The sequence below is a fragment of the Lutra lutra genome, chromosome 11, assembly GCF_902655055.1.
Source record: "Lutra lutra chromosome 11, mLutLut1.2, whole genome shotgun sequence".
Classification (NCBI taxonomy): domain Eukaryota; kingdom Metazoa; phylum Chordata; class Mammalia; order Carnivora; family Mustelidae; genus Lutra; species Lutra lutra.
In genome coordinates this window covers 57306003-57563534 of record NC_062288.1, presented here as the reverse complement: position 1 = coordinate 57563534, position 257532 = coordinate 57306003, and the positions used below count along the sequence as shown (strand labels likewise).

At 42.7% G+C, this 257532-nt stretch overlaps 1 protein-coding gene across 7 annotated transcripts; it reads left to right on the top strand.

Moving 5' to 3' along the window:
- Nucleotides 1-72838: 72838 nt before the first annotated feature.
- On the top strand, nt 72839-251183 carry OSBPL3 (oxysterol binding protein like 3). Of its 7 annotated transcripts, none has more exons than XM_047694797.1 (23): nt 72839-73171; nt 163196-163435; nt 184668-184784; nt 184945-184998; nt 185970-186083; nt 189131-189298; nt 189859-189982; nt 191927-192030; nt 192240-192332; nt 193364-193520; nt 204400-204530; nt 207446-207553; nt 214145-214279; nt 215202-215295; nt 219691-219941; nt 223124-223261; nt 232895-232958; nt 236741-236819; nt 237990-238134; nt 241014-241158; nt 244474-244600; nt 245827-245949; nt 249600-251183. In XM_047694797.1, the coding sequence occupies exons 2-23, from the start codon at nt 163340-163342 to the stop codon at nt 249694-249696; spliced, it is 2664 nt and encodes an 887-aa protein (XP_047550753.1). In that variant the 5' UTR covers nt 72839-73171; nt 163196-163339; the 3' UTR covers nt 249697-251183. The 7 variants fall into 7 exon arrangements, with proteins under 7 accessions (XP_047550753.1, XP_047550752.1, XP_047550756.1 ...); XM_047694796.1 differs by lacking the exon at nt 72839-73171 and adding an exon at nt 74385-74728; XM_047694798.1 differs by lacking the exon at nt 72839-73171 and adding an exon at nt 74883-74981.
- Nucleotides 251184-257532: the final 6349 nt, after the last annotated feature.

Below are 257532 nucleotides of genomic sequence, written 5' to 3'. Positions count from 1 at the left end.
GGAGCAGAGGGTCTGTGTTCTATTTATCTTTGTATCCCTAGCACTTAACGTTCCATGAATTAATATGTACAGTCTCCCCAACCATAATTAAGTTTAATGATGGCAGAGACTGTCTCCTTTAATTTCAATCCCCAGACTGTTGTTAATTACTCTCTGATTGCATGAACCAGAGATCTCACACTATCTCACGTAGTGGGGGTTTACTGGAAAAAACTCATTGCAAGGATGGAGGCCGTTATTCATTCAGGCTTCGAAGAATAGCACCATTCACAGTCTAAGCTAGCTCTAGGGGCCAGATTAACATGTTTGCTCCTCCAGCAGGAATTGTTGGATCTAAGGATGTTAACCTAACATGCCGCCATTAATATGACTCCTGTCTTATATTGGTTCTCTTTTATGTCTTGTCTACACCCGTTACCAATTAGCTGACTCTTTCTCATTCAACCACCTGAGGGAGAAAGTCCAATTACCTTATTAATTATTCCTGTTAAGTAGAACTGTTTTAAACCAAGCCACTTCATAGGTTTCCAGATGCCCACTTCTGTCCTAATTGGTGGTCTTCTTTAACACAGAAACAATCTAGCAAGAGCCTACTTCAGTTAGCTTGGGACTCTCAAGGAGGAAATAACTGTGGGCATGGCAGTCCCTGGGACTGGCATGTCCATTAAAGGCCTTACACGAAGTTCAAAATTAATGTTTATTTAAGTTTTCTGAAGGGAGAGCCAGAAGAATTTCATGACTGTGTATAATTTAATCCTGTTTAGTATATCCTGGATATTTGGTGGGGTCTTAACATTGAGCTAGGGTACAAATGTCCTTTTCTTTGATTTGTAGCTGTCATTGCCATTTTGAGATTCTGGAAGAGTTTGTGAACCTGTCCCTTTCTTTACAGTTAATTCCATGCTTTTGGCTAAAAAGCCAGCTCGTTCTGAGGTTAAATGTTTTTCCCTTTGGATCCTAGAGCTATGACACTTTATTTTTAAATAACCATTTACCAGAGCAATATGTCCTTTTCTCTCTCTGAATCATTCAGTACAAAAATAAGCAATTTCACATTGTCCTGAATTGGCCTTTGAGTGTTATGTTTGCCTCATGTCTGTTTTTTAAAATTCAACCTTAATTTTTGTATATATTTCGTATACTATTAACATGCAACATACATTATTTGATGTAGTCCTCCTAATACCCCTGTGAAGTAGATATTATTACTATTTTAAAGATTAGGAAATTAGAGTTCAGGAAGATTAAATAATTCGTCTCAGTTTATACATCTGGTGAGTATGGTGATAGAGGTTTAAAGCCCATAGCTGTCAGTCAAGTCATTTCCCCCACCTGTGTTTAGTCATTTTCCAGACTCTTTCAGAACACTGGACATTATCTGGAAGTCACAGAGAAGTAGAACTGCCTCCCAGCTCCCCTCTTCCTCACGCCCTCCTCTCTCCCCTCCGTGCTCTTCATCATCTGATGCAGCCAACTGAGTTCTCTTTGGTTCTCACTAGACAACAGGGTTTGGTGCCCAATATATGAACACATTTCTTGGAAGCATAAACAAATATGTAAATTTAGATGACTTAATAAGTCACAGGATCAGATATAATCTGGGAGCTCTGGAGGGAATAAAATGGGGGAAAAGAAATTGTTGGGAGAGAGACTAGGATGAAAGAGAAAATAAAGGAGCTAAATAACTTTACATCCTCAGTTTTTCCTAGAGCTGGCTCTGTGTACATGATTCTCAGAGTGAAGGGTCCTTTTAAGAGCCGATAGCCAAATTCAGACACTCTATAAAATAAGAGATACCGGGCACCTAGGTGGCTCAGTGGGTTGAGCCGCTGCCTTCAGCTCGGGTCGTGATCTCAGGGTCCTGGAATCGAGTCCCGCATCGGGCTCTCTGCTCAGTAGGGAGCCTGCTTCCCTCTCTCCCTCTCCGCCTGCCTCTTTGTCTACTTGTGATCTCTCTCTGTCAAATAAATAAATAAAATCTTAAAAAAAAAAAATAAGAGATACCGTTCAAAATATGATGGGCAAATCCTGGGGAGCCGCCGTGCTTGACTTTGTAGTGAACACAAGAGGGCGCTAAGCTCCACAATGATCCACAGGGCACTAAGGCCTGCATCTAGCATCGTGGCATACATACAAATAGCCCCTTTCAAGTGATATTTCTCTCTCTCTCTTTTTAAGATTTATTTGTTTATTTGAGAGAGAGAAAGAGAGATAGCAGGGGCTGGGGCAGAAGGAGAGGGAGAATCCTTGAGCAGTGGGGAGACTGAGGCAGCGTTTGATGCCAGGACCTGAGATCATGACCTGAGCCGAAGTCAAGACTCTGCCGCTTAACCAACTGCCCCTCAAGTGTTATTTCTTAAAAGTTATATCAAGTGTTAAACAGGAACTTATATCTACCCCTAATTTAGTAGATGCCAGTCTCAGTTAATTTGTGATTTTTTTTAATGCCTGAATGACACTAATATTTCTAAGGAAATCAAAAAAGGTTTGGTTAGGCAGAGGTGCATAGAAAGGTTGCAGAAGCGTTGGTAGGAATCACCTAAGCTTTCTCAGGGAAGAGGGAGGCTTAGCAAAGACTTCAAATGTTGCCGTCCCGTGAGAAGACCCAAATACTCACATCATCCTCGCTGAACACCATTAACTCTTCCAACCATCGAACCCCCATGCTCTAGGTCCCTGCTCACAAAGCAACCTCTGGAGATTATTTGGCTTCTCATGGGAGGTCAGCGTCCATAAACGGATGCTCAAGGGCAAAACAAACTTTAAAAATTCTTATTTCTTATGACGAAATGAAAGTGAAAATATTATAACTATTTGGTGGCAATTATATTTCTTGTTTTAGGAGGGTCTCAGGACAAGGAAGATTTTAAAATAGAACCCAAGTTTGAGGGTCAAAGAGAACCATCAGCAGAAATTAAAAAAAAGAGATGAGGGACTATAGCAGTTAAGGTTTTGCCATGAATTTGAGGTACAGGCCTTTTGTATAGGTGACAACTACCAATGACAAGCAGTTGGAGACGAGGTCCTTTATGGTACGAGGAGAGATGAGGGAGAGAAATACAGGTTAAGGAACCACTGGTATGGGGGGAATATTGCATGCATAGGATTAGTAAGGACCCGTGTGGAGAAAGAAAAAATGAGGCCTGAGGACAGCCTTAGGAGGTTTGGAAGCAAGACCCAGAAAAGGCAATGCACCAAGATCCTGTGGCCCTATCATAGGGGAGGAGAGATGTCTTTTGGAAAGGAAAGGAGTAGTGTCAAGCGCTACAGAGAAGACACAAACTGTAAGGACTGGATTTTCCTGTTTAAGATTACTGGTTACAGTCATGAGAACAAGATAAATTTAGGTAGAAGTCAAACTCAAAGAGTTTACCAGTAGGTGAGCCAGAAACATCTTGTCATACCAGAAAGCAAGAAAACTCAAGGATCTGGAAGCCAGTTTGAAAAGGATAGTAACTGGCCAAGACAAATCAATATGAACATCAGTAAGGATAGTAACTGTACTAGTCCTCTGTTGTTGCTATAACAAATTACCACACTTTAGTTGTTTGAAACAACACAAAGTTGCCGTTCTATAGGTTAGAAGCCCAACACAGGTCTCATTGAGCTAAAATCAAGCAGTCAGCAGGACTGCATTCCTTTCTAGAAGACTTAGGGGGAAAATCTGTTTCCTTGCCTTTTCCAGCTTGTCTTTACCAGCATGACTTTCCAAGAAATGCAAGGGGACTGCCTGCAGTCCTTGACTCATGACCACCTTCCTCCATCTTTTCTGAAGATGCAAATGCTGGGTCCTCAGATCCCGTCACTCTTGACCTCCTCTTTCTTCCTCCCTCTTCCATGTTTAAGGACCCTTGTGAGTACATTGGGCCCACTCAAGTAATCCAGGATATCTCCCTATTTTAAGGTCAACTGGTTAGCAACCTTGATTCCATTTGTTGCTTTAATTTCTCCTTGCCATATAATGGAACATATTCACAGGTTCCTGGGGTCAGGACATGGGACATGGTCTACCACAGTAACTACAATAGATTGAAACACATCAAATATGTTTAAACGCTTAAGTTCAAAATGATACTAAGACAAACAGAGCTCACTGCCAGGAAACTGGCACAGTATTTTGAAGACAGATAAATAAAGGGAAATGATGAAGTATTCTGACCTTCTTGTACAAACTTTACCTTGGTAACCAAGAAGTTGATAAAGGAAAATTTTTCTTTATAAAAGTATTCCAGCTATTACATTAAGGGAGAACTCCATCGTTCCCCAATCCTCCGTGAATTAATGGATCTGGACAATAATTATCAATGACAGCTAACATCACAAAAACACAACAGACATCTGGATACTCCGTGCCTACTGACAAGAATACAGAGCACCACCTATGACTTCTTCCCAAAGCAGCAGATCCTAAAACTGGTGAAGCCTCCACATCTAACCACCCATTTATGGAAAAAACAGAGGACAAAGGAACACATTCAACATCTCCAAAAGATGCAGTAAACAAAATCCGAACTGTGGGAAACTCCACAGAACAAATGAACACAACATAAAACAAAACAACAGAATAAAACCAACCAACCAACCACCACCCACAACAAAACCTTATAAGAACAACAACGAAAGATGGAGGGAAACTTATTGTTAGAAGACTTAGAAACCTCAACCAATTGTGATGTGTGGGTCTTATTTGAGTCCTAATTTATAAGCAATAGGAGAAATGCGAACAATAATAGCATAATCAATATTAAACAATTGTTACTTTTTTTAAGTGCTACAGTACTGGTTTTTTAAAAAATTATTCTTTTAGAGGTATACATTTGCAGATTAAATGATGTGATGTCTGGATTTGCATCAAAATAGCCTAGAGGTGTGGCAGAGCATTTGACTGCAAAATAGCCTAGGGGTAGGGCAAGGGTAGGTAGGGCAACAGAGGAAACAAGTTTAGCCATAAGCAGGTAACTGTTGAAGCCCAGTGTTGTGTACATGGAGTTTTTCTTTACACCATCCTCTCTCTTTTTAAAACTATGGGCAAAGAACCCAGACTCCATAATCAGATGGCCTGGGCCAAATCCATCTATTGTGTAACTCATAGGATTATAAGGAGATTTGAGTGAGAATATGTTTTTGTGGTAAAATATGCATAACATAAAATTTACCCTTTAACCATTTTTAAGTGTACAATTGAGTGGCATTTAAGTACCTTCACAATAGTGTGCAGCCATCACCACTGTCTCCAAAACTTTTTTTAGCATTCCAAACAGAACCTCTACTCATTAAACAAAACTTGCCCATTCCCCTTCCCCCAGCCCCTAGCAACCTCTCTTCTACTTTCTCTCTCTAGGAATTTGCCTATTCCAGGCGCCTCGTGTAAGTGGAATCTTTCCAAGTTTGTCCTTTTGTGTCTGCTTATTCCACTTAGCCTGATGTTTTCAGGGCCCATCCATGTTATAGCATGTGTCAGAATTTCTTTCCTTTTTTAAGGCTGAATGATATTCCTGTGTGTGTGTGTGTGTGTGTATCACATTTTATTTATTCATTTGTCTGTTGAGAGAATATTTTATTTTTTTAAAGATTTTTATTTTTTTAGAGAGAGAACAGGGGGAGATGGGGCAGAGGGAGATGGCGTATCTCAAGAAGACTCCCTGCTGGACACAGAGCCCTACAAGAGGCTCGATCCCACAACCCTGAGATCATGACCTGAGCCGAAACCAAGAGTCAGACACTTAACCAAAGAGAATATTGTGAAAGCATTTTAAAAAGCATGTGGCCTGGGGCACCTGGGTGGCTCAGCCAGTTAAGTATATGCCTTTGCCTCAGGTAATGATCTCAGGGAGCTGGGATGGAGCCTCATGTCAGGCTCCTTGTTCAGTGTGGAGTCTGATCCTTTCTCTCCCCGGTCATGCTGTCTGTCTGTCTGTCTGTCTCTCTCTCAAATGAAATAAAATCTTAAAAAAAAAAAAAAGTATTTGGCATATAAATGAGCATGCTGAATGCCCCAGTAATTATTTTTAAGGATTTTTTTTTTTTTTTTAAAGTAATCTCCACATCCAACGTGGAGCTTGAACTTACAACCCCAGGTCAAGAGTTGCATGCTCCACTGACTGGGCCGGCCAGATGCCCCTACCTAGTAATTAATATTGTTACAGGAAAAATGCTAGAAGAAACACACCAAACTTTTAACCATAATTGTAAAAGAGCAGAGGAATTCTGTTTTCTTTTCTTTGTTTTTTCTATGTGCTTTGCATTTCTTGGTAATGTGGTTTGATCGGTGAAGATTATTGTAAATACACATACACCCATTTTAGCAAGTCTTCATTCTTTCTACCAAACTATTTTAAAAAGGAGGTAGACATGTTGCCTCATCCATTTTTTAAATGGTCTTTTTTGAAAGTATAGACTATAGTCCATTTTGCTCTGAGAAAGTGCTGCATTGCACTCTGTGCCCAGTGGGTGGCAATATCCACATTTGAATCTGTCTGCCACTTAACTCGGTCATAACCAGAGCCCCTATTAACAAGCATTCTGGTGTGTTACCGTCCTAGAAATGAAGGCCAGTAGCTATCTACTTTTCACATACTGTCTTCTATACTGCCAACGTCAAGGACACCGGCTCCAGATTACATCTGTGCCTGTGAAGTCCCACCTTCCCTGATTCTAATCAGCTGCCTCCATGGCCCCCAACCGTGCCAGTCATGGAGTTGTCAGAGTCATGTTGGTGACTGGGAAAGAGGGGAGCAGAAGGTAAGCAAGGAAAGAAAGAAGCTGATTTTCCCTTTCTTCAGTTGGAGAAGAGGAAAGACTTTAATATGAAATGGAGTTTAGCATTTTGCCTCATATAAGACATAAAGTTGTTTTTTTTTTAAAGATTTTATTTATTTATTTATTTGACAGAGAGATCACAAGCAGGCAGAGAGGCAGGCAGAGAGAGAGGAGGAAGCAGGCTCCCTGATGAGCAAAGAGCCCGACGCGGGGCTCGATCCTAGGACTCCGAGATCATGACCTGAGCCAAAGGCAGTGGCTTAACCCACTGAGCCACCCAGGCGCCCCAAGACATAAAGTTTTAATCAGCGGCTTGGCACTAGACATGACCAGTTGATTTTTTATTACTTAAGAATAAGGCTGATCCTGAGCTCGTCTACATCAAAAGGGCTGAACCCATCATCAAAATACATCAGTACTCCTGTACCAGATGGTAAACTTTCCAGCCTGAGCTCCCTCATGTACCTGCTACACTGTTACTTATAAACTTAAGCAAATCAACAAACACAACTACAAAATGAAGGAAATGAAAAATTAGTGAGAGTCACAGACTATAAGAGAAATCCACACAAATCAACTGCCTTGCTCTGCCAAGTTAAAATTTATAACCTTTATAAAAATTCCATTCATAATAGTGAAAAAAATGTTAATAACTAAAGACAGGAGATTTTGTCAAGGAAGTAATTTAAAAACTCTGGTAGTCATAAAAAGAGTAAAAGCAAGACACATCAGTATGAATGGGGAGGTTTATGTCCTATTTAAGAAAACAACATTCAGTAAGATATTAGTTACCAGGTTTCTGGTTCTCAAAGTCTGCTCCTGAGGCCACCTACTCTACTAAGAACTCAAATGTGGTTATCACTTGCACTCCTCATAGCTGGGTAGCATCACCCATATTTACTAATGAGGAACAGAGGTTAGAGGGGTAAAGCGTTCAGCTCCTGAGGTTCTACAGTTGCTGAGTAGAAGCACCAGAATTAAAACATAGGCCTGCTTTACTCCAAAGCCTATCTTCTCCACCAAACAAGGCTGCCTGCCAAATAACAGGATGCTGGTAAAAAGAATTTAATATATGTACTGCGGAAGCAGGCACCAAAAAATAATGTAAACAGTACAGAGCTATAGCAGAAAAACCTGATTATTTAGTCTGGCCTGACTTAATCCTCTGCTTCTGAATGCCAGGAAGCTCCAGAGACTGACATGCTCTATTAGCACAACCTTAAATCACAGTTGTGTGTTTTTTTAAAGTAGGCTTTAAGCCCAGCATGGAGTCCACTATGGACTCAAACTCATGACCCTGAGATCAGGACCTGAGCCCAAATCAAGAGCTGGATGCTGAACTGACTGCACCACGCAGGCGCCTTTTCACTCACAGTATTTTTAGAGCAGGTAAATGGGCGGATTTGCCAGGCATTTGAGCAGTAAGTGCAGTCCACACCGCGTGGCCCCTTGGATGGATCTCATCGCAGAAAGGGAGAAGACCAGACCGAGGCACTGGAGGTGCTGGCGCTGAAAAGGAACACGTCTAATAAAGAATTCAGAGGAAGCTTCCATGTGAGTTCACCTGCTGGCTCCACTCCAGCCCCTACGTGTAGCGCTCCTGCCATGGCTCCTGTAACGCAGGGATCTCCAGCTGTGCGGCAGTGCCCAGCACACCACTGTGAGGAAGAAGCTCCCTAAGCACAGGTTTTCGGTAACTGAACGTAATCTGGAGAGCATTTTTGCTTTTAGGGAAAAAGGCAAAAAGTGAAAATAGCATTTGGCATTTGTTTTGCAGTGAGGCTTGTATCCTTCCCTGGGAGGTACGTCTGTGCAAGCGGCCTGGCTTTGACCGTGTCTGTGAGCATCTCTGCTTTATCTTGATTTGTTTTTTGCATCTGTTAGCAAGATGTGTCCTCAGGCATCAGAAAAGCCTAAGAGAGGTTATGTTTTTGGTCTAGGAATGCTCAGTAAATTTACCATATAAATTAATGGTAATAGTTTCTTCAATTTATGCCATTCCTGCTTTCTGAAGGTTTCATATAAACACTCTAGTTCCAGGGGTGCACTGGGTGGTTCAGTCATTAAGCACCTGCCTTTGGCTCAGGTCATGATCCCAAGCTCCTGGGATCAAGCCCCACATCGGGCTCCCTGCTCAGCAGGAAGCCTGCTTCTCTCTCCCACTACCCCTGCTCTCACTCTCTCTCTTTCTCTTAAATAAATAAAAAAATTTTTTTAAAGAAAGAGAAAAAAAAAAAAAAAAGAACACTCTAGTTTCAGATAGCTAAGGAAACCTGTACTCTGACTGAGTCCCCTCTGCCCCTGGTGAAGAAGTACAGAGATACTCTAAGCTTTTCTTTGGTGGCTACATTAGGTGACCATAAGAACTGCGCTGGGGAAAATCCTCCAGCCCAATTGGTCAGTTCACTGACAACACCGAATCCCTCACCCTTGATTTTCTGCCATTGAGCGGGCATTAATCAGCATTATGTAGACCAGTAACATGTTGTGGTTCTGCCAGTGTCCCAAATAAAAGTAACTCCTACAACAACAACAACAACAACAACAAATATACATATATATTATATATAAAGGTAAGTATGTATGATATATATATTCTTTTTAAATCTAAAGGGAATTTTCCCTTATAACATTATAACATTTAATTTTTTTATTAAAGATTTTTATTTATTTATTTGACAGACAGAGATCACAAGTAGGCAGAGAGGCAGGCAGAGAGAGAGGAAAGGAAACAGACTCCCCGCGGAGCAGAGAGCCCAATGCGGGGCTTGATCCCAGAACTCTGGGATCATGATCTGAGCGGAAGGCAGAAGCTTTAACCCACTGAGCCACCAAGGTGCCCCTAACATTTAATATTTTATAGTTTAATGTATTTTAAAAGCAAACTTACAGGAACAGCACAGAAGACAGACAACATTAAAAACATACTCGCATGTAGGACAACTCAGAAAAGTATAGCAAATGGGGGCGCCTGGGTGGCTCAATGGGTTGAGCCTCTGCCTTCAGCTCAGGTCATGATCTCAGGGTCCTGGGGTCAAGTCCCGCATCCGGCTCTTTGCTAGGCAGGGAGCCTGCTTCCTTCTCTCTCTCTCTTTCTGCCTGCCTCTCTGCCTACTTGTGATCTCTCTCTGTCAAATAAATAAAATCTTTTAAAGAAAAAAAAAAGTATAGCAAATGAATAGATCTGCTGTATGATAAAAATGCTACAAACACCATTTAGTTGCTGTCAGTAAGAAATTGAGTCGTTTTTAAAAAAAAATCCAAATGTTGGCATTGTCCAGAAAAATTTAACAAATTTATAATTGTTATAAAGACGAACTGCTGAAACGTGCTCACTGGAACATTTTTGTTTGCATTAATGCTTTATGTCCCCTCAGCCATATTAAAGATTCACACACAAATGAAAATGGAAAAACTGCCAATACCTGATTTCTGTCCCTTATTTTCCACTTGCAATCATATACTTAGGTACCTTTTGACCCTGTGGGAAAAAATATCTGACGTTCAGAACTACCAATAACAGGGAGATTTTTTTTTTAAAGAATTAAATGTTTTCCACTATAGTGGATTTTGTTTTCCACTATAGTGGATTCTTAAGCACATTCTCCACCTAGGCGGCATGCTAGCTGGACGTCTTCTGGCATAACTGTTACATGCTTGGCATGGATAGCACACAGGTTGGTGTCTTCAAAGAGGCCCACCAGAGAGGCCTCGCTTGCCTCCTGCCAAGCGCCTATAGCTGCCCTCTGGAAGCGCAGATCTGTTCTGAAGTCCTGAGCGACTTCTCGCACCCAGACGCTGGTGTCTGCGGATCAGAAGTTCAGGGGACTTCTGCTAACGTCTCCTTTCGGCGGAGCGCCACAGTACCGAGCCTGTAACGGCGAGGTTTCTTCATCTCTCCAGTAGAGGGCGCACTCTTGCAGGTGGCTTTTGTAGCCAGTTGCTTCCTGGGTGCTTAATTTGCCGGCAGTCTGTGCCTTGTAGGAGCGATGGTAGGGAGACCTCCTTACTTACCCCACTTCTTCGGCTGGAGCTCGGTGAGCTAGAGGAGGCTTGGCGGCCGCTGCGAACACAACTGAAAGCATAACGTTTACTTTTAAAAATTACCCTAAGTAAAGCCGTATGAGTTTAGCAACAAAAATTTCCACTTTTTAAAATCCTGTGTTTTTTGCAAAATTGATCAAGATTTGCTACTCTTGCCTTTGCTCAGGACTGATGTCCCCCAAAGCTCCTGGCTTCACTACCACAAATTATAAATGGGTCGTGGATGATTCTGCTTTTCCCCATTGGCATGAAGACAGGAAGGACTCCGGGCGAGAAAGCACATCTCAGATTTTTTATCCTTTTGTCCTTTGCTTTCTCTCATAAGTGTTTTTGCCTGTCATCCCAAGAGTTAGAAACTCTGGGGCACCTAAGCGGCTCAGTCGGTTAAGTGCCTGCCTTCTACTCAGGTCATGATCCCAGGGTCCTGGGATCCAGCCGCACACCGGGCTTCAGGGATCCTGCTTCTCCCTCTCCCACTCTCCCTGCTAGTGTTCCCTCTCTTGCTCTAGTGGTAGAAAAAGTAACACCCACCTCCAGATTAACAATTAATTCAAAGCCACCCACTGAGTGAATCATGGGATTTCTAGCACTTTCACTCAATGGGGCTCCACCTCTGGTTTGAGCTATTAGCTGGAAGGGAGTCCAGGAAGAGAATGAAGAAAACAAGTTTCCCTTGCTTGCTTATAGGGTCAATGCATCCTTAAATTGCACATTTAAAATAATTAGTTTTCGAAGAGAAAAATGTCTGATTCTTCCTCTTTTTTACCATTCTGAAATTTTTAGTCTGTGCTCTCGATTCCTCTCCTTTTAGGTCCATGAAAGAGCACACATTTATCCAGAGGAGGCTGGGGCCCGGGTCAGAGGCTGACCACCTGCGCCTGGGATCTTAGCGACCCACTTGAGGTCAGATGCACCATCAGCAGGAGCAGCTTCGGCTGAAGTGAGAGGGGCATCTTCTGAATGAGAAACCAAGGTAAGATAGTCCATTTTTCAGGGCCTCTTTCTGAACGTATCCGAAATGTATGAAACAGGGATAGGCTCTGATGTTGTTAGGTTTAAAGCCCAGGTGCCATCTCTGGTCTCAAGGAGATTCTTAAAAACAGGCCATTAGCGGTGAGTGCTTGCAAGGCTCTGGAGGGAAAGGCACTCCAAGTAAAAAGGATTATGCTACTTAACAGGCACATTTTGCACATTCCAAGAGGCTGGGGGTGAGGAGGGAGCATTGCTGAGTGCATTGGTTGCGTATATTATGGCATAGAAATGTCACTATAGTCAGGTTACAGCCGCCAAAGCCTGAATTAGACCTGCATGCATTAGCCATTGGAATTGTTGGAGTCTCTTAGAAAATAAAGCGTTCCCTGGGTGTATGGATGTCGGAAAGAGTGATGCAAGAAATCCATCCAAGGCTCAGAGTTGATGGGTGGAAAGGGTTCCTAACCTGTGGCAGATATAGTTAGGCTGCAGGTGGCACACTTTGGAGAGGGTGTTGCCCCATCCCACGACAGGGAGGGCCGACTAGTGTATTTATAGCACTCAGCCACGTCAGGATCTCTTCTCTCCCTATTGTAGCAATTTTCTGTAGATGGTCTCCAGGGCTAGACTGCCTGTGTTTGAATTAAGGTTTCATTATTACAGCTTTTCTATCTCGGATAATGGAACAATCTAGCTGCTTCATGTTGGTTTTGATAATGTTACTTGAACTTGCTATGGCCTGGTTCAGCAAATGAAGCTTGCTTGCTGTCCTCTAGAAACACACTGAAATGCAACACTCACCTTAACAGCTTTGCCAAAGATTTGATCAAAAAGATGCAATGCTCTGTGACCTTGGTGAGTCTTTGAGCCTGTCTTGTTATAAGAATCATATTAATAATACTACAGTTGTCATGATAATATAACAGGACTATATATTTTTTTAAAGATTTTATTTATTTATTTGACAGAGAGATACAGAGAGAGAGGGAACACAAACAGAAGGAGTGGGAGAGGGTGAAGCAGGCTTCCCGCTGAGCAAGGAGCCGGATGTGGGGCTCGATCCCAGGAGCTTGGGATCATCTGACCCGAAGGCAGATGCTTAACAACTGAGCCACCCAGGCACCCCAGGACTATATTTTTTAAGCTAGGAAAAAAAAAATTGTCCTCTGGAAGTTCCTGGAAGTCTACTGTCTCTGGAAGTAGAGGAGTCATCAGTACACCTTCAGAGATTTCCTTTGTTTTGAGAAAAATACCAGAATGGACAAATTTAGTAATGAAAGGCAAATATCCAGTACAAATACATATAAACATTGCATGTACCAAAGCGCTTAATCTTCCTAACACTGGGAATATAAGTTCTAGTTAACAAATATTTATATAGGACTTACTATGTACCAGGTATTGATCTAAGTGCTTTGCAAATAGTAACCCATTCAATCTTCGTAACAACTCACATGACAAGTGTGAACTAAAATTACTTGCTCAAAGTCACATGGCTAGTAGAGAGCAGAGCCAGGATCCATACTCAGGTAGTCTAGCATCAGAGTCTATGCACTTAACCACTGTGCCAGGCCCCCGACTCTGAGTGTGGTGTCTGCACCATAGCCTCGAGTCTAGGAAAGTGTCTGGGCCACAGGTGATCAAATTTACTGAAAGGATGAATATGAGCCTGACTGCCTGCACCATTCGAAAATACTATGCACAATGACAAATTCAATCCTCTCAACAACCCTATAATATATAGGTGCTATTATTAGAGTGAGCATATAATTTATCACCAAAATCAGGACACTGTTACTAATTATAGCCAAATAACAAACATAAGCTAGAACTGTCCCAGATAAACCAGGACATACGATGACCTGAATAATAATAATAATAATAATAATTACTATTATTATATAATTACTATTATTATTATTACTATTATTACACCAGTGATGAAACTGAAGCATGGGGAAATCAATTAAATTGTCCAAGATTGGGTGAGCCTGGTGATGGGTATTGTGGAGGGCACATATTGCATGGAGCACTGGGTGTGGTGCATAAACCATGAATCTTGGAACACTGAAAAAAAAATTAAATTAAATTAAAAAAAAATTGTCCAAGATCACACATGGGTAAGTGATGGTGTCAGCCCTGGAAGCCCAATATTCAGATTCTAGAGTCTTCAGTAGTGACTCTGTCCCAGGGAAGTGAGACAGAGGTGGAGTGTTTTCCGTAATGTCACACAGACAGTTAGTCCCAGACCCCATGCTATTTTTATTCATATACTTCCTCTTCTAAGATATTTGTACCAGAGATCATTCTTGAGTCTCGTTTGTCCTCCAAGCCACCTTTGAAGGAAGAAGTTCTCTCCAGGAAACAAGCATTCTCCTACATGGGGATCTGCTTTGCTAAAACTTTGGGAAAACACTCAGGTGATATTTATTAAATTTTCATTTATAGATTTTTGGATTTCCAGCCATCTTTCTGTTACCGATTTCTAGTTGAAGTCCATTATGGTCCCAGAGCATACTTGGTATGATTTCAAGTCTTTCAAATGTGTTTTGTTTTCTGGCCCAGAACATGGTTTATCTTGGTGAATGTTTCTTGTGCCCTCAAGTGTGTATTCTGTTAGGGTTGAGGGAGAGTTTTCTCTCTCCCGGTAATTCCATCAACCTTTGCTTTTTGCGGTTTGAAGCCAGGTAATTAGGTACATACACAGTTATCATTGTTATGTTGTCTTGGTAAATTATTCTTTTATTATTATATAATATCACTCCTGCCCTTGGTAGTATCCCTTGTTCTGAAATTTACTTTTTCTGATATCGGTCTAAGTTCCCAAGCTTTCTTTTGATTAGTGTTTGCATGGTATATCTTTAACCGTCCTTTACTTTTAACCTAGGTATGTGTCATATCTAAAAAGGGTTTCTCATAAATAGCATATAGTTGGGTCTTATTGTTTACTCAATCTGACAATATCTTTTAATTAGTATGTCCAGGCCTTCCCCATTTATGTAATTATTGACATTATTGGATTTAAGTCTGCCCTTATATTATTTTGTTATCTGTTTCTTCCTTTTGTTTTTTCATTTCTGTTTTCCTCTTTTCTGCCTTCTTTTGGATTATTAGAAACATTTTTTTGTATTCCATTTTAACTTATCTATTGGCTTTTTATACTATATCTGTTCATACTTTCCCCTTTAATAATTACTCTAGAATTATGTATACATTTTTAAACTTACACAATTTAGAGTTAATATTTAGCAGTCTAAGTAAAATATAGAAGCCTTGCAACTATATATCTTTTATATATATATATATATATATATACTTCCTTTAACTCCCCTCTCACTGAACTTTGCTATAGTTGTCATTTACAACACATGTATAAATACTGAATACCCCACTAGATAATGTTATAATTTTTGCTTTCAAAAGTCATACATATTCTAAAGTACTCAAGAAAAAAAAATAACCTTTTATGTTTATATACAACATATTTCATATTTATATGAACAGATAGTTACCATTTCTGTTGCTTTTTTCATTCCGGCAGATACAGATTTCCTTCTGGGATTCCTTCTCTTCAGCCCGAAGGACTTCTTTTCACATTTCTTTTGGAATAAGCGTGCTGGAAACAAATTCCATTAGTTTTCCTTCTTCTAGAATGTCTTTTATGTCACCTGAATTGTGGAAGGTAATTTTTTCAGGCTATAAAATTCTGGTTGACAATTCTTTTATCACTTTAAATATGTTCCTCCACTGTCTGTGGCTTCTTTTTTTTTTTTTTTTTTTTTTAAAGATTTTATTTATTTATTTGACAGAGAGAAATCACAAGCAGGCAGAGAGGCAGGCAGAGAGAGAGGAGGAAGCAGGCTCCCTGCCGAGCAGAGAGCCCGATGCGGGGCTCGAACCCAGGACCTGGGTTCATGACCTGAGCCGAAGGCAGCGGCTTAACCCACTAAGCCACCCAGGCGCCCCTGTCTGTGGCTTCTGATGGGAAAAACTTCATGGTTTTCTGATGAGAATCCCATAGCAATCCCCCCTGTATGTAATGTATCCTTTTTCTCTACCTGCCTTTAAGATTTTTTTTTTTTCTTTTTTATACCAATTTGACTGAGGAGTGTCTAGGAATGGTTGTATGTTAATTTATCCTGTTTGGGGATGGCTGAGCTTGTGGTCTCTCTAAATGTATATTTCACCAATTCTGATAAATTTTCAGTTATCTTTTACCTTCAAAATTTTTGTCTATGTCACATTTTTCACCTCTTTTTCTGGGACTTCAAGGAAACTTGCGTCCAACCTTTTGGCAGGTTTCTGAATCTAATTTTTTTTTTTTTTCAGTCTTTTCCCCTGCTCTTTAGAGTAGATAATTTCTATTAATGGACTTTCAAGTTCACTGGTTCTTCTCTCCATCCTAACATGAAGCATATCCAGTGAAGTTTTAATTTCTGACACGTATTTTTTAGTTCTGAGGTTTACATGGCTTCTTTCTCTCTGCTGAGGACTTTTACCTTTCCATACATGTCAAGTTTGTTTCCATATATGTCAAGTATTTGAAGAGAAAGAGAGAGAGAGTGCACAAGCAGGGGGAGCTGAAGAGAGAGAAGCAGGCTCTCCACTGAGCAGAGAGCCCAACTCAGGGACTCAATCCAGGAACCTTGTAATCATGACAGAGCTGAAGGCAAACACTTATCCCACTCAGCCACCCAGGAGCTCCTCACAGGCATTTAAAAACATTATTTATGGGGCGCCTGGGTGGCTTGGTGGGTTAAAGCCTCTGCCTTCAGCTCAGGTCATGATCCCAGGGTTCTGGGATCAAGTCCCACATTGGGCTCTCTGCTCAGCGGGGAGCCTGCTTCTTCCTCTCTCTCTCTCTCTCTCTGCCTGCCTCTTTGCCTACTTGTGATCTCTGTCTGTCAAATAAATAAATAAAATCTTTTAAAAAAATTATTTACTTTTCACACATCCCTTATGCAGACTCTTGGACAAATGTAATGTTGGAAAAATCATTGAGCCTCAATTTCTCCTTCTGTAAATTGGGACTAATACTTTCTGCCCTACTTATCTCATAGGATCACTGCATTTCTAAGTATGATGTACAGTTTATGAAAGGCATTTGTAACATGAAACTGCTAAACAAAGATAAGATCTTAGTTTTTAGGGATGCCTGGGTGGCTTAGTCAGTTAAGTGTCTGCCTTCAACTCATGTCATGATCCCACGCTCCTGGGATCAAGCCCCACATCTGGCTCCCTGATCAGCAGGGATTTTCTTCTCCCTTTACTTCTGCCCCTCACCCCAGCTTGTCCTCTCTCTCCCACCCACTCTCTCAAGTAAATAAATAGAATCTTAAAAAAAAAAACGTTAGTTTTTAATTTTTTTTTTAAGTTTTCTTTTTATTTAAGTAATCTCTATATCCAACATGGGGCTCAAAGTCACGACCCACATATCAAGAGTCACTTGCTCTTCCAACTGAGCCAGGCAGGCACCCTGAGACGTTAGTTTCAAAAGCAGTATTTCATTTTTATCAGGAAAATAAAAGTAAAAGAAAGAAAAAAAAATCACTTAAATTTCTAATACACACAACTCCCGTTAATATTTAATTGAATTCCCTTATGTTATTTTTTGATACATAGTGTTCTTAAAATAATTTTAATCATATTCCATTTATAATTCTATATCCTTTTCACTTGTTTTATAATAAGCACTTTCTATGACATTATATATAACTGTAAAAATTTTTATTTTTTTAATATTTTATTTATTTGTTTGACAGAGGGAGAGAGGACAAGCAGGTGAGCAGCAGGCAGAGGGAGAAGCAGACTCCTCGCTGAGCAGGGAGCCCAACATGGTGCTCAATCCCGGGAACCCAGGATCATGACCAGAGCTGAAGTCAGCCACCAACCGACTGAACCAGCCAGGTGCCCCTAAATGTAAAAATTTCTAATAACCCTTTAGTATTTTCTTGAATAAGCAAATGCCCTTTTTCACTTAATCTATGTTAATTTTTCTTTCGTTAATATGGATGATGATGCATAGAACATCTTAGTGCATAAACGTACCCATCTTTAAAATGACTTCTTTGGGACAGAATTTTTTTTTTTTTTAAGATTTTATTTATTTGTTTGACAGAGAAAGCCCAAGTAGGCAGAATGGCAGGCAGAAGGAGAGGGAGAAGGAGAAGCAGGCTCCCCGCTGAGCAGGAGCATTGAGAGCGCAATGTGGGGCTCCATCCCAGGACTCTGGGATCATGACCTGATTGGAAGGCAGACATCTAACCAACTGTTACCTATTTTTCTCAAGGGAAGTATTGTCAGCATCTGTGTGTACCTTTCCAGAACACAGACTATGAGTTTGTTCCTCAGAAGGGAATTTGGAATGTTTGCAATTTGCCTATGAAGAATGTCTCTATTAAAACACTGTACTGGTTGTTTACAAAAATTATTTCTGTTAAGGAAAAAAAAATCTCACCCGTCGTTGTCTCTGAGAGTTAGGACTGAGTGCTTCTAGTTCATATTTTCTCTCCCAAAGAAAGCACTGAAAGTCTTCAGAACACCTTCCCTTTTTGGAACAGTCACATGCTCCCTTTGGCAGATTCGGTGGCCTGGAGTGGGGACAGCTCCATCCCTGCCTGACCTGCCCCACATGCCCAGGGTTCTGGTGCTCTGGACTATCTGGATAATTAAGACATACTCCTTCAGGCAGAAGTGCAGGACAGTACAGATGACCTCAGGGTTATGTTCAGTCTTGTATTTTATCAACAGAAAAAAGGGAGAGTAGCTTCCTTTGTCCATCCATTGTCTCAGTGTCATCACACTTCAGTTTCTTTTTTTTTTTCCTTAAGATTTTATTTATTTGAGAGAGAGTGAAAGCAAAAGAGAGAGAGAGAGAGAGAAAGTGCACAAATAGGGGAGGGAAGGTCAGAGGGAGAAGCAGGCTTCCTGCTAAGCAGGGATCCCGAGGTGGAACTCAACGCAGAACTCAATCCCAGGACCCTGAAATCTTGACTTGAGCCGAAGGCAGAGGCCTACCCACTGAGTCACCCAGGTGCCCCTGACACTTAACTTTCTTCATAAATAATGAAATGGTGATGACAACGAGGAAGGGTCTGTCCCAGACAATCCAAAACACCCTCAGTTTTGACAGATCATGAAACAGTCTTTTCTAGGGGCGCCTGGGTGGCTCAGTGAGTTAAAGCCTCTGCCTTTGGCTTGGGTCATGATTCCAGGCTCCTGGGATCATCGGGCTCTCTGCTCAGTGGGGAGCCTGCTTCCCCTTCTCTCTCTGCCTGCCTCTCTGCCTACTTGTGATCTCTCTCTCTGTCAAATAAATAAATAAAATCTTTTTTTTTTAAAGAATTTTTTTTTAAAGATTTTATTTATTCATTTGACAGAGAGAGATCACAAGTAGGCAGAGAGGCAAGCAGAGAGAGAGGAAGAGGCAGGCAGAGAGAGAGGAAGAAGCAGGCTTCTGAGCAGAGAGCCCGATGCGGGGCTCGATCCCAGGACCCTGAGATCATGACCTGAGCCGAAGGCAACGGCTTAACCCGCTGAGCCACCCAGGCACCCCTAAATAAATAAAATCTTAAAGAAAAAACAAACAGTCTTTTCTAAAACCACTAAGGGTTTTTTTCTGCCTTGAGTTATACAGATGATTACAACACTTGCCAGTGGCAAGCTAGTCCCTCCCTCATTTTTTCCCAGCTTCCTTGAGCAAAACCAACAGTCAGCATATATCACAAGTTTACTGCATGAAGTTGATTACTCTGATTGGTTTCCCTCACTAACTGTTGTCACAGGAAGCATGGTTATCACAGGAAATTTCATAGCTGAAGTCTGTCTTCAAAAATTTATTTAAATCAAGAATTTGTGGTTTCCAGCACAAGTGGGGTAATCCAGGGTCTCCCCACCCAACCACATCATGGTTTTAATGCCTTTTGTTCCAAATCGTGAAATCGGGCTGGTGGAGCATCCCAATGGCAAATTGGGGAATCAAATTCTGAACTTGGGGCTTGGCTAAGACATCACTGTCCCCTGGATCAACTGTATTTTATCAAGGAACTATCATACCCTCTTTTTTAAAAAAGCATATACCTTAAAAGATGATTAAAATGGCAAATTGTATATTACAGATATATTTTTACCATAATAAAAAAAGTCATATCAGACAAAAAGCTTTACCCTGAACTTCCTGTTCCCAGATAAATAGAATATCAAAGAAAGAACTCTAGAGATCCCCCTAAACATTTTGCTTGTTAAAAAAAACAAGCAAACAGGGGCATCTGGGTGGCTCAGTTTGTTCAGCATCTGTCTTCAGTTCAGGTTATGATCTCAGGGTCCTGGGATTAAGCCCCATATCGAGCTCTCCGCTCAGCAGTGAGTCTGCTTCTCCTTCTCCCTCTGTGATCTCTCTCCTCTCTCAAATAAATAAATAAAATCTTCAAAAAAAAAGTAAGCCAACAAAAATTTTGGTTGTTAAGCACTTAATCTTTATTCATTTATGCCCTAACTTATTTTAGAAAGAGTTTGAGGCAACTTAAAAACTACATAAAATATAGTAAGGCAATATAAAACAGAAGTAACATAAGAACTTTTAGAAAAAAAGAAACGATGATAATTTTCAAAATTATTTGATAACTTCAAAAATGATGTTTTCAGTGGCGCCTGGGTGGCTTGGTGGGTTAAAGCCTCTGCCTTCGGCTCAGGTCGTGATCCCAGGGTCCTGGGATAGAGTCCTGCATTGGGCTCTCTGCTCAGCAGGGAACCTGCTTCCCCCTCTTTCTCTGCCTGCCTCTCTGCCTACTTGTCATCTCTGTCTGTCAAATAAATAAATAAAATCTTTAAAAAAAAACGATGTTTTCAAAATAAGGTAGAATCATGACATAAATACAGATATAACGTGAAAATATATTATTTTACTCATGAAATTGGGTCACAACCAGTTTAAAAGAGAAGTTGAAAAAATGAGATATTTAAAGAGCAGGAATATTGAAATGAATGTACAACTAAAGGTAAAACTGACCCCTTTCACTGTAGGAGAAGAAAGCCAACTGAGCCTCTTCTAGATGGGATGGAATTTGCATGTCTATACACAGGAATTAAGTCTGCATTGCTCTCAGTGAACTACAATTTACAAAGTTACAAAATGGCTTCCAGGTCACTGGAATCACAGAACATTCAGAGGGGCGTCCTATAGAGTATAAACAATGTATAATTTCCAGCCCAACACACATTTTTTTGTTACACATTCAAAGCGTCAAGAACAAAGGTACTGAAAACACATACCAGGCTGGACTAGGATGGCAAGAAATCTGATTTCACGAAGTACTTGAAAACCAAATGACTGCAAATCTACAGTTACCGGCACTTTGCCTCATGGTGTGTGTGTGTGTGTGTGTGTGTGTGTGTGTGTGTGTGTGTTTTGCCTGAGAATTAAATGAGTTGATTTGCAAACCCAACCAATGAATCATATTTCTCTCCTAATCCCTGTAATATTCCCATACATGTCACGATCTTTTATGATATTACTATGGTAAATACTTCAGGGTAAAAACATTTTTTCAGCTGTGTGAGTTTCTCCCTTTGTCATTTTGGATGTTTTCATCTATTTGCACAGTTTATTCTTTTCATTATTTAAAATGAAGACTGAGAATGTGATGTGCCCATGACACTAATGAACTTGCATGAGCTCTCACATCTGGAGAACTATAGATTCTTGGGACATTTGGCAGCATTAAGCTATGGGCAAAAAAAGATGAAATTTAAAGCTGCCTTTAAAATTGACCATTGGCAGGGCGCCTGAGTGGTTCAGTCAGTTAAGTGACCGACTCTTGATTTCGGCTCAGGTCATGATCTCAGGATCCTGGGATTGAGCCCCTAATGGAGCTCTCCCCTGAACATGGAGCCTGCTTAAGATTCTCTCTCTCCCCTTGCTCTCCCTGCCCTGCTCCTGGCATGCGTGTTCTCTCAAATACATAAATCTTTAAAAAAAATAATAATAATAAAATTGACTGTAGCCCTCCTTTAGGGGTCTTGGGAGAAGTTATAAATTAAGTCAACCAAAATTCATGGGACGTGAACACTATAGTTCACAGGCGACTGCCCTTACACCATAGTTCAAAGTCATAAGGTGAGACCTTCTATTGGCCAGAATCTACTCCAACTCTCCCTTCAGTTTATTTAGCAAAAGAATTGTATGTAACAGTCCAAACCACTCATCAAAAAATTCAGATCAAGGGAGAACCCAACCCTCCAAATTACTCAGAGCATTTAAGCTGAGAAGATGAATAGTTTGTCCTTGTTATTCAAATTGTATTATGACTCTAGACCCCCACCCTATCCACCAGGCAAGTAGATTTTTCCTTTTTCTGGAGACTTCTCTCCTTGGATCACTTCAAGAAACTTTAGAGATGTTTATTTAATACAAAGGATCAGTCTCAGTTACTACTACCCTTAGGTAGGAAAAAAGGAAAAACCGATGGTCAGAAATTCAATTCTTTTCAGCTAGTGCTATTTACTGCCACTAGGTGTCGCTAATGAAACCTGAGTTATTCACCCCACAATGGTCCCGTTCACTTGATATTTAAAAAAAAAAATAGATTGAAGAATATAAATACAAATGTAAAATCCCATTGTTAAATGGCAAGATATAATGAGGTAATAATTTACAAGAGAAATTTAAACAACCAAGTGCATGTATTACCTACTGTTGTCATCTATCTTCTTTAGATCTGGGACCCTTACCAATTTACACTCCAGGTATTAGTGGAGCAGATGAGGAAGGAAGGGTGCATACCTCCTGGAATCCAAAAGCTTTCGAGTAACTGGGTTATTTGTTTTGGGATTCATCTGGACTCTTGCATTATCACTTTTTTTTCTGTCCTACTGAATCATTCCTATCAGCAAACAAACATACTACAATATCTCCCACTTTTAAAAAAAAAGTCTACCTTTGGCCCCAGATCACCTCCAGTTTGTCTGATTTCTCTGCTTCTGTTCAGAGGAAAATTCAAGAGTTGATTATCCTTACTGTCTTTACTTTCTCTCCTCCCATTTGCTTTCCCATCAGGTTTTATTCCCACTCTGTACCCTGAAAAACTCTTTTCCCTCATGTTGCCAAATCCAGTGTTCCATTGACTCACAGCCCTCATCGATCTCGATCTCTTGATTGTAATTGCCAGGGTTGGTCAGGCTCTACTTCCTACTGAAACCCTCTTGCTTCTGAATTACCCTCTCCTGACTTGGCTCTGACCTCTCTGGCCTCTTAATCTTAGCTGAATCCTCCTCACCTTCATGATCCCTCAGTGGGGAGTGCTGGGCCATGGACATCTCCAGCCAAGCCCACTCCCTACATGCATCCCAGTGGCTTGGGATACCATCTGTACAGTAGGATTCCCAAATTAATATCTCATTACTGACCTCTCCTTCAGCCCCAGCCTCCATATTTAGCTGCCCGTTTAACATCTCCAGTGTCATCTAACAGTTGTCTCAAGCTTAGCCTATCAATAACTAACTTGTATCTTTCCCTTCAAAACCTGCTCCTCCTCAAGTCTTACCCATTTCTATAAAAAGCATCTGTATTTACCCAGTTGCACAGGCCAAACACTGTAGAGTCATTCTACACTCTTTTCTCCCAGATTCCATCACCAACCCAACAGCAACTCCTATTGGCTTCAGCTGCAAAACAGGTAATTTCTCATCATCTCTGATGTGGTTTTTTTGGAGTAGTGTTGGGGTCCAGAGCCAACAGCCAAGAAAGAATTCTTGAAATATCTGTGATGCAAAAAGGTGGTTTTATTTAAGCTTGGAGACAGGACCTGTGGGCAGAAAGAGTGACTGTCCAGGACTGTGAGGAGCAACTGATTATATCCTTTGGTGTTGGGGGAGTTAAAGATAAGGGAAATTGCAAAAGGATTTTCATATGCTAAAGAAGACTCACAGGATACTGGAGGCCTGGCTATTGTCAAATTATTGTCTTTTCCTTTAGCAAGACATTAACATTAAGGTAGTTGGGAGTCTCCAGGAGAAACATTATATTCTGCCTACCTTAAGTATTTGTCAATGGGGGGCAGGTTATAAGGAAAGTTAATTTTATCCACATTTTCTTCTGTGTTTTGTTTCCTTCTTCTTTCTTTGTTTCCTAAACCATTTCCACTCTCATACCTCCACAAGATGTGTCTCCACTATCTTACCCTGGTACCAGTCGCTCCTCCCTGACCTTACCCACGACATGCGAGCCACTCTTTGTAGGCCAAACAGATGGAACTGTTTCCAGAGAGCTGATACAACAAAGTAAATCACATCAGGTTGCTCTCCCCTCTTCAAAATATTCTAATGGCTTCCATTTCACAGAAGATAACATCCAAATGTCTTACCATGAGACATTACCTAGGTCTTACTTGACCTTATTCTGGTTATCTTGTCCCCTATAGCTCCCAGGTATCTTTCCACCGCTCATCTCACTCCAGTCCCAGTGGTCCTAACAGCTCCAGGAGCCACTATGGGGCCTTTCACTGGCCACTCCAGCTCAGAATCCTTTTCCTCCTTTAGGGACTCCTCTCAGGGGGCCTCTTGAAGGATGCCTCCCCTGGTCATATTATCTAAGATGACATGCCCCTCCCCCACTGACCTGTTCTATTTCTCTTCTTAGGCCCCAACACCTTCTGACCTTTTGTTATATGTCAACCTATTTGTTTATTATTTGCTTTGTTCTGCTACAAATAGAGGTTACATTGAGGTCAGTGATGTAGGAAAGATGTTAGGTTTCAAAGCCAGAGACCAAGAAAGAATTCTTGAGACATCTTTGGTACAAAAAGATGGTTTTATTAAAGCACAGGGACAGGACCTGTGGGCAGAAAGAGCTGCCCTGGGTCATGAGAAGTGGCCCACTGTATACTTTCAAGTTGAGAGGGGGTTAGGGACAGAACAAACTTCCAAGGTATTTTGGAAACAAGGTTCCAAGGACCCCGAGGAGTGTAGCTATTGCTAGAAAAGGTCATTTATTACTGTTTAGTAAACAAGTGGTCCTGAGACCCTACAGATGTCTATCATGCTTGGAGGAGGACAGAGGAGGACGATTCCTAACATGTCTCTTGAGGGTGCGGGAGATAAAGAAAAAGGGAGCTTCCAAAGGAATTTCTTTTTTTTTTTTTTTTTAAGATTTTATTTATTTATTTGACAGAGATCGCAAGTAGGCAGAGAGGCAGGCAGAGAGAGAGGAGGAAGCAGGCTCCCTGCTGAGCAGAGAACCCGATTCGGGGCTCGATCCAAGGACCCTGGGATCATGACCTGAGCCGAAGGCAGAGGCTTTAACCCACTGAGCCACCCAGGCGCCCCCCAAAGGAATTTCTATGTGTTAAAGTAGATTTACAGGATCCTGGAGGGTCGGGCTAAGATTACCTTTGCCCTCAGCAAAGTCGAGGCATCTCTGAGTCCCTAGAGGAAGGTCACTCTGCCTATTTCAAGGACTTAGCACTGGGCTATAAGTAGTAAGGAAATTTAATAATTTTTCCTCTGCCTTTGTTTCCCATATCAGGACTTTGCTGAGGGCTTTATTTCCAGACCAAGAGCTGAGACAGATACTTACCACAGCAATGAATGGAAGTGCAGCTGGCTCTAAATGGGGACAGACTGTTGGAATTGAAATTTAAGGCTCCGTCAGGATACACTGATCTGGGCTGTTAACCAGAACATTACCCGGTGGTGAACTATATTGTGCCTGGGCCTCTGAAGCCAGTCATCCTATGTACTCCCCAGGTACTCCCTTAACACCGCTCACAAACGTTTCCAATATATATATTAATATATATATATATATATATATATATTTATTTATTTATTTATAAAGATTTTATTTATTTATTTATTTGACAGAAATCACAAGTAGGCAGAGAGGCAGGCAGAGAGAGAGAGAGAGGAGGAAGCAGGTTCCCCGCCAAGCAGAGAGCCCGATGCGGGACACAATCCCAGGACCCTGAGATCATGACCTGAGCCAAAGGCAGAGGCTTAACCCACTGAGCCATCCAGGTGCCCTACTTATTTTTAACATTCTATTTTTAAGTAATCTCTATACCCAACATGAGGCTTGAATTTATAACCCCGAGGTCAAGAGTGTCATGCTCTACTGACTGAGCCAGCCAGGTGCCCCAAATGCTTCCAACATTTATTTATTTATTTTTAAAGATTTATGTGTTTATTTATTTGAGAGAGAGCAGGCATAAAGATGATCAGGACAGGAGCAAAGGGAGAGAGACAAGAAGATTCCAAGGTGAGTCGGATGCAGGGCTTGACCGGACAACTTGAAATCATGACCTGAGCTGAAACCAAGAATCGGAATCCCAACCGACTGAACCAGCCAGGCACCCCAAATATTTCCAAATATTTCCAATATTTAAGTCCTCTCACACAGACTGACACTTCCAACAGCCAACCCGCATCTATGATTATGACAGCATCTTACAAAACATCCTTAGAAAATCAATGAAATTTTTTGTGTTTAAATATTTAGTTATTAATGGTCAATTGAAAACCATTTTAATTGGTTTTCTTATAAATACACAATTGTTTTTGGTACAATTTACAAACCCACTGATTAAAAAAACAAACAAACACTGATACTATCCCTTAAACTATCACCCCAAATATTTTCGAAGCTTCCTGTCTGAGGTAAAAATGATCCCTACAAATGGGCCAGTCATCTGCTATCCTTTTTCCATCCACTATCAGATCATCTGTGGTGACGAGGCTGATTTCGCCATGGATAGCATTGACCCCAACGTCTGATACCATCTCTGGCCATCCAAGTAAAAGGTTTTGATGAGCTAACCATTGATGAGCTCATAATTGCTGGTCTACCATCATGCGTCTGGGTCCTGGGTAACTCAGAAAAAGAAGTATCTGTCCCTGGGCTCACTCTGGGTGCTCCAGGCCAGCATGTCCTTTAATGACATAGTTCTTCAGGTGTAAATACACACATTTTCCCCAGAGACATCGCATCACAGCCAGGGTAGTTGGGCCCACAAGGTTACTAATCGCAGCCTCAGAATGTCCTACGGAGTCTTCTCTACCCTGACCTCTGCATCTTGGAGTTCACAGCTGGGGGAACCCTTTCTCTCTTCTCATCCTCAAGCCTCAGTCTGTTTTGTATCTATGGATGTGACCTTCCTTGGGGTAAGGGAACTTGCCCATTATTACATAACCATCAGTGGTTTTTAGGCAATATCAAATAAGCCAAAAAAACAAACATGACAAAAAGTACAAACTGCTTTTACTTGTTTGAAGAGAGGGAGTCACCATTAACTGCAAATGTGTAACTTTGAAGTAAGGGAGTAGGACCTCACAGCCAGAAGACGAGCAACAAAAATTAACTATTGTACCTGGCTTGTTCTGGAAAACAAGTAGATAAAAATATAGGTGGTTCTTAATCTTTTAGATTATGTGCTAATTACAGAGTTGTTAAAAGGGTAAGAGGAAAAAAAAAAAATCTCCTGGGCAGTGAGTTTCCTGCCTGAGGTTCAGCTGGCATGAGGTGAGGTGGGTGGGAGAAGCAGGACTCTGTATATTGGCTAAAAGGTCAGGAAAAAGACCACTGTCATAAAATGACTCTGTGAAGGAGCTGGTGCAATTAAATGTCAATCTCGTGCTCTCTATTCTGTTTCGTGCTCTTCTGTTCCTGCCTAGGGAGCCTGTAGAAGCCCTTTCTATCCGCTTGCTTTGAAACCTTTGCTCTGCTCCTTTCAGTTTTGCGCTGCAACATTTTTTAAAGACAGAAGGACAATTTAAAGGGAAGACTGATACCATGATGTATGGTGGCTTATGGTGGCTTATTTATGGTGAAAGCTCTCACAATTGCCTAAGGCTACTTTCCCTCACAGTGCTACCGGGATGAACGCATATATGGTAATTGTGATTCTATCCTGATAACTGTTATAACTTTGATATTACAGTTTCAAATCACGTCTGAGTTCTTCAACTTTCTTTTTTTTTTTTTTCCAAAGTCATTCTCATTATTCTAGATCCTGTGTAGTTCCATATTACTTTTGGAATCAGTTTGTAGATTTTTGATTGGGATTCTGTTGAAACTCTCGATAACTTGTTGAGAAATGATATGTCAACATTAATGAGTGTTCTACTGCATGAATATGGCATCTTCATTTATTTCATTTTGATCACTTTATCTTAACAATATTGTAATTTTCAGAGTATAACTCTTACACATATTTTGTTTAATTTAACCCTAAGTATTTCATGGTTTTTTTTTTAATGCAAAAGGATTGTTTTTGGTGTGTTTTTTTTTTTTTTTAAGGGTACTAGTGGGATGAATGACTGGTATTTAATTATTTATAAAGTACTGTGCCAAAACTTTTATTTGTTTTTCTCCACAGCACCCTAATACTGACAAATGGGATAATGTATAGAAAAGATTTTAAGGCATAGATGTTAGTCAAATGACATTATTATATCATTTTACCATTATTCTTCTTTATGTCACTGTTATAGCCGCTAATCTTTTCAGAAAGCAGTTGCTGGAAAGCGATGGAATAGCTGAGATTTATCAGAGAAAAAGCTAGGAGAGCACACAGGCATCTCCCTAAAACTGCTTCCTAACGACAATATATAAATTGTAAGATGACTGAGGAATCTCTTAAAACCCGGCTTTAGTGAGCATCAGCACGCATGCGTGCTATGTGCAGGGACTCCATCCGCTCCTAGTTTTGAGAAGGAGGAGGAAGAGGATCTGGAACGTTTTTCCATTGTAGGAATCTCTTTGTTGATGTCTGCTGAGTTGCCACTCATGGCCGGTTCATCACTAAATTCACCATTAACTTCATCATTAATGTCTTTATCAGTCAGGAACCAACTCATTCCCCACACAGACTAGGTCCTTCGCAGAAATCATCTTCATCTGGTGTCACCTGTTCTAACGACCCACACAACCACTAATTGACCTAATTGGTGACTGACAACTTGTTATCTCTCTGGTGACATTTTCCTTTGCTTGGGTCACCCAAGCCTCAGTGTCTGCGACTTCCTGCCCCCCTCCCCCACACCCCCGCAGCGCTGCTTCTTGGGGCAGTGACTGGCATTTAAACTATCAGACTGCTTTGGGCTGAACTGTTTAATATTTCACACCCTCTGCTCTGTGTGACTCATTCTATCCAAATAGGCAGCCTGAGCTTTCTCGTGCCTCTGGTTTCACTCTGAGCACACTCGAGGCCATCTGAGGGACCCTTGAATGTCATTCTCTAAGGCCCACACAGACCCCCCCCCCCTTTGGTTGCAATGCCTTAGGGAGTCACGGAGCAGAAAAGGAGAAACTTCTGCTACCTTGGGCACAGGAAACCAATCCCTGACCCCCATACATCCGAGAGGTAGCACCTCCAGCTGCTGAGGGCAGGGCAGAAAGCCACAGTGCTAAGTCATCCTCCCGCCTGCATTCCAGCCAGAGGCCCTCTTCTGCAGGGACAGAGAGGGGTTGGGGGCACTTGGGGGCGGCACAGCAGGGGCACTTCTCTCCTTTAGCCTGGGTGGAAGTACTTGCTGGGCACCTTCATGCTTTTTGACCCTAGCACTTGCTCTCTGGATCCTTTGGGCTGATATCAGGACTTGAAAGCACAGGAGCCGCAGGGCTGCATCTGTCTCACATGTTTCTAGAGTGAACACTAACTACGGCTGTGAAGATCCTTCCCTGGCCGGGAGATGGCCAGGTACTTTTTGTGAATTAGAAAAGGCAACCCTAGTCAGTGATATTGTAATAGCATCGTATGGGGACAGATTAGCATAGGAAATAAGCATAGGAAAGTATATAAAGAAGTTGAGTCACTATGTTGCACACCTGAAACTAATTAATGTGTCAAAGAGACAAAAAACAAAAACAAAAACAAAAAACTTTCCCCAAGGCTCTAGACTGCCATCTATTGGAAGGTTGTTGTGATAGACATGCCCACGTACAGCCATGGCAAGGAAGACTGGCGCTCTGGAGACCTGTGCCCTGTGGTCAGAGGGATGGACGCGGGGATAGCAGGTGAGGTACGGCTTCCGTGACTTCAGTGGCCTGGGTGAGCCCCACAATCCTGCAGAACTGGCATGTGGGCGACAGCAGTGACAGAGCAAACCCCATCCTGGGGAGGCCCCCGCAGATAACAGACATGGAGACCTCCAGAAGGTTAGGCGAGCGTGGGTCTGACCGAGGCGCGGCTCAGGGCTTGGCCCTAGTGTCACAGGCTTCACGGAGGCCGCCCGCACGTAAGCAGAGGAAGAAGGGAGGTGCCGGATGTGGGGGAGCGCAGGCGGGGTCCTCTGCTGGGGAGCCACAGTTAGAAATGTGCTCTGCAGCAGAGATGGCGTGTGAGTAGCCCCAGGTCTCCACTGGAACCGAAAGGCTCCTGTGGGGATGGGGGTGAGGTCTGGAGGCCCTGTAATTCCACAGGCTGGGTGGGGCTCACGCCAGAGAAATGCTATTTAGTTGCTATTATTGTGGCCAGTTGTGTTCCCAGGACCCCGACCTGAGAAAACACTTGTTAAGCCGTGAATGAAAATGAAAGGGGCCACCTGCCAAGGAACGCAGGCAGCCTCCAGAAGCCGGAATGCAGCCCTGAGGCCATCTTGATTTTAACTCAGGGAGACCCATTTTGGACTTCGGACCTCCAGAAATGTAAATTCGCTTTAAGCCACCACAGTTGTTGATTTCTTAGGGCAGCCATAAAAAACGATTACAGTAGGTATACTTGTCTTCATTTTAAGGTGAGAAAACTGAAACTTGAGCCAGGATCAAAATCTAATTCTCTATTGCTTCGACGGCCACACTTTCCCTATACTCCACTGATGCCCTCTTAAATTTTTATAGCTAATGTCCTTACTGAAATCATCATCAAATATTTAACTGCCGGGACAACTACTTTAGAAAGAATAGCTAATGGCATACTTCTGAATATATCTGCTTGCTACAAATAATTTGTTGACAGAAGAGAAATCATCAGCTGAATCTTCTGTGGAGAGTTCATGAAAAGAAAACCAGAATGTCCAAATTTTCCCTTGGAAGCTCTCAATTCTAAGGAAACTTAAAAAAAAAAATCATTCTTTAGCTTACTTATTTATTCACTTGGTTGAATTTATAAATTATTCTATGTACACATGATAGTATATTGGTCATAATAAGATGGATGACATCATTGATTATTAGGGAAATATAAATTAAAACTGTAATGAGATAGCTCTATTTATCCCTAGGATGGTTAAAATTTAAAAGATTGAGCATACAGGTGTTGGTGAGGTTGTGGAGAAACGGGAACTCTCATAGTATTATATATCTACCCTATTACCCACCAATTCAACTCCTAGAAATGTCTCTTAAGATGTATATATTTGTCAAAATTCATAAGATCATTTGCTTAAAACCTTTATGTAATTTATATCTCAAGATTTGAGAAATGGGGGTGGATGGGTGGCTCAGTCAGTTAAAGCATCGCACTCTTGGTTTTGACTCAGGTCCTGATCTCATGGGTTGCACGAACTGCCCCACTTTGGGCTCCTTGTTCAGCTCAGAGTCTACTTGGATATTCTCTCCCCCTGCCCCTTCCCATGCTCAGATGCAAAGTGTGCTCTCTCTCTCTCAAATAAATAAATCTTAAAAAAAAAAAAAAAAAAGATTTAAAAAAAGAACCGGGAATTGAAACAAGAACCTCCCCTCCCCCACACCCCCACACCCCCACACCCCCACACCGGGATTCTTCAAATGATCAGTGTGAATAGAATTAAGAGTTTTAAAATGGAGACAAGTGAAGTGGTGGAAAGAGCACCAGGCAAGAACCAGAAGCTTCCTTGTGGTCTCAGTCCCTTCCCTGCCTTAACTAGATACATAAGCTTGTGGGATTCATTTTGTCTCTATGGGTCTCAGGGTCCTTATCTGTAAAATAAATGAACTGCTTTAGATGACCTCACAGTTCCTTCTAGCTCTAAAATCCTATTATTTATCATTTTAAGTGATGAATCAGATTGCTTTAGAAGTTTCTACTTGATAGAACACTGCTTTTCCACCAAACTCTGATTCTAATCGGTGATTCAGTTGATACCAGGTCATTGGCAACATAACTCTCAGAGATTACATTTTTCTATGGGAAACTTGAATCCTCTTTATCAGATAGTTTCCAGGAATATATCTTTGAGAAAGAAAGCATGGGCAACATACATTCAGATTATGGACATTTTCCATATTTAGATATAGCTCATATGTATATATTAATAGAGATATGGGCTTTACTAAAGAACATGCTCTTTTTAAAGCTTTGAGTGAAAGGGTAATGTGACCACAGTAAAAATAACACCAGACTGAAAGGCCTGTGGCTTCAGACAAGCCATTCACATGTTCAACGGACACATGGATAGCTGCGCCATCTGCTTGCCCGCAGTTGTTTAAGGATGACTCGAGGTCTCACCAGATAGGTAAAGCATGTTTTAACTTGCAAAATGTTATACAAATATAAAGTGAGTTGTTCTTACTGAGAATAAGAAGCAGGCAGAAACAAGTGTCTAGGAGGGGGCCATTCTACAAATGAGCTGAGGTCTGGTCAGTACCGATCACTGCTCTGAGGAGATAATGAGAGAGACGGGCTTTTTAAGACACAGAGGTCAAGGTATTTTAGGATTCCCTTGGTTTCTGGGACTCATAGTGATTTCAGATGCTTCCTGCAGTCCCTCAGCTCATCTCCTAGATTGTGTTGGAAGAAGACCCAGCCTCACGCCATGTGCACGATGATCAGCCTTTGGTTTGCCAGGTTAGATGGGGAAGACTCACGAGAGCTGACTGTCAATGGCTGGAGGTAGGGGAAGAGCCACAGACGGTTCTTGGGGGAGCTGACTGCGTAAGGCTGCTGAGACTCTAACCAGTGTGGAGAGAGGATGGAGGTGGAAGGGTTGGAAGGGAGGGTGGATTGGTGGAGGGATGACCCGAAGAAAGCTTTATAGAAGATTTACAGAAGGGGGAGGTTGTCAGGAAGGGGAAGGAGAGGGAGGGATGGCAAATGGCTCTCTTCCACAGAGCACAAACTCTCCCGATACACTCTTGATATCCGACGGTATTATTTCTCTGCTGCTTTAGTTCCAAGACCTGTAACGGTGTTAGCCGTACAGGAATGCTTAGTAAGGACTGGCTGAATGAATTGAATGGATCCACAGCAAACAAGGATCAAAAGGCAGCGCTGACAGCTGCTATTTGTCCCCACTGTGTCCGGAGAAGGACAGTCTTTGATGCATCTCTCTGGTCCCGAGGCAGGAATAAAGAAGGATTCTGCAGGCTAACACAGCCAGGTATCTCCCCTATTCAAATCATGCATCATTAATTCCCCTTTCCTGACTATCCAAACCTAAGAGGCATACTTGATTCTTTCCTTTCCTCTACATCTAGTAGCCCCATCAGCAGCACCCCCAAAATGTTTTTTTTTTTTTTTAATCTTTTCTGTCTTTGCTGTGGCTCTTTCCCCAAACCCCATCATCTCCCATTGGGACCACTGGTTTGGTCTCCTAACAGGTCTCCCCGTGTCCTCTCTGCCCTCCCATCTGTTGTCTACCCAGCTGCCATATGGTTGTTTATAAAGTCACTCCTCTGCCTGAAATCATCCAGTTGCTTTGAACTGCACGTAGAACAGTACCCTAATTCCTAATCACAGCCCTCGAAGCCCTGTGAGAACTGACCTCCGCTTTCCTTCTCTGCTGTGTCACCCACCCTGCCTCACTCACTTTCCGATAGCCATGCTGGGCTTCCCTCTGTCCCACAAACTTGCCCACTCTGTCTGTGTCAGGACCTTTGCACCTGCTAATTCCCCAGCCCCAGCTTATGTGGCTGGCTTTTTCTTGTCATACTTTCCCAAATAACATGCCTTCCCTTTGTCACCCACTATACTCTATCTCCTCAAAAATTGTTTTATTTTCTTTATAGGACTAATCTCTATCTGGAGATAAGATTAACTGTTGTTTACTTGTCTCTCGGCTCATCTTCCTTAGGAATGTGCCCCCTCCTTGAGGAGGGAATTGTAAGTGTTGTTGACAGCTGCAACCTCTGTTCCCAAAGGTTTCTGGTACCCCTAGTAGGCACTAAGTAAATTTTTTGGAATGAATGCCTACTCACCAAGTGACCTTCTGACTCTAGGTTTCCAAATAGACTGCTTATAGAGAATGTGCCAGCCGGAGGACAAGGATGTCCCCTGTTCCCTTTATTTTTCATATAAATAAATACATGCAGGCTTGCATTTGTATACTTTAGCTTCTGTGAGATTAGTTAATGTGAGTCTGTCCCTAATAGATGGTTTCTTTCTTGAGGCACTAACAAATCGGTGCCTGAGCTTGCAGACCTGAAAGTTGTGCTCCACACTGAGAAGCATTAAATGAGGAAAGGCACCCTGCTTGAGTGAGCACTGACCTTCCACACATGACCTTTACAGCCTTACCATGAGTGTGCCCTGGGCTTCTTTTTGGGACTTCTCAAGGAACAAGCAGAGAAGATCTCCTTATGGAGAAAAGTCTCCAAAAGGGAAAGGAAGGCTGTATAAATATTCAACAGGTCCTTCATCTTAAGCATTCGTATTTGTGAAATCTTTCAGTTCTATCCCAATGTCACTACCACATGGGACCCTCTTTTTCTCCTGTTTTCCATAGCACAACTGAGATAAGCCTACATGACTGAAGAACAAGAAGGAAGACAAACTAATAGCTACTGAGTGCTTTAGTATGTATCAGGCACAAGGGCTTTATAAATGTCTCACCTAAAGCAAGATTTTTTAAAAACTAAGGGAAATAAAGATAATACAAACTGTGTACAAGACTTGGATTTTCAAGATAACACAAAGGGTGAAGTTGTCAAATCAAACTCAGAGGAGATAGAGATCTTGCCCAGTAACAAGAGTTACGAATAATTTCAAGAATACAGGTTATTTGGGGCACCTGGGTGGCTCAGACAGTTAATCGTCTGCCTTTTGCACAGGTCATGATCTCAGGGTCCTTGGATTGAGCCCCATGTCAGGCTCCTGGATCAAAGGGGAGTTTGCTTCTCCCTTTCTCTCTGCTGCAGGGAGTTTGCTTCTTCCTTTCCCTCTGCCTCTCTCCCTGCTCATACTTTCTCTCTGTATCTCTCTGATTCAGATGAATAAATTTTTAAAAATCTTTAAAAAAACAATACAGGTAATTGTGAGGGACAGGTGAATGCTGGAGACTCTGGCCCATGAAAGTAGCTCTCTGGGTCCTTTCTTGCTACATTAGAATTTGCTCTGGTCCAGAATAACATATGAGATCTCTAAGTCATATGTGTTGTCATCACCAAAGCAAAAGAACAACTTGGGTTGTAAAACATCTCAGTTTTATACTCACATGGTTACGTAGTTTACATGTGGTTTTCCAGGGAACTATGCCCCATAAAGCCTTAGATTCCAGGTGCATTTTTCATAAGCCATCCTAGACTGACCAGGTACATCCCGCTAAAAAGCTTTTCCTAGAGAAGTGCTCTCTCATTAGTAAGTATCCATTTGTTTCCTTTCCAGGAGGCATATCATTAGTATGTTTACAAGGAGATTTGATCCAGTCAACTGACTTTATTTTCCTTCCTTTCTTCCTTTCTTTCCATATTCTCAGAGAGAAAGAGAATAGTCAGCTGCCATCCCTTTCTTTCCTCCAAAGAATAGGTTTTGGTTTTAAGAATTCCACTGAAAGCAGTGTGGCAATTATTTTCCTATGTCCTTAAAGCCTTTCACCTCAAATGAACTCTTCCCCCATCCAGGGAGAATAGCACAGGTTGATAGCTTCTCTTTAACCAGCTTCCTTCCTGTTAAGCATCTGCCTTCAGCTCAGGTCATGAGCCCAGGGTCCTGGGATGGAGCCCCCGAGTTGGAGTCCCTGCTCAGCATGGGAGCCTGCTTCTCCCTTTCCCTCTGCCCCTCCCCCTGCTCGTGCTCGCTCTCTCTCACTCTCTCCTCTCAAATTTTTTAAAAATCTTAAAAAAAAAAAAAAGAATCTGTTTTTTGAACAGCTCCCTTTTTTAAAAAAATTATTTATTTGAGAGAGAGCAAAAGCTGCATGAGTGGCAGAAGGAGAAGCAGACTCCCTGATAAGCAGGGAGCCGGACACAGGGCTCAATCCCAGGGCTCAATCCCATGACTCCAGGATCATGACCTGAGCCAAAGGCAGAGGCTTAACCAACTGCGCCACCCAGGCACCTCTGAATAGCTCTTTTTTTTTTTTTTTTTTAAAGATTTATTCATTTATCTGACGGAGAGAAGGAGAGAGATTACAAGCAGGCAGAGAGGCAGGCAGAGAGAGAGGGGGAGAAGCAGGTTCCCCGCCGAGCAGAGAGCCCGACGCGGGGCTCGATCCCAGGACCCTGAGATCATGACCTGAGCCGAAGGCAGAGGCTTAACCCACTGAGCCACCCAGGCGCCCCTGAATAGCTCTTAATAGCAATATTTTGTTCCTTTTGTTCTGCTGATAGACATCTACCACCACCAACCAGTAGGACCTGGGTGATGAAAGCAGTGTTAGCAAACTGAGTCCACGTTCTAGTCAAACGTTAACGAAGCCTTCCCTGTCTTCAGGGAACTCACAGTCCACTGGGAAATGAAAACGTGTCTAGCCCCACATCCTCCGACGTTATGAAGTTACCTTGCCTTTGATATCTAAGTCAAAATGCCTTGTGCCCTCAGAGAGGACAGAAAGATCATTCTCTCCCTGATATTCTGGAACCAATTTAAAACAATAATTTGTTCCTAATACACCAATAAATAAATAGTAGCAATGGAGAGTGTTTGGTACTGTAACAAGTGGAAGGAGGAAGTAAATAGTAAATTCTAACTGGAGATGTAAAAGAAGGCTTAAAGACTAGATGATGGTCAGATGAATGACTAGGAATTTATCAAGTGGGGGAAGGGCACCTCAAGCAGCAGGCTTAACATATACACCAGAGAGAGGTATGAAAAGACAGAGACTACCTGGTACCTCCTGATGGTTTAGTATGACTCAAGCATTCTGTAAAAGAGAAGACTGAAAGGGGGCAAGGATGGTGTCCTACACAGAAGACAGCTTACCGTCAGCATTTGCTAAACCTAAAAGCAAGTCAGGGGTACTATCCTAAACAATCTAGGAGTATCCCAGACAGGGACAGCGCTAAGGTCAGGCAGTTAAGGTATTTGTCTTGGTTACAAAATTTCAGGGGCCACCAAAGCCTCAGTCATCAAGATCACATTTTAACACAAAAGTTTAAATAAAGATAGGATCGGTGTTGAGTTTTCCTTTTACCTCAGGCTCTAATATGGCTCAGCAAGGCAGTTCTTTATCTAAAATTTTGGCATTTGTTCATAATGGATTTTTTTGCGCTGGTTTTGATTTTTTAAAAGATAGTGCATTAAAATATTATTTATCTTGATGACTGAAGGGTTTTTGCAGGGGGGATTCTCTTAAAATTTTTGCATCTGAGGTGAGTGCTTTATACTCACTTCATCCTAGTCCCAGTCCTGATTCCGGCCAAATTTTATCTGTTACCTGGATCAAAGACACCGCGTGTCACCTTGGCATAAGAACACTAATTAGAAAGGATAAAATTCACAGCACGTGGTGGCTGATGGGATATGAAAATAAAAGGAAGGGAGGAGTCAAGAATTTCATCTTGGAAAAAAATATGCTCTTGGCAAATTTATAGAATACCGGGGATGATAAACTTGAAAAGAAGAGAAATCAGGATCATATGATAAGATTTATAAAGGTAGATCAACAAAGGGCTCTGAGATATAGAGAAGCTATTGGCTTTCCCTTTGGAAAAAGAATTCAGAATCTAGCATGTTAACAGCATCTGCATAAGTATGTGTCAGGAGCATGCAGTCATCCACAATGTAATATACTGAAGCTGGCAGAGCTGTTCTTTAACAGGAACAGAAGTGTTGGATATCTGGTTCTCCTCCCTCTGTTTGAAGGACAAGAACTTCCCCAAAAGCTGTCCTTGGGGTCAGCAGTCAGGAGCAGGTGGAGGAAGTGGACAGACTTTCTTCTGCAGGGAACAGAGTGCCCCCCCTCCCCTCCAGCTCGTGCTCTGCCCATCAACTGCAACTGAAATCAATTTTCCTAAAAGGAGACTTAAGGGGTGGCCACGGGCTCAGCTAAATGAAGGGAGAAGGGAGAGGTCAATCAGATTCTCATCAAAGAGCTCAACTAATCTATCTCATATTTGAATTGCAGCCTCCCCTGAGCCTCCTTGGCAGGTACCAGCTATCATGCCAGTGTTTCATAATTGCAGGCCATTGAATAATTGGCACGGTTCACCTCTCTGGCAAGACTTTCCTGCCAATTCTGTACCCAGGAGCCTGCAAGGACCGGAGGCATCACGGGGGTTGCTGCTCTTGGTCTCCCATCTCACACCCCCCACCCCCAGACTCCCCTCACTCCTGTGTCTTCAGCCTCCTCCTCTTTTCTGGTTCCTTCCCTCCTATGGAAAACATGCTGTCTCTCTCTCCCCCACTTCCAGCCACCCATCCAAGTTGGGCTACACGCTCCTTGGACAAAAGGCAGATGGCTGGAAGCAGAAAGGAAATATTTGTTCTGCTCAGATAAATATATAAATGGCAGCAAATGAATGTATAAATAAAACAATTCTTTCCTTGACCCTTTCGCCATCTATAGCCGCTCCTCTGTCTGTCCTCGTCCCATCTCTTAGCATTTGGTGCCTCCAAGTCGTTGGGTCAAACACTGGACCCATTGTCTCTCTCCATGTTGGTGAATGATCTCCCCAAACCACTCTGTCCCAGCCTCGTCATGCTACTTTTGGTTGCAAGACTTGACATGCCTTTCTCCTCCTTGAGAACTTCATCTGTGCTGTTCTTCTACCCAGAACGTTCACCCTCTGCCTGCTGCCCATGGTGCCCACTTGCCTCCTGCTCAAGTGGGCACCATGGGCAGCAGGCAGAGGGTGAACGTTGTAGCTGGATTGTAGCTGAAATCTTAGATCCTTCAGGGAACATTTCCTGGCCCCTTAGGCTCCCCGGGCCCCCATGCCTGCCCTTCTCCTGTGCAGCACTGAACACATCTGTGTGCATTTGATCAACAGCTGGCTTCCGCTGGAGACAGCGTGTTTCATGAGGGTACACTGTGTCTGGCTTGTTCGCTGCTGCCTCCCCACCACCTAGCCCAGTGCTGGCGTGGGAAGAGATGAACAGATATGTGTTGAATATTTGTTAAAACTCATCTTACGGTTTAAAGTAGGCTAAGAGAGATGATCTTTTCTTTTTTTAATGATTTTATTTATTCATTTGAGACAGATACAGAGAGATAATGAGAGTGAGCATGAGCAGGGGGAAAGGCAGAGGGAGAAGCAGACTCTCCATTGATGTGGAACTCGATCCCAGGACCCAGAGATCATGACCTGATCGAAGGCAGACGCTTAACCATCTGAGCCACCCAGGTAGGTGCCCCTAAGAGAGGTGATCTTATGTAGGGTTTTTATTTTTTTTTTATTTTTTTTTTAAAGATTTTATTTATTTATTTGACAGAGATCACAAGTAGGTAGAGAGGCAGGCAGAGAGAGAGGAAGGGAAGCAGGCTCCCTGCTGAGCAGAGAGCCCGATGTGGGACTCGATCCCAGGACCCTGAGATCATGACCTGAGCCGAAGGAGCGGCTTAACCCACTGAGCCACCCAGGCGCCCCTATGTAGGGTTTTTTAAAAATTATTTTTGTTAACATATAATGTATTATTTGCCCCACGGGTACAGGTCTGTGAATCATCAGGCTTACACAATTCACAGCACTCACCATAGCACATGCCCTCCCCAATGTCCGTAACCCAGCCACTCTATCCCTACCCTCCACCGCCCAGCAACCCTCAGCTTGTTTCCTGAGATTAAGAGTCTCTTAAGATTTGTCTCCCTCCCAATCCCATCTTGTTTCATTTTATCCTTCCCTAGCCCCCAAAATCCCTGCCCTGCCTCTCAAACTCCTCATATTAGGGAGATCATATGACAATTGCCTTTCTCTGATTGACATTTCACTCAGCATAATACCCTCTAGTTCCATCCATATCATTGCAAATGGCAAGATTTCATTTCTTTTTATGGCTGCATAGTATTCCATTGTGAGTGTGTGTGTGTGTGTGTGTATACATACCACATCTTCTTCTTCTTCTCCTTCTTCTTCCTCTTCTTCTTCTTCTTCTTCTTCTTCTTCTTCTTCTTCTTCTTCTTCTTCTTCTTCTCCTTTTAATACCACATCTTCTTTATCCATTCATCTGTTGATGGACAACTAGGTTCTTTCCATAGTTTGGCTATTGTGGACATTGATGCTATAAATATTCGGGTGCACATGCTCCTTTGGATCCCTACATTTGTATGTTTAGGGTAAATACCCAGTAGTACGATTGTTGGATCATAGGGTAGCTCTATTTTCAATTATGTAGGGGTTTTTTTTTTTTTATTTTATTTATTTGACAGAGATCACAAGTAGGCAGAGAAGCAGGCAGAGAGAGAGGAGGAAGCAGGCTCCCCGCGGAGCAGAAAGCCCGATGCAGGGCTCGATCCCAGGACCCCAGGATCATGACTCGAGCTGAAGGCAGAGGCTTTAACCCACTGAGTCACCCAGACGCCTGCAATTATGTAGGGTTTTTAACAGAGATTCTTAATTCTGATGTGTGAACATGTCCATGGGGCATTTCTTTTCTATAATGATTGAGGAGTGCCTCTGCTAACTTAGTGGTCTGAGGCCAGACCTACCAGACATCCCTCAGTGCTCAGGACAGCTCCCTGGAGAAACATTTTGCAAAGATCTCTCTACCTGTGCAGGGGAAATGTGTGAAATATGGAGGAAGAGGAAGTGGAGGTTGAAATCAGGGTGACTCGTAGGAACACTATTGTGATCATTCCAAATCAGGAGCTGGCCAGGCAGCTGGGGAGGAAGCCTACACTAACATGGAAGGAGACAGGTTGAGAGGTAACTAAGAAATAGAAGCAGGAAACTCTATGATCAGTGACATGAGTCCCGCTTCAAGGAAAGAGAAGGGATGTAAACACGAAGGAAGGTATACAGGTATAAATGAGATGTTGGGCAAGTTACCTAACCTCTTTGTGTCTAATTTCCTCATCTGTAAAACGAAGATAAAAATAAAACATCACAGGGATGTGAAGATAGCAGGAACTGGGTTAATTCATATAAAGTGCACTGCCTGACATAGGGGAAGCACTAGGGGATTATTTGACATTGTAGCTGTAGATATATAGATAAATAGATATGTAGAAATATTAACAGATAAGTGGTGGGAAGGATAGATGAGTGGATAAATGGAAGGATGGACAGACAGGTGGATGAGTGGTTGGATGGATGGTAAAGAAACTGATAAATGAATTTTGAATGTGGAGGGTGAAGGAGAGAGTGTGATCCCTGCAGTGTTTTTCCAGAAGCAGTTTTGAGCATAGATTTGAGCCATTCTACCAACAGTCTCTCCCTTCTTCCTTTATGTGCCACGACCAGGGTACCAAGGGGGCTTTGGTTTATGGAACAGAGCCATGACAAATGACAACTGATCCCGATGGGGTCACTGGAAGCACCAGTAGGCAAGAGGCTGAATGACAGAAATGGGTCACAGATGTCCCCTGTCTTGGGCCATGTGCTACATGGAGGAGCGAAGTCGGACAGTTCTTTGCCACTTTGGCTCAGGGTGTCACAGCCTCACCATTCTCAGCTCTCTGGACATTTTGTCACTCGCCCCCTTTCTCTGTTCTGCTGTTTACAACATTCACCATTGAACAACACATCCAGGACTCCGTGTACATTACCTCAAAAGACACGGACCTGGGACTCAGAACACCTGTGCTCTAGCATGGACAATGAAGCTAGTTTCTGGTCTTGAAACTAGTCGGTCATGTCACCTCTCTAGCTTCCGTTTGGGGATATGTAAAATAAATGGAGTGCACTAGAATGTGCCTAAAGTTTCTTACAGCTCTAACACACATGCACCTGCATACGTGACCATGCATGACCAGACCCTTCTCTCATTGTCCTTGTCCCTCAAATCAACGCTCTCCTCTGTATCGTCACCATTTCCTTGGTGTGCAGTGCCCTCCTCTCCTTGTGCATCCACTAACCTCCTAGACAGGTGTCAAATGTCAGTGCTGCCTTCCTCGTGAATCATTCCTTCGCACCCTCCAGCTTAGATGCTTGCTCCTCTGTGTATCCAGCTACTGTGTAAGCACCTGAATTACAACGATATCCTCTGGGACTTGTCCACATGCCTCTCTTCCCCATAAGGTGGCATGCCTTTAATGCAGAAATTACATTTGTATCAGTCAGGGCTGGAGATCAGAGAAGAGAATCCATTCCAACCAGTTCAAGCTAGAAAGGATTTACTGTAGCTATTATATGGCTTATGGAGTCATGCGGAGGGAAAAGTAAGCTCAAGATTAGGCTTTCAGGAACACTCACAAAGCCACTCAGCAGATACAGAGCCCTTGCTACCTCTTCTGGTAACAGGAAATCTCCAGCTTCCCGACAGTACCATTTTTCTCTCTGCATCTATCTCATAGGCAAATTCTCAGAAAGAGCCCAAGAGTCTGTTAAGCCATCCCCATCCCTGTTTGGACAATGTTTCTTGTATCAGGGCCACCCCCTAAACTTCTGACCAATCTGGAGATTGATGGCACTGGAGTCGGGAGCTGAGTGTGGTCCAAAGAACTGTAGCCAAAGGAAGTTCTGTTCTTCGGACACAAACATGGTGGAAGGGTCTGCTGGGGAAGAGGGCATGGCCACTACATTCCCTCTTTCCTTTGGCTGAGAGCAATTTTCCCTCTGCCAGTAGGGTTCTCAGTGATCTGTGACAAGTCCATCACGTGGCAGGGTTATCAATTACATTTAAATCTGCTCTTACCTCTAGCAACCTTTTCAGCTTGTGTCTTATATAGAGCACCAACCGTTCTCACAAAAATAGGCCAGGGTCATAGAATCTGGGGCATCAGAAGAGGTTCAGGGGTCATAAAAATCCGGGAGTTACCAAATACTGCTTTGTAGCAGAAGGAGAAAAATCAGACATTGTATCTAGCTTTGTTTTATCTAAATGTATTCAATTTAAAGACCTGGCCTAAGATTTTCTTTGTCTTCCTATTTCTTTAGTGATAAATGGTATTTGTAGCTCATAACTTTTTTCTGTTTGGGCTTTTCTTGGCAAAATAACAATGAGGATGTCGTTGTTAATCATCCCTCTGAGTTGCTTATTGATTTTTAATCTATTCTGATCACGTCCCTAGAGGTCTATACCCCCAGCTCTGCCATGACCCCTTTGTCTGTTTCATCCTTCATTCCTGATCATGTACCAGGATATAGACTTCGGGGTCTCAAGACACTGAACACGTACCCGGATGGGTGGTAGGACTTCAAGACAGAGAGTCATACCTTCTGTGATTCTTTGTCACAGGCCCATTTCATGCCACATCACACAATTATTCTGACACTTTACTGTTCTGAATAAGGCCCAGCTCATGTGTGAGAAAGGAAGCTGTGTGTGTAGCTCGTCTTGGTGTGTTCTCTCTACTTCGGCCAAGGTTATTTCCCTCTTTCTCTTATCACTTAAAATATGCATTCCACTTGTATCTATCTGAACTCCAGCTTTCATTCTACCTGTATCTGTTACATTTCTGGGACTTCTCTTCCTCTAGTGCTTCTGATGATCTCATTTCTCTTAAATCCAAATTCACTCTTTATGATAAGGGATGGGCGTCTATGACCTCATCTATCCGTAATTTGCTTATCAAAATACATGTTATTTCACTCAAGGCTGCTCTCCTGGGCCTGTAAGCCCTCGGAGCCATTTCTTGCCCTCCCTGAGTTTTGCTCTGTGTCCCTGGGGGTGGGTGTACCCTGCAGGCTGAGCTCCTCAGACTCCTGTGTCTGCCATTTCCAGCTGGACTTGTTGGATGGGAGGTGGGAATGAGGGAAAGTGGGGAGCCTCAGGCTCTAGCATAAAGTGTCTCTCTCCTTGTTGGTCCCACCACTGTCCAACAGGTGCATCAAGGTCCCTGCTTCTATCAGGTGACCCTAGACCTTGGTACTTTCCCCTATCTCCCCTCAGCCTAGGGAGCTGGAGAGGCTTCTTGATGATGGTGCTCTGGGGCACCCCTGCCATAACCATTCAGAGAGATCTCTCTTTTCCAGGTTGGACCTCCACTGATATAAGGATAAATTCTCAGAAGCAGGGGAACCTGGGTGGCTCAGTCCATTAGGCCTCTGCCTTTGCTCAGGTCATGATCTCAGGGTCCTGGGATTGAGCCCCACGTTGGGCTCCCTGCTCAGCAGGGAGCCTGGTTCTTCCTCTGCCCCTCCCCGCTACTCCAGATTGTGCTCTCTCACTCTCTTGCTCTATTTCAAATAAATAAATAAAATCTTTCAGAAAAATTCTCAGAAGCTGAATTATGAGGTCAAAACCCAGGATTTTTAAAAGCAAAATTTAAAGACATTTCTTCCTGCTGTCTTTCTCTCCCATAAGCCCTCCCCTCTACCTGTCGACCTCCATATGCAGCCAGGCCCTTCTCCTGTCACCCCATCTCTTTACATGTCTCATTCTCTGGGCACTGGACTATCCCTCTGTTCACACGACACTTAAAAATTGATAAAAACAAAGAGGTAAGGGGGAAAACCACCACTTCCTGGTGGTAATTGATATCTATGCTTTCAGAACATGCTCAGGCAAGTGGAAAGAATAAGCAATTATCTGGATCATTCAAGCAAACATTAACTCCCCTTTATCCGGCATGAGTGAGTGCTGAAAGAGAAGGAAAATTAGAATTAATTATTAACATCTTTAAAATTGCCAGAATTAGGTAGAGAGTAAGTGAATTCACCACTTTTTTTTTTTTCTTTTTTAAAGATTTTATTTATTTATTTGACAGGGAGAGGGAGGAAATACGAGCAGGGGGAGGGGCAGAGGGCGAAGGAGAAGCAGGCTTCCCACTGAGCAGGGAGCCCGAGGTGGGCTTGATCCCAGGACCCTGAGCCACCCTGGCACCCCACCACTTCATTTTCTATGAGAGTCACGTGAGGGAATGATATCTGCTTGGCCGTTGCAACATCAGGTTTTTAATTTTGGTAGGAAGCCACCAAGGAGTGAAGTGCCCTTTGCCATTTGTGGAACTGAGCCCGTTGGTGGCTTTGACTCCGCACTGCTGGGTAAGAGGGCTTGGGCACTGCCTCCGAGGCCGTAGAGATGGGTGCTGGGAAGCTGAGCCTGCTTCTTTGTATCGCATCAGCCTCGGCTCTCAGGAGAAACGAAGCTGTCCCCAGACTTAGGGAAATGTCTGACTTCGGGTTGTAATTTAACAAATAAAAGCTATCAACTGTCTTTTTTTTTTTAAGATTTTATTTATTTATTTGAGAGAGTGGGAGAGAGAGAATGAGCATGGGAAGTGGGAGGGTCAGAGGGAGAAGCAGACTCCCTGCCGAGCAGGGAGCCCGATATGGGACTCCATCCTGGGACTCCAGGATCCTGACCTGAGCTGAAGGCAGTCGCTTAACCAACTGAGCCACCCAGGCGCCCCTATCAACTGTCTTTTATAGGATGCTGATTTATCTTCAGCTTTCTCTGGATTCGTGGCCCTTTAAAGACTCTGCTCACTTAGCAATACACCATAGTCATGAAAAATAGTTTTTACAGCAAACCATTCTTTGAATGTAAAGGTAGAGAGGCAGTTGCAGGGGCAAGAGCCCTGATCTTGGAGTCCAGAGGTCTGAGTTTGAATTCTGGCCTTGCCACTAACTAGTTGAAGAACCGAAACCCCCCATTTAATCATGGTGAGTTGCTTACCTATGAAGTGCTGTGGACGTGAATACATTAAGTTCATTAAGAGTAACATACAGGTGCAAACTAATCAATAGATGAAATAACACATGTGTTAGGGTAACAAGGTCGGAGCCACCATTGACATTGGTATATATATATGAGGGATGGGGGACAGGATCTGAAGGCCATCACCAAAGTGACTCTGTTTGATGGTGTGCTTTCACTATCAAACTATGCAAGAGCCTGGAGAGGCTTAGATGAGGGCATGGCCCATGTCGTCTGCCTCCTCCCTCATTTTCCAAGTGAGTCCCCAGCAGCTCTCCTCCCATAGGGCTGTAGGGGCGGGGCACCCTCAGCAAGCCAGAGCCTGTCTCAGGCTGACAGGTGAGCTCGGGGGCAGGGAGCATGATAAATGCGAACCACCTTATGGAACGGAGCTGGAAAATAACATTATCTCAAGAGCAAAGTAGATGTCATTTGTAATTTAACATGTGGTACTACGGGAACAAGGGCATTTTTACTGTCATTGAAGCTTTGTTTTCCCAGCCAGAAAACTAATTAGAAGAGAACAACTAGAAACAAATTTACCAGCTTGCGGTTTGGTTCTTATAAATGCCGGACTAGAGCAACCTGCCTCAGCCTCCTGCCTCCCTTCCGTCCCCTCGAATAGCCAGCAGACCTCCCCTTCCCTCCGTGACGATGAGCCAAGTGTCACAGATGTCCCTCAGACAGCAGTTTCCTCCTTAATCTAGGAGGGTTTTTCCGAGTGGTTCTAGGATTATATCATCCACTGAGACCATGAAAATAGCATGGAAGTCAAAAACAGATTGGAGTTTCATGAACTGGTTAATTAAACAAGTATTTGTTGGTTGTCTTCAGTATGTCAAGCACTCTTCTAGTCAGCGTGCTGAAAATACGCCAATGAACCAGAGTTGATTCTGGGCCTCGAGGAGCTTATAGTCTGGTGGGGGCAGATAGATACCCATGGAACATAAGTCATAATAAGACAGAAAAAGAGGTTGGAGGGTGACTATTTTAGGTGAAGTTGTTAGGGAAGGTATCTCTGAAAGACATTTGAATCGAGACTTGAGTGAGAGGAGGGAGAGGCTTATCTGTTCTGGGCAGGGGAGACAGATCCCATGAGGCAGGACACAATCATGCTGTGTTTGTGAAATGACAATGTGGAATGGCACTCTCTCCCCAGCAGAGAGTGTGAGGGGGAGAGTGCATTGGGGTCTGAACCCCACCTCCTACCAGTGAGTAGCCTTAGAACTTCTCTCAACTAATTTAATCTCTAGGAACCCTAGAGTCCTAACCAGAATTATTAGTAATTCTGGTTACAGGGACACCTGGTGGTTCAGTTGGTTGAGCATCTGCCTTTGCCTTAGGTCATGATCCTGAGTCCTGGGGTTGAGCCCCACATTGGGCTCCCTGCTCAGTAGGAAGCCTGCTTCTCCCTCTGACTGCAGCAATCCCTGTTTCTTCTCTCTCTTTCTTTCTGTCAAATAAATAAATAAAATTTTTTAAAAAGAAAGAAAGTACAGACAGGAAAGAACTAGAAGCAAGGCCTGGGAATAATAAAACACCACCACCCACAAAACCAGACTTGTACTTATCACTCACCTTGATTTCTCTCTTCATGCCAGATTTCTTCTCTCTCTCCACAGCCGGGTTTTATCTGCTCCCTCTCCACATGGACCTCCCTGAGCCCTGGAGCTTACCCACTCAGCCCAAATGCTAGCTGTCTCCCTGTCCACTCCCTGGTCCTGTTTCACCCCCGACACCAGACTCAGCTCTGCTCCAGAAACAGTCTGCTCTCTGGAAATCATGAGTGACTCAACCATGTTTAAGATTCAAGGGAAGGACGGAACTGGGAGTACCCTGTGCACTGCTGGCATGTTTTTCAAATCCCCCCATGTTCCCGGACCTTCCGGGCAGCATGCTAATCAAGGGTTCTTCTCTTTTGTCCCTACATATCATCCACTTCGCTCTGGGGTTTGCCATTCCGCACTCCAACCCACCTCCACCAGTCTTCTCCATCTCTCACCCTGTGCAAGTAGGAGCGCGAAATTTCTCCCAGCTTCCAGAGCTGACTGAAGTCTCAGCAGCACCCATCCTCCCACGGCAGTCCTCCAACAGAGATTCTCCAGACACAGGACCCGATCTCTGAGAGGGTTAATTGTCTTATGTTCCAATTCTGTCTCTGAATTGCAATTCCAAATTTCTATGAAAAAATGTCTGATCGGCCCGCCTTGGGTCATAGGCTCACAACTCTGGTCCAGTCAGCGTTGGCTGGGGAAGAAGTTCCCTTTGTGGACAGGGAATTTGACAGGACAATTCCTAGAGAACGCAGGGCTTCTTCGGAGACAGGTGAGCAGGTACACCAAATGTGTCTGTTACCTTCCTCACATGTAAATTCTCAGCTAAACAAAATAACATGTGATAGGGGGGTAGGTGCGTTCCGCCATCTCTTGCAGGCAGTCAATGTGACTTGTCTCCTCTTTTCAAGAAACAAACCAACAAACCACAAAAGATCTCTCCCTTGATTTTCCAGAATAATCTCAGCTTCAGTATGATGCCCAGTTCTAGATTGCGCATATAAATTGCTCATCTGAAAAATATTAGTCATGCTAGGTATATTCAACATGTACAAAATATATATATGTATACACACACACACACACACACACATATATACACACATATACATATATTAGGCAGAAGTATCTGGATTTTGTCCCATCTCTCATGCCTTCTGCCCTCCTACTGGGTTTATTTTGGTGTTGTCTGATAAGATTGTGCCCTTTCTCGTCTGCCCCTACTCCAAGGTTCTAAACCATATATCACGGGCACATTGTTGGGAAGAACATAGAAGCAAGGATGGCGATTGGCTTTAAAAGGGAGAAATTAAGGAGAGCCACAGGAAGAAAGGTGTTTGGCCAGATTTTTGAGAAGGGTAGGAAAGGCAGAAGGGTAGGGAAAGAGCATTTGGAGAACTGTCACCACAGGCTATGATTTGGATCAGCTTTAATGGTATTTGAGAGATGCCAGTAAGATTGGAATTACTTCTAATTACTCTTGGCTGCTGGACTCAGTATGCAACTCCCTGTTGAGACAGAGCCAGGTGGGTGCCTGGGATTTACTTGGTCTGCATATAGATAAAAGAATCCTTTTGTCCAGGAGGTTGCCATATTTGGGGGACTCATGACTTAAACGTTTAAATGAAGGTATGAAATGATTGAAACACAAAATAAGACAGTCTACCGAAATGTATGGACCTGAGTACAATCAAAGGTTTAAGCTCTATCCCAGGGAGGCAGAGGCAATCGTGAGTCACAAAATCTCCAACCAACTGCTGCTTTCTGGTCATGAAGAATATTTACAAAAATTATAGAGAGTCCTTTGACATTAAGACAAATAATCCATTCTGTACAAAAAGCAAGCTTCCTCAAGGGAGTTCCCAAATAATAATTTTGCTTTTCCACAGCGCAAGCAGGAGTCTTTGTTGATGTGGCAGGCAGCGTGAGAACACCTTCCAGATCGCTCATGCACCCTTTCACAAACCATCTTTGATGAAAAATTAAACAGAGACTAAAAGACTTCCTGCTTCATAGCTAATGAGCTATGTGAGGCAGGAACACATTCTGGAAACTTGAGTCACATTGAAATTTCGCATCTGAATTCCTTTAAAGTAAAATAAGTGCTTTCTAAAATCTTGATTATAAAAATGACGTGTACTATGGAATACTAAGTGAAAAAGTGAGAAAGAATGAGGTAGCTATGTTGACATGCAGACGTATTTATTATTTGGTGTTTTTTTTTTTTTTTTTTTTAAGAAACATGTTATAGAGCAGTGTGTTAAGGGATCATGGTGACACAGACAAACACCTAGGGAGGCCCGGCAGGTAACAGAAGTGTGAAGGGCCAGGTCCATGACAACAGATGCCAAGCTGTTTGTGTTGTAGAAAAGTACTATTTGTGTAGCTATACAACCTTTTAAATCATTGTGTGGGTCAAACCAAACACTGTAGTTGGCATATCCAGCTCCCCTAAGGCTGTTTGTAAACAATAATTTAAAAAGCTAACTCTGCTATGCATATTCCGTAGATGTGTGCACGTGTTTATAAATACAAAATAAAATACCTGGGAAGAAACATATATAAATTTTTCTTGGGGCATATCTTTGAGAAACCAAACTTGGGGAAGGGGGTTGGTGAGAGAATATGTTAAAGGAGACTTTTGATGTTTTATTTTATCGCTCTATTGTTTGACTTGTGCAATGGATATATTATGCCTTACAGAAATAAAAAGTAGGGGTGCCTGGCTGGCTCTGTTGGAAAGGTATGTGACCCTTGATCTTGGGGTCGTGAGTTTGAGCCCCACCCTGGGTATAGAGATTACTTAAATAAAGAAATATTTAAGAGCACCTGGGTGGCTTAGTCAGTTAAGTGTCCAGCTCTTGGTTTTGGCTCAGGTCATGATCTCAGGATCCTGGGATTGAGCCTTGCACCAGGCTCTGCCATCTGCGGGGAGTCTGCTTGAAGTTCTCGGTCTCTTCTCTCCCTCTGCCCCTCCCCCAGCTCTGTGTCTCTTCTCCCTCAAAAATAATAAATAAATAAAATATTAAAAAAAGAAGAGGCATTGCAAAAAAGAAATTAAAAAGTAATTCATAAGGATCATAGATATTTTGGGAAAAAATGAATAGATGTGAAAAATCACTTATTATCTCATAAAGTCATTGTCTTTGTCTGCTTGGGGCTGTCATAACAAAATATCAAAGCCTGGGGTAGCTCAAAGAGCACACATTTATTGCTCACAGTTCTAGAGGCCAGGAGCTTTCAAGATGAGGGTGTTAACATGGTCTGTTCTGGTGAGATTTCTCTTCTTGGCTTGTCCATGGCTGCTTTCTTACTGTATCCCCCCTCTTTTTTTTTTTTTTTAAGATTTCTTATTTATTTATTTGACAGAGACACAGTCAGAGAGGTAACACAAGGAGGGGGAGTGAGAGGGGGAGAAGCAGGCCTCTCACCAAGCAGGGAGCCCGATGCGGGGCTTGATCCCAGGACTCTGGGATCATGACCAGAGCCAGAGGCAGATGCCTAACAACTGAGCCACCCAGGTGCCCCATTCTTACTGTATCCTCACATGATGGAGAGAAAGAGCTCTCACACCTCTTCCTCTTCTTTAAAGGGCATTACTCGTTTTGTGAGAGCCCCACCCTCATGACCTCATCTAAACCTAAGTACTTCCCAAAGTCCCCACCTCCAAACACCATACAATGGGGATAGGGATGTGACACATGAATGTGCAGGTGTGTGGGTAGGGGGATGCAAGCAGGTGGGGAGACACAAGCGTTCAGCATACAACAATCATATTTTGGTATCATTCCTTCCAGTCTTTTCTCTTTGTTCCAAATGTATTTAAAATCGTTGGCATTGTAGTGTATAGATAGTTTTAGACATAGTTTTATATCCTGTCATAAATCTTTTTCCTTGTCAGTTTTTAGCATGGATTATCACCTTAAGATAGATTCATGTAGATGGAATTAATGGGTCAAAGAGCATAGACTTTAAAAAAATGTATGCATATTGTTAATGTGTGTTCCGGAAAGGTAGAATCAATTTACAGTTTTGCCAACAGTATATGAAAGCACTCATTTTCTGTTCCCTTGCCAACATTGAGAATTATCAATTAGAAATAATAAAGACTGCTATTTGATTGTTATTTTTAAACCTTTTACTGAAGCATAAAGATACATACAGAAAAGTGTCCGATTATCATAAGGCAAGCACACCTGAGTAATCAGCATCCACAAGAAAGAGAATGTACTCTCCATCTTCAGAATCCCCCTGATGCCCCAACTCTGTTACTACTGTCACAAGAATAACTACCATTCTGACTTCTAACGACAATAGATTAGTCCCACTTGGTTTTTCACTTTGGGGTAGGATTCTATTTTATAAACACAGTATATCACCATGTAGTTAACTATTCTGCTATTAATGAACATCTGGTACTTTCTGGTTTGGGATTAAGAACACATTCTCTACATTTCTTTTGGTGACTACATGTATGCATTTTTGAGAGACCTGTCCCTGGAAGCAGAATTCCTGGACTATATGTTCTGCTTCAGTACATACTGGCAGAGAGCAATTTCCAGGATGGTTGTGTCAATTTTGATTTCTATCAAGTGTGATTAAGAGTACTAGCTTCTTCTGATTTTGGTTAATACTTGATATTATCAGTCTTTTTTCACCTTCGCTGCTTGGCTGGGCTGTGTAATGATACATCATTGTGGCTTTAATTTGCATTTCTTGGTGATTCAGGAGGCAAAACAGCTTTTCAATGTTTAGTGATCATTTGGAGTTGTCCTCTTTTGTAAATAGTCTATTTGAGTATTTTGCCCATTTAAAAAAAAAAAAAGGATTTATTTATTTATTTATTAGAAAGAGAGAGAGCACAAGCAAAGAAGAGGGTCAGAGGGAGTGGGAGAAGCATACTCCCCACTGAGCAGGGAGCCCAATGCTGGGCTAGATACCAGGACGCTGGGATCATGACCTGAGCCAAAGGCAGATGCTTAACCCATTCAGCCACACAGGTGCCCCTTGCCCATTTTTTAATTAAGTTTTCTGTCTCATTGAATTATATAAACTATTTTTATATTCTAGATTATAATCCTTTGTCAGATTTCAAATATCTTCTACTCTTTGGGTTACCTTCTTCCTCTTTAATGGTATTTTGATAAGCAAAGGATATACACTTTTTTCTTACTAATTTGTTAAGTTAAAAAAAATTGTTTCCCCTTTCTGTGATTTGGGCAGCAGCATATATTCAGTTTTGATTTTTTTTTTATTTCCAGGATAGCTAACGTACAGTATAATATTGGTTTCGCATATACAATACAATGACTGAACAATTGTGTACATTTCCCTGTACTCATCATGACGGTGTGCTCTTAGTCCCCATCGCCAATTTCACCCATCCCCCCCAACTGCCTCCCCTCTGGAAACCATCAGTTCTCCATAGGTAAGAGTCTGTTTTTTGGTTACTCTCTTTTTTATTTTGTATTTTTTTTCTTATTTTTAATTGAAATATATTTGACATATAACATTGTGTAAATTTAAGGTATAAAATATGTTAATTGATACATATATATTGTAATATGATTGCCATTGTAGTAATAATTAGCACCTCTATCATGTCACATAATTAATTATCACTTCTTTTTAATGTTTGGAATAATTATAATCTAGGTTCAGCATATTTAATGATTATAGTATTATATTGTTGTCTGTATTCACTTTGCATTAGCAAAAGACATACATTTAATAGATTCCATTTATAGTTAATGTATGTTGTGTTCATTTAAACAAAATTTGTACAGTTGAAAGGCCTGAACATATTTTCCTCTTATTAAATTTTCAAATTTTCATCTTTTGATGCTCAGTGAGATTGAATTTTCTTCTTTTAAAAAAATTTCCTTTCGGGGGCACCTGGCTGACTCAGGGTGGAGCATGAGTCTCTTGATCTCGGGGTTGTGAGTTCAAGCCCCACTTTGGATGTGGAGATTACTTAAAAATAAAATCTTAAAAATAAATTTCCTTTGGTCTTTTGGAATTAAATTGTCAGCCCTTCTCTTTTGCTTATTTTTCTATAACTATATTACTGTTATCTTATTGATTTCTAGAAAATACTTACATATTAGAAAAAAAATGCATTTTTGATCCTAGATATTTTTCATAACTTGTTAGCCTTGTAATTATTTGTAATATATATTTTTAAAGATTTTATTTATTTATTTTACAGACAGAGATCACAAGTAGGCAAGAGGCAGGCATAGGGAGAGAGGGGGAAGCAGGCTCCCTGCTGAGCAGAGAGTTGGGCGGATGCAGGGCTGGATCCCAGGACCCTGAGATCATGACCTGAGCCGAAGGCAGAAGCTTAACCACCCAGGTGCCCCTTTGTAATAGATATGATATCATATATATATATGTGTGTGTGTGTGTGTATATATATATATATATATGTATATATGTATATGATAGGATATAGATAGATATGATATGTAATAGAAATGATAAATCATTTTTTCTTTTGTGATTATTTTCCATTTACTTTAAAACTCTATCTGTGGGGCACCTGGGTGGCTCAGTGGGTTAAAGCCTCTGCCTTCAGCTCAGGTCATGATCCCAGGGTCATGGAATCGAGCCCCGAATCGGGCTCTCTGCTCAGCAGGGAGCCTGCTTCCTCCTCTCTCTCTCTGCCTGCCTCTCTGCCTGCTTGTGATCTCTCTCTGTCAAATAAATATACAAAATCTTTAAAAAAAAAAACAACTCTATCTGTGAGGAAAAATATTTTTCCTCTAATTTTGTGGTGTTTTGTTTTTATTTTGTTTTTCTTTTACATCCAGTTCTTTGATTCATGTGGACTTATTTGGATGATATTGTGAGATGAGAATCTAAACTGCTTTATTTCCCCCAATACCTAAGTCAATTTCCCTTTTATTAATTGGATGATTCTTCTTTATCTAGTTGATTTATAAAACTTCCTTTATAATAGAGTTGGTTTATATACTTTAGTTTGCTTTTTAGCTGTCTCTTCTGATCCACTGATTTGTATGCCAGTTCTAATGCTGTGATAAAAAAATTTAAGTTTTAAAGTCTTTGAGGGCTTTTGTCAGGGGCTAGGAATGTTTTTCCATCGTTTTTCATCTTTTTCACCCATGATTTTGGCTATACTAGTTTGTTAGCTCTTCTTTATGTTTTTTTTTAAGATTTTGTTTTTATTTATTTATTTGACACACACACACACACACACACACACACACAGAGATCACAAGTAGGCAGAGCAGCAGGCAGAAGGGGAGGGAGAAGCAGGTTCCCCGCTGAACAGAAAGCCCAATGTGGGGGTGATCCCAGGACCCTGGGATCATGCCCTGAGCCAAAGGCAGACACTTAATGAACTGAGCCACCCAGGCACCCCGTTTAGTCTTCTGGACAAACTTCAGAATCTCTTTGTATTGTTTTGTTCCAAAACAGTCCTTTGAGATTCTAGATTATAATACTTTAAACCTATAGGTTAACTTGTAAAGAGCTGTTTCTTTTTCCCTTTAACATTTCATCTTCTAAATACGTAATCTGAGAAGAAGTTAATAAAATTATAAAGGGACTGGGTAAAGGACAAGGTGTAAGGAAGCCACTGGGAGAGTGCAGTACTTCAAGGCTAGAAAAGAGAGAGGGCCAGTTTCATCCTGACACATAAGGAGAAGAGAGGCAGTGTCCCTCACCCAAACTCAGATGAAGCACATCTTATTGAGGCCAACCCAACAGGGTCTGCACCTTTTGTGAAGACTTATGTCACCGTGCAGGCGAGAAGCTGGGAACACAAGCAACCCGTGCTCAGATGCCTCCTCCCTCTCACCTGCTGCATGTGCTTCCCAGCTGATGAAACCAACCTGAGTCCAGAGGGCGAGAGGGCCTGCTGATGAAGTCCAAGGGTGGGGCGCCTGGGTGGCTCAGTGGGTTAAAGCCTCTGCCTTCAGCTCAGGTCATGATCCCAGGATCCTGGGATCGAGCCCCGCATCGGGCCCTCTGCTCAGCCAGAAGCCTGCTTCCTCCTCTCTCTCTGCCTGCCTCTCTGCCTACTTGTGATCTCTGTCTAATAAATAAATAAAATCTTTAAAAAAAATAATAATAAAATAAAATGAAGTCCAAGGGTTCTGGGGCTTGGGCCTGCATCAGAATCACCTGCGGGGCTTGTTGAAAAACAAACTTTGGATTCAATAGTGGTAGGTGGGCGATGGATTTTAAGGTTCTAACATGTTCCCAAGTGTTGCTGATCCCGCTCATCAGAGGCCCACCCTGGGAGAACTGCCGATGACATCTGGCACAAAGGAAGGTGGAGGATGGTGAGGAGTGGGTCTGAAGAGGTCAACAGAATATATCAGGTACACTCTCTAGTGTCATTAGTGGATCGAATAGAATATATGTTTAAAGTGCTTGTCATGCCATCGGTGATAAGTAAATGTCCCCTTCCCTTGACTTTGAACCCACAGATGGGGTCCAGAATGCTTTTAGACTCCTCCTAGCCATTTTGGCTTCTACAACTGCCTTGTTCAGAGCTCTAAGACCTGAAACAGAGGATTCACCAGGAGTTTGACTCTGAACTTGGCCTCAGCATCTAGTTTCTACAGCTTCTTTCCAGCTCAGACCATTCCTGTGTCTGCCTCACACTTGCCCAAATTCTGACCCTGGGACGTGTTCTTCTCTGTGAGTCACTCTGATCCCAGTGTGCCAACACTCTCTCTAGTGTTGCTGAGTGATGCTGACTCTCTCTTTGGTTCTGTGAAAATTAGTGGAAGGGAACCTTGTTTACAATAAAATTGGGAAGTCAGAATGGGGAGCTCTCAGGCCCTACCACTCCTTGCCAACTACAGAACCAACAGGAAGAGACATACCTAGTAAGTCCCTAGCATGTTAGCTATTACTTTACTACCCCCAGCAGGAGGAAGAAAAATTCTCCTCCCCTGACAACAGCTGAGTCAATGAAAAACCACAATACTTCTTTTTGAGCAAACTCTACAACCAGCCTAGGGCCCAAAGCAGGGCTTGAATACAGGACCCTGAGATCAAGAATCCACCACTTTCAAGTCTCCCAGGGGCGCCAAAAGAAGCCACCATACTTTGAACTTCCAGTTTACCCCTTCTGTTTATAACCACCCTCCCAGCTTCTCCCTTTCCTCTCTAGAAGAGTGTTCCTCTCTTTTATCCTCTGAACTTGCCTATGGTTTTGCTGTTGCTGGCTTGTCCTGGATTGTGTTTGCTATTTCTGAAGAAAACCCATTTTTGTTGGTAAAATAATTGGCAGGTTTATTTTTAAGGTTAGTTCTCTAGTTTTTTGTTTTGTTTCTGTTTTTGTTTTTAAAGAATTTATGACCCAGCGATTGTGAGATTTTTGTGGGGGGAAAAGTCTGTATGGATGTCTTCTTTTTTGGCTCCAAGTGGGTAAACAAATACAATGACTTCTTTGAAGGTGTAGAAAATATTTTTGTATTTCAGTGGAAAAATCTGCATTGTCTATAGCATACCATTTCAATTTTCAGATTCTTGCCCTAGTCCTTGTGTTTGAGCTATTTTGCAACTCTTTGTAAATTGTAGGTAATTGATAGATATATAAATTCCATCCTGTCAGGTAGTGATTTTAATGGACTTTCTCCCCTGTGTAGAAAAGCTAGTTTGTATTTGCAATTATTATGTGAGATAATAAATGTTTCTCATTATGTAAACTGGGTTTTCCATCACTTGCTGCTGAAGTCCTCCTGGCAGACGTAGCCCTCTTAAATTGAGGTCAGTGAGACTTCCTGCCTATCCCACGGGGCTGTTCTTTGAAAGCACTTTGAAAGGCGTGTGATGGTTTTCTGAAGGATGATGTACGGTATGTGGGAGGTATGATGCGGAGGTCCCGAGGTGGCTGGACGCTCAAATACCCACTTTTCTGAGTCCAGAAATTAGAAAAGAAATTAGTTCATATACACTCCCTCTAGGCTTTAACATAGCTGCTGTGTTGGCTTTCGATAATAACTACAAAACCAGGTCTCACCTGTTTGCAGTAAATTGGAAAGCAGCTGTTGGAATTCAAGGGCAAATGGTCAAGTAGAAAGGCCACCATGAAAAGCACAGTAATCAATATTCAAGGTTTAATTAACTCCTACTCCATTTCATTACCAGTGTGTCATCTGTGTTTGATTATCTGCCTCTGTCCTGCAGGTGGTTGAGTTTCTAGCTCATTGTAGAACTGCATGCTGGTTTCCAGCAAGGTATCTGAGACCCCTTTGTCCTCTCTAAGGGGTACCACTTAGTTTGGGCAAGCTTTTAGCACACAAACAAGTGACTGTTTATTAAATCCCCTTTGAGGGTTGGAGTTGCTATAGAACCCTTCTTCCAGGGGCGCCTGGGTGGCTCAGTGGGTTGAAGCCTCTGCCTTCGGCTCAGGTCATGGTCTCAGGGTCCTGGGATTGAGCCCCGTGTCGGGCTCTCTGCTCAGCGGGGCGCCTGCTTCCCTCTCTCTCTCTCTGTCTGCCTCTCTGCCTACTTGTGATCTCTCTCTGCATCAAATAAATAAATTAAAAAAAAAAAAAAAAGAACCCTTCTTCCATTGCTCCCTCCCTCCAAAATAGTGGCAAGCACTTGGAAATTAGAGTCTAAATTCTTTTTTTGTTTGAGCATGTTCTGAAAATTGGGTTAGAGTTAGGCTTTATTAGCACTCGGTCTTTCATCCCTAATGTCCTCAGTCTCGGAGCAGCATCCGTCGAATGGACAGAGAGGAGGAGACACCATCACAAAAAGTTTGTTTTCTTTAGGGTTTGAAATCCTGTGATCAGAGTCATAGTTTGAGCTAGTAGGGGCTGGGCTCAGGCTAGCTAATCTTTGCTATGGTTTGGGATTTAATACTAAATCATTTTAAAAAGCCATTGCAGACTCCTCAGACCTTCTATTCCCAAGCACAAAACTAACCAACCAACATATCCATGGATGTATTGTGCTGTGTTTAAAGGTCTATTTTAAAAGGGTGAATGTGTATTCTCTAGTTCCTTCTGATGATTTTCAGATAATGTAGTACGTATGTTTGCTACTGATAAGACCTTCTCATTTCCTCTTCCTCTCCCACTGTTGTGTGTTTTAAAGCCAGTAGTGGTTCTCAACTCTGACTGCACACCAGAATCAGAAATATAATCAAAGCATAATCAGTGTAAGAATTATTAACAATGTATCTCACTTTTTTCCCATGCTGAGTCTTAAAATCCAGCGTGCATTTTATCCACAAAGCATGTCTCAGTTCAGACCAGCCACAATTTAAATGCTAATAGCTCTGTGGGTCTACTGTGACCATATGGGATAGGCCAGATCTAGAGTAGGAGAGTAAATGATTTTAAGAAAATAAAGAAGTAGGTGGGGAGTAAGAGCATTCTGAGAGTCTTGTCTTACTCTCATGATTGGGTAGGTAGTAAGATACAGATCCTGACAAAAATATCAACCAGTCACCACGAATACAAGGGATAAGTTCCAAAAGACTGGAGAGAAAAGTAGAACCGATCAAACAGAAAGCAGGAAGTGAAAAGAGAATTCAAGAAAATAAACAAGAAATCATGACTGATAGTTTTAAAAAGATCATAGTCTGGTCCAAACTTTGAAATACTGTATTATATCTTAAAAGAATAAGGTAGGCAGTCTCTGAGGGCCCCTGATGATCCCTGCCTACTAGCATTCATGTCCCTGTGTCATCCCTCGTTCCGGAGTGTGGCTAGACTTATTGATTCTCTCCTAATGAACAAAATAAGACAGAAGTGATGAGATGTCACTTCCAAGATTAGGTTATAAAAAGGATTTGGTTTCTGTCTTGGACGTAATGTCTCTCACTCTCTTAGATCACTCGCCCTGGGGAAAGCCAGCTGCCATATCCTGAGGCAACCTTGCAGGGAGGCCTGTGTAGCAAAGGACTGAGGCCTGCCAACAACCGGAGGAGTGAGGCTGGGGTTTGAGAAAGTTTTGTGATGGAGCATATTGGAGATCCCAGAGTAGCTTGAAAAGTGTAATACGGGCTATGAATTAGGGCAACTTGAAAGGTTTTCAAGAAATGGATACTATGATTGGAAATTTTTTTTTTAAAAGATTTTATTTATTTGAGAGAGAGAAAAAGCACGTGCCCAGGGGGAGTGAGAGAGAGAGAAAGAAAACCCCAAGCAGACTCCCCACTGAGTGCGCACTCCCACACAGGGCTCAGTCTCATGACCCTGAAACGATGGTGAGCCAAAATCAAGTTGGATGCTTAACTGACTGAGCCACCCAGGCTCCCCTTCCCTATTTCTGTTACTAGCTACTCTTTGCCTCCTGCAAAGTAGCCAGAATCAGAATCCCATCCTCAATATCATATGACTAACCCTAGTTTGAGAATTTCCCCATTTATTTATTTATTTATGTATTTGACAGAGACACAGCAAGAGAGGGAACACAAGCTTGGGGAGTAGGAGAGGGAGAAGCAGGCTCTACACTGAGCTTAGTGACTGAGCAACCCAGGCACCCCTCCTTTTCTTCTTCAAAGCTGTCATGGCAGGTCCACTGTGTTTGTATCACACTTTACCGGGGGCGGGGGTATGGTGGGGATGGTGGTGGTAGTAGGAGCGTGACGTCAACCTTCAGATTCAGAGAGCCCCAGTTTTTTTGTTTTTTGTTTTTTGTTTTTTTCTGATTATTTATTTATTTATTTGACATACAGAGATCACAAGTAGACAGAGAGGCAGGCGGGGGTAGGGGGCAGGGGGAAGCAGGCTCCCTGGTGAGCAGAGAGCCCAATGCAGGGCTTGATCCCAGGATCCTGGGATCATGACCTGAGCCAAAGGCAGAGGCTTAACCCACTGAGCCTCCCAGGTGCCCTGAGAGCCCCAGTTTTAAATGCTTACTTTGTCATTTCCTATCTCTGTGATTAGACAAGCCATTGTCAGGAAACTGAGTCTCAGTTTCCTCAACTGTCAAATGGGAATAACAGTACATGTCAAACACATGGGATATAATACACATGTAATAATTGACTGTTATTATTACTTACAACTGAGAATGTTATTTTCTATAAATCTGGATTCCTAAACCCAGGAAAATTGAGTTATATGTCCAGAGTTAGAGCCATATCTGCTATCCAAGTTAGAATTTTGAGGGATTCCTGGGTGGCTCAACTGTTAAGTGTCTACCTTCGGCTCAGGTCATGATCCCAGGGTCCTGGCATGGAGTCTCGCATCTGGCTCTTTGCTCAGCAGGGAGCCTGCTTCTCTCTCTGCCTCTGCTGCTCATGCTCTCTCTCTCACTCTCTCTCTCAAATAAATAAATAAAATCTTTAAATAAATTAGAATTTTGTAAGTTATGCTCACAAAATCCTTCTCAGAATAAAATAAGTGTTGCAGGTTTGAAGACAGAAAAGCAATGGAAATATATATATATATCCACCAAAGACAAAGATAGGACCTTTGGTAGTTGCATTTATGGAGCCATCATTTTCTGTCAAAGAAATCCATTTGGATAAGAAGCTCCCAGCTAAAGCACTTTAGCTATTGGTTTGGCAGCAGGAAAGGGCATGGTGTTGGAAATTTTAAACACCCTAAGATTCTGAAAAGCTAGAGTCAGGATTTTTGTTCCTGGAAAAGTGACGTTAGATTGTTTGTCTGTTTACATCCAGTAAGACTATTAGCCACTGATGGCAATGCATCATGGCCCTCTGGAGATGTTTGGGCATTCTTGGCTCCTGGCTGCAACATTTTTTTTTTTTTTGACACCTCAGCTTTATGTAAATGAACAAATTGTTGCCAATGGATGTACAGTATTCTGATCAGTTCTCAGGGAGGAAGTTATGGGATACAGCTGAAAAGTCCAGGGAGCCCTACACCCAAGCTGGCGGCTTGGAGACACCTTGATGTAAGGGATAGTGTTTGATCCTCACGAGCTATGTAACTTGACCTGGTCACCAACCTCTCTGAACGCCAGCTTCTGTATCTTGGTTTCCTGCATCTGGCCCATAGTAGGCTCTTCATAAATGTTTTAGATGTTACTACTGTGCCATAGGTTTTATTCTCCCCATTTTTCATGGAGGAGATTGAGTGAGGTTTGGAGGAGTTAAGCTCAAGGCCATGATAAAATGAGTGTTTAAACCAGGGTTTCTCAACTCAGCAGTATTGACCACATAATTTTGGAGCAGGTAATTCTCTGTTGTAGTGGCTGTCCTGTGGATTTAGGGCATTGAATAGCATTTCCAGGAGTCAATTTAAGGCTAATTGTGAAGTCAGAACATCTTGTCCTGAATTTCCCTCTCTTGCTTTTAGGCCTCTTAATCTATTAGTGTTTCCCTCTTTGACTTCTGTCCACTCCCCGCTCTGGTGCCCACTGACTTCATGGTCCTCCTTCCTCCATCAGAATCCTCCTTCTACTTTCAGATGGCTTGAAGTTGTAGCTATTAAAAGTTTGTTTGGCTGTTGTTTAGATCTGCCTTTTATTTTTTTAAGACCGAGTCCAACATTTTGAATGAAAAGACATGGGTGCCCCACTGGCGGTTCTCAACAGGGGCTGTCCATTCAGAGCACCTTGGCATATTTAGAAATGACCCCCTAGATCTACTACTGGGGACTCTGATTCAGATGGGGAGGAGGTTGGGAGTTTTAAAAGCTGCTCCATTGATCCTAACAGGCTAAGTGCAGAGAGGCTCTTCAAAGGCATCAGAGATCACAGGCTGCATTAATAGTGCATGTCAGTCAGCATCACCAGGAGAATTTTGTTGACAAACAAACAAGATTTTATCAGAATCAAGATTCATTAATCCAGTAATTCTGGAACTGGGTCCCCTGGTTCATCTTACCAAGTGATGGATCTGGTTCTGATGTCGGGAGCCACAGATCACCCGTGTTGAAACACTGGGAGGAGCTAAGTTTTTTGGAGGCATGCTGGGCACAGCCATGTGCAGAACGCAGGAGCTGGGGTAAGAGGTGATACATCTGAACCCCAATATTCTAGTCTGAGAAATGAGGATACATCGGGATGGATCTTGAAGAGTTTCCATGAGATGGAGTGAGATGAGACCCTGGTGGAAAGCTTCGGCAAGTGTTGTGGTCATTCGTATTATTTATGGATTAGAACCTCAAACAATTTTGATGATTATTCTTACTAAGTTTTGGGGTTTTTTTGTTTTGTTTTGTTTTGTTTTAGTTAAACCAAATGGTATAAGCTATTTATAGGTTGCCTTTTTGGGGACAGAGGGATCCTTCTGAAAACCAGACATAACCAAGTTGGGAGTTCCCAGAGGTGCCAGACTGTGGGCGCTGTGTGTCTGTCTGCCTCTCTTGCCAGACTGTGGGCTCCCCCCCAGTGCCTAATCCTCTTCTGGGCCTTTGCAGGGCTCTGCACACCTTTGTTGAATCAGATGACTGGTCCTCTGAGTTTGCTAGAGCTACTGTAACAAAGTACCACCAATGCAGGGGCTTCAACAACAGATATTTATTGCCTCCCAGTTCTGCAGGACAGAAGTCCGAGATCAGTTTGTCAGCAGGGCTGGTCTCTACTGAGAGCTGTGAAGGAGAATCTGCGTCAAATCTTTCTCCTAGCTTCTGGTGGTTTACTGGCAATCTCTGCCATTCCTTGGAGGCATATCACCCCAATCTCTGCCTTGATTTTCACATGGCACTCTCCCTTTGTCTGTATCCATGTTCATATTTCCCTTTTTTTGTAAGGACACTGGTCATATTGGATTAGGACTCATCATAATAGGAGTCCTATTGGATTAGGCCTCATGTTGGATTAGGACTCATAGAATCATAATGACTTCATTTGAACTCAGTAAAGGTCCTATCTCCAAATAAGGCCACAGCCTGAGGTACTGGGGGTTAGGACTTAAACACATGAATTTTCGGGGACATGCTTCAATCCAAAACAATGGTCCACTCAGTTGGGAATTGAAGACACCATGCAAAGCCAAGATACGGATTTTCCATTGCAGAGTGAAGAACATTCTATTCTTGCTACTCCCAGCCTACAGTTTGAACAACACAAACCCATCATCATACTTGGGAAAATAAATCAAACCCACTACTACTTTGATGGAAAGTCTCTGTAAGATCGCTAGTGAGCATCCTCTTCCTAAACAGGGAAACACCTTCTACATCAATTTGGCCAAAGTCCCTGCCATGACACTGTGGGATGTCCCTACATGTTTGCTGACATTATGAGGTCTTCATTTCTCTACTGTGAATATTTTTTGTGAATGTGATTCCTCCTTCTATTAGTCAAGGCAACAATGGACTTTCTTACTTGCTTATCATTAAAATAAGGGTAAGTGCTTAAAAACACATGACCACTTGGATTTATATTTCATGATGGCTAATGACACTGCTTGCAGACAAGAGGATGGGAGAAGATGGATGTGAAGATTCTATATGCCATTGAAGGGTAAGGTTCTTAAAAAAAAAAAAGATAGTAAATACACGGACTCATAATTATCTGATTTGAGCACAGCCTCACTAACCTGTCTTGGGTATTCTGTGAACAGCCCTACAAGGACTTCCATGTTAGCTCCCTCAGTCTAACAATGCATGGGCCCAGCAAAATGTTGCTTCATTTCCCTGAAAGCAGACATGTGGGTCCTGCCATGAATACACAGTCAAGACAGGAAAGAGAACCTTGGACATGCACCTGCCCAGCCCACTCTTAAGAACCAACAATACAGGTCATTATTTTAAGGAAATTTGTAGGTAGGCAAGCCAGGCTTCAAGTGTAGAGAAGATGTGCAGAAGAGCGAATGACCGCCCTCAGACTACTATCCCATGAGAGTCCTGCTCCCAAGATTGAGTGTTGCCTGGCATCTGGGCACTTAGATATAGGCAAGGTTCCCACAATTCCTTAACTGCTGAGTGGCTCACTGTGCCTGAAGTGTTTGTGCAAACAGTGCGGCTTATGGTGAACACTTGCTTGCCTTCTGGGAGTCTGGAGCTGTAGCATATGCTAGACAGAGAGTGCCTGTGGAACCACGCCCCAAGAAAAACCCCGAACACTTAGCCTCCCTAGTTAGCAGCACTTCACTGGGTTTTTGCAACACTTATAGTTGGAGAAATGAAGCCTGTCTTGTCCTTTGTGACTCTGTAGGGGATGGGTCCAGACCTCGCCCCATGCGCCTTTTCTTTCTGCTGGTTTTGTGTTGTATCCTTTTGCTGGAATAAATGATAGCCATGAGTATGACTGTGTGGCGAGTCCTGTGATCCTCCCAGTGAATCTCCCAACATGGAGGTGGTCTTGGGGGTCAGTGACAGAGAAGAGCAGCTGTTAGCTGAAAGACAAGACTCTTTAAGCCAAATGCTTGCAAAACTTGATGCTTTGGTTGGAACTTTTATATTATTTTTTTAAAGATTTTATTTATTTATTTGGCAGACAGAGATCACAAGCAGGCAGAGGCAGGCAGGGAGAGCAAGCTCCCTGATGAGCAGAGAGCCCGATGCGGGGCTTGATCCCAGGACCCTGAGATCATGACCTAAGTCGAAGGCAGAGGCTTAACCCACTGAGCCACCCAGGTGCCCCTGGAACCTTTACATTACTAAGTGACAGCACTCTAGCTGAGACAACAATAGAATATAGTTTGCTAGGGCGCCTGGGTGGCTCAGTGGGTTAAGCCGCTGCCTTCGGCTCAGGTCATGATCTCAGGGTCCTGGGATCAAGTCCCGCATCGGGTTCTCTGCTCAGCAGAGATCCTGCTTCCCTCTCTCTCTCTCTCTGCCTGCCTCTCCATCTACTTCTGATCTCTCTCTGTCAAATAAATAAATAAAATCTTTTTTTTTTTTTAAGATTTTATTTATTTATTTGTCAGAGAGAGAGAGCGAGCGAGCACAGGCAAACAGAGTGGCAGGCAGAGGCAGAGGGAGAAGCAGGCTCCCCACAGAACAAGGGGCCTGATGTGGGACTCGATCCCAGGACGCTGGGATCATGACCTGAGCTGAAGGCAGCGGCTTAACCAACTGAGCCACCCAGGCGTCCCAAAATAAATAAAATCTTAAAAAAAAAAAAAGAATATAGTTTGCTATACAAAAAATAATTTCCTGGATTATTAGGAAAAGGCAATCAAACAAACGGGAGACTCTTTTTTACCTTTTATGGAAAACAAGCCTAAGAAAACCATGAGGGAGCTGGAAGTAGAGACCAAGTGGCTGACATTAATTAGAAACCATTTTCCCCCCTCTCTTTAACCATTAATTGGCACCTAACCTCAGGTCATAATTTACTTGGAAAATTCAATTTTGTTTCGAAAACTTAGACCAAGTTTTTTTTTAATGCCGGTGGGACAGACACTGTAGAAATACAGACAAGCATTATCTGAAGCCTGAGGGCCATCCTGGACAAAACTTCAGAAGACTGTAATTTTAGACAGCCACAAAAAAGCCCTCTAAGAAAGGAAAGCAAAAATGAATAATGAACAATGCACATGCAGAAAGCTGAGGATGACTCTCCTCAGGGAATGGTTTGCTGGAGCTTTGATTTCTAATGTGTGGTTCTCAGATTCCTTTGAAGTGAGTCTTTCATCCAGCCTCAGTGTTTCAGAACTTGGAAGTCGGTGCCACACCTGGAATCTCTCCCGGCACTTTTTACCAGATGGATCATCCTCAGGGTGCTCGGGGTAGACCCAGGAGGCAAATGACCTGGGGCCAGATATGCTCCTGAGGGGTCCATGCTTCCCCCCATTTCCCTTCATCTGTGGCAGAGCCCACCTGGCACTGAACCTGGCCGCTCCAGGCATCAGCATCAAGGGACAGCTCGCGCTGTTCAGCTATGGGAAGGACAACTCCAAAAGGCTCCTGGCTTCTGTGACTTGTTTGTTTTCACTATGGAGTGGGCAGAGAGCTGACTGCAGCTGTATTAGCACGGAGGGCAGATCCAGCTGGGATAAATGGAAATGCGTTGCTGGCGGCCTTTGGTAAACACAGCATGGCCTAGGGAAGCAGGGACCAGTGGAGATAGGGAATCCATTCCTGGCCTCCAAACCGTGTACCCCTGAAATGTACATACAAGAATTTTTTTTTTTTTTTTTACATACAAGAAATTTACTCAGAAGAACAAACTGTGTATTCAAGGATTGGTTATCTAATAATCCCAACTTTCTGGAACCCAGAAAAAAAAAAAAAAAAACTTAAAAATTAAGCACAGAGGTCCCTGTACAGTCAAAAGGGATGGCACAAAGTCCATATGCTTTCCTCATTGCTTAAAGTACATTTATTCTTGTTTTACATTAAAAAAAAAATCTATCTTTAGTCTCCACTAAACCTGTTCTCAATGGACATCAAAACCTTCCTCAAGAAAATCACACTCTTTATTTTATGATTTGTTTCTCTATGTGGAGAGAGAGCGAGCAAGTGAGAGCAAACCTGAGCCGGGGGTGGGGGTGTGGGAAGGGCAGAGGGAGAAGCTGACTCCCCACTGAGCAGGAGCTCCTGACCCAAGCTGAGCTGAAGGCAGAGGCTTAACCACAGAAGTTAAACTGACTGAGCCACCCAGGAGCCCCTGGAGGCAGCATTTTTTAAATGTTGACTCTTCTTTCCCTCTCCCTTGACTTAAAAAAAAAATTGAATCATTGATTGTGGTGGGGTGTCTGGGTGACCCAGATTGAGGTGAAATTCACATAAAAAAAAAAAACCTAACCGTTTTAAGGTGAGCAATTCAGCGGCATTTAGAATACTCACAGTGTTGTGCAACTCCCATCTCTATCTACCTTCAAATCATTCCCATCAGTCCACAATCAAAGCTCATATTCACTGAGCAGCTCCTCCCCATTGTGCGCCCCCCAGCCCCTCACAACCACAGAGCCACATCCTCTGGATTTCTATGGATTGAGCTGTTCTAGACATTCCATATAAGTGGAATTTTATAATTCTTTTGGGGGCCTTTTGTAAAAGGCTCCTTTCACTTAGCATAACGTTTCATCAAGTTTCAACCACATTAGGCACATCAGTACTTCACTCTGTTTTATGCTTAAATAATATTCCATTAGATAGATATTCCCAAATTTTGTGTATCCATCAGTTGAAAGACATCTGGGTTGTTTCCACTTTTTGGCTGTTATGAATGATGCTACCAGGAACATTCATGTGTTCCCTGACTTTTATCACTCTCCACAAAGGCGATGAGAATATTATCTATTTCCCAGGACTCTTAGGCTTAAATGAGAATTAAACATTTAGAATAATACCTGGAACAGGGTCCAAGTTCAAGAAATCCTTGTTCTTCTTGTTTTCATGTTTTTTAATACATGAGAACTCAAAAAGTATCAGGAGTCAGTTTGCATCAGGGCGGATAATTTTATACACCTCAGTAATTCTTGAGGTCATCATTGTATCATGTCAATAATCACTGGAAGAAGTATGACCCTGAATCATTAGGGGAAGTTTAACAGTGAAACTATGGTCAGTATTTTCTGGGTTAGAAGGCAAGAATAATCATACCACATGGATGCATTTCCATCCAAACTTAGCATTGGGTATGGGAAATAAATATGGCCTTACAGGGACCTGCAACAGAATATCTTTTTTAAAAGTAATGAGCTATGAGTTTTCAGAGGATAAGTCAGCTAGTAAGGGTCTTTGAGGGCTATTTCTCAACTGCACGTGGGGGGAAAAGTGTAAAGGAACATGCCAGCATGTGTGAGCCCAGTAGATTTGCATGGAAGCACGAAGACCAGAATGGATACTTGCACTGGAATTGAGGTAATAGCAAGGAGCAAGGAAGATTCAGAACAAATGCCATGAGCTCCGGTGAAGCAAAGGGTGGTGATGCCATGGCAGGTGATTGGAGAGCTGGGAAGGCAGCTGCCCCAAGTGAGGGCACAAGGGACTGCTTTGACACCCAGTGTCAGGTGTGTCTTGTCACTTCTATGTTCAGACAGGTTTTCCTTATCCTTCGGAATGAAAGGAGATAACAGCAACGCTCTGGGCTGCTTTCTCCACATCTGCTTCTCATTTTTTTCTGCTGTAACAGTAGGAATGGGTTAAGATATGCTACAGTAACAATTCCAAAATCTCAGTGATCCAACCTCAAATGTTTATATTTCACTCTTCAGCTCAGTTGGGTCCGTACTCCCGCATCATTATCTTTCTCACCCCCCGGAGGCAGGCAGAGGGAGCCGTCTCTGACAGCAACAGTACTGGTGCATGTGGTAGAGAGGATATTAGCAAAACAAAGCAAAGCAAGGACTGGCTCTTAAAGCTTCTGCTGTCATTTTATTGGCCCAAGTAGGCCATATGACCAAGAACGACTTCAGTGGGTGGTGCGGATGGGGTTTTGGGTGGGAGGAAGGGGAGTATAATTCTCTCTTGGTGAAGGATAGCAGATAATGGCTAAAGGTAACACATTCTACACTATTAGCTAATTGAACTCCAGCTTTTTGTTTTGTTTCGTTTTTCTGTATGAACCTGTGGTCTCAGTCGATCATGGCTGACAGTTGGCTGGTAACTGCTTTAAGTGTGAATGTACATGTGCCCCAATTCTGGCCAATGAAACATGAAGACCACCAGGCTGGGGGACTTGTGGGAGAGGTTTCTTTACTTGCAGAATGTGACTCAAGGAAGGTATATTCTTTCCTGCCTCTGAACATGATGTTAGTAACTGCTCTATCTGCATCACATCCAGTCTGAGGAGGAAGCCCTCATTGGTGAACTTGGCAGAGAAGACAGACAGAGCCTGAGTCTATTATTGACATGCTTGAACTACTGAATGAACCAAGAGGGAAGTCACTAGGTCTGCAGAACTTCCTGTTATGTGAGATGATGCGTCTCCTTGTTTAAGTGATTTTTAATTTATTTTCTCTAACTTGAAGCCAAAGTATTCTAGCAGACAAAAAGAACATACTTTCACTTGATAAATGAATTTAGATTGTAGTTTTGGGGAAAATATGTTTATGTGTTTGTTGAATGAACAAGTGATAAAACATCTTTTGTGTGAGGAATACTGTGCTATGTGAAGCGAAGACATTCAAGAAGAATAAGAAAAAGTGTTTATAATCCAGAATGGAATATGAAATGAGCATCCAAATAAATATGGGCAAGAAATGATGGTGGTTTAGGCAACAGTGCTGTTGCTGGTGGAGACTGAAATGGGAACTTAAGGGGATTGGTGAAGGACGAGGCCTTCTGGTTTACTCCATAACTACAGAAACACATCAAAGAGGATGTAACATATGAAGCTTTTTTTTTTTGCCAACACATTTGTTGGAGCTTTGAAGGAAAAAAGGCAGGGAGGGTGCCGTGGCTTGGCTCACTCAAATTCTAACCCAACCTCCTCCTAACGTGCTTTTCTGTAGAGGCTGAAGAGCTGAAAAGCACATTTCCCAGCCCCCCTTGCGCTAGATTAGTGAACGTGATTTGGAATGTACCAATCAGATTCGTTCACGCAAGGCATGAGATGGGAAATGAGGTAACAGAGTTCGAGAAGCAGGATTCGAGGCATATGTTTTGCTGCTGTGGCTTGTGGAGGGAGGGGTGTGGTTCTGGCAGTCCTGCCAAGTCTTTCTGGTTTGACAGGTGGCCTCCTGAGGTTGGCAGGAGTGACAGAAATCTTAGCATCCCGGTTCAGCAATGGTTGCTACCTAAATGCTTCATACGTGTGGGCTGTAATTATTATACTTAATATTTACCATAAGGAATACTATAGGGTGTCTGTGTGCTATGAAGAGAGTCCCTAAAGGATAATAGAATGTTCAGCCTGACTTTTTTCTTTCTTTCTTTTTTTTTTTTTTGAAGATTTATTTGTTTACTATAGAGAGAGAGAGAGAGCACAAACAGGGGGAGCAGAAGGCAGAGGGAGAAGCAAGCTCCCTACTGAGTGAGGAGCCTGATGTGGGACTTGATCCCAGGACCCCGAGATCATGACCTGAGCTGAAGGTAGACGCTCACCTGACTGAACCACCTAGGTGTCCCTCAGCCTGACTTCCGAGGTAGTTTCGTCCCAAAGGAAGTATTGGTTCATGGTTCCTCATATAGGACATTAGTGTCCCTTCACTCCTTTTATGTTCCTTTCTTACAAATAGCCCGTACTCCCACAACATATTGTGTTAAAAGACTGGTGCTGTCGAATGCTTGAGAGAAAGCTAGACTGTTGTCATTAAAGATGAGTTGTCTTCCTCTAGAACATCCCAGAAATTTTCAACATCTGATGAATGCTAGGAGAGTGAGAATGATCTGTGACCTTTAGTTGCACTGATAGTATCTGAGTAAGGAACTGTGTCTAAACCAGGAAGCCTAACAGTGTTGCAACTCCCGCTACAAGGATAAGTTGATGGTGATAAATAAGAATTTTTGATCTGAAAAAAAAAAAAAAAGAATTTTTGATCTGAAAGTTAAAAATGTCGACAAAGACATGCAGGAAGTGACTCTTTCCAATTCCCAAAATAATTTCACCCTTCTCTAAATACATTTTTGGTACCTCTCTCAGGACATTTTTTCTTTCTTTCTTTCTTTTTTTAAAAGTTTTTTGTTTTGTTTTGTTTTTTTAAGATTTTATTTATTTGACACAGAGAGAGAAAGAGCTCATAAGCTGAGGGAGCAGCTGCTTAACTGACTGAGCCACTCAGACACTGCCAGGACATTTTCTATTTTTTAAACCTTGTATTGGAGTTATTTATATCCATTTCTGATCTGCCCAATATATGAAACTCTAAAAGCATTGAGGGCAGGGACACCCACTGATTCATCTTTGAATCTCTTAGAGTGCCTGCTAAGAATGGATTCTTTTACAAAGGAGCCTGTGAATCTATATTTAATAGAGGAATTGGTGAGTTCTTGTGCAGCCCTTAGCCATGAGGACTAATACTTCTGTGAATGAATGCTGACAAGGTATTCCTATGTGACTAAATACTTTGATTCACATTCCAGATTAAGGAGAAAGAAAAACGGGTACAGGATGGAGAAGGTTGTATCAGTGCTTCAGACAAGGGTTTCCTCCACCTCCCATTCACAGTGACAGTGGCAGAAAGAGGACACTTTAAGAAGGTAGGAGACCCACCTCTAATTACCCAGAGGCTATATGATTACAGACAAGATGCTAGAACAAACTCTCTCCTCCTCCCTCATAAGAGGGATTGATGAGGTGATGAACTGTAGTTCCTTGTCATCACATTTGTCTTGTAGTCACCATTCTAGAACAATGAAGCTCTAATTATATGATGATTTAAGATCTTTATCTTAAAGTGGCTTGAAGTTCATATAGCCCCAGCATAGTAATTCTGTATCACCTACATGTGGATACCAATCTATAAGTAAGAGCTTCCTTTAAAAAAAAAAAAAAAAAAAAAAAAGAAGGATCTTATTTATTTGACAGAGAGAGGGAAGGAGCACAAGCAGTGGGATTTGCAGGCAGAGGGAGAAGCAGGCTCCTTGCTGAGCAGGGAGCCTGATGTGGGGGTCCATTCCAGGACTCTAGGATCATGACCTGAGCTGAAGGTGGAGGCTTAACCAGCCGAGCCACCCCAGGCGTCCCCAGTAATAGCTTCCGGAAGCACTGTGTTGAGGAGGATTCTGAGGCCCTATTTGGACTCAGTAGGAAAGACAGCCTTGACTTAATAGTGATGTCTGGCATGAGGCAGGGAGGGGAGTAGCAAATAAGCCAAGCTATGTCACTGCTGATCTAATCCAATGCCTTCACTTCACAGGAAGAAAATGAGAAAACAGAATGGTGCTCTCAGAATCAGGAAGTGGTCATGATGGGAGGGACAGGAACCCAGGTAGTCTGACTTTAGAGGCCTCTGGACTTCCCCATCATGATATACTATTGCCATCAGCTTCCTTTACCATCTAAATATGTACACTTGAGAGACATCTGCTTACCAATTATGAATTTCAGAGTCTTAGAACATTCAGCCAACTCTGAAAAATTCCCACTGTGGTGGGTATGTTTCCAAAGAGAAAAAGTATTTGTTCAACAGTTCAAAGAGGGTCTTCAGAAACTCCTACTATAGAACCACTGATCTCCCCCAGAGTAGACATTCGGGTCCTTGCTTTAAAATAAAACTCTGAGGAGAAAGCTAATTTAGGACATTAATGAGATTTTTCAAGAATAATTAGCTCTGCGTGGGATTCAGCTTTAATTTTTTTTCCTCTTGTTTTTGGGAGCTGGTGAGCCTGGAAGCTTATTTAGGAGAAGAGGAAATGAAACTATGAAAAGGTACAGTACAATTCCTTTTTTCCTTGGAGGCAAGGCACAATATGAATATGAATAACTCTCACATCCCGTCAAATTAATTGCTTCAAGTACAAATAGAAAAAACAAATAGACACACTTGGTTATTTGGAAGAAATTGAAGAAAAAGCCAAGAACGGTTTGCTAGTTTCAACAATAAAATCCTATGCAAATAACTTCCGTTAGGATTAAAGGCTTGTCTCCTGCAGGAAAAAACAAAGAAACCAACCCCACAACAAACCAAACAATGCTAATGAAACAGGGTGAAGAGTGGGAGGTGGAGAGTGGAAATGAAAAAAAGAAAGAAAAAAGAGCTTGGAGGAGGAGGAGGAAAGAGCGAGCTTCTCTCCTAGAGAAGAATTACCGAAAAATGGAAGGGTTGGGAAAACAAAGTCTGAGCTGCTCAGGCACTCCGGGCTGGGCGTGGGCAAGGTGCTTCCTTGAATTCATTTTGAGTGGTCCGGGCACCTCCCAGGCATGTTCCTCCAGCTGGCGTTCCTCGGGTGCGGGCGGGGTGACTGAAGAATTTTGGAGTCATTAGATTTTAGATCTTCTCCACTAAGTTTCTCCGTGTGTGCGACACGGGCAGCTTTCAGTGAGTTCATTCTGCAGCATGTCCGGATCCTCCCGCCCTCGCTAAGCAGCTTGCCAGGTTCCGAACTGACAGTCCCAGACATTCCGCAACAGGGATGGTTCCAGAAAGTAGAAGATAGAACGCGATGAATTAAATGTGAATAGTGTGGCTCTGGCGGGAGACTTAGAAACCTCAATATGGGGCTAGCTGGGAGACTAGAAATGCCTCCAGTGCCACAAGTGATAGCGGCGCGTGAATTTAACATTTTGGAGCCTCTATTCTGTGTGGAGCACCAAGCCCAGCGAACCACACTCGTTGGGCAGCTGGGTCAGGTAGGTTAGCGGGGTCTTTGGGGAGGTTAAATGCCTTGCATATTCCATTTCCTTTGCTTGGAACGCCTTTCCGGAGACTGAGGTGTGGTAGCTCCTTTCCCTGGTTCAGGAACCTGCACAGAAGCCACCTCCGCCAAGAGACCCTCAGAGCACTTCGAAACTCCCAATGCCTGCTTATGAAAACTCCGCATAGCAATTACCCCCGAGCTCATAGATCATCGCATTTACTCGTTTGTTTATATTTGTGTATGTTGTTGTTTATGGTGTGCTTCCCCTTAAAACCTCAGCTCCTTGAGAGCAGGAACCTGGTGTGCCATTATCACTGAAGCGGAGCCCGCATCTGTTCCAGGCGCACACAGTAGGCGCCGAGTAAAGGTTAATTTCCTTTCCACCCAGCCACCTGCGGCACTCGACACATCCGCAGTCTCCAAACTAGCCGCAGGTGATTAGCTGCTGCGTTCTTGGTAGGATCAAAGGAGGCGGAGGAGCGAGTGAGCAGTGAAGTCGGGTGGATTTCCTTGTCTCTCAAGGAGCTCCAGCAGTTTAATTTTAACTATGATGCTCTTTCTCCCTTCCCTCTTGCACACGAACAGCCTAACAAAACGACCACACTCCCCTTAAGTCTTCTCCTGGCACCCCGGCACGAATCTGCACCCACTGCTTCTGGATGTTAGGGTCACAGTCTTGGGCGGGTGTCCCACGCCGATTCTGTCCTTCGCTACCCGATGCCTACAACCCTCCCTTCACTACGTCCCCCTGCCCTCCTTTGCCTCTGACTTCCTCAAGAGGTCGAGTCCTCTTTGCCTGTTCGCACGTGTGTCCCCTGGAACCATCTCCTTAGACCAGTTCCTCCCGCGCCGCCCTCGCTTCTCCCTGTTCTCTTCCTCTTCCCTCCTTCCCGGGCCTGGCAACGCCACTCGAGGAACATTTATTAAGCTCCTACGGCAGGCGGGCTGCGCGCTAGCCTGCCAGTAGCTCCTTTGCGACGCTGCTGCAGCTCTCCTCTCCCTCCTACCCTCCCATCTGCCGGAAACCGGAGTTCCAACTGCCATGACAGCGTCATGGAATCCGCTCGCTCCTTCCCAGTGCGTCGCTCCACCTTCTTCCTCAGAATCGACTCCTCATTGGTGAGAGTGTGGTCACTCAGCCGCTCTCCCCGCCCCCTCAAGTGGCTCCGCCCCCAGGGCGGCCACAGGCTCCTCCTCCTCGTCCCCGCCCCTCGTGCAGCTCCTCCCGCTACTCTACTGGCGGCGCGCGGAGAAGTTCTGGGCAAAGTACCGGGAACCGGCCGCGCGGCCGCAGCGCTTTCGAGCCAGGCAGCGCAGCGCAGGGGGGACCCTAGCGCAAGGCGGCCGGTACGCCGCGCGGACTCCGGCCCCGCTGGCCTTCCACGAGTGCCCGTCCCCGCCTCGGTCTCCTGCGGCTGGCACGGGAACTGTCTGCTGCGCCTTGCGGGGGGACCGGAGAAGAGGGCTTTGCCTCCTCCCGGGTTTGTGGACGAAGCCCGGAGCCGCACACCAGAGAACTAGGCGGCGTCCCCGGCGGCGGAGCGTGCAGGTGAGCGCTGGGACGCCCGGCAGAATGGTTCTGGGGTGGTGGGGGCCAGGGGCGGTGCGCGCTCGCAAGGGCTGCGATGTTGGGGGGCGCCACCAGTCGCCGTGCGAGCAGCGTCTGTCTCCTGTCGTCCAGGGAAGAACCGGCTCCTGGGGCAGCCCCGAGCAGGGGAGATGGCTATCGCGGCCGGCGCCAGGCTCCGGGGAAGTAAGACCGGGGTCCTGCTCTGAAGGGGACGGTTTGACCGGGACTGACGGTGAGAAGACGCCGAGCGCAGGAGACTGAGTCCGGGCGCCGGAGGGTTGGGAGCGGAGAGGTTGTCCTGGGCAGCCAAGAGGCGCGGCACCGGGGCGAGAGGCGCAGGAAACCTGTGTAAACTGGACCGAGCGCAAGCCTTTGCCACATCCGCGGGATGGGGCGTGCTTGCTGGCGCCAGCTCGCCTGCATCCCCTGGCTCGGATTGCCCCACTCCCGGTTCTCCCCGCCAGGGGCACCCGCCCCTTGGGCGTCCCAGCGCCCTAGGAAACGTTTGCAGCCTCTGGAGTCCCTGTAGGGCATTGTGGTAGATCGTCCAGATATTTATTTCTTATCGGGGCAAGCCGCCCTCCTTCGTTAATGCAACTTGCCGTCCACCTTGTGCACACTTGTACTCTTCCTTCTTCATCTCACAAAGCATCAGTCTCAGTCGGGACCCTGAGCTGCGGGGACTCTGAAGTTGTCGCTTTTGGCGTGTCTGGGAACTGTGCTAAGGTGCATCGGAGGCCCCCTCCATCACCCCCCTCCCTGATATTGCACTGACCCTCACAGTTTGAGAACTGGGTTGGGAGTTTATAAATATTTTAAGCTGCAGCTGCAAAAGAGATCCTAACACAGATAAAGATGTAGGCCTGACTTCTGATCATCCCCACTCTATATCTAAGCCTCATACAAGGTGAGGTTCCCCCTTCTGGCCAAGGGACACCAATCAGGCAGGCCTGGGCTGAAATGCACCCTAGCTAAATGACTATTTCAATTTTCCCCCTCACCCCCCAGCGTGCTGGCACTCACCGTTTTTGGTGTTCCTCATAGCACTCCTCTCTCTCAGAATTATCTCCTTGGGCTGTTTACTGTCTGCCTTCCTCCACTAGAATGGAAGTTCCAGGAAAGCAAACACCTTATCTGTCAACAACAGTGCCTGACACACAATAGATATGCAAGAAAAAAATTATGAAATAAATGAATAAGAACTTCTCTGTAAAATATGAAGAAAGGTGACTTCATACCTGGGTTTTATTTTCATGCTTATTTATCCGTTTTTTGTTTTTTTTTTTTCCTGTTGGGAAAATTAACAAATACCAGTAACTGCTAAAGGTTGAGTACTTAATAAGAAATCGGTATGTGCTAGAACTTTATATAGATCAGCTCATTAAACATTATCATAGTCTTGTTATTAGCTAGGTATTTTTTTTTTTAAGATTTTATTTATTTGAGGGTGAGAGAGAGCATGAGGGGGAGAAGAAGGTCAGAAGGAGAAGCAGACTCCCCATGGGGCAGGAAGCCTAATGCAGGACTTGATCCCCAGACTCTGGGATCATGACCAGAGCCAAAGGCAGTGGCTTAACCAGCTGAGCCACCCAGGCACCCCTATTGGCTAGGTATTTCTAAGCAGATGGGAAATTGAGGCTCTAGCAGGTTAGCCAATTTCCCCAAGATTATCCTGGCAGAACTAAAATTCAAGTTCATTTCCTGTTGTGCTGGACCACTTCCAAGGAAGTAAAATATGGTTTTCACTATTATAACCAATAGACGTTTAGCCTTATTTGTAATAAAAACTATTGCTTAGTCAAAAGAATATTTGGTGCTTTATCATTATTGAGATACAGTTTCGATACTAGCTAGTAGTTACATTGTAGCTACACACTAGCAAGCTGCCCAAGGTTGCGTTATCTCATTCAATCTTTACCATCTTATAGGCAGTGTTTTGAGGTTGTCTCCATTTTTCAGATCAAGAAACTGCAGCCTAGGTTCAAGAACTTGCCCCATCAATAGTAAATTGCTGAGCTAGATTTTGTTAATAGTCTTTCTGACTCTGTATCTTTAGCTCCTTCCACAATACGAAATCTCTCCTGCTCCCATAATTTAATTAGTTGTTAACGATGGATTCAATGATGCGTTAAAAGCATGTGAAGTTGGGCTATAAATTTACCAATGCTAGTATCAAGTGTCTAGTTGTATAGTTTTCTGAATTGTTGAGACTCTTACTGCCACTGATTTTTGTGGTTGAGTTTATGGTTTGTGGGCTTGGTAGATGGGCGACTTTTAATAAGGAGGAAAGGAAATAATTTCACTTACATTGAAACTTTTACCGAAATCTAAAGAGAAATCGGTTGGGTTTTACCCATTATGGTAAATGAATTCTGAATGCAGTAATGCTATATGCCTCTTAAGGAAAGTTCTGGAAAGCCAGCTAGTTGTTCTTTTTCCATATGTAGAACTGAGGAGAATCCGAAACCACAGCTAATTCTAAATGCTTCTGCAGCAGCCTTTTAGTAAAATAACTATGTTTCAGCTCTTTATATTCTTTTTTTTTTTTCTTAAAGATTTTATTTATTTATTTGACAGAGAGAGATCCCAAGTAGGCAGAGAGGCAGGCAGAGAGAGAGAGAGGAGGAAGCAGGCTCCCTGCAGAGCAGAGAGCCCGATGCGGGGCTCGATCCCAGGACCCTGGGATCATGACCTGAGCCGAAGGCAGCGGCTTTAACCCACTGAGCCACCCAGGCGCCCCAGCTCTTTATATTCTTTTGGAAACTGAGGGCAAGGAGAAGTTAAATAAGAATTTCATGTTTATCACCTAAAGGGCTAATGGCAAAATAGAGGTGGAAAGGAATTTGTGATCCTTTTTTCCCCCTACTTCTATTCCAGTTTTAGGGGGTAGTATAACGTTTTTCCCTTACACGAGGGTCTGAATAATCCAGTTTTATTTATAATGTGCTTTTTGGAAGTGCTATGTTTTTAAATTGTTAATTCCATTTCAGGAGTACTCCAGGGAGGGTTGGGGAGCCCTCCAACCTAGAATACCCACAGAAGTAATGGGAGTGTGTGTACAAAGGAGGATGGAATCTGTTCAGCTGAAAGAGCCTTCCATGGATAATTGAGAGTTGTTTGTAGTTCCCTGTGAATTTCTCTTCTGTCTGCATCTTATTCATCAGCTTTTGAGCTCTCTCATCTGGAAAATTCCCTCTTGAGTTCCCAATCACTAGTGTTCAGGCCACCCTCATGCATACCCCAGTTCTTGGCACTCTCCTCCTCAGCACCTTTCATATCGATCCTTTCCTGTTGCCCCTGCACCATGATCTCTACGGGGTCTTAGGGACTTCTGCACGCTGTGCTAATGTTATTTACAGGTGGATGCTCCTCCCTCAGGCTCTCCTGTACATTACAGTCAGGTGAATTCTTTAAGTGCTGTCATTATGTTGTTCAGAGTTCCTGAGTGGCTTATATAGTTAATAATAATAAATTAATAAAAATTAATTAATAAAATTAATAAAAGCAGTGCTGCCACACTTCTTGTGCTGTACCGTCCTGTGTGCTGTAGATGAGTTATTCCTTTAATCCTCAGAGCAACACCAGAGTAGGCACTGTGATTATTTTTTAGGTACTGTCATTTTTAAAGATTTTATTTATTTATGAAGGAGAGAGGGAGAGAGGAAAAAAGCATGTGTTTGGAGGAGGGCCAGAGGGAGAGGGACAAGCAGACCTCCCTCCTCCCCCACCGCCGGTGAGCCTGATGTCGGCCTCCATCCCATGACCCCGGGATCATGACCTGAGCCGAAGGCAGATGCATAACTGATTGAGCCACCCCGGTGCCCCGAGTAGGCACTATTTTTATACCCAGGTGAGGGTAGGAAAAATTGTATTCCAGATGAGGCTGCTTTACAGCTAAGACTAGATGGATCTGAGACTGAAACCCCAGGTCCTTTCTGTCCCCATTTGAACCTGGAGCCCTTAGCCTAGAATCAGGATCTGGCAGCCTGGGCCCAGTGCCCACCTTCACCCTTCGTTCCCCAGTCCTGTGCACAGGCAGCCTGAACTTGCTTCAGCAATGGAGCATTTTGCCTTTGCGCCTACACTCCTGTTGCCTAGAAAGCTCTTTTACTCTCTCTTACTGTGAAAAACCCAAGTCTTTCAAGGCTGAACTCATAAGCCACTTCTTTTTTTTTAAGATTTTTATTTATTTGACAGACAGATCACAAGTAGGCAGAGAGGCAGGCAGAGAGAGAGAGGAGGAGGAGGCAGGCTCCCCGCTGAGCAGAGAGCCCGACGTGAGGCTCGATCCCAGGACCCTGGGATCATGACCCGAGCCAAAGGCAGAGGCTTTAACCACTGAGCCACCCAGGCGCCCCTGAAGATGGTCATAAGCCACTTCTGCCAGAATAATCTCCTTGAACTCAATCTCTTACAGCATTAAAAAAAAAAAAAAAAAAAAAAAGTGTGAGTCCCCAGTTCAGTTTCTGACCTTTGAGTATATGGATTTCTTTCTTTAGCACTCTGCTCCTTTCATTCCTCCCCCCAATACTTTTTTTTTTTTTTAAGATTTTATTTATTTATTTGACAGACCGATCACAAGTAGGCAGAGGTGGGGGAAAGCAGGCTCCCCGCCGAGCAGAGAGCCCAATGTGGGGCTCGATCCCAGGACCCTGGGATCATGACCTGAGCTAAAGGCAGAGGCTTAACCCACTGAGCCACCCAGGCACCCCAGCACTTCATTCTTTTTATTGCCTACCACCTCCTCGATGTACTTAATACCATGTTTTATTTATCCATTTGCCCTTTGATGGGACTGGTCTTGCTTAGTAAAGCCTCCTTGAGTGGTCCTAATGTGCAGTCAGGAACTAAACCACAAGTCCCTTCAGTCTTGTTTATTGTCCTGTCTTGGGGCTAGAGCAGTGTTTGGCACAAGATAGATGTGTAAGAAACATGTGAGTGAAAGGAGCATTTTACTAAAAGTATAGCTCCTGTTACATCAGTGTCCTCAAACAGTGTCATTAAAAAGTGATCCTTGTGGGGCACCTGGGTGGCTCAGTGGGTTAAAGCCTCTGCCTTCGGCTCAGGTCATGATCCCAGGTTTCTGGGATCGAGGCCCGCATCGGGCTCTCTGCTCAGCAGGGAGCCTGCTTCTCCCTCTCTCTCTGCCTGCCTTTCTGCCTACTTGTGATCTCTGTCTGTCAAATAAATAAATAAAATCTTAAAAAAAAAAAAAAGCGATCCTTGTGATTGATTGTTTAGATCCCAATCTGAGCAACTGTACAACTGCTAAAAAAGAAGATAAGGAAATTTGAACATGGATGCAATGTTACAATTTTTTAAGCATTTGCTTTGGAATAATCTGCAATTAGGCAGGGAGTTTAGAGGGAACCAGTAGTGATGACTGAAGCTGGGTGATGAATTCATGGGGTTTTTTAATACTGTTCTCTATATTTGCTGTTGACTAGGGTGGCCATTGGCCACGTGTGGCTGCTGAGCACTTGAAATACAGGGAATCCTTATTGCAGTGTGTGACAAGTGTAACATATAGGCTGAGTTTCGAAGAGGTAGTACGAAAAAGAACGTAAAATCATCTCAATTTTTGTTTCTATGTTCAAATGATGATAGTTTGGACATACTACAGTGATATATAATTAAAACAATTTCACATGTTTCCTTTTACTTTTTTTAATTGGCTACTTAAAAATTAAAATTACATATATGGGACATATTACCTTTCTGTTGGGACACTGACTTTCAGTGTTGGGAAGTGATGTATACTTTTACATCTATCTGAGATTTTTCAAAATAAGTTAAAATCAAAGACATTTGATTTTTTTTAGAAGTCCGAAGTAAAATATTTTTCATAAATGACCCCTCTTATAGGAAAAGATTGAGAAATATTGATTTGTTCGGAGATGAGTCTCTGTAGAAGCTTAATAGCAGATGGGCTTGCAATGTCATTCCTGGGCTTGCTTCACCTGTGTGGACATTTAAAACCTCTTTGACAATAAATGGAGTAGCAGCATGAGGGACTTGTTCCTTTAGTGATTTATCTGATTCTTTTGTTTTAAAGTTGATGAAATATTTCCCTCATCTTGGAAAAATAGAGAAAATGCAATGGTAATGTCATTGTTCTTACTCACAGTGTTTATACCCTGAAATTGAATTTTTCTGGACTTGATTTATAATCAGTCTGCCTAAATCTGTTTGTGCGTCAGAATGCGATTGTTTCTAGGCTCCCCAAGATCCCTGGAATATGAGCAGAGTATGATGCTTAAATAATAATAAGTGGATTTATGGCTGAGAAGCACATTGCTTTCATATAAAATTTCTTTAGAGGAGCATTATGTCAGTTTCTGGATGTCTGTGTTTCCTCACAGAGAGTGGACCTGAATTGAAAAATAGCTTTAATGTAAGTAGAACAGAATCAAATTGCCACGAACAGCCCAAGAAATCATCAAAGGATCTGTAACTGTCCATATAAAATCAGATTCATTATTTTGTTTACTCTCTACAGTTAACATGTTAAAATCTGATTTTTTAAATGATGTGTGCATAGGGGCATCTGGTGGCTCACATGGTTAAGCATCTGCCTTCAGCTTAGGTCACAATCTCCACGTCCTAGGTTTGAGCCCCGTGTCAGCCTGTATCAGGGGAGTCTGCTTCCCCTCTCCCTTTGCCTCTCCCCTTGCTTGTGCTCTCTCTTTCCCTCTCAAATGAATAAATAAAATCTTAAAAAAAAATGTTTGTGTCAAACACTTTTCTCCATATAATGTTTCTCCACTTACATATTAAAATGTAGTACCATTGAAGATTCCCATACTTGTTTTCGTTCTTGATATCAAATACTGTAATACAAGAACTTCATAGTTTAACTTCTATAAAACACATTTTTCTTTCCCAAATTGTTTGTGGTGGACAGTGATCTGAAATGTTTCAAAGCAAAAGCTACATAATATTATTTTTAAAATCTCACAAACATTATTAAACTTGAAGTAAATGCCTCCCTGGAATGAAAACTTGGGAGTGAGATTTCTGCTCTTATACGTAAAAAGTATTTATTGAGGACGCACACTGTGTCAGGTGCCAGCCTGTGTACTGGGGATATGGTAATGAATAGACAGATGTGGAACCTCCCTTCAAGAAGCTTACAGTTTAGATAGGGAAGGGAGATATTACACAGTCACAGAGAATTCGTTAGTTACAGTGGGGCTTTGTGGCTCAAAGGGAACCGAGTCTGAATTGTAATTGGGACTCTGGGGAGAAAAGTTCCATTTTTCTGTAGGTCATGATTCAGGCTGCTGATTGTCTAACGAAGGAGGAGAAAGAGAACGGGGCTGGGAATCCTCAGAGGATAACCGAAGCAAAACCCTGCCCTATTTGTGTCTGTTTGCTGCTTGCGTTGCGGGAAGGGAGGCCAGGTGGAACTGAGTGGGAAGAGGGATTCAGTGTTTCTTTTGAACTTTTGAATTGCTTTCTATGATGCTATACAGGTTTATTTGCTACTGGGAATTGAATCCGAAGTTGAGTTTTTACCGCCTTTGTAACTGAAATTGAATGAGATAAAACAACCTGTTCTCTAGCATAGCCACGAAAGTAGCTGAAAATCACTTGCTGGTTCTAATTCCAAAGTAGCTTATTGTCTAGTAGCTGAGATGCCATGAGTCTGGGGTATTTGAAGGCCTCCAAGAATAGAGGGAAGACCCCCTTGGGTTTTTCTCATGGATTCAGAGCTGCTTCAAGCAGAGTTCTAGTGCATATGGGATTAACTAAGGTGTCCTTTGGAGCCTGTTGGCGTCCTTAGGGAATGGGGAGCCATGCTGCCTTGAAAGGCAGTGATGATAATTACCAAGTAATGGAAACAGCAGTGGCAGCTAGTAACAGAAGCCCTTGCTGGGTGCCACAGACACCTTAGATCTTTGGATAACTTGGGAGGTGGCTGTCATCGTCTCAGTTTGCCAGTGACCAAACTGAAGCTGGGGAGCCATTACTGGTTCTTTGGTTGTCCAGCACCTACTCACCCTTCCTGATTTCCATTTGAGGAATCACTTCTTTGCATCTGGTTTTCTGAGACCAGGACAAGGGCTCCATTCTCTTGGACCCCGGGTGGCCCTGTGAGCCAGGCTGGACTCTGGGTCCAATGCCAAGGGCCGTGGAGATTCTGCTGCTGAGAGTGTGTCCTGACTAGACCATGCCTGTCTGTGCCACATGGTTGTGGTCTGGCTTCCATTCCTGTGCAGCTGTGCCAGGGCTTGCCTCTCAGCTCCTCCTAATTCCTTAAGCTGGTTGTGGCGAGCAAAATGGAGACTCTCATGTCAAGGAGAATGTGTCATCAATGAGGCAAGCAGTTAAAGGTACTGCAGATAGAAGATACCTCCGCTACCCATGTCAGCTGACTCCCTGGAACTGATAAGGAACTGAACCAGAAGGGGCCTACTGGGACAGAGACACATTAAATCCCATGAAAAGGGGACGATTGGGACGCCTGGGTAGCTTAAGTGGTTAAGCATCTGCCTTCAGCTTAGGGCCCTGGAACTGAGCCCTACATCTGTTCTCTGCTCAGCAGGGAGCCTGCGTCTCCTTCTCCCTCTGTTTGCTACTCCTCCTGTTTATGTCCCCCCTCTGTAATAAAAGTCTTTAAAAAAGTGGGAGGCATCAAGCTGTCAGACTCTCCAGACCTGACCCCTCTATGTCTAACCATGTGAAAAAGGCAGCTGCCAGTAAGGCTCGCCGGATTGATCTCAGCAGAATGGATCCTTCCTGCTTGAACATAAGAAGCAGTAACTGCGGAGAGCTGACCCAGACCAGACCAGAGCCAGGCCTTATCTCAGCTGCATGCCCACAGACTGACTGCATGTTTGCTTTCTTAACTTCCTACACCCCTCTGTTATGTGCTTGTTGTATGGCCTGTCTTATGTTCTGCTCTGTGTGCTGTGTAAGAAGCCAAGTTTAATCACATGGTGAAATGTCACTGAGTTTGGAATCCTGAACTTGCTTTAGAATTAGGATTAACTTTGCGTTATGACTAAATAAAGTTGGCTTTAGAAAGACAACTCGTGTGTGTGACTTCCTAGTGTGCTCATTACACTGGTGTTTTTCCAAAATATTTTTTGGGGGTTTCACTTGCCAAGTTGGTTTCTTTGACTTCCTTGACTTTGACTTTGACTTCCTCTTCCTCTCAGAGAACCCCTGGTTGTCATAGGCCTGGAGAGGCTTAGGTAGTTTACTGAGAGTCACAGAGGGAAAAAGTGAACCAGCATGCAATCTGATCATTCTGCTTCTCCTGCCAGGCCCTTGACCAGAGGGCCCCTCGGTGTGGGGAGAGCCCTGGACTGGGAGCCAGAGAATCAGCAGATGGGTGCCATCCCAACAGTGTCTCTGCCTCTGTGGCCGTGGGCCATTCACCACCTTTTTAGGCCCAACTGGGAGGACAGGATGAGATTTACCTATATCTAAACAATACCGGCTTAAGAAGATTTCCTCCCCCATGAGATTTTTGGACCTATGTTTCTAAAGGCCTTCAGTTTGAGGTTTGAAGTGTGGTCTGAGACAGTGGTTTTCAAAGTGGGTTCCAGGATTTGCTGTGTCAGCATTCCCTGGGAACTCATTAGAAATGCAGATTCTTGGGCCTTCCCCCAGACCTGCTGAATCTTCTAATTCTCTACCAGTGGGCCCAGCAATCCGAATTTTTGTAAGCCTTTTGGGTGATTCTGATGCACCCAAAGGCATTTTCATTTCATTAAAAGCAATTTATTGCATCTAAGGGGCTACCTAGAAGCAGGGAGCATGAAAAAATTGGTACAGCGCTGCTCTCAAGGGACAGTTATTCCAAGAGGCAGATATAAAGGCACAATTGTGAGAGACAAGAAGGGGTGGGTGCCGGCTGGGAACACAGTATTTCCCGGTTGGAGGAGCATGGAGGCACTTTCGCAGAGAAGTGGATATTTGAGCCAAGCCTCAAAGGATGCATAGGGTGAAGGACGGGAACAGAGGGCTAGGTAGAAAGCACATCCTATAGCGAATGCAGGGTGAGTCAGGGCCGTAGCATTTTGAGGAATGAGGAAACTTCCAGAGTGATGATAAGAATGGTTTTAAATGGGGAAAGTGAAAGGATATGAGAACAGAGAGGGGTCCTGAATCCCCAAGAGGGTTTGGACTTTATTCTGTAGACAGTGAATACAGAGGGGACATAGCAGGAGCCCTCTTAGAGGAAGTATCCTAGTGCTGGTGGAGAAGGTCCGAGGTTCGGAACACAAGCACGGCGAGTCTGACCTGGGGTGATGACAATGGAGAAGAAAGGAGAAAGACAACTCAGAAATATTGGAAGGTTAAAATGACAGCTCCTAGGTATTCTAGTGATCTGGGCAGGGGCAGGGGGTGTGGGGGCTTTGAGGGAGAAGGCAAAGATGATTCTGTGGGAGATAATAACCGGCGTTGGTACCAACAGGTATAAAAGTTGGAGCCTTACGGGGTGCCTGGGTGGCTCAGTGGGTTAAAGCCTCTGTCTTCGGCTCAGGTCATGATCCCAGGGTACTGGGATCGAGCTTCGCATTGGGCTCTCTGCTCCGTGGAGAGCCTGCTTCCTCCTCTCTCTCTGCCTGCCTCTCTGCCTACTTGAGAAAAAAAAAAAGTTGGAGCCTTACATCATACCTTCCAGAAAGATAAATTTCACATGGATTGAAACTTTTAAGACAGTAGGCAACAAATCAGGGCTTTTGTTTTTGTTTTTGCTTTTCCAGAGAACTGGTTGATAAACATTTACTGGTACCCACTGTGGATCATACATATAAAGTATCTTTTGAAGCATGCACAAGAGGTTGGTAACATCAGATTCCCCAAGAAAGGGAGAGTGGTAGGAAAAGGACAGGTGTGCTCAGGATTGAAATTGTACCTCTTGAGTTTTGTTCCACATCAGTGTGTTATTGTGCAGTAAATATTAAAGCAAACACATAAAGGAACTTTAGAGTTTCAGGCATACGTGACGGTGTTATTTAAGGTGCCATGAATACTCTAAGGGAAAATAGGAAGATTGAATAGATTTTAGGGAAAAGGAAAGCTTTTGGGTTTGAACATGCTAAGCTTGAGGTGTCTGGCTGGCATCACTGGAAATGTCCAGTGGGTAACTCAGAGGAGAGGGCGAGGCTGGTAATCACCTCTGTGAGTCAGCCAGTCCCGGCGAAATTGTGGCAGTTGAGGTTTCCAAGGGAGGCCCAACCTGTACAACCTTTTGGGTGGGTCTCCGGAGAGAAGGTGGGGGAATAGATGCGTGTGGTCCTTTGAGGAAGGCCGGCTAAGAGGTCGGTCGGGGAAGGGCAACTTGTCCTAAGATGGGAGGACCATATACTGATAATAGTAGTAGCTTCCTTTAATGGATTATCTACAAAAAGTGAGGCAGTCTTCTCAGTACTTTTTGAAAGAACATTACTTAATTTCCTTCTTGCAGACACCCAGTGGTGGTGGCAGTGGGACTGTTACTTCCCAGATTGCTAGTGAATGCAGGTGAGTAATTCCAAAGAATAAACTAGGAGAGAGCTTCTGGTGTAGGGGAGATGCGAACAGAGCAGGACCTTGAAATGTGGTAAGATTGTAAAGATCAAGACATTTTAGGCCAAGGGGATGTTGAGCAAGGGCTGGAAGAGGTGCTGTCTGATGTAGCTGGAGGGTAGCTATTCCGGGGAGCTTGAGGGCAGGGCCGTACGCCGGCCTCTGCAGCTGGGAGCCACAGAATGTTGTAAAAATTGGAATACACTTTCATCAGTGTAAATGCTCTCTTACTGGAGAAGTTACTTGGTGTTCCTTGGTGAAGAGGAGGGTTGGTGGGAGACAGGACAAGTTATGGTAAAACTTCAAGCTGGATCATGTTGGTGGCTCTAAGGACAGGTGTTCGGGGTTCCTGCAGACTGGAAGTGTGGGGCTAGTACCAGCTCGCTCTTAGTTGGTTTTCTGACTCTCGGTCAGTTTGCCTATGGGATGGCATATCGTTTATCTTTTTTCTTTCATCTGTCAGTAAATTATGGGCTACAGCCTCTATATTCCAGGAGGCTCTTGATGGGGAATAAGGGAAGTGGAAGTGAATGAAGAGAAGGATTATTGGCCGGCATATATTTTTACGCCAATGTTTTATTTATGAGCTGTGCTGAGACATCGTCTTCCTGTCTCACTCAAGACTCAAGCAGTCGTGCCTCTGTTCTTCAGAGAGACTCTGTGTCGGCAATTTTTTTTTACCTTGTCAATGTACATGTACAAAGACAGCATACGGTTTGCCCTAATTAGGTGTTTTACTCCATCTTTTTTAAGCCCCATCCTGTCTGATGTTTACTGTATGTATATCCTTAGGAATAATGCCAGTATTGAGTCAGAAAGGAAAGGGGTGGCAGCTGTGGCCTAAACGTGGTTCAGAGGAAGGATTGCATGGGCTTCTTGGTGCAGACCTGCTAAGGAGCTGTACTCCTGACTTGCAATTCCTGTTTTTCTAGTAGCATTCTAGTCGGTTTGTTACTTTCAGTGCTGCACCATTTGTTCCTGGTTTAAGGGCCTGGAAATCTCTTTGGTTCTCTGGCATCCCAAGGTTTTATTTTCACAGGTGTTTGCAGATAAGCGTGGATGGGTGTCTGCCTTTTCTGATGCACAGATTAAGACACCTTGTCTGACGAAGGCCTGGGACCAGAAGGACAGAATGTTGGAATCTGGGTATTGGTAAACTGTTTGGCGGAATGGTCCTGAGGGGTGCCCTGATTTCCCTCATCGCTAAGAACTTGACAGATTAGTTGGGCTAAATAAAGCCATGTTCTTGTGTCTTGCTCTAGCTACTTAGCTCACACTGATGCTTAGCATATCATGGCCTTGTGCACCTCTCTGCAGCTAGTACTGTGTCTCCTCCACACTGTCAGAGGAGTTGTGGGAGAATTGCCTAGGAGTCAGTAGAGGTGAAGGGGACTCCAGAGGAGATGGAGCCACGGGGTTGCTAATGGGGAAGGAAGCCAGCTGGAGGAATGTGGCCCATTTGATTGGGACTCACAGTTATCCCTGAGATCTGTCATTTTCTCTGGGGCGATGGTTCCAAGCTCCAGCAGCTCCAGACTGATCTGCAGGGCCTTTTTAAACACAGCTTGCTGATCCATGGGCCCTAGAGTTTCTGATATAGTGGATCTATGATGGGGCTCGAGATTGTGCGTTTCTAACAGGTTCTCAGGTGATGCTGGTGCTGCTGGCACTGGGACCCCTTTGAAAATCCAAACATTGGTTCAGTAGGCAGAAGACTGAGTCTTGACAGCCTGGAGTCTGCTCTGACTTGGGAAAGGATCGGAGAATTCTGGTTATCATCATGGCTAAGTTATCATAACCACCATAATTTGTAGGGTATTTCCACATTTCTGAATCACATTGATCTACTTTGCTTCTCACAACAAAATAACACTGTGAGGTAGGCAGGAAATGTATTAACCTTGTTGCATAGTTGGAGAAAATCTGACTGCGGACCTTGGCTAAGGTGAGTCACTTACCCGAGGGGCGAATTGCAGAACTGAGATTGTGTCTAGATTTTCTCATTGTAGCTGTCGTGGTCCTTATAGTTTCACTAGCCTTTACTGCTGGCGAAAAGCTTAGAGATGAGCTGCTCTGAGAATGCTCAGACTTTGTTTTAATCACCCTCCCGACTCCAAAATAGCTTTTCATTTTAGAACAGTTTTAGATTTCCTGAAAACTTGTAAAGATACTAGAGTTCCCTATGTCTCACACTCAGTTTCCCCTATAGTTACTATCTTACATAAGGAAGGTTCATTTGTCTCAGTTAATGAACCAACACTAATACATTATTATTAACCAAAGTCTCTACTTCATCCCGACTTCCTTGGTTTTTACTTAGTACATTTTTGCTATTCCAGGATCCCCCCCCTTTTTTTTTTAAAGATTTTATTTATTTATTTGACAGAGAGCGATCACAAGTAGGCAGAGAGTCAGGCAGAGAGAGAGGGGGAAGCAGGCTCCCTGCTGAGCAGAGAGCCCAATGTGGGGCTTGATCCCAGGACACTGAGATCATGACCTGAGCCGAAGGCAGCGGCTTAATCCACTGAGCCACCCAGGCGCCCCAGGATCCCTTGTTTTTGATGACCTTGACAATTTCGAGGCAGGCTGGTTGGCCATTTTGTAGAATGGCCCTCAGTTTGGATTTGTCTGGTGTTTTTCTCATGACTAGACTAGGGTTATGTGTTTGGGGGAGAAAGATAACAGAGTTGAAGTGCCATTCTCCTCACACCAGACTGAGGGTACGTACTGCCAACATGATTTATCACTCTCCATGTGACCTTGGTCAGCCACTTGAGATGCTGTTTGTCAGGTGTCTCCATTGTGAAATTACTCTTTCCCCAACCCACTTGTGCAGGCCACACCTAAGGAGTGGGGGGTTGCATTCACCTCCTTGAGGTTGGAATAGCTACATACATTATTTGGTATTTTCTGCATGTTGGGTTTGTCTATCCCTCATTTATTGATTTTTTTCAGTTAATTTTTATATCTGTGGGTTCATGGATGTTTATTTTATGTTTTGGGTTATGATCCAGTAATGCTTTATTTTGTTGCTGTAATTGTACCGGTTTTGGCTGGTAGGTGCACTTCCAGTTGGTTCCTCTGTTCTTTTGACCTAAGCCCATCATTATCGATTTTTTTTTAGGATGTTCTTTCTTTCTGGAGCTACAGGTTACTCTAGATTCATCATATATAATTTCTGTGTCAGCCCTAGAACAGTGTTGTGTTTTTTTTTTTTTTTGAGATTTTATTTATTTGTTTGACAGAGATCACAGGTAGGCAGAGAGGTAGGTAGAAAGAGAGGGGGAAGCAGGCTCCCTGCCAAGCAGAGAGCCCAACGCGGGACTCGATCCCAGGACCCTGAGATCATGACCTGAGCTGAAGGCAGAGGCTTAACCCACTGAGCCACCCAGGTGCCTCTAGAATAGTGTTTTTAATGTTGGTCTTGATCCACTAAATTGATTTTATCATCTGCTACCTAAGTCACTACCCACAGTGAAAACACGGACCCATTTCTGCCCATCATGTGTTAAAAATGAGGACATCAGCATCTTAAAAGGTGAGATGGCTCACCCAAGGTCATGAGTAGTTGGTAGCAAAGCTGGTGCCAGGACCAGCTCCAGGTTCTCTAGATTTCTAGGCCTGGGTCTTTTCTACCATTTTCTGTTGGCAACTTCTGCCATTCGGAACCTAGGTCAGCATTCTCCCACCTTACCCACGTGTCTGTGCGTAGGCAATCAGATGTGAACTCAACTTGACATACTGCTGTCTGCCCAGGATAGGTATGAGAGCGTACTGGCCACATTCCTTGGGGAGACTGCCCCGGCAAGTGTGTGCTTTCCAGTCAGAGTGGAGTTGTGTAATGTGAACGACTTAACAAACCCACAGAATGTGACCACTGCTGTCAGCACTTCACTACTGCGGTTCTCCATGACTGGTCTGTTTTGTGGAGAAGTGGGGACAGAATGCAGGCTCCTTGAACCTAGGCACTCTTCATTTGAATTCTCCCCTTTCCCATGGGGGAGGCAAACAGAACGGAATTCAAGCAGCAAAGCCTTCAAAGTTCGCTTCATGATACGAACTCCTGGGATGCACAAAGAGCTGAACAAAAAGGGTTTTGGTGTTCTGAAGACCCAAGCAGCCTGTTATTAGGGTCTGGTGTGAATAATCAATTACACCACAAAGCTTATTTTCCTGGGAGGAAATAATCCAGTCACCAAAAGGCTCCTAAGGCGCTTGGAATAATAAATGGCAAACTTATTTCATATCCATTTCTCAGAATCTTTAATTTCGGAAGATATTTTGAAAAAAAAATTTAATGATTGAGGGTGTGTGCTCTGGCTGAAAAATTATTCCTATAAAGAGGTTTAAGGGACTAGGGCAGTAGTGATGCATTAGGGCATTTTATTTGTAAGGAAGAGAAACCCGTCAAGCTTAAAGACAATTTAAAAGAAAATTTGCAGGGTGCCTGGTTGGCTCAGTTGGGTAAGTGTCTGACTCTTGATTTCAGCTAAGGTCATGATTTCAGGGTTGTGAGATTGGGCGCTGTGTGGGGGTCTGCACTCATCACAGAGTCTGCTTGAGATCCTCTCTTTCCCTTTCCCTCTGCCCCTGCCTCCACTTGTGACCTCTAAATAAATAAATCTTTAAAAAAAAGGAGAAAATTTGGTGGTGTATGTTGCTAAAAAATCCATGAGTAATGCTAGCTTCAGGCATGGCTGGATCTAGGGACTCAAATCATGTCATTGGGGCCCTGTTTCTTGCCATCTCCTGCCCTGTTTTTATCTGGCCTCATTCTCAGGCAGGCTTTCTCCACCTGAGTACCTCTTGGCAGGTATTGACTTATTTCCTACAAGCCAAGCGACTGGAGATGCTTATTGACTCTGATTGTCCCTGCCTTGACTCATGCTCCTAATTCTGAACCAGTAACTGGGGCCAGAGTTATCAGGGCTGTCATTGGCCAGGTGTGGGTCTGGTGTTTCCTGTGGACAGGGCAAGGGATGCTTCCTCTGAGGAAGTTTGAGGTGCTGCTACCAGAGAGATGAATTGGCTGGACAAACGAAAATAATGGAATACCCAACTTTTTTTTAAAATTTAATTTAATTTAATTTAATTTATTTATTTGACAGACAGATCACAAGTAGGCAGAGAGGCAGGCAGAGAGAGAGGAGGAACAGGCTCCCCGCTGAGCAGAGAGCCCCATGTGGGACTTGATCCCAGGACCCTGAGATCATGACCTGAGCCGAAGGCAGAGGCTTTAACCACTGAGCCACCCAGGCGCCCCAATACCCAACTTTTGTAGCAACATGGACGGGACCGGAAGAGATTATGCTGAGTGAAATAAGTCAAGCAGAGAGTCAATTATCATATGGTTTCACTTATTTGTGGAGCATAACAAATAGCATGGAGGACAAGGGGAGTTAGAGAGGAGAAGGGAGTTGAGGGAAATTGGAAGGGGAGGTGAACCATGAGAGACTATGGACTCTGAAAAACAATCTGAGGGGTTTGAAGGGGCGGGGGGTGGGAAATTGGGGGAACCAGGTGGTGGGTATTAGAGAGGGTACGGATTCCATGGAGCTCTGGGTGTGGTGCAAAAACAATGAATACTGTTATGCTGAAAATAAATAAAAAAAAATAATGGATGTCCATTTATAGTGTTGTGAACACTCGGGGTAAATGCTTGTTGGATAAGTAAATGCTCAGCACTTATGCTCTTTATTCATTTGTTTATTTAGTCCCTTCCCAAGCTACTCATTTATTTCATGGACTTGTGAGTTCTTTTAGAGAGACCCCCCTAGTCATTCCTTGATTAATGTCCGGACTTGACTGCTAGCCCTTGTTAAGCCTTCAGCAAACACTTTTCTTGCTGTAAATGCTAATTGCAAGGCAAATTTCAGCTAGTCACGGCTAGATGATGGTGATCCTTCTTTGAACCTGTTTAACCATGTCAGTGTTCAACAATTTATGATTGGTTTTGGCTGAATGGTCAGCATAGATGCCTTTAATAAATCTGCTTTGCTATCGGAGGGGGGGAAGGGAGGTAACGTCTGATCTTTTAACTTTGATGCTATTTCTAGCTCTGATCATTGGTAGTTAATTCTAATCCTTCCTTCTGTAAGGGGAGACCAGTTTTTATTTTTTATTATTACATGAGCCAAGAATTATTTCCCAGGTTTAAGAAAAAAATTCACCTGCAAGTTTGATTATTCCAATCTCATGCTTCTTTTCCTTGTTGCTACCTGCTTTCTGAAAATTTCACTGCTTATTAACACCTTTGCCTGAAGGCAGATAAGATAGGATCAAGGAGTCTCTGTAATTAAAACTTTAACAGCATCCTGTCTTTTTTCTTGTTTCCTCCTGGAGGGGCTACCTCCTTGGCAATGTTTCTGTGCAAAACCAGTTTGTACATTGACCAACACCAACGGTGACGGATTATCTATGAATTTCAGTTGATCATCTTTCTCCTGTCTCTTACAACAGAAATTTGAACGTTGGCTGCAAAATCATTCCCTCTGGGAGTTGCCTGGACTTCAGATCTTTTTCTTTGCCTTCTTAAGCTCTATTGAGATCAAGTTAAATATGACAGTAATGTCAAGTTCAAAAGAGCGTTAAGTGTTAGGGTCTGTTCATCAGTCTTGGAGGGGGTGTTATTTTTATACTTCACAGCCAAATGGAAAAGGTATTTTGAAAAATGTCTTCAGGGGTGTCTGGGTGGCTCAGTTGATTAAGCATCTGACTCTTGGTTTCAGCTCAGGTCATGATCTTGGGGTCGTGAGATCGAGCCCCACATGGGGCTCCATGCTCAGTGTGGAGTCTACTTGAGACTCTCTCTCCCTGTTCCTCTGCCCTACCCGTCCCTCAAATAAATAAACCTTTACCAAAAAAATCTGTTTTCATTCACACAGATAATTGCGTTTACTCTACCTTTATTTTATTTATTTCCTTGTTTGTTTGGAGCACTGCTTGACCAGTTCAGTGCCATCAGTTTTTTAACTTCCATTTTGAATCTCTTTGTATCTGGGTTATGGTCAGGATTCACAAAAACTGTTTTGATGAGATTTCTCATTCATATATATATGCATATGTGTACACACACACACACACACACACTCTACGTAAGCAGGGCAGGCCTTTGTATTACGAGAGTATTTTTAGAACACTAATGAAATGGAAGGGTTTGTGTTTCATTTCCCTTGGCCTTCCTCTATTCAGACACCTGCATTTGCCATTAATTACTACTCCCATGGTACTCTTTCTTTGTCTGTTGTGCAGTGTTTTAAAATAATACTGGGAGGGAAGCAAGGTTTTGAGGCACATAACTGCACTGGAATAAACAGTTTTCTTTTCTTTTTTTCCTTAGGAGCTCCACAGAAGGCTCCTGTAAGAGTAATAGCTATTTTTGTACATTTTAAGGAGGTTCTATTTCTTTTCATCTTTTCTGCAATCTTTGCTTATTCCATATAGCTGATCTCCTTGGTCACCTCAATTCTTCTTTTTTTTTTCCCCTCAATCAAACAAGCCCTGAGTACCATTCGTGGCTCCTGCATTGTTTCGGAAATAGAATTGCTCTTGCTGGGATCTCTTTTTTAATTGTAGGCTCTTGGGTTAAACCAATGCACATTAGTTGGGTTTGCAAGTGGCAGATAATCACCATGATATTTTAAAAAGCATTTATACATGAAGGGTATTTAAAAAGAAATATATTCCCTTTTGGAGGTTTAGCCTATTGCTTTTATTTTATTAAACTTTTTTTATTGAAGTATGCTATATGTGCAGAAAATTATATAGAGCACAAATGTATACTTTAATGAGTTTGCATAAGATGAACACATCTGTGTAACCAGCATCCAGGTGAAAAACAGAATATTACTGGATTCTTACAAGTCCCCCTCATTTATCCCCCATCCCTATCCCTATCCCACAAGGCTCTCTTAATTTGTAACACTGTCAGATTAGCTTTGCCTGTTTCTGGAATTTACATAAATGGGATCGTATAGACTCTTTGGGTGTGTGAGATTCATTCATGTTTTGGTGCGAAGTTGCAGTTCACTCATTCCTGTTGCTATTAGAATTTCACTGTGTGACTGTACCAGAAATTTACTTATCTATTCTTTTGATAAGATTTGGGTTTTCCCCATTTTAGACTGTTATGATTAATGCTGCTGTGAACATTCTTAGGTGAACAGCATGTGTGCTTTTTGCTGGCTGTCTGTATCTAGAGGAGAATTTCTAGGTTACAAGGTTGGCATATGTGTATCTTTAGTTGATTTCTCCAAACAGTTCTCTAAAATGGCTGTACTAATTTACATTTCCTCCAGCGGTATATGAGACTTCTAGTTGACCTATATCCACGCTTGACATTCTCTTTTTCATTTCAGCCGTTCTGATGGTTGTCTAATGGTGTCTTGTGATTTTTAGATTACATTTCGTTGACTAGTAAAGAAGTCAATCTTCTTTTTGTGGGTTTATTGGGAATTAACATATTGCTTTAAAAATACTTTGATCTTACTTATTACATTGTTCGGTCATTTAAGTCATAGGATTTTGGTGTTAAAACAAACAAACATTAAACAAAAAAGGATTTATTACCATTTATTGTGATATGACCTTCTCGGCCTAAGAACAAGTTCCCAGATCTCTATTTTATTATGCCCATCACTAGATTTACAGTGTTGTTTTGGAAGGTTGAGGACACACATACAATTAGAAATTCACAGTTTCTGAGGTGCTTGGGTGGCTCAGTCAGTTAAGCATCTGACTGTTGCTTTTGGCTCTAGTCATGATCTCAGGGTCCTAAGGTCGAGCCCCTAGTTGGGCTCTCTCTGTGCTTCTCTCCCTCTGGCTCCCCATCCTCCCAATACCCACTTGCAAGGGCTCTCTTTCTCTCTCTAAAATAAATCTTAAAAAAAAAAATTCAGTTTCTATTTCTACTTTAGTCTTTTGTCCCACATTAATTGAGTGAATATGTTGGTTATCATAGGGGATGGTAAGTTGGAGAATTTGGTTTTATACTTTATGAAGCTCTAAAAATGTGCCCTGGGCTCCCCAAGGAAGGAGGGAATAAGTCCTATGAGAGGAATACAGTATGGAACATTTTGTAAACATTGAAATACCTTTGAAGTTGACTGTCCAAAAAATTTGTGAGTGGAGCTAGAAGGAATGGGTATTTCCCCAAATGTGGCCCATTTGGGGATAGCAAGCAGCTCATAGTGGCTGGGTCTTAGGATGTGCAGAGGGATACAGAGGAAGAAAGTTAAAGGGAGCAAAATAAATTTTCTTAATATTCAGAGAGCAACTACTGATAAATAAAGGACCAAAAACAATTCATTAGAAAAAGCAAATTAAAACACACGGAGATACTGTTTTTCACTGTCCTGTTGGCTGAGATTTAACAACAATGTTTGACAAGAGATTTTATTACAAATGTGTGGAGAAATTGTCTCCATTTATGGCTGGAAGGAGAATAAATTGCTATAAACTTTTATGGAAGGCAGTCTGGCAGTCTTTTTCAAAGTTAAAAATGTGTATACTTTTTGACGCAGCAATTCCCTTTTGGAAGTGTATCTTACAAATATGTTTATACATGAGCAAAAGGCTATAACAATAAAAGATGGGAGATAACCTGTATGTGGGAGATGGGAAAGTAAAATCATGGTTCCTCCACTTGATGACTTCCCGAGCAGCCAGTGAAAAGAATGGGGGAGCTCTCTATTGATAGATGGAAATGAAACAATCCCCAGGATGTATTGTTCAATTGGAAAAAAAGGTGTGTAGTGGCGAATAGTATGATAGCTTTTATGTGAAAATTGGGGGGAAATGTACATGCATCTGAAAAGTAAATAAATTGATTTTATTAGTTGCTCCCTGACAGGGGAATTAGGTGGTTGGTGGGAAGGAATGGGAGACTTTTCATTGTATAGCCTTTGGCAACTTTAGAATTCTGAATTCTGTGAATGTATTACCTACTAAAAACAAGTAAAATTATTCCCCTGACCCCCTCCCCCAAATAGGAAGTGAGATCACACAGGACTTTAAATTGCAGTCTAACAACTGAATTTTTGTGCAGTTTGTTAGCATTTATAAATTTCTTTCACATGTATTCCTTCTTTTCATTTTTATAATAACCAAGTGAAGAAGCAGAATTTATTTTTGTTCTGGAAATGAGAAACCTTAGGCTAAGGTATTTTAAGCAATTTTCATAAAATCTTCTAGTGGCTGATACTAGATTTGGGACGAGCCAAGTGTATTGTTTAAGAGAAATCATTTACTAGAATTTTAATAAATGGGCAAAAGCAAAATGTGAGTGTAGTTTCAGACAGAATGAATATGTTCTGAATGATAGTAGTTGAAGCTGTGACTTGAGAATTTATTAGCAATTTTTATCTGTATCCACTGTTAGCACTGTGATCCGATCTCAGCACTTCAATCTAGATTAGAGCTGGGTCTCAAACTATCCCTGGGCGAAAAAGTTGAAATTCATTAAGAAAGAGGTGGTTGAAAGCTTGATAACACTTTGTTTAATGCAGCCTGTGGATTTGTTTGTTTTGGGGAGTCTGGAAGCGTAATCTCATTCTATTGATGGGACGGATTTGTTTCTCACAAACCTTAACTGATGATGGTAAATTTTGTGTGCTTGTGTCTGTTCTGCCATGATCGTGGCAAAGACCACATGAGCAAATTATGTTGCTTCAGCTGGATTGGGTCCCTTCCTTTCAAAGTATTTTTTTAAATAAGATTTTATTTATTTATTTGAGAGAGAGAATGAGCATGCACAGCATGAGTATGGTAGGGGCAGAGGAAGAAGCAGGCTCTCCGCTGAGAGGAGAGTCCAATGTGGGGCCCTATTCCAGGACCTTGGGATCATGATATGAGCAGAAGGCAGATGCTTAATCGACTGAGCCACGCAGGTGCCCATTCAGAGTATTAAATTCCTCTTTTATCAGAAGCAAAGGGTCTATTCAAGTAAGTGTAAAGACTGAAACTTTCTAGAATGGCTTGAGAACCAGTTCCTACCCACTTGGTCTTACTTGACCTTCACAGCACCAGGTGAGGCAAAAGGCTATGGGGACACGACTCATTCCAGTCATACCTATAAGCAGTTAGAACATGCTGTTGAGTGTTTAATATTGGAGGCTTGAGTGGGGGGGAGGCACCAATGAGGAGAGAAAAATATTTGAAAGGACATGCTCAAGATCTCACTATTTCAGTTAATGGAGCCAACCACGAACTCAGGAACCAGAAATTCAGCAAAACAAAGAGAATTTATCTTCAAAAGCAATTTCATCACCAAAAGAACTAGACTGAGAGGAAAGTAATGGCTAAGAGGGGAAAGAATTTTTTAAAAGTAGAGGAACAAAACAATATATACTAATTGAAGAAATAAAATTTGGATAATAAAGTGAAATTATGCAAGTAGCTTAAAAACATTTGGGAAAACCAAACAATGTAGAAAAAAGGCCAGATTCACAAGGAAGAATACAAAACAATCTACAAATTTTGAGTCTAACAATAAGACCAAGTTTATAAACAGAAACACCTCCTATGAGAAACATATGCATCCTGTGTACCAAATGAAGATGAAAGAAGATGCTTATTTGCTAGTTAAGGAAGATGAGAAAAAGGGAATGCATACCCTGGTGTTTTACTCTTCATTGCTTCACAACAGCAAGAACATGGAATGGGTGGGTGGGAAATAAAGCCAGAGGAAACTGATGACTCTTTTTTTTTAATTAGTTATAATCTAAATTCACAGATGAAATGCAACAGAGGTTTATAATAGTTATTATTGGATGGTGGAATTACAGGTGCTATCAGTGTGTGCTTTTCAATAATTTTCTGTGTTGTCTAAAATCTCTACGTGTGATGAATATGTATTACTTTTCTTAGTCACAGAAAAGAGTGAGTTTAACCTAAAGCCTAAGAGGTTTTGTTGAGATAAGAAATTTCCTTTATTGCAGACTTTAGGACTGGGGAAGATTACGGTCCCTACACCCTCTGTCCTCACTTCTGTTACAGGGACTCCCCGGTCTCTGCCCCTATCTGAGGCCATCCACCTGTACATGGGTCCCCAATATCTCTTGCTTATTCAGAGGCTTTGCGCTGTGGATGGATCCCCTCTCTCCCGAACTATCAATTTCTCTATCACCTAGATTATTCCCATGAAGCTCTAAATGTACAAAACATATCCTGAATCCAATCCCTTCTCACCAGCTCCTCCCTGCTCTGAGCCATCATCGTCTCACCTTTGGTCTGCACTAGTGTCCTAACTGGCCTCTGTTTTTCCTTCCTACCCCAGCAGCCCATCCTCCACACAGTAGCCTGTGCGAGTCTAGGATGGAAGCCCCATGAGGCACGAACTCCATGTCTTGTCCACCGTATCCCCAGAGCCAGAAAAGTTGACAGTACATTGCAGGTGCTCAGTATATTTTTGTTGTTGAAATCAATGAATCCCTGAATGACGTGGTGGTGCCGTCTTATGGGTTTTTTTTGATTGTTTGTTTTTTGAGGGTTTTTTGGCTTCTTAATGGAGAACTAATTGGTAAATTAATGTGCTACTGTCTTTAAGCAAATTCATGAGTAACTGCACAGGAACAATGTATTTATTCAAAAATAATTTTGGGGGAGCCTCTTCTGGGCCAGATACCATTCAAGTGCTGGGGTTATGTATAGCAGTGAACAAAATAAAGTCCCTGTTCTTATGAAACTTCTGGTGATCAAAGGACGTCATGGGTTTTTGAGGTCATGATTATGGAGGGGATAATTACATTGTCCTTATTTGCCCAGTTGCTTTATCCTTGACTCTATCCCCTTTAGTACCATTGGCAAGAACCCTTGGCCAGAGGGACCATTTATCAGACCTGGTGTGCTATTTCTTATGCTTTAAGAAAAAATCCTTTCAGAGTGTCTTCTGCCCTTATAATTTTTAAGTAATACGATTTGGCTACTACAGTCCTGCTAAAAATTTCTAGGTTTGAATTGAAAGAGAATGTGTCAATGCAGAATGATTTTTGTTTGTTTATGGTCAAAGTTTTCAGTTCTTTTTACTTTGCTATTTGGACAGAACCTAAGTTTGTCCGCAGACGGTGCGGTGAGAAGGATTGCAGGACTCTTCTTTGGACTCCACTCCCCCCTACACTTTTTTCCTGATCTGTGTGAGAACACTGGCCAGCAGCATTGACTGATAATGGCTGGAACAGTGTGAGTGCTGTTTGTCTAAATGCCTTCTTTGGAGCAGACATGCCTAGGTGAAGTAGGTCTGTAGGGAATGTGTTTATATGAATTCAAGTGGTGTAACGTGATTCTCGGTGTAAGAGTAGCTGTAAAGACTTTCATAATTATATGGAAATTGAAAGCTATTTTGGTTTGATGCCTTACCTTGAGTCTGGAAGATTTTGACACACTTATGGAGAAAGGCTTAAAAAATAACAGTCTGTGTCGGTATAGAGAATAAATAATAACTTCATGAAAAAACAATCCAAAATGTTTGACTGGAAAGACTTTTCATCACTTAATAAAGCAACTGGTTTATTCCTGGGATTCAGGATGCTGTTTTTGGCTTGAGTGACTGTCTAATTGGACATGATAGCTCCTTTGTTTGCCTACATGAAAACTGTAGTCGTGGGGGAAGGTAGTGAAATACAATGAAAGAGAAAGAAAGTTCTTTTTTTTTTTTTAAAGATTTTATTTATTTATTTGACAGAGATCACAAGTAGATGGAGAGGCAGGCAGAGAGAGAGAGAGGGAAGCAGGATCTCCGCTGAGCAGAGAACCCGATGTGGGACTCGATCCCAGGACCCTGAGATCATGACCTGAGCCGAAGGCAGCGGCTTAACCCACTGAGCCACCCAGGCGCCCAAGAAAGTTCTTGAGTAGAAAAAAGCTTCATGTGATTTACTGGGGCTGTTACCCCAGTGTTACTCAGACCCTTTCTCTGAGTATGTTTTAAGGCCTGCCCGAATGCTGGAGTGTGTGTTTCAGGCTGTCCATCACTGTTGTTATGTTGATTAGCATGAAGGTGACTTTCTTCACGAAGTGATTTAACACTTTGAGCAAGAGTTATCTCGGGCTACATGTGGTATCCTTCTAGCTCATGCCATTGAACGTGTAAGGTGGTGCCAGATGGCAGTGACCATTTATAAAGAGCCTCAACTGTCCCTTTGCCTAAAGCAATATGCAGTTTTCTTTCATTCAGGCAACATTTCCCGAGCATCTGTTATGCCAGGTCCTAAAGTAGGGAGTGGAGGTAAACCTGCAGCTTCTGTCCATGGCCATGAAGTACTTAATCAGTGGCACAGTCCAACTGCTGTTTATCATGCTTCATCCTTTCTCTGTTAGTCTCTTTGGCTTTCATATGGAGAATAATAAGCCCTCAATTAATAAACTTCTATTTAAGACGATGATTGAAAATCTGGTCATAATTTAGCAGGCAGGCTATACTTTAATAAGAGGCATTAAAACTCTAGCTCTGAGCAACCTTTCCTACAGGGATAGGAAATTAGAACCTGCTGGTATAATTCTCCCAGAAAGAAACTCCAGAGAAGAGTTGCCTGGTTTGAAGAGATATGGGCAGACTCCTTGGCAGAGCCGGGGATTGGTTGGGTGTTGGGAATTGAGCTGGAGATGGGTCCCTAAAACAATTAGAATGATGACATAAAACTACTCAAGAGAGGGAAAGTTTTCACCTTTTAAGGTGGTATTATGTTTGAAATAGCCCAGAATTATTTTGGGTGAGATGGAGTAGGGGAAAGGGAATTGTGTGTGTGTGTGTGTGTGTGTGTGTGTGTGTGTGTGTGTGTTTTAGATCTGGGAACACTGACGGTACTCTTATTTATAAATTTAGTTAATGATTTGCAGATTTTAAGGCCAGGGAATCCTGGAAATTACTTAACCATAACCTCGTTAGGGTTGATGTAATACATAGAATTAAGAATGTTGTAGAATTTTGTCTATAAATATACTTCTTCCTGGCATGAATTATATTGAATGAGATGAAAAATTTTAATACCTAGTCTCTTGAGATGGCTCATGTGAGGCTTTCCTTATCAGTAAAGCAACACCAAAAATTTCACCCGATTTCACGTATTAAGGATGTTAAAAATAATTTTTCAAACATGGAAGATTAGAACTTAACCTTCTGAAGTTTCAGTCTTCTATCATGCATTATACTGAGTGACAAAGAAGACACAAGGTGGACCTAGATACACAGCTGTACGGTTAGTGGTTATATGACATTGGGCAGATAAGAGTGTGTCTATGGGCCTCAGTTTCCCTGCCCCTAAAATAAAAGGCTGACCTCCTGATGTTTTACTTAGCTTCCTAAATTCCTTTCCTTAATCTTGTGATTCTTGATCCTAACCCAAATAAAATATTAGTCTTTTTCATAGAATTTTGTGCCTCATTCTGGTACCTGGGTAGTTCAAGTGCTTCTTGACTATTGCATTCTAACGATATCCATGTCTGAGCTCTCTTTTCCAAGCTTGGAAGAATGGGAGATGGACCCTCCACATTCACTAATATTCTTCCTTTTAGTTATTTGGTGATATTAGTATCCCCAAGAAGTGTTGCTGTCAACAACACAAAAGCTCTCTACAGTCTTATTCGTGCTTGAATAACATGATTCCCTTTTATGTTTTAAGAAAACAAAAACAGTTGAGGTCTTGCTGGAAGTGTTTACTCATTCAAGCCGAAAGACGTTCTGTGGGTGTTATGTCTGATTTCCGAGAGCTTTTGCCGCAGGTTGGTGTCTAGAGTGTTTTGTCTCTGTTTATTTGTATTTGTTTAGACAGAGATTAATAAAGAGCTGTTCTTGCAAACCATGAGGATGATTAATACATGTTTCTCCCCTGTGGTTCTTTTTGTCAGCCCTTACGTGGAAGAAAGAAGTTAAAGAGTATTGTTTCTTTCAGCTCAACTCTTACATCTTTACCAGTAAACTAGGGAATTGGGGGAAAAGAGAAAAACAGAACATGGGCAATAATAAGGTTTAGGTCATAAACACTAATAGTCTTCTGGCTTTTGTAAACAATTTTTTTTCCTGCCTCTAAAAGTGTTTTTTGTTTTTGTATCCACATTTATAGTCATGGACTGTAGGTATTTCTTTAATATTACTGTATGACCTTTCTCGTTTGCATTTACTTTTCATTTCGTTTCTTTTGACCAGAAGTCCTATGAAATTAAATACAGATCCTCTGTGCGCAATTGAAAAAATAATTATGTGTACTTTTTTACTTGGATAAATAGTTCGTTTGTTTGTTTGTTTCTTCCTTTTTTTCCTTCTTTTTTTTTTTTTTTTTTAAAGATTTCATTTATTTATTTGACAGACAGAGACCACAGGTAGGCAGAGAGGCAGGCAGAGAGAGAGAGAAGGAAGCAGGTTCCCTGCTGAGCAGAGAGCCCGATGTGGGGCTCTATCCCAGGACCCTGGGATCATGACCTGAGCCAAAGGCAGAGGCTTTAACCCACTGAGCCACCCAGGCGCCCCCTTTCTTTCCTTTTTTAAAAGAGTTGCTTTTCTTTAAAAACACTTTTATTTTTAAGAAACTTGAAAAAAGATCACTTAAGGATCCACTTTTGTCAAGCCATGAAAGATTTTTACATAAGATTTTGACTGCTTTCTTTGACAGTCAATTTCCACAATCCCAGATTTCTTCATTTCTCTCCTCTCCACTTTCTAGTCCCTGATGCCACAATTATCAGTAATCAGAGTTAGGAAGCTCAGTCTCCCTCCTGCCCTCCTTCCCTCCCTTCTTTCCTAGAGCTGTTAAGGTTTACTGTCTTAAAACCCCCCCTTTTTTTTTTTTTTTTTTTAAAAAGAGAGAAAGTCAGCACATGAGCGAGTGTAGTGGGGATGTAGGGGGGCGGTTTGGGAGCAGAGGGAGAGGGAGAATCTTAAGCAGGCTCCACACCCAGCACAGAGCTGATGCAGGGCTCCATCTCATGGTCCTGAGATCATGACCTGAGCCCAAATCAACCAGTTTAACTGACCAAGCCACCCAGGAGCACCCCCCCACCTCCTGGCAACTTTTAAATATGGAATATAGTATTATAAACTCAGTCACCATGCTGTATATTACATTCCCAGGACTTACTTATTTTATAACTGGAAGTTTGTATCTTTTGACCCCCTTTACTCATTTTGCCCACCCCCCAACCCCCACTTCTGGCAGCTGCCAATCTGTGTGCTATGAATTAAGTTCTCCTTCCTTCCTTCCTTCCTTCCTCCCTCCCTCCCTCTCTCTCTCCCTCCCTTCCTCTTGCTCTCTCTTTCTTTCTAGATTCCACATGTGAGTGAGATCATACAGTATTTGCCTTTCTCTATCTGACTTATTTCACTTAGCATTATAACCTCCAGGTCCACCTGTGTTGTCACAAATGGCAAGATTTCCTATTTTTATAGCTGAATGATATTCCATTGTATATAAATATCACAACTTTTAAAATCCATTCATCCAACAGTGAGCACTTAGGGTGTTTCCATATCTTTGCTATTGTAAACAATGCAGCAGTCACCATGGGGATGAAGATAGCTTTTTGAGGTCATGTTGTGATTTTCTTTGGATAAATCCCGGATGTGGAATTGCTGAATCATGTGGTAGTTCCATTTTTAACTTTTTGAGGAACCTCCGTACTATTATCCACGGTGGCTGCACCAACTGACATTCCCACCAGTAGTGCACAGGCTTCCCTTCTCTTCATAGCCTTGCCAATGCTTGTTTCTTGTTTTGATGATCGCCATTCTAACAGGTATGAAGCGCTGTCTCATTCTGGTTTTGATTTACATTTGCCTGATGATTAGTGACACTGAGCATCTTTTCATCTACCTGTTGGCCATCTGTATATCTTCTTTCGAAAAATGTCCATTCAGATCCTGTGCCCATTTTTGGTCAGATTGGTGTTTTTGCTATTGAGTTGCACGAGTTCTTTATATATTTTGGTTATTGACTCCTTATGAGATACATGATTTTCAAGTTTCAAGAGAGTCCATTTATGACAGCAATGGTGGTGGTTGGTGGTTGATTAGAGGTTAAATGAACAAATATTAATTGTAGGGCTTTGGTATAATTTCATATAAATGTAATTTTGATCTATTAAGATTTAAGTCTTAACTTTAAAAAATATGAAACTAATTTTTTTTTTTCAACTTAGGTTTAGTCTCTTGTGATTTTTATAACTTGGCTTTTAGCTGTTAGGCATTAACTTTAAACAGTCCTTTGTGGTAATCTGAGTTCCAGATTATATAACCACTTTAATTCTGAACACACTTGTTCTGAATGGCCTTCTTTGTTTCCTTCAACTCTACCTTAGGCCAAGAAGTTTTACATGTTTTGTGTTGAACTTAATTGTCTCTGTTTTCCCCTTTGAGAGCTATGGTGAGTTTAAGTTTTTGTTCCCTACCTGGATTTGCGGCCAGGTATAAGGACTTAAATAAACACTGTGTAGGCATTTTGATTCTTGAAAAATCCCCTTTCACTAGTTTGTTTGTCTGTAGGTCTGCACGTTGGGGTGGGGTGAATATTTGTTCTGGGAGTCTTGGTTGCATAACGAAATATTTTCTGTGGTTAGGAAATACAATGCGGTAAAGTTATGTGTTTCCTTAGGAACTTTTTTGCTGGTGCTTTTGCAGAATAAATACATTTAATGGCCTGGCTTGGGAACCTAATCATTTATAGCATTTCTGTGGGAAAAGTAAATCGCAAATGCCAAGCAGTTCATTTATAAACATACTTTTGAAGCATAATGCACCGAAAAACTGGAGGCTGTTTATTTTTATTTATTTTTTTAAAAAAGATTTTACCTTTTTGTCAGAGAGAGAGAGAGAAAGCGAGCATGAAGAGAAGCAGCAGGCAGAGGGAGAAGCAGGCTCTCATGCTGAGCAGAGAGCCCAACGAGGGACTCCATCCCAGGACCCTGAGATCTTGACCTGAGCTTAACTGATTGAGCCATCCAGGGGCCTCTGGAGGCTGTTTAAATAGTGCAGTCCGGTCGGTCTCTCTGACTGGGGCCAGATGTCTGTGTAAGTGACATGTCAGGTGAGTTCTTTAATGTGATGATCGCACCATTCAGACGCAGATCACTCACCAGCTGTGGCATCTCTGAGCTGTTCTTGCTTTCTCTTTGTCTCAAAGGCCTGGTCCTATATTTACCAAAAAGTTGAATGACTTAGATCATTAGAATATCAGAGCTTGTTGGTGTGACAAATCACTTAGCCTCAGGAGAAAGAAAGAGGTGGTTTGCTCCTCTGGGCTTAAGAGGTCGCCCTTATGATATAAAGGAGAAGGAGATCCTTTGGAGTCTAAGAATTTGAGCCTTGGAAGGAATTTTAGTTCCATTTTCTCATTTACAGATAAACTGAGACCTAGAAATAACTGAAATGACCAGCGCCTTAGTTTTGATTCCCCCCGAAGTATAGCCTAAGCAAGAAGTTGAGTGCACATAGTTTATCTGGGAGGTCATCCCAAGAAGCAGGAGTGAGGGAGCAGGGAAAGAGGCAAGGAGGGAGGCAAAACCAAAATAAGAATGTGTGAGGAAGCTGATACTGTAGGCAACTAGGGCTTGGTTCTATCTCCAGATTTCTCCTTTGGAAAGGAAGGACACTAGAGCATTTACACAGCCGGCCCTGTTCCCCCCTGTTCCCTCCTGAGGCCACTAATGCTCCCACGCATTTGCCTTCAGACTGAGCTGGTGTCCATTTTCAGAGAAGGCCCTGGAAAACCAAGGAGATCCCTGTGTGCCTGTGGTGGGAGTCATCAGCCTGTATCTGTCCCACTTGGAACTCCTTACCATGACTATGGCTGAAATCAGAGCTGGGCTAGGGGACTGCGATGAGGGGCATCAAGAGTATCTGCTGGCAACACCAAACGTGGGTTGGTTATATAAACCACAGCCAACTGTATCATTGAATCAAAGGCTGTGAATGGTAAGAAAAATATTCGGCCAAGTAAACTTGGATGGCCATTAAATATGAGGCACACCTAATATCAGGGATGTTAAAATGCAGGAAAAAACATTTCCTAAAATGGATGAAACAGTATATGATGAATACTGTGAAGCTGTGCATAGGTCGGTATGTCTTATCATGGAAAGATGTCCTATACAATGAAATCTGTAGAATGCACATGTAACAACATGTAAATATGATTCCATTCATATAAACAGATCAGTGAATTCTAGGTGGATTCACACCAAACTTCTAACATTAATTCTTCCCAGGGTGGTGAGATTACTTAATGATGGGGAGAATGTACAGGGTACCAAGAAACTTACAAGGAGAAATAGAGGCCCAGAGAAATCATGACTTGGTAGAGTCTTTTGGTGAGTCATTAGCAGATCATGACAGTCATGCCTAAAACTTTCTCCTGAATATTGTTCAATTAATTACTGCTCTGTAGACTAGGGAATGGCAGCTACCACTAAGAACAACTGGTTTCTTTTGCTGAATCATATGCAACCAAACGTTCTGTATGTACATCTCAGAAGAGCTTTTTTTCCGGAGAGCTCCCCCATATACCCCCCCGATTAAGATGCGTTAATCAGAGTTTCCTAAGTATCCTTTTCTCTATTTTAATACATTTTTGGAAGGAGGGTAGTGAATGTTAATATTTCACAAATTTATAGGAATTCAATTTTCCTTTTATTTCATAAATCCTATATTATATCGTTATGGAGTTCTTACTCAGAAAGACCTTTAGAATCTTTGAGTCCAACCTCCATGGGACATTTTGATCCTCTTTAAATCCCTTGAAGACTCAATGGTCGTCATCAGAAATGGGGAACCTCCTGTCTCTGTTTTAGACAGCTCTGAGCCTCTCTACAACTCAGCAGTCCAGCCTCTGTAATCCAGATGGTCTTGTTTCAACGATTTACAAGTATGAATGGGGCAAGAATAATGAGCACTGAGACTCTGAGCGCAAGTCAAAGAGCAAACCTTTTTTGGGTCCCTGCTGGATGCCGTGGGAAAGAGAGAATTTAGACAGTTCTTAGCGTCACAAAGTTAATGATAGAGACGGAGTCTCTGTCTGTCACTGCCTCAGCTCCCACCTGCTTCTACCATTCATCCACCTGAAGTACATGATGAAAAGTGAGGGGAGCAGGGCAGAGAAGGGAGAAATCACTGCCATCTTGGGTGGGTAAGGTGGACCCAGAGCCTGTTCTTAAGAAGTTCTAAAGAGAGGGACTTTGTGCTCATGTGGCCTTTTGTTGCTTCAGAGCCCCAAAGTTTGAAAGCCATTCATGACCTTCTTGTTAGCTAATCAGTTAAGCTTAACTTGTTTAACAAAAGAAAGTATTTGGACTGAGGAAAGTAGCAGATATTTCTCTCATAATGACTTATCTTGAATGCAGTATTTTGCCTCCCCACATTTTATAAGTAATTGAAACTTATCCTTTGAGAACTGTGGCAATTGTTTAGAAAAATGGCCAGAATTCTCCTGACATTGATAGATGGGGTCTGTGTGCCTTCTTCTTGAATATGAGTTAGTTTGTGACTGCTTCAGCCAATAGAATATGGCAGAAATGACACTGTTGGACTTATAATATTAGATCATAAAAGGCCATCCACTTCCACCTGCTTCTCTTGGGAAATTCTGGGGAAGCCAAGTGCAGTATAGAAATATCATGACTGAGGTCCACGTGCTGGAGAAGCCATGTGGAGGAGCTCCCAGCCTCATGAGGGAGCCCTCTCAACATCCACCCAACTGGGCCTTCAAATGACTCCAGCCCCTCCTGGCATCTGAGACCCTGAACCAGAATTGCCCAGCCAAGCCTTTCCTAAGTTCTTGACCCTTCCAAATTACGCGCCATGTAAAATAGTTGTTCAAAGTTGCCAGAGTAATCTGTTACCCAGCAAGAGGAATTGGAACACGTACAAAGTAAGAAAATATTTTAAATCAGCTGTGCCTTACATTTCTCTAAAATATATTATCTATACTTTTGAACAGAGTGCAGAGGTAATTTGAACCTCATAATGTAGTTATGGCCTTGAGCTATATAATGAGCTAGACTGCTCAGCTTTTCAAAGTCTTGCACATACTTTTAGCTTTTTCTTTTCCCTAGCTGTCAGTAATCATTTCAGCATCTCCAAGTGCGCCATTTTCAAGACGTGAAACCTCATGTTTGGAATATTGTGTTCAAGTGCAGGCTATACATTTCACGAGAGGTTTTTTTTTTTTTTTTTTTTTTTTGGTTGTTTGTTTTGTTTTTTTTAAGTGAGCGCTTGCTTTGTGTCGGGCATTTTTCTAGGTGCTACATGAGATGCTAAGCTTCGAGAGAGCCGTGACTTTGCTGGAGGTGTAGCCCTCGTTCCTAGAATAGTGTTTGTTGCTCACTAAGCCTCTCTTGAGTGTGTAGATACAGGATACTATGGCCCAACGGTCAGAATACACACTCACCATGGACTCTGCCCTCAGGGGAGTGACCAGGATCGAGAAGGGGCAGGAAACGGTGTTGTGGGAGATGAGTGAATGAATTGGAGAGGCTCAGCCTGGAAAAAGAAGACTTGCTTGAAGGAGGGAAGGCCTGTCATGGGGAAGAAAAATGGTGCTTGATTTGAAATAAAGTGGATTGTCTTTTGTCTCTTTATTATCAAATAGTGCCTTAGGTGGACTTGATCAAGTAACTTGGCCATGGCTGTTTTGGCTGACGAATGTTGCTTGCTCAAATACAAGAAAAAAGCTAACCATGGAATTACTGAGGGAAACAAAAAAGTTCAGATGTTGACTCTTTGGGACAGAATTATTGCTACATGTTTTATGGTTTCTAAAATATTTTTGATGACAGTGTAGATGTAGGTTGTTCATTAATTTATATGTCACCATTAAAGGAAATAAAAGAAGGAGTCATGTATCTCGCCAGATGAGAAAAATAGAAACACAAACATCATTCTGTGTTACAAACATTTGGATAAATAGAAGCTTACAGAAGAGCCCTTGTCTTTTAGAAGGGAGAGATGGGACAGGTTTATTGAGCATTTTAATTCTTAAATAAAGGCTTTTTTAACATCTGAAATTTCTTCTTGTTAGCACTGCCACTGTGATCTCAGTAATCCGGTCAGGTAAGCTTAATGCAAATAGGAAAATAGTAGCTCTTGATCAAAGTTTTATCCTAAGGTTGGGAGCTGTTACAGCCACATTTGTAGCTCAGAAAGTCATATTTTAGAATACACAGAATGTGATCACCCCATCCCTCCAAGTCAGACCGCTTTTTGGTTTCTGCTCCATAAAATTGTTTTCTTTAATTATTCTTGACCTCAGATCCACAGACTTTAATTTCTTCCTTGGTTTCCTTTTGCATTTGAAAGGAGATTGTTGACTTGTTATAGCTTCCTATTCACACGGGGAAGACTGGTTGAGTAAAGGATTCTTAATTTGGCTATTATTGCCTCTTCTAGTTTGTGTTTAACCTGATATACAAGATAAGTGTCATAAACAGACTACCCTAGAGTACAGTGATGTGTGTCGGGGAAGATTCAGAATGGACCAGCCAAAATCCCATCTGTTTATAATACTGACTGTGGGTAGGGCCCTTTTCAGTAGTCCGTCCCAATTTAGTTGTGACATTGTGAAGATACAATCAGCATCAGGGAGCATGAAAGCTCTTCTTAGAGTCACATTTCCATTTTATTAAATTCTACTTGCCTGCTTTCCTTCAAAATTGAATCTGTTTCTTAGCATGGCTCTAATATTAGATGGGTTTCCTTGGAGATATGCACAGATATGGATTTACAGCATTAACCCTGATCTTACCTAGTTTAATGGCCTTCATAGAAAAGTATGTTCTTATTTAGGTCATTAAGATTTCCACAAAAGCAAATATAGAAGCTGCAGAGATGAGATTTGTGGTGATGCATTTCTCCTTTTGAATTTGGTGTTCTGTCATAGGGGCGATTTTGAAGGTAAAGATGAGGATGGGGGGGAATAACGGCATTATCAACTATCAACAACAGCTAGGTCTTCCAGAAGGAACAGATCATGTGTACCTGGCAAATCCCAAGCCCCATCCCAGTAATTTAAGGAATTCCTATGACCATTGAAAGAGAGTGAGCGTGTTACTGACATTTACTACTTATTGATAAGAGGAAAAGGGTTCTGCTTTCTCAGTTGTAAACTTTGAAGACTAGAGAAATCTAGAAGGAGCCTGGGAGGGAATTTGTGACATCTTGCTTAGAGAATTGAGGTTGGTTTTTGTTTTTGTTTTGATGCTGGCCTCTAAATGATGTTTCCTCTAAACCAAGCCAAACGCAAGTGTGCCTCTGTTAATCTGCAGAGGTGCAAATCGACATGGTTCATAAATCATGAGACAAACCCAACATAACCCCTCGATAACTATTTTTATAGCCCTCAGGCTGTTTTCTTTGGTCATGCATTTCAACAAATGTTTCCTCAAACTACTTTATTTACATCTCTGGGTATGCATATGCCCCATCTCTTTTCTGGCTCATTTCCGTTTGTTTCCTGTTCTTTAAACTTTCTGCTGATTACTAAATACTGGGTTATCAGATGGCTGGAAAGCAGAATCCTGGGAAGTTGTATGTGGGCCTGTCCTCCCAAATGAGATTTGGTGGAATGATCTTTGATCTTTCCATGATCTTCGGTGGCGAGGGGCTGGTGTAGAAGCCAGTGACCTTTTTTATGATATTGTTTTGGAATGAAATGGCTGAATGAACGAACAGACTGAAATGTTTCCCCCTGTAGGATGCATGAGCAGATACGCAGAGCTGCCTGTGTGCTGTAAGCATTCCTATGCTGCCCGCTGGGGTGTGTGCTGTGGTCCGACCCAGAGCACTAAGGAGTTTGAGCCCGAGTCTTCAGTGTGAATATTGCCACATTGCATGGTGTATGGTGCAATTACAGAGGTGGCAGAAATTGCTTAAGTCCTAAAACCAGGCACTGCTACAGTCCGGATAGAGTAGAATAAGGGATTCGTGATATATAGCCCTTGAAATAACCAATAAGTTGGGGAAATTTGTAAGTTATGGGGGAAACGCTCCCGACCTTGCATCTGCTCTGGATATTTCCTGTGGCCCCTGAGTCCCGAGCTGCAGGGAAGATGGGCTTTTCAAGCAGGCATTGCCATTATAGCATCTTATCTTCTCAGAAGGCACGACAGAAGTGGTCACCTTCTTGAGTCAGCATTGCACAGTTATTTGTAACTCAGTCTCTTCTCACAGCTGTGAAATCTGAGCAGCAACAGGTTTTGATTTTCTTTGGTTTGGGTTTTTTGGTCGCTCATTCGAAGGCCGAGTCTGACCTGAACTGACAGGAAGCTATTTATGGTGGTGGCTGTGGTTAATAGGAAAGTTCCTACATTTCGCTACACCGTGTTTGTCTATGAGATGCTGCTCCAGGTCCTGCTGGAATGGCTGTTACATGATATACATACCCTATTCCCTTTCTAAAATGAAAAACAAAAAGAAACACAATTCTGAATGTTTCTGGGCTCAAAGATTTCAGCAGAGGGACAGAAGACTTGCACCTATCAGGGTGAAAAATGGCCATCGTCCTAGAAACCGGAAACTTTTGTACTTTGCATTTGTCATAATTTCACGTTTCAGGGACTTAGAATTTTCTCTTGCCAGCTAAACGAGACCGGATACCAGGATGTTCCTATTCTGGTGAGCAGCAGCATGGAATGTGTGGATCGTCATGTGACCGAGAAGGGGCCTGGAAGGATCTAAATCCAAGAAACAAAAGAAGCAGAGTGTTTAGAGAGGAGCTAAATTTCCTATCTAGACACTGAAATTTCCACAGTCATGAATTTCGTCACGCATGGCTTCAAGTGGGCTTAATGCTGTGTCCAGGAGCAGGGGTGGGGAAGACACCTCTTAGCTTCATTTGAGCTTTGTATTCATTATTGCTATATGTGAGAATGTCTGTACTTAGCTGACTAGCTCATAAATTTGGTATAGATTATTCCATACTCTGCAAGTTCTGTTCTTTTCAGGTAATCCATTTTTTTCTTTATAAAGTTTCATAAAATAACTTCTTGAGTTTTTTTTTTTTAAGGTTTTATTTATTTATTTGACAGGGAGAGACTCAGCGAGAGAGGGAACACAAGCAGGGGGAGTGGGAGAGGAAGAAGCAAGCTTCCTGCTGAGCAGGGAGCCTGATGCAGGGCTCGATCCCAGGACCCTGGGATCATGACCTAAGCCAAAGGCAGGCGCTTAACGATTGAACAACCCAGCGCCCTGACTTCTTGAGATTTTTTTAAGTTAAACTTACTTGAGTCAGGTGGACTCAACATACATTTCTGGTGGTGCCCAAAGTAGGTGAAGCAGATAAGCAGGGGACCCTCAGAACAAAGCTGCCCCCTACATGCTGTGTTACATGTGACGCAGAGAAACGCGAGCAAGATTCAGCCTCGTGTCCTTAGAGAGTATCAGTGTGGGTACAGATAACTGTGAAGCCTGTCCAGCTGGCTTTGCATTTAGGGTAAGTGGACTACAGTGTGCGAGGCAAGGTTGGCAAGGATCAGGTCAGAACTGGGGAGGGTCGAATACCACCTCTGCATCAGTGGACTTTATTTTGTACAGCATGTTGTCACAAGGTTTGCATGTGGAAGAATTCCACAAAATGATCTGTTATGCTTCGAGTAACTAAATATATTACGTTAGATTAGCTATCTCTTCTATGAGATGGTAATGTGGACAAGAGGGAGTCGGTGCCAAAAATTAAGAAAATATAAAAATGAGAGAAACTTAAAATGGAGGAAAAATATCTGTTACATCTATTTTTTTTTTCTATCTTCAATTTGAGAACCGGTTGCATCATTGGATTTTCATGGGGGAAGCACTTGCTCCCATTTCATGGGCTGTAGTGGCTCTAAGAGCTCAACCTGAGAGCCAGAGCCCTAGACAAGAGGAGGGCGGGCACACGTTTGCCTAGCGGAAGGATGGGCCCAGGGAGATGCTCTAGGAGGGCGGCTTTCGTAAGCATATAGGGGATGGTTTGGCAGGGACTGCCCAGTGGCTGACAAGCGAGGTAGGAGCTATTATCATCTAGGCAACAAGCAGCAATTTCTATCTGAGCCTGGCAGGCAGTGGTGGGAAGAGAAAAAAGGGAAATGCTGGAAGCAGAAATTTTAAGAAATCTCTTAGATGCAGTTTTCTCATTTCATTCCTCAGGGGCATTTTTTTTTTAAAGATTTTATTTTTATTTATTTGACAGAGAGATCACAAGCAGGCAGAGAGGCAGGCAGAGAGAGAGGAGGAAGCAGGCTTCCCACTGAGCAGAGAGCCCGATGCGGGGCTCGATCCCAGGACTCTGAGATCATGACCTGAGCCGAAGGCAGCGGCTTAACCCACTGAGCCACCCAGGCGCCCCCCTCAGGGGCATTTTAAATTGGTAAAAAGGAAGACCCAATTAGAAGGAGTTGTCTGATAGCAGACGGAGTTTTCGAGGATTTTCCCAGGGCTCAGGGCCACATTTTGTGTGTGTGTGTGTGTGTGTGTGTACGCACGCCTATTTGTGTTTTTATATAGATAGAGTATATATATATATTTGTGTATGTGTGTGTATGCGTGTATGTGTGTGTATTGTATGTATATGTGTATATGTATATATATATATATATATATAAATATATAAATATAAAGTTGTCTGCCTGGAACTATTATGTAGGCTAGTAGAGTTCTCCTTTTTTTTTTTTAAGATATTTATTTATTTATTTGACAGAGATCACAAGTAGGCAGAGAGAGAGGAGGAAGCAGGCTCCCTGCTGAGCAGAGAGCCCGATGCGGGGCTCGATCCCAGGACCCTGAGATCTCATGACCTGAGCTGAAGGCAGAGGCTTAACCCACTGAGCCACCCAGGCACCCTAGAGTTCTCCTTTTTAAGGAATCTTTGGATTCCACAAGTGTTCAGAAATGTGAAGAATGGTTTGGGTGGTGTCAGCTCCCAGTTAGTAGCTGTGTCCTGATTTCCTTTGATCTCTTGGCTTGTGGTGTGCCCTTTTGGGGGACTAATTGGACATCCTCATTCATTGTGCCCCATCTCCTTGGTGTCCGTGACCTTCCCTTCCATGCCACCTCAGCAACCCACTCCATGATCACACCCTGGGTCTCTGGCTTCTGAAATATCTTCCCTCTGTCAGAGACTCCACAATTCTCATTTGCTTTCTCGCACTAAACCTGTTCTTCAGACTTTGTGAATTTATTCCCTTGATACCCTGTTTTCTGTCTGTCTGCACTTGACTTCCCCTACTCCTTCTCTTTCTCCCTGGTATACCTGGACAGCGTGGTCAGTGATTTTGATTATCTGTCAAGGGGACAGCGATTTCCTCACCACTGATCTTCCACAGAAATACTCAACTCTTTTTCCACCTCTGAATCAACACCACAGCCTCTTCTATCTCTGTACTCACTCTGTAACTGATCGCGGGCTTCCTTACAAAGGTATGGTTTTCATAAGAGACTCTTAATATCAGGAAACAAAATGAAGTTTACTGGGGGGTTGGGGGGAGTAGGGTTAGGGTGGCTGGGTTATGGACATTGGGGAGGGTATGTGCTGTGGTGAGTGCTGTGAGATGTGTAAGCCTGATGATTCACATCATTATATTCAATAATGTTTATTGAAACAAATAATACCTTATATGTTCATTAAAAAACCCCCACAAATGTATGGTTTTAAGGTTACCACAACACTTGATATTACTTGGAAATCTTTTTGCTGATCTGAGGTTTGTACTCTTTCCCATTTTCTGGAGCAGCCATTCCAAACCTTTATTATTCTTTTCAAGGATGCAGCTCTCTTCCACCACCTCATTCTCAGCATTTGAACTTGTCCTTGTTTTATCTAGAAACAGAGGTCCCTAAGAAGCAATTCTCCCAACTTTATATACAGCCCCAGAGTTATTGATGTTTCCCTCAGTGATGGAACGGTGTCATTCCATTCTAAATCCCATGTCCCAAGGCCTCCTGGTGCTATCCTGCCTGTCTATAACTTTTGATACTGTTGACTATTCTGTCAGTTGAGCTGATTTTGGCAGAAATTATAGAAAATTCAAACACAAGAGTTTTAAAGATTTTATTTACTTATTTGACAGAAAGACACAGCGAGAGAGGGTACACAAGCAGGGGGAGTAGGAGAGGGAGAAGCAGGCTCCCTGCTGAGCAGGGAACCTGATGCAGGGCTTGATCCCAGGACACTGGGATCATGATCTGAGCTGAAGGCAGACGCTTAACGATTGAGTCACCCAGGTGCCCCCAAACTCAAGAGTCTTAAATGAGAGGCTACATAGGGATGCCTGGGTGGCTCAGGTTAAGTGATGACAGACTCTTGATTTTGGCTCAGGTCATGATCTCAGCTTCCTGAGCCCCTCATTGGGCTCCCTGCTGGGTGTGGAGTCTGCTTAAGATTCTCTCTCTCACTCTGCCCCCCGCTGCTTATACTGGCTTGCTTACTCTCTCTAAAAAGAGAGAGGCTATATAAAAGAAGTCTGGAAGTAGGACAGTTCCAGATTAGCTTAATTTAATGGCTTGACAGTGTCACTAGGACCCAATGTCCTTAAGCTCTCCTCCTGCCAATCACAGCATGTTAGCTGTATTTCCTCTTCAAACTGCCCCTGGACTCCCATTGGCCAGGAGCGCACCACATTTCCTTGCCTAAGCCAATCAGTGCCAGGGGAATGTGATTTCCTGATAGGTTTGGAATTGTCTAGGTTTCTAGCCTGGAGTTGGGGAGGGGCTTAGGCTCCTCTCAAATAAGGTAACTTTTCAGTGTCTGAACAAGACTGGAATTCTATTAGCAATGAAGAAGCCAGGGAGAATGGCTGTTGGGGACACAGTTTCTAGTAGCTTCTACACCTGCTTCCTAAGTGCTCGAAGACTTTGCTCTTTTTGAATTTTGAGCACTAATTTCCTTCCTTCTCTGAATATTCTCTTTCTATATGTTGGCTTCCTTCATTGACATTTCCTCCTTCTTCTTATTAAATCTTGGCTTTCCTGGTGCAGTCACCTCACCACGTCTTTTTCTTGATCAGTGGTGTTTTCCAGAACTTAATCACTCCTATGATTATATCTTACAGCTCCAAATCTGTTCTTCAATCTGTATCTCTACACTGACCTCTGTCTTTTGAGCTTTATTTCCTTTCTTGTCTGTTCTTGTGTTCTGTATCTTGATTAATCATATCATTTACTTACAGCAAAGAATTTTCCCTCCCATCATATACTTCTTCATTAGTAACAGAATCTTGTTTTCTTCCTGTGCACCTTACCTAAAAACAAACAAACACAAACAACACAACAAAACCTCATTATCTAATCTTCCTGGAAGCTAAGTATGGCCATAGGACTAAGATCTGGCCAGTGAATTTTACCGGAAGTCTCCTGTGGGAGTTCCAGGAAGGCTAAAAAAAGAAGCTCTTTAGCTGGGAAATAATGGCCTTTTTGCCCAAATTTCTTTCCTTCTTCTGGCCTTCCAATTTGAATTATGACTAGAATTTTGGAAGTCATCTTTGACCCTTAGGTGATCTTGAAGATGGAATTCAGGATAAAAGGATGCTGGGCTCTTTGTGACCATAGAGCTGCATGCCATATTAGCTTTGGAATGCCTTCTGGATTTTTTCATGGCATGTAAACCCTTATTTATTTAGGCCACCATTTGTGTGTGTGTGCATGTTTACACATGTGTGTGCGAATTGCAGCTAAATATAATTTCTACAGATATTTCTATGCTTGTTACCCAAGCAGCACACCCAGTAGTTTTTTTCCTTCTCCCTCACTACCCACATTCTAATTCATAGATTATATTTTGGAAATAGCTCTAGGCCCTGGAAACAGTAATATAAAACCAGGACAGAAATAGCCATTCTACACTCACAGATTTGTTAAAATTCAATAGTTTAACTATACCAAGGGTGGACGAGGACATGTAGAATGGAAACCTCTCTTTTGTCTATGGAAATTTCATTTGGAGCAACCACTATAGAGATTAATTTGGCAAGAAATAGCTTGGTTTAAGATGTTCAAACCAGGGGCGCCTGGGTGGCTCAGTGGGTTAAGCCGCTGCCTTCGGCTCAGGTCATGATCCCAGAGTCCTGGGATCGAGTCCCGCATCGGGCTCGCTGCTCAGCAGGAAGCCTGCTTCCCTTCCTCTCTCTCTGCCTGCCTCTCTGCCTACTTGTGATCTCTCTCTGTCAAATAAATAAATAAAAAAATCTTTAAAAAAAAAAAAAAAGATGTTCAAACCATATAACTCCATAAACCAGCAGTTCTATATCCAATATGTGAAAGTCTCATAGACATGAACAAGGAAGTAGATACACTCTGTTCCCCACTCTGTTGTTTGTTAGAAAATTGGAAAATTAGAAAATTCGAACTGACGTCAATGTTCATGAATGACATATGGATGAGTGATCATGTATTCAATCAACTAAATTCTATAGAGCTTAAAATGAAAGAACTAGGACTACATGGGTCATGACAGGTAAATCTCAAGAATAATGTTGAACAAAAAGAGTCAGGTTGTGGGGTATATACAGCATGATGCCATTTATATAGTTGGAAAAAGTACAAATCAAATTTATTAATCTGTATCCTTCTCTTTTACAACTGCTGTTGCTGCCCCTATTCAGGTCTCATCTTTCATCTAGGACACCAGTCAGAGCTCAGTAATTTATCTTTTCTTACAATTACCTCCTAACTCACTTTAAACACTGCCAGCCGTCCAGTCCTCTGCTTAAAAATCCTTGGGTTTTCTACCACATGTAAGATAATGCTGTCCAGGGGCTTCTGGGTGGCTCATTTGGTTAAGTATCTTGATCTCAGCTCAGGTCTTGATCTCAGAGTTGTGAGTTCGAGCCCCATCTTGGGCTCCATGCTGGTCTATGGAGCCTACTTTAAAAAAAAATAATAATAATGCAGTCCAAAATTTTAGCATGGTATTTAAGATTGTTTCTAGAATCATCTCCCTTCACATCTTCCCTATCTTGTAGGTATCTGTCCTTCAGCAGGTCCTCAAAGTTCCTGTGCCTATAGCAGTCTCTCTGACTAGAATGACTCTCCTCTTTCCTCATTCCTTTTCACTTGGCCCAAATATAAGCTTTCAAGGCCCAGATCTAGAGTCATCCTTTGTTTAGAATACTTCCACCTTCCTGCTCCTGGACAAAATTGGTGGTTTACTCTGTTCTCTACTCCCAGGACTTTATTTTTGCTGTTGATATAAGAACTTGGCATATTGTATTACAATTTTTTAAAAAGATTTTATTTATTTGACAGAGAGAGAGAAAGCAGAAGCAAGGGGAGTGGCAGGTAGAGGCAGAGAGAGAAGCAGACTCTCCACAAAGCAGGGAGCTGGATGCAGGACTCAATCCCAGGACCCCTGGGGTCATGACCTGAGCTGAAGGCAGACGCTTAATGACTGAGCCACCCAGGTGCCCTTGTACTGTAATTTTGATCTCCTTGAGAGCAGGATATTTGTCTTCTGGTTTTTGAGGTCCCTTGGACCTTTTTGCATATTTAGCCCATGGTCTGTGGTCATTGAAGGTTATAGCAAAAGAATGTAGTGGTATTTTTTTTTTTTTAATTGTGAGAGGAAAAGTTAGTTCTAAATGCAGTCTGTATGCAGTGTCTCAGCTTTCATTGGAAAATTCACACATATTCTAACACACTGAGCTTCAGAAGGAAGGCCTTTTCAAGTTCATTTTTTACTAGAACTGACAGCCTGAGATCCATTCATTACAAAGTTGATTGACATTACATTTTAGGGGAGTGATAAAAAGGATTGCATTGGAGATATAAAAGTTAACTTCCCAACCAGGAGAAAACGAAGAATGAATTAAATGGTGATTAAAAAAGATTCCCTCCTCAAGACTGTATGTACTTTTTTTGTTTTGGGATTTCTTTTTCTTGGTACATAGAGACATAGACTTCTATAAAAATGGGATTCTCTTATAAAGACTGTTTTATAACATTTTTTAGCCTAATCTCTCTGGAGTAGTTGCCCATGTCAACCAATAGAGCTTCATCATCATCATTTTTTTAAAAATTCAGACATAAATTACATTCTAAATTTCATAAATGTTAAGTGTACAGTATAACCATCACCCAGATTGATAGAACATGTACTAGTGCAGCAGAAGGCTCTCTTTTAACTCCTCTGTGGTGATGAAACAGTTCTGTGTGTTAGTTGTGGTGGGTACCTGGATAAAGGAATATACCTGTGAGAACATTTTACACACTGCACACACATGCACACAAAATGAGTGCATGTAAAACCGGTGAAATCCGAGCAGACTCTGGTCTGGCAAATTGTAGTGCGCCAAAGATAATTTCCTGACTTTAGCTAATTATATGGAAGATATTACCATTGGTGGGAGCTAGGTGAAGGGCACACTGCACACTTAGTTTTGGCAACTTCTTATGATTCTATGATTTTTTTTTTAAGTTAAAAAAGTCTTCCTTGTGCCTGTGTTATTATTTTAATGGATATCTTACAGGTTACTGTAGAGATACATAAAAGCTTATATGACTGATTCTCTGTTCATTTTCTGGAGTAAAAATGAATGTGTTTTTCAAAGGGGTCTTATCTTGAAGAAGCTACTACAAGGTTCTTGAAATCATTTTTCATGACTATATACAATTTTTAAGATCATGCAGTTCATAGAGTGAGACAAACCTGTGCAGTGGGGATGATCAGCTCTCCCAGGAAGATGGCATTTCAGCAAAATTGTAATTTCTGGCTTTTCTTGCCAGAATTTTCTTGCCCAAAGCCCAAGGATATTGAACTCTATACCAAGGAAGAGAAGATATAAATGGACGTGCAGCCTAACTAAAACATAGGTCATTATATTGTTTCTCAAGGGTGAAATATTTCTAGAAGATTCACTCAAAGGTAAGCTGCATTGCAAACTCAATTTTACAGGCTTTATTTCAAGGGCAAAGCCATCTGAACAGTTACACTAAGTTTTCCTGGTACTATTTATCCTGATTTTTTTTTTTTAAAGTAAGCTCCATGCCCACCTTGGGGCTTGAACTCATGATCCCAAGATCAAGAGTCACGTGGTCTACTGAATGAGCCAGCCAGATGACTCTGTTCATCCTGATTTTTAACCTGATTTTAAGAAGACCAGCCTGGACCCAGGCTTCTGGAAGCCATAATGTACTCTATGCTCCTCCTCAGTGGTTGGGGGGAAAATAGATATATTTTTGGCAAAGCACCTGTTAAATGAATGTTGTTTTCCATTTTGGCTCAGCAGGTACCTTCTACTCTAATAATTAATGAAGGTATTTTTTGTTGTTGCTGTTTTTAGGCACTTGTTTTCATTTCACGTCTATTACTGGTAGTTTGTCTTCGATCCCAGGAACTCACTTATTTGTCATTAACTCAGATACAAGAAGAATATAATGAAAGATTTCTGTGTCTCAGGTGGCCAGCAAAGACTCAAACTTGTCAGTGAGATAGGCATTGAGCATGCTGTGGTTACTTGTTAATATTTGAATAAAAACATACTGAGGTCATTGATACTGATGTTTTTCACAAGGCCTTCATTGAAGTGGTGAGATTTACTTTTTCACCTGTGAAAAATTACTCTCACATGACCTTATTTCCCATCACTTCCAAACTCATACTTTCGACTCCAGCTGAGAAAATTGACTTTCTCTCCGAGTCCCATTTTAGAGCAATGACACATATGGCCGGCCTTTTCTCATCAGCTTCATCACATTCTGTCTCTTCCTTCTTTTAAACTTCGCTTTTCTCGTTTTATCCATGCAGCTATTTCTAGACGAAACCACTGTAATGCCAACGAATCTTAGTGTTTATTGTTTCACTCTTTCTATTTATGCTGTATGTAACTCTTGTATGTATCTTTGCATAGGTATGTTTGACTCTTTGGCTGGAATACCAAATTTCGATAGCGAAAGCAGATAGTGATTAACTTTGTAAATTGCCCATCTGTTTACCTTGTCTAGTAACTAATTATGTAAACGTTGACTTCAGAAGAGAACTGGGAACATATGCAAATACTTGCCTCACCTGGAATTTAAGATAGATTAATTATGAAAAAGCAAATTTTCCTTCCTTGTACAACATGCTTAAACTTTTGCTTGACTGTTAGTTTTCCTTGGGAACAGGAGTATAATCAGAAATATCATTAATGACCTAAGTGTTCCTTATCGTGGGGTTATTCAAGTTTGGTTTTCTAGACGGGCCTACAATTGTTGGTCTCTTTGTGGTTTTCTGGGTATTTTTATTCTCCTTTACATGTTCTGTTTCTTTGAAACTATTCATAAACATAGGATTTGGTTGTGCATATGAAATTTATTTGGCAGATTTTGGGACTCAATCAGAACCTTTGAGAGAGAAGACATTCTGAAGGGCTTTTGTTTGCATGATTGCTTTATACCTTTATGGGTCTGTTGGTTTTGAACTCTTGGACAGTGTTAATAAATTGTTGAGCTGAATTACCTCATATTTGACTTCCTTTTTGGGAGTTTGCAGGTGGTACTAATAATCTTTCCCTCCTTGAAAACGGGTAATGAATGTCCTCTTTATTCTCCATTGTAACCTTGGGCCGTGAAACCTCCTCTCAGCTGGGCCCCAGTTCTGCAGGCATCTGCCTGCTTGGCCTGTTATTACTCCATGATTCATTGCTGGCCTTATTAAACTATTTTGGGCAGCAGCCTTTCCACTCTCCTCCCATGAACCGTGAAGACTAGAGTTGCTGTAGCAGTAGAGACCCAGAGTGGAATTTGCATGTGAAGGAAAGAAGTTTCGCTGGTTTGGAACATGGCCTTCTACCTCCTAGAACAGTGGGGTGTCTGCCCTCTGAGGCCACTTTGTGTCATGAAATGTTTCTTTTGTTTTAAAAAGTGCTCCCAGAAAGTTCATCCTTGAATGTCTAGCGTTTAAAATATTTGGATATGAGGCAATGTAGTCTCCCTACCACCCCCAGATTTTCTTTCATTTTCTCAAGCATCTTCACGATCCTGGTTGGTGTTGGTGGTCTTCTCCAGCTCTTCTATTCTAACCCGTCTCAGATCCATAGATGCACAGCATGAACCCTGGCTCAGAAAGGCAGCACAGTACTTTGGAGAAGGAGGTGGCCTTCCATCATACAGGCCTATGTTCAGATCCCAAAGATGGTGGGCAAATGACCTAACTTCTTTAAGGTTAAAACAGGAATCGTAGGGCCAACCTCACAGGGTGGTATAAGGATAAAGAGGAGACATGGAAGCACTAGGGAATGGGAAAACTGGCCACTGGTTAGAACCAGTCAGTAGAGAAAGTTCTCTGGCCTTTGTTAAGGAGACATTATAATTTGTATAATCTACATGTTTTATGTTAAAGATCAGTCACTGAGACCCAAAGAAGCTGTGCTTGCTTGGCGGCCTATAGCTGTACATTGGAAGAGCAAGGATGAGAACCCAAATTTTCAAATTCCTAGTCCAGTGGTTTTTCCATGATACCACATAACTTCCCCATGTGTTACTGGCTCAGGGCCACATTTGAACCATCCTTAGCCTTGTTCATGGAGGTATTATTTGTTGTTCATCAGGAAATACTTGTTTCATGTGCTGTTCCTTTGTTTCCTTAGCATCTTAAAGAAAACAGGTGGAGAATGTGTTAGCTTCCTATTGCTGCTGTAACAAAACTAAATTGTTGAGTTTTGTGGCTTTAAACCATACAAATGTATTCCCTTATTGTTCTGGAGGTCTGAAGTCTAAAATCAGTTTGTCATCAGGGCTGTGTTCCTTCTGGAGGCTCTTGTGGAAACTCTACTTTTTTTTGCCTTTTCCAACTTTTCCAGGCTACCTGCATTCTTTGGCTCAGGGTCCACATCTCGTCTCATTTTCCACCATCCCATCTCATCACATTGCAGGCTGCTAACGGGTCACCTGCCCCTCTCTTAGAAGGACCCTGTGCTTGCATTGGCCCTACATGGATAATCCCGGATAACCCCCTCATCTCCAGGGCCTCACTTTAATCACATCTTTTAAGTCCATTTTGCCATATAAGGTAACATTCACTGGGTCCAGGGATTAGGCTGTGGATATATTTGGGGTTGTTATTCTACTTGCCACAGACAGACATCTACCCTACGAGCCAGAATTCTCAAATCATCCTTTTTCACTTTTATTTCTGAATGTCTCAAAATTAAATCACATCAGTTTGTTCCCATACATTTTTCTAGCCATTTACTCTCCTCCCTCTGTGCCCCATAAAGAATTCCTCCTTTTAGAATAAACCTGTACTAGAAATGGAAGGTATTGACATCACCCACTCAAATGACTATTCATACTTGTTGGCTTACTCAGATGTTGGAGGGGCAGCCATTGGAGAATGGTTGTCTGGGAGCATCTGTATAGCTCACGTTCTACCTCTGAACATATACTTCTTAAGAGAATATTCAGTAATTTTTAGAATTTAAAAAAAAAAACAAACTTTGGGGTGCCTGGGTGGCTTAGTCGGCTAAGCATCTGCCTTCTGCCTGGGTCATGATCTCAGAGTCCTGGGATTGAGCCCCATGTCAGGCTGCCTGCTCAGTGGGGAGTCTGTTTCTCTCTCTCTCTCTCTCTGCCCCTGTTTGTGTGTGTTCTCTCTAGCTCACTTTCTCTCTCAAATACATAAATACATAAAATCTTAAAAAAAAAATCTTCCGATTCTACCATGTATGATATTGGGGATTTGGACTATGAGACATTTGCTTTCCTCTTTTTGGATACAGATTCTGTTTGAATTATTGTCAGCAGAAATCACACTGATGAATTTATTTAACCAGGGGCCCTTCCTTTAGTCCTAGGATCCCTAAACCTTTAAAGACTCCATGGAAGGCCTTTATGGAGCTGAACCTCTTGGGGCTGGGCAAAGCCATAGGATTGCTTTTCTGGAAAGTCTATATTCTAACTTTCATTAGACAAGAGGTTAGTGACCTAAGAGAGGTTAATGATCTACTCAACTGATGGCAGGTAGATTATTTTCCTTTTCCCCTCGATAGGTACACTGGAAGTGTACACTGCATATTTTTTTTGTTTTTAATAAATGATGTGATCTTTTTTTAGCTTCAACTCCACTTCCCTCATTCATATTGAAATAGACCTCCCACTGAAGCCCATGTCTTTTTTGCTGTCAGCAATAAAAGGTTTATTCTGTGTCTGCTGGCATATTCTGCTGAGATATCTTTAGAACAAACAAGATATGGGAAGCCTTTGTTAAGTGTAATCTGAATCTTGGGTAGGCAATATGTGATTTGTGTAGACAGGAATTGAAGGTAAGAAGTGTTGTGTTCTTCCCCCCATATCTCCCTGAACACAATGTTTGATCTGTAGTTTTTTTCTTTCAGTACATATTTCTTTGGAACTGAAAACTCATTTCCTTTAGTGTTTTGCCATGTATTCCCCCCCTTTGATCACTATTTACCTTTTCTTTCAACTCCTTGAGTTTCCTCATAAAGAATGTATGATGTGTTCCTACTTTTATCGTTAACTTTGTCTTCACCTTTACTTTCCCTTACCTTGCTGTATGGGAATGAAAAGGATGAGGATTAACTTTTGGAATTTGCTTAATACCCGTAAGTTGCTAGGTAGATGAGACTTAACAGTAGTAAAGAAATATTGTATATGCATAAGGCAAAATTGCCAATGAAATCCAATAATTTGCTAACTGGGTCACTATAAGCAATTTATTTATTATTATTATTTTTAAAGATTTTATTTATTTATTTGAGAGAGAGACAGTGAGAGAGAGCATGAGCGAGGAGAAGGTCAGAGGGAGAAGCAGACTCCCCGTGGAGCCGGGAGCCCGATGTGGGACTCGATCCCAGGACCCCGGGATCATGACCTGAGCCGAAGGCAGACGTCCAACCAACTGAGCCACCCAGGCGTCCCACTATAAGCAATTTAAAGCTTAGTGAGCAAAACTTGAAAGACCAAAGGTGATTATTTGTGTTTTATGAGTTAGAAAGGTTTTTTTTTTTAATTTTTATTTTTAATTTTTTAAAAAGATTTTATTTATTTATTTGACAGAGAGAGATCACAAGTAGGCAGAGAGGCAGGCGGGGGGTGGGGAAGCAGGCTCCCTGCTGAGCAGAGAGCCCGATGTGGAGCTCAATCCCAGGACACTGAGATCATGACCTGAGCCGAAGGCAGGAGTTTAACCCACTAAGCCACCCAGGCACCCCTCAGAAAGGTTTTTTGTTTTTTGTTGTTTTTTTTTTTAAAGATTATTTATTTATTTATTTGACAGAGAGATCACAAATAGGCAGAGAGGCAGACAGAGGGAGAGGGAGAAGCAGACTCCCTGCTGAGCAGAGAGCCCGCTGTGGGGCTCGATCCCAGGACCCTGGGGTCATGACCTGAGCTGAAGGCAGAGGCTTTAACCCACTGAGCCACCCAGGTGCCCCCCTCAGAAAGGGTTTTAAAAGCAATTTGGAAATTAAGTTCAGAGGAGTATGAAAAGGAATTCAGAAAGGTTAACTGATTTAGCAAGCCAGCTTTGTAGCACCAGGCAAAAGAGGGAGCCTTACATTGAATGGAATCTCCTTTCTTTTTTTTTTTTCTTTCTTTCTTTTTTTTTTTTTTTTAAGATTTTATTTCTTTATTTGACAGAGAGAGAGAGATCACAGCAGGCAGAGGCAGGCAGAGAGAGAGGGGGAAGCAGGCTCCCTGATGAGTAGAGAGCCCAATGTGGGGCTCCATCCCAGGACCCTGAGATTATGACCTGAGCCGAAGGCAGAGGCTTAACCCATTGAGCCACCCATGTGCCCCTTGGAATCTCCTTTCTTGATTGGTTCTTATCCCTCCCCCTTTTTTTTTCTTTTTAAAGATTTTATTCATTTATCTGACAGAGATCACAAGTAGGCAGAGAGGCAGGCAGAGAGAGGAGGAAGCAGGCTCCCCGCCAAGCAGAGAGCCTGACGCGGCGCTCCATCCCAGGACCCTGGGATCATGCCCTGAGCCAAAGGCAGAGGTCTTAACCCACTGAGCTACCCAGGCGCCCCTCCCCCACTTTTTAAATGTGTGATATTTTGGAGATAATTATTCCTTTGGCATTAAACAGGACAGATACAAATTCTCTTTGAAAACTGTGGGACATTATGCAAAAATAATGCTTAAATATTATGAAAGGAATATGTTGCTTTTGATAAAACTCATTTATGCTCATTTTCATTTAGAACAAGAATTTAAGTCTCCTTTGGGCTGACTTAACCATTTTATAGATGGGGCAAAAATGAGGTCACGGTAGATGGTTTCTACAGCATTATACAAATATTTAGTGATAAAGTTGGTGATAAAACTCAAGATTCCAGAAACTAACCCAGTGATCTTTTATTATAGCATATTGCCTGTATTCTATAGGAGGAGAAGAAGGTTGAATGATGTTCAAGGTTGATGATCTATCTTGTAGATCAAACTACGGTGAGGTAACCCTGTACCTGCCGGCATGGCTAAAATTTAAACGACTGACAATACCAAGTGTTGACTATTATATGGAGCAACTGGAGAGGTCAGGAGGCATGGCCGGTGGGAGTAAAGAAAGACACAACCACTTTGGAGAGCAGTTTGGCAGTTTCTTTCTTTTTTTTTTTTTTTTTAATTTTATTATTATTTTTTTTTAGTTTGGCAGTTTCTAATGTTAAATACAATTACCCTAATGCCTCGGAGTTCTGCTTCTGTGTATTTACCCATCAGAAAGGCCTCTATACAAATGTTCATTGCAGCTTTATTATAACAGTTAAAAGCTGGAAATAGTTTATATGTTCCTCAACTGGTGAACAGATAACTTGTGGTATATTTATACAGTGGAATACTACTCAGCAACCAAGGGGAAGGGATTGCTGATACACTGTGGCTGGAAATCAAGAACGCACTGAAAGAAAAAGAAATACGAAAAGAGTATATTCTGCACAATCGCATTTATGTGAAGCTCTAGAACAGACAAAACTAATTGATAGGGTTGGAAATCAGAAGTGTGAGTGAGTGTGGGAGTTGACTTGTAGAAGGGTACTTGTGGGTGAGGGAAGTGTTCTGTCTGTTGCTTGAGATGGTGCAAGTATACACATTTGCCCAAAGTCATCACACTGTACACTTAACAGGGGTACATTTTGTTGCATATAAATTATACTTCAATATAGTCGAATTTTTTTAAAAATAAGAAATATGATGATGAGAAGCTGAGGTGTCAAACAACAAAGCACACTTGGTGTAAGGCAAAAAAATATTTTTACCTTGCCTTTGAATTTTCTGTGGTTCCATTTCGTCACCCAAACTTGTGGTCCTTCTGTTGTCATCCCCTTGGCACTTGTCTGAGAACACAGATATAACTACAAGCAAGCATACCATTGTGAAAAAAACTGAACAGTCCACCCAAGCACATTTCCATGAGCAAGTTTCTTCTTTGCTGGAGGATATTTTGCCAACTTAAGCCGTAATCATGGGAATCATTTAGAATTTCAGTTATTAATTCTTGTTTAGTTACCAAAATTTTACCAGCATCACTATACATGCAAATAAAATAATACCCGGAGAAATGCCAAGTGTTCTTGGCATTTTTCTCAAGGAGGAAGTTTAGAGGATTTGTAGACTGAGTAGGTTGAATTTATAGCCATCTCTGCTAAAAAATCTAAGAATAAAAACGTTGGCATCATGATTGGTGTTCTGAGTCAGATTTTAAATCCTATAAGCCTGTAGCTTAGCAAAATGCTATTCAGAAAACCCTAAACTGCATATATAATGTATCCTTGTCTTGCCAATTCTCCTGCCAACTTCTTTCAGAGATTTCTTTCAGCAATGTCTGAGACTAGAATTGAAGTCATAGGAGTCCCCTTGAAATGAGTTCTAGACATAAGATGAAAGCAGCATTGCTTCTCACCGAGTCAAAAATTCCCAAGAGCTTTCCCTTTAGTGTGCTGGAGGATTATTGAGTAACTTTTAGAACCTAAGGTACATGATGGAGACTCTAACTGAATAAAACTGATTTTTGTTTATTCACGTTTTCTTTTGGCAACAAAATAATGCCAATGCTATTATTTATCACACTTTTGGCTATAAAAGTGCATAAAGTGCATAAATGGTGCATTTATTAGTTCATTTACAAAAAAAAAGATTGAGTACCTATCACATGATAGGTATTTTACCTCACAGCACAATATAAAGAAGAAGAATGATGTCTGTCCTCCAGGAGCTTACTGTTCATAAGGAGATATGCAAACAAATACTTTATTGTGATGATTGTGATTGCCAGAATCAGGTGTGTGGAAGAGCAGCCTGGTGTGTGCCTGCCTGGGAAGGTTAAGTCCATCTAGTCTAACTTGTCACTTTAGGCTAATGTTTCCTTATTGATCTTCTGTCTGAATGATCAAGCCATTGATGAAAGGGGGCATTAAAATCTCCTGCTATTATTGTATTGCTGCCTGTTTCTTCTCTTAGGTCTCTTAATATTTGCTCTATCTACTTAGGTGCTTCTATGCTGGGTACATAAATATTTACACATAATATATCTCTTGTTGGGTCGACTTCTTTATCATTATATAATGACCTTCCATATTACAGCCTTTGTCTTAAAGTCTATTTTGTCTGATGTAAGTATAGGTAATAAGTTTTCCTTTCCATTTGCAAGGAATATCTTTTTCTATTCCTTCACTTTCTGCCTGTGTGTGTCTTTTTTTTTTTTTTTTAAAGATTTTATTTATTTATTTGACAGAGAGAGATCACAAGTAGACAGAGAGGCAGGCAGAGAGAGAGAGGGAAGCAGGCTCCCTGCTGAGCAGAGAGCCTGATGCGGGACTCGATCCCAGGACCCTGGGATCATGACCTGAGCCGAAGGCAGCGGCTTAACCCACTGAGCCACCCAGGCGCCCTGCCTGTGTGTGTCTTTACTTCTGAAGTGAGTCTTTTTCTTTTCTTTTCTTTTCTTTTCTTTTTTTTAATTTAAATCCATTCCGACACTCTCTGTCTTTGGAGAATTTAGTTGATTTACATTTAACGTGATTATTGATAGGTGTGCACTTACTGCCCTTTCGTTCATTATTTTCTGGCTGTTTTGTAATTCCTTTGTTCCTCTCTTCTTCTGTGGTTCTCTTCCCTTGTGATTTGATGCTTTTCTGCAGTGGTCTCCTTGATTCCTTTTCCTGTATCTTCTGTGTATCTGGAAATGTCAGAGAAGAACGGACAGAAAGTCTCATTGGAGCCACACCCTAGATGTGGCTAACCTGCCATACTCACCATGAGGGCAGAAGTGGCTGCCACAAAGGCTCAGAGACAGTTGGTGAGAAACTGCAAATGAGTGGGTGTTGTTGCAAGGTGGAATGTGAGGTGGATAGTTACAGGAATTGAGGCTTGTATGTCATACAAGGCTTGAGACCTCTTCTCTTAAATTGGTAGTCCTCAGTCCTGTGCATTTTATTTTATTTATTTTTTTAAAAAAGATTTTATTCATTTATTTGACAGAGAGAGACACAGCAAGAGAGGGAACATAAGTAGGGGGAGTGGGAGAGGGAGAGGCAGGCTGCCCACAGAGTGGGGAGCCCGATGTGGGACTGGATTCCAGAACCCTGGGATCATGACCTGAGCTGAAGGCAGATGCTTAACCGACTGAGCCACCCAGGGGCCCAATCCTGTTCATTGTAACCATCTAGAAAGCTTTTAAAAAAAAAAAAAAAAAAAAAAAAAAGTTCATCCTTAGATCCCACGACCATTGAATTAGAATCTTCAAGAAGAGGACTGGAGCGTATTTGGTTTTTTTAATGTCCGCAGATTCTGACTCGCAGATTATCTATTATTTATAAGTAATGAGTATCTACCGAAGAAATTTGAGCAGGGGCATGACATGCCCTGACATGTTCAAACCAAGGACTGGAGAGCTTTTTATAAACTGGTGTCCATCTTGAGAACACTGTTTCTATAGCTGCAGATAGATCACTGTCATTTCCCTCAACTCCGAACACCCGGAGGGTCATTGTTCTAGACATAAAGAAATAGTGGGTTCCAATACCACCAGCTATCGAGCCCTATTATGGGAGTCACCTAGTCATCGTGTCTGCCTCTCCACCACACCAGGGCGAAACTAAAGGCTGATAAGCTTTTACTCTATAGCTATTTAAGGATTGTTTTCATGCAACAGAAAAAGTGTTATGTCTTTTTAACTCCAGGCATGTCAGCCTGTCTTAAAAGTGATCCAAGGGAACCAAGACAGTTATTCCACTAAACCTTTTCTGTATCACGTGTCAAAGCACGTGTCAATTGCACGTGTCAAAGCGGCCAGCTCTCTGAACTGTAGCCACACTGAAGTGTAAAGGAGGAAAGCCTGATTTAAATAGTTAGTAGAACCCGCTTCTCCCCCTGCTTTTTTTCCTCTTCTGCGGAACCCTGCCATGGCTTCTGCTATAGACAGTGACAGAGAAAGACAGTGGAATGTTCCCAGGTGAACAGGAACTGTGGAAAGCCGTTTTTAGCCCTAAGAAGCTAGAGATTGCTCCTAAGGGGAAGTTTTCCTTCCTTAGGAACTGAACCTGAAAGAAAAGCCATCCATGTAGAAATCACTGGAGACCTTTCGGTACTTCTCCCTTCAAGCAGGCCTGTGCATTGGCCTCCTGGGGGGAAGAAAATTTTTGTTGTTCATTGAGAGACCCAGAAAGGAGAGGTTTGGAAAATGTCTTGGGTTTTTGAATATCTGGGCTGGAATTGGGATATTACTTCTAGTCTTGAAAAGGCATCCGGCCATATATTGTAATAGCTGGGCACCCTTTTTTTGTGTTCCAAGACCTAGACAACAAATAAGAAAGTCAGGTAAGTATACTGACCTCGCCACCCTCCATCTACACTGGGCTGCATGTTGAAAGGGGTGACTGAGGAGGGTTTGTTATAGCTGCAGGTCAGTGAAGAGTCTACTGGGAAAATTTTTCTTTCATCTCTTGACCCTTGTTAATCAGACCTCATGCTCACATATATGGTATTTAACACATTGAACTCTGTAGTCATACAATTTATTTAGCAACCTTTAATAATGTTTTTTGAATGTTAATTATATGTATAGGTCTACAGTGCTCTTATGTTGTAAAGACCTGAAGATGTATATAAAAACGATAAATTGCTATGCCTCCTCCCTTGTCCCCTTTGCATATATGTATGTATGTGCATAAAAAGGAAATAGAAAAAAGAGGACATTAATGGCAGCCAAATAGGGCTGATTTGTATTATCCCCAAAGGGAAGACAGCAAAAGCAACCAACCTGAGCCAGGACAAATCTGATTCCTGGGCAGAACCTCGAGTAACACTGTAGATCTAAATATCTAGGGGAGAGGGGACCTTGTTGGATGTGGAACAGTGTCCTGACCACTGGTGCATTGGCGAGCCTCTTGTAGAGCCCTCGGGGCTGCAGATGAAGCTGGAGATCATTGACATCATCAAAACATTTAAAAATGGAATGGCTGGGGCACCTGGGTGGCACAGTTTGTTGAGCGCCCAAATCTTGATTTTGGCAGGGGTTGTGATCTTGGGGTCGTGGGATCCCAGCCCTGTCTTGGGCTCCGTGCTCCCTGTGGAGTCTGCTTGGGATTCTCTCTCTCTGCCCCTCTTCTCACTTGCATGCTCTCTCTCAAAAAAATAAATAAAATCTTTAAAAAATAAAAATTAAAAAAGATGGAATGGCTGTCTCAGAAAGTAAGAAGATCCCATCAGTGTGTCTGCACCAGTTAAACCCAGCCTTATACAAGGTGGGCAGACATTGAGGAAATGTGTAATTAATAAATACCCACATGACAGCATTGGCAAGAAGCTTCTGTTATTAGAGTCGGTAGTTCTGTGGAGGAATCCAGAGTGGGACCATAGCTACAGGGTAAGTCACAGCTTGAGAGAAACAAGTGCGAAACTGTGAAGGGATAGACTCTCATTACTTCCCCCCGCCCCTTATTTTAAGTGATTATATCATCTTGAATACATTCTCATAAAAGTATTGAAAATATATTAATAAGGAAGAGAGGGGGAAAACCCCCTTGTTTTGATAGCCAAATGTAGCTAGCCCCTCACTGTCTCGTTGAGTCTTAACTATTGTCTTTATTTTCAGTTTGTATTTTTACAAAATTTTCTGCATTTTGTGTTTAGCATGTTTCTTTTAACATGAACAGGTTACAGGTTAACGTTCTTCGTAAATGATTTTAGAGGCAATATTATTCCTGGTAGGATATAATATATTCTAGTCTTAATTTGCTTAACTTTTCCCCTACTGTTGGACATGAAGGTTGTATCGACTTTTTCCCTGTTATAAATATTGAGTAAAAGGTTAAGAGTGTTTTATAACATTTGAATAACAGTTGCTCAATAGGTTTCCCAGATCCTTTTACTTATTTATACTGTAATCAATAATATGTGTCAAAATTTGCCAATCCTTCCTCTCCTTGGGTATTGATATATATATTTTTAAAGATTTTATTTATTTATTTGACAGAGATCACAAGTGGGCAGAGAGGCAGGCAGAGAGAGAGAGAGAGAGGAGGAAGCAGACTCCCTGCTGAGCAGAGAGCCCGATGGGGGGCTCGATCCCAGGACCCTGAGATCATGACCTGACCCGAAGGCAGAGGCTTAACCCACTGAGCCACCCACATGCCCCTGGGTATTGATATTTAAAATTACTTTTCTAGGGGTGCCTGGGTGGCTCAGCAGTTAAGCATCTGCCTTTGGCTCAGGTCATGATCTCAGTGTCCTGGAATCAAGCCCCACAGCATCTGACTCCCTGCACAGCAGGAAGCCTGCTTCTCCCTCTGCCACTCCCCCTGCTTGTGTTCCCTTTCTCCCTGTGTCTCTCTCTCTGTCAAATAAATAAATAAAATGTTAAAAAAATTTACAAAATAAAATTGCTTTCCTATCTGCACATGTGGAAAATAGTACATGTGGTGGGATCAGCAAAGGGAGGGTGCTTTTGGAGGGACGCAGGGGTCGTGCCCAGGGCAGGCGGCAGGAAGCACAGCTGAAAACTGGCAGGACCTCAGACATCGCAGCAGTCCCCCAAAATCTGTGCCCCCCGCCCCCCGCCCCAGTCGCCCAGCCTACGTAGCCGATTGTCTGATTTGTCTCTTTATGTGCCTCTTCTTTGCCCCTGGCTGTGCCTTATGGCCCTAGTGTGTTGTCTGTCTTTCTGTGTCTCATTCTGCATGTCCGCAGTCAGACTCTTTTTGTCTTCCAGCCCCTCTCTGTCTACGCACCCTGCTGTCCCATTCTCTCTGCTTTCCCTGCATATGGTTCAGAATAGCACCCCCGGCAGTCCCACGTGTCTCCCAAGTTTAGTGTCATTACAGTCAGCCTCGCTCCCTTGTCTGCTTCCCAAATTCTGGACAAAGAGAATCACATTGGTGCAGGTGAGTCAATACAGTGGCTGCCCTTGGTTTGGATGACTCCGGTGGCCGGGGAGGGGCTGGCTTTCAGAGAGAGGGGTGCTAAGGAGAGGAGTCCCTTTCACAGGTGCCTATAATGAGACTGTGGCGCGTCCTGCCTCCACCTGCCCCCACAACCAGTCATGGTGAGCTCCTCTCTGCAGAGAGAATTCAGCAAGCAGGCCTTGTGTTCTTCGTGGGCCTATTAAAGGAAGAGGATAAGTGCAGACCCTTTCTTGATTGTTTCCATCCGTTGTGATAGATTACCTAGCTTTTAGGATGAGATTTGCCATCCCTGAAGCGGAGAAGAATTTGCTGGGTTGGCCCCGTCCCTGACAGAGTGAGAGAGAGAGAGAGAGAGAGAGTGAGAGAGTGTGTGTGTGTGTGTGTGTGTGTGTGTGTGTACATGCACAGGGGAGGTGGGTGAGGCATACGGCAGACTGATGGTCGCACTTACAGGTTTGCCTTTTCTTTTTCTTTTCTTCAGTTCCTAAAACTCTAACTCATCCAGACTTTTCATTCATCTTTCTTTCCTTTTTTTTTTTCTTTCTGTATTGACTCTAAGGTAGGAAGCTCATTTCGTATTCAGAATTAACCATGGGGTTTTCCACAAGGAGGACAATTCCTCACTCTGACCCTGGAAGCCCCGGGTCAGCACCAGCGTTGGCAGGCCATGGCAGGTGGAGAGGAGACAGAGCCTTCACCTGAAAACCTGAGTCGGGGCTGGGAGGATTAGTGCTGACCTCAGGGTTGATGGCAAGGCTGTGAGTCAGCATGGAATGAGGTCAGACTGAAGAATGGGGGTCGAGCCGGCCACGCAGGGTAAGTCGGAGGAGAGCCAGGAGGTGGTGGGAGAAGAGCCGGGGGGGGGTGCCCTGAGTTAGCACATGCTTCCCAACTCTCCCGTGGGGTTGCTGGAATGATTGATCCCCTAAGTTGTCATATTTCTTCAGTTGTTCGATAAGTGATACCTATTTGTGAAACCACATTCTACAGGCATCAGGGGCATCCACTGAATACTCAGTTTCCCTCCCATCCTGGCCACTTGGCCACCCAATTCCCCGAGTGAGAATAGTTCTGTGGTTGAGGAAATTGAGGCACCAACAGGCAGATCTCAAGGTTACACTGTGGCGAGGGCAAGCCCATCTTTCTGTCACCCTAGTCAGTGCTGTCCCGCTGCTTCCCGTTGGAATTCTTTATAACACAGTCCAGACACTGAAGCATTTGAGGATAGTGATGATTATTTTTTTAATCGTCTGCTTTCTATTTTCCACCTATATGGTATCTTTTCTGAGGCCAGGCCATTCCTGTTAGTCCCTATTGCAGTGTACATAAGTTACTCTAGGGTATTTTTTTTTTAAGAGTTTATTTATTTATTTGACAGAGAGAGTACAAGTTGGCGGAAGGGGCATGGGGAGAGGGAAAAGTAGGTTTCCCGCTGAGCAAGGAGCCTGACATCGGGCTCGATCCCAGGACCCCGAGATCATGACCTCAGCCGAAGTCAGACACTTAACTTGCTGAGCCACCAAGATGCCCCTATTCTAGGGAGTTTTAAAAATAAGTAGCAGATACAATACTAATGATGTTAAAGGTACAGAGATTTCATAGATGTCTTTGAGGGGCTTGCTATTTGCAGCCTCTCTGCTATCTGTCAGACTTAGTAGTAATGAGGAATGGAATCTGTGCTGACTATAGAAACATATGAGCAGTTGCTGAAATTCACTACTTTTCATGTATCTTCTCTACAAAATGCATTTTTTAAAATTCAGCAATATAAAAAAAAAATTCAGCAATATAGGGATGCCTCCGTGGCTCAGTCAGTTAAGCATCTGACTCTTGATTTCTGCTCAGGTCATGATCTCAGGGCCATGAGATCAAGCCCTGCATTGGTCTCCACACTTAGTGTAGAGTCTGCTTGTCCCTCTCCCTCCCCTTACTTGCATGCCCCCCCCAACTCTCAAATAAATAAATAAATAAAATCTTTTAAAAAAAATTCAGCAATATGACTTTCTATATGAATGTGATAGTTCAACAAAGGTTTAAAAAATCTTGCAATATGAATTCTTTGGTGTGCTTTCATTTCCAGATAAGCAGACATTTACCGAAATTAGAACTTTGTGGGGGCACCTGGGTGGCTCAGTTGGTTAAGTGTCTGACTCTTGATTTCTGCTCATGTCATGATGTCAGGGTCGTGAGCTCAAACCCTATGTCTGGCTCCTGGATGCGTGTGGAGTGGCTTAAGATTCTCTTCCTCTCCCTCTGCCCTTCCCCTACCTCTGCTCACATGCGTGCTCTCTCTCTCAACCTCCCCCCCAAAACAAAACAAAACAAACAAAAAAAACAACTTTGGGAGAGTAGCAAAAACCACAGATTTCCCAGCCTTAGAGGTCCTTGTGAAAAAGGATTCTTTTGTCTGAATGGGAGTAGGGAGGGATTCCCACTGTGGACCATGGCCTGTATTTGTCCACCAATTTAGAGCACCTGGGGAATGATGGGACCAGAGCGTTCCCATCCTGTTCCCTGATGCTGCACTTGGGGTGCTGCCACTCTGAGCTACATTCTGGAGTTGACTTCGAAGGCATCTTCCCCCTATAAGAAGTGCCATCATCTCTTTAAGTGCCTTGAGTAGGTCTCTCTGGGCTAGCTTGAGTACAGGATCATGAGTTAAAATATTTCTATAGAGGGACGCCTGGGTGGCTCAGTTGGTTAAGCAGCTGCCTTCGGCTCAGGTCATGATCCCAGCGTCCTGGGATCGAGTCCCACATCGGGCTCCTTGCTTGGCGGGGAGCCTGCTTCTCCCTCTGCCTCTGCTTGCCATTCTGTCTGCCTGTGCTCGCTCGCTCTCCTCTCTCTCTGACAAATAAATAAAATCTTTAAAAAAAAAATATTTCTATAGAAAAATGTTTTGAGTTTGAAACGGCTGATTTAGAATACCTTCTAAAACATAACCTCTCGAAAGTTGGAGTTATCTGTGCTTGCTCAATTTTATCCTGTTCTTTTATTGCAGACAATAGAATCTGGGGTTTCATTTAACTTGGGGTGCTCTTTGGACTAGTGATGGGTTGACTTGTGTGAATATTTTAACCTATATGGTGGTATTTCTGAGAATTGAAGTCATAGTAAAAAAAAAATTTTTTTTTAATGTGGGTGTGAGTCATTGCTGAATGTAAAGCAGGAGTACAGATCGAAGATCAACCAACTGTTTCAGAGCCTGAAAGTCATTTTAACATCACATTCAGATTTGGCTTTCAGTCGTTCTGTAAGGGTTTTAATTAGACCCAATTGCTTGTAACTAGGGCCTCGGTGATGGAAGCTGTTACTGCTACCCACGTAGAAGAATGCCTTTGAGATCTTTGGGGGGGGGACCAGTGTTTCATTTCTGGGTATGAGTGTCAGCAACCTCTCAAATGAGGAGGAGTGTCCACGATCTATTCACGATTTCTAGGATGACTAATGTGGCAGGCAGGGTTGACAAGTCTTGTGATTTATATTGATATTTCCACGTTTTGAGGTTGCCTTTGACCTTTGACTTGGCTATTTCATTCTTTCCTTTCTATGAGTTCATTAGAGCATATAGATTCAGAAGCTTTATGTAGACTGATCTGAAATGTAGTCTTCAATGTTGATGTTATATTGCTCATTGGGTTTTTTTATTATTTATTTTTAAAGATTTTATTTATTCATTTGACAGAGAGACACCGTGAGAGTAGGAACACAAGCAGGGGGAGTGGGAGAGGGAGAAGCAGGCTTCCCGCTGAGCAGGGAGCCCGATGTGGGGCTCGATCTCAGGACCCTGGGATCATGACCTGAGCCAAAGGCAGATGCTTAATGACTGAGCCACCCAGGCGCCCCTCATTGGTTTTTTTTTAAAGACTTATTTATTTATTTGAGAGAGAGAGAGAGGCAGAGAGTGAGAGAATGATCGGGAGGGGCAGAGGGGGAGGGAATTTCAGGCAGACTCCACTCTGAGTACAGAACCCTGTTTGGGACTCCATCCCATGACTGAGATCATGACCAGAGCTGAAGCCAAGAGTCGGTCACTCAACCAAGGGCACCACCCAGGTGCCTGTGATCATTTGTTTTTAATTGAATATGCTGTTTTAAAGCACTTTCAGAACACAGATAGTTCTTTTTTGAATCTTAGGACTAAATACCAGTGTCACAGCTGGTGTCGCATTTGACTCCGCAAAAGTGGATTTACCTCATGCCAGTGGTTTTTGTGGGAGGAGATTGATAACTATATGTCTGATTCTATTTGATTCAAAGGTAATTTTAGGAAGGGAGGATTTTAAAAATTGATACATAATTTCACATACCACAAAATTTACTCTTTTAAAATGTGTCAGTCAGTGATTTTTTTAGAAAAATATTTATTTGACAGAGAGAGAGAGCACAAGCAGGGGAAGTAGCAGGCAGAGGGAGAGGGAGAAGCAGGCACCCCACAGAGCAGGGGGAGCTCAATGTGGGACTCCATCCCAGGACCCTGGGACCACGACCTGAGCTGAAGGCAGTCACTTAACTAACAGATTCACCCAGGTGCCCAGTGATTTTTTTTTTTTAAATACATTCATAAAATTGTGTGACCATCATCATCATCTAATTATGGTACATTTCTAACTACCCCAGAAGGACTCCCGTTCTTCCCCATTTTGCTTATCTTCAGGCCCTGGCAAACACAATCTACTTTCTATCTCTATAGATTTGCTTATTGTGGAAATTTTATATAAATGGGATTACATAATGTGTGGCTTTTTTTCCCCAAAAAATATTTGTTTGTTTATTTATTTTAACAGAGAGATCACAAGTAGGCAGAGAGACAGGCAGAAAGAGAGGGGCAAGCAGGCTTCCCGCAGAGGAGAGAGCCTGATGCGGGGCTCGATCCCAGAACCCCGAGATCATGACCTGAGCCGAAGGCAGAGTTTTTACCCACTGAACCACCCAGGCACCCCTTGTGTGGCCTGTTTTATCATTCTTCCTTCACTTACATGTGGTTCATCCACTTGTAGCTTGACTCAATGTTTTATTCCTTTTTACAGATGAATAATATTCCATTGTCTGATCTCTTAGTTCAGGCTTCTATGACAAATTACCACACACTGCTTGGCTTAAATGGCAAGCAAACATCTATTTCTTTTAATTCTGGAGTCTGGTCCAGACCTAATATATCTGATTTGGAATCAGATATATTATAAAAGTTTGACCACTAGCTCTATTTTGGTTTCTAACTATAGACTGAAACTTAAAACCTAAGTCAAAGAATAGTTCTGAGAATTAAATAACATAACATATGTGAAATCATCTAGCATAGTATCTGGGAAATGACAGTTACCAAATAAATGTCTCTTGCCTTTCCCATACGCTTCTCAGAGATGCAAGAAAACTTTCTTTGTGCCTTATAAGATCATTTTGAATTCTTCTTTAAAATCAGCCTTCCTCAGGTTAGAAACTGTTTTCCCCAGAGTTATCATATAGATTAGTATTAGTGAGTTTTCTAGTCTATTCTATAGTATTGTTTGGATGACAATGTTTTAGACTTTGCTCACTACTTTATCCCCACTGTCTAGAGTTGTCCCTGACCGATAGTAAATGATCAGTAAACATTTGTGAAGTAAATACTAAATGTCGATCCCATTTTCTTGGGATTCCCATTACTTGGGTGAATATGTGCAAATTGCTTGAGCTATGTTTTGAAGCCTACATAAGAATTGTGTGAGTACTTAATTTCTGAGATAATTTCCACAAGATTTCTTTGAGCATTTTGTCCAGTTAATTAAGAGTGCCTCTCTCAGAAGTGCTACTTCTTTTCTCCAAATGATATTTTACTTCCCATTCAGATGTTTCCTCTTCAGGGCAATTTCAGACTAAGGTAGAAAAGATTGAGTCTGAGTATAAACTTTGGAAAACAAGAGGGGAATGAGAGCGGGGAAGTTGGGTTTGGGGGAAGATATGTGATAATGAGAGACCAGGGAGGGCCTTTTAGGGGACCGTTGGGTCAAACAGGGAAGCATGTTTCCAGTTTCTGACACTTGCTTTTGGTTTTTATGTGATTTTCATGGTTTCTTGTGGTTTCTCTAGACCAAGACTACACATGAAACTGTAAACAAAGAATTTCTTTCTTTTTTTTTTTTTAAAGATTTTATTTATTATTTATTTTGACAGAGATCACAAGTAGACAGAGAGGCAGGCAGGCAGAGAGAGAGAGAGAGAGAGAGAGGGAGGGAAACAGGCCCCCCGTCGAGCAGAGAGCCCGATGCGGAACTCGATCCCAGGACCCTGAGATCATGACCTGAGCCGAAGGCAGCGGCTTAACCCACTGAGCCACCCGGGCGCACCTGTAAACAAAGAATTTCTAAGTGTTATTTACCAGCTGTTGTGTGCCTAATTTATAACCAAGAAGTGGTGCCTGTGCATGTTAAACTACTATCTACATGATGAATAAACCAACCTTTAAAAGTAAGAGTTCAGATAATTTCATGGACTCAGGATAATTGAGTTTTAAAGCTAGACAGGATTGTCACGCTGAAGGACTATTAAGTGTCACCTCAAAGAAGACATTCCATGGTCACATGTGTTTGAATGGCTTCAACAAAATAAACAGGCATTTGTTTTAACTGTAGGACTTCTCAGAGCCTTTAATATGCCAATGTGTATTACACTGTGTCTTCAATAGGGAAGGTAGGAGCAGCAATCACCAAGGTCACTGGTCTGTGGGGACTTATATTTCACTGCCACAGAGAACTCTAAACAGGGTTTGCTCTGGTAAGCACCAGAGCACTTTTTTTTTTTTTTTTAAGATTTTATTTATTTATTTGTCAGAGAGAGAAAGACAGAGCACACATACAAGCAGGGGAAGCGGCAGGCAGAGGGAGAAGCAGGCTCCCTGCCCAGCAAGGAGCCCATGAGGGACTCCATCCCAGGATGTCAGGATCATGACCCAAGCTGAAGGCAGATGCTTAACCAACTGAGCCACCCAGACCCAGGTGTCCCTAGCAGAGCACATTTTGAATAATTATGATCTAGGGTAGCTCCTTAATTTTCAGACATGAACTCTGATTTTTTAATCTTTCTGAGCTGCTATTTCTGGGAAGCCATGACTGTTAGTACATAGAAGCTGCTTATGTCTCTCTGTTGTGCTACTAAGAGACCTATCCAAAAAGGGAACATTTAAAGTAGGAGCTATAATCAAACTCCTGAAACACCACACATATGTATATATAACTTATAAGATACTTTATAGCTTCCAAGAGCTACATATTTATTTATCTTTAATCTGTTATGTGTATAGCTTGGTTTGTGTAGGGCCTAATAATCTCTGATCTAATGAATTTACAAAATTCTTGCAGCTTTTACTCTGATATGTACTTCTTAAGATGAAGGACAGGAAGAAGCAGGAGAAGGCCACTGACTTCTGTGAAATAAACAGAGCTTGGAGGCTACCTTGTTCTGAGTTGTCAGATTGGCATGTTATGGCTGGAACGCATTCCTGGAGTTCCTGGCTAGAACAGTGTGGATACAGGCTCCTCTCTTCCCCTTCTAGTTCTTCCAGCTGCCCTCCTTCCACCCAAACACTCCTTGCTTCCAAGTCCATACAGTCTGTTTCTTTAACTTTCTTTAAAGAGGGGGGTGAGGGTTCGGGGGAGAGTAGAGAGAGAGTCAGAAGGGGACTTGGTGCTCAAGCTGCCTTCACGTCCGGTGAGCGCAGTGGCCTGGTGTGTCACCGATGTGGTGGAGAAGCTGCGCCGGTGGGTGCTCGGTGTCAGTAGTTTCCATTCACACCTCCAGTCTGTAGACCCCAACACCATGGCTGGTCTTATCTCCATTCTGGGGGGGTGGTGGCCGCCTCACCCTGCTCGATGCCTGTGGGGAGGCCTGACGCAGGCAGATTCTCTCTCCGGGAGCCTAACGTGTTTCCAACGAAAGAGACAAAAGCCAGAAAGAGAGAGGAATCAGAGAATGCAGAGGATGGGCTGGGGGTATCTGAGTCCGAATCCAAGGTTGGTGACTTTGGGGGAAGAAGGTGAAGCTGGATCAGGTGACCATTTGAGGACAATGAACCATTCAAGTCAGAAAGTAATTGCTTTTTCATTTTTATATCCGTGACATGTGTTCCTTATGTTTAAAAATCAACCAAAACAAAAAAAGGTCAAAGGAGAAATTAAAATATTACCCCAAAATTCTCAACCAGAAAATAACCAATGTTGGCTTTTATTTCAGGCTTGCCTCTATACCTCTAGTGAGAGGGATGGATAGATAAATGACAGGCAGAAATAATTGTGTAAGATTGAGCTCATACAAAACAGAGTTTTATTTTTTCTTTCTTTTTTTTTTTCTTAAAGATTTTATCTGTTTGAATGAGAGAGAGCAAGCAAAGCATAAGTGGTGGAGGGGTGGAGGGAGAGGGAGAAGCAGACTCCCCACTGACCAGGGAGCCCAACACAAGGCTGGGTCCTTGGACTCTAGGATCATGACCTGAGTTGAAGGCAGGTGCTTAACCGACTGAGTCAACCAGGTACCCCTAAACGGAGTTTTAAAAGTAAAATATTCTAGTTGATCTTACTTGAATTTAACAGAAGGAAAATAAATTGCCAATCTTCTGAAAGGTCATCTTTTATCTGAGGAGGGTTAGTTCTCTCAGTGCAGAAGAGAGATGAGCGCCTCCAGCAGGTTTGGGAGTCAGAATGAGTTGCGCACGCTCTAATAGTATGATAAACAATCTGTCGCTTTTGCCCAGCATCCCTGCCCTGGTTTCAGATGGTTTTCACTTGTTTTATTTTTATTTTGTTATTTTTATTTTGTTAGGATTTATACTTTTGACCCTAGTAGTCATAATTCCCCTGGTTATTCCCTGACTGCTTCATTCATAATCAATGCACCGTTAACCATTGGTCTTTCTCCATGGCTTGGTCATTTAACGTGTTGGGGGGCCTCATTGTCATTAAGATTTGTTGGAAAAGGGCGTTTGGATGCTATGTTTTCTGAGTGGTTTTATTTTGGAAGCTGTTGCCTATTGCCTTTATTTTTGAAACACAACCTTGCTATTGCCCACGTTGTCTTCTAAAGAGGTGTCAGAGTCTACTAGCAATTTATGAGAACACCTGTCATGAATTGGGAAATTTTAGGAATTTGAGGCAAACAGACATTGGTTCAGTTAAGCAGAAGAGGTTATTATACTGGGCAGTGGTAAATTAAGTTGGTAAATCAGATATCGGATTATGGAAACACTTGAATATTAGGAAACTGGGAGACTGGCTGTTTTCTCAGTTAACTTCTCATTTCCTTGCCAAATCTATAACTTTCCTGCAGGCGAAATGACAGTTACTGGCAAGCTTTGTGGAGCTGTTTCTAGGACTTTGTAAATTGTGCAGGAACCCCCTTAAAATAGGCTTCTCGCCTTCCCTCCCCACTCTCTGTGAAAAGGCACCTGGCTGGCCAAGAGTGGATTTTGTTGCCTTCTGAAGATAGTAGAAAGTGGTAAATATTTTCATCTACCAAAAAAACTAACATCTGATAATTGTGTGAGCTAACATCTTTCTGTTCCAAATATGATCTTTGCCTATCACTATTATCTTAAAACTAAGCAGCCATTATAAGCCATTCCTAAATGACACATGACCTTTACACATCTTTTTATAAATTCCTAATGGGTTATGAGTTGGAGGATCTGATCCTTTTAAAGAAGCTCATGTCCATTCTGAAATAGTTTGAGGTACCTGTTAGTATAGGTTGGGCTTATTACTAAAATTCCCCGCTGACCTTATGCAGAAAACTACTCCCTTGTCTCTTCCTGTAATTCATTCTCAAACGGTGGAGGGAATGGGAAAGAAAATGGCCCAGATGAGTTACCATGTTTACATTTTGGCCATCATCCTTTATGGTGACGCAGCTGCACACCAGCCATTGAGTTTTTCTAGTTGGTAGGGGTGAGAACACACCTGGAAGATTTCAGAGGCGGCGATGTCCTGAAGGTGTTCTCACTTTGTGCCAGAGAAAAGCTGGGAGGAAATCAGGAGTTTAGAATGGTGTGGTAAAGCTGTGTTGTCTAATGGCAGCTACCAGCCACATGGGACTATGTATATTTAAATTACTTAAAGCTAAATAAAATTTAAAATTCAGTTTCTTAGTTGCACCGGCCACATTCAAGGGCTCAACAGCCACCACATGGGGTGAAGAGGCCTTGGTATCAGCGCTGAAGATTCTATCTGCTAGCTCTGGTTTCTATGCTGGTCATGGTGTCATGATATCATGGTTAGGGCTCATTACAGTCCACATGAGTTAATCTTCTGGCTTTTCCCCCTCCGTCTCTCTGCTTTCAATCATTCTTCGGCTCCAACTCAGATGATGAGGGACAGCTCTCCTTATTGCCTTGTTGGCACCCTCTGATCTCTGAGCTTAAATAGCCTGCTGGGAGTCCTGTGTGTGGCCCAGGTTAGATCTCTGCACTGACGGTCAAGTAGGCAGTGGTCTGGCCAAGGCCCAAGAGCTAACCAGTGTTCTTATCGAAGGATTCAATGGGGCTTGGGATTTTGACTCTTTTTTTTTTTTTTTTTTTTTTAAAGATTTATTTATCCATGAGAGAGAGAGAGAAGGGGCAGAAGGAGAAGGAGGGAAACTTGAGCAGACTTCCTGCTGAGCGTGGAGCCTGATGTGGGACCCAGTCCCACCACCCAGAGACCACGACCTGAGCCAAAGCCATGAGTCAGAGGCCCACTGACTGAGCCACCCAGGCGCCACTTGACTCTTTAACAACAAAACTGCTCTTCAGAAATGTATTTGCCCCGGACTTTTACTTCAATTCCCTCTTTGTCTCTGGGTGTGTGTTCTTGATGGAGAGTATGGTCCTGGTTCTGCCCTAGTTATACTCCCATGACTGACCTTGTGACCTCAGTAGGAATGTTTCTGTGGCTCCTTGGCAAGCTGAGAACTCACTCCCAGCCTAAGCAACTGATAAATGCCAAATGATGAGTGAGAAATTCTGTGGTCTGTGCTAAAATGTATGTTTAAATGGTTCTTAAGGGTTTGTTTGCCTTCTCATCTTTCCCGTTTTAGATTCCATTGTCCCTTTTGTAGTCTATGACCATCAGGTACACAGCCACCTCTATCAGCTGATTGACCCACATGCTCTACTGTGTGCTTCATGTCCATGACTTTCTAAGGCAGGTCTGGCTTTGTTGACCAAGAAGCCTGCTACCAAGTCTGACATACGTGACAGGAGCACGATACTCTAGTAGGAGGAGCCTGCCTGCTGGCCTGAGGGTCAGGAGAAGGGGGCATTACTGCTGATTGAACTGTCCTTTTGATCCCATGTTCCTATGCTTCCCACCCAGAGAGGGGTCTGTTAAGGGTTCCTGCCTAGTGCTATGGTTATGTGATGCTGTGTAACAAACAACCTAAAACTTGGTGGGTTAAGACATGAATATTTTATTTAGCCCTCAAATCTGTGATGTGAACAGGATTTGGGGGTTGGGGGGAAGCTGGAGTCTGCTCCACTCAGGGTTGGCTGGGATGTGAGAAGGCTGGCAGGGGGATCCTCTAAAGACTCACTCACGTGCCTGAGAGTTAGTGGTGGTGTTTCGCTGGTATGGGGTGTGGCCTTAGTTATTTTAGAAACGAACCCCTCCAAGTGTTACTTCTGCACTGCCCAGTTTGGGCTTCCTCACATCGTGATGGCTTAGTTGAAGATGGAGCATCCTGAGAGACACAGCATCAGACGGAAGCTGTGTTCCTGTTTCTAATGTACCCTTGGAAGTCACATGGAGAGGGAGTCACTTTGGCCATAATGACAAGCTCAGTCAGGTCCAAGGGAAGGAAACAGTGGGGATTGTTTGGGGATGAGGTGTATAATGGTGTCATCATCTTTGAAAACTGTCTTCTACATTGGTAATGATGAATCAGAATTGGCATCAGCTCTCTTTAAGCCATAAATATAAGCCTTGAGATCTGACCTGTGTCTAGAAACTGGGGCACGTCTCCTTTCCAGGAGAGGATTGTCACTGCTCTGTGCTGGAGCGGCTCGTGGGTATGAGGGTGGGGGGTTGCCATTTGCATAACGCTGGGACTTCTTTGATTAGAGATGCCGTCTGAATACAAAACAGGACATTGAAACCCCTCCAGTGTGTTCACCTCCCTGACTCAGCCTAGGTCTGCAGTCCATTGGGGAATTCCGAGTGAAGAGCAGGTGTCATTTTTTAAAAAATGAATCTGATGGAATCCAGCAGGAGTTTTGATACATTATTTACATCTCACATTCTGACTTCGGTTTTCTTGTAATTTCTATTGCTTATTACTTTTATAGTGCCCTCAGAAGATGCAAACTTCTAAACAGGATCCATCCAGACTTAACATTATCACATTTGATAAATGGGGACAGATAAATGAGAATATTTCTTCTTCAGTTTCTAGAATAGATTCTAGTAGAAATCTAGTAGCTAGTATTAGGAGGTGGGGACACACGGGTCATCCATTTGATAAATAATGTGTCACATGCCGGGTTCTGTGCCCATTGTAGGCGATGTAAAAAATAGAACCAAGAAAGAATAAGACACGGCCTTCCAGTTGTTTCTGATGTATTCACTCCTGGAGAGAAAAAATACCACAACGTTGTTGGCATGAGTTACAGAGAGAGGTGCTTTTACGTTTTTCTTCCCTTTTTAGCTCTCATCTCTTTATATCCACCCCAGTTTTTAAAAATCTCTTCTCTCTGCCTTTTTCATCCAATTCTCCTTATAATTTTGTTCCACTTGCACAGTTTAAAAGTGTTGTGTGTTCATTTTCTCAGCCCTTCCCTGAGGAGTAAAACTTCCTGTATCACTTTCTCTCCCCACCTGCATTCACTGAATTAGTAAATTCTTGCTTTCCTTAGAGCCGTTTAAAGCACTTTGCTTATTACCGCCCCTGCAGTTTTGGAAGGACGCCCCCAAACTGTATCTTGAGAAATTCATTTGATAGAATTTTTTTTATCAGCTTAGATTCTTCGTCCTCAGGTTATTTTTATTTAGACTCCCAGACGAACTTCAAGTGTGCCCATCTGATGCATCAGCCCCTGGGTATTTAGTTTCTTGTTACTTGAGAAGGTTCAGGTGGCTCTTACGGACCATTGTTCATGTTTACATTTAGCTTCCTGTTTACATTTCTGAAAAGACAATTAGTAGATTTTTACAGATGATAGAGAAGTTTTTTAAAAATTTGCATTCATGTTTCACAGTGACTCGGTCGATCGCCTTTTTAGATAAGTACTGCACGGCAGCCTGTGGTTGCCACTTGTTAAAATTCTACCCTGCTTCCGCCAGCAGTTGTCAGTTACGGTTGGATAACAACACCCACTGATAAAATTCAAACCACAAGATGTTATTTTAAGTTCTTGGGTGGCGTGCTCTCTTCTTACCCTTTAAACTGCTAAGTCACATCCTGCTTTGCATTTTAATTTGCTATAAATTAGATGCAGGAGACGTAGGTCTGGCGTTAGATACTAAAATGAAATTTAACACCAAAATAAAAGAAGGCGGTTTTCTGTGGAGTAAGTCTTGCTGTCATTCCTGGAGGCCAGATTTAGGGCAGGGGTTCTCAACCCTCAATGTGCATAGGAATCACCTGGGGAGCTTTCCAGTGCCTCCCCCAGCCCCCGGGGGCCTAGGCCTCAACCTGGAGCTCCTCAATGAATGGGTTTGGAGTGGGGCCAGACTGGTATTTTGTAGAAGCTCCCCAGGGGGATCCTGTCCTGCGACAATATTTCTCAAGCCTGGCTGCAGGATGGGATCCCCCCAGGGAGTTTCTTCCCACAGACCACCTCTTTCAAGCTTTTGCTCACAAATCCAGCCCCATTGAGCTCTTCCCTGTGACTGCCCATAACCCCGACTAGATGTCCCACGGTGAACTGGGTTCTGGCTTGCTTCATCTACGCGCCGCTTATTTCCTTGATCAGAGTGGTTTCCTCCTTGCGTTAAGCTTTGGTCACTTAGTTTCCATCCATCCTTTACGGGTTAGCCCTGGATGCCTAGTAGGTACTGTATAGATGTATCCTGAGCTCAGTTTTCATCAGGGTAGGCCTTCATTCTCCTTTGGCTTCTTGTGTTTTCATGATCACTTTCTCCCTCTTGAGAAATGGCAGGGCTAGTCAGAGTGGCAAAATGGCAGGAGGGGGAAACCCAGCCCATTGCCGGTTTTGAGGGTCAGGCCTGGAGGGATTGACCTGTGGACTCCTCCTTCTGCAATCAGAACACTCGGTCATCCTGTTCCTTAGTGGCTTTTAGGGCCATGGGGGTGACAGATGCAACATGAGGGGGGCTGTCCTGCTGGAGAAAGCGACCGTGCTTAAAGGAACAGATCTTTAGGAAAAGCCTGCTAAAGAATATGGGATTGTTTCAGCAGAATATGCCCTGAGAACTGGAAAACAGTAGCTTTTTGAACTTTGTCGAGTGGTGAGGATTCTCACTGCCAGTGTTTCATGGGCTTGTTTCTGGCCCAGGATGCTGACCAGGGGAGGGGTGGGTAACGCCCTCCTGTGGAGGGGTATGGAAGTTACCAGGATTCCTAAGTTTAAGTCATGCTGCCTTCTTAGGGCATACGTTATTGGCACTCCAGCTCTGTAACTGACAGACACCCAAATTAGGTGGTTTTAACAAGATTGAAGTTTATTTTTGTCTTATATAACTGTCTGGATGCAGTGATTCCTGAGTGGGCATGGTAACACTATTCTCTTCAACCGATGGCTTTCATTTCTGGTTCCAGTTGTCCCTGTCTCTCAGCCCTTAGAAAAGGACAGAGAACAAGTGTGTATCTCTTGTTAGCACAGCGTTTTCGGCACCTCACTGGCAGAACGTGGTCATAACTCCCTTCCCCACCCCGCCATGATGCTGCACTGATGGCTGGAAATGTAGCTTCTAATTAGATTACCTTGTGCCCAACTACAACTTGAGAGTTCTCTTATGAAAGGAATGGAGAATGGCTATCAATGAACCGTAAGCCAGGAGATGCAAAATATGCCAAAATATGAGGTCTACCGACTATCACCCCTGTTGATTGGTTTGGTTAAAAATAAACTGTTAAAAGGAACCTCAAATGTATTTCTCATGCTATAAAGTCATGGTAGGACACCGAATGTCTCCAGCAGACCATGTCATGTTTCTACCTTTCCGGGGAAGGGAGCCAGGAGTTGGAAGGGGTTGTGGAACATGGACATCTAACCATAACACAGGGCGTGTTGACAAATGGGTTTGGTTTGTGGGGCAGCCTCTTGGCATCTTTGTAAACAAGTATGTTTGGCAAGAAATTCACCAACCTGGTCAAGAGAGTTCGACTGAAGTGTAATGGCAAGGAAGAAATGTTAAGACCTAATTGGATAGAGAATGGTAGGCATCGTGAAGGTAAGAGCGCTTAACAGAGGAGAACTTCAGTAGTAATTCACGTAGACCCCTGGGAAGTGGGGTGGTTATGTACCGTCCACCATAGTGCAGCCTGTGAGGGTGAAGCAAAGTAGACACGAGGCGTGAAAACATGGGCATAGATATGTACATACAATCATCTGATCATCTCACCTAGAAGGTGAGGGTTGTTCTCATGGCTAAAATATGATTCTAGAAGGGTGTATTTTGCTCTAATGAAGCAGACCTATGAAGATCCAGACCTTGACGGTGAATCGCTGGGGAAGAGCGGGGAATGCCACAGAAGGGTTGCTGCATTGGGATCAATATCATGGACTGGGAGACAGAGGTTATGGATCACGCTTTCTCCCCAGAGACCGTAAGTCTCGGGCGGCTGCCGAAGGTACTGATGGAAGCACCACAAGTCTCGTTCTGCTCATTTCTGATCAAGTCTTGGCTTGTTTTGCCAATCATTTAATTTTTAAGACTGAGAAAATAACACAGGGGTTGACATCTCTGGAATTCTTTCTGATCCAACAAAGAAGCGTTGGCCAGTGCTATAAAGTGACAGGAGCCAGGAGGAAAAATCCCTGAAGAAGCATGCTGTGGGCATAGCCATGTACTCTAGAAACATTTCAGCAGTCAGGATGAAAGAGATAAATGAGCTCTCTTGGGGCCAAAGACAGCATGGTAAGGAGACCTCAAAAAGAAGAGATGGCTAGAATGTTCTGAAACTCCCATCAGTGTGGCTCAGCAATCACAATTATTATTGTTACTATTGCTACCAGTCTTGGTAAGTTTGCTTTCCCATAGAATGTAAAGATGAGGAAAATGCAGTCCCCCAGTTAGATGTAGACCTAGCACCTAGTGGTCAGTATATGAAGAGTGAATCACTACAGGAAACAGACTTTCAGAGAACACGAAAGTAAAGCAGGGGTTCAAAAGAGACCCAAACCGGAGGTGGGGTGGTTTCAGAAAAGGTTTAATGGAGAAGATGACATTTGAAGTGCTCTTTGGAGGGTGGAGGACATTCCCACAGATGGAGGAGAGAACGTGCTTCCTAGGGTGTTTCACAGAGGGAAACTAGCCAGGATCAATCAGAGTGGGTTAGTTGCAGGTGTTTCTATCTGCTAGAATACAGGGTGTGCTATGTGAGCTTTTGGAGATGAGGTATGAGTGGTAACAGCCAAAGTATAATGGAGTGACATGTGCCAGGTACTGTGTCAAGTGCTTTCCATGCATTATTTCAGTCCTTCTTCACAAAAGCTTAATACTATCATTCATTCTCTTTTCGGATGAGACACAATTCAGAAGCTTTGTAACGCACAGTGAGTGGTAGGTAGAGCTGAAGTCCAGAGCCAGCTAAATTTAACCGAAATATGAAGGGCTTGGGGTTTTTAACCTAGTTCCAAGACCAGTGGGAATTTTGAGCCGAGGAGAGACACTGGAATCTTTTGGGGAAAGTGAGTTGGGCAAGGGAAAGTGAGGTAGATTGACGTGATGAGAGAGACCCTCAGCGGAGGTCTAGGGCGGACGGGTGCTTGTGGGAACGGAAGAATGGGAAACTAGTTGCGGGTGCCGAGGTGAGTGTCAGGTCAGAGTTGGAATCTACAGTATTGAGAGATCTGGGCAGGGGGCTTGGGGTGGACCAGGAGGCAGTGAATGTCTTAGAGTCAGGGAGCTCAGCCCAGGTGTCACCATGCCGGAGTGATGAATTTGCACTTGAAGTAAGCAGTAGGCTTCATGTTCCAGTGATAAATCCAGGCTGTGGTCTAGAGGAGGGTAGAGATCGCAGAATGGGTGGACAGCTGCCTTACTGAAGTCGGGGGCATGCGTGAGATGACGAAAAGCTAAAGTTCAGAGAAAAAGCAGGTGAAGGACAAAACTTTAATAAAATGCCTGTGTGCCTGGGAGATAAGAAGAGGAGCCAGCATGCCACACATGGAAGAGGAATGAACTAAGAGTGTCACACATGCTGGAATAAAGTCTGCAGAACTCATGGCAGGAATGAGCTGAGGCTTTCAAAAAAATACTGGAAAGCTACAAGACAGCTTTTCAAACATCTATCCAGAGCCAGGTGAACAAATGAAAGTAAGGCTCTGGTGTGGAAACTTTCTCTTAATAAAACATCAGGACTGAAAAGAATTATTCCAATTCTTCCCCCTCCTAATCTATTTTCTAAAGGAGAAGCACCAGCTGAAAAGAACTGAATACACACAAGAGGGAATTGAAACCCAAGACAGGGGAAGGGGTAGGAAACCTGTACCTCGCTCTGGGAGATGAGTTCGGGGTGTCCGTTCAGACCAAAACACACCAGGGTACTGAGTTCCTCCAGTCTTCACAGAGGCTCTGAGAGCAAGCTGTGCTGTATGAAAGAGGATGTGGTGGGTTCCCAGTGGGTAGATTCTATCAAGATTATTATAGAAAGAGAAAGGAAATTTCTGAAAACTCTAGAACAGGGCTTCTCAGTCCTGGCTGCACATTGGAATCTACTGGAGAGCTTTTACTGAACTGTTGCTGCCCACGTCCTACCCCTAAATTTCTGATGAAAGGGCTGTAAGGACATTCCACCACCCCTTAGGACATTCCAACAAGCACCCGACAAGGGCTAAGAATCCCAAATGCACGCTGATCAGTTCCGTCCATCCACTGCAGAATTCTTTCACGTAGTATTACGAATGAGGTGAACAGTTTACACTTAGAAAAAGAGTTGGTTTGGGTGCCTGGGTGGCTCAGTTGGTTGGGCAACCGCCTTTGGCTCAGGTCATGGTCCTGGAGTCCCGGTATTGAGTCCCACATCGGGCTCCCAGCTCCACCAGGAGTCTGCTTCTCCCTCTGACTTTCTCCCCTCTCATGCTGTCTCTCTCTCAAATAAACAAAATCTTTTAAAAAAAGAAAGAAAGAAAGTAGAGGAGTTCATTTGGGTTTACCTAAGACAGGCTGGATTATTCTAGTTTGCCCCTGTGGTTAGGTTACCAGATCGTAAAAAATGAATCAAGAATTAAGAACATCACTGATAGAGTAGACCTTATTTCTACCAGTCGACTGGGTCGTCCTCAGCTCAGGAACTTGTCCTGGGAGAGCTAGGATGGAACGATAGGTGAGAGCTACAACCTTGGGAACCATGGGGAGGGAGAATGGTGAGAATATGGAACTGCCGAGGAGGACACAGCCTGATGAAGTCACACCAGCAGCAAAAGCCACTCTCTTGAGGGAAGTCGGCAGTTGGGGACATGAGGGGAGGGGTAAGTGCCAAGAGTGGAGCCCATGTGACCAGGACTAGGGGCTCTGCATGGGGGTAAAGCCCTGGGCATCAGTGTGGCCAGCTGGTATTGCCAGACAAGAGGGTTTCTGGGAGCATGCTCCTTTCCCGTTTTTTGAGGAGGATGTCAGACTTCTCAAAGTATGTTTGAAGTATCCGCTAAGGTAGCCATCTTGTGATAGCCTTGTGAAACTGAGATCTGAGTCAAGAGCTTCTCTTCTGGTGAAGGATAGGATTCATGTAGGTGTATGACATGGAATTTTCACAATAATCACTTGGACAAAAAATAATCATCATTTGGAAACTACCTCTACCTCCGTCCCCATATTTGCATGCAAGTGCTCCATCCTAGGAAGCCTGCCAGCTTGGAGCCGTCCATCTGTACACTCGGAAAGGCTAGTGTGAGCACCCGTGGCCACTGAGATCTTCCCCAGTTGTCCTGTCCTTTGCCTTTCTTCACCACAGTTACCTTTGATAGGCTACTCTCTGATTCTGTGAACTCTTTGTCTGTCTGTCCCTCCTGCCCTCACTTGTTCTAAGCATCTCAGAGGCATTTAGATGGTCAGGTTGAGGCTGGGGCTCCCCCACGAGACAGCATAGGGGCATTCCAGCGAGCTGAGGAGAAAACTGCCCACTCTCAGGACATCTTGCCAAGAGCAGTCCACATAACCTTCTAGCTAAAAAAAACGCGTTTTTTATTTAAATGTCTTATTTCACAAAGTATTTGAAGTGGTTCCCAAGAATATGCACACAATCCAGGCAAATAGGTGGGTAGTTGAGAGAATTCGAGCATAATGGCAGTAAAGGTAAGCTCATCTTCACCACGGTGGTTCTCTGTCCCTCTGCGCACCCCAAACAAAGAGGGATATGGTCTCATATATAAATTCCCCGGTCGAGGGGCGCCTGGGTGGCTCAGTGGGTTAAAGCCTCTGCCTTCGGCTCGGGTCGTGATCCCAGGTTCCTAGGATCGAGTCCCGCATCGGGCTCTCTGCTCAGCGGGGAGCCTGCTTCCTCCTCTCTCTCTGCCTACCTCTCTGCCTACTTGTGATCTCTGTCTGTCAAATAAATAAATAAAGTCTTTAAAAAAAAAAATAAATTCCCTGGTCCAAAAGCTGAGAACAAGCCAGTCATTTAGGAATGACACTCTGATCCTGAGACCTGGCTATTTCATTATCAAGGTCCTTTAAAGAAATCCTTGTCCAAGTTGGTGTGGCCATTTTTTTTTTTTTAAAGATTTTATTTATTTATTTGACAGAGAGAAATCACAAGTAGGCAGAGAGGCAGGCAGAGAGAGAGGAGGAAGCAGGCTCCCTGCTGAGCAGAAAGCCCGATGTGGGGCCCGAACCCAGGACCTGGGATCATGACCTGAGCCGAAGGCAGCGGCTTAACCCACTGAGCCACCCAGGCGCCCCTGGTGTGGCCATTTTGAAGAGGAATTTGGACTATCCAGCAAAGCCTACCTTAAGATAGAGTCATTCCACTTATTTTAGAAAATCATGCCACAGCCTCACAAGGAGCAGACCCTGCAGCTCTGTTTTTAAAAGCAAAGAATCAGAGACGAACTAAAGGAAGAATAAGTTAAATAAGGCATCGTCATACCACGAAACTGTGCAGCACGAATGAGCTACAGTGTGTGTGTAACAGTTGTGAGCGAATCAGCCAGCTGCAGAAAGAAATGTATGTTATGATCCTATTTATTTGACACAAGTTTTTAAAAGCCAGAAAAATAGTAGATATAGAATATTGTGTGAACAAGGATGGAGACCTGTTGATGCTGGGTGGTAGGAATGTGGATATTTGTACATATCCTTTTTTAAAAAAAAAGATTTTTATTTATTTATTTGACAGATCACAAGTAGGCAGAGAGGCAGGCAGAGAGAGAGGGGGAAGCAGGCTCCTTGCTGAGCAGAGAGCCTGATGCAGGGCTCGATCCCAGGACCCTAGGATTGTGACCTGAGCCAAAGGCAGAGGCTTTAACCTACTGAGCATCCGGGCCCCCCTGTACATATCCTTTTTATTTTTCTGATTCCAAGAGCAGAGCAGCCATGGTGATGTTGTGCACCAGAGTGACCATAGCATCGTACACTGGCTAGCTCATCAAGTGATGACATCCCCATCCACCTTACATAGGATTTTATATGCATTAACTCATCTAATCACCTCAACAACCCCTATGGGGGAGATCCTTTCATTTTTTCCATTTGTCACACTAAATACAGAGGATCTAGAGAGGCTAAATATTTGCTGAAAGCCACTTAGTAAGGCTGGCTTTGGACCCAGGCAGTTTGAATCCAGAGCCCATGGCCTTAATTATTTTATTATTTTCTTAAAAGATTTTATTTATTTGACAGAGAGAGACACAGTGAGAGAGAGAACACAAGCAGGGGGAGTGGGAGAGGGAGAAGCAGGCTTCCTGCCGAGTGGGGAGCCCAATGCGGGGTTCGATCCCAGGACCCTGGGACCACGACCCAAGCCAAAGGCAGATGTCCAACGGCTGAGCCACCAGGCGCCCCTTGTGACCTTAATTATTATACCACTCTATAAAACCTCCCAATATCATCAAGTGGGTTGGTGGTTTATTTTTGTATATATGATCGCTTGCATTGTAGGCAAAGGGCACGACCCAGAGGGCAGTGCAGGCAAAGCGGTTCATCAGAGGTGAAAACAGTGTCATTGGGCCAGCTCCTCCATCTAATGACCTGGCTTGAGCTATGTGCATGCATTGTGTTACCTTTATAGGGGCGCCTGGGGGGCTCAGTCATTAAGCATCTGCCTTTGGCTCAGGTCATGATCCCAGAGTCCTGGGATTGACCCCCGCATCGGGCTCCCTGCTCAGCGGGCAGTCTGCTTCTCCCTCTCCCTCTGTTGCTCTCTCTGCTTGTGCTCCCTCTCTCTCTCTCTCTCTCTCTCTCTGTCAAATAAATAAATAAAATCTTTTTTTTTTTTTAAAGTTACCCTTTTAAATCATTACTGATGCCCCTCAGCCCAGGATCCCCATCAGAGTCACCTGTGGAGGTCTCAGAAAGTTCAAATCCTCGCCCGACCATGAAGTCCACCACACTAGATCATGGGCAGGGCCTGGTCCCCAGCATTTTTAAAAGCTCCCCACATAAATCTGATGTGCAGTCTGAGTTGAGATCTACTGCTCTCCAGAGTCTGGACAGTGCAACATTCAAGCTTATGGTACTTGGCGAGAGCCTCCAGGGAGGGCAGTTTGTGTTGAGGATCAAGGACAGATCCGGATAGGGTGACTCTCATGATCAGACTGCACTTAATGTCTCATGAAATGAAGGCCCCTGATCAGGAAAAGGGAATGCGTGGACCTCCACTGACCCCACCACGTCCACACAGGCCTGTGTAAGATAGGATCTGTCTGTCCCACTAATGTCTTTTAGTTTTCTGGAGGTTGCTGTGGTGATTCAGCATGGGAGTGGGGACTGGAAGCACATGGATCTGGTATTTGCCATCCCTGGCTTAAAGGCATCGTTAGGCAGCAGGACAGAATCTTCCTCAGAGGAGAGCTCAGGGTCTATTTCTGACAAATATTTCCCGGAAGCCTCAAGATTCCATGGGGAGAAGAGTATTAACTTAGGTCAGTGATACTTAAACTTGTGGAGAACTTCCTAAAAACACGTTGCTGTGTCCCACACTCAGCCCCTGCTCTGCGGGTCTTTGGCAGGCTCTGAGAACGTGCGTTTCTAGTAAGCGTTTCTAACAAGGTGATGTTGGTACTGCTGGCCTGAGCACCGCCTTTTGCAAAGCACAGGCCTAGGATAATAAAAGAGCTTTGGCTTCCTACCTACTTGTTACATCACAGATACACAGAGAGAAGGATCTGCTCGGGGTCAGAAAAGCAGGGTTAAGAACGACCAGCTTCATCATGCACAAAATCCCATGGAGACTGTGTCACACGTACAGGATATTGGGCCCATCCCCAGATATTCTGATTCAATCCATCTAAAGTGGAGCTTCCAAAATCTGCATTTTAAACAAGAACCCTGGAGATGGGAAGAAGGCGGATCTGTACACTTTGGGCAATTGGACATGGCTATACAGTTGGGATTGACTGTGAGTGGGTTGGCAACTTTGAACCCAGAAAGGCCAATGAAGGGATAAATTAGCATCAACCTATGGAGAACATTTCAGTACCCTTGGTGCTCTTCTTAGGAAAACTGCTGGTAACATCTGTTAGATGAGGACAGAATCCACATGCCTAGGCAGTCTGCGAATGCTCCCACAAAGGAAAAGCCGGCCGAGACCACTGAATGGCAACCGGTCCGCAGAAATGTCCTGACAGACTGGAATTAGGGGTCAAAACTAATGTGAGGAAATACAGCAATAAAAAAGAATAGGCAAGTCCCAAATTTCAGCCAAAGGAAGGAAAGGAGTCCTTTCCCGAGAGAAGAGCCCAGCTTCTCCACAGCTCCTACTGCATCAGAGTCCTAGGGAATAGTGGGGACGGCGTGTGCTAGAAAGAGGTGTGGTGTCCCCAAAGCTCAGGCAAGTGTAGGTTGTGGTCGTAGCTGTGGCGTGTATGTGGCCAGGGAGGCTGGTGTGCCCGTCCCTCCTGCCCTAGCCAGATCATACCTGGAGCTGGTCTCGAGGTCTGGGCACCCTTTGCGGGGAAGCACAGACAAATTGAAGTGTGATCAGAGTTGGGTGGCTGTGATCATTAGGGTCACATAAGACACAGCAGATGAAAATGTGACTGGTCTGGAAAAGAAAAGGTTTTCCGGGTGGGATGGGGAGCAGTGGTGGTTCCAGTGCAGGAGCTGATGAAAAGGAAATTGTTAATCTTGCCCTCTGTCATGACAGAGGGCAGGTCAGGGAATAGTCTCCTCCTAGTGAGACAGATTTCAACCCTAAATGAAACACCGTCTAGAACAGACTTCTTTGGAGACGAGTTTGGCTCTGAGTCTCGGAATTCACCACCCCCCATGAACAGTCAGCACCGTCCCTGGATCAAGCCAGCCATCCAGGTAGTTACAGCAGATTGACCGGCATGACACACAGAGGTCCAAGATCAGCCATTTGAGGGCATTGTGGCTAGAAACTTCCTTCCAGAAACCTCTGATCAATTTATGGATCTTAGAGCCAAATGACCAGAGGTGTACTGTTGGTCATGTAACATCTTGGAAATCAAGGGGTTTCAGCAGGCATCATTTCTAAAAAGATGCACATCCAGGATTTGAATAATTTTCTTTTACCAAAGAAGACTGAAAGACCAAAAGTGGATATTCCATTATGAATTTTTTTTGGTGTTAATTTGGGACATAATTTTTCTATATATTTTATTGGGAGATTTTAAACTAACTGGAACTATATGCCATCTGGTCTTCGTGCAAGTTGTCTTCAAGGATGGAAGGAGAACCTGTTTCTTGGCCAAACATGACCGAGTGTTTGAGTGCAGACCGCCAGGCCTAATAGAATAATAACTACCTGTGTTATAGGTCACTGTTTCAAACCCACTGTTAATATTGAGTTGCTTCCTTGGACAGCCAATGGCGACGAATAATGTGACTTTTATCTTTTTGCATTTGTGTCTTATTCAAAGTAAGCATGCTGATTTTATGGTTTAAAAATCTGTTCACATTTGTGATACAGATTGGGGAAATGTTAATATGTTTTAAAATTCTGCAGAGTCCTTATTTGTTTTTGGTTGCAAGGAGAGTATGGGATCTTACTTGGTGCTGTGTGTGCCACTTCCAGGAAGCCAGGAGAGGAAGAAACGGAACTAACGTCTGTTGAGTGTCTATTCTATCCACCCCAGACACCTTGTCCTCATTTTTCATTTAATCCTCAAGATGCCCCATTTCCTACATAAAACCCCTAAAGACCATGGAAGTATTCGCGCAAGTCAAGGTGTGCATAGAGTTTGTAATTAGAAAGCACTAAATGCAAACTTAGGTCTGGCTCCTTCTGAGTCACATACATCTTAGTCTGTGTATCTCCTTTGCATCTTTGCCCAAACTCTATGTTCTTTTTAAAGTGAAAATGGCCATAATGAGTCTTAAAATCAGCCTTTGTGACCAAAAAGCTTGGCAGTGCCTTGATCATTTGTTCTTCCCGATTCTTGGTAGAAGTCAGAGTTCTCTTTTCCCTACTGGATGTTCCATGCTTGCACGTCTCATGCATTGGACTTGTAGTGGGAACACCATTTCCTGACCCATCAGCTTCCCAGATGAGTAGCAATGATAAGAGAGGACCTAGCTCATTTCAGAAGCACATTTTTAATTAATTATTTATTTTTTAAAAAATTTAGTTTATTTATTTGACAGAGAGAGAGCACAAGCATAGGGAGCAGGAGAGGGAGAAGCAGACTCCCCACTGTGTGGGGAGCCTGATGTGGGGCTCGATCCCAGGACCCTGGGATCATGACCTGAGATGAAGGCAGATGCTTGACTGAGCCACCCAGGCACCCCCAAGAAGGGCATTTTTCAATTGACTTAAGTGCATTGAGCTTGTCATCCCTGTTGGATTTGGCTACCAGCTGGTTCGTTGAAATGAAAGCAGATCCCACGCTGACTTCCGTCATGTGTCCAACGTTTGTATCAGGCAGAAGGCACAAGAGCAGTCCTACAACCTGCTCCCATGAGTTTGGGAAGTCCCAGCTGTCTCTCTCCAGGGCACAGACAGGTAGTCCCCAGACTACCTGACAGGTTTACTTGGGGCAGGTACCACAGCATTCAGCAGGAGGATTGGCCCCCCTACCTGTCAGATCAATGGCCAAGGGGTGGAAGAACCTTCTGAGGAGGCTGCAGATGTTCTATTTTTTGATCTGGGTGGTGATTATTTCAGTATTTGCAAATGTAAATTTCATAAAGCTGTCTGTGTGCTTAAGATTTGTTCACTTTACTATATGGAAGTTATGTTCAGTAAAAAAAAAATAAGGGGGAAATAAATGATTGTCCTTAAGTTGTTCACAACTTGTGAGTAGGAAAACTATTATATTTTATACAAACCCCTTGAGTTAGAGGTTTTCCATGGAAGGGTCACTGTGAAAGGAGAAAGCCCCACAGCTCTTTCACAGGTCCCCGTGCCCCTGAATCAGGGGCCTTCTTTCCTGGCCAGTATCCATCACCCCTAAGGGGTCCGTCTTCCCTATTTTACTAGGTCGGCACTGCGAAGTCAGCTAGTTGGAGTAGGAGACACCAACCTTTCGTGTGACTCCTGTTTGTTAAGGTCCTCTGTCGTGGGACTCCTGTCAGGGTCTTCCCTCTGAGGACCCGCAGGTCAGCCCTTAGGTTCTCCAAGGTTGACACAATAACTGCCTCATTCCACGGGACACCCTCATTCCTGGGACACCTCGGTCTCAGGCCTCTGTTGCCTTCACCCTGTTTTAAGTATTTCCTTTTCTCAGAATTTGACCTCTTTTCCCCTTCACGCTGTAAAGAACTGAATTTTAACTGGTGATTTTAACTGAATTTCTCATGAGGCTAGGCTGGAAGGTTCTGGGGGATGAAACAAGATGTATTTCCCTAGGTGATAATCCCCGACTCACTGGGAGATGGATGTGGGAGAGGCTGGAGTCTCACCCTCTCTTTTCCCTGGAGGAGAAAAAGAGGCTTGTGGTGAGTGCAGAGGCCTTACCTCAAAGTACCACCTTAAATGAGTATGGGGTTTGGCCAGCTCCCAGCCCTGGCCCTGGTAGCTCTTTCCTCCAAGGTGAAATTTGGTGGAGCGAAGCCATAAAGCCATAAAGCCATAAAGACGAACCTTTGTATCAGTTGCCTCTGGGACGGGGTGATTGTGTTTCTAATTTGGCAGTTTCAGAATTGCTGGGACTCTCTCTTACCCGAGTATCCCTTTCTGCCCCTTCTGCACGTGTTACAGACCACCCCTCGTGGTGTCTCTTGTCCCGAGCCCTCCCTGTCAGAGCCTCGGCTTTTAAAAACATGGCAAAAGTGCTGGCGGACACACACAGAAACCCTTTGCTGGCGTTCCAGATCTGCTGTGGAATCGGTTGTCATGGCAACGGCTGCCCCCACACGCAGTTCATCGTTTGGGGTTCCCGTCATGTTTTCTTTGCCCTCTCTTTCTTCAACAGCAACGGCCAACATGCTATTAAACCAACTATTAATATATCCGTACAGCCTTTCTTGGCAGTTTTGAACTCGACCACATTGGCTTCTAACTTCGGGTCCAATTAGTCACGCCCCACAAGCCAAGCTAACTTTGTGAAGAGGCTGGTGTTGGTTTGGTTTTATTTAGTCTTAGTTATTGTTGGATCCAATATGTATGAATACAGAGATTTGGGGGGTTTCTATGAAAGCAGCATACGAATTGAGTTCTCTGGCTATACACTTACCTTAATTTTATTTTCTGACCTGATACTTCTCATTGACTTGGTTTTAGTTGATGGCTTTGGCATACTCATTTGTTTTTGTTTTTATTTAAATCCCAGTTAACATAACAGGTAATATTAGTTTCAGGTGTACAATCTAGTGATTCAACACTTCCTTACAACACCCAGTGCTCATCAGCATACTCATTTTTAAAGAACTATGTGTCCATGAAAAGCATAGGAGATTGAGTACTTATTAATGAACCAAAGGTTTAAAATAATATCTAACTAGCTGGGTCCTGGTTATATCATGTTATAATTATATAACATGCTTCTTTTATTTATTTTTATTTTTTATTTTAAAGATTTTATTTATTTATTCGACAGACAGAGATCACAAGAAGGCAGAGGCAGGCAGAGAGAGAGGAGAAAGCAGACTCCCTGAGGAACAGAGAACCTGATATGGGGCTCGATCCCAGGACACTGGGATCATGACCTGAGCCGAAGGCAGAGGCTTTAACCCACTGAGCCACCCAGGCGCCCCTAACATGCTTCTTTTAAAATTAAGACTATGTGAACACTAAGAACTAAATAGATTGAAGATATATATCTTCAATCTGTTTATTATTTATAATATATTTATATAATATATTTATATTAAATTATATATTTATGTATTATATGATATAATCATATATTATATATTAAATATATTTATATAATATATTTATTATATATAATCATACATATATATTATATATAATTGTTGTTAACATGCATGGGAAATTTACAGAGTTTGTTTGGACTTAGTGTGTCAATAAAAGGCTGGTCTTCTGAAGCCAAAACCAAACATGTTAGTCACCCTTGACTCAGGGCTACGGATGAAGGCAGTGGTTGAAGGAATGGGGCAGGGCCTCCGTGAAGCTGGCTTACGATGTGCCCCTTCCTGAATCTTTCTAGGCAGTTCCTCAGTTCTGCTGGGTCCCAGAGTTGCGCAGTAGCTGTTATCACCACACCCAGCTATTAAAGGGTGATCATTTCCAACACCAAGGTGAAAGGTCTGGCGTCTAGCCTGAATACCGTCTCTTGCCAGCTGCGTGGTTGGGCAAGTTACCTAACTTCTCAGAGACTCTGTTTTTTCCTCTGTAAGAGTCCTCCCAGCAGACTGTTGATTAAATGAGATCATGTGTATGGGTAACTCTTACTATGGGACTTGACAGTAGGTAGTATGGGCACTCCAAGGTGATTATTGTTTCAGTTACTGGGATACTATAGACGATATGGGAAATTCTGTTTTCCTTCATAGTTTTGTCACACTATGTAATGATGTTTTAAAAGATGTCTCCAAACCTTTGGTAGAACAAATCTTCCACCCCATCCCTCCAAAAATCAGTTGTGTGTGTGTGTGTGTGTGTGTGTGTGTGTGTGTGTGTGTGTGTGTTTAATTATAGTGAAATACATATAACATAAAATCAACGTTTAGCCATTTTCTGCTATAAGTTTAGTGACATTTAGTCATTCACAATGTTGTACAACAACCACCATTATCTAGTTCCAGAACATTAATCACCCTAAAAGGAAACCTCATAGCCATACCCTATTTCCCAATTCCCCCAGCCCTTGGCAACCACTACTTGGCCTTGTGCCTCTATGGATTTGCCCACTGTGGTTATTTTATATAAATAGAAACATACATATGTGGTCTTTTCTGTCTGGCTGCTTTCACTTAGCATAAGGTTTTCAAGATTAATCCATGTTGTGCCTTGTATCACTTAACTTCATTCCTTTTAATTCCTGAACAATGTTCCATTGTATGGCTATGCAGTCCTTGTCCATTTGGACTGCTATACCAAAATGCCACAGATGGGTGGTTTATAAGCAACCGAAATTTATCCCTCCCAGTTCTGGAGGCTGGGCGCCCAGAATGAGGATGATGGGCAGAGGGCCCTCTTCCAGTTGTGGAGTTACTGTATCCTCACATGGCAGAAAGGGTTAGGGAGCTCTGTGTCATCTTTTTTTATAATTAATTGCATTCATAAGGGCTGTGTCCTCAGGACCTAAGTACCTACCAAAGGCCCCAGCTCCTAACACCATCACATTGAATTTAAGATTTTTAACACATGAGTTTCGGGGGGACCCAGACATTCAGACCGCAGTGTACACCATATGTGGTTTTTCCATTCATCGGTGGATGGACATTGGGTTGTTTCTACCTTTGGCTACTGCCAGTAGTGTTACCGTGAACCTTCTTGTACAAGTTTTTGTTTGAACACCTGTTTTCAGTTGGATCAGATGAAAATTCTGCTTCACTTTTTAAAAAACTACCGAACTCTTTGTAACTATGCTGTACTGTTTAATGTCCGTACCAGCAATGCCTGAGGGTTCCGGTTCCTTCCCATTCTTGTTATTTTCCATTTTTTAAAAAAGCTATACTTATCATTTAGTAGGTATGAAGTGGTAAATCTCATTGTGGTTGAGATGGTTTTTTATAGTTCTGATTTTGTATGTGTCTGGATTAAAATTTTCTTACTACTGTTCTTAATTTTGGCATATTGCAAAACTACATGAAAAACCCATTATACATAATTTCCAGTAAAAGATGGGTGTAGAGCATCTTTTCCTTCACAGCTCCTGATACAACTAAGCTTAGTGGCTCCTGTGATCTGTACTGTAGACAATTGGGAGCTAATTACAGATGGTGTTTGGTGCCTCTGATCTTCTCTGTAATCCTTTTCTTTTGCTTTTAGAGATTTCCTCTGGGTCATCCAAAATGGTTTTAAAACGTACTGGATAAGAACTGAGCCACCTGCCTGCGTGGGACTTCTGTACTCTCGGCTCCACTGTCTTCGGATGGCATTTTGACCGCACCAAAGACAAGTGACCCACTGCTCATGATGAGTGACGAGAAGAACCTTGGGGTGTCCCAAAAACTGGTCTCACCTTCAAGGAGCACAAGTAGCTGCTCCTCCAAGCAGGGAAGTCGACAGGTAAAGTTTAACCAATGCAAACTTTAAGATGCAAATTTATACCAAGAAATTGGCCGATTAAGATGTGCGCATTTACTGGGGAACCCCTACTTCTCAGCAGAAGAGCGTTTGCTTTCAGTCATATATTAATTACATGAGAAGAGTAAACTTTAGGTACTTTTAATAAGGCAGCTTGAATGCTTACCTGATGGGAAGGATTTATAGTTGGCTCTTTGCATTACTTTTTCCAATCCTTGCAACTGTCCTCCAACACAGATATGCATATCCCTATTTTCTCCCTGAGGAAGCTGAGTTGAACCAACTGAGTTATTTGCCAAAGGATTCACAGCTAGCAAGTGGCAGAACAAGAAGTCAAAACTCAGTCTGACTCCAGAGCCCACACTTTCCTTTGTACCATACTAACAAAGACAAAAAAGCAGTCACTGTTACAGTAAGTTTAATATCCTCCTGCCCTCCTCTACCTTCCCCTTCACCACAGATTGCCATGTGGGTGACTCTGAGTCTCCCCTGCTTTCTTTCACCCCTGGGGGAGGGAATTAAAGCCACAGAGAAGTGGTCAAAGGAATTCAGTAGGAAGAAGAAAGAAGTGAAACAAAGAGCTGAATATGTAGCGCCTGAGTGCCAGTCGTAATTATATGTTATTTCTTCGTTTTCTTTCTAAGAACTCTCTGTTGGCGGAATTCACTGGCTTTAGGTCAGTGGCAGTAAATGCACGTTAATCATTATAATTGTACCACCTTCAGTGAAGTAGAGAGTGGGCCGTCAGGAAGCTGTGGGTTCACGACCACAGTGGTCTCTGAGCCTTTTCAGCATTTGCTGGCTGTGCTGGCATTGCCTTTCCTACATGGGGAAGCTCTGGCCTAAGAATTGGCCCAGAGTCCTTGGTTCCAGATTTGGAAGCAACAATCCGGCAGCCTCCCACCTCAGGCATGCCCGCACATTCTGACGCATCATCACAGGTCTCTCCATCTGAGCACTGCCTGGGACAGGGAGCTGGCCACTTCCCAGTGCCACTTCATGTCATTAGAATCTACGATTCTAGACAGGTCAGATTTTGCCCCAGGCTGGACATCTGGGGAGCTCTCCAAGATCTCCTGTGAGGGGTTAGGAAGACAAAAGATTTTTTTAGCGTTGTAATCACTTCTGTCTGGGGTTTTAAAAAAATGACTACAACTAGTCCTTGGCTAATGCATCGCTGCCCCTTTGGAGTTCTGGCTTCAGAAAGGTGAGGTAGCTCACTCAGCTTTCTGTGGGGGTGCTTCTCCCCCTGAGCCGAGAGTCCGATGGGGATTAGAGCCTGGATGTGGGATCTTTCCCTCACCCTTTGTACCTAGTCGCATCTCTTGCTACGTCCTTCTTGGATAAAGAGAAGGAACATGATTCATTTAAATGGCTGGTGCTTATAACAAGTATAGGAATCAGAGCCGTGCAGTGACCTTCTAAAACTGAATACTACAGGAATTTCTTTAGGTGTGTTACTTGAATTGATGAATTTGGTTTTCGCACAGCTTCTTCTGAGCTTGTCCTAAAGATGGAGAGAAATGTGCACGAAGCCTCAATTTTTTCCTGCTTAGAATGGATGGCCATTCAGCTATTCATTCATCAAATGCTCATCTTCTATATTTAGGATCTCCCACTTTATAGTACATGTAACTATGCTTTATAAACATAAACACTTCTAGGCAGGGCAGGTGGAGAATTTAATAAGTTTGTTCCAACTCTAGACTGAATATAGTTCTACAGGCCATGTTTAATTTCAGGGACCATTTTCTTGTTCTGCCCACTTTCCCATCCTTCTGTCAGAGAGAGGTGTTCTGTCACAGGAGTGGCTTAGCTCTTCCATCCGTGTCGTCCACCTTGGCAAGCCGTGTCCGTTCCACCGTCACAAGCTGTCCCAAGGTCGTCTTTCATTCTCTAAGGGTGCAGGCACCTTGGAAGTTCGACCTTCATGGCTCTGAGGGAGCAGAAACGTATCCCATGGTCTCACAGATGCTAAAGATAGTAACACTGTGTTTCTAGTCACTTCACTGGAAAGTATGAGTTCAACACTTAAAACTTCAAGATTTATATAATAAGAAATTTAATGTGAGGAATGTTGAATTCTAGCTGATAAAGATGTTCTGTGCAACAACCTACTTGTTTTTTAAAGCTTCAGTTTAAAGTCACTATGAGGCTGTTCTTTTCATTTCATGGTGGGGAGGGGGTGGGTAAGCCTGATGGTGACCGTGTTGGACCCTCTTAATGCTGGGTTTTCTCCTGTGCTTTGGAATTATGTTTTAGAGGGTCATCTTGAGTTTGTTTCCCCATGTTCTTTCCTAGCACCCACCCTGCCCTACCTAGGGATTTGCTATTACCTGCTTCTTACCTCCGAGGACCCCAACCAGAGCCAAGGGTTATATTTGCATCTGGAGGCTTCTTTTTCATGTCAGTGATAGAATGTCCAAGATCCACTGCCAGGCCAGCATACTTGGCCCAAGTCTGATTGTAAGGCTGTGTCTGCCTTCTGCCCCTCCCTGGATAAGGCAAGGGTTTTTTTTGTTTTGTTTTGTTTTTTTTAAAGACCCCATTTATTTATTGGACAGACAGAGATCACAAGCAGGCAGAGAGGCAGGCAGAGAGAGAGGAGGAAGCAGGCTCCCTGCTGAGCAGAGAGCCCGATGCGGGGCTCAATTCCAGGACTCTGGGATCATGACCTGAGCCGAAGGCCGAGGCTTTAACCCACTAAGCCACCCAGGAGCCCTGATAAGGCAAGTTTTAAAGCCCCCTTTCACTGTGGTGTGGAGCTCCCCCCTCCACATTTGCTTATTTCCAGCTGTGAGCCTAACTCAGGTCCCAGACTTTTCCTGTGGACATTTTTGGCCCCATTAGCCCACAGAAGCAGGACTCCTAGACACTTCTGTCTGTAATTTCTTTTGCATTTCTATTTTGTGTTTGCTCCATGGAGATATTTAATTTTTTTTTAAATCACACAGACACACACACTAAGCCCCTACATGTCTGTAACTTTGTATATTTTTGCTGTTTTGGACCTGGGGTGGTGACAAGAGAGGGTCACTGAATGCCCACACTTACAATATAATCTTGGCTAAAAGACTCTGTCGTCTTAGGTCGTTTTACTTAAATTCTCCTCCAGCATCGCTAGGTGACATTGAGAGTATATGTACTCCAGCCACTGGCTTTCTTTCAGTTCCTTGCGCTGAACTTGCTCTTGTCTTTGTTTCTTGAACTGAATTTGAACTTGTCCTTCCTATCCCAGAGTCTCCTCACATGAAATCATGAGGAACTATGCATTTATGTAGAGGTATTCCCTATCTGTATGTCTTGTTAGAAAAGCTTGCTTCCCTGAAGGACAGAATGATCAAGAATTGTGATTGGTGTCTTTGTTTTTGCTTCTGATCTAAGACAGATTTGACAATTTAGAACATGAATACCCAAGAAAGGTTCTGTCATCTTTTAGCTTAAATACTAGGGCTTTTGAAATTTAAATATAGCATGCCTCATTTTGTCAGTGTGGGAACAACCTACAAATATAATCTTATCTGTGACCTTAAATTCTTAAACTTAAGCCTCTGTTTTCTCATCAGTAAAACTGAAATAATAATAGTTCCTTTCACATAGATTATCATGAGGGTGAAAACTGAAACATCTAATCCAGGGTCAGACTCATAATAGGTCCTGAGTTAATATTAACATTCATTTTTGTTATTATAGTTAACATAAATTCAAACTTCATTCTTATGTATGGAGAATGTAAATACTCATAGAGAATAGTTCTGCCTTTTGCCCCTTGGAACTTCTACAGGCATTGTACATGTATCTACCCAGTACTGGTTAGTGTTGTACAAAGGTCCACAAAAGTATACAGTGTATATGTGAATATATACTTTTAACATAAAAAGTGCCTTCCTTTATACACATTAACAAAATGCTTTTATTTATTCATTTATTTTCATTCTTATTTTTATTTTTTTGAGAGAGAGTGCATGTGTCATGGGGGAGGGACAGAGGGCAGAGAGAGAGAGAGGACAAGCAGGCTCCATGCCCGGTGCAGAGCCGGACACATGGCCTTGATCTCACGACATTGAGATCATGATGTGAGGCGAAATCAAGAGTAGGACGCTTAACTGACTGAGCCACCCAGGTGCCCCCAAAATGCTTTTTGAGAAGAATGTAATAGGATATTTAATGTCTGGGCTGCATTTGCAATCTACAATATCTGGCCTAATCCGTACCTAAAACAAGTGAAATGAGTTGGTGAATCCTCACCCCTTTCCTGTTCTGCAGGGCCTTGTGCTCTCATGGGTATAAGTGATTTTTCCTCTTCCGTGCCAGCACCTATCTGTTGGGAGCGGCTGCTTAGAGCCTTGTGTTGGGAAGGATTCTGCGGTTGAGTCTGACCGTCGTGGGAAAGAGCCCCATGTTCTCAGCTACGGCCCTCGGGCATAGGCAGGGTGAATGGCGGCACAGGTGTCGCATTTGTCGCCCATTAGTGATATTAGAGGGTTGAGATCAAGCCCTCTCTGCTAGGGCTTTATATTCTGCTGTTGCAAGAACTTTAGGCGAGTGAAGTTTGCCTCAGTTCTTGATCCATGAAATGGAGACAAAACTCCCCTCCTGCTTCCTCTCCAGGGTTGTTATGAGAAAAAATGGAATGTTTTTCCTGGCTAAAAGAGGTTAAAACTCTTTGGAGGAAGATCCTCTGTCCATTTATGAAATTCTCACAATTATAGATCAGCTCCCTTTGAACCGAGGCCCGTTCCCGAGCCAGAAGGGAAATGGTCTTGTGTTAGGAATCCCGACAGTCTGCGGAAGAGATGAATCTCTTTGAAGCAAAGCAGAACATCCTTCGGATATAGTGCCTTCATCTGTAGGACGGGAACCTCTTCTCCCTGAGGAAATCCCCAGTTAAAGGAACCAGCTTACTCAAGGAACAGGCGGTCAGCCCCTTCTGACTGTCTTACTCACACCCTGTTTTTTGTAGTTTGCTAGGTCCATCTTTGCTTTAGTGTCCCTCCCTGTTCCAGGCTTTGCTTCAGCTACCCCTCTAGCTAGATTGAGTCATGTGAAACTGTTCTTTCCTTTTGAATTTTGTGATTTTTCTGGAAAAGAATCTTCATTTATCACTCTAATTTTTTAAAAAGGTTTTATTTATTTATTGGACAGACAGAGATCACAAGTAGGCAGAGAGGCAGGCAGAGAGAGACAGGGAAGCAGGCTCCCCGCTGAGCAGAGAGCCCGATATGGGGCTCGATCCTAGGACCCTGAAATCATGACCTGAGCCGAAGGCAGAGGCTCAACCCACCGAGCCACACAGGCACTCCATCGCTGTAATATTGTTAAAGTAATTTATAAAAATAATATGTACTCCCTGCAGATCGTTTCCAAGTTAAGTGCAAGTCTGTGTTGAATTGCAACACTTTAATTCATTTACTTGTAATGAATACTGCTGGTAGTTCCAATAAATTGAATCCTAGAAATGACCATTGGTTGTGGAGGTCACTGGTGCCATTGTCTAGTGGGAGAGGTAGGTGTGAAAGGCTGGTTAGAGCTCATTCTCATAGAGAGAAGAGGAGCAGAGAAAGAGGGCACCCCAATTCTACCAGGCCCCAGACAGGATTTGAGATAGGCCTTCACATGTTCCATTTGGGAACCTTGGGTTTGCCAAGCTAAACATTGCCCTTTCCTCTGCTCACGTGGATAACCCTCTTTTGATCGATTCATTGGTCGAAAGAGTGTATACGTCTCAGAATCCTGAGTTTCTATTCACACATCTTTTTAGTCCTCACAGTACCTAGCACAGGGCTTTGCACATGGCAGATGCAAATTATTGGACTAAATTTACTGAATGCCAACAGCAAGAATCCGTACGTTAGAACAATATGACCAGGTGGGCATGGGGAGTGGGAGCAAAATGCCCACAAATTCCCAAGCTCCCTCCTTCCAGGGGTGTATTGTGAGGATCTTCAAAAATGAACAAAGGCCTCTCCATTGAGTTTCTTCTGGCAAATGATGACATTCCTAACCGCTTTATGTACCCATGGTCTCTGAACCAACACTCTGTTGGGAAGTATGGAACAGACGTCAAGGCATCTTGTTGAAACTGACCTGTATTCACACGGGCTCCGCTTTTGTGCTAGCTGGCTGACCTTACCACGTTACCTAAAACCTCTGAGTCTCTGTTCTTCAGCTGTGAAATTGGGATCATTGTGCTTACTTTGGAGAACTAAGTGAAATAATAAATACGAAGAACCTAGGGTAGCACATGGCAGGCATTAGGTAAGTGTGGATTGATGAATGAATAAGCATGCCATTGCTAGGTTGAGAGATAACTATTCAGAAAGCTTTGTGGATGTATTAAGTAGGTTAAGGGATACCTAAGTGGGAGAAAGAATTGCTATTTCTGAACTTGTAAAATATGAGTAATTTTCTCGCCTTCTTTCCACTGCCCCCTTACATTTCTTTCCTAGAACTTTCAAAGTAACACATTTCAGAAACCAGACTGTGCTAGATAAAGATGAGTAAGTTTTGTCTTTACTGAAACAGTCTGGTATGCCCAAGTTTTAATTCTTTAGGCAACATCTATTAAAAAGCTATCATTAAAAGACCCTGGGCAGGATTATATGAAGCTACCAAGGACAGGACAGCTGAATAGACCACTAAAGTAAAGAAATCGACACTGTGGGGTGCCTGGGTGGCTCAGTCGTTAAGTGTCTGCCTTCAGCTCAGGCTCAGGTCATGATCCCAGGGTCGTGGGATCAGGTCCCGCATTGGGCTCCCTGCTGGCGGGAAGCTTACTTCACTCTCTCCCACTGCCTCTGCTTGTGTTCCCTCTCTCACTGTGTTCTCTCTGTCAAGTAAATAAAATCTTAAAAAAAAAAAAAAAAACGACACTGTGAGGGAGACTGCTTTGTTAGGAGAGCACGCCTCCTTTCTTTCCTAATGTGTTGTTAGTATTTGCTATATAATAAGTTAGGAATCAGGAAGTGAATCCTTTCAAAATAATTGGCAAGTGTTTCACTCTTGGTTGTAGGGGATTTGAAATGGAGAGAGAGAGCCATTGCTAGGTAAGTCTCTATACAATTATGCACTTTGCTCTGGTCACCCGCCTGGCGCTGGGCTAATCTGAGATGGTGTTTGAGCTCTCCCAGGGTCACCTGATGAGGGTGTTTTTATGCAGGCTATTAGATTATGTTGCACTTCCGGGAGCCCAGGCTGTCTGGGTTTGGTGCCAGAACCCATAAGACTTGAGCTGAGTGGGAGAGAATGTGCCATGGAGCGAAAAGTGAATGAAAGCTCTAGTGCTCCAGTGTTTATCGAACTTGCGTAGTCCTTGGGTTGAACATGCTTCGTCCTACTTACTTCTTTTATATAATCACATCTTTAGAGACACTGAGATTTAACATCTGCCTTTTTTAAGTATGAGCTGTATAAACACCACAAGGAAGACCAACCAGTCAAGGAGGAGAGACTTGAAAATGTCGTGATGGTATCAGTCATTATTCTGTGATGGTCACAAAAGATGACAGGCAACGAGCATGAACTCCCTTGGGAGCTGGAGGGTCCGAGTTATAACCTCCGACTGTTTATAAACAGTATGACCTTGCACAAGTTACTTAACTCTCTTTGCCTTGGTTTCTTGTAAGGCTGTGTAAATTACACAAAAGGCTGCAGGCAGTAGGTTCTGCGTAAGTGTCGGATGCATAAACGATTGACCTTCCAGAAGCAGGAGTCCCAAGAGCCCTCACACAACACCTCATGGTGACTGCTTCCCCACTTCCTCCTTTCAGCGGCCAGCTGGGTGGCCCAGCAGTCACATGGCTGGGCTGCTTCTGTCTGGGCTAGTCTGAGAGGAAGTGTTAGTGAGGGACACCAGAAATTAACAAGTGTCTGTTAGCATTTTTATAGCTCCTGTATCCTTTTATACTATCCCTTGGAATCTCAAAACAACCCAGCAAGGTCTGTATTATTTTCTACACTTTAGAAAGAAAATATGGCTCAGAACTATTAACCGACTTGTTCTGAGTCACACAGCTTGTAAGTGGTAGGGGACCAGGCAACCAGCTATTAGGAGAACACCAGATTTCGGATTTCGTTAGGTACTAGAAAGCTGCTTTAGACATTCATTCAAGTCCCATGTGCCTTAGGTACAAAAGATTGTTATTGAAACAAACCTCCATAGGCAAACACCTTTGTGGATATAGGGACGAGAATAATGCAGAAACAGTCTTAGGATCCCTGAGATCTCTCTGGAGCTGCTGTTCTATTTTGTTTTTGTTTTTTGTTTCCTGGTGGACCCAACAGAGGAAAATAATTAATTATATGTTTCTTTGTTTTCCAGATTCTCACTTTCTGGCCCTTTTATTTATTCATATTGCCTATCTTTTGGTCATACCTAAGCAGGTCACACTGAAAAGAGGAAGGGCAAAGATACAAGGCTGAGTTCTCAATGTGTCCCCACTCTAAGTCTTGGGAAGAAAAAAGCAAACAAATATTTGGTAGAAGAGGTGAAGACTTAGGCTAAAATGACATATTTGAGTTGTCAGGGCATCTTTGTTACTCTCCACGTCCACAAATGATAGACTGTCAGCTACATTCCACACTGTGAAAAACAGGAGATATTGAGCTCCTGAAACACTTCTGGAAGTTGCTGGACTGTTTATGCTGTTGTGCAGTTTTAGGATGACAAGCACAGAAACTATATTCCAGTGGGATTTAGAAATACTACCTTGGGGGGCGCTTGGGTGGTTCAGTCTGTTAAGTGTCTGCCTTCCGCTTGGGTCATGATCTCAGGGTCCTGGGATTGAGTCCTGCATAGGGCTTCTTGCTAAGCAGGAAGTCTGCTTCTCTCTCTCCTTTTTCCGCTCTCTGTGCTTGTGTTCTCTCTGCCTCTCTAACAAATAAATAGTATCTTTAAAAAAAGAAAAAAAGAAATACTGCTCTGAGAGAGACTACATGCGGTGCTTTAAGAATTCAATTTATTTATTTACAGTTGGTATCAGCCATAGTACAGTATATATGAAAGCAGAACAGTGACCCCAAAGCTTTTCTTGAAAGCACAGCTTATTGGCTATGCAGTTACTGGAATTTTCCTCTAGAAGCCATACATGCAAATGTAAATTGAACCTACTCAACAGTTCTTTCCTAGGGAGGGAGAGTCTAAATCAACTTTGGTGACATGCTGATATTAAAATGCTGAAGGCCCAGAAATGACAGTATAAGAAGTAGGACGGGGGACGCCTGGGTGGCTCAGTGGGTTGAGCAGCTGCCTTCGGCTCAGGTCATGATCCCATTGTCCTGGGATCGAGTCCCACATCGGGCTCCTTGCTTGGCGGGGAGCCTGCTTCTCCCTCTGCCTCTGCCTGCCATTCTGTCTGCCTGTGCTCGCTCGCTCTCCTCTCTCTCTGACAAATAAATAAAATCTTAAAAAAAAAAAAAGAAGTAGGATGGTGGCAAAACAGAAGCCTTCTCTAGAATAATCTGACAGCCTCCCGAAGTCCTCTACACGCTGGCCCTGCCATCAAGAGCAGCTGTGTCTCCCTTCACATCTGTACACAAGCCTGCCTCCCAACTAAAGTCACCCTCTGTCTGTCCCATGTCAGAGCGGGCCCATCCCTGGCGCATCTCTGGCTTCCTGGTTCCTTTTGTCAAGTAGTGGGGGAATGGTGTCCCCACCTCCCAAATGTTACATCCACAGCCTAGTCCTTGGAACTTATTTAGAAAGAGGATCTTTACAGATATAATTAATTTAAGAATCTTGAGATGAAGAGATCATCCTGGACTATCAGGTTCAGCCCTAAACTCAGTGACTGGTGTCCTTGTAAGAAGCACACAGGGGAGAATACAGACATGGATGTGAAGGCAGAGGCAGAGGTTGGAGCGATGTGGCTCCAAACCAAGGATGCCAGTAGCCACCGGAAACTGGAAGAGAGGAATAATGCTTTCAGTGGACTGAATGTTTTTGTCCCCCCTTCCCCACCCCCCTTTCACATGTTGAAGCCCTAACCCTCCTACTGGTATTTAGAGGCAGGCCTGCAGGAGGTAATTAGGTTTAGATGAGGTCCTGAGGGCTGGTGCCTTCAAGATGGGATTAGTGCCCTTATAAGAAGGGGAAGGACACCAGCACTCACTCTCACACACCAAAAGGCCATGGGAGCACAAGGCGGGAAGGCAGCTGTCTACACACTAGGAAGCAGAATCTCACCGGGAACCAAATCTAGCAGCACCTTGATCTTGGACTTCCCAGCCTCTACCAAGTCTGTGGTGTTCTCTTACAACAACCTTAGCTGATATAAACACATTCTCCCCAAGAGCCTCCAGAGCCACTGTGGTTCTGCTGAGCCACTGACCCCCGTGTCCATATTCCTTTGAGTCCCAGCTCAAGGCTTCCTCCTGAAGTGGGTCTAGCTCGTGGGATTGTGCTTGAGAACTCTGGTAGCTCTTTCTTTTGAATCTCCCATTCAGCATTTTCAAGTCTTCAGCCTCGTATCTCTTTATTTTTAATATATGCTAACTTCTTGGAAGCCAGCCCTGGGTTTTCTGTCTTTCCATCTCCAGTATCTGGTGCTAAGCCTCAGACCTCTGGGTAGAGCCTGCCTTATTAAATGCAAGACCAGTTACGAACCAGACTCTAACTTCCGTAACACCTAAGTCATTCCTTCTTTGATTCACAAGGCTCCCTGGGATGTTATCCAGTCACTGGGTTCTCATTATGAGAATGTTATTCTTGTACAGACTGAGGAGGAAATCGCCGATGATTTGGATCAGAGACAGGAAGAGCCTATTCTGGTACCTACTCCTATGATTCTAAATTATATGTGCATCAGTTAGCCAGAATGTGTCTCTACTTTGATTGCAATTTTCAATTAGCTCTGGGAAAAAAAAAAAAATCAGTTTTGAGCACCCTCGCCAGAGAGAACACCGTTATCAGCTAGCGCCATCCAGCAATGAAGAGGGTTTTCTTCAGGAGTTGTGTGCCCTGTAATTGGAGAGCAGATGTGTGATGTCTGAACACAGAGAGTCTGTGGTTCTCTCCAGGCTCAGACACTGAAGGGCAGAGCTCTGTGATATGCCAAAGACAGTATGATTTTTTTTTTTAAGATTTTATTTATTTGTCAAAGAGAGAGAGCACAAGTAGGAGAAGTGGTAGGCAGAGGGAGAAGCAGTCTCCTTGCTGAGCAGGGAGTCCAATGCAGGGTTTGATACTAGGACCCCCGGATCATGACCTGAGCCAAAAGCAGATGCTTCACCGACTAAGCCACCCAGGCGTCCCTACAGTATGACTTTTTTTTTTTTTTAATGAAAAGGTAGTAAAGATAAAATATTAAAATGGTGCTGGGAGGTATACAAAAAAGAGTGCAAGAGAGTGCCCCCACTTTGTGCCTCTGACTGAGTTCCCTTCACAGAAGAGTCTGCATGGGAGAATTTCTCTGGTATCACATGTACCTGCCCCTGTGTGGGGAGTGAGCCCGGGGGGCTCTTCCATGAGACTAACTGCCCCTGTGACAGTGAGGGAATTCTTAAAAAGAGGGAGTGGGAAGGGCACTAGGTTGGAGTCCTCAGAAGTCCTTCACTCATCTTCGTGGTCCTACACAAATTATTTCTCGTAGCTTCCTCATCTCTCAACGGAAAGAGCCGGGTAGATGACTTCACATTCTCTTTCAATCTCTGAGGTTTAAAAGAATGACTCCATGACTCTGCAAGGGAAAGCTAATCATTCCTTCTGTACCCAGAAAGCTAAATAAACCTGGAAGAGACTCTTGAGTCCCTTGAGGGCAGAGTTACCCTGTCCTCACTGGCTAACACACGCACCTGTCAAGTGCGGGAACATGAGACAGACTGTGCTGTGGGGAGAGCAGTGCCCGGCGGCGAGGAGCCGGACTGGCAGGGCAGCAGGTGGCCTTGGGTGGCCTCTAGTATCTTCATGGGTGATCTTGTCCGAGTGGGCATTGGGCAGAGAGGTTCTGTGTGCCATCTGCAGACCACAAATGGGGCCGCCACTTCACAGTGGGTGATGTTGGCTAAACTCTGTGCACCTTCATTACAGAGTCATTGGAGACACACAGACCATCAAGCAGTTGTAGCTGATGGGCTGCACGGCCTGAGCGCGGTGACATTTGTAGGTTTGGTGTCTCCATCTTTAACAGTAGGTGCAGCTCTCAAGAGGCCTTGTTGCCAGAGAAGAGTGTGACAGAGAACAGAGTGCATGAAAGATGCTATCCACAGCCTTGAAGGGCTTGTGTACCATTAGGGGAATTTTTAGCAAAATTAATAACCCACAAATATATTCGAAGATCCTAAAAAAAGTACGGGTGTCATTACAGCCATAACTGCCGAGTGCTCAACAGGGTCGAAATCATCATTATATGTACGTTAAAGTTTGTTTTTATTAATTATACTTTAATAATAAACCCACCTGTGGTTAACACAACCGGAAAGCATTTTTCTCTTATTTGGATCTCAGGTGGAATTAGCAACAGAGCTGACACAGCCCTGGCTTTTTTCTCCTCCTTGTCGGTGTCTGCTGCCAGTGACCCTCCTTTTCTCTCCCTGACATCCGTGCTTTCTCAGGCACTCACCCCCAAGACTGAGTGCATACTCTCCCATTCTCCAAGTAATTAAGGCACCAGTGTTTTGGTCTGTGACAACCCCAGGAATTAAGACTTAGTGCATTTTGAGGACTACGGCCTCTGGATGTTTGCCTCCCTGCCTAGGCATGGGTGGGGGAGCTGTGTGTCTGGGTGGGAAGGGAGAGGAAAGATATGGCCATTGGCAGGTCATGGCTCTCGTTCCCTTGTAGCCAGTCTGGGTGGGCTCTTCCCTGCTCAGCCTTCCTTTTTTCTTCAGTCTTTTCACTGAGATCCTTACGTCAGAGACTGTACCTGAGGTTACTAGATAGAAGCTAATGCTATTGGTTTTTTGGTTTGCTTTTAGGAGACTTTATCAGCCAATGTTTTTTTTATTTTTTTTAAAGATTTTATTCATTTGAAAGAGAGAGAGGGAGAGCACAAGCAGGGTACGGGTGGAGAGAGAAACAGGCCCACTGCTGAGCAGGAAGCCTGACACAGGGCTGATCCCAGGAACCCAGGATCACGACCTGTGCCAAAGCCAGACGGTTAAGCCACCGAACCACCCAGGCGCTCCAGAGATACACTCTTTTAACAAGCTTTTACATTCACAATACAGTATTGGTAACTATTGGCATAATGTTGTACAGGTGATTTCTAGAACTTACTCATCCTGCATAACAGAGACTTCATCCCCATTTTATAGGATACGAATTTGTGAAATAAGATTTGGAAGGGATTTTGTGGCTCATTTATCCCGAGCACCTTCCTGGTCTCGGAATCCCCTGCAGTCCATCCGCTAGCCTCCGATGGAGCTCTCCGGTGACGAGGGAACTGGCCATAGAGTGGCCCATGTTGTTTTTGTTACTGTTCATAGCGCTAACTATTAAATAATCGGATGATCGGTCCTTCATCAGCACTGGGATCCAGGGCCTTATAATTCTTACCCATTAGTCCTGGTTTGGCTTTCAGAGCCTATCAAGTCAAACCCCAGTTCTTCAAGACAGCCTGGTCTTCTAGAGTGTGGCTGCTCTAAGTGGGCCTGTGGTCCAGCAGCAGCGGCTGCACCTGGGAAGGTGCCAAAGCGCAGACCTCGCCCCAGAGTTGCTCAACTGACATCTGCGTTCTGACAAGATCTTCAGTAATCAGCATGTATGTTACAGATTGAGAAGCACTGCATTAGATCACACACACCATGCCCCCAACTGATTTGTTCTTCTTCTTCTTCTTTTTTTTTTTTTAAGATTTTATTTATTTATTTGACAGAGAGACAGCGAGAGTGGGAACACAAGCAGGAGCGGGAGAGGGAGAAACAGGCTCCTCCCTGAACAGGGAGCCTGATGCGGGCCCACGATGCTGGGATCATGACCTGAGCCAAAGGCAGATGCTTAATGACTGAGCCACCCGGAAGCCCCTAATGTGTTCTTTCAGTTGTTATTGCTATCAGGCCTGCTGGTGCTCAGGAATTTTAGTTGAGGAATAAACAATTGGACGAGAAGTAACAATTACAACTCTGTGATTGGATGTAAGTACAGAATCTGTCTGGCATCATTTAAAGCTGTCCTTATATTAACTGGAAATCTATTGACAAGTATTTGCCTTGGGTGCTCTTGGTGGTAAGTATTGCACCTGGGTGGCTCAGTTGGTTAAACTTCTGGATTCTTTCAGGTCATGATCTCAATGTCCTGGGACCAAGCCCTGCATTGGTTTCCATGCTCAGCAGGGGGATCTGCTTTTCCCTCTGTGCCCACCACCCCCATCATGCTTTCTCTCTCTCTCTCAAATAAATAAAATCTTCAAAAAAAAAATCAGAAATGGCTTTAAAATCATTAAACTTGTTAAGTTATGCTCCATGTGATCTAATGCTGGGTATTGTTGCCTTGCAAATTTTAAAAACCTGAGAAACAGATTAAATAATCTAGAGCAACCCACTCCCCAGTCATGCCAGATAGGGAGAGGCAGCCACAAAACTTCTTCCCCAACACTCTTCAGCTGCAGGAAGAATGGAAGTTTTAAGTTACTTTCTATTTCTGACATCACTGCAAGGACAGCGCCGAGAATCCAGCCCTTGAAAGTCGCAGAGGAGACGTACACTGTGGAAACAGCTGTGCCGGGCGAAGGGGGGGGGCGGGGGGCGCTTTCAACTCGTGCACTCAGCAATATGGAAATGAACTGTGCCAGCTCATGAGCACAGATAAATGCTTAGCTGCCTTTCCAACCACAAAGCAGCTTTCTATATTTGGCACTCTTTTGACATTCAGTAAAACAGACTGAATTTAATGCCGGACGACAGTGCCAGACTGTCTTCAGTTAAACTGAAGTGAAGACCTTAGGAAGCCGCTTTCCCCAGCCCCTGTCACATTTCTCTCTCCATCTGATGCTCTTTGTGGGCTTTCAGCCTGATAGCCTCAGGGCACAACATCAGCCCAGCTGTGCTGGGCTAAGTCAGCAGGGCCTCAATCTTCCCCGGGGACCCAAGGCCACCCTGTCCTGTATCCTAGGACATTCAGCTCAAGGTGCGTGTTCTACTCCCTGGTCACCAGGTGTGTGGAACAGAAACAGCTCCTTTGGGACGCCTGGTCCTTTGAGACCAGAGAAGCCTGCATCTTTGCTTTTTTCTGTCCTGAGTACCAGTTCACCCCCATTCCAGCACACCTGATTAAAATCCCTCATCCTGAGGACTCTGCTGGGCCCTTTTCATACACCCTTGCTCCTCAGACTTGTTCATTCAGTGAGTATTTTATTCAGGCCCCATACGTCCCCAATAGTGATATTACTTCATAGAGGACCTTGTCCCTGGTGTCATGCAACCATGTTCTGGCTCAGAGAGAGACTCATTTGTGAGGTTTGTGGAGGTGCTGATGAGGGAGAGAATTTGTGCCCCAAGGAGAAGGTTTAGGGCAAATGAGAATTTGCAGATTAAGAAGTAGATGGGGCGGACATTCCAAAATAAAAAAGCGAATGAGCCAAGAGTTGGCAGTGTTAAAACACACAGGCTGATTTCCTGCCCTCATTCAGTGGGACTGCAGGATCAGAAACCTGGTAGCTCTGAGCAGGACCCCAGACCTTGCTTGTCTCTACCCGTAGGGCAGTGTTCCCTAACTCCTTCAGACTGCTTCAGGATCTTGGCTACTGCTTAGCATTTAGTCAGGTTCATCATCAGAATTTATATATTCAAATTATAGCAGAATATGTGTTATAATATGTAGCAGCATGAATAACAATGGAGGTTCTGAAGTCAGGTGGCTTTACTATTTGGTGGCTTTATCATGTTAAGGAAGTTATCTAATGCTCTCTTCCTCATTCCAAAAATTTCCAGAAGTTTCCACATTCCAACAATAAGGATACTAATCCAACCACACAGGATAGTGCAAGGATTAAGTATCATAATGTAAGTACAGTGTTTAGCACACAACCTGGCAGATAGTACATGCTTAATACATTTAGTTATTGTGTTTCATGTATTTGTTCAACATATTTATTCATACCTACTGTGCCCTATTAAGTAGTAAGCAAGGCAGAAAAGATTCCTGCTTTTATGGAGCTAAAAACTGTTCTCCAATTATTTTATGTTATTATTGTTTATATTGTTCTTGTTTTAGTCGACCCCCTTGGGTAGTATTTCCTGGCCCTATCCTTTTGTGTTTTAAATGTCAGGCTATATAGAACTATGGGTAGGACTTAATACTTCCTTGTTAACCATCTATCTAGCACCATTTACTTGGTTTGAGAACTTAATCCATTTTCTTGGGTTGAAAGCCCAATAGTAAATAAACCTGGGAGAATTCTTTTATTTGAGATATATATATAGTATATAACATAAGTATCACATATATAGCAAAAATTTTAAAATATATATATAGATCATTGCTGGTGTTCTAAGCAATGTAGGGTTTTCCCCTATAACTGTTTTGAGGAGAAAAGACCAAAGTCCTAGGATAAAAGTAGGGAAAAAAAATCATGAACTAAGGAGACACTAAGTCATTTGATAATAAATAATACTACTTTATAGTATTGATAATAATATTGATAATGTCAATAATTATTGATAATAAATAATACCATATTTACAGTAATATACAGTTGATGTGGGTTGGATAATTTAGGAAAATTTGAGAAACTGAACTAAAATTTTGAAGGGTTTGCATGGGTGGAGAAGATCAAGAGAAGATTCTGGGAGGCTGGAACAATATGAATAAACCACCAAAGTGGAAATACAGACAAGTATTGCATTATATTCATTTGTATACTGCATGGAGTAGGGCATAATGGGGCCCCATAAATGATTATGGAAGTGGAGAGTCTTGGGAAACCAGGTTGGATGAGAGCTTGGTTCTGGATAGTGGCTGGGGAACAGAGAGGAAGGGACAGAGAAGATAAACATTTTGAGGATGAAACCAACAGTACTTACTTATGAGAAAATTAATTAAGCCCTCTCAGTTCCGAATGATTTCACTGCACCATGAGGGCATAACATTTCTTCTCACAGAATTTGTGTCAGGTTCAGCAGTGGTCCTTAATCCCAGCAAAACAATATCCCTTTATTGTGACCAATATTTTAGTGACCCTGTACTCTCCTCAAATGAAATTCATTATTAATTCATAATGAATAATAATTTTGAAAGTATCACCATAATGATTTGCTGTAACATAAAGGAAAACTCAGAGAAAGTGGTTAATATTAAAATATTTATTTTAAAATATAGATGTCCACATATGATCATACCAGAAGATATAATGATGTGGTCAGATATACCTATATGTAAATCATGACAGCTACCAATGCAGACCCATACGGGTGTGTTGTGCTAATAACTCAGATACCACAAGTGACATGGCCTTCAGTGGCACGATTCTCCAGAATGGCGGGTGATGCTTGTTAAAGACCCAAACAGAAGGAAATAGAGCCTCCCCTCAGTTACTGGGTAGTTGCAATACTAAGAATTCAAAGTGTCTAAAAACTTTGAAGTAGTTTTTAGACACTTCTAAAGTGTCTAATACTTCAGTATAGATGTGAAACAGAAATACTTTGGTATAGATGTGAAACAGAGTCAAATCCTGTGCTCAAGAAATTATAAGCAGGTTTCACCTACAAAAAAGTCCACTGGCACTTTGGAAAGTCTCGTGGGAAGTGGGGCAACTTTTTCATTGTCTGAGATGGAGGCCCTGTGGGACTTTGACCATCCCTGGATCCCATCCATTAGATCTGGGGAACGGAGACAACCAGAAGTACCCCCACCACTTGGCAGCCCTGGAGGGAGAGGACTGCCCCCACGGAGAACATTGGCTCTCAGGTTTCAGCCGGGTAACTCAAGGATGGTGGCAGACAGGGAAGCTGGAAGGGGAGGATTTGGGTGGCAAGCCCAGAAAAGGAGCTGGCTTCAGAGCTTTCTTCCTTAGTCGAGCAGAGTCTCCACTTCCTTAAATACGTCAAATCTGGCTTTTCCAACCTGGTGAGCGTTTTAAGTTCTGAGCCCAGGTAGAAAATAAAGTGAGGAAAAAAGACGATATTTTGTTTGGCATAAATGCAAACCGTTTCTGGCTTATTTCCTTTAAATGCTAGCAAATGCAGTCTGATTCCCTGCCTTCCACATTGGCTCATTGGCAGGAATGTATTAGGTCTCAGAATTCAGGAGAGATCTAGTTCTAACATGAATCCTTGAAACATTTTTGGAATTTAATTCTTGTTTTTCTTTAACTATAGATATGATCTCCTTCCATATTTTTCAGTTTTGTAAAGTATGCAATTAACATCTAATCCCCATTGGCATGTGCGTTCTGCACAATTGAATGTATTGAGCAGACATGCATGATTGTCTAGTATTATCACTGCATGTTGCCTTCTGCTTGGGTGTTTTAAACAAATGGAAAGGACTTGATCCCCTGAGAATACTTCCCAAAAGATTTTGAGCCATTGATTTCCATTTAACAACGGTAACAGGCACATATACTCTTTTGCAGATACGAATGTGCTGTATTTAACCTGTAAATAGTCATTTGGCCCAAAGATATTGGGCACATTTCAAATGCATGCTGATTTATAATATTCCAAGGACATAAATCGGTTTGCAGTCTTATTCTAAGACCAAGTTTATTGATTAGCCAATCAGATGTATACTATTCAGGACAGCAGATTGAGCATTGTGAGGAAATCAGAAGTGAACTAGATGCTTTACACCCTCAAGGAGTCTGTTGTCTAATAGAGATGATAAAATCTCACATATAAAAGTAAATGGTAAACCACTAGAAAGGTAAGATGGAGTGTGGATGAAGTTTCTGAGATGAAATAGTACTGTCCTTTGAAGAAGGCTTCCTGGAGGCGGTAGATTTTTAAACTTGACCTTAAGAATTCATTAAAATTTTGGCAGGTAGGACATGTTAAATTTTGAGGAATGGCTTTCTAAGCTGAAATACATGTGAACAGAGGTCATGAGTGTGTGTGCATGTGCATGTGGCTTCTCATTCCTTAATAATACGCATTTTCCATGTATCGTCTGGGTGTAATTAAGTGACTTTGAATAATTGGTGATGTGATAAATCTCATTTGATCTTGCTGCCTTTCTGAAAAAGTCCTCCAATTTAAGAGCTAAATATAAGTTTTGCTTTTTTCCATAGAAGAATTCCCTTTTACCACTCTAGCTCTTGGGATCCTACTACCATTTCAGAAGTGTGGAATGTGGTTTTAACTATATTCACAGTAAAGGGCAATCAGATAGAAGGCAGATCTGCCAGGATTGTCATAGAGTTCAGTTGCTAAAGTAGAGAGGTATTCTCGATACCACGTGTTTCCCAGGTATTGAACTTGAGGACAACACAGAAACTGAGCCAGGGGACCCCAGACCCCTCTGGTTCCATGCTCTTCCAATAGACTATTTCCAGTGGCTTGAATCAAATTGCTTCTGCTTCCTGGTGCTGGTCCAGACTTACCACTATCCATCTCCCAATTCCTCTGGCCTCTACCTGTAACCCTCACCTGTAGTCTGGACATTTGACTAAGAGCACGTTAGTCAATATGAAATCTTGGCCAAAAGGACATGTTTGTCTCATGGAGAGATATCTGCACCCCACGTTCATTGCAACTTTATTCACAGTAGCCAAGACAAGGAAACAACCTAAGTGTCCATCCGTGGATGAATGGATAAAGAAAATATGATACACATACAAAGGGGAATATCATCCAGCCATAAAAAAGAAGGAAATCCTGTCTTTTGCAACAACATGGATGGACACCGAGTGCATTAGGCAAAGTGAAATAAATCAGAGAAAAACAAATACTGTATGTTGTCATTTATATGCAGAATCTATAAAAGCTGAACTCCAGGAAAGAGAGAGTGGAATGGTGTCTCCTGGGAGTGGGCAGGGGTGAAATGCTAGTGAAATTGTACAAACGCCCAGCTCTAAGTTAAGTAAGTTCTGGGGGATCTAATGTACAGCACGGTGAGTATATGCCTTATTATATTCTTGGAACTTTGTGAAGAAAGTAGATCTTAAGTGTTATCACCACACACAAAAAGAGGGTAATGAAGGGGGGAGGTGGTGAGAGGAGGGGTATCAAATCATCCCATTGTATACTTTAAACTTGTATATGTTATATGCCAATAATATCTCAAAAACATTGGAGGGGTGGGGAAGGACATGTTTGTCAAAACTTAATTATGTGTTGGAAATGTTTCTCTCTGATCTGGATGGTAGTTACTGATGGTATAGGTGTATAAATTCATCAGGTTGTACTTTTAAGATTTGTGCTTTTTGTGTATATTAATCCATTAGTAAGATAAAAATGCATTATCTTGGCCTCTAAAATGGATATTGCCAACTTTGGTCTATCTTGGGGCAATTTTGCAGTGATTTGTGCATTTTCAAACACTTAAAATAAATTTTCAGAATTTTTAGTGTTTTTCTTTTGTATCCCTTTTAAATCATTTTTCAGTCAATGAGTTGACGCTACCTAGTCAACAGAGGATTCATTGTAATAACAATGTAATAACATTGTACCTCTTCAAAATTACAAGCAGCTCAGTAGAGCAATAATTGCTTTCCGAACAAACATTTTTGAAACAGAAGAAGGGCGTGGCAGACACCATTTCTGAAAAGAGATGAAAATACTTGTTTCAAAAGCACCTTTTTAATGCTTCAGGATTTCCAGTACTTAAATAGCTAGAATTTGAAACAATTACCTTGCAACTGACTCATTATTTTGACCAAGTTGTCATGTTTACCAGCTTGCATTCAGTTTCATACTTTTCAGCCAGTACTTAAGCCAATTTTCCTATATTCCCACCTGATGGCTGTAGCCTTTGGTTAAAATTCAGACTGAAGTCTAGCGGTGAGCAAGCAGTAACTGTGTGATGATGTAAAAGGGAACAAAAATAGAACTTCCAGTAAAAGCTTTACCGTTAGCCGTGTTTCAGCACTAAAGAGAGAAAAACATTCCTTTCTAGGAGAGGGCTTTTGGGGGAAAAAAAAAATCAAATTTGATGTCATTAAATTATAGGATTAAATTCATGAAGTCCAGGACCTGTATGAAAATTAAAGTTTAACTTCTTCCCCCAGGAAACCCAGCCAATCTCACCATCTCGGATGGATTTACCAATAGGATGAAGTAGCTTCTAAATGTTGTTATTGGTTTTGAAGGTAGCCATTTAGCACGAACTGTTTTATTGGAACAGGACAGCTGGGAAGTGGTGGAAGGGCTGAGAGGAGAGATGAGTTACACCCAGGAGCCAGCCATTCAAAAAGGATTTTTGCTGAAAAAGAGGAAATGGCCCTTGAAAGGTTGGCACAAGGTAAGACACTGGCCTTGGACTCATCTTTATTTGCACCCACTCACTACACGGTTTGTAGGCATGTATAGTGTATATTTAATTTGAAGTTGAACATTGGGACCAAGGGAAAGGTGTGTGTTTAAATGGGATGCCTTAGTGAATTACCCTTTCTTCCCTACAGAGATTTTTCTATCTGGACAAAGGAATCTTGAAATATGCTAAGAGCCAAACTGATGTAAGTCTTCTCCTTAATCAAATATGTTATTAAAGAATTCTGAAGGGCTCATTGTTGTCAGCCCATGGATGAGATTGTACACATTGGGGGATTGCATTTCTCTGAACTGGAAACCATAGGGGCTAATAGTTCCTTCGCATGGACCAGAAGTGCCAGCTTCCCGCTGTCCCAGCCCTGGGTGGGCTCAGTTTGCCCATCAAGTCAAGGTGGAGGGCTCCTCTCAACACCCCAGTGGGTATCCAGGGGTTTGTTCAGTTCTTAGGGTTGGGCTGAGGGGTCCTCTGGGTGGGAAAAGACATTTTCCCAGCAAGCTAACAGGAATAAAACATAGGACAGATATCACTCTCACAGTTACAGTGACCGAGGGGTTTGGTGGAGAAGGCCCTTGATGAAGGGGATAGGAAGTTCCCTGTTGCATTAACATGAGGGACACAGCCCACAAGGGCTGGAATGACTGTTTGTCCTGTCCCTTGTATGGGTCCTCCTCTCGCCCAGCACTTCCCCCTTCCCTTCTTGCTTCCCTCGCCTCCTAGAGCTCACGTCCTCGGGTTGCCTATAGAAAACCTGACGTAAGGCCTGACCCACGGTGGCTTGTCTTAGCCTCCCACCCTTACTCCCCTTTTTAAATCACTTCCAGATGAATTTAGAGATTGGGAACTAATTCTGGGGAAGTCAGTGCAGGTAGCAGGTGAATTCACTGCCGTGGGGGTCCATCCATGGACTTCCTCCCTTGCTTACTTACTCACTGGCTGTGCGAAGAAAGCACTTGTTGCTTAACCCCCCCGTAGACTCAAACAGGTAATGCACGGACAACACTTAATTCGGTACTGGTTCACACTAAGTGCTTGGTAAGTCATCGTTATTACATTTGTATTCGTGGATGTGAAGGGGAGGCTAGAGGAGCATCAGGGATGTTACTACTGTTTTTAACAGTCTGCACCTCAACTGGCCCTCTTCTCACGCCTCTGCAGATTGAGAGAGAGAAGCTGCACGGCTGCATCGATGTTGGGCTCTCGGTGATGTCCGTGAAAAAGTCATCAAAATGCATAGATCTGGATACCGAGGAGCACATCTACCATCTGAAGGTGAGGCTACTTCCCTGGCGTGATCTCCTGTCCCACGGTTTCTTTCGGTTGCAAAGGGATTGTAATTACAGTGCTAATTGGTAATGCCCTTTGTTTATTTCAAAAGATCCAACCAACGTGTAGAAGATTTTCATTAGGAAAGTTATTTCTAACAGATGCTACTGATACTTGGATGGACCGTCACACAGGCTGCCAGAGGTTTAGCATCCCTGTCGCCCACCCCGTAAGGACCACACCCCACACATACCATGATTATGACAACAGTCAGTAATTGCTAAAATCGTCGTGTTTCCAAATAACCCCTCCTTCCTCCAGACTGTAGCGCCTTTAGTGAAGAACCATGTCCCATGGGTTAAAGTAGGTTCCCTGAAACACAATATTTACCGCTTTAGCTAATTTTATAGGGATTCAAATAAAATTCTCATAGTACAGTGAATGTTGGGAACTTTTCTCCTAAAGTATGGGCCTCCTCCAATTAGTACCTCTGAAAGTGCCTCACTCGTCCCTTCTGCCCTCTCCCCTGCCAGGTGGTAGGGTCCAGAGGTCCACATCTGGTTCAGATCTTGACCTGGCTACTTACAGGCTATTGGCCTTTGGCAAATTTTTTAATCCTGAAAGTCTCCGTTTTCTCACCACCCTTCCCCAGAATGGGAATTATTATAGTGCCCATGTTGTACTGCTGCATGGAGGAAACTTGGCATGATGCCTGGCCTGCTGTAAGCTCAAGAACTTTAGTTTTTGTGTATAATTATTAGATGGGACCTTAACATGAGGAGTTAATTGAGAGGATTTTAAAACTCTTTTCTTACTTCAAGCAAATTACTTGGAATAATGAGCGTGGGGGTTGGGGGTTGGGAAAATGAGCATGAGATGGTGAGCTCCATGTCTTAGGATGCCCCTGCTCTCCTCACAGGACCTGTGTGGTGCTTACACAAGTATATGCCTAATACATACATGTGGTCAGTCATGCTGCGGCCTAGCCTAAGGCCTGAGCTAAGCAGGGATTCTCACCCTCGGCACTACTGACATAGTGGGCTGGAGAATTCTTGGCTGTGGGGTCTGTCCTGTGCATTAGAGGATATTGAGGGGTACCCCTGGCCTCTCCCCACTAGATGTTGGTAACAAGCCCCTTTAAGTTATAACAGTCAAAAAAACATCTCCCATTGCCAAATGTCCCTTGGTTGAGAATAACTTAAAAAAAAAGAAAAGATAAAACAGCCCACTCTCCCACCCCCTGTCTCGAAGGTTGATTAGTCTCCTCTAGAAGAGTGTTGCTTGTGTCTCCGTGCACTTTCAATGACCCCTACTTAGTTCTGTCTTGACATGGTCAGGTTCATCCACTACTTCACATAATAGAATAAATTATTATTCCTAAATTTGGAATTATTCATTCCTAGGTTTGGAAGAACCCGAGTGCTTAAAATAACATTGTGTGCTAATACCGTGACAAACAGTTTAGTATTTCTCTGTGTTAATTTACTCTTAAGTTCTGTTTGTGTTTCTTGTTCATTTGATTGAAAGTGAGCTGTGAGTGTTCATGTAGGTGCGAGCTATTGTCTGAGGGTCCTCGTTAGTGGCCTCAGAGTCAGGCAGCTTTTAAGTGGCGGCCGCCCAATCCCATTTTCTTATTTTCTAGATGAGTAATCTGGGCAGCTGAAGGGTTAAGTGGCTGTCCACCCATGGTCCTATATCTGCTGGTGGGGTTGGAACAGAATGCCGGACAGCTACTTAATAAAGTGCTTTGATTCTTCTACCTCACTTAACCAATAAAAAAAAATGAGTGAAGACGAATGTTCTGGGCGCCTATTTTTAAGGGCCTCTGAGAGCAGATCAGCGCAAAGGGTGGTGTCAGATTTCTGTGAAGTTCCTGGCAAAAGCATGTTGGGGAAGTGAAATACATTTCAAAGACATAATTTAGGGAGAATAAATAGATGTCCGCCAGTTGGTGTTGCTTTTTCCTGTAAATGATATATTCAGTAGCACCTGGGGGGGGGGTGTTAGGTCCTACATGTCCTTCTAACCAACATAACATACCTAAGAGCTGACCTACCATTTCCTAAATGAGTGAGTGATGGCTATAGACATCTTTGCTCTCAGCAGTGATGGTAGGAACGATTTGAACAGATTGACCTGGAGTTTGCTTCTTGGAAGATAACCTACCGTGCATCCTGTTGGGTGATTTTAAGTTGCCACTTCATGAAACTCTGTTCCAATATATAGGTATCTATAGTTTTCCACTTTGAAAATATTAGTACACCCTCATACACACAAAACATGGACTGTGAAGAAAGATCTAGTGTGTAGGTGCTTGTTACATTCTTTCTAGTACTTTTATGAACATTCTAATTACTTTGTAATAAAGGTCGCTAGTTATAAACATTATTCTTCCTGCAAAGAAGACACAGATACTCATTTATGGAGAGAGTAGCTAACTGTTTGTGTAGGTGTGTTTGAAAAATCTTGGAAATCTCCAATCATCGTTTTTCACATTTTTTTTCCTATTTCCAAGTACAGGGGAAATGTGTTTTAAAAAAGCCTTCACATTCCTCACCAATGTGTTCTTTGTCAGACAAGATTAACAAGGTTAAATATTTTGGGAAGAATTTACAAATTCATTCCAGTTCAGAGAAGATTGATCTGAAAAGTTTGAATTATAAAAGAGTTTAAAAAGAAACATGGTGTTAATATTTTCAGTAAGAATGGAAGTGGGGACAAGTGAATTTGGGAATATTTTGAGACAGATCAACATGAATTCTAGTTTATTTGTTGTTTAATATAAGTGGTAATGTTTTGCTTTCTTAATAATAGCATGACAATTGGACCTTTTCATTGAGAACCTAAGTGAAGCTTATGAAGACCATTTTTATTCTCCATTTCCTCCTCAAACGTATTCCTATAATTCCACATAAATTTAAACTAAATCAATAAACTCATATTTCTACATTTCTATACAGGCCAACATATAAAGAGAGGGCGTCTCAATTTAATGAAGAAATTGTTCCTTTCAGTGAGTGACACTCTTGTTTCCTTCTTTTTAATCAACTTAGGTCAAGTCAGAAGAAATCTTTGATGAGTGGGTATCCAAACTCCGCCACCACAGAATGTATCGTCAGAATGAAATCGCCATGTTTCCACATGAGGTTAATCATTATTTCCCCGGATCCACTGTCACAGACTCAGCGTCTGGGGTCTTGGACTCCATATCAAGTAGGAAGGTAAGAGTTTGCCAATAATGAATCAAGAAGAAGGTGGTGACTTTGTGCAAGGGAGTCCCCACTGGAGACTCTCTGAGGAGGAAGGACTTGTGGGAAAGAATCTCTTTGCCCAGCTGCTCAGAACTAGGGCCAGAGGAGCATCTGTTGTCACTGTGACAGTAACTGAAAAAAACACACGGAGGAATTTAATGGCGTCTCCAGCTCTCCCTTGACCATTCTGACTTAGGTTTTCTTCTCTGCTTGTAAAATGAAGTATGCATGTTAATAGCCGTATAGGATTATGAAATTTCTCAACATTTATATCATGATTTTGGTATGATTATCATTTGACTGAAGAAGAAATTCAGGACTGCAGCCCCAGGCATGAGAGCATGGTATGCCAGGCTGAGGCGACAGCCAGAGCTTGAGGTTCTCTAGTGGAGTGCTTTCTTAGAAGCTTCTTTCCCATTATAAGCCATGGCTTCTGTTAGCAACCAGCTCACTCTGTTGTCCTTTATCCTAATGTGTCCCCACGGGGCTCTGTTTTCATTTATAATATGCTTTTGTCATCTGTGGAACAGCGTAGCAGTATATCAAAGCAGAACTCCATTCAAACCGGAAGCAATTTATCATTTTCTTGTGCTGGTGAGACGCGAGTTCCATTATGGTTACAGTCTTCAGAGGACATGGAAAAATGCTCCAAAGGTAAAGTGACTTGAAACCTCTGCTTCTTTCTGTCATGGCTCTCAGATGGCACTAGTTGAGTATTTACACCTCGGGTGAATTTTCCTGTCACTGGTCTACATTTCCTCTCAGAGCTCACTTACTGAGTTTGCACAGGTGATGAACAAACGTTACTCTCCCTGCAGAGCTTCCCATCTTCATCTGGCTGTGCGTGCAGACAGGTTTCCTTTCATATTCTTTAAGTACCCACGTCTGATTTCCGTGAGGACCTACTAAATTGCTGTCTCTATGGGTGGGTTCTGTGCAGCCCTCTGGTTGTTGTCGATGTTATTGTTTTTAAGTACCAAAACGGGCTCCTGTGTACATCCAAGATTGGGAGTCATGGCTCACAGTGAGTGGACAAACCAAATGGAGTCCCCACGAATAGGAGTTCTCTCCCCTAGTTGCACACACAATCACCAGAAGAGCATTTGAAAGGCAAGAATACCCACTCTCCAGAAGAATCTCTTTAAATTGGTCTGCACTTGGGCCCTGGCATCACTGATTTTCTACAGTTTCCCAAATGACTCTGATAAGGAGTCAGGATTGAGAATTCTTCCATAGGAAGCTTAGCGTTCTCAACCCTAATGAGCTAAGAACCACACAGGGAACTAAAAAACAAAACAAGTCACCAGTGGGATTGGGGATGTTCTGATTTAATTATCTCCAGATGGGAGTCAGACATATGGAATTTAAAGAATTTCCCTAGTGGATTTCAAAGCAGAGCCATGATTGAGAACCATGATAAGAGAAAGATGCCAGGTCTTGAAAAGTGCATTTTCTCCGTTGAATGCAGATACTATCACACGTGGGGCCGTATTAGATTTGCCCTCCCAATAAATGTCACGCAGGAGCTTCACTGAGTGACATTTTTGGCACAGGTAGTCCTTGAAGTGCCATCTCTGGGCCAGCAGCACGGGCCTGGCCTGCAAACTTATTTGAAATGTGAATTCTCAGATGGAATCAGAAACTGTGGGCGGATCTCAAGGATCTGTGGTTTAATCAGTTCTTTAGCTGATTCTTTTTTTTTTTTTTTAAAGATTTTATTTATTTATTTGACAGAGTGAGATCAAAAGTAGGCAGAGAGGCAGACAGAGAGAGCGGGGAAGCAGGCCCCTTGCTGAGCAGAGAGCGCAATGAGGGGCTGGATCCCAGGACCCTGGGACCTTGACCCAAGCCAAAGGCAGAGGCTTTAACCCACTGAGACACCCAGGCGCCCCCCAGCTGATTCTGATGAGGCCAAAGTTTGAGAGCCATTGGGTCTTGATTTCTCAGTGGAAACAGCCATTGTCATCCAACAAACAGCAAATTAAGGACTGTCTTTTGAGTTAGGGACCAAGGAACTGGTGTGAGAACTCTTAGGTCCTCTCAGGTCAATGTGCAGATAATCACCACTATCTCATGTGGGTCCCTGATCGACAGGTGTCCTTGGAGACCAGTACAACCTTCATCTTTATTTCATTCATTTACTTGTCTGGAGTCCTCAGAATCAGAGAATGACACCGTGTTATTGCAATATTGGACATAATGATGCTAATGATGGGAGCTGATTTACTTACTGCTGACAGGGTACCAGCACTCCAAAAGCATGCTGACCTACGTCAGCTCACAATTATCCTATGAAGGGGTGTATATATAATTCTCTCCCTTTCCCAGATGAGGACACTGAGGCACAGAAGTGATATAATTCACCCAAGATTCAGAGTTCAGGAAGTGTTCAAACCAAGGCAGTCTTGTTCTCCAAATCTATGACCATCACCATGGCAGTGCACTGCCTCTTCTGTAAAAAAGGAAGTAAGATTTCATCTCCATATAGATATAAGTCAAGTAGTAGGGAGAAATTTAAGAAGTAGCTGGCACAAGCCCAGGGCAGCCTGGGTGCCAGCATGAGGGCTTATGAATCTTCCTTTTGCTTTTGTCCCACAGACCTGGCGCACTGTCATGCCTACCTGGTGGAAATGAGCCAGCTCCTGCAGAGTATGGACGTCCTGCACCGGACATATTCGGCGCCTGCCATCAATGCCATCCAGGTCAGCCAGATCCCTCTGCTGTTTGCACTGTGGTGTTTTTCTGCTTCCGTCTCTCCTCCTCAGCCTCGAGCTAACAGCGGGACGTTGTCCGGTCTTGGTTGCTTCCGCCACATTCCCGGGGATGGAGGTGGTCACTTTGCTGTGCAGTTTTCCCTCTTTGGTCTGGGAGGCCTTACTTTCTGTGCTCTCTCTCCTATTTTGAAACAAAGGGTACAGCTTTTGAAAGTCCCAAAAAGGAAAAAAGATCTCATAGGAGGTGGCGGTCCAGAGCTATTGGCAAAGACACTACAGGAACGCTGCAGGTAACCGCTGCTTCCCCTGCTCTCCGGGCCGCATGCTGGGGGCTGCGGGGTCTCCGATAGGATTTTCTGCAGTCGTGCTCGCTAATAGCCTGTGCAGAGAGAAATTCAATCACTTCGATTTTCTGGTTGCTAAATAAGCATGTAATGGAATTGGGTAAGGGGAAATGGCATGAGGATGGAAGGAGTTAGGCCCTTTCTTGGACTTTGGTTTCCCCTTCTTTAATGCCAAACCCACCTGCCCTCTTCCCTGCTTGTGTGTGTGCTTTGACCCACCTCTTCTGTGGCCAGTCAGGGGATTCATCATCCCTCTGAGCCCACTGGAGTCTCTGGAAATGGGACATTATGCAGACTCTCTTTTGCCTCTGTGTCCAACCTCCCAGACCCCCATCAGAGTTTCACTGTATTACACTAGCTGCCAATCTCCTGAGTGCACAGCTAAGCCAGAGGTTTAGATTTGCATCTCAGCCATTGCATATTAAATGGGGACATTGTCAAGGTCACATAAATCAGAGACTTATTGGATAAGTCATCGGCTATATTCTTGTGTGTTCTTTGGTTCAAAGCACTTTATGGGTTGAACGTCAGTACTTTCAAAGTGAAGAGTGATTTGTGTACAAACATGTGAGAAGTTAGCTTTTTGGAAGCACCAGATGCAAATTAAGGAAACATTCTAAAACCTAGCCACTGTTCACAACCTAGGTACTGGATGGCTATTGCCAGGAGGAAGGAATTGAACAGAAATGAGAAAGAGTGTGGCAGCTAGAGCTGTCATTTCCAACCTAGAGCTTGAATAGTTCAATCATTTGCAAAAGAATATGTGATTTCTCACCCATTTTTATTTTGCAAGAAGCCAGAGCAAGTTGCTGGGCAAAGTGCTTTCCTGGGTTTTCATTTATTTTCTTTTAAGTTATCACTCGGTAGAAAGATTTACCTATAAAATGTTCTTCTACAAAATTCTAATCTTAGTACCAAGTAAATATTCTAAGCCTCTTGCATCTGAGAAAGAATGTCTCCCTTTGGTGTCACTTCAGGTCCCCAAACCTTTCTCTGGCCCAGTAAGACTGCATTCCTCCAATCCTAATTTGTCAACATTAGATTTTGGAGAAGAGAAAAATTACTCTGATGGCTCTGAAACCTCGTCAGAGTTTTCTAAAATGCAAGAAGACCTGTGTCATATTGCCCATAAAGGTAAATGAGTTTTCTTTTCTTCCTGATGTGTTTGATGAAAATGTTAGAGGCATGTCTGGGTATGGGATGTCCTTGGAGAGGGGATCTTAGTTGGTTCATCTTCTGCTCTAGTAGGATTTGGGGCAATCTAATTTTTACTTTATTTCCCTGTACTAGGGAGTATATTGACAGGAAATTTCTTTTTTAAGCCCTTAGGAGAAAGAGTGAGAGCATTAGGTATTCTTTAACTCACATGCTGCTGGTGGCGGTATGAATTGGTGCTTTTCTGGAGAGCGATATGACATTATGTTTCGAGTTAAAAAAAAAAAAAATCTGCCTATCCGGCAATTCCACTTTGAAGAATTCATTCATAGAAATTACTTTCGAATTTATCCAAATAACGAGATCTCTTATAGAATTGTTTATCGTATCAAAAATTAGACATAGGGGCATCTGGGTGGCTCAGTGGGTTAAGCCTCTGCCTTCGGCTCAGGTCATGATCCCAGGGTCCTGGGATCGAGCCCCACGTGGGCTCTCTTCTCAGCAGAGAACCTGCTTCCTCCTTTCTCTCTCTCTGCTTCTCTGCCTACTTGTGATTTCTGTCTGTCAAATAAATAAAAAAACTTAAAAAAAAATTAGACATAGATGTTCAACATCATTAGCCATTAGGAAACTGCAAGTTAAAGCCAGGATGAGATATTACCATACCCCTATTTTAGTTCCAAAAAGATGCAAATGCCGGTGAGGATATGGAGAAACTGGGTCTCTCACCTGTTGCTGGTGGCAATGCAGGATGGTATAGCCACTCTGGACGATCGTTTGGCAGCTTTATATAAAACTAAACATCACTTACCATATAAATCAACATTCACATTCCTGGCCATTTATCCCAGAGAAATGTAAACTGAAGTCCAAAAACTTACATGTACATGTTCAGAGCAGCTTTATTTGTATTTGTATTAGCTGAAGATCGGAACAACCCAAATGTCCTTCAACAGGTACACGGTTACACAAACTATAGGACGTCCGTACAATGGAATACAGCTCAACAGCGAGAAGGACCAAATAATGATGTGTATGCCTGGCTGCCTGGGGGGGTCTCAAGGACATTATGATGAGGGAAAATAAGCCGGTTTCTAAAGGTTGTGGAGTGTATGTTTCCATGTATTAACACTTTTGAAGTGATAAGCTGATAGGAATAGAGATTAGTGGTCGCCAGGGCTCAGGGAAAGAGAGAAAATATGGCTGTGATCATGAAGGGGTAGCAAGAGGGATCTGGATGGTAATGGAAGGTTCTGTATCCTGATTGTGGTGGTGGTTCCATGACTCTACACGTGTGATAAAATTGCGTTGATGTGTATTTACACACATAGACACAATGAGAGCACATAAAACTGATGACATCTGCGGGCAAACTACAGATGCCGCCAAGGTCAGTTTCCAGGTGTGGATACTGTAGCATAGTTCTGTAAGATGTCACCACAGTGAGAAATGAGCTATAGGGTACCCAGGACCTCTCTGTACTGTTTTTGCAACTTCCTGTGAATCTATAGTGATTCACTATAGTGATTCAGAGCAGAAACTGTTTTTTTAATGGAAATAACCTAAATGCCCAACAATAGGGAAATTGGATTTTTTAATGTAATATAATTATGTGATAGAAGAGCCAACAGCACAGGAATAAACATATGGAGTGCACAGCTCTGAGGTCGGGTATTCACTAAGTACTTTACATGCACTGTTTCATTTCACTCCAGCAGCAGCATGTGGAACAGATAGTATGTAATCTTCGTGCACAGATAAGAAAGCTGTGGCTCGAAGAAGCTGAAGAGCTTCCTGAGTAAGAAAGTGGTAGGAAGTGACCCACTGACACTTAAATCCAGCCCTCCTGGCCCAGCGTCTGGTGTCTCCCCGCCCTTACACAGGGCTACTTTTACAGACACAGAAACATGTTCACAACACACTGTTGAGTAAAAATACAGGTCTTAAAACAATGTATAGGTAGGATCCTGTCCATTCGGAAAAAATGAACTATATAAATCTGGCACATAGAGGTGTATTAAACAGACTGGGAGGATCTACACTGACATTTTAGTAATGGAGACTGGACTCGCAAGGGCTTATTATCTTCTTACTGCTTATCTTTTTAAAAAATGTGATATATTTATCATTTTTTAAAAGGGCAGATGGGTTTAAAAGTTTTAAATGGGAAGGCAGTGGGGTGCCTGCATGGCTTACTCAGTTAAGCATCTTACTCTTGACTTTGGCTCAGGTCATGATTTCAGGGTCATGAGATCGAGCCCCGGCATCAGGCTCCGAGTTGGGCATGGAGCCTGCTTAAAACTTTCCCTCTTGGGGCATCTGGTTGGCTCAGTGGGTTAAAGCCTCCGCCTTCGGCTCAGGTCATGATCCCAGGGTCCTGGGATCGAGCCCAGCATCGGGCTCTCTGCTCAGCGGGGAGCCTGCTTCCCCCTCTCTCTCTGCCTGCTGCTCTGCCTACTTGTGATCTCTGTCTGTCAAATAAATAAATACAATTAAAAAAAAAAAACAACAAAAAACTTTCCCTCTCCCTCTGCCCCTCCCTGCCTTACATTTTTTTTTTTTTTTTAATGGGAGAGCAGTGCTTGAAGTGAGAGGAAGGAAGATACGGGCTCTGCTGTTTTATTCCCCTGGCCCCGTGTTTTTCTGCCACGACACTGTTGAACCTTTCAGGTCTCTCTTCCGTTACCCCACAATCGTACGAGAAAACCTTTCATGTTCTTTACATATCCCCACCTCAACCAAACTCTTGTCCTAGTTGCTGTAATCAGTGTTGCCTTTTAGGCTTTATGGGAGGAAATCTCTGAAAAAGAGCATGACTTTTTAATAATACGAGCTGTTGAGGCACTTGGGTGGTGCTGTCGGTTAAGCGTCTGGACTCTCAGTTTTGGCTCAGGTGGTGAGGCTGCGTTGGGCTTGCACTCGGTGTGGAGTCTGCTGGAGATTCTCTCTCCCTCTGCCCCTCCCGCTCATGCTCTCTTTTGTGCAAATAAATAAGTGGATCTTTTTTTTTTTTAAGATTTTATTTGTTTATTTGACAGAGAGAGACATCACAAGTAGGCAGAGAGGCAGGCAGAGAGAGAGGAGGAAGCAGGCTTCCCGCTGAGCAGAGAGCCCAATGCGGGGCTGGATCCCAGGACCCTGAGACCATGACCTGAGCCTAAGGCAGAGGCTCAACCCACTGAGCCACCCAGGTGCCCCAAATAAGTGGATCTTTAAATAAAAAACCCCATGAACTGTCTTTTTACAAATGAGAGGATAATGCATCCCACAGCAGGGATATCCTGCATTTTATCACGGAAGAAGCTGCTCCCTCATCAGAGAGAGAGGTTGCCAGGTGGAGTTTGGCCCCCACTGCCTTACCCCTGCAGAGCGCTCAGCCTCCTGGACCATCTATAATGGGCTGCGGCCAGCTGCTCTGCCTTTCAGGCTTTGTCAAAAAACAGCTGGCCGCAGAGCTGCCACACGCCTAGACTAGGTCGAGATCTGTGCTCCAGAAAGGTCCAGGTGTGCTTTCTCAACAACAACAGCCTTTGCCTCGTGGGCTCGCAGACTCGAATTGCACCGGGAGCCCAACAGGCTGTGTTTCCCTGCTGTGGTTTTCAAGTACACTCACGTAGACTGAAGGGTCTCTGGGAGTCCCTTTCACACAAGCTGTGACTCGGAGGCGTCATGGGATGGAGACACTGCTCAGGTTTGTCCTCAGTCCCGGGTGCTTGTGTGCTTGCTCACTTCCATACATTCAAACTCAAAGCATCTTGACCTTTCCTTTCTTCCTGCCTGGGCCTGACCTGGTCAAGGACGGTTTTTGTGGTACTTTCTTGACTGTATGACTAATCTATCCACTGTGATTCCAGGGAAGGTCAACTAAATGTAGGAATTCCACTGATGGTGTAACATAGTCTGTGTTACCTACTTTTTCTTTAATTTGTTAAATGCATCTGCATTCTCTGTTTTTTAGAAGATTAGATCAAAGATTAGACAACCTATATATACCCATCATAGGTGAAAAAGTCCTTATATATTATAAATGGAATTTGATTTTCATGGCATATCTCATTGGTTCATGTGTCTGGCTTTGAGCATATGTTGACACACATTTAAGTTGACAGAGAACAAAATGTACTTAAACTTAAAAGTCATTAAGGAATTTACATTGCATATATTAAGTGTTACCTTTCTCCAAATATATTTCACAGAACACTTTGCCCATAAAATGCTTTTATTTTTATTTATTTTTTTTTAAGATTTTATTTATTTATTTAACAGACAGAGATCACAAGTAGGCAGAGAGGCAGACAGAGAGAGAGGAAAGGAAGCAGGCTCTCTGCTGGGCAGAGAGCCCGATGTGGGGCTCGATCCCAGGACCCTGGGATCATGACCTGAGCCGAAGGCAGAGAGGCTTTAACCCGCTGAGCCACCCAGGTGCCCCCATAAAATGCTTTTAAAAACAAAAGAATTCCATGGTTAAAAATGTTTGGAAAACCCTGCTGACTATGGTCCCCTTTGAATTTGCCCAAGAATAGTAAATATTAAAGACCCTGAGAAGTCTTGCAGCAGAGAAGTCTGTTAGCTTTGTTTAAGTCAGTGATTTTCAGTATCTCTGGAAAACTTTCCCTCACTTCGCCAGTAGCTGTTGACACCAAGGAACTAAAGTTCTTGAGAAACATAATGCAGGAACACAGTAAATAATAAACCTTTATGGAGCTAACCCACTATACCATCTGAATCAGAAGGCAGACATTCATTCTAGGCCACTCTGTTATGACTAGCTGTGGAATTTTGAGCTCACCAATTAACTTCTCTGGGCCTCAGTTGCCTCATTTATTAAATGTCCTAAAATATGGGGTGCCTGGGTGGCTCAGTTGGTTAAGCAACTGCCTTCAGCTCAGGTCATGATCCTGGAGTCCCAGGATGGAGTCCCGCTTCGGGATCCCTGCTCAGCAAGGAGTCATCTTCTCCCTCTGACCTACCCTGTCTCATGCTCTCTTTCTGTCATTCTCTCTCTCTCTGTCAAATAAATAAATAAAATCCTTTAAAAAAAAAATCCTCTCTTAAAAAAAAATGTCCTAAAGTAGTTCTCCTGACTTTTGGGTCTCAAATTCTGTAACTATTTTTTGTGATTGGTTATTTTGTTCTGAATAGAAAGAATTCACGCTGTTGCTTATTGTTACAAGAAGGTTTTATGAGACAGTGTACTATTCTTAGCTGAAATAGAAATGACTGAATATGGTGAGCAGTTCTAGGATAGGAAAGCAAGGACTAGGATAGGACCAGGGTTCTCTGGGAATTGGGCATTTATGTTTGACTTTGGAAAGAAACAAGGCTTACTGATACTTTCGTGAAAGCATTTTCAGACAGGGAAATCCTGATTTATAAATGAGAAGGTTAAAAGTAGAACAGAATTAAACTGTATTCCATTATTTAGTATTCTTTTGTTTTTTATTCTTTTCCTATGTTGAGTTTTAATTGTTGGAGGATCATTTTCTGAACAGTTTTGAGTTTCTGGAAGCGTTGGATAAAAAGCTAAGCATATCACAGTGATATCATTTTCATAGATTAAAAGCTAGAAGCTATACAGAATTTAAAGAAAAGCCAGATCATTTATCAAGCATAATTTAGAATTCAGCATAAAAATACACTGAGCACTTGTATTTATGAAAATTATCCAGAAATAAGTAGGACCATTTAATCAAATTATCTAATGTATCTAAATGAAAGAACCATTTGGATAGAATATCAGAAAATATTTTAAAACCGTGGATATCTTGTGAGGCTTGAAAATGAGAGGAAGCAGATTACAGAAGGTAAAACCACCCCAGATATTTTAGGTATGTTATCATTTCGAAGAAAATTCATCAAAAAGTGCTTTTCATTAAAAAGAAACTGATGTCTGGGTGGCTCAGTCAGTTAAGCATCTGCTTTGACTCAGGTTATGATCTCGGGGTCCTGGGACTGAGTCTCGTGTTGGGCTCCTTGCTTAGCGGGGAGCCTGATTCTCCCTCTGCCTGCTGCTCCCCCTGCTTGTGCTCTCTCCCTCTCTCTCTATCTCTGGCAAATAAATAAAATCTTAAAAAAAAAAAAAAAAAGAGGGAAAGAAAAGTAATGAGTCCTATTGTGGGTTGGGCACTATATGATAATACATTTTCTCACTGTTTCCTTAAAGCACTCATGAGATAACGGGCATTACCCCCAACTAGGGATGTGGAAACCGAGGATTCGTCCAAAATCTAAATGGCAACCAAGTGGTAGAAGTAGGATTTTGGTTTGTATTTGCCTTATTACAAGATGTCTTTCCCTTTTGCCACACTACCTCTGTGGACGTGGTGTCCATGGCATTACTGTCTTCTCCCAGACTTCATTCTCTTTGATTCCCAGAAACTGCTGGAGAAGGAGCACGTTCAACAGTAGAGCTCAGGTAGTGTAAGAGCACAGGTGTCCTTCAGTACCAAACGTGCTAACTGCCCTCTCGTCTTACTGTGCTAACTGCACTCTCGTCGTCTAACTCAACAGAAGAATATCATGGAATCCTGTGGAAACCGGAAAGGTAGTGGTCCAGGAGTCAGTTGTATGAGGCGTGCAATGTTCCATTCTGTCAGAACTCAACCTGCATCCCACTCTCTTAGTACAGTGAGAGGGTCTGAGAAATGGCTAAGGACAGTTTGGGAAAGATGAGTAAACAGAGATGCCATGATTGCCTTTCGAAATTTGAACACCACATGAATGATGTTTGCCAGTGAGGAGACACTGAGGGAAATTTTGGCTTGGGCACAGGAGGACTTCCTTATCTGCCGCAGAACTTAGCAGCAGAGCAGACTGCTTTAGGAGACAGCAAATGGTCTGAGAAACATGGTCCAAAACCACAGGCAAGGAGGTTTGGAGGCAGAGAAGAGTTGATCATTCCATATGGTGGGTGGCCTTAGTGATCTTTGGGGTTCTTTGTAGCTCTGAGCATTGAAGACTTTTTTTTTCTTTCTTTCTTTCTTTCTTTCTTTCTTTCTTTCTAAGATTATTTACTTATTTATTTGAGACAGAGCGAGCGAGTGAGTGGGTGAGCAGAAAGGGCAGAAGGAGAGGGAAAAGCAGATTCCCGCTGAGCAAGGAAGCTGATGTGGGACTCGATCCCAGAACCCTGGAATCATGACCCAAAGGCAGACACTTAACTGACTGAGCTGACCAGGCACCACCACCGAAGCCTTTCTATGTGGTTTCATTTGTTGTCAGCTATCTATAGATGTGATGCATTCACTTGGATCGCTCTGTTTTTGTAAGTTTTTTCTTTATTTTTCTCTAACATCATGTTAGAAATTAGTAAGAAAGCATTCTGCCACAGAGAATATTCCTCACCTCTGGGATCCTGTGAGAAATTAGTAAGAAAGCATTCTGTCACAGAGAATATTCTTCACCTCTGGGATCCTGTGTCTTTAACGGTTAATATAAGTACAGTCTCCCGCAAGCAGCCCCTCACAATGGCTCTGCATGTGCTGGGCCATCAGGCCGCTTCGAATGACAATCTTCCTGTCCTCTGAATGGCCTCACCAGTCGTTTAAGAAATTCAGTTCGTAGCAATCCTTTGTCAGGTGGTTTAGGAAGCACTTTACACATGAAAATTAGATATAGTGACTATATGAGTTTCTGTTTATGTTATGCCCACCACAGTCTTATCAGTTCTCCATTTTTTTTTAAAGATTTTATTTACTTATTTGACAGAGACACAGCAAGAGAGGGAGCACAAGCAGGGGCAGTGGGAGAGGGAGAAGCAGGCTTCCCACCAAGCAAAGACCCCAATATGGGGCTCGATTCCAGGATGCTGGGATCATGACCTGAGCCAAAGGCAGACGCTTAACTGACAGCCTCCTAGGTGCCCCAGCTCTCCATTTTGAACCAAGGAGTGTGTATTCTGCCTATTTTAAATGGAATCTTCTCATCAGGCTGAAGGCTTTGCTTCACTGCAGGCTGTCTGGAGGCCAGAGGAATGGATCTGGTAAAGTGGTAGCCAGCTGAGTGCCACATTTACTTAATCTAAAGCAATAAACATGACAGTGAAAAATTTTTTTTTCTTTTGTAACAATGTAAAGTGACAGATGTTCCCTAGACTTATTGTGGTGATCGTTTTGCAGTGGATACAGATACCAAATCATTACAGTAGATATCAGAATTCATAGAAGGTTAATGTCAATTGTAATAGCAAATTAAGGAAACTTATACCAAAAGACCAAAACAAAACAAAACAAACCCATGGTAGCGAAAAGGTGTTCCCTCCCGGGACCCATTCAGATGGGCGTGGGTATCCTACGGAGTGTGTGTTGGGGGTGCCTATCTACTGGGACGTAAAGTGTTAATTGCGGGGCTCGTTGCCCCCCCCCCCCCCCCCGCTTAGGCTGCTCCTTCACTGTTGAACAGATTCCGGTCAGTCCCTCATTCATCAGACCTTGTACCCTGCACGCCTGTTATTGACAAGTGTTCTGGCAAGAGAACGAAGTACTCTCCTAAAACCTGCATTCCATTCCCCACCACTTCGACCCTCGTGTGTTGTTTTTATCACCGTCACTATTACTATAGCAGCAACACTTATTATTTATTATAGGCTGTCCATGGGGTTAAGTGGTATCCCCACACTGTCGTCTTTAATCCCCATAACCATCTCATAAAGTAAACGCTCTCATGACCCCCGTTTACAAATGAGGGAAGGGAAGTTCAGGTACAGCATACATTTGCCCAGGGTCCTGCAGTGCCTGAGTGATAGAGCTGGGAAGAATCCAGGGCTGGTTCGGAGCCCACACTCTGGGTCACTCTGTTGTGCAGCCCATTCTTTTGCTCGACGGAATTGTTTAAATCAAAGCGCTAAGTGTGTTCCTTAGATATTTTTGGAAAATTTTTAGTACTTGTTTGCCTTTAGTACCTATTTACCCTGTCTTCTGTTGACAGAAGGGAAGAAATGAGTTGTACTTAATAAACTAAGGAAACTGTGTGCATGAGTGTGTGTTTAAGCAAATTGCTTATTTGTACGATGACTTTCCGAAGATGGTCTAAATCCATCACTAAACCACAACCTCAGACAAGTTCAGCAATAACTTGTGGAGAGATGCAGTTGTCCTTGTGGCTATGGAAATGAGGGAAGCAATACTGAATCAGCCACTCTTGAATAACAGTGCTTCTAAAGATGCAGCCCCGTGGAATTCAGGAGTGTCCTCTGACAAGTGTGTCTCTGCCTCTTCCTTCTTGCTACCTTTTTAAAACAAAATGTAATAAAGGACACCGGGAAGATAATGTTTAAATGTCATATCCATGATCAGTAAGTTAGATGCCATTCCCCCATTCCTAGTGGATAACTCATACAAATGTGATCAAAATTTGAAGAATTTTTTTGCTGTATGTGTTAGCGGGTTCTAAAAACTTCAGTTCTGGCATCTGAATGCCTAGCAATGCTAAGCTCTCATGGGGCTGAGTGCTCACTAAAGTGAACAGAGTAGCTAAATGCCAAGTTCAGAGCCTGGGGATTCTGGATAAAGCAGCTGGAAGACTAGCAAGAGTGTAGGCAACACCCTAAAATAATTTCAAATTGACAGAGTAGTTACAAGAATAATACAAAGAATTCCCACAGATCTTTTACCCCAATTTATCATTTTCAATATTTTGCCACATATATCTTACCTCTTTTTCCACACACACTATATGCATGCACACACATATGTGTTTCTTTTTCTGATCCGTGTGAGAGTAGGAATCCTACCTCGTTTTTTTTTATGCCTTTATACTGTAGTATCTATTTCCTAAGAATAGGGATAGTAATAGGGATAGTCTGTGACGTAGCCACAGTGCAGTTGTGAAATTCAGGAAATTTAACATTGAAACATGACTTTGATCTCCACTGTTTACCACGTTCAGATGCTGTCAGTGGTTCCAATAATGTCTTTCAATAGCACTTTTCCCCTTCAGTCCAGGATCGAGCCCACGATCATGTACCACCTTAATTGTCATGTCTCTTCAGTTTCTTGCCATTGGGAGCAGTTCCTCAGCCTTTCTTTTTCTTTGATGAAACTGATGCTTTTGAAGGATACAGGTAAATTTTTACATAGATGTTCCTCCTTCTGGAGTGGCCTACCCCTGGCTGGTAATACAACACAAACCAAGGTGTATCTTCTTCAGAATATTACACCCGGAGGCACACAGGTCCATCTGAGCTCCACCGGAGATTAATTGTGGTCACTTGGTTAAGGTGCTATCTAGTTTCTTGGTTTCTAGTTTCATGACTCCCCAGTGACCAATGAGCTTTGTTTTCAAACAGTTTCGGTCTTTAGGGATAGAAACAAAATTAAATGCTGATAATTGAGAATCCAGAGGTGTTTTTTCAAGTGTCAAAATATCTTGATAGGTCATCAATTCCTAGAATTGTGTAGTGGGTAGGGGGTTTGGAATTGAAAAATATGTATGCTGTTAAACTTTTTAATAGACTTTATTTTTCAGAGCAGTTTTCGCTTCATAGCAAAATGCAGCAGAAAGTATGGAGTTCCATATAACCCTCCCCCTCCCACCCACACACAACCTCCCCCACTGCCAGCATCCCACCAGCGTGGTCCATTTGTTAAAATCAGTAAACCTACAACAAAGCAGCATTATTACCTAGAGTCCATAGTTTCAGTTAGGGTTCACTCTGGATGTTAGGGTTCACTCTGGGTGCTGTACATTCCAGATGTGTTCTTTAAAATGTCAACTTAGAGCGTCCCTTTGCTGTACTCTTCAGGCACTGTTTGGGGCTGTTACTTTTCTAAGTTCCTTCATAAGAAATATGTGTCTCTGTGTCTTGTGTTTAATTATGCCTCTTCCTTTACTCCTTTTTATAATGATTATATCTTTCTAGTTTACTTCACTTTAAGGTCAGCTTTTAATACCCTGTCAGCGGAGAGAGAGAAGATGAAGCAGCTGATGGAACAGGATGTCTCCTCCCCACCCTCTGCCCAGGTCATCGGCCTGAAACACACCCTGTCATCCGTAAGTCGCATGCCTGTGTCACAGAAACGCCTGACCACCTGGCCAAGCTCTTGAATCTTTTTCTACATTTTCTGACTCCGTGGTTGTGTTGAAAATTCATGAAAAAAACAAACAAATTATCCAAATTCTGTTTTCACCTTGTACCAGATCTGCTAATTCTGAGCACCAACACCGAGCCTACCTCCAATCTTGGTAGCTCGTATTTCATGGAGCGTTAGAGACTTTTAAGTTTGGTTTCTTTCCATTTATCTTGATTTTTCTGTTTCTGTAAAGCGTTTGTTGTGTTTGTGTGGGTCTCCAGACATCTGCTTCTTACATCAAAATCTGGCAGTTTGGTGGAGGTTCCTTACCAAAGACTTCTCAAGCTTAGACTGACTCTGCAAGTGACGGGGAGCAGGCGGCCATTTTAAATTCTCTCTGCCCAGCTCTGATCCCGTTTACCGCTCCTTCAAAATTGTTTGGAAGTGATTTGATATGATTTGGTAATATAAACGTTTAGCTTCTTCTTCCTTACAAAGAGATGAGTCATAAGGAATGTCAGATAATCATTGTGTTCTCATCCCAACAGAAAAACCACGGTCCAGCCCCACATGTTTTTCAGTCAGCAATTCTGTTAGTCACTCTCCAGTTTCCCCATGATTTCTGTTGGGCTCCATTCAGGCGCAGTGTCCTAGGACTCTCCTTTGAACAGCTGGAGTTGTCTGATTACTCACTCTGTATCTATCGGAAAGCTGGAGGATTTTAAAAATAGCATACCATTTCTGTTACTTCTATTTATTTTACTTATTTATATATTTCTTTTATTTTTATCTTATTTTGTTGTTTTATTATGCCCCTAGTCTTTGCTTGTCCTTTTGAATCCCTACTGCAAAGAGAGTGTGTGCACACACGGGAAGTGACCAGCTGAAACCATACAGAACTTTTTGTTTAGGGCTGGGTGGGGGAGATGAGTTTCAGGATCTTGTTTTCAGGAGCTGATTCAGCCTTTGAGAGAACTAGAAAATATCCGTTCATCTTTTCGATTCATGATATTACTGAGAAAAGTAAAGTAATGATTGTGGTATGACCTTAATGGGAAACACATTACATAGTACATATTTGCTGTCAAAAAATACTTAAGGAATATCTACTCAGTTGGCATTCCAAGTATGTTATCTTTGAAAGAAATAAAAAATAATGTGGACTTAGTCTTAATGTGGTCTACCCTGAGGAGCTTTGGGTTTTCTAAGGTCAGAGAGAAACACTCATTTTTGGATTGCAGTGGACAGCTAGCTGCATACTGGGTGCTGTTTGGGTTTGAAAGAAGTGAGGTGGGTTCTTTTTTTTTTTTTTTTTTTAGTTTATTTTTTAGTGCTACAGAGCATTTCTTATTATTCCCGGTCTTACTGGTTTTTAGTACTTTTAGAAAATACCTCTGATGGGCTTCCCCCTGACAGGGGTCTTCTCTCTCCTGCTCTCCTCCATTGGAGGTCTGGCCTCATTTTCTTAGTCTGCTTGTCTGGTAGAGGGCATGATATCCTAGGCCAGAGTTGTTACCCTTCTAAGGAGTTTATTCTCTCCTATGTTCAGGATTTTTGGAAACTTAAGATAAAACAAAATGATCCTTTCTTTCCTCTTTTTGGCTTGGATTCTGGATTAGATTCAAGACTTGTTTTTTAAAAATAACATTTTTAGTGTCATCTCAGGGCTATCAGAATGCATATGTTTGGGCTGTATGTGCAATCTTGGCATTCTTCTCTCTTCTGCCTGTGGTTTACAAAGGAAAGAGAAGCTGCTAAAGTAACACATTTTCCAGTAACACATTGCAAGTCTGGCCACTGGTATAGATTCTGGCCACTGATGCTAAGATGCCAGCAACATGTTGGCCAGAAAAAAGTGAGTACCCCATAGAGATTGTTACATGTACATATGTGTATTAAGAACATTTACTCGGTGATTCCTAAATGATCCTCAAGAATTTTCAAATAACCCATTCCATTTCTGGGTATTAAAAATTAAAAACCAACATCCTGTCTGAGATTTAGGCAGTAGATCAGACCATGCCACATCCTTCTATGATCTCAGCAGGTAGGCCCTATGGACACTAATGGATGGGAAAGGCTCTGAGCTTCTTGGACTAGAGCCTGGAAGATAGACAGGACAGATCTGCGTGCAAGCACCTGGGGAGCTGACTGTGGGAGTGTCTGGGGGGACAGTCAGGCACACTTGTCCCTTTCCAAAGACAGATCATTTGGAAACATCTTCCTCTACCTTTAAGCCAGTTCCTTCCCCTTTGGGATGTTGGGATAGAGAATCTGACCTGACCAGGGGAGGGTTTACACGTGCCCACCTCCTTCCCCCCATTCCCAGGGCCCTGGTCCTTAGCCTTTATCCAGGTAAGTGAAAGTACATAGTTGATTTTCAATAAAATGTCTTAGTCATGAAGAATGAATAAAGCAATCATTACCTATATTGGGAGATAATAAAATTACTCTTCCACAAAATCCTACTTCCAAGCATATTACCTAAAGTCCAGTTCAACTGGTATGAAAATTAAATAACATTAAAAGATGTCCAGTCATAGGGGTGGTATAAGAGAAGCGTGGGATCATAGGGAGGGAGCTGGGGAGGTAGGGCTGTGAAACCACTAGCCCTAGTAAGAGCTGAAGGTGTTGGTGATTTCCTTCTCCACGGAAAGCAAAGCCTCTCCAGCCCCTTCTTCCATCCTGGGAAGTGAGACCAGAGAAGGGACATCACTTCCAAAGTTCAGTGTCTTTGATCTCCTTGGCAGCTCAGAACCATATCCTGTTGGATAACATTCAAGAAGAAAGTCCTGGAAGTGCCCTGCTAGGGGCTCCATCCCCCTGGCCCCCCTGCTGTGCTTTTCTGATACATCCTCTTATTAACAGAGCCCCACTATTTTTAACATGTTCCAGGCCCTAGCACAAAACACAGACCTTAAAGAGCGCTTACGCAGAATCCATGCTGAGTCTCTGCTCCTCGATTCCCCCGCTGCCGCCAAGTCGGGTGACAGTCTGGCAGAGGTGGGTAAGGCTTCTCGCCTGGGAATGTTTCCACCCCCTCACCCAGCAGCCCTGTGCCCCTCTTTTCCCTGGGGAGTGGGGAGTGGTGCTCACATCTGTGCCCCACCCCCGCAGCTGCTTCAGGGTCTGAGCCCCTGCACCCCAAGGCTTTCTTACCTACTCATGTGCTAACTGCATTGTTCAACTGCTCCCCTCCTCAGAAGTTGTCTTCCTTTTGTATTTCTTTACCCCATTTCCTCTTAACAATCACCTTTTCACTAGTTATTCCTAGAGTGGGAATGCCCAGAGATATTTTCTTCTGTTACTTCTAAAGAGGCCCCATTTTCTCTGCCCTGTGGTATCCCAAGTCCCTGCTAGCATCCTTTGCCCCCTCTGTGACATCCCCTCTCCCCTTTCTTTGTGGCTGTTCCCTTCTTCTCCTGTGATTTTTTTTTTTCTTTAAAAAAGCACAGCTGTACCCTGTGAGGGAAAAAATATTGTATTACAATTGAAGTGTCTTGGTCAACTAATAATATGTTAAAATGGCTTTTCTCAAAACTCAGGATGTTTATACAAAAGGTTCCTTGCATGTGTTTAAAATTAGAAACTGCAGAAAAGATACAAGTGGATTACTCAAAAAATAAGTAGAAAAGGATAATAAGGCTTAAAACTGTTTTTAACTATCATACGTATATGCCCGCCTCAGATATGCTATATTTCTCATTAACAAACTTATTAGACTGAGAGTATTTATAATGAAAAGAAGGAAGGTAATATACAAGGCTCGTGTGTGTATGTACATTTTTAAAAGGAGTTTCTAATGTTGAAGCTTAATCCCTCTTCCTCCTTTTCCTGTCCTCAAAGAAAACAAAGCCCCCACACAATCCTTCACTCTGTGGGAAGCCCCAGGAGACTACTGGCTGATAATTGGTCAGCACCAAGGACGAGGCCTGGGCATCCGCAGCCACGGGGACCATGGGCTTGGCCACACGCCCAGGGGACCCTGTTGTCTGACGAGGGACCTACACTGTCCCTGCAGAGGCTTCCAGGCTGCTGTTATTCTGAGACGCATCAGGAGTTGACCATGGCATTCTTTTGCGCACTCACTCCCCACGAAGAGATCTTTCCAGTCATTTTAGCCCAGACTAAACTGAATCATCTTTAAAGTTGAGCACCTGAACATTACCTGGCTAACCTTCATTTTAGGCCTGGGCGAGGGAACATGCGTGGTTGCTGAAGCAGGGCGTAGTCACTCTGACCGGCCATCGCTCAGAGTTGGTGGATGCCAGGAGCCGTGGTGTTCCGTGGGGTTGCATATCTGTTGCGAAGCAGTACTTACCTGTTAAATAGTACTACTGCCTAATTGTATATATCAGGTTAAGCAAGCTGACCCCTCATTTATGGCTCTATGTATTTATGCTCAGTGTGCATACTTGGGGCTGTTTGCATTTTGGAAAGGAAAGTATAGAATCCTAAGTCTTTACAATGCATGTTCTTAAACTGATCTCACAAGGAATGTACCTGAAGGCTCAAATGTCCTTGAGGGGAAACAGTGGTATCCCCCACATTCACACTTTCCAAAACAACCTTCTGGAGTCTTGATGATGGAGTGTTCTCCTTGCTGTTTCTTCTTATAGGGATTTCCTTTTCTCCATTTCTTATCCTGCTTTTCACTTGAGTGACTCAGGCTCACTTTTCCAGAAAGGAAGAGCCATTCTTGTCTTCAGGAAACCAGAGAGTGAGTGGAAGTGGCCGCCCCAGAGCCTAAAAATTCCATTCCCGCTTTTTTTTTTTTTTTTTTTTTTTAGATTTTATTTATTTATTTGTTAGACAGAGATTACAAGTAGTCGGAGAGGCAGGCAGGGAGAGAGGAGGAAGCAGACTCCCCACTGAGCAGAGAGCCCGATGCGGGGCTCGATCCCAGGACCCTGAGATCATGACCTGAGCCAAAGGCAGAGGCTTTAACCCACTGAGCCACCCAGGTGCCCCTTCTGCTTATTTTTCTTAGATGGCTCCCAGACTTCCCAAGCATTCTGTCAGGGAATGACAGTCCCCACAGTGGGGTCAGCCCAGGGTGCTCTCTTCTCTGTGTTTCTGTTTTGTCCCTTACCTCTGAGTTGTGTAGATTACCTGTCTTTGGCATTGAACCTGGCTCCTTTAGATTCTAAAATCTTTGGCATTGAACCTCCTCCTTTAGATTCTAAAATCCCCCCTCTTCTATCAGAAATTACTCCCACGTTCTATTAAGTTCTCCTGTTTTGTGTTTCTGAATGTGAACATTTAATATTATCAGCTTATTAGTTCTTACATTATTTTAGATTCCAAATGAAAGGCTAAGTGACTTTGGGTGATAACATTCTACTGAATCTACAGTCCATTTAAGAGACTAATTAGGCAAGAACTTTAAAACAATGTCTGAAAGAGAGGAAGGGAACTTCTTCTAATAGCCTCATGGCTAGAGCCATATGCAGTTGAATGCATTAACTCACAAAATCCTAACCACAGTTCTTTGAGGTAGGTGATGGTAGTTTCATTTTAGAGACAAGAAACCAGAGAGGTTAAGTAAGCTTCTCCCAGGGAACACAGCTAGGTAGAGACTAGTGGGGATTTCAGTCCACAGCTGGTGAGTCAGAACTGTTTTCTCAGTAGGATCCACTGCTATATATTGAGGAATGAGCCAGGCCACAAAATATGACCGAGTGAGGCTCCAGGAGTGAAGATACGCTGGGGATGGTGTGAGAATGGATGGAATAACTATCTCAGGCATAAACACCATTTCGTATAAAAGAAACATATATGGGGGGCACCTGGGTGGCTCAGTGGGTTAAGCCTCTGCCTTCAGCTCAGGTCATGATCTCAGGGTTCTGGGATCGAGCCCCGCATAGGGCTCTCTGCTCAGCAGGGAGCCTGCTTCCCCCTCTCTCTCTGCCTGCCTTTCTACCTACTTGTGATCTCTGTCAAACAAACAAACAAACAAACATGATAGAAGAGGCTCGAAATTCAATGGGGAAGAGATGGATTATTCAATCAACTTGGTTAGCACAGCTTAAAAGCAATTTGGAAAGCGGTTTAAATCTTTCCGCTGCACACTAAAATGAATTGCTAGTGAATTAGAGTTAAATATAAAAACTGAAATTGAAAGATTGATTTAAATATTTATCAAATGGCTAGAGCGAGGAGGACTTCCTAAACTCGGAAACAATAGAAAAATTACAAAAGAAATGTTGACTTGATCTGATGGGACTTTTTAGGGAAAAAATGGTGTGTGTGAAAATATAAGGAGACAAATAATACACAAGGAAAAATATTTTCAGTGAAAATGACAGACTCAGATAATGTGAATTAGGTGATAATGTCTTTAATATGTAAGTAATAGGTAATCACAAGCAATTGAACACCTCAACAAATGAATGAAAAAAGGGACACAATTTACCAGAAAACCCAATCACAGATTTTTTTTTTAAACTTTGGACTTTGTAATACTTAAAATTTCACAAGAAAGTGCAAAGAAATGCAGAGTTCCCAAGTACCCTGACCTAGTCTCCCCCAATGTTAACATCTTTACAACAAGATTTTTTAAAAGAAAAAACTGTTGACCTAATTCTTAACAAAGAAATGCAAATTAGAACAATTAGATAACAAGAATTTTTCTAAATTATATTATTACTTTATGCCCTTAGAGATTTTAGAGAAAACAGAGGTTCTCTTATTTGTTAATGTAATTAGGTAATATATATATTATTATAAACGTTTTTAATAATTCTGCTTCTGGGAACTGATTTTTTTTTTTTAAAGATTTTATTTATTTGACAGACAGATCACAAGTAGGCAGAGAGGCAGGCAGAGAGAGGAGGAAGCAGACTCCCTGCTGAGCAGAGAGCCCAATTGGGGGGTGGGCTTTATCCCAGGACCCTGGGATCATGACCTGAGCTGAGGGCAGAGGCTTTAACCCACTGAGCCACCCCGGTGCCCCCTGGGAACTGTTTCTAAAAAATAATGATAATGTCTCATTATTTACAAAAGACATTTGCAAACATGTTCACCATCTTTACAAATTTGAAAACACTCTTAATTTCCAATACATAAAAGGGTCACTCTGTAACACCCATTTATAATAAAGTATTATCTATCAACTAAAGTTAGTGTCTCAAAAAACTAACAACCTGGGGAAAAGTTTATAATGTTAAATGAATATAGCAGATTATATAAAGACTATAGTGTGATCCCAGTATTTCAAACTTAAATCTATATATCCATATATAACATATACACATATGCATACACACACACACACACAAATATTTTAATATTAAAAAATATACCAACAGGCTAATAGGGGCCACATCTGGTTGATGAAGCTTTAAATAATACATATTTTATTTACATTTTTCTGTACTTTCTATTTTGAAGACGAACTACTTTTATCCTCAGGATAAATGTTTATTTTTTAAAAAATGATTGTGGTACAGTGTTTGGAGAAAGTTTTTAATATATATATATTATATATATATATGCACACACGCATACATATACACAATTATTTTAAAACAAAGCAAGACCAGATGTATAAAAAGGTTGGGAGAGAAATGTATCAAAATGCTTATAGTGGTTTTAGTGTGATAGGATTATGAGTGTTCCTCTCCTTCCCTTTTCTCTGTTTATCTTTTTTTCAATGTAAAAAATAGATAAACAACCATTCAGGCCTTCTAAACTTGTGGGGAGATTGTTGAACTGAACTGTCCAAATTGATATTTACAAGCATGGTCCTGTGTCTGTAGGGTAGTGTGCTGGGGCATGGGGCTGCTGTAGTCCCACTGAGTTTTCAGTGGGTATTAACAGGAAGTGTCTGGAGGGGTGGAATGCCAGAAGGGGCTAGGGCAAGGTGTATTATTTTCCCTGTTGATCAGCCCATCCTGATCCACTAGTCTAGAAGGAGGATGATAGAGAGTAATGAATTAATGAATAGAACAAGTAAATAAATCATTAGAGTCTTATATGGCAGTGGCACATCAAGACAGGAAGATCCTGTTGTTTCGGTGAGCACTGAAGGAGCTCAGTTATTCCCTATGACGTCTCCTCTTTTGAGGAGATGTGACTTTCCCTTGAAGGTAATAGCTGTGGTACTTGTTGATTCTAAAGTGATCTCTCTCAGGGCAGAGAAGAAGCTTGCTTTTCACAGGCTGTATAGATAGTAAAATAGGTAAGACCTTTGAATGACCAGGTATCTTATTTAGAAAGAATCCATGAGGAGGAGATAGCCATTTAAATGTGTTCCTGAAGCAAACATTCCACACAGGGACCACTTTGAAAATCTGCCATGGCCGCCTGTTATCGCATCCCCATCTTGGATATAATTTGTTTTTGAAACTGAAGAGGATAGCCTGAACTCATGAAAAAACTTATGGAAAAGACATAATCCACTTTTACTTTTGTTACCCAGATTATTCTGGGACTCATTTATCAGACGCACAATGATGCAGAAGCAGTTCCTTTATCTGCCCTGTGAGAAACGTAAGCTGGAGGGAAGTTCAGGGCAAAAGTCTTCTCCTAGGATTTGAAAGAATCTTCATCTTGTCCTTAGTCTGTTCTTATTCCTCAAGGTCCAATCAGGTGTCACTTCTTCTGTGAAGCCCTCCCTAAGCCAAAGCCCGAAACAGAATCTATCAATCTCACCTTCCTCTTCTCTTCTGTAGTACTTTCCGTTCCACAGTCTTGGTCTCCTGTGTTGGGGGCGTTCTCTGTGCCGCTCATTCAGGCCGGAAACCTTGTCTTATTCATCCTTCTATCTCCCCAAAGCCAGCATAGAGCAGTTGTTCAATTTGTTGAGTTGTATTGAATTTGCAGTTGCAAACTGACTAGAAAGCGCATTCCCAAACAAAGTATTTCGGTCCTTCCCAGAGGGAAGGTTTAGACCCAGCAAAGTCGGGAAGGGAGGGCCATGCAAGATGAGAAAATCATGATATGCCGAGGTGTTGTTTGTAGGGAGGCTTACAAAGGGGATTGGGAGTTTCCTTCCCTCTCAGAATCATTGTGTTAGAGAGAGACTGACAGAGTATTTATCTCATTCATCCATGAATAATGAATGATCTGCCACCAGGGGCACTTCTGGGGCAAAACACTGTATTTATCAAGGGATGCCGCAAAAGCAGCATGTTGGCCTCTGGGAGAGCGTGGTGGCAGAAGAAAGCACGTTGCCCGGAATCAGCCATGCAAGGACATACACTGAGTACAATTCTGAAGAAATTTTAGGATGAAAAGAAACATCCTGCAGTGGTAGAGAATAAGAGGATATGATTCAGAGAGTGTTGGAATTTTCCCCCTCTTGAATGAAGACTGACCTGGACAGTCTGCTTTGGCTTTGAGATTTGTTGCATGTACCTAAACAATGATAGTGCCTATGAAGTGAGGGGCCCATATGGGGGAGACCTTTGTTTCTCATTTTGTTTTGTGTGAGGCTTGCTTCTTCTCAACCTGGGAGCTGACCTCTGCTTTGAGCTGCTTGTTTGCATGCACCTGTGACCTTGTGTCTTGTGCAATGAAATCAGTTGTTTATTTTGCTTCTCTTGAGACTGTTTCTAATTACATGCAATTTTGCGTTTGTGTTTCAATTAGGAAAACTCCAGAGATGACAGCCGAGCTCTGGTCCATCAGCTTTCCAACGAGAGTAGACTCTCCATCACTGACTCCCTTTCCGAGTTTTTTGATGCACAGGAAGTTCTGTTATCTCCCAGCTCTTCAGAAAATGAGGTTTGAGCCCTGTTTTTAGTTAGGTGCCTCAAAATCTCTTTTGTTGCTTTACTTGTTCAGTAAATACCCATCTTTAGAAATATTTAACTCAATGGCCTCTTTCTACCATTACATTCTGAGAATCTTCCTCTAACTCCTACCCTAAAACACACAAAAAGATACAAGACCTGAGGGAAGAGGTTGCAAAAGTAGAAGGTGTTGGGTATTACCTCATTTCTGTTACTTGATTTGTTCTACCTCTTTTCAATTACTTGTTAATCATTTTAACTATTAGCTATTTGATAATGTAATTTATTTCTACCGCAGGGCCTGAAATTAGCATCTTGGGTTTTTTTTTAATCAGTGACTTTATCAATATTAATTTATAACATGCCATTATTATATTATGATAAATCTTGTAATATGGCTATTATAATAATTCATTTATAACATATAATAATATTGTCTTAAATTGATGCATAAAAATCTTACTTTCCTGGACAAGCAAGTATCGTAGTTGGCATTACTTTGTGAAAATGCAAATTGATAATTTTACCCCTTTAATATAGAAGTACTAATCTTATTTAATTTTCATAGAAGATTCTTTTCTTTCACAAATGGATAAAAGACAATTTAGAACTCATTCCGTGCAAACACATGTGTAAATGCAGTGTGAATTAATAAGAATTTCTGTAATATTATAGTTTCAAGTTAACTTATGCTTTCTTTGGGATAACTGGTCAAGAAAGTATAAACATTTTAATAACAGGTGTTTATCATGAACACCTTCTAGGCAGACTGGTGTATGGGTCTCTATGAAAACAAACCAAAATTATTTCTGGAGGTTTATAATGTGGGCTTCAAGATGTTTGATGATTTGGAGTAAAGGTGTGATGATAATCTGGTTTGTTTCTTACTCTAATGTATGTTTCTTTTCCCATAGATTTCTGAAGATGACTCCTATGTCAGTGACATAAGTGATAACCTTTCCTTAGACAATCTCAGTAATGACCTAGAAAATGAGAGACAGACCTTGGGTAAGATGTAAATTATTTGATATCTGAAAGCTTGGGTCTTCACAGAATACTAACAAGCATATACAGAGTATCTACTGCAGGCACTGAACTGTAACACATACTGTATAAGAAAAGATATGCTCCCTTCCCTTGAGGTTTATGTAATCTAGGTGGGAGACAGCACTCATGTGTGAAAACTGTATTCATTCAGGTTAATTTGTCTGCTCATAAAAATGTCTATTTTATAAAGTGAATGTATACCAATGATCATATAAATATCAAAAATTAGTCCAACAGATACCCCTGATATGGTTACATGTTCTCTCAGCAAACATATTAATATATAGCTTTTTTCCTTTAGGTACCTAGTGGTTTTCATGATTTCATGATTTAGGAATTCTATTATTTTATTATTTATTCTATTATTTATTTTTAAGATTTTATTTATTTATTTGAGAGAGAGAGCAAGCATGAGCAGGGTGAAGGGCAGAAGGAAAAGCAGACTACCCACTGAGCAGGAAGCCCATGGGGCTTGATCCTGGGACTCCAGGATCATGACCTAAGCTGAAGGTAGGCGCTTAACTGGCCGAGCCACCCAGGCTTCCCTCTAAGTGGTAATTTAGCCTCAGATTCTTCAAGGTAACACATTTAAAAGTAATAACAACAAAAAAAAGTAAAAGTAACTGCTACCTCCTAGAGGGGAGGATGGGGCTGTCAAGGTGTCCTGAGATATTCCTTTATTCCTGCTTGGTCCCAAGAGCAAAGTGATGCCCAAGTAATGTTCCTTTGTACCATGGGATACCCGGAGTGTCTCCCCAAACAGTCCCAATGTAGGAGCTGAAGAAGCAGACTGACATCTGTTTAGGAAGGTGTCAGCCCTCTGGACAGTTCTCTGCATGGATCCTGTACCATCAGATGTTTGCAGTCCTGGTACTCAGTACGTGTTGGGGTCTTGAGGTTTGTCTGTATCACACATGGGGCACCACCTCTTTTCATATCTATCCAGAGGAGAGGGACCATGTCAGTGCTTTTTCTGTGTTGGTGCTTCCCAGGTTAGTAAGTATGTGTGAATTACAATGATGACGAGTTGCCCTCTGAAGGCCAAAGAGCCTAATCTCTGGGGACCATGAAAAAGGCAGGTAATTTTACCATTTTCTAGCAGAACATCCTTTTAGCATCAGACCTGCTAGAAGTTTGATGCTCATTACACTCTATCTTGCTTGAAATGTTCCTGGAGAGATGAACCCTTTGGTGGACAAGTCTGAGAACCAGTTGTTCAAAGGAGAAAGCCAATAATATGGGAGCTATTTGTTTTTCTAGAAAAACAAGGAGGTGAATTGAAAAAGAGATGAAGAAACATCACATTCCCTTGACACACAGCTCACACACTAAAATGGCACTTTCGCCATGCATGAGGACAACAGACAAACGCTGAAGCCCTCATTCTCTTTGAGGCCTTGGGGAGGGGCCAAGGGGAGTGCAAGGCTATAAGGTTCAGGGGTTATAGTTGGAAATGGAAGAATTGTCCCAGAATGTAGGACCACAGCTGTGCTGAGCTGACATCAGCCAGGAAAAGCATTGAAGCTAGGGCTGGTTCACTCCATCCTGTTCCACAGCCATTTTGCTGGAATGCTGACCAACACATTGCCTTGGCTTGAACAAACACTGGGCCAAAACCAGCTTTCTTCTTCAGCAGTATTTAGAAGTAAAAATAGGTGTCTTCCAGTTTAACTGTCTCCACTGAAGATTAAACTTCTAAACCTCAGTACTCTACTGAAAAGACTGGATGTAGAAATAACATGTGCATCGTATGACACACTTTTGCCTACAAAATGAAATAGGGATTGAATCCAGTTCTTGATAATTTAAGACAGGAGAATTTTTCTGAGCCCATAGGAAAGGCTAGATATTTAGAGTGCTTCCTGTTGATTTTTTTCCTCCCCAAATCAGGAGGTAAATATTAGGATCCCCTGTCACTATGATGGGTGTTGTGGGAGGTTCCGGGCTTAGGAATATGGATTCATGACCAAATTCTCTTGGTTAACCTCAGCTCTCCCATTCACTGGTACTGTGTTCTAGGGCAAATTACTTAAGAGATGATATATGTAAAGTATACATAAAAATATGTAAGGTAATATATGTAAAATGCTTGAAGACCTGCTGCTCCAGAGTAAAAACTAGATACTAGTTATTTGTTGATAATAGTCGTCATGTAGTGTTGTTTCAAAATCTAGGTTAGTGTAATCAGAGAAAATATTTTGAGATGATGTGGAAAACTTTTCTTAAAAATTACTTTTATTTGCAGCTATTTACTTGGGTAAATCAGATTTTTGCTTATGTCAAGCAATTAAATTCAACAATTAATTGGATTCTTAGGTTACTATGAGACTGCAAAGTATGATCCCAGTTTCATACTTTTCTGTTTATCAAAGCAGCCTCTTTATTCAGAGCTATTGGCTTTACAATGAGTAAATGTTAAATATTTCTTTTTAATAGATAAATATATGCAGATAAAATGCCCCTTTCTCATATGTTGGTGAGATTTTGTTTGAAAATAGGCTCAGTTGGGATGGGAAAAGAATGTCAGAGCCTGAGCCAATGCAAGTGTCACAAAGGAAAAGACTGGTAGATGCAGGTGTTTGTTTCATCAATGAACCACATGGACTAAATTTAAAGATAAATGCCAAACAGCGATTTGATTGTAAAACAACTATAAAAAGAAAGAAATATATCCTGGTTAGAAATAGGAAAGCAGACAATTCAGGAAAGAAGTATTTATGAAAGCATTCCAAATCACCCTAGGAATTTTTTTAATGAAGATTGAAACAAGGAAATAACACTGTCCAAATTTCAAAAATTTGCCAAAAATTGAAAACAAATGATGATAATCCTGGAAAGGTCTCAAGAGATGGACACCCATGTGCTGCTGGTAAATAGGAAATTGATGGCAGCGTTTTTGAGGAGCCATCTGATCCTATAAATCAAATGTCTAAAAATGTTTATAGTCTTGGACATAGTAATTGCATGTCTACATATCCGAAGCAAATACTCAGAAATATAATCAAATCTTAAGAATATAAATAGTCACTAGTGGATTTTTTTTTTGCCTCATAGCAAAACATTGAAACAAATCTATAAGTCCAATAATAGAGGAATGATTTAGTAGATTATGGCATATTCATAGCATGGAATTTCTTTTACAGTCATTATAAATAATATTTTAGAAAAATATTAAATAACATGGAAAAATAATTAAGGGAATAAGCAGAACATAAAACTAGATGTGCTATATGAGCTCTGTGGTTGGAGAAAATACTACGTGAAAATATTCCAAAATATAAACAGCTACTACTTTTAGGTAGTAAGATTAATGGAAGACTTTTATTTTCATTACCATTTTTTTCTGTAATAAACAATTATTGTTATCAGAATTTGAAGAGGTATTTAAAGGCTTTAGAGTTTTTAATCAGGTATGCCTGGGTGGCTCCGTTGGTTAAGCAACTGCCTTTGGCTCAGGTCATGATCCCAGGGTCCTGGTATGGAGACAGCATTGGCTCCCTGCTTCTCCTTCTTCCACTCCCCTGGCTTGTGCTGTCTATCTCTCTCTCTCTTTTTTTCAAATAAATAAATAAAATAATAAAATCTTAAAAAAAAAAAAAAGATTGTCTTTAAAAAAACAGAGTTTGTAGTGCTTTCTAAAAATTAGAAGAGTCGGTGTGCCTGGGTGGCTCAGTGGGTTAAAACCTCTGCCTTCCGCTCAGGTCATGATCCCAGGGATCATGGGATCGAGCCCCTCATCCCGCTTGCTGCTCATCAGGGAGCCTGCTTCCCTTCCTCTCTATCTGCTTGCTTCTCTGCCTACTTGTGATATCTGTTTGTCAAATAAATAAATAAAATCTTTGAAAAATAAAAATTAAAAAAATTGGAAGAGTTTAGGAACATCTGGGTCGTTCAATTGGTTAGGCATCTGACTCGATTTCTGCTCAGGTGTTGATCTTTGGGTCAGGAATTCAAGCCCCCTGTCAGGCTCCACTCTGGGCATGGAGACTTCTTAAAAAAATTAAAAAATAAAAATAAAAAACCTGAAGAGTTTAAAAGTATAGATAGTAACTGCTACGAGCATAGAAATCCAGTTTCCAGTTTTACCCTAAATATATTTAAGCTTTGTGGCACTGGCTTCTGAGTAAGGGACTTGAAGACCTCCCTGTGAATAAAGTCTGTAGGTTTTAGCGCACGTCATTTTCGGTGCTTAATCGAGCTCTGCGGCATTCTTTTCATTTTCTGGCTTTCAGTCGTAGATAACTGAGATTAACAGTAGAATCGAGTACTTGCTGGGTCAGGTTTTTATTTCTGTGGTTTTTTTAAGTAATAGAATAAAAAGTCCTCTAGAAACCACGGGGCTGAATTCCTTTTCAGGGCCTGTGCTCGAAAGCGGCGGAGAAGCCAAGTCCAAGCGAAGAACTTGCTTGCCGGCACCGTGCCCCAGCGCCAGTGCTGTCAGCCTGTGGAACATCCTGCGGAATAACATCGGGAAGGACCTGTCCAAAGTGGCCATGCCCGTGGAGCTGAACGAGCCCTTGAACACGCTGCAGCGGCTGTGCGAGGAGCTCGAGTACAGCGAGCTCCTGGACAAGGCCGCCCAGATCCCCAACGCCTTGGAAAGGATGGTGAGGAGTTAACCTTCCCGCTGGGTGGTCCTGTCGTCCCCTGCAGCCCCCCAACCTGGCCGCCCCCAGGCCCTTCCCACGGCCAAGCAGAGCTAAGCCGGGCTGAGCCAGAGCTCTGGACGCGCCTCTGCGCATCGTCTGGATTCTTCTGCGGATGGGTCCCTGTCTCGCCAGCCTCTAGTTCCCCTGTGCCTAGCGGTTTGCAGTCATGTGTCAGGAGTTGGCATTTGGTGGGGAACTTCTCTGTGACGGTGCCTCTGGGTAGTTCAGCTCTGAGGTGTCACGCTTCCTTTTTCTCCAGAACCTTCCAAGGGATTGTCCCAATATGCCTGACTGGAAACCATATTTTGAAGGCTGTCTACATGTTTATTTTTTACTATCCTGGGTGGACAGAATTTAATTTCTCAAGCTGTTTTTCCTGTCCAGGGTATATTTCCCTTGAGAATGCTTTGTTTATTCTTGGAATGGTCCCACAATCAACTAGATTTTTGAAAATAACATTCATAGTGGAGTCTTTTACATAAGAAAGATGATTGTTCCAACCCTACTCTGATGCTATAGAGTAAGTTAAAAAAAGAAAAGGAAAGAAAAAAAAGGCTTATCTTAGAACAATTCGCCTTCTGTTCTTTACTCAGTATTACTTCTGATCAAGTGATGGGCTGGTCAGTGAACGGTTCCCCAGGTGTTTCTCATCTTTCCCCTGTCTTGTGGGGTGGAGAGAATGGACCCTGGTGGTCTGGTGACGGCCAAATCAGCCCTCTCTGTGACTAGCTGACATTGACATTGTTCTTTGACATTGAGTGTCCCTTCCTCTCTCGGCTCCCTCATATGTTACCTGCTTTCATGGTAAGGTCATTGTTGGTATGGGTGGCTGGACCTCAGTGTCTTCCCCCGAATGCAATCTCTGTGCTGGGCATTTGCTCATGGGCTAAATTGGAGTTGGCACACCTCCCTGGGCTTTGTGGACCTGACCCTAAGTCATTCTCTCGCTGATGGAGGACATCATTCTTTTCTAAATTCTGAGTGTTTCCTAGTTTTGACCCTTACTGAAACTTCTTTACATTAGTGATTTGAAGATGAAGGGGCATGGATGCCCCTTCATCTTCTGTGGATGAAGAGAGCTATGGACAAGAGATGCATCCCACTGTTCCACGGTCTCCAGGGACTTCTCTGTCAAAGAGACTTTCTTGATAACTAATGATAATAAGACTAAGAAAAAAGCTGCTCTGTGTTTTTTATCTTCTTTGTTATTCTTTCCTAGAGAATTTCTGCTGAACAAAGGGAGGCAGATGGCTTCTAAAGCAAGTGTGGGAAGTCAACATTTGTAGACAGCTCTTTTCTTAAAAGACTGACTTTAAAGATGAAAATATTCTTCATGGTGTTTCATTCTTATAGAAATTTAGAGACTCTTAGAGTGTCAGCTGATTGATTGGTGGACTTGACCTTGAGAAGGACTTTGAGGGAAGGCTTTGCGTTCCACTACAATGCACCTGGAAGGGAAAGGACAGGAAGGCATTGCACAAGAACCATAGCTGTGGGTTGTTCACTGCTCTGTAGGTCTGCTCATGCCCCTGCATGGGATCCCTCTCAGGTCACTGGCCTAAGAGGGGGATGCTTCCGTGTGCCTGCTCCCTCACTCCCTTCTCCCCCCAGCATTAGGAATGACACCAGATTCTGTTACATTTTAAATTGTGCCGGTGAGAGGCGCCTGGGTGGCTCAGTGGGTTGGGCCGCTGCCTTCGGCTCAGGTCATGATCTCAGGGTCCTGGGATCGAGCCCCGCATCGGGCTCTCTGCTCGGCGGGGAGCCTGCTTCCTCCTCTCTCTCTGCCTGCCTTTCTGCCTGCTTGTGATCTCTCTCTGTCAAATAAATAAATAAAATCTTTAAAAATAAATAAAAATAAATTGTGCCGGTGATTCAGGCTTTATTCAACATTCCATATAGACAGCGTGAGCTTCCTGTTTAACAGGTAACCAATATGTGGGGATGCAAAGAGAGGCACAGATCCCCAGATTTCCAGAACAAAGACAGAATTGAGCAAACTGAATTGATTTTTATAAGCCACCAGATGCTCTACAGTATTCTGTAGTGTGAGTGGAAAAGTGGGTCCTATATGCAAAAGGCTTAAGAAAAGTAATGTGACTAGTGAACGTTTATGAAAGGGCTCAGCTTTCTCCCCCAGTATAAGAAACCTCCTGGAATGTGCTGGGAAGGGGAGGCCTTGAGATTGTTACTCACTGGTAGAAAGGGGAAGTTGCTATCACTACCTAGGTTCAATGTTCTGTACTCGCCCCTCCCCAAAAAAGACTAGAAAAATAATGTGTCTTTTTGGTGGCCTGAAAGGAGAACTAATAAAAATGCTGAGAGCGTCACAGAGAGTGCTTATTTCATGTTTATCTATAGCCTGTCCTGCCTTTGCCTTTTGATTTTTCATTTTTCCTCCCAGAAAAGCCAGATTCTTTCAAAGGCACTGTGTCCTGTCCTGTGGTTTGTTACAGAAAACTCAGGAAATTGCTATCACAGATTTTCTTTTTTTTTTTTTAAAGATTTTATTTATTTATTTGACAGACGGAGATCACAGAGAGGCAGAGAGAGAGGAGAAAGCAGGCTCCCCGCTGAGCTGAGAGCCCGATGTGGGGCTTGACCCCAGGACCCTGGGATCATGACCTGAGCCAAAGGCAGAGGCTTTAACCCAGTGAGCCACCCAGGCGCCCCACAGATTTTCTTTTGTCGGAATGAGTTTGTAGGTTTCCACGGTATCTAGTTAGGAATGGTTGCTTTTCCTGAATTCTGAAGGGAGTTTGGCTCCTTTAATGTTTTTTTCTCTCTCCTTCCTGAGAATTAGGATTATTATCAGGTTAGAGCTACTGGACTTGGCTGAACAGCTCAAGAACAGAGGAGCTCACTTGATAAATATCATCCTCTTGAAAGCCTCTACCAACTGACATTAGGACAGATGGGCCATTTGCAAATGTTTGCTTTGTCTCTGGGCCAAAATGAACTTTATTTAAACCTGCCACTTTAAACCAAAGTTGGTTTGGTTGTCTCTAAACCAGAGATAAATTGTTGGCTTTCCAAAATAAACCATCAAGGGAGAAATTTGTTGTGTTTATGTCTTTGTTTGTTTAAAAAAATGTTTGTTTGTTAAAGAAATAATAAAGTTCTTTTCTCCCTCTCCTCAGGTGTACGTGGCCGCCTTTGCTGTCTCGGCATATGCGTCTAGCTACTTCCGAGCTGGGAGCAAGCCCTTTAATCCTGTTCTCGGAGAAACGTATGAGTGTATCCGTGAGGACAAAGGCTTCCAGTTTTTTTCAGAGCAGGTGGCTATCTACCCTTTTTGTTTGTTGTGTACCCCTTTATATCGGCTTGCACTGAAGGAGTCACTCACGCCTTCCATTACATGTGCTTTTGAAATATTTATTGTCTGCCTTTCTCGGGCTTTAAAGCAACCGAGATAATTACAGTGCATTTACACATAAAGGGAAAGAACCATTTCCCTTCCACTGAAACCTGACCACCCCCGTGAGCAGGAAGGCAGCGCCCGCCTTTGACAGCAGGCATCCACAGTGCCCTCTGTGTAAAGCCATAGGGAGACAGATTTTCAAAGGGTGAATCATTTGCCCAAACTGATCTAAAGATTTAAAGTGTACACCCTTACTCATTGACCTTGTCCTTCTGGGGTATGAACGTCATTATGGAAATGGGTAGCACCAAAGAAAGACATCGTTCTTGATTTTATTTAAGAGGAATCATTCATTCATGTATTTATTCATTCAATCAATCAATAACTATTTCTTGAGTGTGTAAAACCTACCCAGCATTGTTCCAGGTGCGGGGAGACGGCAGTGGGATGGGGGCTGGGGGCCGGCAATGCCTGTTTTCATCTGATGGGTGGACATACTTGTAGCCTGCATTCCTTGAAGTTCGTTGAGACTTTCCCACATAAGCATTAGAAGATAACAGTATTCGAGAAGAAAGAGCAGGGTCTCTGGGGTCAGCCTGGGTTCAAATCTCAACTCTGACTCTCACCAGGTTTGTAACCCTGGGTAAATCGCTTAACCTCTCTATGCCTCAGTTTCCTCTTTAAAGCGGAAATAATGACAGTGGTTACAGACCTCAGATGGCTTTGTAATGATTAATTGAGATACTCTCGACCACGGGCTCGGCATGGTGTCGTACATGGAGGATGAAGTGTGATAGGAGTGTTTGTGGTCGTGATTGATACGTGACACCATGGTTTGGAATAGTGGGATACTGGAACATCCTGAGTATCTGTTGGTAAGGAATTGTTTAGCTGAAATAGGATGTCTTAATACTGAAAATAAAAGAGACTCCTCTCACCTCTAGTTAAGACAACAACCCAACATGTCCACCCTCCGCATATCCCTAAATGTTAGCCTGGGAGCATTAAACACATTTGCTTCTGTACATTTCTCTCCTCCCAGTTCTTGGAAAACTGAGGGAAAATGGGTGGGACACTAGCATGTTATTTTCCTTCCTGTTATCTTGCTCTGCCTCCTTTGTCAATGGATTTTCATCCTGCAGGTAGAAGTGGAAAGGCCTGTAGCTGAGGGACTTAGAAGGCTGGTGCTGGTCTTCATTGTCAAGGACAAGCAGTGTTCTCCAAGATTCAAAGGCAAAGGGATATACCACAATCCCAAAGTACATTTTTAGTAGGTTTCCAGTTAGAAGCTAAAACAAATTAAATATGGATATCGAGGAAGTGAGAGTTAAATCAGTAGTTAAAAGGAAAAGATAATTCTATTCAAATTCAACTGGGTTATTTAAATACCAAAGCTAAAATGGAATGGGAATAAATGAAAATGTGATTTGGTTACCATGGCATTATAGGCACTCATGTGAGGAAATAACGGCCCGAAATAGCCCAGACTACAGCAGACAGTCAGGACAGGATGAATGGTGTAAGGAAAGAGTAGTAACGTGGGCTTCACGTGAAGCTGAGCTTCCATCCCATGAGCCCCCGGCGGGGGGACCTGCTTGCGCACCTCCAATGGTGGCACGGAGCGAGAAAACAGAGCTGCTGGACGTGTGTGTACAAAAACAGAAAGAGCATTACATAACTCAGTCTGTGGTTCCATGAAATGGAACTGAGAGAGAGAGATCTGGTCATTGTTAGCAGTATAGGGTGTGCAGGTGTAATGGAGACCTGCTTTCATACCCTAACCCCAGCACTTCTTCTGTGTGTGGCCTTGGATAAGCTACTTAAACTTTCTGAGCCTCAACAGCGTCTTTCTCTCTAAAACAGGAATTATAATGCTGAACCCCTAGGCTGCCGTATGGCTCGGGCGAAGGGCTACACTGAGGTATAAAATACTCCCACTGAAGACAGTGAACGTTCTGCACTTGGCTGTTGCTCTCATCTTGAGGGCAAATTTTTGAAAATGCTTTTTACTGCGCCATGTTAAAAATAGTAAATAAGGTGTATAATTCAAGGGGTTTGAAGCAGGCAGACTGTCCCTGGCGAGTCTCTAACAGACAGTCAGCCATGTGGGTTCACCAGTCCCCATCATGCTGGGGCCCCATCATCTGCCTGGAATTTAAGCCTCAGGGCCTCAGAGAGCTGGTTCTTTGAGGATACCCAGGAACGGAAGAGTCTCTCAAGGACAGAGTCGCCTTAGCTAAGCCTTTAAGAAACCAATCTATAAACTAGAACGCTATTCTGTGCATTTGCTGTAAAGAGTAGGCCTGACCTGGGGACCCACAGGTTTTGGTCACAAGACCAGGCATCCCTCTCCCCATACACAGATGACTTGGGAACCAGAATTTCATCACCGGGTGAGCGTAGAATGAGAAGGAGAGGAGGCTGTTGAATTCAAGGTGCTCAGCTGCCCGCGGCCCCAGGAGTGGTAGGGGTTTAGGGCAGGGCCCCCGGGAGACACATCAGCTCAGCCTCCTGCGCTCCCTCTCCCAGCCTCGTTTATGCCGACCCGCTGACTCACTGAGCACAAAGACCGTCTATGTCTAATTTCTTAGACACACTGACAGAGCACGCTGGGCTGCTTGGTGGGTTGCATGTTGGTACCTGCCAGCGTGGCTCTTCCTGCTCCTGGCCCGGGAGATGTTCTGCCTTGAGGGAGACAGCACGCGGCTCCCAGCAATGCATTGTGTGCGGGCGCTACACGTCGGCTTTCAGAGCTCGGGGCCTGCTTTGCCTTCTGGTACCTCTCTACAGCGAGTCTCGTGTACTGAATGTAAGCTGGGTAGGACTCCCAAACTAGTACTTTTGGGTGGGATTTTACTCTAACAAGGATGCTGACGGAACTCACTTACCCCAGTGAAAGGAAACTAGGGTAACTCGGCTCTTCTGTGGAGTTTTCGAGATTTGAAAAGCTACATCTATCCTTCACTCCAAGCCTTTGAACGGTGTTGTTCTGTGGTTTGGGTGGGGATGTGGTTGTTCAAAGTGGTCAGTGGCTGAAGACACTGAAATAATTGCTTCTTCACAGAATTTGGCCTCATACCAGCTTGCTCCTCTGTGTCATCTCTCACCCCAAAGACCCCAAAATGCCCCATCAAAATGACTCATGCGGTCAGAAACCAGAGGAAGCACTTGGCTGCTTAAAATTTTCCTCACAACAATGAACAGTTAGGTTCAGAGTCCTTTGTGCTTTTCACACTCGCACAGACTCTTTCTTGATTTTCAAAATACCCACACCCGCTGTGTGGCTGGTGAGGTGAGGATGAGTCAGAGGCAGGGAAACTGATGCCTGGAGCATTCGCCTCTCCCAGTGCCCACTGTTTCCCTACAGTGGCCTCCCTCCCTCACCTGTCTTGGGGTCTCTCGTAGGTGTAGTTACTGTGCTGCCAGGGTCATTGGCTTCTGGTGAGAAAAAAGCGCTCCATATGCTGATCAGACTCTGGGACTTGGCCTGCCCTTGTCACTTAGACCAAACGCAGGTAGGACTTTGTGCCCAGCTCCCATTGTGCTCTGGGGCGTGACCTTTGTGAATAAGCAACATTCGGGAGTAAATCATAAACATTCCTGTCCTGCGTTCCACCCTCCGGATGTACCACCTTCTCTGGGGAGGACTTTGATGTGCCATGAACTGTGTGATTCAGCCTTGGCCGTCTAAATAAGCTTGGAAAAGGGGGAATTCAGACAGGACTTCCTTTTTCTCCTCAGGGATCAAGTGTCCTACCGACAGGTTCTTCCTGACTTGGTTCTCCTGCCGCCTGGCAGACAGCTAAGCAGCTGGCTTGGAGCGTCATCAGAGACGGGGTTCAGTGAGACTGGTTCAGAAAACTGATTTCAGTTAGCGCTGCTTCTGTTTGTAGACCTTTGGGAAAGGTCTGGTATCTAAAGGCTGTGCAGTTAAGCTATTACCTAAAAGATCATTCCTGGTGATCTGGAACTTCAGTTCTCGGATGACTGTTGGGGCCATTCTAACCATTTACTCTCCCTGGATCCCCTCCCCCAGCCACGTGCTGTTTAGAGTTTAGGACTGAAAAGTTAAATGGAGTTATTGGCAGTCACTAACCCATAAAGGACTCAAATGAAGTCTTTTTTTTCCCCTTTGCTCCCTGGCCTCGGCCCTCCTTGCTTTTCTGTTACTCATCACGAGAACTATGAACATACATTCTTGGACGGACTTATAAATACCATGCTTATCACTTGTCTCCCTGCGTGCTCACTCACAATAAAATAGCTCTTTTATCTATTAGCAGGCAGAGTTTGTCACTACTAATTAAAGTGGCATCTTATTTAAAGAGGTTTTCAGAAGGGAAATTCAGGCTGTTCAAAGAGAACTAACGATGGATCAAATCCAAGGCTGCTAAACCAGTGTTCTCCACTTCTGGGTCAAGTGTTTTAATATGTGTTTTGTTTCTGCTTTTGAAAAGAAGCCATAGGCTTGTCAAACAAAGTGATGAATCCTGAACATGCAGGAAGAGAAAATAATTGGCAACTGCCTTCTCCCCCCAAAATCAGGCCAGCAACTTTGGCATCATCCTTAATAGCGTTTTCTTAGAATCCATATCCTATTGATCAGCAAATCCTGGGGTCTTCCTTCAGAAGCCTTCCTTCCACAGCCAGCAATTTTCACTGGCTCCCCCACTGGTGTTGGCCTCCAAGCCCAAACCAAGGTAATCAATGACTAGGATCATTGCAGTAGACTCATTAGCTGGTCTCTTGTTTCCATAGCCAGTTTCTCACCCAAAAGCCAGAGTGATTGCTTCAAAACAGGAGCAACACCTGCTCAACACCCTCCAATGATTTCCCCTGTCACTTGGAATAAAATCCAAAGTCCTGGCCATGGCCCCACAAAGCCTTCTCCCCTCCCCACCAAGATACTAGCCCCGGAGAGGATACCTCTCCCACCTCTACTCATTCAGTGTCAGCTGCACTGGCCTTCTGCCTCTCTTAAAACATACAGAGCGTTGGCTAGCCCTCAGCAGTGCTCGTGTCCTCTCCCTCTGATGCACTTCTCCTGGTTTTCCATGCGGTGCACTTCCTTATTTCTCCTAGCCCCAGAGGATTTCATGGTAGAGTGTCCTGCCCCTACTGCCCTGTCTGGAATAGCACTCCCATTTACCATCCTCCCATCCTCATGTCTTGCATTCTTCTCCTTAACACCTGTTACTACTGACAAATTTCTTTATCTATATTATCTATTTCTTTATTTCCTTATCTATCTCGCCCACTTCTGCACCAGAATGCTTTCTATTCCCAGGGATTAGGAAAGCTCCGGACACATCAGAGGCAGTCAGTGAACGATGAACACTCCTGCGCCTGCATGATTTCTCACCTGGCATTCGTCCTCTCTCCTACAAGCTGTCCTTTGAGGTTGGAGGCGAGCCAGGGACTAGGTAGACTCTATAGTTAGGTCTTCGGGCAGCTGCAGAAGTGATGTATTTAAGGGAGACTCTTCTAAATCTGAAAAAGATATACTCACAAATATGCAAATATTAAAATATACTCTTTCCCCATCTGCTTCTCCCCATACCACTCACCTCTTATATAAAAGTACATTTAAAACAAATAAAAAATGTCAGGTCAGGGTAAGAAAGTCTTGAGAGATACAAATAAATGACAGGAATTCTCAACTAGTAGGGGAACTCACTGACTTTGGGCTTGTAGAAAGAAAGCTACATAAAAATACCTGAACAGTAAGGACCATATATACTAAATTCCCGAATGTTTGGGGATCTTTACCAGTTAGAGATTGCTCTGATTTGGGATGGAGAGGAAGAAGCAGAGAGGGATGCTAGAAATCCGTCTAAACTGGAGTTACCCTGTAAGCTGACAGACACTGTCTCCTTCAGGGCTGGGTCAGTTCAGACTCAAAATCAAATAACTTTCTGAGTTACATCTGGGTTAAGATGTAACGAGAATAGAAACTCAACCAAATCTAACACTAAGGTTATATTGTGCTCATCATTCTCTGTTCCAGTAGATTTTAGAAAGATTGCCGTCAACAAAAATTAAGTCATGAGCCTTGAATTACCCCCTTTCAATGGGCCTTCGAGTTCGTCAAAGTCTTAGTATAATCTTTTCCCAATTGGCTGACATCCGCTGGTGCTGGGATTTGAAGAGACACTGAGAATTAGATTTAGAGAAGTCAGTTGTGAAGTCAGAGAGACCCTCAGACCTCATTTTACAATGACATAAATGAGACTCAGAGAAATTGGAAGTTCAGACTCAGAAGATTCTTTGTCTAAATATCCATGCAATGGGATCTTAACTGTGTGTGGAGGCTTTGGGGAGGACCAGAGCCCAGTTTTGAAAGTGGCCATAGAGACACAGCCGGGACATAAAGGAAAACACTGGATTTGAAATCAGAGGACCTTGATTTAAAGCCATCCCCAATTAACCATGTAGCATTGGAGAGGTTCTTTGTTTCCTAATGTATAAAATAAGACTAATGAAGACATGAGGTCAAGGTCACCATGATGACTAAATGGAAATACTACTCATGAAAAATGGCTAAATTTTAGTCCCTGCCCACTTCATACCAGCATAAGATCCTATAATTTCATGTGTCATCTTTTTGTTTGCAAAATCAGTGGTATGAGCCTTATCTTATAGATGAGGTAACTCAGGCCCAAAGACTTAAAAACTTGCTCAAGGCCCTTCAGCCATTAGATGACGTTGCCAAGTTAAGACCTGCGTCTCTGGGGCTCCAGAAGCCCTCCCTCATTCCCTGATGCTAGTGCGGCACACGGCACATGCTCCAGAAATGTTTCATGAATAAATACCTGTTGTAAGAAAATATATCCATGAAAAAAATCAGACCTCACTTCAATTTTCCTGGGAAGCTTTGTAAACTTCTTAAAAGCAATGTGCACCAAATAAATCACTCCCAAAGGCCCTTTTAAGCCAGAAAAAAAATAAGCATGATCATTGATATTTGACCATTGAGATTTATTCGTTCAGAAAACCAATTTTGAACCCACATAAAGGTCTTCTGCTAAGCACTGATTCATGTGTCTGACACAATAGTTTTAAAAGGTCAAAGTTGCATTTTTATGGGTGTGTATAGATTTTATGGTATGATAGGGCTTCTTTTATAGTTCATGTGGATAGTATATTTATCCCAGTTTTATGGGATTTAAAATTATTACAGAAGAGATTTACAGTTTGTATATACTGTACTTTGCTTTGATGTTTAATGTTTGTAGCCAGATTTGGCCACACCTATGAAATGCCACATTCTTTTTTTTTTTTTTAAGATTTTATTTATTTATTTGACAGAGAGAGATCACAAGCAGGCAGAGAGGCAGGCAGAGAGAGAGGAGGAAGCAGGCTCCCCGCTGAGCAGAGAGCCCGATGCAGGGCTCGATCCCAGGACCCTGAGATCATGACCTGAGCCGAAGGCAGCGGCTTAACCCACTGAGCCACCCAGGCGCCCCGAAATGCCACATTCTTAATCAAGACTGCAAACCCTACATTTTTTACCACATTGTTTATGTGGGAATGACTATGATCTACTTTTAATTATCTACTTTAAAATATGCCTACGTTCTGGGGGAAGGGGAACGTTCCATAGCTCCTCACCTGCTGCACTGGGGAGTAGGTGGGGGGAGCGGAGGAAGAAATAGGGTGCAGGTTGTCTTCCCTGATTTAGTTTTATATGATCCCAATGTAGTAGTTAACTCCACTATTTTCATTGAGAGCTGTTGGGGGAGGAAGGGGGAACAGGAATGCCTCATTTTGTGACATTAATTATCTCCAAGGAGTTCAATGACAAAAAGACAATGAAGGCCAGAAGAAGACTTAGGCTTCTAAACCCTGCTAAAAGTTAATATTGCCCTAAAAAATCCCATAGGGGGTACCTGGGTGGCCCAATCGTTAAGCACCTGCCTTTGGCTCAGGTCATGATCCTGGGGTCCTGGGTTCAAACCCCACATTGGGGCTCAGGCCTGTTGCTCCCTCACCTTCTGCCTGCCATTCTACCTACTCGCGCTTTCTCTCAATCTCTCTGTTGGAGGAAAAAAAAAGTTTAAAAAAAAAAAAGAAAATCCCATAGGCACAGAGAGGGGCTACATTCTTAAGAGGCCTGTGGGAATGAAAACCATCTAAGGGGTAGCAAATTTGCCTCTCCTACCTCATATCAGATCTGGCATTTATGTTCCTTGAGACCTGAAAGATGCATGGACTATTGAAATCTTTGTCTCTACTTTTCTTCAGGTCAAGTTGGTAAAGTTGAAATTCCGTCAGTTACATATGCATGCAGAACGACTCTGTACTAGCCTATCCTATCCCAGAGTTCGCCGAAGGAACAGGCCCATACAAGTGGTTTTCAGACCCTGTTTCTCATTACAGCTGAGGGTCCAGGGCAAGGCGAGTGACTGGAGATGGGTCACCTCCCCACTGAAAACCACTGATGTAAACCTAAAGTGCTGAGGTTTACGTCTGTTTCTTTCCTGTCGGTGTGTTTGGGAAGCACTGCTGAATTTTTCTGATGTTGGTCTCTTGGGTAATAGACAGGCGTTAATTAGGCTAGATGCTCTAAATGTAAGATACTTGCTAAGAACCAGCTAAGTCAGACAAACTTTGAAACACTGCTGATAGCATTTGTCTGATTTCACTGGTCCTGAACTGTAATTGTAATATGTACACTGCTCACTTGCCTCGAGTTACTAAGGAAATGAGGAAACCCAGCTCGGGAGCTGGGTTTTCTCTTTAACTTCTTCATTAGTGAACAGCACAGAAGGAATGACCCCAGTGACAAAACCCAGAGAAATGTGCAACTGTCTCCATTGTGGGGAATTCTCTTTCCTGGAACAAAATTACATATTTACTCAAGATTTTTTTTATCTTGACAGAAAATGAATTAGATGTTTTCCTTAGCAGTTGACTAACATTTCTTCAATAATTGTTTGGCTCTTTTATATAGAAACATTGTTCTTGGGGTGTCTGGGTGGCTCAGTTGGTTAGGCGACTGCCTTCAGCTCAACTCATGATCCTGGAGTCTGAGGATCAAGTTCCACATCGGACTCCCTGCTGAGCAGGGAGTCTGCTTCTCCTTTGGCCTCCCCCCCACACCGTGCTCTCTCTCTCTCTCTCACATTCTCTCTCTCTCAAATAAATAAATAAAATTTTAAAAAATAAACATTATTCTTTTAAAAATTTTCTTGAACCAGTCTTTTTTTTTTTTTTTACGATTTTATTTATTTGAGAGAGACCCTGCTTTTGTTCTTACATCTTTCAAAACGTGTCTCTATCCCCAACATTTACCTCTTGGCTGTTTTTCCTGTACTTCGGGAGGCTTCCATGCACCTGATTTCTTCTCAGTCCTCAGCAAGATGAGCAAATTGGGGCTGGCTGTATGAGGAGCGCCCTCTTGAGGACCAACTTGTTGAAGGAAAACTGAAGTTTTCATTCACTTAGACACTGTACATTGTCTCACCTCTCAGGGCAAGGGCGAAGGAACGGATTTCATGAGACACAAAAGTGAACTAATTTTTTGTTTTCTGGCCTTTGTTTCCATCAGGTCAGCCACCATCCACCTATCTCTGCATGTCATGCTGAGTCTGGAAATTTTGTTTTCTGGCAAGGTAATGTGCTCATATATTTGGCCTGCATCACTTTTTGTAATGTTCTAGAGCTATTTTATTCAAGAACTACTGCAGGTGCTTATGAAGATCACAGGTAGGCCCTGGACTTGGGTCTTGTTTTATGGATCTACACCACTTGGCATTCTTGCCTGTCACCCCTGAACAATTTCCAACACCTGTCTACTTCATAATTAAGGATTCAGGAAGATAATCTAGTTGTTCCCTTAAAAAAAAAAAAAATTCTCCATCTGTGTCTGGGCCACCACCACTTATTCCTGTAACTTTTTCTCTAATTCCACAGCCACTTGAAATGTCTTGTGTATTCAAGAGACACTAAATATTTATAGGTATTTATCAGAGTTTAGACAACAGGGTTCTTCTTGCTTTTGAAAAGTTTTGATTTTATTTCTAAACAGTACATTTTAGATTGCTGATTTTTTTTTAGTTTGGCAGTTGTCTCCGTTTGTATTTTGGATTTGGGAGGAGGGTGAATTGTTTTGAAGAGTAAGTAAGACTGCAAATATTTTCTGAATGGATTAATTAATTTTGTTAACATATATTTATTCGAAGGGCAAGGAAAATTTGAGCATCCTGGTTTTTCAAACAATGAGCACACACATCAAACTTGAAAGCATTTTTCTCTGTCAACAGTGATGACACTTGATTTACTCCTTTGCCATTAAAAAAAGCTCCTTCCCCCACCCCACTTCCCAGCCAACCAGTTTCTTTCTCTGGAGACAATATTACCAGTTTAGGGTACAAGTACTATAGTACTTTTTCTGAATCTTCTAAACTATTAAAGTTTAGAAGTGAAGCTTGATTAGAAACACCTCTAACTTTCACTGAAACCCTCTGGGAATAATTCTTATAATATCTCTAACCTTCTAATTGCTAAATGTCTTTGACCCTGTAAGCCCTTTATTATTATTTTTAAGTTACAGATAATATGGATTTTCTCCAATTAGTTTCTGTGTGCTCCTTACCTTACATGACAGTTTTCTCCTTAGCCCTCTTCTTTTCTTCCTCATCAGCCTTTTCCTGGGCAATCTCACCTATTCGCATAGACTCACAACTCCCAAATCTTGCTTTTTAAATCAATCTGACATTTCTCTACCTTTTAACCAGCTTGTTTAGGCCATTTACATTTATTATCATTATTGATGTAGATGGATTTAAATGTGGCCTCTTAGTATTTGTCGTCTGTTGTTATCTGTTCTTTGCTCCCCTTTTTTTTCTGTCTTCTTTTGAACTGAGTACTTTCTATGATTCCATCCTATTTCCTTTGTAGACTTCTTAGCTATACCTTTTTGTTTCATTTTTTAAGTTATTCCTTTAGGCTTTATATTATATATGTTTAATATATCGTAAGTCTATCTTCAAGTAATAATATGCCACTTACATATAAGAAACTTACACATATACTTCCATTTCCCCTCTCTTAACCTTTGTAACTATTGCAGAAGTAATGTTTATTTATGTATGTTATAAACCCCACAATATATCATTACTGTTTTTGCTTTAAACAACAATTATTGGGTGCCTGGGTGGCTCAGTGGGTTAAGCCTCTGCCTTGGCCTCAGGTCATGATCTCAGGTCCTGGGATCGAGCCCAGCTTCCCCCGCTCTCTCTGCCTACTTGTGATCTCTTTCTCTGTCAAATAAATAAATAAAATCTTTAAAAAAAAAACAAAAACAATGATTATCTTTTTTGGGGGGTAACAACTTTATCAAGATGTAATTTGTATATTATACAATTCACCTAATTAAATGGTATATATAATTCAGTGATTTTTGATATATTCACAAAATTTTCTGATTATCATGACAATCAATTTAAGAACATTTTTATCACACCAGAGGTGCCTACGTGGCTCAATTAGTTGATCATCTGGCTCTTGATTTTGGCTCATATCATGATGTCAGGGTCATCGGATTGAGCCCTATGTTGGGCTCTTATGTTCAGTGTGTGGTATGTTGAGATTCTCTCTCATCCTCTCCCTCTGCCCCTCCCCCTGTTTGAGCTCTATTAATAAATGAATGAATGAACAAATGAATGAATGAAATTCTAAAAAAAAAAAAAAGAGAACATTTTTATCACTCAAAAAAAAAAAAAAAAAAAAAGGGACGCCTGGGTGGCTCAGTGGGTTAAAGCCTCTGCCTTTGGCTCAGATCATGATCTCAGGGTCCTGGGATCAGGCCCCATGTCGGACTCTCTGCTCCATGGGGAGCCTGCTTCCTCATCTCTCTCTCTCTCTGCCTGCCTCTCTGCCTACTTGTGATCTCTGTCTGTCAAATAGATAAATAAAATCTTTGGAAAAAAAAAAAACACCCTTTAGCTAATACCTATTCCCACCACAAATTCCAATTTCCATCAGCCTCTTCCATCCTTAGGCAACCCCTTACCTACTTTCTATCTCTATAGATTTGCCTATTCTGGATATTTTATGTAAGTGAAATCATATATATGTGGCTAGGGGCTGCCTGGTCCCAGCCCTATCCCTCTCCTGGTTCATGGCCATGGCCCCCTACTGGCCTCCCTACTTTCACCATGGCTCCCCCATGGTCTACGTATTGTCATGCAACAGTCTGTGGGATCACCTGTCTATGCCACCCTTTTTCTATCCTTTTTAAAAATTCTATTTCTATTCTAGTCTCTCATTTTTAAAGATATTTATTTGAGAGAAAGAAATTGAGAGAGAGAGCAATCATGAGCAAGGGGGAAGGGTAGAAGAAGAAGCAGGATCCCCACTGAGCAGGGAGCCCGATGCGGGACTTGATCCCAGGACCCCAAGATCATGACCTGAGCCAAAGGCAGACAAGCTTAACTGACTGAGCCATGCTCTACTCTATTCTTCTTCTGTTTTTCTCCTTGTTGGTGCCACCATTTATGCAAGTGAGACAGATATGAAATCACGTACAAATTCTCCCTGTTGTTCAGAATCTGCATCTAATTTGCCAACTAGTTCTGTTTCTACTTTTTTGAGGTTTTGGGATCATTCCCTTCTACTCTGTCTGCTACTGTTTTAGTTCACTTCACCCTCACTTACCTCTTGACCAATTACAGCAGCCTTGTAACTAGTCACCTTCCTTCTCATCTCTTGTGCTCCTGGTCCACTAACTGTATTTCTCCCAATTGTCTTTGCAAAGTTCGAATATAATCGCATGCATTTTCTGTCTAAAGAAATATCTTATTTCCCCCAAGGTATACATACCAAACTTCTTTGCCTGGCTTCTAGAGCCCATTGTTCTTGTGCTCAATATGTCTCTCTGCTCTTCTCTCTAAACAATCCAAGACCCATAGGACAGAAGCACACCCTGTTCTTTTACACCTCTCTCTCTCTTTGGACAAGCTGTCTTCTGCCTTCTGTCACTTTTTCTCTGCCTGGTGAACTCCTGCTTACTCTTCAAAGCCTGATCTAAGTTGCCCTTTCTGATGCTTTCCCCAAGAGTGTTGGTCATTCCTGCTTCTCTGGCTCCATTTCATCATACAATGTACTTAGCTATAGCCCGTGCTTCTCTATTTGAGCATTACTTGTTTTCACTTTTGTCTGCCTTTCATACCATGAGTTCTTCTAAGAGAGGGACTTCATCTATAATTTTAGTTTTCCTGATTCTGTCCCAGATACTCAGTTGGTACTTGTATTGAATGAAGTGTTATCCTATAATGTAATGGACTTTATTATGGAGAGACTGTTCTACATAGTGATTATTTATCCAGCCCAAGAACTCTTTGATTTGTGTAGCTTTCCTGCTAGATATGCACTAATTGATATTTCTTTTCAGATGTGAGATGGAAAAACAAATTCTGGGGCAAATCCATGGAAATTGTTCCTATTGGCACAACCCATGTGACTCTTCCAGTGTAAGTTCTTCTGTGGTTGGGAACTGTGTGGAATTTAGGGCCAAGATACAGCTTTAGGAATGAGATTCCCGTTATACCCCATGGTGTTGCGTATGTGTTTTGTTTTGTTTTTTTCTTTTTCTTTTAATTGGTTTGACAATAAGTTCAAATGTAGCTCGTTCTGACAAGCTCACATTTTCTTTCCTTCCCATGGGAATGCTACCTGGAAACCAAAGTTCCCTGAACAGAAGATTTTTAAAAACTTATTTTTATTTCCTAACAAAATTAGGGATGGTGGTTTTGCTTTAACAACATTGGCCTACCTCACTGTCAAAATTCTTTTTAAGAACATCTTGATTCTACATTTGACCCTTGACCCTCATTTATAAAGCAAAGTGGCTGTGAGGGTAGCTTCCGGGTTGGGGCCCACAGGACTTGGATGCTCACTTACCAGTTGCAGATCCTTGAGCAGGTTCCTTAACCTTCCTGAGCATTCGTTCCCTCATCTTCAAAACAGGACCACCTACTCTGCAGGGCTGTTGTGAAGATTAAACAGATAATATCTGTAAAGCACTGAAGAAAGTCCTTGGCACAGAGTCTATGCTGTGTTAAGTGTTTGGTCTTATTGCCATTATCCTCATAACTGTTATATGACTCTGAAAGTAGTACCTGAATACTTTCTCATCATAAAAAGATATATGTGTATATTAAGATTTATATATAAGATAGTTATGTCTCTCTGCCTAGACTGTATTCATACACATATATGTGTGTATATATGCATATGCATGTGTGTGTGTGGAGAGAGAGGAGATTGTGAGATCCCCACACCTTCCCCTTTGCCTCTTCCCATCTCTAGTCTGATGACTCAGACAAGTCGCCTCTGGCTCTCAGTTTTCTCCTCTGTCAAAGGAGAGAGTAGGTTTTTCCAGGAGATCACCAGCTTCTAGTAAGTCCCTGGCAGCCTCCACAGTGCCCAGCTCTGCCAGCTGTGGCCCTCTGTGGCCTGCATGTCTGAGAGCGGAGGCTCAGGATGCCCGGCACAGCTTAGGCCCTCAGTCAGTGTTGGTTCTGTAAATGAAGGAATGAGTAATTCATCCTGGGACTTTATTTTTTAAAATAGCAATATTTGTTTGCATCTGCTGCTAGCTCTTCTGGGAATTGTTAAGGTCACTGTTGCCTCCTTTTTAGCTTCGGAGATCATTTTGAGTGGAACAAAGTGACCTCTTGCATCCATAACATCTTAAGTGGCCAGAGATGGATCGAGCACTATGGAGAGATTGTCATCAAGAACCTGAATGATGACTCCTGCCACTGCAAAGTGAATTTTATCAAGGTAACCCAGGTGGCCTCGTGAGGTCGACCCCGGAAATGCCTTGGCAGAGCTGGGGCCCGAGGGCACAGGGAATCTCAGGGAACTTTCCACCTTCACCTTTGTGCCATCAGGCAAGCAATGCCAGGGGCTCCCCCGTGTCCCCTCTCCCAACCTCTCACCTGGATCAGGGCCATGGCCCCTCTGGCCTCCCTCCTTCTACTCATACTTCCTCATGGTCTGTCCTCAAGGCAGTGGCCAGAGGGACACTTTTAAAACATTACTCATCATGCTACAATACCCATGAAGCTTGAAGACATTATGCTCCGTGTAATGAGCCAGACATACAAGGACAGATACTGTGTGACCCCACCTGTGAGATACCTAAAGCAGTCAAACTCATAGAGACAAAAAGTAGAATGGTGATTCCAGGGCCTGGGGGGCTGGGAAATGGGAGTTAGTGTTTAATGGACACACAGTTTCAGTTTGGGAAGATGAGAAGTTTCTGGAAATATATAATAATGATGGTTGCTCAACACTGTGAATGAATGTGCTGAATGTCACTGAATTGTATGCTTAGAGATGGTTAAAGTGGTACATTTTGTTATGCATATTTTACTAGGATTTAGAAAAAGAAAGTCATGCTGTATATCACAAAAATCCCCCCACAACTTCCATCTTTCCCAGTATAAAAGCCTGCCTCCTGACATTGGCCCCCAAGGCCCTGTGCGGTATTCACTGCCCCCTCACCCCTGATGTTCACACATGTGCACACACATGCACGCCTGCACGTATACACACATGTGAACACACACCTACACATGGTTCTGTGTCCGCACATGCGTCCACATGTATACCCACTCCTTTCTCTCTAGTCTCAGTTCCCACCACATTCCCTTTCTCTTCCTTCCCCACCATCTTCTGACCACACTGGCATTTCTCTCTCCACCTTCTTTTTCTCAGGCCCCTCTCCCCAGATCCTTACGTCATCAGCCCAGTCTTGTTAGTCACTTGCTGTCATATCCCCTTTTCTTACAAGTGTTTACTCCTGCCCATAGTTAACTTGCTCACTGTTGGTTTACTTCGGTATTTTCATTTTCGGTCCCCGCACCCTCCTCGCCGCCCCTGACTCTGGAAAAGCAAAAGCCTGAGCTACTCTTGCTCACTGCTGTAGGCTGATGTCTGGAAAGGCTCATGAACATTCATAGGAGACATGAACAGATTGGCCGAAGGCAAAAGCAAGGAATGGTCTGCTTACCTTTGCAAGTGCTTTGATTCCCTTAGATTCCTCTTGCCCTTAAAAATTTCATGTGTTTAAAATGGTCTTAAAGGAATATTTGCATTGAATTAAGATCAAAATCCTAAGCAGAGAGATGAGGCTCTAACTGTGGAATTTCACGCAGTACCTCTCAGCACCACTTAGAGCTGCTGGGGGACTCGATGGAGAGCTGGGTTGGGGTCTTTCTTATAACCTAGAATTCAGACCAGGATGTAGACAGAGAAAAAGCTAATGATGTTTGGGGTGAAGTAAAAATGAACCTGCCTCGAAAACGTCACGTAGGCTCTCTGCAAAAAGAAGCAAAGGGTGATCTGGGCTAGGGCTCTACGCCCCTGTTCCAGGTGAGGGCTGCGGCTTCTCAGCAGCTCTGCCAAGGACATGGGCTTGAGTCCCATGTCCACCATCCACCTGGTACTCACACACTCAGGGCCAGAGAATCCATTTCTGTTGCTACGAGAGAAGAGGGAATTAGAATACTGGCCGTGCCTCTTGTGTTGGAACAGAATCTGAAAACAGATGCAGCCTTCCCGGTGGAGCGTGAGTGCCTTCCCCTGTGGCGTCCCACCATATTGCCAGCATTGGATTTGTCAGGGGCATCTGTAACAGAAAATCCGACTCCCGCTTCAGAATACACTTAAGAGCCTAGACAGTGGTTGTTTCCCTTTTCCTCCATGTTTACGTAAGTCAAGACCTCAGGTTAATGCTTCTGATGTAGCTCCGAGATGCTGCTGTCCTCTGGCCTTCCTCCCCTCTTCCCCATAAGACACAGCATGGGGAAACCAGACGGCCAGAATATGACCCAAAAATGCCTCTCAGTTTTACTGGTTTCCAACTACGGATTCTGTTTGGGATGAAAATAGCACTTGGAGTTTTGATTTATGAGGTAATGCCTTCCATTCTTTCCTGGGGATTTTTTAGGGCAGGTAACTGGGAGACTTGGGGGGAAAGTCAACTCTAGGGAGTTAGACCGCCCTCTGCTGGCCAGCTTGCGGTACTGTATGAAACCCGCAAGGCTGAGCGGGACTGAGCTGCTCTCAGATCAGGACTGATCCACCGGGGAAATACAGGTCGCATCACGTTCCAGTAGATTGGATGAATAAGTCTAGTTTCGGGGAGAAATGTTGGAGAAACAGAAAATGGGTTGCTTTACAAAGGAGCCCCCTTTGTTGGTTTGCAAAAGACTGTCCAGTTCCTGTCGAGAAAGAATATATATGAGTTAATTTTGTCTTAAATTGTAATAGAGCCATGGTGACGTCTACAGAACAGCTTCTCCAGACAAGCGGGTTTAGGAGCCAACTATATTACTTGGCTAATGTGTGAGCCCTGAGCCTTTCCTTCTGATGTTGTGTGTAGCAAAAGGAGAAGAGAAAACCTGTATCTCTCACAATGTCAACTGTTGCGTCACAAACTATAAATAAAGGGTTAGATGTTAATTTTTATTAAGTAATTAAAAGTATGATTTTTTTTTTAAAAAGCCAGAACCCAGAGCTAGCAAATTATATGCAATGTAGAATCATTCCTATGCTTTTTTTCTCTGGACTTTTTTTTTTTTTTTCTCTTCTCTTAGTATCTGACATTAGTTGACTCCAAAGTACTAAATAGATAACTCTCATTGGAATCCTAGGCAAAATACTGGAGCACTAACGCCCGTGAGATTGAAGGCACAGTATTTGCCAAGGATGGAAAAGTGGTGCATCGGCTGTTCGGGAAATGGCATGAAAGCATCTACTGTGGGGGATCGTCCTCGTCCACGTGTGTCTGGAGAGCAAGTCAGTACCCCAGCTAATCAGTCTCGGGCACGGGTTGATGGGGAGGCACAGCCAGAGTTGCTGCAGACAGGCTGGCCTCCATGTCCGCCATCCCAAGTCTTCAGCCTCTACCTGCTTTGAATGCCGTTCAAGCGACCAGCCCTTCATTCACTTCCCAGTCCTTTCTCAACCTCGTCCTCATGCTTATCAACAACACCTCAGTTGGCCTGCTAGGTCCTGGTTCTTAATCCCAGAACAAAGCCATTGCTAATCCATGGTCACTTTCTCAGAGGAAATCTTCCAGGCTATGCATATCACTCCCGTGCCTATCCTGGGCACTGAGAAGGAGTGTCAGTGAAGTATAAGAGGTCATCGTGGAGTAAGAATGAGTAAAGAGAAAGCAGTAGCAGTTGTAGACAAGAGTGACCTGGGTCTTCGATAAAAGTTAGGGGTCTCCCAGATTCACCCATTACCATTAGCCTCTCTGATCTCTCCTGTAATTCTAGAAAATACTGAGCCCTCAAAGCAGCTCTGGGGAGGGCTAGAGAAGCCAAACCTTCATAACATGTCCCCCAAACATTTTAAAACTTTTGTCCATCTTCTAATCTGATAGGTATATTTCCAAGTGTTGACCATATTATAAACTATTGTTCTGAGATACCAACAGTTGTATGCTTTAGGCTGATCAAAATAAAACAAAAAAACCATTCTAAGAGTAACTTAAACCATAAGGATGTGTGCTATTACTTAATAAGTAAGGGATTGGATGACCCCACAGTGGTCATACAGACAACTTACCTGTGTCAAAAGCACAGACCACTGACGACACATTTCTCTTCTCCCAATATGGCAGTGATGTGTCCCTCATGGGTGTAAAATATTTATCATGATTCAATATCATATCCCCATGCGACAGGTCACTAAGCAGGAGAGAAGCCAGAACAAAAGAGCTATCTTCTCTTGTAGCCTCTCAGTTTTCGAAAACCTTTACTGGGATTCCCCAGCAAAGGAGTCACTAAGTTTTGTCAGCCTCAAGTGGGTCCAAATCCATCCAGTCAAGGGCAACTGGGAAGGCAGAAGAGATTCAGATGTGCTTAGATTCACCCCCTAGGCAGGACACAGTGCCACACAAACAAATCAATTTCCCATTAGCAAGTAAGAAAGGGAAATAACTGTAGGGTAAGCAACCAACAGTGTCACTTTCGCTGGATGGCAGCCATATATAGCATCCACTGTCACAGAGGTGGCCACGAAGCCGGCATGAATTGGCACCAGTGACCACCTTCCTAGCTTTAGAAGTTCAGAGAGGCACTCACTGTCCTTTGCTTAAAGTATGTTTCCGAGATGAGAACAACCTTCCTCTCTGGGATGTTAAAGCAGTGGCTGGACAGAGCACGTGGTGGGTGTGGGCTGTACGCTTGTTGTGGTTGCTCACTGACTTTGTGTTTGTGCCTTGACCATGAGCATCTCTGGCCCATCTTCAAGAAGAACCACTGTCTTGACTCTGGTGGTTAGGCTGGATTTGTGAAGGCACAGTAGGAAGTTTTGCTACTATTTTCATGACCAGTATGTACAGGACATTAGACTTAAAATTAGACAGAAAGGACTCCCAAGGCTTGAAAAACTGGGTTTGCAGAACAGTGCGTGGAAAGCGTTTGTATTTGTATGTGAGAGCAACTCCTGCTAAGACTAGAAGTGGACTTTATTAGCCTACATTTGATTTACCCAGTATATAAACTTGGCATTTTTAGCTTGATTTTTAGCTGGGATTCAAGTTAGGGCAATATACTTGGATATACACTTGCTATAACAAATACCACAGATCAGGTGGTTTAAACAACAGAAATGTGTTTTCTTGCAGTTCTAGAATCTGGGAAATCAGAGATCAAGGTGCTGGCAAATTTGGGTTGTGGTGAGAGCTTCTTGGCTTGCAGGCGGCCCCCTGATCAGGGCTATACCCTTTGGACCTTATTTAACCTTAATTACTTTCTTAGGCTCCTTCTCCAAATATAGCCATATGAAGGGGTAGGACTTCAACATATGAATTTTGAAAGGATACAAACGTTCAGCCCATGACACTGCCCCTGGCTCCCCCAAACCTCACCTTTCTTACATGTCAAATATTCCATTTTAACAGCCCCCCAAATCTTAACTCATTCCAGCATCAACTCTAAAAGTCTAAAATCCAAATTCTTAACTAAATATTATCTAAATCGGGTAAGGGTGAGACTTGAGGTCTAATTCTCCAGCCTCTCCAGCTCTAAACCCATGAAACAAAAATATGCTTCCATATAATGACAGGACACCCATAGGATAGACATTCCCATTCCAAAAAGGAGGGATAGGAAAGAAGAAAGGGGTGACATCTACCAGGTAAGTCCCAAACCCAGTAAGAAAAATGCCATTAGATACTAAGACAGCAGATGATACTTTTTGGCTCGATGCCCCGCCCTCTGGATGCATGGGGGCAGTGGCTCTGCTCCCAAGGCCCCCAAGGCTCTGGGTGGTGGCAGCAAGGCAGGTCAGAACTTCTGTGGTAGCCTCGCCCTTTGAAAGGTGGAGGCGGCCTTCCCCCCTGGGCCTGTGTAGTCTGGACCTGTGGTGGGAAGGGCAGCCCAGATGTTCTCTGAATCACCTTCACGTGTTCTTCCCTTTACTTGAATGATAACACACATTTGCGGCTGGAGAGTGCAAGGGTCCCATCCTGTAGAATGCCAGCCGGCCAGCAGCCTTACTTCCTTCGGTCCCATATTCTCTGTCCCCTTCACCTCAGGCAGCATTTCTTCTGGCGTAATCCCATGTTTATTCCTGGCTTCTGCTGAACTAGATTTAAATTTAAATGTGTAAGATTTAGAGGGAAAGAGTTGGTAGAAAGAAGGGCAGGCATTCAACAGTCTGATGGGCTCCCTTGACCACTTGCTAGGGCTTCAGCACTATTCTAGGAACTAGACAGAGTTCCAGGAGGATTTGACATCTCTTAAATGAAAAATGGATTCTCCAGAATCAGAGTCTTGTTAGTCAGGAAAAAATGGACCCAGAGTTCTTTATAACATGTTTATTTTTGTAGAATTATTTTTATAGCTTACACAGTATAAAAACTTCATGGCATTACATAAATTCCCTATATGACCACATAGAAGAGGTCGTATCCTTGTAGGTAGAAGAAAACTTCTAGAGAAAAAGATTTATAGAGGAACATTCACCACCAGTTTCTTAGCCAGGATTTAGAGCTGAGAGAGAAAAATTATGGCTGGTCTGGGATGAAAAAGAGGCAGGAATTAAGAAGTAATGTAGATAAAAGGCAACTTAGAAATGAATGATTTCTTTTTCTTTTAGATCCCATGCCAAAAGGCCACGAGCAATATTATGGCTTCACACAGTTTGCCCTGGAATTAAATGAAATGGATCCATTGTCAAAGTCTTTATTACCGCCTACTGACACTCGATTTAGACCAGACCAAAGGTAAGCACTTTGTAAAAGATCTGTATCCCCAGAGATGTAAAACTCGTTGGGAAAAGTCTTACTAACAACTCCCACCCCACCAGAGGTGCCCAAGAGAGACGAATGTCATCAGGAGTAGAGGCCAAGGGGGCCTTGAAGCACTCAGGTCCTGAAAGGAAGGGACTCAGGTCATTGCTCAGTAGCACCTTATTTCAGTTAATTGAAATCTCCAAACACGTGTTAATTTTTAAGAGTTCTATTGCACACAACAAGACAAAACTTACTGTATATCTGGAAGAGTGAGAAGCACCCAGCTCCCTTACTCCTCAGATTTCACTTATTTTGGCACATAAAAATCTAACTTCTGATCCTATGTTTGCTGGCAATATGCTGTGTAAACCTTCTTAGTCTCAGTTTCTTAATCTGTAAAATGGAAACTATTCTCTCTGTCCTTGGGCCTATTTAAGACTCAAGACCCAGAAAGGAAAAAAAAATTATATATTTGACTTTATTTAAGGAAAAAAAATCCTTCTTCGTGGCAAAGTAAAAAAAAAAGTGAATATATATATGCATATACACACATATATATATGCATATGCACACATATATGCACACATACACACACATGTATATATTTTTAATATTTTAAATATTTTTTATTTTTTATATGTGTGTATATATACATATAAATGTATATACATATATATACATACCGAGAATTAAATACTTAAATGACAAACAAAATATGTATTTACAACTCATTTAATGAATTGGTTTCAGAAATTAAGATGAACTCATTAAAAAAATGGACATAGGAAAATGAACTGTTCACAAAACAGGAAATGCAGCTCTCAAACATATGAAAAGATGCTCAGTGTCACTGAAAGAAATGCATATTTTTAAAAACATTTTGACCTATGGATTCATAACCTACCAGCTAGCAGAGATTCAACAGTCCGATGGGCTCCAAGGCTCCCACGAAAGGGCGTGGTGAGGAAGCAGGTGGGATGAGGGACGGGGACAAAAGGGACAAATTCCTTTTTATAGATATAATTTTTTGAACCTTGTATGTATCACCAATTCCACAAAGAGTGTCTTCCCTAACTACTGCAAAATGCTGCCTTTAGGCTTAGAGAGGGTTCTTACAGGTAGGGAATCTCCAGTTCTAGACCCATCATTCTAGTAGTCACGATGACGGTGTTATCCTGGAACCTGCGTTCCGTTGTTTCCCCCCCTTACTACCCCAGGTTCCTGGAGGAAGGGAACATAGAAGAAGCTGAAATACAAAAGCAGAGGATCGAACAGCTGCAGAGAGAAAGGCGGCGGGTCTTAGAAGAAAACTGCGTGGAGCACCAGCCACGGTTTTTCAGGTGTGCGCGCCCAGCACGGGGGTCTTGGGCTCACAGGGACTGGTGACCCTGGAGGCTTCTATAGGAGGAAAGAGGACAAGAGTGTCCCCTCCCCAAATGTGAGCGTTCTTGGTGTCGGTCTTGCTCCAGAGGCCTAAAACCTCTCCTCGGGAACATGGAACGTGCAAGTAGTCTAATGCTCGGTTTGCAGAAGTTTCAGAAACACTCCAGTTTGGATTTGGAACACTTACTCTTCATTTGAAAGTAACTTGCCATGAAAGGTCTTGTTAAAAGTAGACTCCAGGATTTAGAAGGGCATCAGAGAGCATCCGCTCTTCACCCCCTCTTTCTTATCACCTGAGAAGAAAGAGAGGCCCCGGGGAACATAGGGGTTCTACGGAAGGCCCCAGGGAGATGCCCTGGGCTGGGGTCTAGCCCTCCTGCCTACATGCCAGGGCTGTGTACGGCCATAGGGGCTTTTTTGTTTGTTCATTAAAAAAATAAACAAACCAGGCCCATGTAGAAAAGCAATAGATGCTTGCCCTACCTATTCTACCCCAGTCTTATTTTCAGAGCAGCCTGGGTTTTATTGTTTGGTTTTTTGTTTTGGTTTGGTTTTTTGTTGTTGTTGTCATTATGTTTTAATGGACAATAGGAGTTAGCTACTAATCTTGCAGCAGCAGTAGTAGCAATTAAGTAATTGTGTATTCCAAAATAGCAAAATAGTAGCAAGTAATGTTTCATCCCCAAAATATAATGTTTTTTTTACCCCTAGAGTCATTGTGGATTTTGTCAGGTCCCTTCTGAGCATTTCCACCAACTCAGGTTACAGGCAAATGAAAATCATTCAACGGGCCAGAGTTTCATCCCAGAATATTCAGAACTTTGTTTATATATTTTATTTATCTTTATTATTTTGTTTATTGTCAATTAGCCATCATACAGTACATCATTAGTTTTTGATGTAATTTAATGTTCAGTGATTCATCAGTTGAATTTAAATATTTTAAAAACAAGACTCCTTAAACTATTTCTTTTTTTTTTTTTTAAGATTTTATTTATTATTTATTTGACAGAGAGAGATCACAAGTAGACAGAGAGGCAGGCAGGCAGGCAGAGAGAGAGAGGGAGAGGGAAGGAGGCTTCCTGCCGAGCAGAGAGCCCGATGCAGGACTCGATCCTAGGACCCTGAGATCATGACCTGAGCCGAAGGCAGCGGCTTAACCCACTGAGCCACCCAGGCGCCCCTAAACTATTTCTTTTAAAGACAAGAGATAGATAAAGGGATAGATGAAAATAAACCAACAAACCTGTTTGTTTATTTTGAGCTCTTGTCTTACTGACCAGTTGATAGATATTCACACATACCCTTAAGTAGGCCAGTTCTCTTTTTTCTTTCATAAGTCACCCAGTGTCATTTTTAAACAAGGGAAATCTACATTTATAAAGGTGTTCACTGCCCTGTTTTTTAGGATCATTAAAACTTGCGAGTAAGTTGTCTCAAGAACTAGGGAGGGAGAGGCATCAATTCCATCTACTTTGAAAGCATCAAAAGTGACTTCACAAAGGCTGTGGAGCTCTGTGGAAAATGAATTAACATTTAAATGTAAAATATAAAACCTTACCTAGGCTGTGGTGGCCACCGTCTAGAATGGAACTTGAAAGGATGGAACACAGCTGCAGCCGCGTGGCCGCGGCTTTTCCTCTGGATAGTCTGTGAAAGTGTCAGAGTATCAGATGTGGCAAATAAGGAGCTGGAGAGGAGGCAAGAACCCTGAGCCATAGCGGTCCTAGCACAGAGGTGACCGAGAGGCGTGTGGCAACAAGGAAAGCGTCAGCGGGAATTCCAAGTGGAAACTACAGTTGGGACAAGCCAGGCTCCTCTGTGTCACAGTAAAGTGTCTGCTAGGCAGACTGGCTCAGTTTAGACACATCCCTTTATTAGAAGAGGGAAACCAGTGTGACAAAAATCTGTGTCCCCAAGAGTGTAGGAAAACAGGCAGTCTCCCCTTTTGCTTCTTAAAACATGAAATATCAAAGTTACAAATGCATGCACTCTTTGATATAGCAGTTCCACTTACAGGAATTTTCAATGTAACTGTACTCATGTGCATACAAAATTACATATTGTTGTAGGTCTACCTTATTATTATTAACATATGTCTGGGATAGCTAGATAGCTAAAAGCTCACCAGTAAGCTACCTGTTAAATTGTGGTCCATTTCTACAATGGAATATCATGCAACTGTATAAAAAGAAATCAGGATTCCTTATGGCCAGAGTCACCAGATGTTTCCTATAAAAGACAGATGGTAAATATTGTTAGCTTTGCAGGCTGTAAGGTCTTTTTTTTTCTCTTAGATTTTATTTCTTTATTTGACAGAGAGAAAGAGCAGGGAGAGAGGAAACACAAGCAGGGGGAGTGTGAGAGGGAGAAGCAGGCTTCCTGCTGAGCAGGCATCCCAATGTGGGGCTCCATCCCAAGATCCTGGGGTCATGACCTGAGCTGAAGGCAGACGCTTAATGACTGGAGCCACTCAGGCGCCCCTTCAGGCTGTAGGGTCATAGTAGTAACTGCCCAAGCCCCCTGCACAGCATAAAAAGCAGCCATAGACGATAGTTAAGTGAATGGGCGTGGTGGTGTTCCAGTAAAAAGGGATTAAGATTAAAGGGAATCTAAGTATAAATAAATCACAGAGATGAAAAACAGCACAAGCAATATAGTCAATAATATTGTAATAATGTATGGTGGCAGATGGTGACTACACTTCCAATGGTGACCACTGATAGAAGGACATGTATAGAATTGTTGACTCAATATGTTGTATACCTAAAACTAATAAAACATTGTGTGTTAATTATACTTCAATTTAAAAAAACCAATAATACAAAGATAGGCAGAAGGCAGAATGTGGCCCTTGGGCAATAGCTTGCTGACCCTATTGTGACAATGGAAAATGATCTCCAGTAGATATTCTGTCAACGTCTCAAGGGGTGGGATGCCATATAGGGCTGTCTTTGTGTAAAAAAATGGGAGGGGTGGAGTGTGCATGGGTGTGCATGCACGCTCAGACATGCATGAAATTTCTCTGAAAGAATGAAGCTTATAAGAGCGTTGCCTCTGAAGAAAAAGGACTAGGAGTCTGGGAGATGGGAATAGAAAGAAGACTTTTAGCTATCCACCCCTTTGGACCTTATGAATTTTTATCTATTTAATATATTATCTAGCCAAACAATAGTGAACCAAGGTTGTGCTCTCCTGACTCTTACGTCTTCCAATTCCTTTTGTTTTTAATGTCAACTTATAACTTGCTGTGAACAACCCGGCTGATGCCTAGCTTTTATATAGTCACACCCAAGATGGTGGCCGTCATCCCAGCCGTGTTTTACACATGACAGACTCTTCCCTTATCCATCTTTCTCTCAGAAGCACCATTTGTCATAGCCTGTAAGTTTGAGAGCGCAAGTCAGGAGTAACAAAATGGTTTCCAAGCTTCCTGGTCCCTCACAGTCCCCAAAGGAGACTGTCAGGGATATTGTCTGCATGTGAGAATGACAGCCAGGCCACTGGGGGTGTTGGGGGGGGTGCGCAGGGGGAGATGGGGAGAGGGAAAGAGAAAGAATATGACAATATTTTCTATAGCTTTCAAGAAATTCTTTTACCTTCACAGGAAATCCAGTGATGACTCCTGGGTGAGCAATGGCACCTATTTGGAACTTAGAAAAGATCTCGGTTTTTCCAAACTGGACCATCCTGTCTTATGGTGAAAAAGGAAAGAAGAATGATACACCCTTATACTTCTCCTGTGTTTGCTTTCTGAAGCCACAAACCTGTGTCTATGTATTTAGAAGAAATTATCTAGAATGATCACCTGTGCTTAGCTTAGCATTGTAAGTAGTAAAGTATGTCTTTTCTTCAGTAGGTTTCTTTACAATTTCAAATGTTATCACAATTGTTTATATGAATGTAGAACACCTTGATATTTCATTTTATATATAAACTATTTAATAAACATGCAAGATTGAATGTTAATGTGTGGGTTAAAAAAGAAGCTTTAACACTAATTTTCCAAAGGTTAGGAAAATTCAAATTAAATTTATGCCTTATAAAATTGTATTGGAGACAAAAATTTATCCAGGTGCATTAAGAAATATGAATACCCAAGGTTACTCACTCATGCATAAGCTACCTGAGTTTAATTTGGTAACTCGGATCTCTTTTTGGCTCCAGCAGCTCTGGAATGGCTCGTAGGAAACAATTCTGCTGGTGCTGGAGTCTGAAGAATATTTGTATTTGCATTTTGGTGGTTGGGAGGATGGTACTAGAGTAGTGGAATGTATATTTTTAATATCGAACAGATACGGCGCCTTCCTGAAGAGGAGGAAGCATTTGAGCTCATCCCTCCCTAGAGGTGTATCGCCTTCTGTGCAAAATTGTACCCTATTATGCAGAGAAATTGTCATCAATCTGAGACATTCCCATTAATTAAATGCTATAGTGGCATCCCAGAGACATGGTAGGAAATTTCTCCTTAGTGAGAACTGAACTCTTGACAAGTTAAACTGTTTTCTGCTTCCCACCCCAACCCCTGGGTTCCTCACCCTTTACCATAGCTCTGTGGAGTATGGAATGTTCCAGTTTAGCCTAAAACATACAGTGCATTCCACACAACAGTTTGACTTTCTAAAAGTTTAGCAAAATAACGGATTATTTTAAATAATGCATTTTTCTTAAATACTGTTTTGATATTTTCTACCTCTTAATAACACCATATTTTAGATCTTGTATAAAAAGTTTGACCATCTGCCTTATAGACAAATGTAGAGAATTGATGTTCTTCTTTGTGTTGTGTTCTGATAAAGCTTTGTCTTACCTCTTTCCTACACTTTCTTCTTACTCATTTTACTCTCCTGTGAGTTTTGCAGCAGTCTTGAATAATACAGATTACAACCACTAAAAGGGGAAACTTTGTCTTTTTAAATATGTTACTTTAATGTACAATAATATAATTTGTGCAGTAGTTGAAGTGTGTTATCAAAGCAAAGCCAACTTCTGCCCAGATTACATTAAAACCAAAGCCTAATTTTTAAGCCTTTTAGTCTAATGTCCATAACAATCCTATGGAATATCAAGTATAATGGTGTAGTAAAAAGATTTCTCCAGAAAACGCTTACAGAAAATGCTTAATTACTGAAATTAAATAATTTCAGAGCGTGTAGAATTCTGTGAATGAAAAGTAGAATTAAGTGATGGGGAAAAAAGAATGCATGATTTTTTTCCAGTGTCACACCAAATAAACAAGTAGTTGGACAGCATTGCATTTTCAAAATGAAGTTATTTAAAGTTAGTAGCCTTTTGGACTCTGTAAGTGATTAGCATTTAAAAACAATAAATGGCTCATTAAATATTACATTCGTTCCTTCCATATCAGGAAATCAAGATGAATACAATGTGAATATCATTTCCATTTCTAAGCAGTTTAGATGACACAGTCCAATTCTTTGGTATATGTGCTTTGTTCTTTTCAAACATGTATCCGAACTCTCCTCACACACCGGAAGAAGCATTCTGTAGATTTAAGGAGACTCAAGGGAAAACCAAATCTAGTTTTCACATTATGAAGGAAAATGCAGACTTGGAGCAATACTGACTACTAAATAGGCCTCCTCCAGAAGCTGGCTCAAAAAAGACCAAAACAAAACAAAAACCCACCACAAGAAAAGCAAGACAGGCAGCCTGAATGGCTGTAGCTTTGTCATACAGTATCTGGAAATGTTTTAATTCTCCCGCTATTTCAATTGACCTTATGCTTTATTTTGGAATCACAAGCATAAATGGACCAAATACCACCTTGGTAGTCATCTTATTTGAGATGCAAGTGGAGATAAATTAGAATATGATATGGAGGGGCGCCTGGGTGGCTCAGTTGGTTAAGCAACTGCCTTAGGCTCAGGTCATGATCCCGGAGTCCTGGGATCGAGTCCCACATCGGGCTCCCAGCTCCATGGGGAGTCTGCTTCTCCCTCTGACTTCCCCCTCATGCTCTCTCTCTGTCTCTCAAATAAATAAATTAAATAAAAATAAAAAAAAAAAGAATATGATATGGAACCGTATGCAAATTTAAAAAGCTACTGGACAGTAGTACCAGCCCTATGAAGGGCGTTTCTGAAATTTAAATAGCTTAGTGATATTAGTGATATTATAATAGCATCCTGTTATTATAGTCTTAAAACTACCTTGAAGGGGAAATGGTTTCTTTTTTCCTTCAGTCCCTTTTCTCCATAGCACCTTCCCATCTCATCTGTAGCTCAAGGGCTTTTTCTATTTTTAAGACAAAGAAAACAGAAACATGTTGTTCTTTGGGAAGAATGAGGGTAGAATTTAACTTTCTGGACTTTGAAAATCCCAATCCAATAATTGCGATCACCGTGCCATCTGAGATGCATGCTTTAACCTCCATATTCTTCCTGATTATTCTATCCCAAATTGATGGTGAATTACATATGTATTCTTGAAAATGGGATTGTGGCATTCTTGTACTTCGGATGTCCCTGTGGCCACTATCGATTACCCCAAGCTGCAGGAGATCCTTCTGGAAGAGTCCAGCAGCCTCCGGTGTGGCCTGACAGCAGATCCCTTCAGCTGCAGGCCCCAGAGCAGAGGCCGGTATTTCCCTGAGTCAAATGTAATCATCGGAATCCCAGTGCGGCTCTCCCGGCCCTTCACCCCTCAGAAGTCAGGCTGGTTCCGGGACTAACTGAACAGTCAAGTTCACTTTAGGACAACAGTCCAGTTCTCCATCAAGTCGCTAGAGTGCCCCAATAGCCCACAGTCTTTGTGTGCTTCCCATGGGACTCTCTGGAAGAGAAAAATACACAAGCTAAAAAAACAAAAACAAAACAAAAACTCTTCATGTTTACTTCATTTGAGCTGCTGCTTTTCTTATATTCTCCTTTTAATTACTTCCAGTAAATCCCGTGCTTGGGCTTCAAGGACTGTCCCTCATCTGTTATTTTCCAGATTTACGATGAGTGGTCTTGTTCTGCTATAAACAGTCTCCACCCTGAAAGAAAAGAATCAAGTTTTTATTTGGCTATTGAACCTTGCTGTAGGCTGACTACATATTCAGTGAGTTATATTATGCCCTCAAGCTATCATAGAATTTTCTCCGACATTTTAGTTGTGAGTAGGAGCAATAAAGTTGTTGTTCTTATGATGTTAGGAGTAATAGTTCCAATGTATTAGCATAATTTATTTGAATGTCTTTAGTTTTGATATTAACATGGGCATAAATCTATTTTTGCTACCAGATGATAGCTATTTTCATGCGTTCAACTTCCCTCTGCATTGTATAAATCTGTTACTTGCTGTTAGTGTTTATTTTTCTGTGTTGGAAATATTTATCACATGAGTATCTGTAAATCATGACAGATAATCCAAACCATTTTCTGAGACTTTCGTTGTGGGTTACATAATGATAAGTTGCTAATTTATTTTATTCATGATGATTTTATCTTCCTCCATTACCTTCAGAGGATACTATTTTTTTTAAAAAGAATATCTGTAAATCTTCTAGCTGTGTATAAGATTATTTTCTGCTAAATCCCACCCTTCCACTCATATACCCCATTCTCCCCAAAACGTTTGTGCTAATTTGTTTATCCCCCTCATGTAGCTTAGTTGATGGTGAATAAACAACATGGAAAAAGGGCCACCTTTGTCTTTGTTTTTCCAGGTTAATGAGTATTGATGACTGCTGAAGGGGAGCAAGACTCTAAACTAGGGTTATCTAGAAACACGCCTGGTTATCTAAAGTGATAGAGAGGGACGCCGGGGTGACTCAGTCTTTGGGCACCAGCCTTCCGCTTGGGTCATGATTCCAGGGTCCTGGGATCGAGTCCCACATCCAGCTCTCTGCCCAGCAGGAGGACAGCTTCTCCCTTTCCTCCCCCTGCTTCCCTCTCTCGCCATCTCTCTCTCTCTCTCTGTCAGATTGAAAGGTCCCCCAATAATGGGTCCATGATTAAAGGAGCAAGACTGATACAAAGCAAAGGTCAAGCAAAGCTTTATTCCGTGCCAAGCATCAAGAATGAGACCGAACGTTCGGGGCTGCGCCTCTTACAGAGAGGGCGACCTCTCAGCTTTACAGACTAGCTTTTAAGGGCAAAGGCCATGTGGTTGGGCCTGGCCAAGCACAGGTGGCCAATGAAACTGTAACACACAGAGAAAGCTGCACTGTCATGCTAGGTCACACATAAGTGACCAATTGAATTACAATTTACCCTAGTAGCTATTTGAACTAGCCTATCACCCTAGTCAGAATTGGCACCCAAGGGGAGGCCCATACTCCTTGGTAACTAGGGAGACAGTATGCACCCCACCACTGATTAGATGTCTCCAAGGGTGGCCTGACCCACCCTTGTATTTGGGCTTTGTTACCTGGGACTGATTTCCGGGACTTGTTTTTAAGTAAGTCCCGTGGGGGTAAGGGGGCAGAGACAGTGTCAGTTTTACTGCATAAACAACAAAATGACTGTTTATTTAATTCAAGATGGAATCGCTCTGGCTAAATAGGCTCTTACAAGATAAATAAATCTTTAAAAAAAAAAATAAAGTGATAGAGATCTGAAGTAAGAATACCCTGGGACATAGACTGGAAAGCCATAAAGTTGCCATAATACAAATGTAGGTCCCTCAGCCCTTAGGAGGAGGGACCTGAGGCAGCCAGAGCCCCCAAAGAGCCCCCAAGGAGCTCCCTGTGTTTACCCCAGCACATTATGGAAAGAGGGTGCTCTGTGTGCCTTAACATGAAAAAGGAAACTGCTGACTGCTCTTACCAATTTAATGGCCCTTATGAATGACTGACTTATCTCCTCCTCCCATATGCAAGTTGTGTCCTTTGCAATGCCAGGAACATTCTTAACCGACACTAAACACCCATCTGGTTCATTGACATTATTTATCATGGTAGACGGGATGCTGGATCGCAGTATTATGGGCATAAACTCACCTCTCTGTATCTCTAAGAACACTTGAAGAGACAACCAAAAGCAATTTATGAAACGTGATTGGATCACGGCTTAAAAGAAAAGAAAAATAATTTTCTTTTCTTTCACTGATTATTTTGAAAATAATCAGTGAAATTTGCATAGGAACATAATGAAATTCTTTCCAATTTTCAGTATGTGTTGTTGATACTGCCTGTTGATCTGAATCAAATCTGCCATCGGAGGAGGACCGTTTTCCAACATTATTCAGAATAACAGGTTATGAACACTAAAGAAAATCTTAACAAGCAACCAACCTCAGAATACTTTAACATGTTAGCCATTGCTGAAATACGTCTTCAAGCATCCTAAGGTGTCAACTTTGAGGAGGCAATCAAATTTGGAGGTACGGGTTCTAGGCCATTGGTTTTACAAACTCAGTCATACAATTTTCTAGTCATACTGATAAAGGGAAGGCAAGCTGAGGACAAAGCAGAAGCCGACACCCCACAACACCCCCTCCCTCCCGGCCATGGGATTTAAGTGGCATTCCTCAGGTACTCCTGGCTGCCCTAAGGAAAAACAAAATAGTTAACTTACAGAGATCACAATCCTGAAAGACAGGAATCTTCCTCAGTTTACAAAAGTCTTAGCAATCTACAAGACGGTCTAGCTTCTGGAAGGGAATGTACATACAGTTCAATGTCCTTCTAATCTGCAGCTGATTGACTGGTACTTGAAGCCCAGAGAGCGTAATGTTCCTCTAGGAAGCTCCCAACTGTCTTACTGTTAAAGCTTGACTAGAAGAAAAAACAACCTTAACTTGACAATGTAGGTCCTCTTTAGCATATGAAAGTTCTTTGGAAACCTCCCTCTCCCTTACCTCTTCCAACCCTGTAGTATATAATCAGCCACCCCCCACCCCCACCCCGCAACCCTGGGGCAGCAGCTCTTTCTACCCACCGGTCCTATCCCTGTGCTTTAATAACCCCCATTTTGCACCATAGATGTCTTAAAAATTCTTTCTTGGCCTGGGGTGGGTGGAGCGCCTGGGTGGCTCAGTGTGAAGCATCTGCCTTCCACTCAGGGCATGACCCCAGTAGCTCGAGCCCCGCATGGGGCTCCCTGCTCGGCGGGGAGACTGTTTCTCCTTCTCCCACTCCCCCTGCTTCCGTTCCCTCACTCACTGTGTCTCTCTGTGTCAAATAAATAAATAAAATTTTAAAAAACAAAAAGAATTCTTTCTTGGTCATAGGCTCCAGACCTCACCCCACCCAACCTCACCTATATTCCAAAACCCCATCAATACCTTGGAATACCAGCACTAATGTGACTGATGGCCGCCATAACCCACAAGTCCGGACATCACCTTCCCCCTCCATACCCAGACAAGTGTTTCTTTTCATGGACTTAGTAGTTGGGGTCCCTGCAGGAAACAGAACCTAACTCTGGTAGTTTGAGAGGAAAATGAAGGGGCTACTTGGCGGGGGGGGGGGAGGCATATCAGCATAGCAGGAAGTTGTTAGCACAGCCGGAAGTAGCTGGAGCTTCAAAGAGGGGAAGGGCCATCTGGAGCTGTAGTGGAGGGACACCCAGTCTCTGCTAGAAAATCCAGCCCAGAGGAAGGAGGAAATATCCCAATCTCTGTCTCCTTGGTCCTCCACCCTGATGGCCAAACCCAAGTAAGCCCGAACCTACCTACCCCACTGTTCTTGGAGCTCAGCCCTCAGGGCGGTTGAGGGGAGGGCCCGGCAAACAGCAGAATAAGCACCTGGATCTTATACCAGAGGAGCTCCTGCCTCGGCTTTGAGAGGAATCTTCGGTAAGTAAATAGCCTTAAGGGCCTCTTTTTTCTTTCTTTTTTTTTTTTTTTTTTTTTGAAGAGGCTAGAATTTGTAAAATTATTTTGGCTCTTGGTTATTTTACCAAGGATAAATTATGATTAACTGTACTTTAAAAAACAAAACAAAACAAACTCCAGTTCTCTGTAATATGGTTGTTGTCAAAGTTTTGATGAGCTAAGGTCAGTCTCTCTTCTTTGCTAAATGCCATCATTTAAACAGATACCAGCCTAGGAAAGCTTTGTCAACTTCAGCAGTGATTCTCAAATTTGGATAATGTGTTGGGGCAATTTTATACACAAACACACACTTCCCAGGCAACCCCACATTTGCTCACCACTGAGCTGGGACACCACCTTCTACTTTTATGATACTTTAAAAGTAGCATTTTGGTAACAGCTATGTTTCTTTTCATGAAATGTTGTATATTGTTTTTGTACCATCTCGGAAGTGTCAAGGTAAGGGCCTTGTCACCTCTTTCTCCTGTGACACCTCACGGGAACTATAAAAGGGGCTTCCACAGAGATCAGGCAGCAGCGGCTGTGGTAGATTCTTCGAAAGAAGTTTTCCCAGCTGGGATGGTTGCAGACACTGGGAATACACAGTCCCCCACCTTGAGAGGCTTCTGGTCCGGTGGGAAGCCAGTGAGTTACTGGTTGACAACCAGTGTGGCAAGAGGGCTCTATATAGAGGACACCCAAGTGATGAGGGGAGAGGTGATGGGGCCTCATGGATGTACACTGAGAGGAGGGACAGACCTCAGACAGTGAAGAGA

What these genes read in the sequence shown, in the direction of transcription:
- OSBPL3 (XM_047694797.1), top strand. Translation starts at nt 163,340, where the DNA reads ATGATGAGTGACGAGAAGAACCTTGGGGTGTCCCAAAAACTGGTCTCA. An exon ending in ATGCTAAGAGCCAAACTGAT is followed by an intron (nt 184,999 to 185,969) that starts GTAAGTCTTCTC and finishes ACGCCTCTGCAG; the next exon opens with ATTGAGAGAGAGAAGCTGCA. An exon ending in TCCAGTTTTTTTCAGAGCAG is followed by an intron (nt 223,262 to 232,894) that starts GTGGCTATCTAC and finishes TGTTTCCATCAG; the next exon opens with GTCAGCCACCATCCACCTAT.